This window comes from Odontesthes bonariensis, chromosome 4 (assembly GCF_027942865.1).
Source record: "Odontesthes bonariensis isolate fOdoBon6 chromosome 4, fOdoBon6.hap1, whole genome shotgun sequence".
Lineage (NCBI taxonomy): Eukaryota > Metazoa > Chordata > Actinopteri > Atheriniformes > Atherinopsidae > Odontesthes > Odontesthes bonariensis.
The window spans coordinates 10,200,526-10,488,883 of NC_134509.1; the positions used below are offsets into that span (position 1 = coordinate 10,200,526).

The window sequence follows — 288,358 nt, forward strand, 5'->3', positions numbered from 1 at the left end:
AAAAGTAGAATGGGAGGCAGAGCCTTCAGTTATCAGGCCCCTCTATTGTGGAATAAGCTGCCAGTAAATGTCCGGGAAGCAGACACCCTTTCCACTTTTAAGACCAGGCTTAAAACTTTCCTTTTTTATAAAGCTTATAGTTAGGTCTGTTGAATCTGATAGTGTATCTGCTAGTGTGTCTTGTTCTGCCTCCACCTCTGGCACCCTCTATACTTTCATTACCCCCTACCCGAACCAGGGTTTGAATCCCATTCCCGCTTATCTTACCTCTTTTATTTCTCCCCCTACCCGAACCAGGGTTTGCATCCCCACCCCGCTGTGACTGGTGTGCAGTTGGTGAGAGGCTGAGGTAGCTTGTGGCTGTAAAAAGATGGTTGTTGTGGTGTGAGGAGCAGATCTATATAGGGAGTATAGGGAATTACTCACTGAGTCTGGTCCTTTATTTTATTATTTATTTTTTCGTTAGCACAAGTTTCTTGTGTTTACCTTGAATAGGGATGGCTCAGGTAATCCTGAACCATCCCATAGTTAAGCTGCTATAGGCCTAGACTGCTGGGGGGCCTCATCTGTCACACCTTTCCTCACTTTACTCTCTTTATGTATATGTGATATTATTGTGGTCATTAACTCGTGTTTCCCTGTTCCAACAGATATCCTTTGAATGGTGTTACAGTGCCGCCGCCGCTGCGGCCCTCCCCCCCTTTCTGTCTTCTCAAATCCCAGCTGGTGGAGGTGGATGGCCACCCTTCCTGAGTCTGGTTCTGCCAGAGGTTTCTTCCTGTTAAAAGGGAGTCGTTTCTCTCCACAGTCGCCTCAGGCACGCTCAGGCCGGGAGATTGGACCGAAAAACAAAAAGTTTTCAGTGCAATCTGTTGGTTTTCTTAGCTAGGAAATTGTTTTTGAATTGGCTCTATATGAACAAATTGGATTATTTTATGAATTATGATTATTATTAATTAATTGAATTCCAATTGGCTTGAATTGGACTTACTATCTAAGTGCCTTGAGATGACATTTGTTGTATTTGGCGCTATATAAATAAAAATGAATTGAATTGAATTGAATTGGTGTGAACTCACGTGCACAACCTCGTCCACAGAGGGGGAGGGGTTTGGGGGGCGATTCGGAGCTTGTTAGAGGTTGGGGGAGGGACCTGAAAGTTGTATCAGTTCGAATTTTCCGACTTTAGACTCGCAATTTTGAAAACCTGCCGACTGCAGCTTTAAACGTACATGTGTGCACATTTGTCTGGAGAGTCACGTCCTGCTGAGAAGATATCCAAACTAATTAACAAGACAGCAACTGCTGACAAAGACACATGTTAAGTCATGAAAATAAACATGACCAACTAATACATGCCATAAGAGCGGTTGAATGAAATTTAGATTAATTTGTTTACTTTTTGTGAAGCTACAAAGTAGAACCTCCCAGCTGGTCAGAAAGGAAAACTCAACTGGTGTGTAACGGTCCCAGAAAACTGGATCCGTGAAGCACAACACTTGACTGCAAAAGAGTTTCAAAAGGTCTTACAAAGGTTAATAATCAGGTGATTTACGGAACTCTCCACTAGCTCTTTCAGTCAACTATCTGTGGTAGAGGCAGAACGGTTAGAAACAGCTTCACTCAAGAATAGTGGACTTGAATCTTGAGCGTAACATACCTAACATACCATGTTGTAACATGTTTTCTTTACGAGGTTGAAAAACAGGATCACCATAGGAGCCACCTAGGAGCGACTTGGGACACCGATCAGTGGTGAGCAATTGTTTCAGGTTTGGGTCCTTGATATCGCACCTGGAGGAACAGCTGAAGCTTAAGGGTGCGACAGGGCGCACAAACAAATTCAGCAAGAAAATCCCAATCTAAAAATCTTAAATTATGTTAAGTAAATTTTTTTGGCTTTAAGTAGCACTACTATGATTTCCTATTCATACTGTTACATATTTGATATGTTACAGCTAACCTAAAAACTTTTTTACAAGCAACGAGTCAGAATGAATCCAACCAAAACTTTCTGACTATGTAGGATTAGGACGTTGGACTGGGCAGTCAGGACACGAATATCTCATTTAAACTGTTGAAGTTTTTGATTATATGAGAAAAAAAGAGAGACTAAGAACTGCGTTAATGGAGAAAGAAAGTTTCTGTTGTGGTTTGTTATGCTTCGTATATTTCATACATTCTATTCAATGTTTGACTTCATTCAAAAGCTCAAAAAACAAAAGTAAAAATATTTGAAACTTTCAGAACACGTTGAAGTAACAGGAAAAATGAGCTTCAGTTATAAAAACTATCATAACTTTTTTTTACTGTAATTTCGTTGATTTTTAGAAGTAGGAAAAATAAACGATGCTACTCTTATGTGCCAACACACACGTCTGTACAAAGTAAAAGAAATTGGATAGTTTCGTGTGTCAAGCTGTGTATAATTAGAATCTCACCAAAAATATCGGCTTACTCGAGACTTATATAAATGATATCTTAGCGCCATGGCAACTCTTAACCTGTGAGCAACAATGTCAGCCTGCTAATTGCTTTAATTAGAGGGCAACAGCCTGTTGTGTCAAAAACTTGCAGATTGCCACATGGACATGAACTTGGTCGAATCCTACTCAATACTTTCTCAATACTTTCTTGAGTAAAACACACTGATGCCTGTGTTTGGAGCACTGCAAAATCTATCACTGAAGCACAGATGTGGTGTCAGAGCAAGGTGTAAAGTTAATGATTATAATGGCCATCTCTGGAACTAACAGCTTTGCTGGAAATGGCACAACAATTATGCTCTGCATGTAATTGTCTCAAGCCACGAGGTTTGTCTCATTTCCCTAGATTCGTGGTGGAATTTCATCATCTCTAAACACACCATGGAACACAAATCCAAAGATTTAGCTTGTCCATTGTTCTCAATGGTTTTGAACTGCTCATTTTTTATCAAGACTATGTTTGATGCAACTGAGCATATCAACTTTCTCAAGTGCGAGTTCTTTAGGTGCATTAAAGTCAAATATAGAAGTTCCAAGATTGAAAATATATTTAATTCAGGATAAAGTCTGGGTCAAAGAGGTTGCTTTTTTTGTTCTGAAACACATAATACTGCATTCCTGATTTTCCTTCTGTGTCCACATGAGCATTCTATGCTTATCCATTTTATTTTGTAGTGATCTCACATACTCTATAGCAATCAAGGGAATTTTATATTTTTAAATCAAATTTTTATTTTATTTGAAAGAAAAGTATAAATAGGCATGTGCACATGTTACAAAAATAGATAAAAAAGATATATATTCATATACCTATACATATGCTCACATACAATTGCATGAAAATAAAGTGAAATAATAGTAAAAATAACCAAAAATCACAACCCCAAATTTAACCCACCCACACCCTGGATCCAGAACTCCAAATCCCAGTTACATATTACACCTGAAATCCAAGAAGAATAGTTAGAAGTGAACACCAAGCCTTTGTTGCCAACTCTTTAGCTCCGAGGACTCTGGCTGTCGACAACTCCAAAAAAACAATGTCCAAATATGTCAAAACCCATGCCCGAGAAGAAGGCGAATGTAGAGGTTTCCAACGTGTGGCAACTAGCTTTTTCGCAGCTGTAAGTCCAGCCAACAATGCTCCTCTCTTGTCCAGCGTCAAACCCATCCTTGATCAATCGTTCAAAATGAGTGATTTTACTTAGATAAGTGAGAGGCAACCATCTTCCAAAATTCGATCACTGGGGAACACTCCCAGAACATATGAAAAAAAACGGCCAAACACTTTAGATGAACAGAAGGGAATTAATTGTTTATTTTCTCCACTTATGTCTTGTCTGACATCCATGGTGTTTCCTCTTCAACTCGTCAGGCATTTGGGAACTTTTTCCTGAGATTACATAGGTTTTGGAAAGTTCTTTCAGTAGCTCCTGCTTGTGAACAACTTTGCTGTTGCCATGGTAATTCAGCATAACACGTGTTAAAAGGTATCAGAAGTTCAAGGACAAATCACCCAAGCAGCACAGCTTCCAAACCAGTATAAAAAGGAAAAAAATATCGATATTTTTCTGGAAGGAAAGGTCAGTGGAAAATTTGAACAAAATAAATAACCATTTGCTTGGACTTGCTACATTCTGCTGCTACCAAGATTTGGCATATTCCAGAGAGTTGAATGCGTGGAATACTCTTTACAGTGAAACCAATTCATTCAAGTGCAAAAATATGCATGTTTACTTTCTCATTTAGTTTGCAATGCTTTTAAGGCAGAAGAATACAAAAATACAGTTTTCATAAATTGCACTTTGATACACTACAATAAGAAAAGTACTTGGTTAAAAAGTACTTAAACATGGAATTATACAGGGCTGAAAATGTTCTATTTTTGTTTAAAGGTCCTTGAGTTGTTGTTGTGACTCACTGTTAGCACACTGGAGGAGAACAGAGCAATGCTATCTCACTTGCACTCCTGTGCTTTCAAAAGATTGCATTTTTTTAAAATGCATTTCTTTTCATGGAATGATAATATAGACCTTTAAAAGGCATGTCAGCCAATAAGCCTGCCTCAGAGAATCGAGTTGAATTAGTGAAGTCTTTTGTCAATAAGAATCCTTAATAATCCTTAATAATATTAATAGAAAATAACTAAAGCAATAAAAAAAAAACTACTTGAGATATCCAAACTTATACATTTCATTGTATTTGGAATGTGTGTGTTCTGTGTGACTGGTTCCAGGAAAGATTCACTGGCTTTTCTAGGAGGATTGTTAATGCATCTCTAATTTTCTCAATCTTTTGTTAGTTACTTATGTTTCAGAACTTGATTAGGGTTAAGGAAAGGCCCTTATCTTTTGTCCAGTTTTATGTAGGTCCTGTCAAAGAATCCTGTTGAGCATTTTGCTCACGCCTGGTATTCTGTTTCTCGTATAAAGAAGCGTAATGTTTATGTTTCATATAGCTTCTCAAATCTATATGTTTCTGTTCTGTTGCTAAGGAACGTAGACATTAACACTGTCCCATATACCACTATAATAGCACAACCTCTTTACCTTCTACAGTTTTAAAAGAACCTTTATCAGGTGAAATGAAGAAAAAGAAAAAAGAAATCCCAAATGGGTGGGTTTTGATAGCCACAAAAATGATTCAAAGATTTAGCAGATCAGATTTAGTGACACGATCTCAGGAAATTGAGGGTAAAACAGCAAAGACACAAATGCCTTTTGTTTTTCAGTACAAGAACATCAGAAATGTGACAATGACAACACAGTGCTTGAGAAATTATTTCTTTGTTATTTTGTGGGAAGCTGTCACGATCTGTATTATAGGTTATATTAGGTTTTTGTCTTGCCAGTTCCTCACTTTCCTCAGCCTCTCTTCTGTCCAGTTGTCAGCTCCACTCACTTCACCTGTGTTTCTTCCCTCAGCTACCTTCACTCACTAATCACCCTCCTCTGCATTCAAACTCCCTGTTGTGATTAATTCAGGTCAGATCCTCACCGTCACACCTCACGTTTCCTAGTTCTTGTTTCATCGTGTCCCGTTCAGGTCTGTTTATTCATCGGTTTTTGTTTGATCAGTTTTTGTTGTTGGTATTCCGGCTTAGCTGCGTTTTGTGTTACAGTTTTTTGGAATAAATGCATTTCGGGTCCTCCTTCTTCGCCTCCACCTTCCATATTGTGACAGAAGCTGAGAGAAACTCACTGATAGCAATATGGGAGCAACAGTTAGTTCCTGTTAAAAGCCAGACAACGGCAGATTGAACCAGCTGTTAGACCAGAGAAAATTAAAACAGAATATTTCTCAGCTTAAGAAAAACAGCTATGGATGAAATCCTAAAAGCTTGAAAAGGGCAACTGGATTTCTTGTGTTTCTTGAAGACGTTTCACCTCTCATCTGGAGGGCTTCTTCAAGTAGTTTAAAGGACCGTTCACCCTTGGCAGGTTGTCAAGGTCACATGTGTGCTACTGAATCACCTGACCATCAGTCATTTAAATCATTCTATTCTGTGAGTTGTTAACCTGCCTGAAAATGTGAGTTTATGTCACAAGATCCAGGGTGAGAGTGGTTGTGAAACCGCCTGGGAAGGAGAGTCAAAGCTGCCTTGAGTGCTGGGAAGGCAATGCCTGAGATCGACCCCTTCTGTTCAAAGATATTCTTTTCCAGATTTATAGGTTAGCCTCTTTGTAATTATAATATGTGGCAGGAGTGTCTGAGAAACTTATAGCGGTCTTCTCCAAAAAATTCTGGTTTATTTGAAACCCAAGGATACCCTCAGACACTGACTGGTTCACAAATAAGGACAAAACACCCAATACCATACTGAATGGTGTCACATATGCAGTACAGAGCAGCAAGGAGCATACGGATCAGTATATTGGATAGAATAAACAACAATTCAAGAAGTGCATGGCATAGCACGGGCGAGTCAGCTCTTCAGACCAAGACTCAGTAGTTCAGCCACATCTTCAAAGAGAAGGGACAGTCTTATGAGAACAGTAATGAACAGATTCTGATCAGAGAAAGCAGATGCTTCGAGAGAGGGGTCAAAGTAGATCAAATCTAAAACACAACACAATGTATTCTAATCAGGTCTACGCATAGTGCTAACACAGTAACCAGTATTTTTATGCATGGTTTCTGCCAGTCTGTGTAAAACCTTGGTTATACACTTTCCATCGCCTCTAACATTTTCCCTCTCGTCTGCATTGAAGTAGTTTCTGCAAAAGTGTCTTGTTAATTCAATTTGTTAGCTCCCCACATCGTCACAGAAGCTGCATCCAGTACCTGTTTGTTTTCAGACTCAGTTATCTGAGGCAGCATCAGTAACCCCGCTGCCAATTAGGCTATAGTGGTCTAAACTGCATACTCCTACAGACACACTTTGCACGAGCATAAACAGCAGCTCACATTGGTGTAGGCCACTTATAGAAGCTTTTCTGTGGGCTCTCTTTTAAGCTCCACATCTACAGGAAGGTGAAACATAACTTTGTTTTTCACTCCTACTCCTCCAAGTGTATATCCAAGTGACCTTGATTTTTGGCCATTCTGGCCTACTGTAGAAAAGGCGGAGCAACATGGGGGACAGTGAGGAAAAGGACCTTTCTTCTGTGTAAATATAAATAGCTACAGTCACCAAAAAGCTGTTATTCTTATCAATGTGTTCAACGCTATTAATAACATAGTTAATAGTATCACATAGCATTTCTTCCAATGGTTTCCCCTTAAATTAGACAGAAAGGGATCTAAGGAATTACCGTAGAGAAAGAAGAGAAGAAGAGACAATAAATATTCCATGTTTTCACCAGATCAACACCTGATTTTAGCCAAAGATTATCTCATTCTTAGCCTTGAAAACAACAAATGCATGTAACCAAGGATTCAAAATTATCCTCAAACTTGGACAATCGGGTTAAATCGGTAGACTTCCCACTCTTGGGATTTTCTGGTAAACAACCAGGACTGTTTAATAATAAAGAATCATCTGGGCTGTTAATTCTTTTTCTATTTTCATTTGCTCTTTTGTTAAGCTTGAGAGAACGGTGACATGAGAAATTCTAGTTCTGAGCAGGGTGCTTGCGCAAGTCTTGAAAGTCTTAATAAGTATGGAAATTTGAAGCACTGTTTTCCAGACCTTGAAAAGTCTTGAATTTTGTGTGAAAGTCTTAATAAAGTATGGAAAATAAATGTATGGTAGAATTTTACAGTATGCTCAAAGGCATTGTGCAATGAGAAATAGGAAGGTAGGCTATAAAACTATAATTTTACTCACTGGTCACGTACTGTTTTAGCCTAATGGGATGAGATGTGAGTGAAGAGACTGAATTCTACATACATTCATCCATCCATTCATTTTTTTTATAGATAGTTTTTGTGACACTTGTTAGATGTGAAATTCATGTACTTGTGATTTTCATGTTTTGAAACGTTTTCATCAGTAAAAGCATAATTTACTGTGAATAATGCATTTGTTCATTGAATACTAGCCTATAGAAATGAACATTTCTAATAAACACAGTTGGTACAATCTCAACCAATGAAGTAGGCAGTAGGCACACAAGTTACAGGTACATAAAGTTAAGGTCTTGGGGGAAAAAAGTATCAGTTTTAATAAAGTCTGGAAAAAGTCTGGAATTTTAATTTGGAAAAAGAGCAAGCACCCTGTCTGAGTCATCCTGATTTTCAATAGGGATACATCAAATGAAAACTTTTTAAATGGCTGTGCCAGAGAGTCGAGCCCAATCCAAAAATGATAGCTTTAAAAATGACTTTCCTGAAAGGTTGGACTAGGCAATGCTTAACCTGTGCCTAGTGGGAAAAATATATAATAAAGCTTTTTTCATTCTATTCTGTGAGAGTTCAAACCAGGACCAAATTCAGAGAAATGCATAAGACATGTACTTGAATATAAAAAAGTATTTCAAATTAACAAGGCAATTAAAAAGCATAACAAAAGAACAAAGAGAGACAAGAGAAGGATACAGGCAAAGCTTCTGAGCTTGCTGACAATAGCCGCTTTCGGACTGTAGGAACCTTTGGCAGTTCTAATAACCTTTTAATCCGCGGGGCCGTTTTCTCCCGTGTTCGGACATACAGGAACTCGGGGCTTTCTCCCTTAGTTCCTATAACTATTTACCTCCTTCTCCGAGGTCGGGTCTTTTCATAGTTCTTATAGAACAAATCTAACGGAGGTGTGTGGTGGTCGGTAGCTAAGCCCCATGTCATGCTATCATGGCTGAAATGTTTCCTCATAAGACACAGACAGAACCAGCGGGTGTTTAATAAGTTAAACTTACACGTTGTCTCCTTTGTCTGCAGCGCTCTGCTCTCCTTTCTTCCTTCATGAAATGAAAAAGTATCTCCTGACTCTCTCTGTGAGCTCTTCCAGCCTCGATATTAGACGCCTGATGTGATTGTCCATGATTAATATCACCATCATGCAGACCATAAACACGGTGGCCTCCCCGCTCTCCATATTAGCTTCTTGGTGGTGTTTTTTCTACTCTCCTTACTTTTACCGTTTTATTTTGTGTTTGAATGTAGCGCTAAACGGCTAACGGCTAACACGTCACTGAAGCAGACGGCTGCGCGCGGCGCATCAGTCCCTATCAGGTCCCGACTCATGTGCGAATGCAGACTGAAACAGTTCCGCTGGGGAAGGATAGTTATCAGAACGAAATTCGAGGAGGGTACTTCTGAGAACTACTTTCTTAGAACGGTCTGTCCGAAAGCGGCTAATAGTAAACATCTTAAATGAACATTGGAGAGTAAAGGCTGATTCTTACTCGGCGCAACCGCGCAACTGTTCTGGCTCGAGAACCATTAATGACGTCATCGAAAGCGCCAGCCCCTTCACAGTTCCTTCAGCTCATAAGCGCAGTTTGCGCCGAGTATGCGTCACATTTGCAGTTCTCTCCAGACCAGCGGGCGTCACTGTTGAGGAAACAACGTACGTGTCGTACAGATGTTTGTAGAAGCGCACCCTCTCGGTCACCGCGGTCTCTGCAGTGTTCATTTTTTCTTTTTCTTGGTCAGATGTTTCCGGTTGAGCGCGCGTGTATTTATTGTTGCTCTTATTTGAAACAATAAAGCCCTTGTGTAACTTCAAAATGTGTTTGGCGATCTTTTGTAGGTCTTGTGTAGGGCGAAACATAAACAGCGATAAAGACATAAGCAAAGGCGAAAATAAGCCAACATGAATCTTATGTGTAGGATATGTGAGAAACTTATTACATGAGCTCACTGTTGGCTATGTGATAACACAATGGTTGTTTTCTATCTAATGAACTCTGGAGGAAGGTGCTAACTGCAGGAATGCCATCCTTTCACATGGTAACCACCTGCCTGCCCTGGACCATCAGCTATGAATAGGCAGGTGGCAGGTGGCAGGTGATCCAAGATAGGTGGGACAAGTACAATAGTGTAAATACTGTGTGCAATCCTGCATAATCTTTCATTTCTGGCAGATTGTTGTATTATTTTACATGGCATTTCGTCTCTCAGTCTAATTTTTTTAAACTCAGTACTCAGGCCAGGTTCCAGTGTAATTGAGTAAAGTACTTGGGTCAAAATGCACTCAGTACAAGTAAAATTATTAATTTTAAAAACTACTTGAAAAGTACAAAGTACTCATAAAAGCTACTCAAGTACAATACTAAATAATAAAAAAGTGCCTCACATTACCCGCTCTCCCCTACAGCTGTTAATAATAGATGTCTACACAGCTGTTTATAATAGATGTCTACACAGCTGTTTATAATAGATGTCTACACAGCTGTTTATAATAGATGTCTACACAGCTGTTTATAAGAGATGTCTACACAGCTGTTTATAAGAGATGGCTATACAGCTGTTATTGTGTTACATTATGCAAAACACCACACAACGTAAGCAGTGTACGGAGCAGTCAGAATTTATTTCCCAAACTGTATGCATTACACATTAGTACAAACATAAGAACAGAAGAATCACATGATATTCACAATGCAATATGTACACTGAACCACACCAACTAGTTCAGGATTACTGTCCGGGTCACAATGGTGCCATGAACTAGTTCAGGCATCCTTTCCGGATGGCAGCGTCCTGCCAAGGAACACTTCCTTGTGGCGTCTGGAAAAAAGTCTTGAAGTCATCCCTCACTGCCACTGCTCTACGGGATGCACGTGCTGTCGACAATCTAGCAGTATCTGTCAGGTTTGTGTCAGCTTGGCAAAGTCTCCTCCATTCACCAGGCACAATGTCACCTGCAGTTGTCACAGTATCAGCAAAGCTGGGGGGGATGTAGCTTCTTTGTGGTGCCACTGCAGCGTCTGTGTATGCCAGCATGTTGTGGAGCGCAATACATGCCTTCACTACGGCCTCTGCTTTGTCCGGATAGCATTCCATGGGCCTGCCAAAAATCCTCCAGCGCGCCGCAAGGATGCCAAAGCTGTTCTCGATCATCCTGCGGGCCCTGGAGTGTCTGTAGTTGTACACCTTTTTGGTATCTTCCAGGTTGATACCTGTTGAATAGAAAGTGGATGCACATTACTTAAAGCAGTATTCAAAATTTAGTACAAAACTGACACATTTTAAAGTAAATGTAAGGACATAGCACAAGTATTTGTTTACATACCTGCATATGGCCGCATCATGTTGTCATGTAGAGGGAAGGCAGCATCTCCCACAAACACAAAGGGCATGGTGATGTTCGTCCCTGGAAGGGCAACAGGCTGTGGAAGCTGAAGGCTGCGTTCTAGCAGGTCAGACCCAAAACGGCTCCTCTGGAAAACTCCTCCATCACTTTCGCGGCCAAAAGCACCAACATCCACCATCGTGAATCGATAACGTGCATCGCATGTAGCCATCAGCACGATGGAGTGTGCACCTTTGTAATTGTAGTAGTCACTACCAGCATTCGGTGGAGCTGTCAAAGTCACGTGCTTTCCATCGATGCTGCCCACACAATTCGGGAAGTTCCACATCCTCCAGAAGTCTCGGGAAATGTGCTCCCATTCCTCTCCTTTTGGAAGCGCAACAAACTCTCGTCTCAGCGCCAACCATATAGCTCTGCACACCTCTGTGACGATATTACAAACGGTTGAAGTTCCTAGTTTGTAACTAGCAGCGACCGCCGTCTGACTGCTACCTGATGCCAGGATCCTCAGTGTGCACGCAAGCCTCTCTTCCAAACTCACAGGGCTGCGATGTGTGCGCCTATGATTAATGAATGGCTTGATGCGACGAATCAACTCGTCGAAACGGTGAGCAGACATTCGGAAGTACCCAAAGTGCTTCTGCTCGTCCATCGTCCTCATTTGCAGAACAAGGACAAAGAACTCACCAGTCTCTTCTCTGTTCTGGTGCAAAGGACGAACATTCCACCTTCTCTTCTGTTTTTGCCGCAGCCGCTTAGCTCTGAGATACATATACAGTTCTACACCCAGAGTAAATTCATTCCGCATCAGCTGTGCCAGCCTCTGCTGACGTGACACCACATTGTGTATGCTTTCTTCGTATGCTTTTCTTCGTCCGGTTCTTCAGGTTGTTTCCTCAACAGTGACGCCCGCTGGTCTGGAGAGAACTGCAAATGTGACGCATACTCGGCGCAAACTGCGCTTATGAGCTGAAGGAACTGTGAAGGGGCTGGCGCTTTCGATGACGTCATTAATGGTTCTCGAGCCAGAACAGTTGCGCGGTTGCGCCGAGTAAGAATCAGCCTTAAGGATGGTACAAAGCAAAGGACTGTGTGACATACTGTCTATTGTTTGTTGTCTATTGTGAGAGATTTGAAGTCGTGCACCATACTGTAGACATACTCTATGTTTTTAAAAGCACATTATAGAACGGTAACTAATCTCCTACTACTCTGCATACATTAAAACATCTCTCTGCAGTTCAGCTATAAATCCTTTTTGTACTAGAAGAAAGTGCATTATCAAACAATTCTTTATAATGCATGTTCTGCTCATTGGATTAAAGATAATTGTCCTCTGCATACATTTTCTCTAATGCCAAACTGGAATGATGCTGAGGTGTGAATGGATTTCTCTGTTTCACAGTCTCTTGTTGTTTCTAAAGTTCAAATAGATCAAATTTTACAAGAGCAACCTAATTACAGGGTGACCCACTAAAATGTATAATGAAAGGCGCTATATCAAACGAAGAAGAATAATAAAAATGATAACAAATGTAACTATTTTACGAGAATCTCCTGAATGCAAGCAGTTGGAAAAAAAGAAATGTACGTATTAAAAATAAATTTCATCATAAATTTCAAATTACTTTATCAAGGGATAACTGCCTCTCTCTTTGAGTTGTAATTGGGCATGTTTGGGTTGTTGCTTTGGAGATGTACTTTTTACGAAAATAAAAAATTATGCTTATTATCCAAATTTTCCATTGATGTTTTTAGATTTTACTATTTGATTGTTTTACCATGTTTGAACGTGTTGAGTACAATATATTTATATACGTTTATATATATTTCTCAGAAGCCTGTCTCAGAACAGTATAGATGATAAATTACAAAGTAGTGATAGGCCTAACATATCTAAATAGATTTACTTAAAGGGGAACTCCGGGGCATTTGAAGCGTGTTTCCATTGCTAGAGGTTGTCAAATACTGATACTAGGACACAGAGAGGTCCAGATCTGTGCTCCCTGTGTGAAGATCGCTCTGTCCGCACAGCATGTCATGCGAGGCTAATACGTGGTGGCTAAGGGGCAAGCGCTAACCCTTCCACGTAAAACAACAACTTGCACACTGCAGAAACGTCACACCACTTTATAACCCATCCGACAATAAAGTCACAAGCCTTACCATCGAAACCATATGCATGGTTCTTACATTACTGGCATGGGGACGTTACAAAACAACTTTATAAACAGCATGTAACTCACCGGCTGGTTGTAGGCTCGCGCATGTGAAAGCCCAAAAGAGTCGATGGAGAATAATCCCATATACAAAACAATTATCTTCTCTAGAAAAACTGCGTTCAAGTATTTAAAACATTACAAGAATATTACTGGGCATGTATTGTTGTAATGTTTTAAATACTTGAACGCAGTTTTTCTAGAGAATATAATTGTTTTGTATATGGGATTATTCTCCATCGACTCTTTTGGGCTTTCACATGCGCGAGCCTACAACCAGCCGGTGAGTTACATGCTGTTTATAAAGTTGTTTTGTAACGTCCCCATGCCAGTAATGTGAGAACCATGCATATGGTTTCGATGGTAAGGCTTGTGACTTTATTGTCGGATGGGTTATAAAGTGGTGTGACGTTTCTGCAGTGTGAAAGTTGTTGTTTTACGTGGAAGGGTTAGCGCTTGCCCCTTAGCCACCACGTATTAGCCTCGCATGACATGCTGTGCGGACAGAGCGATCTCCACACAGGGAGCACAGATCTGGACCTCTCTGTGTCCTAGTATCAGTATTTGACAACCTCTAGCAATGAAAACACGCTTCAAATGCCCCGGAGTTCCCCTTTAAGCAGACTACAACTAAGGTTTTTCCAGAGGATGTACTTGCCTTACAGGATAAAACTCTTAAAAGCTATTGTCCTGTAATAAATTGTAATATATTCATCAGATACAGTGAATTAAGCCACATGGTGGTAGACCTAAATCAGATTAACCAAATCAGTTACAGGTCAACCTATATAACCAACGATGTTCAAATTCTTATCAACCGACATGTTATTGCCTCAGAAATAATTATTAGAACCTCCTGAAGAACTGTGCTGTGGCCCAAGGGTTTTACTGGACTCATAAAGCAGACTGAACTGAAGGTAAGAATAACAGGTTTATGGGTAAAACACAGTTCAAAGTTGTTTCCACAGACTAATTTATAGTCTGCTTCCAGGTGAGTGTTTTCCAAGGATGTCCCTTTGAACTGGTGGGTGCGGGTGTGGCACCCCATGTTTGCCAACAGGAATCCAGGGTTCACAGCAGGCAGCTTTTCCAGGCAGGGATTACTTCAGAGGAGAAACATGGTTAATGCTTAGATAAGGCAAGAAGCAATCAACACAATAACTTGGGCAACCGGTTGTACCACTTAGGAGTTACTACAATCTGGAGTCAGCAGGAGAAACACACCTGAATCCGGACACTTGGCCGATAAGAGTCATCCACTCTTTCTAAGAGCACATTAAGGCTGCTGCCTGTTGCAGATTGTGAAGCACTGCCACCTACTGACTACAACCAGAAGTGGGTTATATAAAATATGTATACATTCATAGACAAATATAGCCCACAAATTACAAGGTCCCATAGTAAGAATTACACATTGAAACAACTGAACATTGGAAAAATTAGCAACTTTTTCATTTTTTGTGTGAAAAGGTAACAAAGCAACAGGCCAAATGTGACCCATTAAAAATTAAACAGTGAGACAAACATCCATTGATAAAGTAACGGAGTGATTGAATTGTAACACCTTTCTTCCACTTTTTTCCCCCCTCCCTATTAAACAGAGCAAATTGAGCAAAGCACTGCAAAGCTTTACGTGGCCCACCCACACACATGGGGATGCAGTTGACCTGATCGTTTCCTGATGCAAATGTTTTAGATGTTGCAACAATTGCCGCATACTTTCTGAATGATTCTCTCAAATTGACCATGCTAGTAGCATCAGAAACAAATAACAAGGATGACAAAAAGAAGAGCGAAAGAACAAAAAATTTAGAAATGAAAATATTTACAAGCTAATTCTTTTAATCCTGAAAATGCACTCTCCTGTACAACATAAAAATAAAAAAATCAGGCACAGAATCTTAATTATCTCAAGTAATTAACAATAATAATCAATAATCAATTAACAATATCAGCAAAAAAAAAAAAAGAAAATCTGACTTCTTAATTTCCTCAGTTAAAAAAACTCATGAATTCCTTTGAAACAAATGTACTTTTTTCTGCACAACCAAGTTTGATGAATTTTATTCATCAGTTTCCTGGATGAGGGCCCATATTAAGTCAACGCACACCGCTCTCTAACACTAACTCACTGCCGTGAACTCAGTGTACACCTTAACCAAGTATTTTTAATACATAAAGTTCTTATAATTGGCTTTGTTCTTAGACATTATGTTATTCATATTCTGTACTTTACTAAATAATCTATGTTCCTAGTTTGTACTTTTCCACTCTGCTCATACAAACGCAATATATGTCCAAGACTTTAAAATGACATAGTGGGATAAAGTAACTAGGTCAGATAAAGCGTCTCTATTAGGTCGGGTAGGTCTGGTACAGTAGATACACGCCTAAAACGACATTCACACACACACACACACACACACACACACACACACACACACACACACGTTGTTTATCTAATTAATTTAAATGATTTTAATTTGTTTCTCTTTATATTCTTTTTCTGTATTTTAATGCTTCTTCCACTCCCTGCTGCAATGATTTTTTTTTATGTAAAGCACTTTGAATTGTTTGTACATGAAATGTGCTATATAAATAAATTTGATATGATATATGATATGATATGATATATGATATCTCATCTAAAGAACATGACCAAGGACATGGATGGCCTGCTCATGTCACTAAAAACTATCCAATTATATTGTATGTAAGGGTGGTACTTTACAGTATTTAAGGGTATGAACAAATTACCTGTGTGGTCATACTCATGGGAGAACTTGTTGTTCTGTTCAGTTACCGTCATTCTGACCTGAGAACCATCATAACTGTGTCCTTATTCTCATGATTCCATGATTATGTTAAAAATGTTTTGAGTGTTTATTGCTGCATGCTATGCTTTATTGATATAAACTCTGTAGATTACTTTTGTTTTTATCTATTTATGTATTGCTAATTTTCCCACGTTTTTCTATTATTTTGTATCTTTCATTGTAGGTCACATTGAGTTTGTGCATTAAAACGTGCCATTTCCAAGTCTTAGAAACAAAAGTCGTGGTGGTTTCTGTTAATAAAATACTTCAGAACAGTTGTCAAAGAGGTTTCTCTACCAACCAATCATATCGCTGTAAATGTAAAAAAAAGAAAATCCAATACACTATCCTCCCCTTCTGCGCATGCTCACACACAGAGGAAGAGCCAGGCTCAGGTCCCACTGAAGATTTCATCTCACCGTAAAAAGGTAAAAAATAGCACAGTTTTTTTTAAATTATTTGTTGTCCTCTCAATGGTCACACGTGTAGTCAAGCTTTCATTATGCACTGTCCATGTGTAGAACACCACCGTGATACCTTGACTATTTTTCTGGATTTCACTCATGTTGTTATGCTAACCGGCAAAAGCTAGCTAATCCAGCTAATGTTACCAAGCAGTAGTAGTTAGCTTGGGTATTTCCTCTCAAGCTAACGTCAGCATTTGTTTCTTTCCCCACCTCGTTCCGCTTGTACGATACAGCTCTGATCGATCACATTCAGACTTCCGCGCTTTCAAAGGTGTCATTACACCTGCTAAAAATACATAGAATTAACTCCTGCTCAAATGTTATATCAATTGTTGCCAAATCCAAATGACTAGTGAACACTACTTTTATTGACGTGACAAACCAATGAAATGTGGAGGTTAATCCTCTGTCTCGGCTCACGTATGTGAGTAATTCCACTGATGCAAGTCTAAGTGCCTTACATTAATGGGCAACGCAAAGTGATTGGATTTGGAATTTTATTTTTTTTCAGTGAGTAGTAAAGTTAGAATATTTTTAAATGATCTTAACTTAGTAAAATAATTACCAGTGTTTATAATATGTCAAGGGCAGAACAATGGGATAGTTGACTTTAAAGTTAACTTCCCCTTCCCATTTAATTAATTTTTTTTGCTAACCAAAGTAAGGTCACAGAACAACTTTTAAGGTACTGTGCATTGTACACTAGTGGAATGTAAGCGTGCGTTTTAACAGAACACAGAGATAACACTTTATTTATTAAATAATTTTAGTGTTAAAACAAAAGCACTGCAATGTGGTCAATAACAAGTGCGCTTGCAGGTCTGCTGTGCGTTCCCACAGTGGCAGCAACAGTTTGTTATGCTGGCTGAAACCAGTTTCCAGAAGAATTTGTTTAGTGGTAGTTACCGGCCTCAAGCAGACTAGTGGTTCTGTTCCTCTCTGTTTCGCAACAAGATAGCAGACGATTGTCAACCAGCTCTATTAAAGAAAGACTTCAGTATCAGTCAGTTGCTGAGCATTTGAATAAAGCTCACTCTTAGGTGTTACCGCACATGGTTGGTATTCTTCTGCATGGATGTGCTGGATCCTTGGCTTATTTTTGCTTTGCAGGTATTGCAAAAGTTGCTTTTCGGCCAGTGCGCGAGAGACAGAAAAACTTGATGATATGTTGTTAGATTTCACACCACCTCAGTATGTATGTGATGCATTTTGTGCTCCAAGTATACTGTAGCAGTCAGCTGCACTGTAATGGAGTTGCTGCACCCTCAGCTGGACTAACTGCATTATGAGTTTATCTGAAATTTACCCAGGCTTTTCTTCCTGCATTACAAGTTCTGAACAGTCGCTGTGAGGATGCATGTTAAAGAATGTATGGCGGGTGTCAAAATCTACGAATGAAATTCGGCACCAAACTGTAAACTCACTTGTGTTCTGTGTGCGTGTGTTTATTTGCTCGGCGTCAGCTCTTAGGAGCTTATCATCAACAGTAAAGCTGTATAAGCATCGGGTTGACGGGACTGAAGGAAGCAGCGTGTCGTATGTGGAGCTGCCTGCTGAAATCGCCATGAGTTACAAACCCATCGCTCCTGCACCGTCTGGCTCCAACCACACGCCGCCAGGTACTGTCAGACCATGCAGGCCTAATGTTGTTCTTGCAGGTATCAAATCTTTGCCCGTCCGTGGTCGTGACACGAAACATCATCAAATCTATACTCAACTTTCCACAAATAGCCACAGAAGCAATACATTATCATCATTTTTTTTTCTTTTTTCGTCCGTTTTCTAAGAACAGGCTGATATCTTTGTCACTTTTCTTCAATTACTCACCTCATAGTGAGAATTGGAAAGAGATTGATGGTTATATTCATGATTAAGAATAACTGGTGAGCAGTAATGACATAGTGAATGAAACATTTGTTTCTTGCCACTATTTTGTCTTCTAAGCTCGGGCTTTTAGTGTGGTGCTCCTTTCTCTTCTGCTCAGGCTCTTCGGTGCCCTCTCCATCTCTTCCCTCGTCATCCAACTTTAGGCCAGCTTTCAGTGACTTCGGTCCACCCTCTATGGGCTTTGTTCAGGTTTGTCTGCAGCACACACACACACGCACCCATAACACTCCTCTCAGACAAAAGCTCCCAACATCATGGATTTAAAAAAAATAATAATACATATTTTTTTAGGCAACTTGGCATATGTCATTCAATTTTCATATTATTTTCCTAAGACGGAATAGAACATGTGTCACATAATCCTATTTGTTTGAAAAAGAACGGATAAATGGCCGTGACTTATTTTATGAAGGACATGGCCTTTACTTGTTCCTGCACAAATATTGTTTTTGGTGTATTGAAGTTTGTTTTCAATGCATTAATCAGGAAGTTGAAAAAAAAGTCCCAGTCAACAGTTGGGCCTAGACTGAATTCTTTGACAATGCTCTCACGAGAGACAAAAGGGTATTGAGATGCTCACTTGCAGGACATTTAAATAGATCTCATTCTTAGGTGAGACCTCTGACTTGATTCGCACCTGTTCCTGTTAATTCGCCCTCAAACATGTTCAAACATTTGAAGTAGCAGCAGTAAAACAAGCCCTTCTGTTCAAATCATTCTACATGTAGTGGAGAGCTGCAGCTGTCTGTGCTCTCCATGCTCGGAGTCAAATAGCCGGGGGGGCGGCGGCTGAGTGTGCTTTACTGGAGTGAATAATAGCCCAAATAGGCAGGTTTCTGTTACTGCTAGATGAATTTAAAACCATGAAAGGAGGAATATAATTGGTACGTTTGCATTACTTATTGATTGTCTTTTAATCGATACATCTAAAAACATTCAGGTCCTTTCTTTGAAGTTGTTATGGCTTCATTTATTAGTACTGCCATACCACAGGAATGCCTCGAGGGAATTTCTTAGAATTTAGTGCTAACTTATATACGTACGCCTAAACTTAAGATTGAACTGGTTAGTTTGATTGTCAGACATTATTGTTACCTCACGAACGATGTTTTCGGCAGTAACTCCACGATTCCACGATGATTTTGAAGAAATTTGAAAGACACAGTTAAGTGGCATGTATATCTAAAATTATGATTGCACGCCTGTACTGAACACAGCAACACAGGTACGTGTCTCCCAAAGCTGCATTACCAGTCCACATTTTACCACAGTAAGCACATGAGATACATTTTTAAAAAAACAATATTTTGTTTGTTAGTAGACCATGGTTTCACTTTAGTGCCGAGGCTTTTGACACATTTGACCCATGGTCGATGAAAAATGAAAATGCACGGTAAGAATAGCAAGCTGTGAACCATGAAAGAAAATCCCAACTCCCTTTTCAGGGGAGCTTGTGTCTTATTAACAGAAGTTGAGCCTTTTTGGGTCATGTACCGTTGTGTTGGGGGTGAAGGCCAGTCTGCTGTGCAGAGGGTGTATAGATGTTTATCTTGTGTGCACAAGCTGACCTGTGAAAGAGCTGTGCCTTCAACAGTCAGTGTAGCGCTACATGGCCCTGGATGGTTTTCCTCTGTTTCCAAGCAAACTCGGCTCCTTTGTGTCATCAGAAGGTGGCGGTATGCTGTAAGTTTGGTTTAGTGTGCTCATCAAAAGCTGCCAAAGAAGGCACAGTGGTGGGTCACCTGAAATGAGAACTAAATGCAAACATGAAAGTCAGTCTGGCAACATGAAAAAAGTACCTCAAAACACACAAAAACATTGATGGAAAGCTGATTACAGTCATGGATAGAAGCTTGTGTTTTTCATCAAAATCAGCTTCACTGACTAAAAACATGGTAACATGCAGGGAAGTTGAATCTGTTTTTGGTTTCTTTCATCGACCTGCCGTACTAATGCAGAGGAACGAAAAGGACAACGTTTAACAAGCTGAAGCCAAATGAATTTTCTTTTGTTTCCCTCAGAAAAAAAAAATCCATCCAGTCCCTAAACTACCCGTGTAGCAGACATCCATAGGCCCTCGAGCCGGGTGAGGAAAAACCCCCCCCGTCGATGGGCGAAGTGAAAACACGGATTTAAACTGCAACTTAGCTTTGTTGGCAGAGCCACAACTACGAAGTGTTAACTTTAGCTCATTTCTGTGTTAGATGAGTCATCTTGATGGATCTTCTTTTTTTTTTTCTCTCTTAACATCACATATCCGTGAAATGGCCCCAACAGCCTGTCAAAGTGTCGCAAGGGTCCACCTACAGCGAGCTTCTGTCTGTCATTGAGGAAATGAGCCGTGAGATCCGGCCAACATACGCTGGGAGCAAGAGCGCAATGGAGAGGCTAAAGAGAGGTATTTCTGCTGTGGGATCGAGTTGGTGTGTGTGGATGTGTGTCAATACTCGTCTTTAACTGCAACCTTAAAACCACAGTTGTGGGAAATATATCAGGTTGAAATAAACTGCAACTATTCATTTATTTGTTCTATCCCTTATTTGACCAACTATGGCAGTGTTGGACCTGTTGTTGTTGGGGGGGTAGACTCGGGCCGGCAGAGTTGTCTTTGCTCTAATCTGCTCATCTCTTCTGTTTATAATGGACGTTGTGTTTGTGTCGTGCAGGTATAATCCATGCCCGTGCACTGGTCCGGGAATGTCTCGCAGAAACGGAGAGAAGCGCCCGCACATAACCTTTTGGAAAGATCCCTTCACCTCACACCCTCTTTATAGAAGTCTGCCCTCATCACGGTCCCCATCGGAAGTTTTACAAGCAATCCTCTTGCTTCCGCCGTGTGCTTTCTTTGTTGGCTTGTGTTCACCGTTCACTGCATTTCACCCAGCTCATTTTGTCACTGTCTGCAACATGCTGGGCGGGCGGGCGGGCGGGCGGGGGGGGGGGGCGTATGCAAAACCAAATTTTGTACCTACTTTAAGAGTGCGTGGAATTTCTGCACATTTTCAAGTCCAGATGAGTGAAATCGCTTGTAAACTAGTCAATAATGCTTATTTCTAACAGTTGGCTTAAATTTTTTTTTTTTTAACCATGAAATCAGTTTTCGAACCCGCTCCGATCCTCTCGTTTATATTTTGAACGTCACCCAACGACCACTGAACTTTTTTTTTTAACAGTTTTTAAGTTCTACCATTTGCATTCAGCCCTGCTTTGTCATAAGCAAGCAAACATTAGACACCCCCCCCATTCCCAAGAACTATGTACATCTCAAGTCAGTTTGTTAGTATGGAAATTTTGTAAAACAGATTTTTGCAGTTCAGTATGTATATCTTAATTAAATAAGAAAAAAAAAACTTCTTCAATCATTATTTGGATTAACGAATCATCTAAAAACTGCACAAAACACACACAAAAAAATTTACTTTTCAATGCATCGTGTAAAAGAAGACTAAAGAAATACATGGCTGGAGTTCACCAAATTTATTTTCAGTTACACAATCACAACCTCCGTAATAATCTCACTTCAGACGGGCTAATGACCCCCCACGTCACATGTGATGAGTAGCTCTGTAAGTGAGGAAGATGCTGTGGGTTTTTTCTGAGTACATCTGGACAACAGCAACAACAAAATAAGATATATATATTTTTTAAATACATGTAATAGATACATAGGAGAAAGCAAAGAAAACACAAGCGTGTGTGTGTTTTACATGATGATTGTCACAGACCACCTCTGCCTCATGTCCCACGCTCCATGTGGTGATGGTGCTTCAGCTGTGAGCGGGTTGGCGACGGTGTGCACAACATGTGTGTTTTACCCCCCCCCCAAAAAAACCAACGCATTTCTGCAGGGAGAGCATATCTGTGTGAATTTAGATTCCACTGCAATCTTGACCAATAACTACACAAAATCTTAAGGATTCTGACAGCTTTTCAGAGAAGAAAAAATAACATTCATAACCTGGTATCTAATGCTATGGTTAAAAAAAAAAAAAGGTAGTGAATAAATCATTAAACAAGGGAATAAAAAATATCCACCTGGAGTAAGTTGTGAAAGATATTGTTACAGTTGAAATTCTGCCAGATGCTCACAGCTAGGAGCAAGTTGTTTACCAAGAATGTTAAAAAAAAAAAAAAAAAAAAAAAGTCTCAAACCTTGGAGGCAAATTAAAACAAAAACTAAATTTTCAGAGTTCAAGGCTCTGCAGGGCAATGCTGACCTAACATTTCTAATGGGGCTGGGACCTTTTTTTTTTTTTTAAGTCTGGCTGATAACAGGATGTTCCAATCAAAGCCCTTTTTTTTTGTTTGTTTTTTTACATTTTACTTGTGAATTCAGATGAGTAAGGCAGGAATGACAGTTGTGTAAAAGTGTGATGGAGAGCAGGTTGGCAGCGTGTTTGGCTGGGATAAACTAAAACACCAAGAGTGTCTTCTGTTTGTCCTCCCTCTTGAAATTCATTGGCATGCTCGAGTCTGATCGGTTCAACCCTGTGATGGGGGGGAGAAACATAAGATATTTGATTACATTAATGCTTATTTCAATTAAACATTGTCTGTTCATGAAGAGGACAATTGGAGAGAAAGAGCCCAAACTAACTGGACTGACCGTGGTAGCAGTGGCTGGCCGTGTGTTGAAGTCAAACAGGCCCTTGTAACGACCTTTTTCCTCCTTCTCTTTGGAGCGGAGCTTGTCCTCCATGGCCCTCAGCTCCTTGGACACCGACGGTCCCAGGGAAGGGTCCAGTTCCAGCACCTTGGCAAAGTCGGCTCGAGCCTCCGTCTCATTCCACACCGCAGCATGAGCTTTAGCGCGCTTGTAGTAGGCCTTCACGTTGTCTGGTTGGGGAAGGAGAGAAGGTTTAACGGGAAAGATCAGAGCAACGCCAAGAACACCGATCAACACACCACTGTCAGTTCAACCAAATTTGAAAAGAATGTTACCCAGCTCTAAAGTTCAATTATTTTCTTCTGAGAAGTGACGATACGGCAGATAATAAATTAATAAGCAACTTTAGGGATGGAAAAGGCTGCTTAAAGTGTCACATACTTGTCATTTTCATCTGAACTTTTATCAGATACAGACACCCCAAAAGGTGCCTCGTTAATTATGATTTACTAAAAATACTTAGCAGCTGTTTAAGGCAAACTTTAAAGTGCATTTATACATTTGAGCTTCAGTCTGGTCAGGATTGGCTTGCAAATATGGCCCAGAATCCATATTTTCCAAGAAAGGAAAAAGATCACCAAGAACATAATCAAATGGGCAGTAATTTCAAGATGAGCGACGTAAACTATCTGATTTGGGGAAAAACTAAAGTGAGCTGTGTTGGAATGACACAATTGACAAATTATAATTAAATAAATGAACAAATAATAAAAAATAAAAAAAAACTTGACCCACTAATCTGTAATAACAAAAGTTGATGTTGTAGATAAAATGGATCATAGCTAGACACGGCACAGTTTAGCTTCTGTAAACATGGACAACCAGTTTTAGGAAATTAGCTGTTAATATGAACAAATCCATGACTAATCAGTTAATGTGACAGCCCATTATATGAGTATAGTGTCAATATGCCTATTTTTCCCCAAACCAAGACCAATCTGCACTTTGTTTATCATAAGTAACCGCAGTGTGCTGTGGGGACTAAACCTCTGCCTGTTTCTAAACAACAACAACAAAGCCTTACTCTCATATTTGAAGACCAAGGAGGAGCAGTGTTCAATGACATCATAGTACTGGCCCAGGAGTAACTGGCACTGACAGTAATTGAGAAGCAGTGGTGTGATCATTTGGTCAAACTTTATCCAATTTTCATCTCCAGGATGCTCCTGAATGGAGAGTGAAAAACCAGACAGAGGAGTGAAGAGAAGCTTGGATTCACATTGTTGCAGTCTGACTGTCGATAAAACAACAGACAGGATCAAATAAGTCAAGTGCAAACTAAAACACCAAGATGTCGCTGTGTTCCAGCTCACTAAACTGAACCACAGAGGACCGAATGTCCCCTAACCTTCATCTGCAAGTTTTTGAGGCAGGCAATGCCATTGTAGTACTTCTCTGAAGCTTCCTTAATTTTGCCTTGTTTGAAGAGCATGTTGCCCTCCTCATGGACATGAGGCACAAAGTTGAGCTTCTCCTTATCAGTCATAGCCCACATATCCAGCTGGAAGGAACCGGGTGGAAGAACCTGAGCAGACAACAAGATGGGAGATCAATGGCCCCTGCAGCAGCAAAACGTAATCCTGCATGAATTTTTTACATATCCCTTTCAGTTTATGATGTGAACTCTCTGAGGATCTGTATTAAAGTATCAATTGATCAGTTTTACAATTTACTTATTTTATCATTCATGCTTGTTCACTGTTTTGATGGTGAAGCTTACTTAGTTTAGGATTTTACTAACGAATAAATAAAAAGACGTCAGTCAGCAAGAGAAAAGTATTGTAAGAGCATCAAAAGCTACAAAACTCAGGCACTGTCTCCTGCCCGTTACCTCCAGCAGCTCAATGGTGAAGACGAGAGGCTGTGGGTTGGCCTGAAGATGATCCAAGTCTTTGTGCCCTAAAGAGTGGTGGGAGTGGATCTGAGCAATTCCACAGCAGTGCCTTTGGCCCTCCAGAGGGTCCTTGCCAGCGCTAATGTTTCTCAGGGACTGGGACACAAGCGGGTACAACGCTGTGTGCTGAAATTTGACAGAAAGCAGTCAGCGCTGAGGGAAAAAAAGCAACTTGTCATCAAATCCAGTAATCACCAGGGCTCTAACCTTTATATCGCAGGTAAATTCTGCAATCTCGCCTTGTTTCATAGTGATGACAACTCTTTCCCATGCAGCCAGTTTGAACTTCTTGCCCAGGATGAGCTCCATAGGTTTGCTATGGCCCTCCATGCTTCTGGAGTCATCCAGCACGGTGCCATCACACAGGCTGGTGCGGTAGTGAAAGACCACCTGGTATACAAACAAGTAAAAAAACATGGGTACAAACACAGACAAGGACAGGCGGTTGAAATAAGTACTGTGGCGTCACAAGAGATGGGTGTAGCTCAGGGGTCTTCAACGTTTTTCAGGCCAGGGACCCCCAGGATGGAGAGTTGGAGCAGGGACCCCCCTACTATTTATATGGCATACAATTGTGTTTTATATTTAACGGGGGCCTAGTGCCATGTGTAAACATAGCTACTCTGTTATTGTACATTCAACACTGAGCTATTCAAATAATCCACAGATTTTAACTTTAAACATGCATGTAGATGGGACAATGAATCCTCAAACCATCTGTGGATGGCACGTTTGCACACAATTTGTGAGAAAAAAATTGTTTGAAAAAATAATTAAAAATTTTCTAATCAGCCAAAGATTTCGCGACCCCCCTGCAGTACCTCCGCGGACCCCCTGTTGAAGACCTCTGGTGTAGCTGGTTGCTTGTTTTTTTTGTTTTTTTTTTACCGCAAACAAAAGAGAAATCCGCACTTCTCTGACAGGCCTGGAGAGCGTCTGCTCACCCATCATATTGTGACCAATCAAAACAATGGAAAACTGAAGGACCTGGCCAGCCGACCAATCAGAATTTAAAAACATGCCATCCGGTCCCGCCCACTATCTTTCCATCAGATGAAAAAACATAGGGGCTAAAATTCACCAGGCTAAATGCCGTCTTTCCTAGATGTAATCCTCGAATCATTTCATAAACTACACAGTTTACAAGTCCGTCGATGGCGTCAGTATATGTCTGAATTACATTTAGTTTAGCGTCCATCCACCCAAACACGTCTCGTGTTTTAGCAAAGATGTAACCACTGATAGCATTACCGTAGCTAATGTGCCTCGTAACGTTATATAATCATTTTCAGCACACGAGAGGAACCCATTCAAGCGCAGATAGTGTAGCTTTACCTTGGTTCCATTAGGGAAGGTCGACAGCTCTCCTTTACCAGGACTGACTAGTTTCTTTTTTATTCCTTCTTCGAGAAGCTTGCGTGCCTCTTCCTCCATCCTTAACCGTTCACGACAAATGACGAAGTTTACCGAAGCCGGTTGATTCGTAGACGTCACGTCCCCCTAGGACTCTTGCGTCACACACACTAGTCTCTTCTCTGCCATAAAACCCCTACATTTTTGGCTATAGAGAAGAACTTACTTATATATATATATATACATACATACATACAGTCAAGCCCGAAATTATTCATACCCCTGGTAAATTTTGACTAAGAAAAATAGTCAAATAATATGGTATGGTAATATGGTAAATTTGAGGCCCAGATTCACCAGGATGGCCTCAGTAGTGATTCTTTTTCACTTCTCTCACTATCCTGGTCTTCTCTCTCTCCATCCGAAGAAAAATCCATGCGCTGACTTTTATTGCTAAAGCCCTAATGGGTAAACTACCTTTATACATTTTTAATTTGTTTTCTTTTCAAAATAGTGTTTACAGGACGAGGTCATCAGAGAAAATACTTTTACATATTCCACTTACAAGAACTGATCTTGGGGAAACACTAACAGCCTTTTCATCATATGCACCAAAAGCTTGGAATGAACTTCAAGCTACTCTAAATCTTGAAGTTCTTCCATCCATAAATTCTTTTAAAGACCTTTTAAAATTATCATTATCATTAATTGACCACTGCAATTGTTTTTAATTTCATTCCTTGTTCGCTGTCTGTTTTTTAGTGTCTGTGTATACTCAGTTTTTAATATGTTTACTTCTGTGATGTGATGTAGTAGTGGTTTTGTCTTGTCTCTTGTGTTTTATTGTAATGTAACTTTTTTAAGCCGCCTTCTTGGCCAGGACTCCCTGGCAGAAGAGTTATTGTAACTCAATGGGACCATTTCCTGGTTAAAGAAAGGTTAAATGAAAAAAAAATAAAAAAATAAAAAATCCTCCTGGACAGCATAGGTGTCACTTTTGGCTTCCGACCACGTCCTCTGAGATTTCCAGTGCGGATTGCTTGTATTTTTTAATAATACTGTAGCCACTGGAACGTGGAAACAATTAAGATATGGCCTTATAGCCCTTTCCTGACTTGTGAGCCACCACAATGCGGAGCAGGAATGGTATAGAACTTTGGATTGTCCATTAGACTGTGAAAAATGTAAATGTTTGTTCGAATGTAAATAAAAAGCTGAGAAATATTATTTTCCACAATGATGCCTCTTGTACATCGTCTCATCTTCTGGGAAACGCCGGTGTCATTTCCTATCAAGAAAAAAACTTAATGGATGAATAAAAGTAAATTTATCAGGGGTATGAATGATTTTGGGCTTGAATGTACATACTGTACATACATATGGGGCATTTACTAGATCTGATAATAAAAAAAAAAAATTGTTCCTCTGATTGCTTTTATGCCTCAGCGATTTTGCAAATCTACAATTTTGTATCACCTATTTCCAAAAGGGCAAAGTGAAACCTGTTCTCAGCACGCCTTGCTGCAGTCTATAAAACAACTCCACCCCAGTTTACAGACTAAATCAAGGTACGCAGGGGACAGGCTTCACTGGCAACTAAATCAACTCGACACAAATTAAAATATACAACATTTTTATTGTAATTTCACAGACATCATTCATACGACATGGAAACCACAGGCTCCATACCATCCTCCTGTTTTGTCTATGCATAAAAATAAAAAAAAGTCAGTTCATGTAGTGGAAATATAGTCAAAGCACAAAGTGGTTCAAGTAGTAGTGGTCAATGATAAGAAAAAAAATTAAAATAACAACGACGTGACAATATATTTTGTTACGGGTGACAAAATACATTTCATAACATAGCAAATTAAGAAATGGAGTGAAAATGTATCTCACAAAATGTCATTTTTCAAAATAAGGCAGGTAGAAAAGTTTGAAGCCTCTTCTGCCACGGACAGCACAGCTTATGTAGATCACATGATACACTGGAGGAAATACAAGCAATGACAACACAGGATGGCGTTAATAACACAGTTAAGGGTCAAATGAAAAATAAAAATAAAAAAATAGATGAAAGTTTTTTTCTCATAAATGATCACTTTACCTCCAGGGATGAAAAGAAGAAATCCAGGTACAAAGAAAATAGCACTTGAAACACCTGTTGGGACACTTTCATTAGTTTCAATCCAGACAAAAAGTCACCAACACTAATCTTTGCAACCAAATATTAAAGGAATTGTTAAGTTTCATGGGGACAAAGATGAGGGCTGGAGTGTGTTTTGTTTTGTTGTTAACATGAAGGGTGTCGACAGAAATGTGGAATATTAATATAAAAAGCAGGAATACACTGCTCTGTTAATATTCCTTAAAAATACAAATATCAAGCATGATCAGAGTAAGTCTGGGTTCATTTTTAACACATTATCCACACACCATTATTCATTGCTAGAAGAAAAATCCAGACTTTGACTTTTGGTCCCACAAACAAAGATAAATCCAAGGATTTTTCTTAAGCTTATACACAAGTATAATATGGGTACTGCCAGAAACACACGCAATGACACCAAAAAAGGCAGTATTTGAACTTTCCCTGTTCTGGATGATCAAAAATCCTGATCCTCAACTACAAACTAAACCTGGGAATCAGTCCCCAGATATGTGTTTATCCAGCTCTGCGCCCTCACCGCAGTCGTTAAAGTAAACCAACGTTAAAGATTGGCCCTTCATGATCGGATTGAGAAACACTGACCTATAGCAACAGGTGAACTTTGCCTTTGAAAGCCTGATGCCTTTTCACCACCAATGAGACGGTGCGTCTGAAGGCATCATAAAGACAACAGATTCTTAAACAATCAAACAAACGGGTTTGAACCATTTACATTAAATAAATTAAATTACATTATAAATTAATTTAATTACCTAAACATCTGTCAATGGAGATTAAGTTTATGTAGTTTGTTATCAGTGGATCGATTTCTAGGTAAAATTTCCTTTTAAGGATGCGTTTGGATTAATGGAGCTATTGCGCAACTCACACAAAAAAAAAAAAACTAAACTAAAACTAGCCCATTTGAACTTTTCTCCCTTACCTGCATTTGGATTCAGCTGTATGACAACACCAGTGAAAATGAGAGCTACAAAGAAACAAAGCAAAGAGACGCGGGTGAGAAGAAGTGACAAATCCCAACATACATGCGTGCATTTTAAAAAAACAAACAAACACTTGATTGGTTTTAAAACGTTTCAGATGATTTAGTAAAAACGTGTTGGTATTCAGTTGATCAGCGAGGACAAAGTTCACCGCTCAGAGTGCCAGGGATGTCACTTACACAACACTGAGCAAACAAGGTGGTGTAAACTTGCAAAACCGTTGGGAGCAGTTCATTTTAAAATAATAACAACATGTTTAAAGCCTTCTAAATGGTGTTAGGATGCTATCAGTCAAGGTTGTAATGGGATAAAGCTTACCAAAGATTATTATAAAGCAGCAACAACTCTGCTCACACATAACATGGGCTGCTCTTTACTATCATTTTATCCACGTTCACAGTTTCTCATCACAAACGTTTAAAGAAATTTAAAGAAAAATACAAGTAGACCTCCAGACTTTTGTAGAAACGAGGCACATATAGTAACTGCTGATCAGTGCTGCACAGCACTGGACGGATTTAAGCCCCATTCTCCGAACAGAACAGCTTAAACTCTGATATGTTTTGCGGGATGACTCGCACTAACTGCTCACCTCAGGTCAATCCCTGACATTTGCGTTGGAGGAAGGTCAAGCTGTTCCAAAACGTTATTATTCTTCACTGGGAGGTCTTCTGTGTGATTTGTTTTATAATGAGATTCAGTTCATGTCCGAACAGTTTCGTTTGAAACCTACTGCTAGAAATCTGTTGTCTCTGTTCAATAGACTACACTGAGCGGTCCTGACCCTGACGCAGAAAAACAGGTTCACATCAGAATACTACCCCACAGTAATATGGGTAGTATTTTTGACTTTGCAAAGTTAAAAGTGCTGCAACATTATAATTCCCTTACGGACTAATAAAGCACTTCTAATTTAACTCTTGTTAAAGCTCAACCAATATTTCATTTAGCCAAAATGATCAGCTGATACCAATTGGGAGTTTTTGCACAAAGGGTGTTGCAGGAAGAGGTTTTTGAGGTCATTTAGGAAATGAGTCATCACATTGTTTGTCCTGTTTCAGGTGGCACTTAAATCACAAATATGGAGGAGATGAAGACCTATGTGAGTTAAACAGTTATTGTACAGAGGCCACTCAACAGAGTTGGTTGTCACCCCAATAAGTGGAATCACCTGCCTATAATATTACCTTCTAAGTTAATGCTAATCCTACAGAGGTTCACATACTTCCTGCTCAAGAGTATTCATTTTGCTTCATTTGCTTTTCAAACTAAGAAAAAATAAGAAAAAGAAAAAGCATATTTATGTCTGAAGTAACCAAAAATCAAAATAGCCAGTCATGTATTCTTCTGTCAGTTTGGGGTGTGGTAGTCTGAGTTCGAGTCACTGTGTGTGCTACGGGGAGCACTCAGGCTATTTACCGTATGCTCTGTCACATGGTAATAATGTTATTCAAGCATTATTTATGTATATAAGTGGAGAGTAGAGCTGAGCAAGTAACTCTGCCCTTTGCCCTAAAACAGGCTGATTTGAATAGAGGTTTAAATTCATATTTAAAGCTGATGAACTGATGAGCTGATGAACTGTCTCTCTGAGGTAGGACAGCTGAATCATGCGACAGACATTTCAATAAAGGAATTGTGTAATCTCAGAAAAAAGGGCAGGATATTTCTCCTTAAACTGGGATCTCCGTATCTACTTTTAGAAACTGTTCAAATCTGAGGATTGCTTTTGGTCACGCTTCTGCAGGAACACAGAAAATGTTTGAGTTTGGAAAGTACCTCTATGACACCACAACAGCCAGGAAAAAAAACCAAAGCATGATACAAACAGAAGAACGTGTCGTGACAACAATCGGATTGCACTGTAACTTTTTACTTTAACTTTTACCAGTTTTATTCTTTTGTATATTATTTAGATATCTTTATACTGTGTGCCTTATATATTTTTGTGTATCCAAAGCCAAGAGCTCCTGAACTAAATTTCATTATGCCTGCATAGTGACAATATAGATTCTTGATCTTGATCTTATAAAAGCCTAACAGCCATTGCAGAATATTTTTGGCTGCCTATTGTACATCTAATGAGTGGAAAAACAACTGTGCTCATGACTTACCAACTCCAGTGATGAGGAGGAGGAATGAAGCGAGAACGACCCTTCTGTTTTTCTTCACCAGCGGATGGGACACCCACCTGAGGAACATGTTTTTAAAGTATCTCTGCTTATTTTTTCCTCTGCGTGAAAGTGCGTGTGTGTGTGTGTGTGAGAGACATGTTTGCGCGTACCCGCAGCAGTGTGCAGAGAGCTGCGTGACAGAACTCAAGGTGCTGAAGGACCACTGCGAGCTGCAGTAAGACAGAGTCGAAGGGTCACTGTGGAGAGAGCGCAAACAGACTTTGTCTCACAAATTTATAGGATCAACAGTCAAGAAAGAAAGAAAGCAACAGCAGTACCCCTACCTATAGAACCCACCTGATTTTGAAGAAGTTATTGAAAGAGGAATTGGCATTGTTGCCTACTGCGTCTTCATTTTCTAGATTCTAAAGAAGCAGCAGATTTCAGTGGACATGTAGTGAAGACGACATATTGCACAAAGACACGTGGTTCAGATGGAAGTGTGTTTACCTGATACTTTAAGTTGCTGTGTTCCGGGGAGCCAGTGTCAGCAGGTGAAGGATGAGTCTGAGGTTTGGAGAAGGTCAGAGGACCAAACGTCATCTCTCCCTCCCTGTCCTTGTCTCGGCCCTTCCATCCCTCTGTCTCTCCATCGGACACAGCTCCCTCCTCATCCCCCTCCAACGCAAAGGCATCATCAATAGTAAACTGCGCTGCCATCCCTTCTGTGGTGGTTGGTTGCCTCTTACACCTTGAGGTCCTCTGACTTGATGCTCACTAAGATGGAAGAGCACAGTTCAGTGTTACAACACCAGCACCCTGGCTGGTGTATTCTGACATCAATTGTATTTCCCCATCTTCATTCGTATACGTAAGAGAGCACACGACTTCTGGGACTGAAGCCTAACTTTGTGCTCAATTTTGACATATATTCATTTATTTTTGTTACATTTTTGCTTCCGCGAAGCTGAATATTTCTCCTTAACGGTTAAAGCGCGCGCGCGCGCGCACCATGCCTACACGCACGCACGACAAATGAGTCGGAAGCTGCATTTAATGAACCAAATCACCTCAAACCCAGCTTACACACCGACATGAATAAACGTAGGAGCTCCCATTTGGTCACCACAGTAGAACGGAACTACAAGAAACTGGCTCTGCTGTCGGTGTCTTCCATTGTTTGTCCTCTTTCCGCTTACCGATCAGATGACCAGCAGGAAAACTTACTGTCTTTGGTAAATCTTTTCCCAAGCGAGGCAAAACTAGGCTTCGAGTTGCTCCGAGACGTGCCACATATTGATGGAGTCTGAGGCAACTCAGTAGAGGACCTTTACAAGCTAAACATTTGTGTGTGCGCTGGTGTGGAAAAGACTCCCGTAGAAGTTTGGACTCAACACTTTTTTTAGGCTTTACCAACGCACGTCTCGACTGTCGATTGCACACGACTGATTACGCCCAAACAGATCTGTTCGGGAGTCAGTCCGCTCAATCGACCGTCGATCGGCTCCTGAACTTCCAATCCTGGATCCTTTGTAAGTGGGCTACAAATTCAGAACATTTATTTTTGTCCAAATTTGTTGTAACAATCACACAAACAAATATTCATTGATAAATAACATGGGCACAGCTGCCACACTTTTGATATTTGCATAATTACCTCATTGGAATTCATTCCAATTGGTGACAAAAACCCAATAAAGGCAGACAAAACTACGGAAGAGTATTAGGGCCAGGCATAAGAAAAAATATTTATATTTTGCATGTCGAGAATAAAGTCGACATGTCGAGAATAAAGTCGAAATGTCGAAAATAAAGTAATTAGATGATGGACCAGAGGAGTTGACTTTTTTTCTCGAAAATTCGACACTAATATTACATCACTTCGTAAAAGAGGGTCATTGTTTGCAGTGAGAGTAAACCGAGATATACTTAGTGCCTTTTTTGTTGTTGTTGGGATAATTGCAAATTGTAAAAAAAAAAAAAGAGTTGTCACATAGCCTGACAAATGATGTTGTGAAAAAAAGAAGACAACTCTAAAAGCTATGAAGCATGTTTTCGAAGGGGTCTCAACAGTTTTAATTTTAGTTTTTAAAAAATCCATCATTTTTCCCAACCCTGAATGGGCAATTTGATATTATTTTAGCCCAAATTTCAGCAATGAGACATTAGTAAAATATGCTAAATATGGTGTCTGTATCACTGGATATTAGTTTAATTATATATTTACTATAAGTGATAGTAATATGACTACAAAATATATAAAAGTTTACTTTAGTAATCTTACAATTTTCCAAGTGATATCAGGGATGAAATTTATTGTTGATTCCTATTACAAGTACTGATAACCAGTAACAAAGGTTCTGATTAGTGAACGGTATACGGTTTAATATTAGTGGGTGATGAAGCCCTGAAAACAAACATGTACATGTATCACTTAAGATGGATTTGGCAAGGTAGACTGAGCAACTTTACAAAACACTCAAATTTGTTGTTTTATAACAATAGTCAATGAATACACAAAATATTTTTTTCAAGTTTTTGCATAATTAAATAAACCCAATTCCAAAAAAATGGGGGGGGGGGGGGGGGGGGGCTGCACAGGAGCCTGGTTGAGGACTTTGTGGGGTGGTGCAGGTCCAACCACCTACAGCTGAACACCTCCGAGACCAAGGAGATGGTGGTGGACTTTAGAAGGAAGAAACCACAGCTCCAACCTGTGTCCATCGAGGGGGTCGATGTGGAGGTGGTCAGGACATACAAATATCTGTGGCTGCAGCTTGATGACAGGTTGGACTGGACAATAAACATAGACTCTATACACAGGAAAGGACAGAGCGTCTGTACTTCCTGAGAAGGCTGGGGTCCTTTAACATCTGCAAAAAACTGCTGCAGATGTTTTACCAGTCTGTGGTGGCCAGCGTCCTCTTCTACGCTGTGGTTTGCTGGGGAGGTAGCAGCAAGAAGAGGGACTCTGCCCGACTGGACAGACTGGTGAGGAGAGCTGGCTCAGTGGTGGGCACAGAGCTGGACTCTCTGGTGACAGTGGCAGAGAGAGGGACCCTGGACAAACTGCTGTCCATAATGGACAATGCCCAACCACCCTCTTCACTACACCTTCATCAGGCAGAGGAGTTTGTTCGGTGGCAGACTGCTGTCTCAATCCTGCTCCACCAAAAGACTCAAGAACTCTTTTGTCCCTTTGGCCATCAGGCTGTACAACAGCTCTCAGTGATGGTACTTCTGCTACTTGTACAGTCACTTTATATTTCTAAATTGTTTATAGTTGTATAAAAATGTTTTATTTCTACAGTTACTTTCTAGTTTTTAAATAGTTTTTGTATAGACAAATAGCACGGGTTAACTTAACACAGTATATGGAAATTCCTCTAATCTAATTCCTCTAGTTTATTTCCTCTGTACATATCTTAATTCTATGCAAATGTTTAATTTCTCTGCTGAAGTTGAATTTAGCTAAAAAGTTCAACTTAATTTCCTTAATTTCTGTGTACACATTTAAATTTACATCTATCTGAGGTAAATTTCAACATTCAATATGGTTACTGTGTTATAAGTTAATTCTAATGGTTTATGGATACATAAAGTATCTATCTATCCATCTATCTATCTATCTATCTATCTATCTATCTATCTATCTATCTATCTATCTATCTATCTATCAAAATAATGTTTTACAATATTAAAAAGTACTGGCGCAAGGTGACCGGAGGATTGCTCAAAGACTATCCTCACTAAAGAATCAGAATGTCTAACATGCTTTCAGCTAGTAAACATGATTTCCAACTGTTGAATATTCTGTCTGTATCCCACACAGGCTTCGGCTGAATGTGATTTTGCAAAACACTTCAGGCAAAAACATTTCCTGATGCAAACTGAAATGAGCCCAAGTGAAACTGTTTATCTACCCCCAACTAATCAGGACTAGATTTAACTTGACAAGACTGAGTGGGCAGAATTGTCCATTTACACTAAACTGAAGCACTGTTAACGCCAGTAATTATATTTCTGTATAGCTCTGCAAGGCAAAAACTAATGAAGAGGAAACAAAAAGAACTAAACATTCCTTTTGGTATCTGTTGCCAACTTGTGAAATCATGTGATTTCCAGCAAGTCAGAAGACCTGCATTAAGCAAACAAACATCTCTAAACCAACAACGACAGATCAGTCATTGTCAGTTGCAGTTCGGCAGAGCAGACAGGTGGTTGATGAAATTAGCAGTGGTCACATGCAGGAGGGACATTGCTGGTAAAACTGAATTTGGACACTTGGAAACACAGCGACCGTGAGTTTTGAAATGTTTTTCTGCCTTTTTAACTGTAGAAATGTCATTTATAGCGTGTAGCATCATGAATAGTGTCATATAAATTTGTATATTTTTATCCAAACCTTTTATGTGAATAATGTCTGTTCTTTTGGAAGTAGAGTGTGTGGGTGACTGATCGTGTTGAAAAGGTGTTGATAATGGTGGACATCACTGCTTCACGGATTGTGCCACATATTGATCTTTTCTCTGGCTTGGCGTCACAGTTATTTTGAAATCTCCCCCCTTTCATACAATTCCCTTTGCAGATGAGACAACAGGCCATAGTTTGGCTCTTGCTGCAGCTCATTTTTGAGGTAACCCTGATGACTGTGGAATCTGAATATTTCATCTATTTAATACTGCAGGCACAAAGTTGATGCTTTATATATGTTAGTAAAGTAACACGAAGACTCATATCTCAACACCTTTAGACTTGAATAAGTTTAGCTCCTATCTGATGTTACATTTTTTTGTTCCTTAGCTTTCCTCATGCACTCATATCCAGGTGACACGCGGTTCTGCTGTGAAGCTGCCCTGTGGCCCACCAGAAAGTGGCTTTCAAGGAGCAGTAATGAGCTGGAAATTCAATGGTCTCACTACGTTTCTGTTGTAGATTTAACTTAGCTGAACTTTACTTAAAGGAGAACTGCGGTATTTTCAACATTAAGCCTCTTTTCTGAGTCGTCTGCAATGTTTTAGAACCCCCCTCACCGCTTTTTTGATGTTTACTGCTGTCTCCGGTATTTGCCTAATTTTGATTCATCTCAACCTGCTTCAGAATGGCAAGTCATGTGCATGTCCAAAAAGGTCCGTAAAAGCACCATAAACGTCCGTTTTCAAAATCATCAACTCACCGGAGTGGTTACTGGTGTGCACTGGTAATCCATATCACATTTCGTTGCGAAAAGTTGCTTCTGTCGTGTTTTATTTGGCAGCTCGTTCATGCTCGCACTATTTTCTTAGCGGTGGCGGAGTAATATCAACGAACATCCAGTCTTCAATAGAACTCAATGGGATTTACAAAATGTCAAATAAAACACGACAGAAGCAACTTTTCGCAACGAAATTTGATATGGATTACCAGTGCACACCAGTAACCACTGCGGTGAGTTGATTATTTTGAAAATGGACGTTTATGGTGCTTTTACGGACCTTTTTGGACATGCACATCACTTGCCATTCTGAAGCAGGTTGAGATGAATCAAAATTAGGCAAATACCGGAGACAGCAGTAAACATCAAAAAAGCGGTGAGGGGGGTTCTAAAACATTGCAGACGACTCAGAAAAGAGGCTTAATGTTGAAAATATGTTGAAATACACCCTCACTTGTCACCAGTTACTATACTGATTGTAGAATTTTCCCACACTGTGTTTACATTTTCTAAGTACACTGAAGATGAAGAAGTCAGTGAAGACACTGCAAGTCAATTCCATGTTCTTCTGTCTGTTTAATAAAGGTCCAAACGAATTATGTTTATTATCATATTCAGTATTTACACTAAATCTTTACCTGTGGTTGTTTTGTTTTTTTCATGATTACAGGAAAAGACGTAAGTTTTATAGCTGAGTCATCTGGCTCAGCTACAGTTAGTAAGAATGGCTTGTACCTCTCCATATCCTCTGTATCTTCCGCCAATGAGGGAGAATATGTGTGTTTGGCAAAGGGACTCAATGTGGAGTGGATTAACAGATATAACTTAACAGTTGATGGTGAGACTTTTCTTATACTAAACATGCATATGTTGTGTATTTTACTTTAGGTAGATTTGTGTAGATTAAAGTTTAAAAAAAACAAAAATTTCAATCAAAAGGAAATAGAAAAGCGCTGAAGAATGAGTATGTCTCCTTTCGCAGAATCTTTTTCCTACGCAGTTAAGGTGATTGCAGGCTTGGATGCGCACCTTGGGTGCCGTTTCCAAGCTTCCGGCCAAGTCAAGGTTCTGTGGTTCAAAGAGACCGGTGCTGGTAAAAGAACAGAGCTGAACATTCAAGATGACGTCACAGATGACAGGAAACTGGAGCCGCTTTATCCAAACGACCAAGATCAGAGCATCCTGCTCAGACACGCTGTCATGGACGATGCTGGAGTTTACTACTGTGAAACTGCTGAGGGGAAGAGGCTCAGCACTGTGGAACTTACTGTAGAAGGTGAACTTTTCTGATCGAATCAGACTGCGCGATTGTTCAAAGAAGTGCTACCATCTAATTCTACAGAGCCAATGTTAACAAAAAGAAGATTTAATTTCCAAATCATATTGAGGTATTGACAAACAGCGCAAGGGTCACATCAGTCGTACACGCTTGGTAATGATTATTCTTAATTTTGTTTCAGCTGCCCCTACTGTGCCCCCTCCCTCATGTAAAAAAGTTGATGATGCGTGGGAGACCTGCCAGGAGGAGCACAGTCGCACGGCCGAACCCATACTGCAAGAATCCATGGCAGAGTTTTCCATGAAGGTGTTTTCTCACCTCAGAGGAATGGATCCCTTGGAAAACTTACTCTTCTCTCCCATCAGCATCAGCGGGGTGCTCTCCCATTTGTTGCTAGGTAGGAGAGGTTTAGGCAAGCTCTTTTGAAAATCTTTATGTATGCGGTTTGTTCTTAAGTAAGTTCACTTTTCGGGTTAAAGCAAGCAGTTTTATTGTGCTTATTGTTTTATTATTGATTTGTGATTTTTTTTTTAAATTATTCTAATTCACTGGGCAAGAACAAAACAATAACAATGAATTGCTTGGATCTCTAAAACAAAATGAGGAAGAGCCTTCTGGGACACACAAGTTATTATTAAAGAATAACCACAGTAAGCCCCACTGTTGCACTGTTTCTTAAATGAAAATGAACATGTGCAGTATTTATCTATTCATTTATACATCTATTCATTCATTCATTTGCTTACTGTGCAGCCCATCCATCAATCTATCCATCCATTAGTCTTTTAAGCTTATCCTAGACCAAATTGTGAGTCAGAAATCTGATCACTGAGACCCCGAAATATTAACAATTCTCCACTTGAGTCAGTGACTCACTCCCAACCCTGAATGGGCAATCCACCCTTTTTGGAATACCATGGCATTAGACTTGAAGGTGCTAATTCTCATCCGGTTGGCTTCCCGCAGGGTTGCAAACTGCCACACTGGGAAGCCCAAAAGTGAACAGATAGAATCTTGAAACTTTCCCACATCCTTTATCTACATCAAGAGGAAAATCACTCATAATTGTCCAATATCATTGTGTTTGAATAGAAATATGAACATTAGACGCCAATAAACCCATAAACATTAAACCCAGGTTGTGTCTTGTTGACGTATTGGAGTCCAAGGTTTTGCAGAAGAAATTTTGAATATTTTGATATCTTGGGATAACTGCTTCTTTTAGAAATAGGAAAATTCTTTGACCAGCTTCATTCCACAATGAAACTACCCTGACTGATTATATATTTTCAGTCAATAGTTTTGCTTTTTTATAAAGTTTTTTTTAAAGTTTTCTCCAGTGTTTCTGTATATTTAAAGATTTGCATTATTATTGAGCTCTATATTCTGTAATTTGCAGAAATGTGCATTTTTCAAAATTTAAAACATCCCTTTTTGTTTCTTTTTTTCTCACTAATCGAACAGATAATGGAAGTAAAAATCTCAGTGAAAATTGATTACCACTTTAATTAACTGTAAGCCTGTATTGTCTCAGTTTGAAAGGAAATGCAACAATCTTTACATATTATATATAAATATAATATAAATATACATACATGTATATATTTTTTTGTCCAAAGAAGCTTTAGATTAGGGAATTTGGATGCTGTCTAGAGATGGAATCATTTGTTAACAGCAAAAACAAGCATTTCTTGAGAAAAAAAAGGTTGAACAGAAACATTGCTCACATGGAAAAGTCACAGAAGTTTACATCTACTTACGTTAAATGTCCAACAATCCAACAATGTTGCAGCTCTCCATGTAACTTTAAAGTACAAATCTTTATTGATGTGTTTGTTCCTTGTCTTGTACTTTCAGCTGCACGTAATAACACCCGCAGTGCCATCGAGACAGCTCTCTGTGTGCCTCATGAATTCCACTGTGTTCACTTCCAAATGAAGCGGCTGAGAGAGAAACTAGCTCAGTCTTTGCAGATGGCTTCTCAGATCTACCATAACCCAGGTACTACTGCCACAGGGCACCGAACAAGTTGTCTTTAAAGAGATAAACGGTCGTTGCGAACGGCTCGGAACATCATGCAGAATCATCATCAAAGCTGAACAGTTTCTTACTACTATATGTTGCTCATCCGGGTTTCTTTCTTGCCTTCCTCAGAACTGAATCTTAGCAGGTCATTTATTGACCAGTCCTTTGAGTACTACGAAGCAGAGCCCTCAAAACTGCTTGAAACCAGCGAGGAAAACACACAGATGATAAACAGCTGGGTGGCAAATAAGACCAGAAACAAAATCACACATCTTTTTGACTCCGTATCACCCGGCACACAGCTGATCCTGCTCAATGCCGTCTCCTTTAGTGGTCAGTAAAGTGTGTCTGTTTATGCACAGTTGTGTGTACGTGCATTTGGAAATAATCACTCATGATCTGTGTGTGTGTGTGTGTGTGTGTGTGTGTGTGTGTGTGTGTGTGTGTGTGTGTTCTTCAGGTCAGTGGAAGGTCAAGTTTAATGAAAAACCCAAGAAAGGACATTTCACCAAACTGAACGGGGATCTAATACAGGTCCCTGTTCTCTATCACCAGAAATACTTGGCGACGATTATGTACGTTGTTGACCTAAAAGCACAGGTAAGCAACAGCCAGTTTAACCACATATTCACAGAACCTTTCTGCCACCAAATATATTATATGTAGTGACCTCTGCAGCAGTAAAACACATCTAAATTGCTTTACTATTTGTGATGTGGGCCTAAAAAGCTCGTTATAAACAGTAACCTTGTAAAAATTAGAATCCCACATTAATTTCTCAAAATGGATATCAATTATAAATAAACCTCTTTTTCATGAGGAAAAGTAATGCAGCTGCAGTTGTCTGCAAATATTATTATTTGCACTGCAAAGGAAAACTGCAACATACGAATGTTGCACTGCTGATGGTATCATGTCACCAAAATGTAACACAGTTATCTCAGTGTTTACTCAGTGTGTCGCAGTTCTGCTCCAGAGTAATGCCTGTTTTTTTTTTTTCATTTTATTTTACGACAGGTGGCAAAGTTTGATCTCACAGGCGACAGCAGTCTGTACATTCTGCTGCCTCACTCCGGAAAAGCGTCTGCCCTGGAGCAGGTGGAGGAGAGAATGACAGACTCAGCTGTCCGTGAAATGATTAAGCAACTGAAAGCTGCATCTCCCCAGGTGGCTGAGGTCACTCTGCCACAAATCAAGCTGGAAATGGAGCCAAACATGAACATACTCATGAAGAAATTAGGTTTGTCCATCTTCCAACGTCTTTTTCTGTCCGTCAAAATTTTGCTCTGCTGCCAGTGCTTTCAGCCTGTCCTGCTTTATACACCTAACAGCCACGAAACACCTCTGTGTGTCTTAATCTGATCTTTGATCTTGACTGTCTTCCCCTCTCCCACCAATTAGGTCTGTCATCGCTTTTCGAGGGTGCCACTCTGTGTGGCCTCGACTCAGAGCAGGACGTGGTTCTGGACGAAGCCAAACACAAAGCTTTCCTTGCACTGACAGCACAAGGAGTTGAGGCCGGCGCTGTCACCAGTCTGTCGTTCTCCCGCTCCTACCCTTCCTTCTCTGCCATGCGGCCTTTTATCTTGCTGCTGTGGAGTGAGCAGGGTAACCTGCCGCTCTTTATTGGCAGAGTTACTGATCCTTGAGAGACAGAAAGGGAAAGAGGAAATGTAACAGAAGCAAATGAGCAGGAAGTGAATCGTTAATCAAGGCTGAATTTATAAAAAACAAAACAGTTATGAATGGCGTGTTTCTTACGGTGACAGGTGATTCTTTCAAAAACATACGTCCAGGCTTGGATGTTGAGTGCCTTCAGGCATTATCATGAATAAACACATGATTAAACAACACTTATGCTGACAGTCTTTTTTTGAGGAGTAAAGCATGATGTGTATGACCTGTGGTTCAAAGGAGGACAGACCACCACTGAAACAGCTTCATTTTATTTTGTGAAGTAGTTACACAAACCCACCACAAGATGGCAGCCATACTGTAAGATAGACAATGACAATAAATACACAGGGACTGCAATCATGACTTCCCACCTCATTACCATGTCAGTCCTCCTGCGTCATTACCACTGATATCAATTTAAGGAAGACAAGTGTCAAAGTCTGTGACAGTAAAGGTTTTGTTTGTTAAAGCAAGAGCCTGCTTGGTAAAGCACAGCAACTGAGCAAAAATACCCTGAATTGTCATCTTCACAAACATACAGATACACACTGAATGGATGGCATAGACTGTAAACACATCAGCATCCAGAGTGATCAGCTAATGCTGCACTCTGTTATGCAAGCTGATGGTGATTGCTAAACATGCAGCTGTATTGCAGATAAACGATTACATAAGCGAAGCGAGGTCAATAGACATGAGTCTGAAAAACCTGTGACTGTAAACAACAGATCCAGATACAGAAATAAGTAATCATCTGGCCAGAAATATGAGCTCCACTTGATCGCTGTCACCCAGCCTGAACACATAGAAAGTACTGAGCATTCCCAGAAATGACTTGATCGTGTTGTTTTGGTTTGATTATCTCACTGCTGACGTGCCAGGACTTTTAATGTGCATAGACAAAGCACAGAACACCCCCCAACCACCGCCACCACCGCCAACCCACGCTTTTCTAACCTACTTTTCAAAGTTTTTAAGATCTAACTGAAAATCCATTTATGCCTCCCAAACTTTTATGAAGCCCAAGCCCTTTTTAGGATAAACTCCACCGATTACTGTAGGATAGGACATTGGATATATCCATTTTTTGCAGTCAACATTCACAAGGTTGTCAAAGGACATGGCAGGCGGGATATGAACAGCCAGATCGATTAATCAGTTAAAAAAAAAAAACTCCTGGGGGACCACTGACAGACAGTATGTGTGCTTTTATTTATTTATTTTTTTTTTTAAACTGGAGCTGTTAGATGAGCCAGGGGAGCCCATTTGTTACCTTAGATTTTAGTCTGTGAGAATTCCCTGTCACTTTCTGCCAAATGAGCTGCCACACTGGGTATAATTCTTTTTTACTACCTGAGGTTAAACTATAAGAAGGGGCTTTATTCTGCATGTCTGCATTTCTCCCAGCTGCACAGATCATCTCAGCAGCAAATCATGTGTTGGACTGACAAGAACGTGGACAAAATTCTTATCCAGGGGATGAAATATACTGTATGCTACTATGACTAATATCTAAAATGTCACAAGTAATAGGATAAACAGAGCTCTCATCAAAGCTTTGACTCCCTCTGATGTTTGCTACAAGATTTAGCTAAATTTTCATTTACTTCTCCCTTTAGAAGCTCACAGGGAGAGCATGCAGTGGTGGGATGGGGGAACTTTGTCAAGCATTGGACAGCTCTGTTCATATAAATCAAACAGCTGGACCAATCAAATTCCTGTTCTATGAATGAAAAAGCGTCTATCATTGCCTTGCGAGAAGAAAACGTTGCATCATCTGTGTTTCTGCTGGAGCAGAGTTGGAGTCACTGATGTACTGTAAATTCTCTTTAATCCAGATGAAATCTTGTTCACCAATGCTGCAACAAAATAAAGGTACAAGCAATACATCCAAAAGCAATATCCATTCTGCCTGCCACGGACACAACTGGAGCCTTTCATCAAGAACTTTAAAAAGAGCAGTCAGATGGTACGTCTCGAGATATATTCCTTTCACGAAGGAGCTCTGTGAATGTCTGGCAAGAGGAGCAAGAGGTGGAAAAAGGCCCAACAGTTTGACCTCCAGCTGGGAGCACTCTCACCGCTGAGGCCTGCGATGGTCACAGAGGATGTCTTCATTCACTGAATTTCTCTAGTCCATCATCAATATTTCTTCACTTCTCAATGCTTTCTGAAGTAGAAACTTTGGAAATGGTGGATGAAGAGAATACAGAGAAATACATATTGCACATAGAGAAAATGTAGGCACTCATATTGTCAAAACCTCGACACACACATAAACACTCACACACACTCACATATGCCGACACATTACTGCGTGACACAAAGGTGGTAGAACACCACTGCCACAGACAGACAACAAAATGACGTAACACGAAAAAGATAACGGTACAAATCCACCAAATGGATCATTTTGTGCTTTACAGTGTAACATGTTGTGTTGTTTTGCATCAGATCGACAGCCACTAAAATAGAGACCTCTCGCCAACATCCCCACTCCTGGATCAAGGGTGTACATGCAGCTGGCCACTTTCACTGAATGACTTGTTCGAGTACCTCAGCCTCAAATCTGTTCATGAAGGGAAAATTTGAATGAGTATGAGCAACTTCCACAAGACGGTGAGGTCTAAGCACAGCTTTGTGAATATTGTTTTGTTACGTCAACACTTTAATGAGGACATTATCACAATTTTGTTCACCTTGAAAAAAAAAAATGTATTCATATTACATCTTATTACCATCACTAATATTAGTATGAATAAATACTAATACTTTGTGCTGTATTTAGTCGCAATAAATAACAGATTTCCTTTTTCTACATCATTGTTATTGCATGTTTTATCCTTTGTTCAGATTACTGCTGTTCTTGGACTCATCAACCATTGTTCAGTGAGACAAAAGTGTATGTGCGCATGACTGTGTCGTTGCACGAGTGCCTTGGGCGATCTAGTCCGGCTTGTCGCTGCTGGGGGCTCCTTGCTGTGTGAGCGTATGCCAGTATTCGACTTTCTTCCCTTTGTTTTTGAGACAGTCAAACCAGTGTCTGAGTCTCTGTCCATTTGCATTGATGCCCAGCTCCACTCCGCCTGCAACCAGAAAGGGAGACGCATAAACAGAGAGGAGTCAAGAGGTGATGGGAGGTGGTTGGTGTGAGGAAAGGCTGGCTGAAAACAAAAAAAAGGAAGGGGGGCGCAAAAAGTAACAGGAAGGGAGGAAACAACTAACTGAAAGCAGAAGAAACGGTGTAGAATCCGGTCACTGAAGAAGAACATAGCTGTACCGCTTATAGTAAGACTAAGGAACAACAAAACAATATAAAAACACACAATTGCACGTTAGAAATGAATAGCAGTAGCGTGTTTACCCTCTGTGCTCTAAGGGCTACAATGTTTTCAGACCTGGTCCAGTCACCTCTGCTACCTCCCAGTGGATGAGCCCATGACAACTGTATCATAAATGGATGGCATTATACTGTAATCTGAGGGCTGTATTAGACCACAATATCTGATAATGATTTTGTTAAGCACTTTGTCAAAAAATTAAAAAAATAAAAAAAAACAAAAAAAACAACAAAAGGGTATCTATTAAAGTCCATCCATCCATCATCTACTGCTTCTCCGGGGATCGGGTCGCGGGGGCAGCAGCTTGAGCAGAGAAACCCAGATGTCCCTGTCCCTGTCCCCGTCCCCGTCCCCGGCCACTTCCTCCACCCCAAGGCTTTCCCAGGCCAGCCGAGAGACATAGTCTCTCCAACGTGTCCTGGATCTTCCCCGAGGCCTCCTCCCCTATTAAATTACACTTTTTGACAATTCCCTTTAAATGATAAAACAAATAGTTATTTTAATTTTGTACAATACTGCAGCAGCTATAAGGACTCCCCCCCCCCCCAAACAGTCCAAAGATCTTTTTGAATGTGTGAAAACTTCAAGCATCAGTTACCCAGAAATTACAAAAATACTGCCCGTTATTGCTTATAGGTGAAAGCCTCAGAACCTTCGTGATCCAGCAGAGAGTGCTTTAGTATTAGCTTGACATAACATATGGTCCCCTCACAGTAAGAAAAGCCTAATGCTGTAAGCCAGGTTGCAATGAAAATGGTGGAAACTAGCAAGCAGAGCTGCCCCAATACACCTTATACATTACATCATACATTTATGATAAAACATTTCTCTTTGGATGCATTTTGAATTAACATTGTAAAAAGGTATGGTAACAAACAGGGGCAAGATTGTTAACTTTGTACAAAGCACCTTTCTTACTCCACAACAACAACAAATCTGTGTTCAACATCATCTGTCTGGCTGCTAATCCACAATGTCAGTCACAGCAGGCATCTTGCCAGAGGCTCGTAAAATGCCTTCCCATCAAGATACCAAAGTTTATACACAATGATATGCAATATTTTGGTAATGTTTTTTCGAGAGGAGTTTACTTGACAGTTATATCCAATGCTCTGAGGAGCTGAGAGGAAGACACACAGCTATCCACCATGGACTAAGAATCCTTTCTAATAAGGTGACAACTCGAGCACCACGTCACTTTCATCCTTAAAGGCTTGATTTTAGCTTCTGTTATGTTTGCTCGATGAGCTTGTTGGTCAAACTGGCAGTGCATTAAAGGAAGCTGCTCATTATTTAGGTGGGTCAAACAAGCCACTAGACAGGCTTTATGTGGCATGTTTAATGGTGACACCATCTTGGCTAAGAAGAAATAGACTGAAAACAGGGTTTTATGTAAATTTCATGCACAGTGTCTTCCATGGGAAAGATGGATTTTAGTGTGGTCTATGGGCTTTGTGGCTTTTTGCTGGCATAAATACTTAAATAAGTAAATAATCTGAATATTTCCTCCATCGTAGTACCTGTTTAATAAAACATTGTGACTGGCAGTACATTTGACTGTAGATAGACTCAATGAACCTACTTTATATAATTGAAATGTTCACCAAGTGGTTCCAAACTAGTCGTCCATCTTTCACAGAGGAACACAATGAATTCAATAGGGTGTGACACAACTAGGGGATAAATAATCAAGCACATCAGCACTTGAACAAATCAAGTCTACACCCCTGATGGCATCACAGAAAGCAAAAAGGCAAAAGACATTTTGTTTCCTTGTGAAAAACAAATTTCAATGTACTAACACAAACTACATAAATGATGCACGAAGTTATCAGTTGGCAGAAGAGAAGCCTTAAAATGCAATACCACTGGCTGCCACTAGGCAATGGCTCCATAATATCTGTCTCCAAATGACTCCACTAAAAACTTCTCATTAAATCAAATACTAAGCCATTTTTTAAAAAACAAGTTATTGCTCATTACCAAGCCTCAAACCCTTTGATCGATGTTGTGCTGATTCTTCTGAGAATAATCTCATAATTCAGTAGACATACTGTCATTAAGACTTAGAGCAATCGTCGAGCAGCTATACGCTCTTGAGGGCGAAAGACACGCGCCTTCCCCCAATCTGCTTTCAATAATTAATCACCAGCTCCACCCTCTTAATCAAAAAATGTCACGTCTGGCTCCAAAAATACCAGCAGGCTGACGGCTGAAAACTAAGCTTGAGAGTTCAAACTCTCACTTCACAAGCCAGTGGGTGATAGCACTTAGGTTCTGGCCATGATTTACACAGTCTATGTGTCCAATTTGTCAACACCTTTGCAAATGACATGACAGAAAATCAAACACTGTAGCAGAGAGGGAAGTAAGCAGACATTCGAAATAAATTGCTCCAGGAAAGAGAAAGAGAAATTAAAGGACTGCTGGGGAATTACAAGAAAGGTATAGCTCAACAAATAATGGTCTATTAAGAAGAACACGATCATGCTGAATGCAGAGAATAAATATGGAGAGAAAATGAACTGTATGAGTGATGGAGGTACTGGTGCAGAAGCCCACTGTAGGACAGGGAGATGCAGGAAGCTGTCACTCTGAGGTTATTACAAACCCCTCCCTGCACTGTTAGCAATTGCTGTTAATTTACAGCAGAATTCCAACAGTATTAACCTGTTATTTTTGAATACATCACTCTACTGTTAATACAAATTTGGTAATTTACAGTTCTTTTAACAGAACTATATTGTTTTCCTAAAATACAGCACTTTACTGCTAATCATTCATCCAAACCCTCTAAATCACAGCATCATGTATTTTTTTGCATTGTGGGAAACACATGGGAAAGTGGATCTGTGCCTCTCTGTATCCATCCCCATCTAGCAAATTGTTTGGTGAGTAGCAGTTTTATTACATTCCAAATGGTTGACTATTATTGGTGCAAAGTATATTGGCAATGTTAGCAGTTTGTTTTCATCAGCCTACTGAATACGTGCATGTGATGAAGAATGATTCAGTGGCTAGCTAAATTTTCACAGATGATTCCTACATGTCAAAGGTTTAAATATTTTACCAGTGAATTCGTGAAGCATAATGATGCTTTAATGGTGTAAATACACCACACACCATAACATTCGACTTCTTTTCCTGCTGATTATTGGGTGGTATTCCAGATCAAAAATTTTATTTCAGAAATTGTGCTGAAGAAGATTTCCTTTACTATAACTCACTACTTTTTCTTGTCAGTATAAGATTGTTTTTCTATTGCGGTTTATTGTTAATTACCGTTGTTGTTACCATGTTTGCCATTAATTAATGAATCCATGGCAGCCCGTGTATTGGATCTATTCAATTTTTGTTGAGTATTTGGGGCATCATTTTAGTTGGACTGTACAGTTTTTGATATATTTCTTTGACATAGGTACTGCAGAGTATTTGCTGCTGCACTTCTGATCACAGTAAGTACTTTTATTTATTTTAGTAAGTATGTTTTATTGAATCATAACAGTCAAGTTTGCAATTATGTTTTCTTGTCAGACGTGCAAATCAGTGTAACAGTTCAGTTGCCTATAGGCACATGAAAATTCACAGCAATATGCACAATTTAAAGCTGCGGTGTTGTATGCCTAAGTTCAAAAGGACCTTTCAAAAATGTGCAGGTCTGAAAGTACATCTATACAGAGATCATAAGAAACGTGATTCTGCGCCCAGCTTGAGTATGCCAGTGGATCTGACCTGCCATGTTGACTTCTGCAGGGACAAATCTGATTCCCTGACTGAATTTTACTCTCACCTTAAAGTTCACATTAAAGAAGGACGAGCAGTTGCATGTCCTTTTATGCATTGGGGAAAGACATTTACTGTGATATCAACTTTTACATCTCATTTGTCCAGAAAACATAAACAAAGTGCAGAGGGAAATCTAATGGCGTCCATCATTGACCCAGCAGGTGAAAGTGGAACAAGTGACAGTCATAATGATAGTGACTTACTGGGTAACATGCAGGTTGATGCAGCTTACAATACAGAGCATTTAGAGGTTACCCCAGAAAATATTGATGATACATTGTTCTTTCTTTCTTTCAAGCAAAGTTGCTGCTTTCATCATCCACTGTTCAGACAGTCATTCAAGATTTGCAGTCAATACATGACATCGGCCAGTCACAATTCCTTTTTAAACTGAGTGAGAAATTGCATGTGCTTGGGATTCCGAATGATGTTATTAGGACTCTTATTGATGATCTGAAAACAGAAGATCTTTTCCGGACTCGCAATACCAACACACTGAAAACAGATCAACGGAGAAAGACTGTGTTCAACAATCAGTTTCATTATATTGAACCAGTGCCTATATGTCTGGGACAAAATGAAGCAGGGAAAGAGTGCTTTGCTCAGTACTTCAAACAAACACTTGAAGCTCTTTTTCAGTGCAAATCTGTAAGAGAACAATACAATCAAGTACACATCCAAGTCCAAACTAAGGATGTTTTTCAAGATGTATGGGATGGGGACTTACTGAGAAATCCCTTCAAGCAGAGAGGTCTTCTTTGGGCTTGAGTCTTTATCGGGAGGCATTTGAAGTAGTAAACCCACTTGGCTCAGGGAAAAAGAAACACAAAATACTGGCAGTGTATCTCACACTGGCAGACCTATTACCTATTATCTTTGTCACGTTTCAGGTGGAACAGCAGGACGCTGTATTCAGCGCTGGGTGGTCAGCCTTGAGGGCCATGTAATATGTGAGGGAATCCAACCCACCTTCTTGACAGGGCCTGCTGTTATTTTCCACCTTCTACATCTTACATCTCAAATACCAAGAAGAAGCCTCATGCACTCTTGAATTCATCCAAAGGTATTTTCACTAAAACATGTGTTTCTTATCTTTTCAATGGTATGCTATTGTGAACAAAACATTTTCTGCTTTTTGTTGCGTTGTTAATGTATGTAAGTCACACAACTTGATTTTTACACTGTCTGAAGAGACACTATTATTTTTCAGGCGCTTCATTGGTATAAACCCTGAGCGAGGCACCAAGGCTGGACGGGGCAAAGTCTTGTTAAAAAACAAAAAAACAAAACAAAAAAAAACTGGCGAAACCACAAGCAAAAAGATGACAACAGTCAACCCACATGTATATACTCTGCTGAGAAGACTGATGGACTGTCACTGGGACTTCATTTAAAATGGTGAGACTGTTCAGTCCCATTACACACACACACACACACACACACACACACACACACACACACACAAACACACACACACACACACACACACACACACCAGCTTCTCTCATTGCTTTAATTCTTTTTCCCTCACAACCTCATCCTCTTTCTCTCTCGCTTACAGGGTAGAACGTCTGAATCGCTGTTATTCTCGCCTGAAATTTCTCTTTGTCTAGTTTGTTCTTGTCGTTTCATTATCTGAACTGTTATGTTCTGGCTAGTTTCATGTCAATATTTCCAAGTCTGAATGCCTCATTCTTTTATTCGACTATTTTCAGCAAAAAGGCAAAGGTTTTTTGTTTTTTAAATAGAAAGAAGTCACTGTCTGATTGTAGAGAATTTAAATTGATGTGAAAATATAAGGCAAAGTGCATTAAGAAGCTGTGTTTTTTCACTTTGCAATTACATGCTGATCTGTTGGACTGGATAGTGTAGTGGTAAGATTGCCACCTTTCATGCAAATGACTTGGGTTCAAATCTACTGTATGAAAGGTACTCCAGTAGGGATCCTTAGGCAAGACCCCCTTACTCTACCTGTAAATGCCAAATGCATAAACAGAAATTCACAAAGCACATTTTGTGAAGACTGATTATGTGTTTTTAAATAAATTAGTTGACTGTAAAGTATTGCAAAAGTAATCTTTAAAAAAAAACAGTGATTGCTGTATTTTTCAATAACAGTTAAAAACTGTACATTTTAGTGACAGTAAAAATATGTTAAATTTACAGTAATGTAATGGCAAATTAACTGCAGTTGTTTACTGTTTTTATACAGGAAAGTAATAAAAAGTCCCTTACTGTATTTTTCATTAACAGTACAAAACTGTAAATTTTAATGACAGTAAGAAAAAATTATTTTACAGTAACATAATGGGAATCCTGCTGCCAGTTCTTTACTGTTATTTTACAGGGACATTTGTTACAGTGTGGGCTGTGACTGCACAACTGATTAATCACAGAGGTAGACAAAATATTCTGCCTATACTAACTTCTAAAAGTTCCTTGAAAAATGACAACTGTGATCCACACTTTCTCTACCACCTCTGAACAGAGACTGATGGCGTGTTCCCCAGACCTGCAGGCTGCTACTGACAAATGAAAGAACACCTGTTGCGGGACAGAGGAAGGATGAGGATCCAGGGCAAGAGGAGATGATACAGATGGGGTCGAGACTGATACAGAAGCTGGTGGGCACCACCAACACTTTCACATCCTGTTCTCAGTCTACTTATTTCACAAGAATATATTCTGCTGCATGTATGCTACTTAATATTGGCCCTGTGTGCGTAGGTGAACAAATATGCAGGGATGGAACTCTTTTCTCAAACTTGAATAGTTAGAGGAGTGTTCTCTCCTCCTGCATAGATTAGTAGCAATATGTGGGTGTAACTACAGGACCGCCTCTGAAGAACTGAAACCCTTAAGAGCTGACCCTTGATACTCGGCTTTCTTGAAATACAATTGTTAAAATACTTAACTTCGTTTTGAGAATTCAAAGTAGACAAGACTCAAGTTTCAAGTCTTGACCTATAGCACCCATTAAAGATAAATGCAATACTCTTGTAGAGCAGCTCACACCATTCTCAAGTTTTTTAATTAAGAGACCACTAAGTCCTGATAAGGAGAAGGGCGAGAGTGATGCAGTGAATTGCAGCACTTTCAACCTCAAACCTTGGTGTGATGTGAGAGTGGAACATTCTGTCAATAAGATGACAACACTTTTATGAAACCTTTTCTCTCCCTGGGTATGTTAACATTACATCAGTAGGGTTAAACAAAATGATCACGGTTAGGGGTGAAATACATTGTTTATACAATGTGACCTCTGCTGCACCCTGATAAATGCCCCTATCCTGGTTACCTTAGTTACAACAGAAGATATAATGAGGGGATATCCCTTCCAGGTTGGATTTAGGCAGTATATTTACTTAGTTAGGGTTAGAAATCAAAACTACATGGGTAAGGTTGGAAATTATTATTTTTCCAAATGTGGCTGTTACTATCAGGGATGCCATTTTTACCCCTTGACATGCAGTCGCTCTCATGACCACTAGAGGTCGACTATTTTTTATGAACCTGATCATTGGTTATCATCCTTCTGCATGCCACATGGGTATGTTTTGGGGAAGAAGGCCGTCTCAAATTGCGTTAAGACGGCTCAAGTGAGTTGTGTTTGCCATCACACTGTCTAACTTGATTGTACATCGCTTGCTCTCCATGCCATTTTAATGTGATATTATATTTGACAGCATGTGACTAAGAAGTGGTTGGGGCCACACCTGATCTGCCTGTTACCTGCCTCAGCTTTAGCACCGATATGGATTTGGCAAATCGGTGTGGTTCCCTCTTCATTCAGACTTTATTTGAACTTGTTTTTAAAGACTTGTGACTCAACTTTCATCAAGAAATTTATTTAAACTCATTTCTCCCATGTCTCGCCGATTTCTTTTGCTATACTGCTGTTTTCCGTGATATTATGCATTTTCTGGTAAGGTGACAAAAGACACTGTAAGCCAAACACACAACAGAACTATCTTTGGGTTCGGCTTTAGATTTGGTTCATGGCATAAAAAATTAAACTGATTTCCCTGATTAGAGTCCAGACTAATCAGTTTCTCTTCTGTGTATCTCCAAAATTTCCCTCCTTACTCTATTTAATTATGTATGAGCCTGTTATGCCGCTTGCTATTGCTTTCTTTCCTACTGTACATTGGTGCACTGGGATTGCCTTCCTCTTTATCAACTTCTTTTCTCCACTCTTCTTTGTCTTGATGTCATTTTTTTCCTTCAGCCCTAATGAACGTAACTGGCAGGCAGCTGTGGCTGAACCTTTAATGATAATGGTCATGGGAATAGCTGTTATCTAGAGCTATATGTTCTACTGATGGCCTTTTTGGCCTACAGGGCTGTAACTCACTGAGCTTATCTAAACAGCTAGTGTCTCCCTTCAACCCACACACCCTCTACCTCATGCTAACAAGTGCGCACACACGCATTAGACAAAGTAAAATGCTTTGATCTGAAGGCCTTCAGGCTCACAGGGTGGTAATTCATTCTCACTATGTCTCCCTGCTGCTTCTCCATCACTCCTTAAGCTCCCATGTGCTTCATCGCCTTGATATACACACCAGGCCACAGCAAAGCTGTTCCGCAGTCTGATTAAGCTGCAGCCATCTGATGTGCCAAATTTATGAAGGATATGCATCCAGAGAGACACATCCTCCTTTTGGATTTCTCCTCTCCATTTCCTGCTCCACTCAAACTCTTCTTTGCCCGCTCAGTCATTCCCCTCAAGCATCATAATTACCCCTCATATGTCCGCTTTTTTCCCCCCCACACTACTCTCCACCCACATTCGACCTGGTTTTTTATGTTTTCTGCAGTTCCTCTGCTTTCATTTGAACACATTTATATTCTTTGCTGCCGCTTCTCCTCTCCTCCACAGCTTACCTATGAAGTCGTTGCTCATTCCCAAGTCGTAGTCCCACACAGAAATCTCCAGGGTTTTCTTTGCCAGCAGGTCCAAGGATACTTCATATGAAAACTCCTGTGCAGGTGGTATACACAGGAGCATATTCATATCAGTCATTAACAGAGATGGCAATTTTTAAAGGGATTTTAAAATGGTTTTTGCTCCAAACTGAAAATCATTTTGAACTAAGTAGAGATATCAAATAAATTGTCAGGTGTATTGTGGTTAATAGGGATCAAGAAACAAGGATTACCTCATTAAATTCTGGATTGAGAGTCTTTTTCTTCACTGAGGTCTTGTACTTTGACTTTTTCCCCATATCTGGCTGTAAGATGCTGAGAAAGCGAGAAAGTGAAAAATTTATTCATTTAGTAGAACCCTGAAAGCAGTTCCAGCCATAAGATCATTTTCAATATGTGAAAACAGAAACTTCTGATGGTAACATGATGGTAAAAATAATCATAGCAGATAAAAAATGTTTTCTGTCATTTACCTTCCCTTTAATTCCAGAGAAAAAACGAGATATGCTTTATTAAAAACAGTTTTGGAGTACTTTGTCATACCATTTTTGAATGGGCACAAATTAATTAATGCAAATGAATGAAATGTGCTATTGTCCCATTCAAATGATCTGCCCCGTTATTGCGCCTTTTCACCTTTAGCTAAGTTCTGCAAAACACTTATTTTTTAATAGACCTGTTTACGTACAAAGCAGCCTGCCACCATGAGCAATTTAGGATCGAGTATTTTGCTCCAGGACAGTCCACATAGACATCTGAGCCACAGTTTAATTACTGCCAGCATTTGTGGTCATGCATATGTGTGAGAGTTTTGTACAATGAAAGCTTAAACTCCTGATAGGTTTAAAACAGGGCCACAATTTTATTGTTTCTTAGATCGAAGTAATCAATGTATGACTTTTTCTTTTATATTTTGTCCCACTGTGGCAATGAATTTAGCTGAATATCAGAATCAAGATAAGACATAAAGTTTGCAAAATTCTTTTTTGAGATAACTGTGACCCAGAAGTCTTTTCAACAAAGGCAGGGGACAGCGAAAGAGGGAAACAGAGAGACTGTAGACCACAGCAAGATCATAATCATGCAGAGGTTGCAAGAGTATACGCTCCAGCAAAGAGGCAACAGAAGGATTGTCGAAGGGCATTAGGAGTCGTCATCAGCATAATTTGAGTCAAAATGTTCAGTCGGTGAGATATCTCACTCTTCCACCTTCTCCCCCGCCAGTGACGAATCCTGGCCTGACAGCTGATGCATGAGATGGGCTTGAGGGCTGTCACTGCAGAGCCAGAATCAGAACAAGCGAAGGATGGAGGGATTGAGGTGGAGAATAAATAGGAAGAGGAAAAGGGTGGCATGATAAAGACCAAGGTGGCCAAAATAAAGCGTTGAGCCACTGTATGTTGGATATCTTCAACTTGAAAGATTTTTTAGTATCAGCTAAAAAGCAATGCCCTGAAGGACCAATGTTGCTATGGACAAGAAACAAATAAACTTTCATGGGTCGTCAGAAAAAAACATCTTTGTATTATAGTTGATGATGATTCAAATTTTATGATGAGTTTACCTTGTAAAAACGGATTATTTTTCAACTTGGCAAAATGACATCCAGTAAAAATCAGCAGAAATCAGTTTTCATTTAGAATTTGTGGCCACCTGTAAATCCAGTAATAAGCTGCTCTGCACCAACTGCTGAGGGAACTATTTGTTTTCTGAGCTATTAAATGTTTCAAGGTAATTTAAAAGACCATTTTCCCTGAAACCACACTGCCTGCTGAGGCTGAGTGGGCCACTAGCTGAGTTTAAATGCTGTGTAATATAAATATTCATAATATGATAGCCCAGTCAGAATACAACGCCTTATGTGACTGCCTCATTCAGAATAAGCCGACACCATCAGCCTGAACGGAGGGGATTTGTTATGAAATTAAGAGAGGTGGTATAAACCTTATGAAACCTACCACATCAGTAAGAAAAAAATGAAACGTTATCTTAAAATCCATCCTAAAAAATTTGACGTGGGTAATACATTTAAACAGTGATGCATTAGGATGTGACCAATGTAACGCATGTATGACTTTTAGCTTGGTTGAGCTACACCATGCAATACAAAAGGGCTGTTGGATGATGAGTGAAGCTTCTTCAAGAACCAAAAATGCCACCGAATTGCTTTCAAGCTCTTCGGGTTGCCAAACAATGTCTCGTATCCAGTCAGATGCTCACATTTAGTCACAGCTAAATGTTTATAGCATCTCAAAAGGTCATTGTCACTATGAGCCGCGTAATCAGCATTTACCTTCCAGATGCCTGACACTTATACAATGGTCTGACTGCCCCCTCAACAAACAAAAAAGGAAACTTGAAGAAAAAGAGCAATCAATTGAGAAAGCCAGCCAAACAAAGCATCTATTTGACCGGCAGAATGTGAGAAGATGAGGTGAAAGCCACCGGGGACATCTCAATCTGAGCCGTGCCAAATCACACCTTACACATGGCACCGAGCACAGCTCAGCCTCTGGAATATTAATATCCAGAGTTAACAAAACATTATTTGACAGAAGCCTTCTTGATAATGTCGGCATAAATAAAAAATACAGTCTGTACAGCATAAACCAAACTGTGCCCCAATTACCATAGAAAATTTGAAGAGTAATTCACAACACAGAAGGCTGGTCCACGGAGATATTGGAGGATTATCCCCCCAGTTTTATTTTGAAACTGTTTTCTTAGAAAAGAAAAAAAAGATGCTCAGTTCACCACAAAACGGCAGCAAACTAACCAATCGTGTATTTATGTGCTGTGCCTCCACCATTGTAGTTCACCAGCTTGCACTGGCTGATAAGGTGAATGTTAGCTGCCACTGAAAGAGTCTAGATATTGGTAATGAGGCAAAAAGTTTTTTCTCATATGGAGTAATACGAGCAAGTGAGGAAAACTCACGGGAAGAATGACATAGTAATTTTGTTTTTTAACCTAACCGTTATTTAACCAGGAAATTAAGCTCTTTAGATCCAAGATCTCTGTTGCGACAGTGTCCTGGACAATGCAGGCAGCGGCTCTGAGCAGTAATTACATAACAATACACACACAATTTACCCTCAGCCATATACACACAGTATGTTTGTACAGTACGGATAAGCTACAGAGACAACAACAAAATGTATGCCTAGAAACTAAAACACTTAAAAATATTAGAAAAGTTAATCATCAGTCACAGCCGGTCAATAATAGTGACCCATAATATTTGCAGCCAAATGCAGTCTCCTCCTCCAAATTCTAAACATCTTCTTTGAATTTGTTAAATGATACCAGGTCCCTCAGATGTCTCTCTTCTGGCAGCTGATGCCTTTTTTAAAAATTCAGTTCAAGCTTTAAGGATGGTTAGAGGAAACAAGTCTCGATCGTGATGACAATAGCTTCCTGCACAATGTTGAAGGATGTAGAGTGGAAGCGGTTAAGAATAACTTAAGATATAAAAACCAACAATGTTGAAGTCAATGGGAGGACTTATCAGACCATCCAACCTGGGCATACAATGTACAATGATGTGTAAGGGCTTTAAAGTCTGTGGTAAGCCTCAATGCTCCACGGTAGACTGTAAAACAAGAAAGCATTGTAATGTGTAAACAACATCTCCAAAATCCAGTATAGACATAAGGAATACATGGAGTGGACAATTGAGTGGCAACACCTTACTGTGCACTGGAATGAAATCTACAGCCACAGAACCACTTCAGCTGCTAGATTAACACATGGCTGCCTTATTACTACAATAAAGAATGTACTGTAGAAGAGCTTATTGCACGTGTTAGATATATTTTCCAGGTGTTCCAGGTACAATGGTTAATCTGATAAGTTGCATCTAATTGAAAATACTGTTAATTCAGTCATGCCTGAGACTTTTCCCTTGCTACTTGCATTTAAGTAATTTTGAATCATGTCCATCATGCTACACTTTGAAAGATTATTCGCAAGTGAAAAACATTCATGACAGTTGGCAGTTATCTCGTGAGCAGATGTCTAGTTCACCCCGTGGTCAGAGTGTGCACTACTCAGAAAAATTGCCCAGAAAATATAAACAAAAAAATAAGAGCTACATCTCAGACTCTATGGGCTTCAGTTATTATGTTGAATGTTAAAGCACAATTAGAAAAAGACTGAAGAAGTAGGGCTCCAGGAGAACGCCTCTTCCCTCCATAAAGAACATGGCAGCACAGCTTAGGTTTGCTGGAACAATGCCCTTTGGACAGACGAGTCCAAAGTGGAGATGTTTGACCATAATGCGCAGAGCTAAGTTTTGAGCAAACACAGCATATAAGCACCAATGCTTCATACCTGCTGTCAAACACGGTGGTGGGGGGCTAATGATTTGGGCTTGTTTTGCAGCCACAGGACCTGGACACCATGTAGTCATCGAGTTGACCATGAAAAATATTCTGTGGTGGGACAATAAGAGGCGTTTGCATTAACAACCCCCCCCCACAAACCTCAATGAGTTGACCATACACTGTAAATGTAGAGTGGGCCAAAATCCCCCAGCAATGTTATGAGACACTTCTAAAGGTGGAATGTTTCAGGAGTTATTGTTCATCTTTCTAAGGGACAGATATAGGAAATCATTCCTGCCACATGCCATCACACTAAAATAAAATCAGTGGTCATTATTTCTCCGTATGCACTTTAGATATACATGTTAAACATACTGCTTATTTGTACATCTGCTTAATAACCGCTGTTGGTACACGTTAATTACTGCACAACTGCACATTTTGTTGTATATATGTAATACGACAGTTTTTTACTTATATCTTATTTTGTAAATACTGTTTTAAAGCTTGAATTTTATACTTTTATTTATACGACTACTCAATAGTTGGTGCCTTTTTGTTTTTTATTCATCTAGGTTAGTTTATTTTAATTCTATTTCATCGTCTCGGGCGTAAATGCTGCTACTGCAAAGAAATTTCCCAGTTTGGGATAAATAAAGTATTTCTATTCTATTCCATTTGTTTGTATCAACTCATTTCAAAACCTAGAAAGGACCAGATGATTTTAATGTTCTCATACATAAAATCTTAGAATTCAACGAGAGGCTTTCACATGGTTCTCTCAGTAAAAAAAGAGAGTAAGCATACCTCCTCAACTGACACTTTTGATTTGAATTAAATTAAAGGACAGGGCTGGAGACAACGTAAAGCAGCAAGAACAGCAAAAACATCTGGTGAATAGCACACAATGCATTTTTTGCCTCTTGTTTGCCTTTTTGTCATTGGAGCCACATGTCATGGCCACAAACTGACAATGCTAGCTGTTGGTGTTGTGAAGATTTAATAGCTAAAATCATCCTGACAGCATGACAGAAAAAAAAAAGAGAGAAATGAAAGCTGCACTTTGAAATAGCTGAAAAATGTGGCAGGGAAGGACAAAGTAGAGGGAACTGGCGCTAAAATCAGGAACAAAACAGAAGTAATTACAATAAGGAAAATGCAATGACAACAAAAAGAAAGACAATTACGCAAGAACTGAAGTGAAGGAGGTGTTGGGGATGGGAGTGTAGGACTCAAGCTTTTTGCTTCACACGAGTTCAGCGACAAAAAAAACAATAAAAAAAAAACCGTGAAGCTGCAAAGCGTGGCAGTGTGCTTCATCAGCAGGAAATATCTGACATGTCTTTCATGCATTTTGTTTCTGATAGAATAAATTAGTTTCTACATATTATAGATGTGTTAGCACCAGGGAGGAATACTGTTCATCTAGTTTTTAAAATGCTCATTTATCCTGCTCAATGGAAAGCAAGTCAATTTTTCTATTATTCTGACCTTGGGCCACTTGATTAGCTTCTAAAGGCTGAATGAGAGTTATGAAATAAAAGCGTCTTAACGATAACTGTGTTTTTCCTCCCATGTTCCCTTGTTTTCTTCTCCTTGTGTGTGTTCTTTTTGTCTTTGTGTCTGATATGGGCATGGCTTCCAGTCTGAGCTGTGATACTGGCACATATGCTTTCCATCTCCTCATCAATCGTGCTGTGCATCTACCCAGTCTTTGCTCTAGTAATTGCCAGATTGCTTTTGTCAACTTAATTATTATTTTGGTGCTCCAGGCCATTTAGTAATTTGCTGTATTGTCGAGGTCTATCTTGAACATTGGCCTCCTGGTGTCTCAGGCACCCATTTGACTGCCAGCCTGCCTCTATGCTTGGATTTGTTCTTATCTACACTACAACTTGCCTGCCCCCTCTTCACCCTGTGCACTCAGACTGCCAGGTTCTCCATCCACTTTCACTTGAAGTACAAATCCTTTCTTAGCTGGAGTCATGATGCCCTGCCTTTGGGCCTGTTTCTGTTTATCCTTAATATGAAATATCCAAATCTACTCCCTTACCAACCCACAATTTATACCTTACTCCTAGAACCCAGATATGACTTTTGGCTCATCATGACCCAACTCTGAAGTGCCAGTAAGATAACAACACAGACACAATTAGACAAAATCTTAACAAAAATACCTTTACAAAAATCCCCCCCCCCAAAAAAAAACAAAAAAAAAACACTGAAAATCGTTAATTGAGCCAAGAGAGGGAAGGAAACAAAATGGCCAAGCAGCATGTTCCAATCCGCTGAACCGAGGTACACAAGACATTATGGATGCAAAGACTCCTTGACACAAAGAGAGTAAAAAGAATTCCTGGGAAACTGGAAAAATAATAATCCAAATAACTACAGTGCCAGAGGTAAAGTCAGATCAGAGAGCAGTCGAACACAAATCATATAAACTGCACAGCTTTATCCAGAAGAGTTGTAACACTGTAAAGCAATCATTTTTCAGCAATCTAAACCCAATCTTAATAGCAGAAAGAGATCTGAGATATTGAAGGTTTTTGTGAAAATGATATGTACATTTTGTACAGTTTTTGTACAATTTGAATTCAATTTCACTCAAATATTTCAAATAATTTGGACAGGGGCAACAACTGAGGAAATCAATTTGTGAAGGTGTGATTTTCTCCCAGTTTTACTTTATAAAGGCGTTTAAGCTGCATAACACTTCAGGGCCACCTTCCTTTCATTTTCTGTCTCATAATACACCAGATATTTTCAGATAGGGAGAGTTCAGCACCTGGACTCTTACTTCAGTTCTATAACACATGCAGGACATTGTCATGTTGAAATAACCAAGACTTTCCCTGGAAAAGATGTTGTAACAGACTATGTTCCTCCAGAACCTGTAGATATCGTTAAATCCAAAAGATCTTTGAGCAATTTTAGAACAGTAGCCATTTTAATTGTGGGCGACAGCGTAGAGGGTTGAGGACCCTTTGAGGGTTAAACTTGTATCCTTTCTTCACATTTGTATAAGATACACATTGGCATATGTGCACCGATTCATCTCCATACCGCCATGAATGCTGGCCTTTTAACTGTGTGCTGATAATTAACTGAATGGTCCCTCTACTCTTTACCCCGAGGACGTTACGATTTCAAAAAGAATTCTCACTCCTCAGATTGCAGGACAGCTTGCTACTTTGCCTCAGCCCACCCTTAATTAGCTCAAGAACAGAGAGAGAAGGGACATTTCAAAGTTTTGCTCATAGGTTCTTTTTTTCTTTACATGCTTTACACCCTTTTTAACGGTTTCATGATCAACTTTGTATTTATCATTATGTTTCTTGCACTACAAAGCCACAATGGGACACAGTAGGGAAGGTACAAAGGGGGGGGTAGAGGGAAAACTAAGAGACATGTTTTCTTTTTTAAATCAGAATAGATTGATAATGTACCAGTTGCTACTTTTAAAGCAGTGAAATAAAAGCGCTCCTGAAAAGAGAGAGAGAGAGAAAAAAAAAATAGTTGGAGTCTCTGCTGTTTTGTTTCTCTTGTCAGCGGTTGACAAGAACTAGAAAAGGTTTAAAGGGTTTTGCTGAATTATTTCTTGCATATACAGCCCAGTGAAAACATGATTAAAAATACATTTTTAATAGAGTAGTTGCACCTGCCCCACTGAGCAATTAAAAAAGAAGTAAGTAAATAGATAATAATTGGATCATTCTTTAGCTCATTGTGCAATGAGTCATACAGACATTTATTCAAGGCTACAGTTCTCCAAAGAGATATGCAATTTTCTCTCCAGAACTAGAGAGTGAAAGGTGTTGTGGGCACAGATTTTCACAGAGAAATCTCAAACAAAAGTGTCATGCCGCACTGCGTGACGCCACTGACTGCTTGCTTCAACCTCCTGTCAAGGCTCTGGCTAAAATAGATAAATAAAGATGAAAATACAAGGATGAATGCAAGCGTAAAGAATGAAACACAATTCCATTGCGAACGTCTTTGAATGACTGCAATGCAGATATTTCTTCCATCTCAACCCACAATCCAGCTTTAAACCCATTAGGCACACACTGACCAAAAATAGACAAAATCTTTGTCAAAAAGTACAAGAATCAAAGAATGTACTTATGACTCATTTAACCTTTTTCACTCCTAGTAGTTTGGATTGCAATTTAATCAAAACAAAGAAATTACTAACTACTTCGAAGCCTTAGAAACCTCTTCTACAGGAGCAGTTTCTGCAAGCTTCTTCTCCTCTTACCTGAACGCCTCCTACTGCTGGAGGTGGCTTTGTTTACAGAAGTGGTTGTCCTGAGTGGGAGCTTTACTTTTCTGGACTGTTGATATTCAAGTACAGCGAGCAGATGAGAGAGTGTGGGTTCTTTTAAAAAAAAAAAAAATTATATGTCACTATCCATGCCTTACAGGCAGACCAGATACTTTTCCTCTCCCTGGTTGTGCATTTTATCCTTTGGACCTGTATTGACTGAGATAAATACAATCTCAAAAGAATGGGCAGTGGTAAAAGGACTAAGAGTCACCTGAGACCGTAAAATCTGCCATGTTTGAGCCTATATGGATTTTGTTAGTTTTAACACTATATACTTGCAGTACAGGTTACAGTTTTCCATATCTCAGGACTGGAAATGTATTTCTGTCAGAAGTGGGAGGAGTGAATGATTCCAAAATTAGCACCTTTTAGCTTTCTTGAAAGGCTTTCTTTTTTTTTTAAATGAAAACATTAGATCCTTTTCAATAGACTGTTCTTACTGATGTTTGAAGGTGATCACATTGGATATGTGCAATCAGACATCGTCTGGAAGCTTTCTGCATGGATTAGTGAGCATGAAAAAGGTCAGTTGCAAATGCTACAAACAACTTTCTAACAGTTGGTTCCCTCCGGCTTGGCCAACACAGAAGCCTCCCCCCAGCAGCCAGTTTATCTCAGCATCTATCAACAGACTGCTCCTCCTTTCCTTTCAGAGCACTCTGCTCATATTAGCTGGAGAATGGAGACTGGGACTGGGATTCTGACGGGGAGCTAATCTACCAGCAACTCAGATTTGGTGCAACAGATGCCATCTAAAACAAACTCAAACATAAAAGATTTCATTGTGGTTTGAGCAAATTGTTGATATGGTGAATTCTACAATGTGTTACTTCTGCATCAGGCAGTAGATTATCTGGTCAATATTTTCTCAATCAAACAACGTCTGTGTTTCTCCTCGTCATTGCACATATGGTGGCTGCCCAACATATACAAGCTCTGATCAGTTGTGACAATTCTTCTGGTTTGATCCCCAAAAATAATGCCAAGCAAGAAGCTATCCAACAAATTTGAGTCATCGTCATTGTGCAGCCACCATCCATAAAAATTATGCATTGCGACCACAGATGTTTTTTGGCTGAGAAAATAGTAACGTGGTGACGTGTGAAGTCACTATATATGCCGTCTGCTTGAACCGCAATGAAATCAATGTGGATTGAGTTGTTTTAGAGGAGCTGTTAGGTCAGCTCCAACTTTAGCAACTCCACTCAATTTTCCAAACAGGGAGCTCTCCGACTGCTGCCTATTGCAGGGAAGACACGGACTGCTCTTAAATACTTTGCAAAACACAACTTAAACAGTAACGACAAGATATCCCCTGAATGTGGCTTTTGCTATGAAGAAATTCTACGTCAATCTGGATACAACGTGGACATGCAATTAATGGATTTGGGCCTGCAGTCTAAACAAGGCCTGTGATGCTACATTTTCACACCACAACACTCACTGAACTGAGTGTAAATTAATAATAAAGATAAATTTGCACATGAGGATCATTTGTAGGATGTCAATGAAAATCAGACGACTCACATTTTGACAAAGGGGTCAGAGTAGCCGTTGGAGTCCATGGCTGCCAGATGGGCACAGCGTATGATACCAACCAGCAGGCAGCTCTTTTCTGTGTTATAGCACAGTGACACCAGGATGCGTCCACGCTGGGCACACAATAAGCGACAATGTCAGACACACCTAAGTATCTTCCTCCTCAGTGATTTCTTCAGAACAATTTACTCAAAGAAACAATAACAAGATAAAATTGACAATATTTGGAAATAGAACATTTTTGATTTGTTACAGTATTTTCACTTATTAGAATTGGGCTTGTCTGTCGGTTTCAAATTAAAGCTTGTAAATACAGGCTTTACCTGAGCCTGACAAAATCACACAACTCTCTTCTCTCTTTAATCTCCAAAGGTTGAACCAAAAGCTGAATCTAATCGGAGACCAAAAGCTATTAGTTTTCCGTCTGACGGGAAATGAGATAACGACTAACAGAGGTGCAAAACACTAGACTGGCAGCACTGGTGTGATTTACACACAGCTGATATACAGTGTCCACATGAGCAGTTTAACTGCTAATCAGACTGTTAAAGTTCACGCCTCAGACATAGATTAGAAATGTCTCATTAAACTTTTTTTTCCTCTTAGATGGCAGCAATACATAACTGGTTAGAAGTGCTGGAAAGAGAAAATATGCTAGATACAGGAGACTAATCGGAAGTGACAGTGAGCCAGGTTGTGCTAAAAAAATTCTAACAGTAAGATTGATGAGGATGATGATAAAGCCGATGGTAGTTTTACCTCCTCTTCTGCCACGAGTGCTCCCTGCTCCACCATTTGATTGTTGGTTTCTTTATTCTGAAATGACAGTGGGGAATTTCTGTTACGCTATAAATTGCATCATTTGTAATATATGCCTGATAACCTCAGGGCACATTGTATGTAGGACACATCTATGCTCAGAGTAAATATGTCCAGAGAAATTATATTAGAATGCATGTAAGCAGTCCATACAGGCATGCGCATATTCCTTCAGACATATTGTACATACCTGTGCGATTCTCTCCAGGCCCATATTGTAACGTTTGTTCTCACCCTCTTTCAGCTTCTTCAGAGCCACTCTCACCTCTCCGATGAATTCATTTCTTCCAAGTCTGTCCATGTCACATACACACAGCCTTGATGCATGAACACACGTACGCACACAGATGGAGAAAAGAGACAGATTAAAAATTTATACCAAGCCTGCCCTGCTTTTCTCTACTGATCATTGTGAAGCAAGTCTGTTCTGTACAGAATACATCCAGGGTGCAGGAGAACAGGTGAGCACAGGTGAGTGTTTTTTTTTACAAGCAGCCTCGTAAACGATGAGAAGCTGTGTGATTGCCGAGTGTTTCCAGATGATTCCAATCACTTCCCACTTCATTTTTACTCCATCAGACTCAAAATTGTTATAATTGAAGTAGGACAATGAAATTATTGAAATCAAGCAATCAGACTTCTTTTTTTTGTATTCTTCATAGCTGAAGGACATGAAGATTTCATGATGCTTGCTCTTAAGTAAATTATTCAATTCTGCTTGTAAGACACATTTGCATAGATCGTGCTGATATTAATAATCAGCTACAGCGTGAAACTACTTGTATGGTACTTTTGGCTGCACGTTTAATACTGCATCCATGAGCACTTGGTTCACCAATTGTCTGTCTTTACTGCATGCCAGGAACACCTTACCAAGACTTTAATCATTTTGAAGATGTTCAGCCTCTGTTGTCTAACTATCACAATTTGTCCCTTGTTGAAGTCACTCTGCTCTTGCTTGACCATATTTTTGGACTTTAACTCATCACTTTCAGGTAGCACCTGATAACCTCCTGTTGCAACCTTCTGCAACCCAGTCATGAGAGCACAAATGGTGTTTTAAATGTTACGATAAATGTCTGTGTAGACCTTTGACTTTTTAATGAACCTGTCTGGAAACATGCTCAAGCATAAATGGCAAGCAAACATGCAGGCATGTGGAGGTCAGCAGGATAGTGGATGGAGAACGATTTGAACTTGGTCTGCATGTTATATTGTTTTCTTGCCACCTGGAGGCATTCCAGGAAATCTGTGCAACAGTCTGCATATAGGCTGTTCTTGGTTGTGTTGGTGCTGTTGTTGGTCCTTTAACTCTGCTCAGCTGTGAAAAAGACAGAAGTCAAAGTGGACAACAATCTGCTTTGTGATGGAGTGAAACTGTGTTAAGATAATGAAGATTGTCCTGTGCAGCCGTTTTCTGTGCTTTTCACCTGTGTTTGACCCATGTACCACCTCCTGCTTCCCGCTTTCAAGGTTTAATAAAGCAGAAAACACATAGATATACACAATGGTCACAACAGCCTAATGGACATTGCTGACCTATTTACTTGTGAGCACATTTAATGTTGTGGTTGTTAGAAATATTCAAACATATATACACAATCAAAATCTAAGTTATTCTTGTTTTCATTAAAGTCGTTTGTTGGTCCTTCCAATATGTTTCAATTTACGTAATTGCTAAACCCTTAAGGCACTCTTGGTGCCCCTCATGGTGGCATTAGAGTTTAACCCTGGAAAACTGTGGGAGAGTTTACAAAGCTTCAAACTGTGACCATTTAGCCATATTTTGTGACCATTTTTGAAGGCAGTGCCACTGAATTTTACAACTCGATGCACCAGTGCAACTTGGCAATATGCCCCGTTTCTTTTATAACATCACACATCGGGGGGGGGGGGGGGGGTCGTGTGAACATGCACACATGCCTTGCTTGAGAGAGCACAGAGAGCTAACGCAAACTTGTCATCTTGGTAACAATGCTAGGTGATCACCATTAAAACCGTGTGTTGTCATTTACCCATGTCCAGTCATCAAGCAGCTCACTGTCACTTTGGCTTTTCAACTATTGATTCATTATCTAAAAGAAAAGTTTATTCTGGCTCTTCTGTAACAAAACAGTGTCCAGTTTCTCATAGATGATTTTACATAATGACTTAATTCATTATATTAGATTAGTCTACCACTTTACTTTGTCACCTTTATCTTAGAATGAAAAGGAGACTTAATCATTTCCATAAGCTTTCTGTTTGTTAACAAATCATTTACCAGTAGCCTTTAAGATGAGAAAATATGAAAGATTTGCAGTAAAGTTGTATTAAGAAGTGTTCCTAAAATACCTGATGGCACCGCATTTTATGTTTAATTTTTTTCATGATTGTTTTTTTAATTTACAAGCACCAGAGAAACTCCTGGAAACCTCATCTGGAGACCTAGTTTACCAGGAAAAGGAGGAAGACTTTCTGCGGAAGAAGCCAAAACTTTTGGGAGGACTAGCGTCGAATTTCACAGCAACTATCATCTCTTCACAGACACTCTGCATGTACTGAATGACAAAGCAAAGGGAAATAAATCATCTGACAGCCATGGTCATGAGTCAGAGCTATTCTGAAGCTTCTGCTAGAGATACTCATCAGTTATGACTAAAAGGCTAGAACCAGCATGTCAAACGTCTAAATGTCAGGGGACAGGAAGAGGAGAGAGGGGTGGGGGTTGTGTTTGAGTGAAGACAGAGAAAGAAGAGGGCGGCTCCAAACTAATTTCACAGAAGCAACATTGTAGCGTTACAGAGGAAGATATCGATTCAGTCGTCTTTTATTTAAAATGCATCTAAAGGGGTGGGGGGGGTGGGGGCAGAAAAGGGAGTTGTGTTCTGGTAAAGGTTGTAAGGGAATGTAATAAGGCCATCACTGCTGCAGATAAATATGATAATGTTTTGTGCCCATAAAAGATTTGACTCTTTGGCTACTATTGCTGATAAATGTATGATCTGACCTTGATGAATGCTTGGCCCCTAAAATGCAACGGACATTTTAAATTCTTCTGCAGCCAAATTGTCTTGCGTTTCCTTTGAAAGCAAAGAACAAAACAACATTCCTGTGGATCTGGAGGTTCGTGGGTCGATTTTGTAATCAACATAGCATCCCTGCAGTGCATGAAAAAGGTACCAAACCTTTTAAGTATGGGATACACATTAAAAGGAAGAAAAAGAGAAGATGAGAGGATGGGCTTGAACCTACTCTTGGCCACAGAGGAATGTGGGTGTTAAAGATTGAGAATGCACAAGACTCTGGAAGGACCTGAATGATTTAAATGTTGTCAGAAGAGGCTGCAAGATTCAGAGCACATGTCCACATAAATGCAGGCTAGTTTTGACCTGGACTCGTCCATAAATTTAATTTGTTGCGAGCAACCAAAAAGTCTACTTTTTGTCAGCAAGAGCTCACATTGAAACAATTTTGTTGGATGCTTTTTTTATACTCTTAAACATGACCCACAATGACACCCTATGAAGTACTGCCTCTGCAAAAAGCAGGAGGGAAATCCAACTTACATTTCCACATCAAAGCAGTAAGAAGCTGCAGAATCCTCATACCTCATAGGTTGGCGGGTCATTTAAGAGTATGAAAAAAAGCATCCAACAAGATTGTTTCAGTGTGAGCTCTTGTTGACGGAAAGTAGAGTTTTTCGGTTGCTCGCAAATAACTAGATTTATGGACGAGTCCAGGTCAAAACAAGCCTGTATTTATGTGGACATGTGCTCTGAATCATGCAGCCTCTTCTGAAAACATTTAAATGTGCTTGGATGATGCATTCATGCAGCATGACATGGGGAACATTTGGGAAATAACAGAATAAAGCATTACTAAAACACTTTTGTCACTTCCTTATTGGGTTTAGACAACAAAGTTACTTACAATGTTAGAAAATGATAATGGTCAACTCCACTGTCACCCTCATGGACACCATTTTGCTGATTTCCTTGGTTACAAATATATATGTTGAGCCAAACCATCTAAATTGGGATCAGGTTTGGTGATTGAGAAGGCCAGGTCACAACATTACTGTCTTTTAGGTCAAACAGCTCTCATGGAGCCCGCAGATGTGTTTTGACTGATGGTATTGTGCTGAAAAAATGAATGATGGTCCCACTTATATAGCAAAGTGTTGTGACAGAATGTTGTGGCAGCTGTCCTGGTCAAAGCTACCTTGAATTTTTTTATGAATGTCCAACAATGTCACCACTAAAGCACCTCCATAGGTCATCCTCCATGTTTTGCAGCAGGAGCCACATGTGCAGAAACCATCTGTTTACACTCACAATGTCCCACAAAGACATGATGGCTGGAAATGAAAATCCCCAGCCTCCCTGAGTTGTGGGGGGCGCTTCATAAAGTGAAATTATCACCTGGTAAATTCCAAACAAAATATAATTATCACCCGTGATTTCATTCTTCATGCATTTTTTTTCCTCTTTCCTGAACATATCAGCACCTTACTACATCCCACTTGAGGCATCCAGTATCCAATCTCAGCCTTGCCCTCCATCCAGCACTAAATCAAGCCCTGGATATGTTCCCATCTCCCCACAGCCGACGGCAGTCAAGTCTATTATGAAGCCAGTCAGAGGGATAGAGAGATAGAGTGCAGAAATTGAGAGGAGATGGCCTAAACCTGGCAATGACATCATGTCCGTACTCTTTTAACACACGCACACATTCACACACACGCACGCTGTCTAGATACCCACCCGCATTGCAACACCTCCACATCTCCACCTTCCATCTCTCTGCTGTTATCTGGCAGCCTGATAATCGTTGTAGTGACATACTGTGAGTCACATGAACTCTTAAAGACGAGCTTCGCCCAATGGCTTCTCTCCAAGGTAGGCATAAATCTCTGATTCAAGGCAACGTGTACATAAAATGGGCATTAAAATAAAGAGATGATTTGAAGATGGCATTTTTCACCGTCATCTTCATTTTCAGATTTCAGAATCACCTGAAATTTGCCTAAAAGCGAAGTAGGACTGCAGGAGTGGCTGAAAAGAAATTTAGACCACATCTCTTGGTCACATTAGCCCTGCAGTAATAAAACTGCCTCAGTGAGTCTTATTGTAAGATGTAAACAACATATTTTCAGCTTCTGATGTTGAAGGGATTTTCCAAAGAAATGTGCGATCGCTCAGAAAATCAGACTTGAAATAAGCAGACAAACTGGGGATCAACATTATCTCTGAGTTCTTTCAGATCACTTAAAACAATCACAATTTGAAAACTCATTATCGAATAAATAATGAATCGGTATGATACAGTGCATTCCAGTTCATAGGACTTTTCACTCAAGACTAGAGCACCTCCGGCAGCCTTGCTGCGCCAATTAAAGGATTAGCCGGTATGAGACCAACCGTGCAGTCGGGATTGAAGACATTAGTTATTGGTTTACTCAGCTGCTTTATTCCTAATAGCAAAATGGACCTCCAGTGGCCCTTAAAGATAAAGGCTCAAAGTCTTTGAATGCAGATAATAAAAAAAGAGAGCTGTTAGAACTTTGAGGGCTTTTTCTTTTTTTTTTTTACTCTCAGTCATTTTATGCCTGTCTTCGATAAAGTTGTCCCTCTTTGTATTTTGCATAGGCAAAATGGCGTTATATAATCATTCTTGGTGCAAATTAAAGAAGCAAATTAATAAATGCACCAACCTACTAATTTCCCACTACTTTACATGCAACGACTCAGAAGTTCTTGGCTGAATCACTTTTAGCACTGTCTGTGTTCAGCGTTGTCTTACCAAACCACAAAAATGCAACTAAAAGAAATAATAAAAGCCCATTACTGATACTATTAATGGCTGGCATTTTTGCTGACAGCCGATGAATGTGTCTACATCCTGTAATTACATACTTATATAGTATTTACGGCAGTGGATTAAGATGAACGAAGCACCAGAGATTCACACAAAAGAAATCTGCATGCATATCCATTTCCCATAGCCGCTGCACAAGATTGAAAACACTCATTGACAAAAGACAAGAGAATTTATATTGCGAAGCAATCACAGAAACCATAATGTATTTGTCACAGAAGTAATCACTTTGGTTAAAACCATGGGTTCTGAGCACACACACACACACACACACACACACACACACACACACACACACACACACACACACACACACACACACACACACACACACAGACATTATGACTCACAAGCAATCCAACATTTACATAAGGCAGAGTAAGCCATATGAAAATCGGGATGCTTATAGAGAGTAAAACATCATTCTTATACAATCATATTAAGATTTATGTTCCGTGCATTTTATTATCCTAAATTCATTCATACATTACATTGATTCTGGACCAGTGTAGCTACTCCATGTCCTGCCATGAGGTCAAGTTGATAAGGGTTAGGGCAGTTTCCACTTATCACAGTCAAATGTCCAATGGTATGGCAAAGGGGTTCTGTGGGTAAAACCCAGATGGACAGATGGGTTTTATAAAGCATTTTAACGTTTTCCATTTAAGCTGTTGTTAATTTGCAATTTGCAAAACACCTGTAAGATCATAGGCACAGGGTCAAGACAGTTGAGGAAGAGCTTTCTTCACCTGTCCCTACCTCCCCCACAAATGCTGATCATATGGATTTTGAGATTAGATTGGGCAGTGTGAGCTTCTGATCACACTGCCCAATCTGAGCTCTGCGTACTTTTCCATTCTCATGCTCATGCTCTGCAATTAAATGTTGAAGAATGCAAGAAAAAGTAATTATTTGCCATCTGTAATCTCAGGAGTGTTTGCAGAGCTGCTATCAACACATTTAAATATAAAGGAACGCGTCTGACTTCAAGCTGTAAACATGTCATCATGTCATCAAACGAGTCATCATTACTGTGACACTGATATATTATGATATCATCGTGTGTTTGCAGTGTGCCCTATCATTTGCATCCCATGATGCAGAAAAAAAAATCCCATTCACAGAGTCCCTACTATACACTGGAAAGAAATGCTGCTTTCTGTCAAAAGATCAACTTAAAAGGTTTAATTCTTTTTTTACGGTGTGAAGCCAAACTTGGTACCATAGTAACTGCAAAACCGCCAGGACTGAAATTTAAAGAATTTTGTCATTAAAATGTAAGTAAAGTTTTTAACAATAAATAAAATGTGACTGCAAACAGGCCGTTGGTTGTAATAAACATTATTAATAAAATATATAATAAAAAACTGTAATAAACTTTATTACAACCCCATCATTTCTGGCTGGAGTTGGAAGCTGCAGTTACCGAAACAGATCTGATAACCACCGGTATCTGTCCAGTACCAAATGGCAATCAGACACAGTTTGTAGCTGGCTGGTAAAGAGCCAGAGCTGGATATTTATTCTCAGCGCTTGGTAGAAACCAACAACTCAGCAAAAACAAAGCAAGTGCTGGACTTGTATTCATCAGCTGTCTAGAACTTCAAATAAATAACAGAATTAAAATATAAATTATATGGGAGTGTTGCGTGTAAGCCCTATTTGCACTTACACCTGGTGCCCACAATTTAGTAATTGCAGGTTGAAAATACCAGAAGAGAAAAACTACATTGACACAATCCTTGTTGTAAGACCATAAACCTTAAACCAAAGCATACTAGCTCTGACAGCTGTGACCCATTTAACACTAGACTCTGACCTGTGCAGGCCTTTAGGGAGACAGAGCTGAGTCTGCCTGCATCTCTGTGTGCAGAACACAGGGATCAAAGCGTACAACATCTCCTCCTCTGCACCCTGCTGGGACCGGCAGAGCAGATGTACTCGACCCAGTGAGCAAATGTCACTCCGGGGATCCCTCTCAGTTTCATCTTTCACATATTCCTTTCTGAAGAGTGATGGAAACAAATTTGTTTCACTGGCAGAGGTATTGTGCTGATGAGCACATCCAGAGAGAGCTCCAACACATTTTCTTCTTCCTTCCCTCTGTATCTGTCTCTTTGCTGCTTTCTCTCCGCTGTCAGAGAGCACGTCATTCACTTTGGCTCATTCGCAGTCTCTCACTGTCCTCATTTTTCATTTTTTGGGCTTCTCTTTAAGTGAACTCCTCCCCATCAGCCTCCCTTTTATCTCAGCTCACTGAAATTTCCCATTCACCATTTGATTCAAGAAACAAACAACCCCCTCTCTCTGCCAATGACTTTCTGTCTTTCAATGGACCCTTGGATTCTTTCCATCCATTCTGTCATCTTCCTCAGTCTTGGCCTCACGAGTTTCCTCCTCCCCTTATCTGTCACTCGACATCATGCATTCTTTTCCTCCCGAATCCTTGTTGTTCTTGGCAGCCACCTGTCTGTCTCTTCATCTGTGGCGTGACACTGGTCACACTCCAACTCCTCTTCCTCAGTTTGGCAGCCCAGAGCCCCCGTGCTGGCTTGTGACTGGATGGTGTCCTTGAGCAGAGGTTAGGTGGGTTTCCTCTAGTTGGAGGGGTCTCTCCTCAAGCTGATGTCGGTGCATTTGGGGATGAGGGAGAGTGTTATTTCTGAACATGTAGAGCTCAAGGACATGTGTGGTTTGCAAATGTGTGTGTGTGTAGTCTACATGCAGAGGAGGAGACACACATGTTCTTTCCTGCCAGCGATTGCCCTTGACATACACACAAGAGGATATGCACACACCTGACTGACTGCATTTGTGTGTGTGTGTGTGTGTGTGTGTGTGTGTGTGTGTGTGTGTGTGTGTGTGTATATTTTTTGGCATCGTATTTCCTCAGGATAAACATCCAACTCTATTATGAATTCACTAGGTAAACTGACACTGGGTGCACTCAGCGTACACGTCCAAAAACTAAACAAACGTGTAACGTCCGTGAACCAACGTACCTAATCAGGATGACAAGAGTGCATCAAAGTTTTTGGGCCAAGATGGCTACATTTGACCTCAATCACTCAACATGTGGGAAGGAGGGGGAGCGGAGACTCACAGCACAGCCAACACCTGAGCAGTTACTGCAGTAACGGCAAGTGGAGCAGTCGTCTGGTATATTGTCTGTATATTGTCTGTATATTGTTATAATGAATTGCAGTACCCAAAGAAGCCCACTGGGAAGCACAGAGTGCTGCTTGCAGCCCACCGGAGTGTTAGGAGTATGGATCTTCATATTCCGCATAATAACTCGCTCATTTGGCTGTCAGGGGGACAGCTACTAATTGCTGGCCAGAGATGAATTCAGAGCTGAGAACCTACCTGAGCGTTTTGGTGGTCATGTCAGCTCCCGTGATGCCGTGATAGATCAGCGTTTCATTCCACACTGGGTTCAGAGTATTCTTCAGGGTTTTTGTGCGTAGCTTGTTTGCCTACAGTGGGGGAGTTAAAGAGACAGCAAAGTGATAAAAAGGAAAGGATCTGAAGGATAAAAAGAGTGAAATATTTAAAGGGCGAGATCAGACGGGTCGGATCATAATGAGAGAAAGAGAATAAGATATCATGAATGTTCAGTGAAAATGAGCTGGAAAATCTCAAGGAAAGGAGACAGGGAGTAAGAGAAGGAGTGGGGGAGCATCATTTATCTGTTCCCCTCAGGAAATGGCTGACATCTGCTGCCAGAGAGTGAGAGGACGCAGGGCTTGCCTCACCTCACCTGTTCATTTATCTCCTCCCCAGCATCATAGCCAGGTGCTACAGCACCAACCAGAGCTGTGTTTCAAATACACCGCAACATGACTGCCAAATAAACTGTGCTACACAATCAGTGAGAAAATGTTAAGCTCTCTTCAGGCTGTATACATTTTTACATTGATCTACACTTCCGGAGCCTTTACCCTATAGACATTTATAGACTTAACAGCTGGTAATTCTGTTTTTTTTAAATTTCATCTTTTTCTTTTGAGATTTTAAAGCATTTGAACACCATGTCAACAAATAGTATAGTTTTTTCTTTTAATTGTGTGGTTGTAAATGGACTGAATGGAAGGATCTTCCACTATTTCCACTGTAACTATGCAAACTCGTATATACTGACAGTTCAGCCAGTGAAGAAAGCATGTACCCTCCTGTCTGCTGCTCATGTCTGAAGCTGCAAAGCCAAGCACCCCAGCTCCCTTTATTTTCCTTCCTGCCACTGTCAGTCCCTTGTTAAAGTGCCCCAGGGCCAGATGCTGAACCCTTCCTGCCATCTTTTTTTTTCTCCCGGCCTGTTTCTGTCCCCACATCCCATTGTTCTGTCAGTGCTGCATTTCCACTTCTTCTCTCCTCTTTGATCACTGTCCCTTTTTCTATTCTCCTGTTTTTTTTCTGCTTTCTTACCAATTAGAGTAAACTGTACAGAGTAGGTTTGCATTTGTTTCTAAATGTTTTATCTAAAACCCTCCATCTGTCCACACTCTTCCTCTTTTCTTTCCATCTGTCTGCAAGATTTTTTATTTTTCTTATCTCACATTCTCTCTTACTCAGTCCCACCTGTCCAGAGCTGTAATGAACAGAACCTGGCTGTGAGTGAATCATCCATGCAGCTCTGCTTGGAATGGGTACATGAAAATACCAGTGTCTATCAGGGCACCAAAAACTACTGTGTCATCACATGTATATGTGTGAGAAGAAGAGAGGCTGTGATCAAGAAGGAAGGAGGGAGGGAGGCGGGAGCTACTCTGTGTAGCCGTGACTAAATCCTTTCCATGTGTCTACATATACACAAGGTCATGTGCCGCATGTGTTTCCATGTGTGTTGTACACCACAAGACAGCATGCTTGACCGTGTCCTGATTAGAGAGCACCAGTTGGCGGATGGGAGGCGTAAGGAAAATGTGCCGCGCAGATGAGATGCGTGTCTCTGATATTTCTTGAGAGGTTTTGTGTGTTGGATTAGTCATTGCAAAGTGTCCACACCGAGTGGACCAGAGTGGATGTGAGAGTGTGCGTTCGTCATCCTCACTTCAGCACGCTCCCACTTTTCGAGGGACGTGCCCCCCCCTGGCAGGTGGCTATTTAGCAAACAGTGGTTCACAGGCACTTACCTACTCATTGATGCTTTCTCTGTGCTCCCCTAACCACCACCACCACCACTTTTACCACCCCTCTCCCCCATCAACACTTTCCTGTTGACGTGAGCCGTGTAACAATCCTCCTTGTTTCCATGACAACCACCTGCTGCTGTCCTCCCCTCATCCGTCTCCCTCTCCCTTTCTCCCCTCCCTCTCAGTTGCCCCCCCCTCCCCCTCTTTTTCTCCCTCCACACTGTTGGTATTTCAAGGTCAGAGAGGGGCACAGGCAGATAGTGTGATAGAGACAGAGATCCGGGTGCAATGTGGGGAGAGGAGACTGATAACAATGGGATGGAAGATGGACAGACGGAGGTCAAAAATTCCAAAGGCCTTGTGATTGTTAGCCCTCCTGAGTTCAAACATGCACCTCGTTCAGCCCAACTTGACTCTGTGTCCTCCCCTCGCACCTCTTGTGACCCTATTTCGTATCCACCCTGAGCTGAAATGGCCGACAACAGGTTGCATTCTGCTGCAGCTGTATGTGTGTTGGGGGGGGGGTTTGATGCTGCTGTTCTGGCGAGCCTTATCTTCCCCACTGCAAACGAGACAAGAGTGGTGCAGCCAACCAGAACATGTTTGTGCTCTATAAACTGAAGGACTGGACGAGCCACACTGAGCAGTAGCCAAGTGAAATGCTCATTGATTTGAAAAGACACTAAATAAGTCGACAGCCACGTTATTGCAAGAGCGTCATGCCCTTTTTGGGGTGTCAGGTAAACTTGAAACCACGAGGGGGATTTTTATTTAAAAAAAAACTAAACATCTGGGGAAATATCTTAGTTGTTTACCATTTGTCAACTTTTAGCAGCAGCTGCGGGAAGGTTTGCCTGTTTTAAGACAACTCTTATTCAAATAATTAGTAGAAGTGTCAATTTTTTAAAAAGAATTTCCATCATTTGATAGAGTTCACTGACTGAGTTGACTTCCTTTTAATGATATAATTTAGTTGCAACTCTTACATCTGGTGTGGACATGCTGGTATGCCTGCCATGCGCAATTTTTTCTTTTAGAACAGATTTATTTATTTTTTTCTATTCATGTTCCTGTATACATTTCCAGTACATGTCTGCAATTCTCTACAAGGGTTATGAGAAAGGTTAAATCATTAGGTCACTTCGAAAATTGCAGCGGACAAAATGAACTGAAAATAACAATCATTTGTTCGTCAAGAAATGATCAAATAAAATGTCATGATTGTGACAACCCTGATTATGAGTGTCGGTGTGTGGGATGGCCCGGTGAGGAAGCATGTTACATTAATCGCCGTTGAGGTGAGGTTGGAGCAGTGACCTTGCTAGCCCCGGGAAGAAGATGAAGCTTGACGTACGGATCGGCTAGCCCATTGGAGTCCATGGCTTTTAGACCCTGTGGACACAAGCAGGAGCACAAACAGACACACACACACACACACACACACACACACACACCATAGTGTCAAAGGTGACGTCATCATGCCCTCAAACCAGTTCACACAACTGACAGGGTCAGAAAAAAGACAGTGACTATGACAGTTGACTTCTACTGTAGTAATTTCTCAGTTTGGCTTCAGGGTTTTTCTTTCCATGTCTGTGTTTTCTATCCTTCTCGTCTTCCTTGTGGTGTCCTCCAAGGATCTCCTTAGCAAGATTTACATAATCAACATAATTGAAGGAATTATGTAGTGGAAGGCAACTGTCCTTGCAAAATGGACATAGCGCCTGAGCAACCTAGCAACTTAATCCAGCACTTCATTGTGCCATCATTTTGTCTTGAACTGACAAGCTGATGCGATGTGAGAGGAATGCGTTTTTCTAAAACTGTTGAGAGACAGCGCCGTGACGTCTTGTGAAAATGTGAAAGAGCCATTTTCAATGAGCTTTCAAGGATCATTATGCAACAAACGCTGACGGTCTGTTTATATAGAGAGAGACTGTTGAACATTGTGTGTACCTTTGCCTTGTGAATAGTACAATGAAGGCAGTTGTTCTCTTGATCAAAGAGCAGGGTGAACTCCAGCGTTCCCAGGTAAGCTGAAAAAAAAAGCAACACGAACACAGCAATTACTGCCAGTAAGAGAAACAAACACATTCAGTCAAACAGACACACTCAAAAGCCCTGAGTCATGTTTGTAACGGATGGCCTCTTAAAAACATGACGCCGCCCCATATGAATTGATCTGTCTTCTTTGATTACTGTTTTGGAATGATCAAAAAACTAGAGTCCCACTATTGGAACGTTGTGTAATAAATCATTTGAGCCGCCCTGTCACATGAAGTGGGAGTGACAAACAGTGTTGAAAAAAATGCTTGACTCCACGATTACTCCACAAGCAAAAGACTCTTCTGCAAAGTTGCTGAATGAGCATTGTTTTTTTTTATGCTGCATTGCCAAATGATTCTCAAATGAATGAACATGCAAAACTATGACCGCAGACAAGTTTTCCACCACGGAACTTTTCTCTCCCTCCTCAGAACTCACTGTCGTCATCATCAGAGTCGATAACCTCGTCCCTGTCTCCATCGTTCTCCCCTCTTCTCTCCCCATCCTTGTATCCTCCACCCGTCTCCCCATTGAAAGTCTCCTCCTTCAAGATCTTCTTCTCTCTGGGGGGCGGTGGTGTGCAGGGGTAGTCGTGGAAACGCGGGAAGAAGTCTGAGATTTGTGGGATGGGGAGGATGGGTCCCGGGCACACGTTAATGGCAAAGTGCTCCTGCATAGAGATCTTGACCGGTGAGGGCGGGGGAGGAGCAGTGGAGTGGGGCGTTGCCGAGGGGGAGGAGGCGGATGAGGAAGGGGTGGAGGTGGAGGAAGGGGGGATGGCCAGGTGGGAAGTGGAGGGTGGTGGCGGGGGCTTGGAGACACTCATCTGGACTGTCAAACGGGGCTGGGGGGGTGGGGAGAGAAACAGGAGATGAAGAAAAAAACGAGGTGAGAAAAACAAAGAGCATTAAAAAAAAATATACAACACAGTCACATCTTCAATTTGTTGTGAGTTTGCAGCTTTCTGTCAGTTCACATCCAGGAAATATGCTGAACGTCACTGAAGCACGGTGGAGAAAAGAGCTTCTGTTTTCAGGCACTGGTTCAATCCTGACTTCTCAAAAGCCAAAATAGAATTTGCCAGAACCTTTGGCACTTCAAGTGTGACTCACACAGTGTGTCAGCACCCCAAGTCCACACTCAGAGTGAATATTTAAATGTAGTGCTGTAAAGTACGAACAAGTGATGTCACTTGCGTTTCTGCTCTTCACTCTAATCTCTCTCCCGTCGCTCTCTTTCACTCGTCTCTCTCTCTCATCTGCAAACCCCCTGAGCAACATTTACATAATTCTATTTAATACCTTTGCAGTCCTTAACATATTTGTCATGAAATGAAGCATAAGAACTACTGCCAAACTCCATTCTTTTCAAATCATCCTATTTTTCTTGCAGTGATTACAAAACACTAAAGACGTTTTGTTTGATTTGATCCCACAGAGCTGCTTAAGATTTCAAGAGCTTGTTTGATTATATGGGTGACAAGAAAAAAAACCCCAAAACACTTCAAACACGAGCATGTTTCTTTTGGTTTTTGTTGCTGTCCCAGATTCAATTGTTGCAGATAAAAATAGGATGATTCTAAAAACTGATTTGCTCTTCATATTAGATAAATAGGCAGTAGAAAAATTCCCAGTCCACTTTGTCAACCAGCAATCATCACTGCTAACAGTGTTACAAAAGCAGATAATTGAATGTGTTGCCTTTGTCCATCACAGCTCTGCTAAATAGTTTTCAACTGGCAACCTGCTGTTCTTAATGAGGGTAAAGACTGTGTTTAGCAGTCGCCTTGGTTTTCCAGACTTTGGTTTTTGACTGGCGCACATTAGGTGGATACAGACCATTAGCCTCTTTGGAACTGTTATTTATAAAATTTTTTAAAAAATAACAGTTTTTTTGCCGTAAAACTCACAAGTCGAAGCTTCATGCTTGGTTCTGAACTAATTGTCGTCAAAGACTAATTTTGCTATGACTGAATGAGTCAGAAAACATGAAGTTTATCAGCTTGGTCTAATAGAATAATGTGATATGACTTCCGCCTGCATAAATACCAAAAACACCATTACAAGGAATAATGGATCCCAACAACAGTAAATAATGAGGCAATTATTACAATGGCCCTAATAAAGGCACGAACCTCAATCTTCTGATTAAAAGCCTTCTGGTTGAGCCACACAGTGATCCCAGTTCCAAATACAGACTTTTGTCGGTCTTTCTATGACTCAACCTAATCCAGACAATTTGTGTCCATGACGGCAAAGCTTCTGGTTGACTTAACATAAGCACAGGTCCTCGGGTGCATGCACGCTGTTTTCAACACATAATGTGTCACCAGTTTGTAATTTTCATTGGACCAGTCTGCATTCCAAGAGTTCACGCTCACATCCTAATAAAGCTTGTTTTACATGTTCAACCATCTATCATCCAAAGATTATTAATTTACCGATAATAACAACTACATAATTGATTTGTTTCACCTCTATTTAACTTTGGGTTCTCTATCATAGCTGACAAATGGCGCTAATCCTTCATGATCTGTCATTTTCAATAAGTCATGTCATTTTTTTTTCATGATGCACTTAAAGTTGGGCAGAAATCCGCTACAGAACAAAACAGGCATGTATTGAAAGCATTACAAGGATTTGTTGTGTCACTTTATTTCCATCAGTTTTGCTGTAAATCTTCCTCATGCTAGAAAACACATACTGTAGACCGTCTTTCCCAGATTCACAATGGAAAACTTGCATTTGAAAGAGAACGCCCCACTATAACACACACACACACAACCGTGTCAAGACTCAGAACATACGAAGACACCAAACTGCCCATTCCTATCCTCAACACTCATTCAGACCCTCTTACATAACGACATCCAAATCCACTGATCGGGTCCACATGTGCATTTGCATGTTGCCTACAAACTTACTCAAATCAATTCTCGCTGCTTAAAGACAAGCACACGTGTACTCACACTTGAAGACATTCACACATCCATGCACAAATATAGCCAGACAGTAACCTACCCAGGGACAATCTTCATCTGTGCCAGCTCTCCATCTTGCCTGCTCTCACGTCCTCCGTCTCTCACACTCTGTGAAGCATGTAGACCAGCTTTGAGTCAATATATCCCTCCGTACTCTCTCTCCCTCTTTCCCTCCCTGTCTCTGTAAATCATTCGCTCTCCTCTTCTTCTGTTCTCTGTCCCTCCCTCTCTCTTTCCCTTTCCCTGTGGTTGTGACGTATCCGGTTAACATCCCCATCAGTCGTTTTGAGGCCGTTCATATAGTACTGTTGCTCACTTTCTCAGCTGTAAGGACATTTCAGAGAATCCAGGGAAAAAAAGGGTGCTTGGTGGTGGGCTGTTCAGTGGTGGATGAGATGCATTTGGGAGGTGCAAAGAGAGAGCAAGAAAAAGGAGACGGACAGAGAGAGAAGCAGAGCAAGAAAGGAAAAGATGAGAAGACAAACCAATATTATGCGGACACAAAGACAAACGCAGAGCGACACACCAGCATAGACAAAACACACAGACAGGCAGACATTAATGCTCAATGCGTGAAGAGAATAGATGTGAAAACACTGAACGCACACAAAAGGAAATACTCTATCGCTCTAGGGTAAAAAAAAGAAAACAAGACAAAAAACACCGACTGAAGGGCAGAGAGGAGAAATTGAATTCATCATGTTGACTGAGCCAAAGAAAATACACTGCCAGCTACAGTGCATCCGGGAAGTAATCCCAGCGCTCCACTTTTTCCACAATATCCTATGTTACAGCCTTATTCCCAAATAGATTAGATTAATCTTTTACCTCAAAATTCTACACACTATACCCCATAATGACAGAGTGAAACAAGTTTGGTTGAAACTTTTGCAAATTTATTTAATTTGATTAATAAAAAATTGACATGACTATATGGAAAAAGTTGAGCGCTGTGAATACTTTCTGGATGCACTGTATGAAATTACACTTTGTGTTTCCTGTTACTAATATCGGATAAACATAATTGTGTTGGGGTTTTTTTTGCACTTCATGGCAGCCTTCATAGCAACGACCACCACCTGCTACATGGATGAAATTAATCAAAGACAACAATAAGTAAGTATCAGAGGATTTATGTAGGATGAGTGTTGAAGCCTGCTGTTCTGTTCAGGGTTTCGAAACACAAAAAACAAACTACATGATGACTTTTCTTAGTTTTCTATGAGAGAGGCCAGTAAATAAAAGGACCCCCTACTGGTTTAATCCAACAGATTAAAAAAAAAAAAAATCAATAGATTTAGTCATTCCTGTGGAAATTGCTTTTATGCGCCTCCTAAATCGTGAAATAGACAATTTGGCTTTCTGTTTTTTTTCTTTCGAACTCTGTAACAGCTCATTCATAAGAAGTTTCCTAGGAATTTACACCAATCTGTCAAACATTCATTTCAAAGAACTGAAATTACTTTGAGGCTATATGGATAGAGTTTGTTACATTCTCATTTGACTCTTTTTTTTTTTTTTTTAAAAAGCATTTTGCAACTCTGAGTTCACACAACAGCCAATTTTAATTAAACATAAGAGTCAAGTGAAAGTTACAGCAGTACACATAGTAGGGAAACAAATGGAATAAAAAAAAAAAGAACAGAGAAAACTGAGAGAAATGTCCTACACACTCAATACCGTTGCTAAATACAGCAGGGTGGAAAAAGCAGAAAGTGACTGTTCAGAAAAAAAAGGAAGAAAAAAAAGGAAAAGAACATCCATAAAGACCAAGAAGCACGTTGGAACCTTGTAAAGTAGCATCTAAATGTGACTGCGTCTATTTGTTGCCAAATAAATCATGTGTAATGAAGTATAATGTAGTAGTTATTACTTACAAATTTCCATCTAGTGCTGAAGGTCAGGTCCATTAACAATATTTATACCTGGAATAGATCTACTCATCTTATTTTTCAAACTGAAGGACAAACGTAGTTTTAAACCATGAAATGCACAAGGTAAACCTGTTAAAAATGTACAGGGTGGCTGTGCCCACCATGATGTCACTTTCTGGTTTATGGAAAGATGTTTTAGATGGCATTTGACCTTCATCGTCTTGGATTTTTGATAACAGGGAAGATGTCCGTTGGCTATCAGTCACAGCATTCTCCATCACTGGAACCTGCCCAACCCTTAATTTTGCATGTACTAAAATGTTGCTATGATTTACAATAGCGAGAAGCATTTCTCTACAGACCCCGAGAAAAGGGCAAAACATGGGAGAGGCGTTTCTTGAGGTTGTCCAAATACTTGTTCCAAAATACGTCTGAAAAAGAAATTTGCCTAATCTTTATATGACTTGTTCAGATTTCGGTTTAAAGAGATACATTATTTCACATTTCACAGATAGACACATTGAGGTCCACACAAAGCTGTCGTTTCGACACTTTTAAAGTTTTACGTGAACTGTCTTGAGTTCAAAACTATGTAGGCTCTGTAATACACTGGGCTAACTGCGTTAATACGTGTGTAACTACACAACAACCATTACTATACCATTACCAACCTACTGAACGACTAGTGGGTAATGATAAAGTGGGGAAACTACTGAGTAATTGTTGATTGTTGTATGATGCATTACTTTATTTGATGGTATACAATAAAGCAATAACTAATGGACATGTAATTTGTTTGAGAAAAGGCCACATTAGAGAACACGATAAAGTTGTGCCTTCAAAACATATTAACTGATGACTGTGCCCACACATAATAGGGGCTGCACAGTAAATTCTATAATAAAATTAAATTTTAGTGTAGAATTTCATTTCACATACTTAAAGTTTTCATTGATATATATCATGTCAATTTTAGACATTTGGCCAGCAGTGATATCATTAAATACCTGTTTTTAAGATTTAAAATAACCTAGAACAAGATCTTCGCTCATGTGACCATAATAGCAAAGCCAGCTGTTTTAACCCTAACTTCGCTCTTTCCCTGAATCTACTCCAGCTGTGCTTGATTTGAACGTATACTTAAAAAGGCTTCCCTAATTAGAAGGACAAACAAACAAAAGTATGTACAATGTCATTTTTCAATGGTAACCATAATTAACTACAGCAGTCATCAATTAGATTAATAATCAAGCAGCGGGCAAACACATGCATTTATTTTGGGCTTCTCATTACTCCTATATTACTTCATCAATACTGTGACAACAGACCATTAGACTGTTATATTCATTCATTCATTCGCAAATAGAACATTGGTGCTTAATGGTTTGAAAAGAGATGAATGCTCAGTCTACCAATGCCAAATCATACATCTATAAATAAATGCTTTAGACAAGGGCCGCAAGTGGTTTGAAACAAATGCCCCAGTGCTTCAAAAGCACACCTTTGCCTGATATCTGGTCACATTATTCAAAAGATGAGAGTTCCCTCAGGTATCGGTGGAACAGGGCTGACCGTGTCTTTACAGAAAATTAAAATCACACTCATGTGCACAGAAGAGTTCTGGCTCCACCCACAGCCACAATTATGAGACAGCTACAGAGTGATCACAGCCGACCTGCTCACCTCCAAAACTCTCCATGTGGCTCAACACCCAAGGGAGACACTTTACTCTGCCAAGATGGTTCTTACAGTGTGCTTCGGTCAAATATTATTTCCACTGCACTACACACTTCTCATGTACCTTTACAGGGCTAGTTAAAGAAAATGAGAAAAAAAGAGAAGGATTTTGACAGGGACACACTGTCACAAACGTCAATATTGAATTGTGCTCTCGGCTACAGTTCAACTTCCCTGACCATTTTCATCAGAACGTTTTTCCATTACATATCAACTTAACCAAATTTCATGGATAATTACCACCATGGATATCTACGGAAGATTATGTATCATCTAAAAATATTTTCATTTTAACAAAACTGTCCAAATAACAATCCCAAATAGGCTATAAGGTGACATATGGGTAAAATGAGCCATCTACAAAAAAATGGGCTAAATAAGGATGGAGCAAGCACAAACATACAAACACCCGCTTACATACTATCCAGAAACACATTTGCTTACCAGATGAGGAGTTCATTGTAAGATGCATTCTTCAGATATCAAACGTTTCATTGCATAATTCTTTTGTGGTGTTGTAACTGTGACTAAGCAAAACTAATTTTTAGTGTTACAGGATAGTTTACCGTTAGAATTACATTGATATTTTCGCTGGAATTTGCCTCGGCTCATCATCATTGAGTCGCATGGCAATTTGTTAATGAGTCACATGGCAAAAAGGTGCCTGTTGATACTCCTACTCTCCCAACTACAGGACAATCGTGCTCATTTACAATTTTTGAACGGATATTCATTTGAGAGACCCATATCTGTTCATAAACATATCATTTGATTTAATGCAGCTCTCGTTCAATAGTTTTTAAGGACATTTGCCAAAAAGTTACATATTTTATCTGCCTTCATCCTATGAATTCCCTGTTTCAATTGTCAAATCCTTTCAGTTGGTGAAGACAGTGGGTTAAAAATTAATCATAAAGCTGTAAGGATTTCCTTCAAATTAATCTCAACAGGCACTCAACTTTATCTGAATAAGAGGGAAGACACCATTGTGACCATGAATCTACAATAGGGTGAGTGAGGTAATGCTTTAATTCGACAAGATCCGACTCAGTGCCACTGTTCTTCATCCACAATGTCATGGATTTTTCTGGATTGCCATGTCCAGGCCAGCTCTGAGGGAGAAACCCAATCAATCGTGCTTGAAGAATGAAGTCTGGGCAATGGTGCTGTGGTATTGATCTTTCTTAGGGGTAAACATTAGGTGGCCTGTCAGATGGATCTTTAACAGTGTGATATAGTCTACAAGTTGAGAAAAGCAAAGAACTGTGAACAGCATCCAAAGAAAGGAAAAAGTGAGACCTGAGCAACAGTAAAGTGAAATGATGAAAGTTTAAATGGATAGGTGTGAATTCATTATATCATTTAGTGACAGCACTGGCTAAGAAGGACAACCGTAAAAAAGATGAAATGAAAAATAGAATTCATGCATTAAGAAAAACTCTGTTCTGCTGCTGTACCAGCCTTAGCCTCCCTGTCAGGGGAATTAAAGCACCTATTGTTTATTGGGGCAGTTTAACTAACAAACATCCAGAATGAGTGAGGAAGAGGTTGGTCCGAAGGATGGTGTGGCTGTGAATAATTTGTGGATGAGCATTCATCCAGTCCCTCTGCATGGTGAGATAATCTCCTCCCATTACAAGAGCACAAAGCATTGCAGGTTTTCCATTAAGTGTACAGCCACAGCCTCTCAGCCTGCCATTAGCTCTCAGATTTAGAAAAACCTCTATTTACATACTGCAGCACTTGTGCATGCTGAATTTTTTTCAAGACTAGGCACCACACAGGACAAGAAACTGCATAAATCTTCCGATAAAGATCAAAGGAACTGCTCACCATGTCCCACACTGCTCCTCGGAAGTGTGTGCCGACATATCTTGAATTCCAGGCTTACTTTTTTTGCTGCCTTTAGAAAATACATTGCAGTGTGTGCTCTGGCAAAAGCCAGTATTCATAATATATATCCCTACTGCATCCTACACAGCTTCCACTGGCCACACAGTTAATGGTGAACTCCCATCTGTGATTTAACACAGCCTTAACTCATTGTGTCAGACACTTGGTTGACTCAGGACTCCTTGGCATCACAGTTGATCAATCAGGGCAAAAACAAGGGTAGTTTGCCAAAATTCAGAGACATTCCCTCAGTGTCTGTGATTGCAACAAGTTTTGTACTGGGTTCACCACTGCAGTGGGTCGCCAGAGTAACTAGTCCTATATCATCTGAAACTAAACGAGATATTTTGTTGCCTAAAGTAAACACTGATGGAAGGGTTTTATTTGTTCTACACCTCCATCACTCCTCCGAGCTCAAATGGCAGACTGCTGTTTGTTAAAAGTCCTCAGCCTGCTTCATTTAGATTTCTTCAAAATGGAAATACTATGCTAAACCAAACCCCTGCACTTTAAAGATTTTAATCACCAAAAGGGCTCCTAACCAAGTGCAAGCATTTGACAAGTTGGGAGTCAAAGTGCTATGTTTAAACACTCCCCTTGTCCTCACTGTATTTTACTCAATGATTGTAGTTACTATAATTTTATGGTCTTATGCTAGAGCCTTTTCCACCCGTTATAGGGCACGAGGCAGGATCCACCCTTGGCAGGTCACCAGTTCATCACATGCTTAACATGGAGACAAACAACCATTCATGTTCACAGTCAATTTAACCCAAGCAGAGACGGAAAACATGCAAACTCCATTTACAAAGGCCACAGCTGAGATTTGGACCAGGAGCATACCTGCTTTGTGTAAAAAAAAACAAAAAACAACTTGGTTTCATTTCACAAAACGGTTAACACAAACCCAGATAACAAAACTAAACAGTGACAAACCAAAACATGACTATGGCAAACAAAAGGACTTGACTTGACTTGACTTGACTTGACTTGACTTGACTTGACTTGACTTGACTTGACTTGACTTGACTTGACTTGACTTGACTTGACAGGTGAGGATCTGGCAATGAGCATGAACAAACCGGGAGACTAAATACTGTGGAGGGTGATTGGTGAGTGAGTGCAGCTGATGGGGAAAACACAGGTGAAGGAAGTGAAGCTGATGGCAGGGCAGGAGAAAGACTGAGGAAAAAAGTGGCATAGCATGGAAAAAACTAAATACAAGACCTGAACCTAAAATTGAACAAAACTAAGACATGAGAAAACTAAAACATGGCAAAACTAAGAACTGAAACAGAAACGAAAAACGTGTCAGAAACCCACAGACATGACACTTTGAAGCTACATGCTAATAACCTCACCACTACACAATATCATACAGCTTCTTTTGAGCCCCAGAAATAGAAACATTTAACCCTAAGCTGTAATAGCAGACTCTCTTTTGTAAGACGGTTGCATTTTAGTGGACCACCATAAAGCTTGACATATTGGTCTTTGGATAGACCCAAACTATCTCAACACTTTGCCACAACTTATTATAATCTTCAATTCACCGCAGAAAGCAATGTGATTCACAATCCTGAAAAAGCCATGAGGTACTGTACAGATGATTTGCCATTCAAACAGAAACACAATGCTGTTTTTTTTCCACAGTTTTCGCCAGTGTCTTATCTTTTATGTGAGTCCTGAGCCATCTGGGAATCCCAGTACATAATGATGGAATGAGTTGCAAGACATCACCTTCTCACAGACTTTTGCAGTTTGTTATGCAGCAACCATACTGCACATGCTAAGTACAAAATTTGGAAACTGTATAACCAAAGTGCAGCAAGTGCTGCCACAAGTTACAGTATACAAGGTAACTAGCTGGGTCTGAAATAAGCCACCAGAAGCACATTTATTAACGAAATGTAAAGACTGGAGCAAAAAAAGTCCTGAACGCAGCAAGGGCTTGTTCAATTGGTGATGAAAGCAAGGAAGCGTGTTTTTTTTTTTAAAGGGTTAAAGTCTCCCATTAACTAAAGTAGTACATCAGCTTCTTATTCAGCAGCACCCACATGGTGTCTCCAGATGAGAACATGATGTGAATGATGCTAATTTTCTTTGAATGTCAGAAAAATTGCAGAGTGACATTTGAATTCTCCTCATGAATCAGTAAAATGCAGTCATCTCATGTCAATTAGAGGAGACTGAATGAATATGAGAGGCAGTCAGATGTTAGTGAGTGCATTTTTTAACAGGTGTCTTGTTGTTGATGTTACCGTGGGCTGGCAGTTGGTGTCACAGGTGCTGCTTGCGCTCCACATCACTCTACTTCAAGGGGTGAGGGTGGGGTGGATCATTGGTCATGTTGGCAGCGAATGCTTTTCTGTCAAGGTGCATTATTCTTGTCACCATCAGCTACATCCCCATCTTAGGTCCTGACTGGCTTCTGGTCTCACAAAAAAAGCTCCCCCTTTTGTCGTTCTGTCACTCGCTCTGAGCTTTCCCTTCCGTCGCCACAATCGACTGCCAACATCATTAGCCTCCTATTTTGCCCTTCCCTCATCTCATCTCATCTCATCAGTCACTCTTCCTCTCCCTTTCTTACCCTGAGGATTGTTTTGACACAGACAGATTCCATTAACCCCATCCTTGATTTGTCTTTAACTCTGGCAAGCGGGGTCACGTGCCAAAAGAACAGGTGTTCTTATTTTTTTCAGCTACATTCATGCACAATGAAGCTGAACTAGCTGTCATTTTTCTAATGTTTTGTGACAGAAGCAGCCAGTCTTTCGAAAGAAGAAATGACCCCTGTCAAACAAAATGATACATTGACAGAATGATAATTCCTCAGGTTAAATTTGCTATGCTATTCTCTGTTCTCTATTTCCTCTCCTGCTCTTTTTGGGTTTACACCATGTGCACAACTGGTCCCTCTGGCAATTTCTACAAGCTGTCTCAGTTCAGTGGCGAGTTGCTGTGCAGAGTTGAGCTGGAAAACATAGCTCGAGAGGTTCCAGGTTAGTTTTTTTCTTCTTCATCTCTCATGAGATTGAAAGACTCCTGCTGATGCAGATCTCTGGCCGGCCTGCTGTTCTTAGCACAAACTCAGGCACATTATTTGCCACTGACCCAATTAGGTCCTGCATAGAACCTGTGATACATGTTTCCTTCTCTCCTTAGTTTCTGTCTCACTTGTTATTTTCCCTCCCTGCTTTTGATGAATGACTTTGTTCTTTAGGACAAATGACAAGTCAGTGATTGATTGCGTATACATTCTTACACCTTCTCACTCATTCTTTTGTTTCAGTTTCTGTTTACTTCATGATGAAAATACAAAAAAAAAATCTATTCCTTCTTGGGTTTGCAACATTTGCATAGTCCCATAAATAAAACTGGACGGGAGTTCGGCCCAGAGACAGGATAGTGTAAATGTGTGAAGTGGAAGGGTGAATGAATGTAGAGTGAAATGTGGAGATGAACCAACTGCTCCAAATCAGGAGTGTGAAGGTGACTTCAGTGAATAAGTGAGAGAAGGAGAATGGGAGCAAATAATCAAACCTTTTTTAAAAATAAATAAATCTGACTAAAATTGAGATGAACAGTGAAAGGCAAGAAACATGCATTGAAAACTGAAACAGAGAGGAATCACTGGGGTGAATGAGTTTAAAAAGATCTGAGGAAGGATGTAAGGACAGTTTCTACAAATAATCAAATAAATCAGCAAACATCCTCAGAACTTCTTTCATAATTTGAAGAAAGATGGTTCCTTGAAGTGCTGATTCATTGACATAACAGTGATTGTTGCGAGGTCTGAAGCCAGTGCCCCTGGGCGGGACATCATGCTGTGCTTAATGAAGTAACAGTGCTGGCAATTACATTCTGATTTGACATTATCATTTACCAATAAGTGAACACATCATTAATCACTTGATGTCCGTTAGAGCCTCCCTTCCTCTGTCTCTTGCTTTTGCTCACTTACAAAACAGACCTCCAATCAAAATTGTTTGTTCACTCTCAGATATGTAACAGGGTGCCACCTCTAAAGGCTGTAAGACAGAAATATGACTGTTTCAAAATTAGAACAGACATTATTCCTCATATCATAAGGAGGAAGGAAGGGGTTCAGTCAATAAGACGACAATGTACTAAAAAAAACACCTTTGTCACTTTCTGGTTAAGTTTAGGCAATAACATTACTTGGCGAGTATAAGAAAAACTATTCAGTTTGGGTTAGAAATCAACTACTTGGTCGTGGTTAAAAAAATATAATTGTTAGGACTGAAATAAACACAGTGTCAGCACATTAAAAAACAAAACAGCCTTTAGATCACATTTGAAGGAAGCTAAATCCACAATTTTAGGTAATAGAGTTTGGTGGAAGACCACATAGATCATATTTCTGGAACAAAAAATTTCAATACTACTACCAAGTGTCAAAGATCTGTAATGTTATGTATGTTACATTGTCCATTTTTGATCCATTTATTTTAATTTTTAATCATTTGTTACACCTGTGGGTGTCCTTGTGGGTTAAAGATCCAAAACCACAGATTTTTAAAAAGTTTTCACTTTGAAATGTGATTTAAGCGTTCAGCTACCGTTTCATCGCTGTTTTACATGCTACAAACTATTTTTACAACCTTAAACCTAAGAAGTAACTAGTTTAAATTGTTGTTATAAGAACCACCATGGCTTGTGTTAAAACAGACACTGCAATAATGACTGCATCAAAAGATTTTTGGTTCTGGAATACTGGCTGACTAGTCCCACCTCCTCGGCTCAACACACAAAATGTGTTGGACAAATTAATCAGAAACACTCTATTACCAGAAATTACTCTAGAAGTTATTCTGGATGGCAAGAAATATACACAAAATTCCTGTTCATCAACATTAATGCAAAGTATTGTGTCTTTTGTGACCATGTGCCTGTGAGACTGTGTTAAGTTGGGCCTTTATAGTTCTAATGGATTTACAGATTGAACTACATTTTATTATTTATATTTTTTTAAATTCATTGTCAACATTACGAGGAATGTAATGTCAATGGAGCCTGGGACAAGCAAAATCACAGAGAGCTTTGCAATGGAGGAAATCAATTGCCATGTATACACTGTAACTGGTAACTAAGTATTAAACTAACTTTTTGTTGTGTATAACTTATAACATGTTTTAATATAGCCTTGACTTGATTTCACCAGAATGCATGAAATGAGGTGTTGCACTCCAAATGTCATGTGAGAAGACAGTCAGATGTCCCACTCCCACAAAGTGTATTTCCCCAGTGTCAATTTTAAATCTACATCTATGGAACCTTTTTAAATGCAGACCCCAGGGAGATTTAAAAAACTAAAACACTGGTCCTGCTTTGTCTTTTTTTAAAGGTTTAACTGCATCTCTGTAGAACTGACGAGCAACAAAGGAAGTATAATGACTGCCTCATTGACTTTAGCCATTGTAGAACCAGACAGCGTTTTCACTAAATGTACCATGCTCAAAAACCTTAAAAAACAAATGCCACTGGAAACAGAAGTAGCCTAAACAGGGACCTCCAGTGTGGCAGGAGTTAACTATTCAAAGGTCTGCACTCCATTGGGAGCTGACTGATGCATGAAACGCACATTATTGCACTCGCTTGTATTTTCTGTGAAGGTGTGGGTTGAAATAAGTTTCTACCTCTTCAAAAAAATCAAAGTGCTAAATAAGGCCTTTGGTTGGACGGGCTAAGCATATTTGAGCGTGTCGAGAGTCTGATCGGTTCTTCAACAGTGTCCCAATGCTGCACTGCCTCAGCAAGCAAAGAACAGAGGAAAGCAAAGTAAGAAAGCAGGGAAACTGGGAGAATGTGGAAAATATGCTTACCCTGCAGCTTTTGTTCACTCATGTCCACAACAAAATGTATTAGCTCAATTTATAGGAATGTCAGCTAGATATAAGAATATAAGAAAGTCACTCTTTTAATAATACTTGTGTAAAGTTACAACATATTTCTCACTGAAACTAAAATTTAGCTGTTGTGCTTTTTTACTTTTATACTGAGATACCTTATTTAAATTTTTTTTTAAAAACACACACGCACACATTTAAAGTGAAGTGACATTTACATTGGAATGACGCGTCATGTCGCTGGTTTGTCCATTGAAGTGAGAGACTTCAAGCACTGACCACTGTAGGGCAATACAAAATGCCAAGGAAAGGAACAACAGAGTTTACACAGTCGCACATCGCTCTGATGATCAGATACCAAGACTCTGTCTTTTATGTAATATTTATTAACTTTACAACAAATTATGTACGTTTGATAAAAAGTTTTTAAAGGCATTTCTGACCTTTCACAGGTTGACTCAACTGAGACTAGGACAGTTGAATACAAGGTGTCCTTTCAACAAGAATAATGTGCATGTTTGTGGCATAGATAGTTGTCAATAAACATTCGCACTCAATATAATCCTAAGTTAAAGTTCCAGTTTAGCAAATATCAGTCCCTTTAAAAACATATGTGCTCTTGTTCTTAGGATCTATGAAGATACTAACTGGCCCTCTCTAGATGCAGACACTGGCGTTCCCTGTTTACTCTGTTTATGCTATGTGCTGTTTAGTACTTCTAATACCGCTACAAGCCAGCTCTAAATATTAGAACCAGAAAGTTATTCTCAATGGCAGATCCTAGTTGAACACTTGGGTGAGCTAGTTTTGTTAGCTTTGGGTTGGGCCATGTGGCTCTGTAGAGCCAAAATTGTTTGCCTTCCAGCCAAGCTCTTGGGTGAGCAAACCTAAGTCCGCTGGCTTCTTCACTATCTACAGGCTCCAGTCGTTTGCTTGGCTGGTTGAGACCCGTGGCATTTGCTTGGCCTTGTGGCTGCCATGCAGAGACAGCTTTACACAGCGCCCAGTACTAAAACGTGTAAAAGTTCAATTCTGTCATTATGGAGCAAGTTTCACTTCATATGTGTCAGTTTGTGCACTCATTACATCACATGTAGATGCATTTGTTAGTTAATCAACTGCTGTTAGTTAATAAACCTCCTAAATCTTGAAATTTCTCCTATTTTCACGTCTCATGGTTACACGCTGATTGTGCCTATTCTTTATCAACTTGCTCAAATAGTTTTACTCTAATGTCAATATCCAGTGACTGATATACAGCTGCAACATTATGTTGTGTGGACATTCTCACAATACAAAGCCCATTCAATCACATGTTCCTGTTAAATTGTGCACGACATCTAGGGTTGGTCTAAGATGGCCCAACGGTTGAAATGTGATTCCCTAGACTTTTTAACTCTGCTTCTTGCTAACCTCGTGCTTACAGACGTTAACAATTAGAGAAATAAGGATAAGTAAAATGGTTACACGTGTGTATATCAGATTTTTCTTCATAGGTGTAAAACTACTGCCTTCATGTCTGTTCTGTGTGTGAGCCCAGCTGGCAATCTTCTAGCAAAAGAGGGAGTCCTGACTGGTTTTACCTCGGCAACACTACAGCCAATATTGGCGACATGTTCTGATTGGTTGTTGTTACACAAGTATATCAACAAAATGTGCGACAATAGTTTGTTTCTCATGGACATTGAAAAGTTAAAGAAATAAAAGCCTATTTTGATATTCTCACCATACTGGTGTGACAGGATTTGATCTAAATCTATGATAATCCTAAAAAGAAAAACTAAATCAAATTAAAAGCAAGCTAGTCTAGATGCATGAAATGGCACGTGTGCAGTAAGAACATATTGCTGCCCTCGCTGTTCTTGAGGAGCACGTTACAACTTTAATCCAGACATATTTAGCTGGATAATCACCTGTCATCATATAATCCTCAGGTTAGGTAAGAAGACTTCATGCACTTACAACTCACATTCACATCTGTCATCCAGGGCTAACAAGAAGAGTTATCTGAGTAAGTAGAATAAATAATATTATTTTTGCCTTTCTTCCTTCATCGTGACTGGAAATGGAAAACCTGTTTAACATTTTGCCATCTAAATGATTTATAGTGAGGTGTTAACTTTTCCTCTACTCCGGACTGTGTATTAATTCAACTTGCCTCGGTGATGGTTCATTTGTCGTGAGCCTGAGACAGGGCATGTTTTTAAGCAGCCCACTCACACTCTAATTAGACTGACAGGCTTTTCCACTCAGCTTTATAATATTTGATTATCTGGACCTAGACTATGTTTTGCTGTATGAACAGATGGCCAGCCCACTGCCTGCATTTGTTATGGTTCAATATTTGTGTCCCTGTTGCTTGCTGCAGTGCACTCACATCAGCAGACTTGGATCAGACTGGCCTCCATAAACTGAATGAAGAAAAGGTTGGAATCAGACAAGAATTATACAAAGCAAAACTTCTAGATTTTTCTAAATGAGGAGACAGGAGAGATATCTATGAATATGGGGGGGGGTAGATATCACCCTGTGTTCGATATCTAAAATGAGACTGAAGGTGACAGTCTCATTTCAAAGCGTGACATGAAATCAGTGCTGGTGGGAAGATTAAGGGATCTCAGATGGAGGAAGTGGTGCAGAGGTGTTAAAGTAAGTGAAGATAAGATGGAGTGACAGACTTGAATGCAATACTATCACTTGTTTATGAATCAGGCGCGGACCAGTTCAGCCGTCTGGGTTTGATCGTCTTCTTACTGGGTGGCAGGCGAATAGGGAGATGATGCAAAAAAACAAACGATAAAAATTTGAAAAAAGAAAAGAAAAAAGTGATGGTACACATCCAGTGATCAATAGACATGATTTTAACATTGTACCTATTCGCAAGCCTCATTTGGCCAGGGATATCTCTAGGTAAATGTAGTCACTTAAATAAAAATAACCATTTTCAGCCCAAGAGGTTCAGTCCTTATCACCTGATACATAACATACAAAAAGTCAATCGTGCTAAAATCCCCCAAAACACCGACCAGGATTTGGTGTTGATTTCTGGTTGAGAACCGGCTGATTCGTCTGGAACTACGTTTTCTTGCTAACACAGAGTCACTGAAAATATGGTTAAAAGCAGAATGGGCCAAACAGACTCACATTTCTTCATTGTGAGTTGAAAGAGATACTGGATAATATGTTTAAATGATCCAAATTCATATATCACCAGAGGATGAAAAATGTGATCAATGAGAAGATGTAACACATTTGAATGCATTTAACATTTAAGGCATAGAATGTTTATAAGTAGGGAACTATAGAGACCATGCTGCTAAGAAGATGCTTAAAAGTGCAGCTGAATGCATAGATGTTAAAAAAAAAAAAAAAAAAAGCAAGAATTTAGGAATTTACAGCTTCAACTACTCGACGGACATACTGTCCTCCAAAATTGGCAATATGATACTGTGGTGGTGTTCAGCTCATAAAGTTGTGAGTGTTGCTTAAAAGTTCAAGGTCTTGAGTTAAATTTCTATGTTGGTAAGTTTAATTTCTACTGCCAGTCCTGGTGAAATTTAAGCTGAAAGAAAATGTTTGATTAGTGTCGTCAAACAGGTCTTGACACCATGATAATTGTTATATATTTTTTATTTTCTTTAAAATTAATTCAGAAAAATTAGGAATAGGAATGCTCCCGTTTTTAGAAAATAATGAATGTGTTTTGTTTCTATAGCAATATCTTAAGCCTACATCCCCACTTTAACCTATGTTTTATAATAAAACACCATTAATCTTTTGTTCTTATTTAATTCATTTGTCAGTCTGCTATTTTGTGAACATTTGTTTCCCAAACGGAGGACGCTTGCCCTCATATTGTCAATAAATGAGCTTGTCACAACGCGATATGCTTAGACAGCTGTAGTGCAAGGTGGTTTATATTTGCTTGATACAAACCATCAGGGACAGCAGGATGATGAATATTATTGTCTTGCGCAAGAGCCACGATTAGAAAGAGCTTGGTTCCAGGTTTATTTTAGGTTAAATAAGGGAGGAGTCCTTTCAGAGGGCTTGTGGTGCCAAAAGCACAATGTTCAGGGAGACGATTAGCCCTGCAGTGCAGCTGTATGTGCTCTGCTGTCACCTATATAGAACAGACTATGGATCATTTTCATTTTAACAGACTGTTTCAGCTTAGTTGCTGTGGTGTTATTCATATTATCATCAGTAACATTTTGTGTGCTGCTGATTGGCTCCCGCGAATGGGAAATCTGTGGTAATCATTTCTGTCCTACCCATCACGCTGCTGAGGATTGATAGGTTTCTATTCCATTTTTCTCGTTATTGGGGTCATGACTTTTGTCCATATTGGTTACCTGAAATAAAGTGACAGTGACTAAACCAGCAGAAAAGACAAAAAAGACAGAGGGGAGCTGAACTTTTCCTCAAGGTTTCCACATGCCCTGCATACACGCTTCCCAAGGAACAATTGAAAAATGGCATTGGGGATTTGAAAAAAAAAAACACGATGTGGACAAAAGCCCTTAAACATCTCTTTGTTATCACTGGCTTCTCAATCATTGTCTTTTCCTAACAATATAACTAGCAGCATTGGTGCCAAAAAATTTACCGAGAAGCTTCTTGAAACAAAACACAGAGAAAACCAATCTTCTATTCAATCAGATAACAAGTAGAATGTGTCTAAAAAAAAAAAAAATCTGCAGCTGGGAGCATGACTCACTTGTAATGTTGCACATTTCATCCTTGTGTAAAGCTCTAAAATGAGCAACATCATTTAGTTATCACCCAGTATCACAACTGGCATGACAATCATCATGATCTTCATGACTGAGTGCATTTTGATGCATATTCACATCTAGATGCTGACAAATATGATATCTCTTCAATATACATCAAAAGACTGCAGCGAGCATTGATGTCTTTTTGTCTCAGTGTATGCAGTATATGGGTCATGTTTGTATAACATATACAATGAATCCCAGCACCCTCATCTCCAGTGGTTATGCAAAATATATTTAGATTTCCTGTTTAGTTTTTAACCCCTGATGCTCCAGACAGCACGACTCAGTAGCTATGACAAAACATAACAAGAACAGCTTCCCCTCCATCATCAGCTGTGTTTGTTTTTGCCCAGTCCACCTGGCCCTCCATTTCATTATCTCAATTAGAACGATTAGGGTCTAAAATTGCTTGTGTCGGCTTGGTGATTGACAGCAATTGGCCGCTTAGGGAGGAAAGCTGGAGAGCGCTGCTCAATGGCTTGTGTAGTGAAACATGAATGCATACAGACTGTGTACTTGTGGGTGTGTTTGTTTTCCCCGAAGAGAGTTGTGCTCATTGGAGATGAGAGCAATTCTTCAGGCAAACAAGAAAGTGAAGTGAAATTGAGAGGAGAAAATGCAGGAATCTTGCTTAACGCAGATGTGCAACATGAATGTGTCGGGGGAGTGGATCAAACAGAAGAAGACATCTATGTGATGTGCATTTTGCACATGCAAGGGCAAGATTTTACAGATTTTATTAACTTTTCTTTGATGCTTTGACTTTTATTGCATTTGAGACAGTATGAAACTGAGATTTTTTCTATATGTACACATAAAGCAATATATAGCAACACATTTCTAAAATAAAAGTTGATATGATGGGAATTAACTGCTTCTAATTGGTTAAAAAAAGTTATTTCAATCTGGTGTTGTCATCTGGTGACTGATTTGGTACAAAAGTCACGGGAATGAAAGGCTTTGAGGAAATAACTGAAAGTTTTTTTTTAAGTATAATGTTGCTTCTAAAAGAAAGATTAGAATATTGGATGTGCATATTTCTACACAGTGTATAATGTTGGATACTAAGATGGATACCGGTGATCCTTCGGACAGCACTGAATCAAGAACCGCCATTTAGAAATTGCTGATAACCACATGTGCAAGGGTGTGGGAGGCCTTTGTCAAGCACTACAATATAAAGCTACATTCATTGCCACCTCAAACTTTACAGTGCAAAAAAGAAGCTCTGTGTTACACGTTACGTTTATTGTGGTAGGACCAATCAGTACACAAGATCTTTTTTGGAAGAAATAGACACTGTGTGCTCAGGACCAAAGATGACAAAGACCATCCAGACTATTAGCCAAAAAGCCTGACTCTATGATGGTATCGAGTTGTATTAGTGCCTGTGGCAAAGCACATTTACACTTCTCTGCTGGTATTATTAATGCAGACAAGTAAATTGAGATTTTAGAGACAACCTCTTTTTGTCCACGTATAATTTAACAAGAATATGCAAACCACATTCTGCATACATTACAAGAGCGAGGCTGCAGGGAAAAAGGGTAACAGGTCTGCCTGCAGTCCTAAGCTGTCCCTATCAGAGAAGGTGTGAGGAATTTTAAAACAAAACTTAAGACATGTTTGCATGAAGCATGGTGGAAAATAACAGCACAAACACCCCATGACTTGAATGACGTTGAAATATTATGAGAAGCGATGACATGACAAAAAGATAAAGGTTTTCTGTTCCAACTTTTTAAAAATAAGCTGAAGGCCTCAAATGAATACATTTGAACAAATCCAGTGAAGTTTCCAAGAATTGAATAGAATTAAAACAGCTTTAATATAGTCAAAAGTCAAAGTCAAATTTATTTGTATAGCACATTTCATGTACAAAACAATTTAAAGTGCTTTACACAAAATAAAAGCATTGCAGCGGGGAGTGGAAGAAGCATTATAAATACATAAAAGAATATAAAGAGAAACAAATAAAATAAAATATACCAACTGAATACACTGTTATTATGTGTGGACATGAAGATTCCTCTTCACCACACCCACACAGCTTAACATGCTCCAAGTGTGTCGCAATCAGTATGTATCAGATCCACGCCGATTGTGCGAGAGCGTGACAGACAGGCAATCACTATTCAGTCATGGCACATTGTGCTTAGCCCACTGGGAGTCGGGAAGGTGGCTTATTTGGAAGAGGCACATTAAATGGTCAACAATAATTTAGAGGACTGGCTTTGTTTTTCCTCTCCTTATATCCCCAATGGTCTATGTGGCCTTCAGTGGCGACTGCTGGAGCAGATTTTGGGTCTTTGTACCATGGCTGTGACACGTGAGATGCTTGTGTGATACTTTATGATTATACCACATAAGTGCTAAGTACAGTCGCTCCTCCTCGGGCCCTGAGACTCACAGAGGTCCATGACAGAACATTAATCTGCCTCTCAAAGAGACAGCTATATCTCTCTTCTGGTCTTCCTCCTCCTACAGTCCCACACATAATTATCATTCACACCTTCCCCTCTCCATCTGCCACTAACCCACATGCCTTTGTTTCCATTTTGCATCCACATCTTTGTTTTGTTTATATCAGCTGTCTTGACCCTTAAACCCATGCTGTCCTTTGTTTTTACATCAGTGTTTGCGTATGAGCCATTTGATTGAATACCCACATTTTTTTGTGTATACCAATTCCCATTTGAGCTGGGATATGCTCAGAACATATGTGACCTAGAGTTGATAAATTGCGCAACATTAAAGTGTCCAAAACTGATCAAATGACCACTTGTAGGAGACTACAAAAGTGTCAGTTCTCATAGCCCCTGGTGCTGAAATACTCACATACAAGTAATGTGTTGTACAATCCACCAGCTCATCAGACCAAGGTTTATTGAGACGTAAATAAATGAGAAGCGCCCTCTTTTAGTGACAGGGTGTAGTTGCCACTATGTAATGGCTCTGCATAGTATTCTTTTTGTTTTCAGCTAAATTTTTCCATTCTACATGACTTCTGACACAAAAAAAACTAAGATGGCAATGACCAAAAGCCCAGCTTCAGGCTGCAAAATAGTAGCTAAACTCTCATGTAGTTATATCAAATGTTGGTGAAGAAGAAAATAGTGGAAAGTTAAGGTAAATTTGAACTTACATTGATCAGGTTTCCAAATACAAAACCACAAATTAATGGTAACATGCTTCAGCTGTGATTAGAAGACAGAAGTGACAAAAAAGTATTAAAAACTTCACTAACTTTGGCGGCCGTGGCTCAGTGGTTAGAGTCCAATAACCAGAAGGTTGGCAGGTTCAATTCTCGCCACTCAAAAAATTGGTGGAACTGACAACTGGAGGGGAGTCTGTCCACCTCCTTGTCACGGCCGAGGTGCCCTTGAGCAAGGCACCGTACCCCCATGCTCCCCGGGCGCTGCAAACGGCTGCCCACCGCTCCAGGTTGGCATCTGTCTCTATGATTGTGTGACCCTGTGCATGTGTGTGTCAACAGGTGCCAACCTGGATGGGTTAAAAGCGGAGGACAAATTTCATGTGTATGCATGACAAATATAGCTAATCTTAATCTTAATTAATCTTAAACTAGGAAATCACTGGAGGCAGATTAAGTAATAGCAAAATTGTTCATTTGTAAAATCCTAAAAGGATCCTATTTGACCACAAGCATATAATGAGAAATATGTTCGTGTCAGATGAAATAAAAAGATTATCCAGATAGTCAGAAAAATGAGATGAAATTAGTATAGTAAACTAAATCTAACCATAGATCAGACTAAAAAGGGAAAACAATACACATAAAACCAACCAAAATGGATGAATAGACAACTAAATAACTCTAACTGAGCTGCGCTGTATATATCTGTTTAAATCATATGTACACTTAAAATGTTAATTGCCCAGCAAGTCAGAGAGGTTAACATTAGAAACTGCTCCAGTTCTTATTTGATAAATCAAGGCTTATATAAACCTTATGTGTATCTAAGAGTGTGACCAAAGAAATCAGCCACATACCCTTCAGCTATTTGCCATGAAGGAAAAACAATAACACATCAGTTTCTGTGCTATCCAAGTGAGATTAATGGTCTCAGCCTGGACACCTTTATAAACGGTTTCTGGCTCTGCCTCTGGTCAGTTGCCTGCTGATTCAAAACATTTATTTGTTCCTTTCTGGGGTTTTTAACAGCTAGAGGTGGCGTACAAGGGATGGCTCTGACTAAAAACAAGAGCATGCCGTGCAAGTTCTTTTAAAATTTTTTAATCAAATTCAAACAGATTACTACCCATGAATAAAACACGATCATAATGAATCACTTTTATTGTACAGTTGATATTTGGGTACATATGATCCATTGAAACTAAAACTGTTTCACACTGTTGTTGGAATTGTCACATTGGCTTCATTTTTGCAGCTCGAGAGTTTACCACTTGCATGTTATAGCTTACGGTGATATTGTGTTTAAAACCTCTTTTTCATGTGTTTAAAACGTCAATTTGTGCAACTTTACATTTACATGTAATTTACATTTACAATGTACATTTACATTTGTGGCTTCTTTCCGACATAAATTTGGACATCTTGTGTTTGTCTTTCAGCCAGGATGTCTGTTAAAAGTGCAAAGGGAGGTCCGGACAGCAGGCCATCTTCTGCAGCCAGGTCAGTGAAATAGATAGACTTATGAAGTCAAGGTTACAATTTGGCTATAAGTTCAGCAAGTGCAACTGCGATTCTCAAACCTTCCACTAACAAATTCGTATTTGGAGCTCCAACTTTTGACAACATTCCAATCACTACTGAGAATTCTCACAGAGCACTGGATGACTTTAAGAAGAAGTTTACAGTTTTCCAGTGTCTTCAATAGTATAGGCTAATCCCTAGAAATGTAAAACGTTTTTGCTGTTGTTTATCAACAGTTGATCTTAGCTACCTGAACGAGGTCCCTATTACAACTCTCCAAATTCAGTGTTGTTGATTTTCATTTTTTGGTTTTGAAGAAATGAGAACATAGTCATAGCAATTCTGAGGAATCTAGCTCACATTTAATTGATCAAGGCTTCTTTTTCTCCCAGCGTGTCACCACGAGGAGGGAGGCCTGCGGCAGATGGAAAAACGCCCGCTATGGGGAAATTCAAAAACAAGGCCCTTCAGCTTAGCCTCACCAAGAAATTCTGGTTATTATCATTCTCTGTTTCTAATCAACATTGATCACGAAGAGGGAAGTGGCTTGTGTAGGGTTGTGCACCCAGTTAGCGTCTTCAAATGGAAAACAAGCCTTCAGAACTGTCCCTCTCAGAAACACTGCCGTTCTTTCTGTTGCTAGTGACTGTGTAATCCAGTGTCAGTTGATGGTAGTGAAGTAATTGTTTCCAGGAAATACCTCTTTAGGAGTATCACCTAAGAGACACTTCAGTGTGTTTGTGAAGTGGGAGGGGAAATTTTAGGCTTGGTTTTGATGATGCATGCTTCACAGCTCAAATTCACAGTCCCCCAAGGCTAAGGGGAAGGATCCTGGTCAAGAGGAGGGTAGTCGGAAGGGTAAAAGGAGCCTCAGCAACAGCTCAGCAGTGGCCGCGGCCTACATCTCCTACCTGAATAAACTTTTTGGACAGGTCAGTTCAGCAGCACAATGCCATTCATCCACACATGAATGTTGTCACAGCCCGAAGCCGATGATGTCAGAATGCTACATTGCTTTTCAGATCATTGCATGTCAACATCAAGTGGAATATTGAATAATCGGCTCAAGAAATGCAACAAAATGACATGTTTACTCAAGTGACAAAGCTCTGTGACAGCAGTCAGTTGTTGTCATGAAGCGACTGCTGTTCATTGGCATCTCATTCCTTTAACCTCACAGAATAGTAATGTATGCCCACATACCATTATAACTAAATCACGGTGGGAACTAAGAACAAACATTAGGATAAATATGCACCGAGATAAAAATCTAGCAAACTCTGAGACATGCACACAAATACAAAACAGATGGGGAGATGTGCTCTTGGGTAAGCAGAAACACGCTATGCACACAAACAAGCTCAAAGCTATTATATTATTCATCTAGATTATTATCACTTTATTAAATTTTAATATGGTTTCAGGCCATATATAGCCATTTCATTGCTGCATGTGTGGCCAGTATATCTACATAAAATATATATTTTGACATCAACAATCAGAGATTCACGGCTAACAGTCTGTCTCCTGGCATCAGTGGCTCGTGAATGGGCACCGTCCGTCCCAAGAGAAAAGTCAGAAAAACACATGACTAAACAATATGTTTGATATTTTGAAATCGTCTTTATAAAATTAGTTTTGTCCAAATTGGGTCTTACTACTTCTCAGTAATCAGTAGCGAGGCTTTAACTTACCATCACAGCAATCAAACAGTTCTTATGACTGCTTCCGAGCTTTCGGATTCTTTCTTTATTGGGATTCGGCACTACTCAACCTCCTCAATGATCTCCACGTCTCTGAGGCTGGAGGACTTTGTCTTAGGATCTGAAACATACAACTAAAGTCCTCAATAAATGCTTAACAGAAAACAATATCAACACTGCGGAAAGAACTGTGGAAACAACTTAAGACCAGAGTCATGAATGGAAATGATGTTGTTTCTGCTCATTAGGGATCCTTTCCACAGAGCAGGTTCACACTTTAATTCAGAGCAGCTGCTTATGCCCTTATGATGCTTTTAAAGTAAAACAATACTGCAACAAAATAACACAATACTGCGAGGTATTTTCTTTCTTATGAATTCTAAAACATGTTCAGGTTTGTCCATGAATCTTCTGTAATTTTAAAACCCACTGTTACTACTATGAAAATATACATACATACATACATACGTGTGTGTGTGCGTTTGAATATAACATTTTTTAACCTACTGCACGGTTTATGGTGTCTTGAGACACCCCTCATTTCTTTATATTTTGCTTCCAAGCTGCCAGACTTTCTTGTAATCTTTCAAAACAATCATGAGCAATAGTTCTCTAGATTTTCTGAATATCTGCAAAACTTTTCAGTGGAAATTGGTTGCTTTTTCACCATTTTTTTCAGTTAAGCCCTTGTATCTGATCTATGAATTATTGAAGCATGAAAAAGACTCCAGGGATAAAACCAGATTTGTATCAACAGATAACACACAACTTAGCCAAGAGCCAAGATTTATATTGAATCTTTGGGCTCTTTGTTACTTGCAACATGTTGCAAAGACTATTAATTTGTTCCAATATCTTTAGTTGCATTGTTTAACAGGCATAGAATAGAATTTTTTTCATCAACAAGGTGATTTACCAAAAAGGCTATGAGCTGAAAATTTGGCATATCTTGGCATGGTGGGCAGTGTGTCCTTGGAATATTTGAGAAACTGGACAGGTGGAGGACAAAATAAGAAGTGGCCGGCCTAAAAAAAATCTACAGCAGTTGGAGAGGATCTAAAAGAGATGTCCATAAGGATCCATCAAATACCTGACACAAGACCTAAGAGGTGCATCTGACCCTCCAGTTGACCCATCTAGTTGTTATTGAAGCTTCATCAGAAATTGTCTCCATGGAAGGGTGGCTGTCAAGAAGCTATTCTTAAGAAAGTGAAACGAGAATTTAAAGCTGAAGAACTGGACTAAAAATCAGTGGCAACAGGTCTTATGGAGGGATGATTCCTACCCAGAGCCCGGACCTTAACATTATTGAAGAAAGAACAGAGCAAAAGTTAGTCACCATCCAAACATGATTTTTGGAATGTCCTTCATGTAGCCTGAAGAACTACTCCTGAAGACTACTTCAAGAAAGCTTGTCTAAGAAGGTTCAGACTGTGCTGAAGCATAAAAAAAAGTGGTTATAGCAAATATTGACTTTCAAGCTTGTTAGAACTGTGTCAATTCTGTTTTGCCTTGCATTTTCATTTAAGTTTGCACATTCCGATAAATCACTGCTTGTATTTCTTGTTTTCCTGACAACACATTGTGACAATCAAGGACAAAGAGTTTGGAGAAAAAGTCCAATGTTTTAAAATGTGGGGTGGATTCTCTTTTCTATCTTGGTTGTAAAAGATAGAAAAGAACGCTACAGCAACTGCCACAGTGGGGCAACAGCCACTGACTAAGTAAAATAGCTGCTGTTTCACAATGGCAATAAAGAGTATTGACTAATTCCAAACAATTTTTTGATTTCCATTTTCATCCCTATCATTAAGGAAAACAGAGCTCAGGGACAAAGATTCTGGAAATTTCCTCCAAAGTCACCCACTGAGATGGTCTCCGTGAGCTTTGTGTCACAGTTTGTGCTGACTGTGTTTGCTTCAGACCATCAGTCCAAATAAGCATGCAACCTTTCCTTGCACGTAAGCAGCATCTTTGCCTCATGTTTATTCATCTTCACCACCCCTGCAATCCAGCTCATCCTCACTCTGATGGCATCACAAATCAAGCCCGTTCACCAGTAAACACCCCAGAAAAAGGACATCCAATTTTGGCCATGGACATTTGACCAGAGTATCAATGCCAAGGAACTAAGTAGAATCTGACAAAGCAGCAGGACTGAATTCTTGGGATGAGAATGATTCGGAGCCTGAACACATTTGGAAAACCAATTTTTTTTTCATAGAAGCCAACTCCTTGTCGTAATGAAAAAAGAGAGAAAAAAATCTGACTCCTCACACACTTCTTATGACTAGTTTACATTCATTTTCATTATCTAACAGGGGCACATTTGGAAAACGGAACCAGTGGATCGTACATGTGATTACCGAGCATTTCAAACAGCTTTGCTTATTTAATTTTGCTCATTAGGATCTCCACAGGCCATGAGCTTCTCTTGAAAAGCTGGAAGAGGGTGGCGTGGAAAGAGCTGTGGAATGAATTCAATAAGAAAGAAATGGATTCAAACATGCAACCAGGACTGTGATGTTTTCCCTCTACCTCATAGCATAAAAGAAAAAGAAAAAAACTCTTTTTACGCCATTGCCGGGAAGTCATTCCAGTAATTTCACAAACGATTTACTGCCTGGCCACTGGGCTGACTTCCATTAGTGCACTGCCTGGCTCAAGTTAACTATTGGCTGTGTGCAGGACTGACTGATATTATGATCCTAGATTTCTGCAGGGCACTGGAGGATATTTAAGAAAAAAGAGTACTGGGAGCAAGCCAACAATTGATACAACCCATCTTCCACTATTCAGTTTAAAAGGATTAGCTGATTCAGCGCCATCTCAAGTAAACATGCCATAGTTTATGATGATTTATTTTGATTTATTAAAAGATCATTTCATTGGTCACAAAATGAACCAGAGGAGACATTGCACCAACATGAGATATCAGTAAATCTAATACACTTACTTAGATTAACACTGCCATCAAGAAAAAGGGTATTTGTAAGACATTTCTGTGTTGTTTAATTTAGCTAAAGTGAAGTAAAAGAAAAAAAAAAAGATCTTAGCTGCATAAACATTTAGTCTGCCAAGAAAATAGCGTGATGGGTGTGTTGATAGAGAGAACAGCAGCAGCAAATAGCACCAACATGAGCATATAAGCAGAGTGGCAGGGAAATGAAGCTGGTCAAAATGATGGTGCAGTAAATCTACATGGCTATGATGGGAAATTAGTGATCTGTGTCCGTAATAGGCGACGAGAAGAGAAGTACATTTTCCTTTGTCTACAGTACACATTAGAATCAGGGGATAGGTGCGAGAGCGTTAAATTTGAGGGAGCATACTATGGCATACGCTCCACATGTATACATTTGCATGCAAGTTGATCATCCTTCCTTTCTTAACCGAGGCTTTTCCTAAAGAATTCTCTGAAGAAAGAATTAGTTACTTAAGTTAGTGCCCCTAACTGGCATACATTAGCACCATGGAAGTATCAAGAAAAAGCATTGAGAATCAGCCCCACGACTGAAATATGGCGTCTTCTCACCAGAATGACAAATGTTCGACAGTTTCTGAGCTCCCAGGTTTGCTTTTATGCTGTGGATCCAAATGTCCTGTGTACCAACAAAAATATATATATTTTTTATTGGTGGCATCATGGAATGGGATCTCTTTGTGGAATAAAAATCACTATAGAAAAAGCAACAATAATTATATGTAGTAGAGATAAATTAAGACAAAGCATCCACTGGCACAAGCTCAAATGAAAACGCCCAAACAGTAATTATGAGGTGAGGAAGTCGGTAATGAACCACGACTATAGTCGCACCCTAATCTTCGTTGTGTGTTGATTCATTTTATGTTAATGTCAAAGGTTATTTATTGTAATTAATTCTCCTTTTAAACACAAACCGCAATGTTTCCATGGCCTCAGCAAAGGACTTTTAAATCAGAACCTCAAACTAACCATGTCGTGTTTGCTCCTGAATGTTTGGCATATTGCTGATCAAAGAAAGATTAGAGAACATTTCCGTGTCTCATTCTAAAGAGCCAAAAATGTATGCTGTCATTTCATTTGCAGGAGATGTTGTCACACTGAGGGCATTCTGAAGGGCATCCCTCACACCCCCATAAAACTGGATTACATCAAAATGGACATAAAGAAAGAGCCTTCTTGTTTTTGAGTTACTTGTACAACTCTACTTGTATGGTATTTTTGAAAGTGGAATATGATGTGGAAATAACATGTGCGTGTTAAATGGAGACAGTAACAATTGGGCTGACACAGTGAATAGGCATATTTGCACCTTAACACTAGGAAGCTTTCTCCCATGATGAGGAAAAAAAGAAAAACAAGATACAGCAACTAGCTAGCAACTCGTTAGTTACAACAAAATAGATGACCAATAAGAGCATAAGTAATCCACCAACATTAACATATTGTGGTATTAAATTTTTCACAAATTCCTTTAGGCGGGATAATTATGCAATGAAAAATTGACAATGTGATAGCAATAGACCCTGTTATGTTCCGTAAGATTAATTATTTCATGTGTAAATGTCTTTTAATGGTCATTTTCATTGTAATTTCTCCTGATACTTCTGTTGTTGTTGTTGCTGTTGAAAGAAACCTGGAACAGAACTTAAAGGGAACTGTACAAAGACACTGCTGAGAACTCATTACAAAGTGGAGCCACAGGCTTTTTCAAATTTCCCCTCATCAATTGAGAAGGATTTACTGAGAAAGATAACAGAGAATTTTGCACCGAGGGGAGTTTTGTGCCCATGAACGTTTAATGATGTTCCATTGCTAGATTTCCTAATAACGAATGGGACAGTTTCATTGTTTTAAGGAAATTTATGGATAATGAACACCATTTCAACATGACCTTGGGCTTCCGTGGATGCTTTCACATCCTTCCGTGATGTAAGAGTTCTGTCATGACTGGTCTGTTTTGTTTTACTATGACAGTCTCTGGTCTGAACTTACTAGTAGCCAGGAATAGCGACACTGCTTTGGTTGATGAGAGACCATCTATCCTGCAGCAGTCCTTGTGTCAACACAAGTATCAATAAGCCCTTTAGCGAGGTTCACTGTCAGCCCTTATCAGGCCCAAAGTAAGGAGGACTGGGAGAGAAAAATGGCAAAGGATAAACATTTCATCCATTTAGATGTCATCAGAGGGATTTAGGTGCCGTTTCACTCTGCCTGGCCTCATGTGGTACTGTTAAGAATCAACAATCCTCTCATTTGTGTGTGTACAAATCAGTGGGCGGCTCAATTGGCCATGTGAAGGCAGCCAGAATGGCAATAACTGTTAATGGGCTGATTCTGAAGGATGAACAGAGAGTCTGCATGACATGCTGTCTAATCCTCTCTGAATGAAAAATAAAAAAATCCAATTAATTTGCGGACCTTGTTATCTAAATGTTGCCCTTGTATGTGAGAAGGCTCCTGAATTGATGTTAAACTGCAAACAGAAAAACCATATCAGAGCAGAAGGGTTAAATGAATCAGGGCTTCTTATGGGTAAAGAATATGAGAAGGGACAGAACTCTTGATGCAATTGCATCTTGGTATTGCGTTTCATATGTGTTGGCAAAATTATGCAGTGAATAATCATTTGAACGTCTGCCATACGGAGCAGGATGAGAATAAACCACAGGGGTGTTTTCTTCTCCTGATGCTTTTGTGAATTTGAGCAGGATGACCTTGTATGATTTATGTATTACTCACTGTGAGGGCCAACAGGGATAAGGAGGGAATATTGCTATTTTCTTTGCATTTCAGTTCCAAGTCGCTTTTTGAAAAGTCGAATAATAACTAAAAGATGAAAAATCACCTTAGCCTATATAAGCAACAAAGGAAACACAATGGTCGATTAAAAGCAGAATTAACAGGGAAAAAAAGTACAAAAGAAATATCCGACTTTTACATTAAGCAGGTTTAAAGATCAAAAGGTAAAGCACTTTTTCTCCCTCAGTGAAACTATCTGAACAAGAGCAGTCCTGCATGAATAAAAAATCCTGGATCCAGATGAACATTAAAAGTTAATCCCTTTTAGGTTAGGCCATGCTCGACCTCTGGTAGTTATTCCTTTCCCTTACTTTGAGTAATCCTGCTGAAGAAAGAAAAACACACACTAACTAACCAACCACACAGCCTCCTTCTCAGAGGAAATTAACTTTTCCATATGCCACAACCCCATTACATAAAAAAACTAAAACAAAATATCAAAAGTTGAATGTGAGACATTTTGAGTCAGAGTTTGATGGCGTCTCAAAAAAGTTTACCACTGTGTAGCATCCCCTCTTCTTTTAACAACAAACTATGAATATCTAGGGACTGAGGGGACCAGTTGCCGGACCTTTAGGAGAGGAGTATCGTCCTATTCAAGATTCAAGATTCAAGAGATTCAAAGGTTTATTATCATATGTGCAGTTAGAAATGTGTTTCCCTGTACAATGAAATTCTTTGCTTTGTTGCCTGCACTGGATCTCCAAATATAATAAAAGATAAGATAAAATAAGCATGCAACAACAATATTATAACAGGATTCTTAAATAAAATAGAAATATAAAAATATAGAAATATAGCCTGTGTACATAAATGTGCAGTAGTGCGCTACATTAGCTGTCTTTGTGCAGTAGTCAGCAGTAAGGTGATTGAGATTGTGCAAAATTGCAAGTACATTCAAGGTTGCAGTAGGTGACCCCAAGGGGGTCCGTTCAGTCTTTGGCAGAATTCAGTGATCTGATGGCAGTGGGAAAGAAAGAGTTTTAAAATCAGGTGGTTTTGCATTTCACACTCCTGAACCTCCGTCCTGAGGGCAGAAGTGAGAACAGTCCGTGCTGGGGGTGTGTGGGGTCTTTGATGATGGAGGCAGCTCGTCTGTGGACTCTCCGTTGGTAGATGCTCTGCAGAGATGGTTGTGGTGTCCTTGTGATCTTAGATGCAGTCTTTACCACTCTCTGCAGGCGTTTGCGGTCTTTCACGGTGGAGCTGCCGTACCATACAGTGATCGAGGTGGTTAGGATGGATTCGATGACGCAGCTGTAGAAGTTGCTGAGAATCTTGGGTGACATGCCAAATTTTCTCAGCCTCCTCAGGAAGTACAGCCGCTGCTGAGCCTTCTTTACCACCTGTGTGGTGTTGAATGTCCAGGTGAGGTCGTTACTGATGTGGACCCCCAGATATTTAAAGCTGCTCACCCTCTCCACCTCCAGGCCTTGGATAGACAGTGGCTGATGAGGTCTCCTCTCCCTCCTCATGTCCACTATCATTTCCTTGGTCTTGTCTGTGTTCAGGGTGAGGTTGTTGTCTCCACACCATGTCCCCAGGCTGTCCACCTCCCTCCTGTAAGCTGCCTCGTCTCCGGCAGTGATGCGTCTAATCACAGCAGTGTCATCAGCAAACTTAAGGATGATGTTGTCGGGGTGAGAGGCGGCACAGTCGTGGGTGAACAGGGTGTAGAGGATAGGGCTGAGGACGCAGCCCTGAGGGATACCGATGTTGGTGGTGATGCTAGCTGAAGTCCTGTTCCCAATCTTGACAGACTGTGGTCTGCCAGTTACAAAGTCCAAGAGCCAGTCACAAAGGCAGAGCTGTAGTCGATAAAGAGTACCCTGATATAGGAGTCTTTATTTTCCAGGTGGGAGAGGGAGACGTGCAGGGCGGCAGCGATGGCGTCAGAGGTAGACCTGTTGTGCCTGTAGGCGTACTGCAGAGGGTCTGTAGTGTCCGGTATGCAGCTCTGAATATGGGACAGTACCACTCTCTCAAAGCACTTCATAATGATTGAAGTGAGTGCTATTGGCCTATAGTCATTCAGGCAGGATGGGGGGTTCTTCTTGGGAAGGGGGACGACGGTGGTGGTCTTGTAGCAGGTGGGGACAGTACATTAGCTGAGGGAGAGGTTGAAGATGGAAGTGAGAACGTCAGCCAGCTCGTCGGCACACGCTCTAAGGGCACGTCCGGGTATGTTGTCGGGGCTGGCAGCTTTCCGGGGCTGGATGCTCCTCAGTGCTTTGTGTACCTGGGCTGATGTGATGACTGGCGGGGGGGAGGGGGGATGAGTAGCCGAGGTGTGTGTGTGTTCTGTAGAGGTGGTGGGGGTGGGGGTGGAGCTCTCGAAGCGAGTGTAGAACACGTTGAGGTCGTCCGTCCGGCAGGCTGTCTGAAGAGCTGATGGTGGTGGTTCTGGAGCCGGTTCTGAAGTCTGTGATGTGGTCCAGACCTTGCCACATCCTCCTGGCGTCAGCATTGGCGTAGAAGTCCTCTGTCTTCTCTCTGTGCTGCCTCTTGGCCGCTCTTATGGCCTTCTCCAGTCTGTACTGTGCAGCTTTGCGCTCAGCCTCGTTGCCAGATTTAAATGCAGTCATGTCCTATTCATGTCTGATAAAGGAATTTCTAGCTGCTCAACAGTCCTGGGTGTCAGGCTCAGAGAACGGAGGACGCAGAAGCAGGAGTTGTTTCAAAAACAAGCTTTAATGAGGAGCAGTAGATCTCAAATCTCTTCAAGAGAGAAATAAACGCAGGCTATGGAAGTTATCTACATATATATATACTTCTCCCAAAGTGAGAGAACCAAAAATCACACCTGCTACGGAGGAAAACAAAAACCTCTCCTGAAGATCGGAGGCACTATGCTATGGAATATTATACAAACAAAAGATCACTCCACTAGGAGGAAAAACAAGAAAGCTATAAAACTTAAACTTAAACTTTAGCAAGGCTAGATTATCAAAATTTAACAAGAACAAAAAACTCTCTTAAAGAGGATTCAACCAAACGGTGACTTGGATCAAGACTTTAGCTATGGCTTGGAATGACAAGAGTGAACCCACGTTAGACCAACAAATACGACACACTGGCACAAGACAAGGGGAGACGCAGACTCTTATACACACAGGGTTAATATCATATGATATCATCATATCATAATATTATTCATAGGACAATAAGAATGGAACACGAGAGTAAGGGCAAGTGACCTGAAAGGAGAGGGAGAGTTAATCTTTCAAAATAAAACAGGAAATGACAAGATACGACATGGAGACGAGACAAAAACCCACTTGACCTCTCTGCGGTGTGACACTGGGATGTTTTCAGCTGGTAAAAGACCTGTACTGCAGGGAGACCTGTTCAGCTATGAAGCCATGCTGTTTAACAAAAGGGAAAAAATAAATCTGAGCAGCATAAACACTAAGTCTGCACACCATCAGATATCCAGGCTTTTAAACTGAATGCTGATGATAACAAGACAGATGATCCCTCTTCCCTTTGGTCTGAAATTTCCAAAAGGAATTTCAAATTACGAAACATCAGACCGCAGAACGGTTTTCCCTTAGGTCCCAGTCCATCTTAGATGAGCTTTGCACAAAGAAGATGACATGCTGGATCATATTCGCATGTGGTTTCTTGTTTTCATGACAGGCCTTTCACCAGCAACTGTGGATGGCAGGATGAACTGTGTTCACGGACAAGTGGTTTCTATGACAGAATCACGTCTGAGTTTGCCTGAGGGCCTAAAGAGCACAGGCATCACATATTGATTTTTACCCGTGTCCCTTGCACACAGAAATGTCTCCAAATCTTCTGAATCTTTTGACGACATCGTACCGTAGATGATGGAATATTTAAAGTCTTTGCAATTTTACATTGATGAACATGAAACTGAAATTGCTTTACAATTTTTAGATACGGTTATCTGGAGATTGTTGGGCCTGTCTTCTGAAAGATTAATCACGATCAACCTCATTAGTTGCAGCGTGTTCCTCCAGCTGTTTCTTTTTAGTATCACTTACTTTTCCAGCCTTTTGTTGCCCCTGTCACAACTTTTTGAAACATGCTGCTGCCATGTAATAGCAAATGTCTCATTTTCAATATTTGATATGTTTTCTAGGTTCTATTTTGAATGAGATATGAGATTTGTGAATCATACATTTTTTAAATTTATTTTATTAACATTTTACACAGCGTCCCAACTTTTTGGAATTCGGGTTGGACACAAATAGCAGTGCAGCACACCTTCTTGGTTTCTTATTAGCTTTTCACTTCAAAGAGGCATAGCAAAAGAAATGTAATAACTGTGATGAAAAAAATGGCTTTCAGAGCCAAACAATACAAAAATATTCCAGTCAAAAATCAGTAACAATGGTCTAATTTATGACTCAGCTAGTGTGTCTTTATCTCAATTTTCTTTAATTATATTAAGCCTTGATGTTTTTCTTAATGGCAGAGAAAATAAGCCTGCAGTAAATTTATGCTTGCAACAACTGGAGCTTGTATAGGTCTTTGTGGGAGTATTGTTACTTTGAACTTATAGATATCCCCAGGCTTGTGGTATCTTTGTGCACAATATCTTCATATACCAGGCTCTTTTGCTTCATACTAACAAAAGTACATTGACATGATTTATGTTTGTGCTGTGGATGATGTTTCTATAGCTAAATAGCAAGCAATTGAGTCAAGTTGGTGTTGAGGAATCTTACATTTTTGCAGATCGTTTGATTACAATCTTAATTCAGGGACTGAAATTAAACGTGTAATAATTGAAATGAACTGTTTCATATTGCTGCTAAAATATGAGCACATGAGCTCCATGCAAAGCTTCTGAACCCCCAAAACTGTATTTGTATCTCGTTGCCTATTTAAACGTAACATTTCACAAAGCTTGTGATACTAAAACTGATTGTCTATTGTGTATGTCTTTGCTTCAAAACATAAATCTTCAAAGGTCACATTCTAAAGAATGAGTTTATCTCCGCTTTAGCAGCAGTTACCAGAACCAAAGAGAAGACTTTTACTGCAGGGTTTGTAAACATTTTATCAAAAACAACACCTTTTCTTTTCTTTTCTAATGGAGTGAGCAAAATATCTAAAATCTGCTGATCTGAACCACGCATTAGCCAATGTTCTGTGTCCTAATGTAAGCAATCACCTGGGGAATTGCTTGTTGAAGTCCCCGGCAAACCCCAGCAAAAATCCATTTTCTTACATGCTTAAGGTGCCAATTTTCACCTCGGCCTTATGTTTGGCATTACAGAAAATAAAAGAAGAAAAAGATTGCCCCAAGCAAATGTCAAAACTGGCCAAAGAATGCTGAAAGTCTCACACACATGGCCATATGCAAGAAGCATCTAGTGTCTAAGTAGGCCAGCATACATATATGATACATATACATATATATGTGTTTCAATGCCAAAGTGCAAGGGTTGTGCCTCACACTGTCATGCTTGCGTGTGCGTGTTTGTGTTCTCACAGACCAAGGTAACACAGAATTTTTCTCAGGACGCTGCAAAAGCAGTGTCGGTGAGTGTGTGTTGGTGTGTGTAGGAGTGTGTGGTATTGTTTCATTTTGCAAATTAGGGAGACATGTCGCTGGGTGAAATCCCATTAGAGTTTACTGTCATCAAGCAGCTCTGTTGACATGATATGCATGTTGTTCCAATTTGGTATTCAAAGGCAAATCATCACTGTGTATTTCTCAGGAGCATTCCTGTTTTTAAGCCGCCCTGAATGCACATGCCAGCCTGCAGTGCTGCCTAGTAACCCTTCCCATTGTGTCTTTTCTGTGCTCTGCAGGAGAGAGAGCTGATGCCAGCGGAGATAGATGGTAAGATGCTGTTGATGGTGTAATTACAAGGCAAGCACATGAAACATCACTAGTCAATACAGAGCTTTATCGGTTGCATCAATATTTTCAACCTTTCAGCTTGCTTCTCCTCATGATTCATGCAAAAGATTGGAGTTGTTTTTTTCTCCGACTACCTTGAAATGTATTTGCCAGCGACTCAGAGCTAGAAAAATCAATTGAAACAACATAACTTTCTGTTCTTGAGCGTTGGCTGTAGTTCTCTTTGCTGGAGTCAACAACTTACGGGAAAGTTTGAAACTTGCAACTTTTGCTGTCTGCACCAACTGTATGTGTATCTGCGTGTGTGTGTTAGGCTCTTGGGAAACATATTTTACCTTACTTTACGGTTTGTTGAAATCGATGTAATTTCTTTTGTGTCTGGCAGAGTTGCAACACGCCTTTAAGGAATTTGACTACGATGCAGATGGCTTCATCCATTACAAAGACATTGCCGACTGCATGAGGACCATGGGCTACATGCCCACAGAGATGGAGCTCATCGAGATCATTCAACAAATCAAGATGAAATGTTAGTATTTATGCGTCAGGCTGTTTGGGTGTGCATGGTTTTCCTCTCCCCCTCAGGGGTTAAAAGCACGTATGCATGATTGATGATACATTCCGATTAATGACCCTCATACTGCAGGTACAGGGGTGTGAGAAAATTAGTCTGCATGAAGAAGTGTGAGTTTAGACTTAGCTCTGCTCTCTCAGGTCTTTAATGAGACATATTATGCCCTTTTTTAAGCTGACACAATTTCCAAAAGCCTTAATTAAATGTCAGTGCCATGCTTTTGTGAAAATACCAAAGATAAACAGAACAATGGCTTCTTTCTCAACCTTGAATTTACTCCTCTTTTCAGAGCAGACAGTTTTAGGGCCACTCCATCGCCCTCTTCTTCAGGGTCTGCCTCTTTTGATATCAGAAATACTCAGTAACTCTTGAAGCACATTATAAGTTAATGAGAGGGCATAGAGTAAATAATCTGTGGGCTCAATCTAGCACACATAGCAAATGCACTTCAGACTACAACACACCAAATTTAGGGATACGTATTTGACTGGCAATTTTATTCTCAAAGATATTTCCCTGTTGTGCTCGAAGACAACAGCCAGTTGGTATTGATTCTTATTTTGGGCGCAGTCTCATTGTAAGTCATGTTTTGAATTGGACTACAGACAGAATAAAGTAAGGGGCCATTGGTAGGCTTTTACTGGTAGTCAAAAATCATGTAACAATTCCTTGGCCTTAGTAACTCTGGAATTCACTGTTGGTCCATTCCTTTTTAGAGGCTAACACTAAAGACTGTTGCCTATACGGGCTTTTTTTCCCTGAGGTTAACAAGATAACTTTAGTTATTGCGAAGCTATTGATGTAGCATCCAATGACAAATGGGAAATTAGAATTTCTTAAAAAAAAAAGAAAACATTAAACAAGGTACAAGCAGACTTCCTGCTGATCAGGAACAGCGAATGTTGTTATTCGAACTTGATTTAGGTTTAAATAAAGTGCGACATAGTAATCCTCTACAAATTTAAAACACTCATTGAAAAATACTGAATATTTTCAATCCTGGGAGACCCCAAACAAAGGGTGTGTTTTTTTTTCACAGTTTTGAGTTTATAGTAACCTTAGACAAACAAATATACTCTAAAACATAGAAATATATATATATTTTTTATAATATGTCCCTTACTAATTTTTTTTTGGTGGGGGGGTCATGGCAACCTTGGAACAGGTTCCAGGATGGCACCATGTTTGGTCTAGTTCTAAGGACAACATACATCAGGGGCTCGGCAGGATTATGGTGACCAACAAAAAAATCTTTGTGACTAACATTTTAAAGAAACCAGAGCCAGTATCTTCTTATGCTTAGTACGGCTGTGACATAGTAGTAACTGATGACACCCAAACAGATGCTCTCAAGCACTAAAAAGAGTTGTTTTTATATAATATCACCCCATGATGTTTGGCTTTGTCTTTGCTTTCCTTTCTGAATGATCGAGTGCGATGAAAAGTTTAAGGTGAACCACTATTGCAATTTAACTCTGGATTTTTGCCAAAAGCCTGAAGGACTAGAACTCCTATTTATTATTAGAGTGTGGCCCGCAAAACAATGGGTCTGCCAAGACTTTATGTAAAACCTGCAGTAGGTGCTTAGTACTCAGACAGATAGGGCACACTATGGTAATCACATTTTTAAATTTCTTAATATAATATGTTTTTATATAAATCATCATAATATAGATAGATCATCTCATAGATCATATTTAATATACACTGATGTACAGTACGCATCACATAAAAGCAGCACATTGATTTTTCTCTCTCAGTGAAAAGTTTAATACATATGCATTAGGCTGCACCCTTGCTTGATTCAACCACACCACCCTATTACTCTGATACAACCAGTAGTTTATAGTGGCAAATGTTGCCATAAGCTACTGAATATGATAGATATTCCTCTGTAACTAATTTAACTAATTTTGATTCATAAGAACTATTTTCTAATGTTCTGCTGATGTTGTCAGACATAGTTTCTATGTAGAGTATAAGATGGACTTAGCCACTGTGACATCACTGTTATGGCTCAATTTGAGCTGCTACCTGATGGGACCACTGGTCCACTGGTTTGCTGAAGTCTATCGAGTGATATAACAACCATCTATTCATAGCCTGCATCAACCAGGAGGGAGTTTATGACATTTAACAACATTTTCTCATGCATGGCTTACATATTTGTAGGTGACAATCATCTTTCGTTTGTGGAATAGCATTCTGAGATTTTGACTTTAGCATTTTGACCATCTGCATCTTGATCATTTTGTGATTTATGTTTCATTGTTATTTATTCAAAGGGTGCATTGCTATCAAGAAACAAAACAAGCACTTATGCATCACTAATTACGTATAATGGATTTCCGTAATTAGCTTCTCAAACAAATTTAACTTTGATGACTTGCTGTAACTGAAAAATATGAATACTAATTAAAATGCTGGTAATTGCAAAGGGTTTAATTTGAGCTTTCAGTAGATCTATTATGTGGAAACATCTATTCGACTGCTTAGCTCCTTTTCATCTAGTGCCTTCTTTAGGTATATTCTAAGAAAACATGGGTCAGCAAAGCAACAGATTTGAGTGCAACACCATGTGGCTGGCTTACTGGCTTTAGGAAAATTCTTAGTTGTACTCTTTTAGTAGTAAGTACTAGTTGTATTAGTTGTCTCATTTGATCCAAAGTCTGTTGCTTTCCCTCTGACCTATTCAACCTGTGACCCTTTGTGTATGGCCATTGAGGGAAAGCAGAATTTTACTCCATCGGGGGAAATGTTTATGGTTGACACTTTTTGGGGAGGTTAGCTCATAGGGTCATATAGAGGCGCCTCGCAATCTTTCTTATCTCAGATTTAGAACAGAGCACAGAGCAAGGGGGCCTCTTTTGTTCTTTGAAGATAGCCCTACCTGATTGGAGTATAAAAGGGATGTGTGTATTTGTCCTCTTCGCTCACTGTCTGGCAGAGCCCAGACAGGAGAGTATTCAAACGCTGTGGGCCTTTGAATAAAACTTAAAGAAAGACAAAATCTGGATTTTCTCTTAATAATTATTTGAGTAATCTTCTTACCCACTTTGATAAGTAAATCCACTACAACCTTGGCGTCACGAACAGGATTTGACGTGCCAGAGGAACGCAGCAGGGGATAAGGACGCTTGGCCAGCCTGGAGACCCAAAATTGTCCTCAGTCCACCTATGTGAAAGAGGAGAGTCCTAGAGCCTGCTGGCGGTTTCTGGCCGATCGAATCCGGACCATAGATTTACAAATATATCTGGGTGAGAAGTTGCTCTAATGTATATATTTTTTAAAGTTTCTTATTTTACTTTTTACGCATTAACCATCATCTCCTAATTAATTTATCGGCTGCAGAGTGAGAGAGGAGGACACCGGCTGGATGGCCAGTTACCCTGTAAGGAATACAGGGAGGGTCCTGATTGGTAACAATAGGAAATAGCGAAACAAAGGGTCACAGGTTGAATAGGTCAGAGGGAAAGCAACAGACTTTGGATCAAATGAGACAACTAATACAACTAGTACTTACTACTAAAAGAGTACAACTAAGAATTTTCCTATCACGTGTGCTAAAAATTGGTGCTCTTTTTTGCCTTTTTATTTGGATTGGTACTCTTGAATTTTTATCACTCAGCTAAAGAAATCCACCCACAATACACAGCTTATGAAACCAGACCTCAGGCAAATTGCTGGCTGAGGTGACAAACACAGAGAACAGTGTGGGCATTCTTTTATAGACTTCTGTACCGCCATAGAACTTTTTTTATGAGTCACCCCTGCTGGTCAATGAAAGAAAAAGGAAAAAGAGAAAGCTTTCAGGCATTGTGTTTGGTCCTCACCTTTCAGATACAAAAACAGCTTTCTTCTTGTATGGGCGGCCGTGAAAACAATTGCCACGGCCGAGGTGCCCTTGAGCAAGGCACTGTACCCCCATGCTCCCCGGGCGCTGTGATTGGCTGCCCACCGCTTCAGTCTATGGCATCTGTCTCTATGAGTGTGTGACCCTGTGCATGTGCACATGTGTTCAACAGGTGCCAACCTGGATGGGTTAAAAGCGGAGGACAAATTTCGTGTATGTGTGTGTGTGTATATATATATATATATATATATATATATATATATATATATATATATGTGCATGACAATAAATCTGATCTTAATATACACTTGTGTTGTCATCACACCATGGCTACTCCTTAAATCATACAGTGAACTTTTAGTTTATGATGTTTTTATTCCCTCCCAAGTAATATGTGAGGAAAGATGCAGGGAAACAAAGTCATGTGGAAGGAAAACAAGAAATAGAAATGTTTTTATACAAATTAAACCTCCTATTCCCTCAAACAGAGTTGGATATGGTGATATAAAAGCAGTGTGGTGACTTGTGTCGGTTAACATTTTGGCTTTTCTAATAGGCCTATATGCAAATATCTAAATACTAATCAGGATAAACACTTCTGCTGTTATGCATTGGCACTTAATTGTTTTGTGTATTATCAAGACCATTTGCCCTCAGTCTGAAAACTTGTTTCCACACAGTTAGTCACATCAGGCAGCTAAACTGACTACCTCACAGCAGCTTCAGCCTGCAGCATGAGTTACCACAGAGGCAGCCACTGGGGAAAGTGAACCGCTATCATCAGGCCAGCTGCATAAGCAGTCAGCTGTAGCCAATTAAACCAAAATTTACCTGCAAAGTCTCCTCAGCCCATTTAAATGCTGTTATGGTGCCTGCTCTCTGTTTGAGAAAACCCTACTTACCCGCGACTTAAACAATAGACTCCAGCACAGGTGTTATGTTATATCGGTGTTCAGAATTGGAACCAGGGCTGGCAGCTTTTGTCAAATACAGAAAACAAATATCTTTTGAAGGCCAAAACTCACATTTAACTGCTTATTTGGGTTATTCATTTTTCACTCTGAAACGGAGCTAAGAAAAATAAGCTGTAAATTCAGCTGCCTGACAGTTTTGTAGACCAATAATTGCCTGATATTTGTGCGTAATTACTACTCTTTTTGAGAACGTTAATGTTCAATGTGTGTTCATGTTTGGAGTTCCATCCAAATTTTAGACAAACTGATAAAACTGTATTTGTTCAATGAAGAACAAAACAGCCAGAGGAATTCGACATATTTGCCTCAATGGTCTTCATTCATAAATTGTTCCAGAAAGATAAATAGATGTCTGACTGTAGGCAATTTATGAATTTAATCGATTTAATCTTTTTCAATACAATTTTTGTGCTTGCAATATTGAATAAAAAGGTAGACTTCACTTTAAAAAACAAACAAGTTACACTGTAGATCTTTATTTATTTATTGTAACCCCAAAACTAGACAAAAGCCCAAAAACAAAGTGCAAAATACCCACTGTAAGTAAGTGTTGGGTTTGTCCCTTCTAGGATACTCTTGAAACATAACAGTATCACTGAGGTCTAAGAATATTGAATATCAGGAAAATACACTAACTTTTACCGTCATGCGAAACAGCACTAATAAAAACATTGTTACATATAACATACTGCGTTTGAGTCAATACATTGCCTGGAAGCATCACCAGTGAATTAAGCAATATTTTTATGCTCTTTCCCTCCCCCCACAGTTGTGGGATAGAATGCGGCTGTAAAAAACAAACCTCCGTCTGAACCCTGCCTATGCACAGCTATACATGGGAATATATTGTCATGCTATAAAGGTGGACCAAATAACACCTCCAGAAGCAGGATAATGTTACTGAACCTAACAAGAATAAAACTGCATACTTTTATATACTATGATATCTGTGATGAGCAAACATGCTCATAAAAAGACATAACAAAAATATAGAATGTTCTCATTTATCTGTAACAGCCTGCTTTTTCTGTTTACATTTTTGAAGGATTTGAGTGTGGCATATATGTGAAATCAACATGCAACATAATGTGATTTGTATATAGCACAGTGCCATGTATTGCAAGATAGCAGAGAAAATTTTGAATGGCTGCAAACTTCCAAGGTTTTGGTGTGAAATTTGTTAAAACTGACCAAACAATTCTACAATGAGGAACTTCTTTTCATATTAGTCTGAAACAGAAATGAGGTGGCTAACTGAGGCTTTATCTGTAAGACAGATATGATACTAATAAGTTAATCACCTATGTTTCACCTCTGACAAATAACATAAAAGGTATGAACATGCTGCTGTTGTTATGTTGTGTATTTCCAGTTAATCATGATACAGTTAATTAATGGAAATATCTGGGGTAAATATGTTTATTTAGTTTTATGACAGGAATCAATCACAGCTTCAATCTTCTCTAATTTACAGCCTACACAGAACAGAGAGTGAAATGATCGTGGTCGTATTCTTTTCATGAATTTAAACCTGCACATCAGCAACTTCCCAGACAGAGCCGAGTAAAACAAAACGAACGAGAGAGTTAATCACTTTACTGATATCAACGATAAAGCTAACTCTGCATCCATCTGTAATCCTGTTTTCTTTCTGAGCTCTCTCCAGCATTAAAGTACAATCTGATGTTTATTCCTGTCCCTTGTCTTGCGTGTGCACTTTATCCCTTCTTCCTCTCATAGCATTACCTTGGGTCTTGGCTACATACGCCACGTGTTTTTCTAACATTTTTTGTAATGACAAAAGTGTCTCCCCCAATTTTATTTGTGTTATTGATAGTCTTTTTTTCTTTCTTTTTTCACTTTATTTATAATGTGGAAGTGAGGTTTTATGTTGCTGTTCTTCTATTTCAGTTTTTTGCTTTTTTTCTTGCTTTGTTTTACTTAGCCAGCCCTTTTACCAAATTCGTTTCATATATGGTACGCACCCCTCAGTTTGTAGACTAGTCTACCAGTTTGGATTTTGCTCAGTGACCTGTTTGTCTAAGCAGATTAGGATATATGGGAGAATCACAAAGTTGTAAGCCAATTCTAATGCTAGCTAGCTTAGTTAGCAAAGTGCATCCATAATTCATGTTTACTGTGTTAATATCAGAATTCCAGTTGTCTCCCCTCCTCCACAACAAATAGGAAAACGTTTTTTTAAACAATAAACAGACATACAAAGTGCTTTGAAATTGGAAATGAATAAGAAAAAAAATCATACATTGATAAAGGCAAGGCAAGGCAAGGCATCTTTATTTATATAGCGCATTTCATACCACAGGCAACTCAATGTGCTTTACATAAAGACAAGGCATTTAAAGATAAAAATTAAAACACAGTTAAAAGCAATCAAAGAAGAGGGGGAAAAATAAAAATATAAAAATAATCGTTAATTAATTAATTTAAAAGTGAAGAGTGCAGATAAAATACTTTCAGGTGTCATATGCACAGCTAAATAGAACTTTTTTCAGCCTGGATTTAAACATTGTCAGAGTTGAGGCCTGTCTCACATCTTCTGGAAGACTGTTCCAGATTTTAGGGGCATAAAACTGAAACGCAGCCTCACCTTGTTTAGTCCTGACTCTGGGCACCAGCAGGAGACCCCTCCCCGAGGTTCTCAGAGCCTGAGTTGGTTCATATGGCTCTAACATGTCAGAGATGTACTTTGGCGCTTGACCATGAAGAGACTTGTACACAAGCAGAGCTGTTTTAAAGTCTATTCTCTAAGCGACAGGAAGCCAGTGCAGAGACCTGAGCACTGGACTAATATGGTCGTATTTCCTGGTTCTAGTCAGGACTCGAGCAGCAGCGTTCTGGATGTACTGCAGCTGTCTTACAGCCCGTTTAGAGAGCCCAGTGAGCAGGCCGTTACAGCAGTCTAACCTGCTGGAGACAAACGCATGGATCAGTCTCTCTAAGTCTGGTTTAGACACTATTCTTTTGATTCTGGCAATGTTTTTAGATGGTAAAAAGCAGCTGATGTTACTGATTTAATGTGGCTGTTAAAATTCAGGTCTGAGTCCAATATTACCCCGAGATTTCTAACTTGATTATTAGGTTTAAGAGAGAGAGTCTCAAGGTGACTGAGAACACTTTCTCTTTGTTTCTTTGGGCCACAGACAATGATTTCAGTTTTGTCTGAGTTTAGCTGGAGAAAATTGTTTTGCATCCACGCACTGATCTGTTCGATGCAGTGACACAATGTATCTTCAGGCTCGTGTTCTCCTGCCGTCAGTGACACGTAGATCTGAGTGTCATCTGCATAGTTGTGGTAGGACACATTATAGCTGCGTATTAGCTGGCCTAATGGAAGCATGTACAGATTGAACAATACGGGTCCCAGGATTGACCCCTGGGGAACCTCACAGGTCATAGCCATTTGGTCTGAGACACAGTTACCAATTTCAACAAAATATTTCCTGTCCTCCAGATAGGACTTGAACCAGTTTAAAGCACGACCAGAGATTCCCACCCAGTCTTCTAATCTCTGTAATAAGATCGCATGGTCAACTGTGTCAAAGGCAGCACTCAGGTCCAGCAGAACTAAGACTGTGACTTTACTTGCATCTGTGTTTAGGCGGATGTCATTTGTCACCTTGATCAGAGCTGTCTCAGTGCTGTGGTGGGGCCTAAAGCCTGATTGGAAAGTATCAAAAGCATTGTTAGACAGGAGAAAGTCACTAAACTGTTGGTATACAACTTTTTCTAGGACTTTGCCTAAGAATGGCAGGTTTGATATGGGCCGGTAGTTGTTCAGGACTGTGGCATCAAGATTGCTCTTCTTTAGAAAGGGCTTAATGACAGCGGTTTTTAAGGCCTTTGGAAATGTTCCAGTCTGGAGTGAGATGTTGACTAGATGAGCGAGTTGTGGTAACAAACTGCTCAACACAGACTTTAGGAATCTAGTGGGCAACTCATCAAGGCAGCACGTTGATGAACTCAGACTGCAGATGATCTCTTCGACTGTTTTGTCAGTAACAGGTGTGAAATGTGTCAGCTCTAGGTGTCTAGCTGGCTGCAGAGTAGTTATTTGTGTTGTGGAAATTATTGCATTTTTAATGCCTTGAACTTTGTCATTAAAAAATGTTGCAAACTCATTACACTTGGATGTAGAAATGAGTTCTAAAGGCAGTGAAATTGGAGGGTTTGTTAATCTGTTTGCTGTAGCAAACAGGACACGAGAGTTGTTACTGCAGTTTTTGATGATTTCAGAAAAATAACTCTCCCTTGTTCTACGCAAAGTCTGGTTGAACACACATAGCTTTTTTTTGTTAGTCTCATAATGAACCTGGACCTTTGACTTGCGCCATTTCCGTTCGGCTCTCCGGCACTCCCTTTTCTGTGCCCTGACCGACTCTTCTTTCCTCCATGGCGCCCTTTGCCTACTTTTAACCATTCTAACCTTAACAGGAGCAATGGTATCCAAAACATTTAAGAGACTTGAAGAGTTCAACAGATCATCAACATTAGAACACGGGGTGTTCTCAAACCTAATCATTTCCATAAACTGTGTCCCTGTTCTGTCGTTTATGAGTCTTCCCCCAACGTGGATATTAGAATCACTAAAAGCTTTTTGCCCAGTTCAAGCATTTATTATGATAAACCAAAATGTATTTTTTTTTATTAAAATGCTGACAAAAAACTAAACTAAACATTGGAAGCATAGCCTACTACACTACCAATAAAAGATGACAAAGCAAGACTCCTGAATCAAAACTGTGCTCGTGTAAAAGCTACTAAAATAATCAGCATATCTGTCTTTTGTAGTCATTGGCATTAGCATGACCTGACTTGCAGAGTTACCTTGAACTTCTGATTAATCTGCACATATAAATGTAGCTTTATGTTGAACCCCTCTGGGAAAAATAACAAAGTTAATGAACAAAATACTGGACTTTGGGTCCACAGTGTAACAAAGCGGCTACATCGCAGTGGATACTGTGAGGCCATGTTCTTCTGCTGTGTTCCTTGGAGACCAGAGTGCTGCTGGCTTCCTCTCTGCCAGCTAATTGGATTCCCTTCGTGTCCCAGATGTAAACAGTTTCCTGATTAGATCGTATGCATGACAACAGCAAAGAATCTTGAAACCCTTGGTTGAGAGACCGATGACCGCTTTCATTTCAAAAAGTCTAATGAAAGTCTTCTTCTGGTGAGCATCTTTGCAAAAGGGGACAGCACATAAACTAAAGAAGCACAAACAACTATTGCTCGGAGATTCTTGTTTTTTAAGTTGTCGTCATGATTTCAAAAGGCAACCAAATCCATCGGTATGAAATACAGAGAAACAACATTTACCCAGGCTTTTGACTCAAAACCTAACACAGCTGTACTTCAATTCACTATAATAAGTACTTGAGGATACATGACACGTAGTGCTTCAAACTGTGAAAGTGAAACATTTCATATCTGTGTTTGAGAGGGAAACATGTCATTGTGTCAGGGTTGAAGTGGTTGTTATTATTACATCTAGTATTTACTATACCTGCACAGATTGTTCTCGGTAGCATACTTCCTATGGAGGTGTTGAGAAGGTCAGGCACAACCACCATTATACCATAGATTCCATAAGGCTTTTGACAAAAAACTGTGATTATATACTGACCCACATACTGTGAGGCATAGATTGTTCAAGGCAGGAATCCCCCAGGACTGCTTCTCCACAGCGTAAAGGCCGCTCAGCCAAAAATTATACACTACCCTGGGGCGAGTGTGAAAATTCTGTTAGCCTGAAAATCATAGAATCAATTGCCAAAACAGGTCTGTTATTCCTGAAAGCTGCCTTTGTTACTGGTATTTGACCGTTTCAGCAGTTACTTACATGATTCAGTAGTTTAAATTACTTTCCGTCCTCAACAGATTTTGCTATAGTTGGACTCCCTCTGCAGTCCTGTGACTCAAAGCTCTGATTAAATGTCTGAGCCACTAAATGACCACATGGCTTTATTGAAGTAGCCTTTCACTTCTACAAAGGCCCAGATAATGAAAACAGAACAAGCCTATTGGTCTGCACACTATCACGCTATAAGCCTGCCTTTTGTCAAACTAATAACACGAGCCATCCCATTGTATCAGCCTGTTTTAATAATTGCCATGGGGATCAAACAAAACAACTGGGTTGAAGGAAGCATAATGAGAACACGGCTGAATTCATGGATATCCTGTGGTATCCAAGTACACACTGAGAACATTCACATAGTTTTCTCTTCAAGCTTGGTATTAAGTCAAAATAAACTCTATGGGTCCTGTGTGTTTAATTCCAGCATATTTCAAACTGTATGTTTAATTTAAAGACTGGGATGTGCTCATTTTGCAAGACTGAGAGGGGAGAGTTTTAGCTGCAGCATGCACCCTTTTCCCATGAAGCCAGCATGTTTCTGAATGAGTTGGTGGAGACAAAAAAAAAAAAAAAAAAATTTGCCTAAAAGAAAAGTTAAATTCGCTGAGTAAGTAGAAACATGACTCAAAATTAAGGCTGAAATAGTTTAAGAAATCAAATAATTCCATGTTGAAAACCTACACACTTTTTCCAGTTTTGCTACTGCATAGATGCATCTATTGAACACCTTATCTTACGTGCCAGTATCCAGCATGTGTAGCTTGTAGACACCATGAGGTAGCATAGGTTTTTCTGCTTCAACCTGTGAGTGTCCTCTGCTTTTCCGCAGGGGGCGGTCACGTAGACTTCGAGGATTTCTGCGAGTTGATGGGGCCAAGGATGTTGGCGGAGACGGCTCATATGGTCGGTCTGAAGGAGCTCCGCTCTGCCTTCAGACAGGTAGGGGGACTCAAGCAAGCGCCTGTGACAAAATATGGCTTAAAGTTGTAAAACTTTGCCAAAAATTCTTTGAATTGCTCTTTTCCGCAGGCAAAATAATTGTACAACATACATCCTTAAAACTGTACAAGTTTATGGATTTTTGGGGATCAATACAGGATCAAAATTGTAAGCACCTGCTCAAAAACTCCCCACTGTTAAAGACTCAAAGTTCCAAAATATCAACTAATTGGCCGAGGTCTCTGAGCTTTCATTGATTATGATTATCAGCTTCTCTGTGCAAACATCAAAAAGGTTTTGTTTGACTTCACTTTTTGGACTCATCAACACACAGTACAGTGTGAAAGTCTTAGGCTGGGTACATGGTTTCCATGTCTGCATGGTAAGCAGTCCTATTCCTACAACCTTTCTGGTGCAGCGGTAACTAAACACGGGCATGTACATGGTCTGCAATACATTGTTTGACATGTCCATGTGGCAATTCTCCTGTAAAGTCCATCCATCCATCCATCATCTTCCGCTGGTCTGGGGATCGGGTCGCGGGGGCAGCAGCTTGAGCAAAGAGACCCAGACGTCCCTGTCCCCGGCCACTTCCTCCAGCTCTTCTGGGGGGACCCCGAGGCGTTCCCAGGCCAGCCGAGAGACATAGTCTCTCCAACGTGTCCTGGGTCTTCCCCGGGGCCTCCTCCCAGTGGGACGGGCCCGGAACACCTCACCGGGGAGGCGTCCAGGAGGCATTCTCACTAGATGCCCGAGCCACCTCATCTGACTCCTCTCGATGCGGAGGAGCAGCGGTTCTACTCCGAGCCCCTCCCGGATGACCGAGCTTCTCACCCTATCTCTAAGGGAGAGCCCAGACACCCTGCGGAGGAAACTCATTTCGGCCGCTTGTATTCGCGATCTCGTTCTTTCGGTCACTACCCACAGCTCGTGACCATAGATGAGGATAGGAACATAGATTGACCGGTAAATCGAGAGCTTCGCCTTCTGGCTCAGCTCCTTCTTCACCACAACGGGCCGGTGCAGAGCCCGCATCACTGCAGACGCCGCACCGATCCGTCTGTCAATCTCCTGCTCCATTCGTCCCTCACTCGTGAACAAGACCCCGAGATACTTGAACTCCTCCACTTGGGGAAGGATCTCATTCCCGACCCGGAGAGGGCATTCCACCCTTTTCCGGCTGAGGACCATGGTCTCAGATTTGGAGGTGCTGATTCTCATCCCAGCCGCTTCACACTCGGTTGCGAACCGCTCCAGTGAGAGCTGAAGGTCACGGCCTGACGACGCCAACAGAACCAAATCGTCCGCAAAAAGCAGAGACCCGATTCTGAGGTCGCCAAACCGGACCCCCTCAACGCCCTGGCTGCGCCTAGAAATTCTGTCCATAAAAATTATGAACAGAATCGGTGACAAAGGGCAGCCCTGACGGAGTCCAACCCTCACAGGAAACATGTCCGATTTACTGCCGGCAATGCGGACCAAACTCTGACACCGGTCATACAGGGACCGAACAGCCTGTATCAAGGAGTCCGGCACTCCATACTCCCGGAGCACCCCCCACAAGAGTCCCCGAGGGACACGGTCGAACGCCTTCTCCAAGTCCACAAAACACATGTAGACCGGTTGGGCGAACTCCCATGCACCCTCCAGGATCCTGCGGAGGGTATAGAGCTGGTCCACTGTTCCACGGCCAGGACGAAAACCACACTGCACCTCCTGAATCCGAGATTCGACTATCCGTCGGACCCTCCTCTCCAGTACCCCCGAATAGACCTTACCAGGGAGGCTGAGGAGTGTGATCCCCCTATAGTTGGAACACACCCTCCGGTCCCCCTTTTTAAAGAGGGGGACCACCACCCCAATCTGCCAGTCCAGAGGCACTGCCCCCGATGTCCACGCGATGCTGCAGAGGCGTGTCAACCAAGACAGCCCCACAACATCCAGAGCCTTGAGGAACTCAGGACGGACCTCATCCACCCCCGGGGCCTTGCCACCGAGGAGTTTTTTGACCACCTCGGCGACCTCAGCCCCAGAGATGGGAGGTCCCACGTCCGAGCTCCTCAACTCTGCTTCCTCATCGGAAGGCGTGTCGGTAGGATTGAGGAGGTCCTCGAAGTACTCCCCCCACCGACTCACGACGTCCCTAGTAGAAGTCAGCAGAGCCCCGCCCTCACCATACACGGTGTTGACGGTGCCCCGCTTCCCCCCCCTGAGCCGCCGGATGGCGGACCAGAATCTCCTCGAGGCCGTCCGGAAGTCGTTCTCCATGGCCTCCCCGAACTCCTCCCAAGCCCGAGTTTTTGCCTCAGCAACCGCCGAGGCTGCGTTCCGCTTGGCCTGTCGGTACCCATCAGCTGCTTCCAGAGTCCCACTGGCCAAAAAGGCCCGATAGGACTCCTTCTTCAGCTTGACGGCTTCCCTCACCACTGGTGTCCACCAGCGGGTTCGGGGATTGCCGCCACGACAGGCACCGACCACCTTGCGGCCACAGCTCCTCAACAATGGAGGCACGGAACATTGCCCATTCGGGCTCAATGTCCCCCACCTCCCTCGGGACATGGTTGAAGCTCTATCGGAGGTGGGAGTTGAAACTCCTCCTTACAGGGGATTCCGCCAGCCGTTCCCAACAGACCCTCACAATACGTTTGGGCCTGCCAGGTCTGACCGGCTTCCTCCCCCACCAGCGGAGCCAACTCACCACCAGGTGGTGATCAGTTGACAGCTCCGCCCCTCTCTTCACCCGAGTGTCCAGGACATACGGCCGCAAGTCCGACGATACAACCACAAAGTCGATCATCGAGCTGCGGCCTAGGGTGTCCTGGTGCCAAGTGCACATTTGGACACCCTTATGCCTGAACATGGTGTTCGTTATGGACAGTCCGTGACGAGCACAGAAGTCCAACAACAAAACACCACTCTGATTCAGATCGGGGGGGCCGTTCCTCCCAATCACGCCCCTCCAGGTCTCACTGTCATTGCCCACGTGAGCATTGAAGTCTCCCAGCAGGACGAGGGAGTCTCCCGGAGGAGCACTCTCCAGTGCCTCCTCCAGGGACTCCAAAAAGGGTGGGTACTCTGAACTGCCGTTCGGTGCATAAGCACAAACAACAGTCAGGACCCGTCCCCCCACCCTAAGGCGGAGGGAGGCTACCCTCTCGTCTACCGGGGTGAACCCCAATGTACAGGCGCACAGCCGGGGGGCAATAAGTATGCCCACACCTGCTCTACGCCTCTCACCGTGGGCAACTCCAGAGTGGAAGAGAGTCCACCCCCTCTCGAGGAGGCTGGTTCCGGAGCCCAAGCCATGTGTCGAGGTGAGTCTGACTATATCTAGCCGGAACCGCTCAGCCTCGCGCACCAGCTCAGGCTCCTTCCCCAGCAGAGAGGTGACGTTCCACGTCCCAAGAGCCAGCTTCAGTAGCCGAGGATCAGACCGCCAAGGTCCCCGCCTTCGGCTGCCGCCCAGCTCACACTGCACCCGACCCCCATGGCCCCTCCCACGGGTGGTGAGCCCGTAGGAAGGGGGACCCGTGCCGTTTCTTCGGGCTGTGCCCGACCGAGCCCCACGGGCACAGACCCGGCCACCAGGCGCTCGCCGGCGGGCCCCACCCCTGGGCCTGGCTCCAGGGGGGGGCCCCGGTGACCCGCGTCCGGGCAAGGGAACACGGTATCCAAAAATATTACTCATCATAGGGGTTTTGTGAGCTGTGCTTTGTCTGGTCCCTCATCTAGGATCTGTTTGCCATGGGTGACCCTACCAGGGGCTTAAAGCCCCAGACAACATAGCTCCCAGACTCATTGGGGCACGCAAACCCCCCCACCACGGTAAGGTGACAGCTCTTTCCTCCAAACAAGCGTACATGTTGTTCTTCTGCATATTTTTTCTTTGTATGGAAGAGAAGAAATTGGTTTGAATAATCAGTAAAGTCACAGGAACCAACAAGGCACAGGCCTGCTGTGAACTGAAAATTGCTGGAACACCAGAGTCACTGCCTGTTACATGGCCAGTGGCAGAAAGGATGCTTTCCAAGAAAAAAGCTGCTTCTCCAAAACCAACACACCCTTAAGCATCACCAAAGTTTGCAGCTGAACACATGGACAAAGAAAAAGCCTTACAGGGTAAAGTTTTATCATCACATAGGGCAAAGATTCGGTTGTTTGGTCAAAATGTCCATGGGTATGATTATTGGATTAAAGGGGAGCAATTTGACCCTGAGAACATGTATCCAACAGGTACATGTGCTTAAAAGTCAGCTATCTGCCTGGGAAATCAAAAGATTTCGTTAAACTCTTTCAATTCTAATGAGAAGAGTGCTCAGAGATACAACCACTGCTCTGCCAGAGGGTTGTAACAAAAATAGTCTGGTCAGGATACAGTTTGACATTCAGCCAAATATTAGATGTGCCACATTTAAACACTGGTTTCATACAGTAGTTTATGTATAACGTCAACCTTGTGTGATTTTAGTTTAGCCTCATCTCTCTAGTTTGGCTACTTGTCTCCTACGAACAGTATTTGCTACTGAGCACACACAGCAAAAACATCTCTGGAGCCCTAAAACACCTTGTGTACCTTTAAAAACATGTGTCATCCTGTCATCCATTTTTGTCATTTCCCCGTTGTACCTTCTGCCTTCACACATAGGCAGCACGATAAAAGGGTGCTATCAAAGGCCAGCAATTCACACAGTTTGTATTTATTTGCAGAGGATAATGAATTGAAACATATGTGGCTTCAGAGCACCGGCTACACTCTGAACAAAGGAGAATTCATTTTTAACTCACTCCAAGGAGTCACTTAAGAAGTCTCTCTCACTTAACTCTCTTATTGTGAGTCAGCGATGAACCATCTGCAGACACAAGCTGTTTTCACTGTTGCAGGCACCTCATATTCTCTGTCTGTTACAATTTTGACTTCCATCATATTACTTTTATGGTATTTACGTTTCTCATTGTCCCACATGTTGTTCTTTCATCGCCTGCTCATTGTGTTATCTTTACTTCTCCTCATGATATGACCGCGTCCCCCACTCTCATGTGCTCCACTTACCCTACACATGGCAGTTTGACTGTGATGGTGATGGAAAGATCACGCTGGATGAGCTGAAGGAGGGCACGAAGACCCTTCTTGGAGAGAAGCTGAAAAAAGGCGAGCTGGAGGAGATCCTCGGTGACATTGACCTCAACAAAGATGGCAGCATTGACTTTGATGGTGAGTGGATGGGAAAAAAAATTGTTTAAAGTTTAAACATTGTTAGCAAAAGAAGAAGTTTAAAAAAAAAAAAAAAAAGTGGGTTGGGAAACTGTTGGAGGTTGATATGACTCAAATTTTCATTGAAGTCCTAAAGGTTAAGATAACCCATTCAAACAAATCACAGAAATAGCATAGCTCTATTGTATACTTGATCAGTATTATAGAAGATTATAAAGGAGATTAATCTTTAACGTTCAGTATTTGGTTTGAGGAATTTAAGCTCATTCTTTTGTGTGAAACAGTTTCAGCTTTGGAAGTTTTTGGGTCTCCCCACATAAACTTCTGTCGAAGCTTATTTCAGTTGGACTAAAGTCAAAAACTTGCACCTGTTAAACATCCACAAATTCAGTCGTTAACTCCATCCACGTCTGTAAGATCAAACAGATGTGGAAGCGCGACTCTTGGGGGAATTCCTGGTGCTGGAAGACGGGTTGACTTGATCAATATGTAACATCAGGTGTAAGCCAACGGCATTGCTCTAATTTATTTTAAAAAAGCACAACAGCGTTTGTTATGTGAAAGGTGCGCCGTAGGGAAGACTGTTGTAGAGGAAGGACAGTGTATCTCAAAGAAATGGGTTGTGGATGAAGGTGACAGAGGGAGAAAATGACCTCGGAATGAGATAGGAAAATGTTGAAATTGGGAAAGGAGACATAGTTAAGTCAAGGTGGGTTGGCTGAAAAGGCCAATCCAATTTGATCAGCAGTGCATTAGCTCTCCAGTGTACATGCCTGGAGACCTGTCACACGCTACACACAAAGAAGAGACAGCGCTGTACAACTCAAGGACTCTGCAGGAATTGAAAAACCACGTGCCCCCTCTCGAATAAACAATTCAATGGCACATAGGCTCACACAATTCTAAAACACACGTGCATGTCAATGTGCACACATCATCGACTCAACGTGCATGACGATGTGATCTTGTCTTAAGCAGTCCAATCAATTACGATTACTGGGAACATATGAAAAGGCACGTCAGTCTCAGAGATGATCAATAAGCAGTAGCCTCTCATTATTGTCACTTAGCGAAGAATGTGCACCGGCGCATTGCACAGGTTGAAATCAGGTGTCGGGATGACTTACGGAGCGGCTCCCATTACTTTTAAAACACGGTTAATGTGGAATTCAGCTTCAATGCGAAAACCAATAGATTCACATCTGTTATCGAGGATCTTTCAGGCCATATTAAATAAGAAAGATTTGGGTACAGTAAAACATGCCTCAAGCTATCTGCCTGCATGTGCACTGCACATGGATTCATAAGGATTACAATTGTGGGCAAAAACAAGTGGCAATCCACTGACTGCAGTTAATGTATAATATATATTTACTATGAAGTATGATTTACATATATATATATATATATGTGTGTGTGTATACAGAAGAAATTAACAAATACATCACATCACCCTGTGAGTGCTAAACCTGGTGATAATGGCAGCATTGTGTCACTGAAAGTAGTGTTAGTTCCAACTTCATGCTGGCTGGGAATAAGGTGCCAGCATGTTGTTCTTTTAGGATGTCTTGAGTGTGATTAGACCCTCTCTGCTGTCTTTCGTCTCTCCTGCAGAGTTTGTTATGATGCTTTCTGCCCGATGACCTCTGACGGAAGACGACGGAACAGGATTCAGGAGCCGTGGACCACGAAGTCACGACCTCTGTCTGCTTCCTTCTGTCGCAACCTAGTCTCTCTGTGATTTCATACTGTATCATTTGTGACCAGACTGTAAAATTAACATGTAAAAAAAAAAAAAAAAGTCCTTATGCTTTTCTATCAAAAAGCTGAGGTTGAGTAAGTGCAGTGGGTAAAGGGTGAGTTATGAAACGCTCAACTGTAACAAAAATGCTGCATGGTTGCCACCGTGTGGCTCAGAAATTCACAGCTCATCAACACTCCTGCTTTTATTTTATTTTAATTAAACAGCAGATGTCTAACAATGTTTTTTCTAAGGATAGTGTTTCTCTCAGAATGAATGTGTCACTTTAAAATGGTTTTTGCATTCATAATTTTACCCAAGTGGGTTATCACATTTGCTCCGAGACTTATTTAGTCTTTTCTTAATCACACACGTGCATAATCTGTTGATACTGTTGCAGATATATATATATATCTCTATTTTAACTCTGCGTTGCTTTGTCTGCGACACCAAGAGAAACGTTCCCAAGAGAAACGTGCTGTATGTTTTACTGCTCATCTTGTTTCCTTATAAACTTGAGAAGAAAACGAAAGGAACACCAAGGCTAATGTTGAAAAAAAAAAGTGCATTTATTATTGAAAAATTGATAACTTAGAACATCGGAGCAAAAAGCAAGAGTCGTCCCAAAAAAAAAAGAAAAAAAAAAGCCTTTATACAAATGGTTTACATATAACAGCTTTTTTTTTTTTAATGTTTTTTTTTTTTTCCTCATCTTCTTACAGATACTGTGAACACGTTAGCTCAGACTGAGAAAACAATGAAAAAGAAAAACATTCATGCTATGGCAAAAAAAACAGGGAATGGTAACCAAGCCAACGCATCGGCTCCGCGATGCGAAGTGGTGTAAGGCAAATGCAGTCCCCAGATTGAGGCAATGCAGGTACCCCCTCTCTCCTCCAAGCAGACAAGAGCAGCTTTTTATGAAGAGCAACACTCCCCCACCCCCTTCAACGTGTACATGATGGTTTTTTTTTTTTCTGGTTTTGTCACAATATTGCAAGATCTCCCCCGTTAGTATTTCTGAAACTAAATCAGTCAGAATGTATAAATGTATTTTTTTTTCCTAATAAAAAAGAAATAATAATTTCAATGGGAAACTGAACTTTTGGTTTAAGGGAGAGGTGTTTTAATACAACACCGTATAATTGCATTTCAATTTTCACTGCAAAAATCCCTCCACTCCTGGGAGAATTTCAGGAGTCCGTGAGAGACGAAACGTGTGGAAGATAGGGCTTTTTTGTCAAAAGGTTAACGGTGCGCCAACCAGAAAGGACCAGGCCAACCCTTAGCCCATCACAGGAAGAAATACTAAAACAAACAAAAAAGTAATAATAAAATTTTCAGGTCACACTCTTCACATTTAAAAAAAAACTGGAAGAAACTCAAAAAAGTAAACAAAAAACAGGGGGAAGAAATTCAGATTATCGCAACCTACTAACGTGAAAGTCCTTTACCACTCTGCAGAGGCAGCAATGGAAGTTGTGCGTGTTAAGCATGAGAGAAAAGAGAAGAAAACTTTTTTTTTTTTTTTTTTTCTGAAAAGCGTTAATACTTTCATCAGTGCTTGGTACACATACACCAGCTTTTAGTTGCACATATCTCCTCGCAATGGTTCCTCTAAACCAGACTGGATTCAACCTTGGAGCATCTTGGATCCCTGTAAAGTGCCGTGTAAATAGTGTGTGAAACCCCCGCCATCGCTTTTTTTGGGCTTTCAGCATTTAGGATTTTATTTCATGGAATCACTTGACCTTCCCTCCACTAACACAGGAGGAGACAACATTTTTTTTTTCTTCATTCAACTAGTCTGACCAGAGATGATGCCAAAAAAACACGTTAAAGTCTCCTCACCTCAGTTCCACATGTACCAATCGTAAAAAAAAAAAAACACTGACACGCAAACGCGATCGTTAGAGACTCTGCTCTCTCATCTTCAATAAGATCAATAGTGCTTTCTTTTTTTCGCCCTCCATGCTCATTAAGGAAGTTCTTCTGGAAAATGAAATGCATTAAAGCAGATTACATTATTTGCATCATCACGTTTTTCTTTTTTCTTTCTTTAAATCATTTTTTTCCGGAACAATTATGCGTCAATGAGGGTGTCCCTGAGGTGGTGTGGCCTTATCTCTGGTTTAATTGATCCACAATTTAAGTATGTTGCAGATTTGCACTAAACACGTAGATTTCATATAAAGAACGGTGAAAGGAAATGTGATGCGTTCAAGCTAGTAGTCGAGACAGAAGTCGGTGAGATGCTGATTGACGGTTTCCTAAATGTCTCATCAAAGTCCAAACGGATGCTCTATTGTAGGGAAGCTCTAGTTGTTGGGGATGCTCTGCAGATATGTGAGGATGTGCTGGATCTTCACCAACCGATCTTTGAGGCTGGTCATGGAGAGGACAGAGAGCTGGTACCGAGGGTCGATGGGCAGAACGGCCAGAAGCCACCAGCAGCAAGCTGGACCATTTGGAGTTGCCTGGAGGAAAGAAAGGAACCACAACAAATCTTCAAAAGCCGTTCAACACATTGTCTGACATCTTGAGCCTCACCGAGTGCAACTTCCAAATCTCTCTGAACAGGTCTGTGTGATGACTTTGTTTGGAGCAACACAGCATCGAGTAGAAAATGTTCACTTTCCCTGTATCATAGCAAGATTTTAAATAGCTTTTTTGTGTGTGTGTGTGGGGGGGGGTTCAGCACATTAAGTTGATCAAAGAGATACCAGTGCACAGAGAAATCAATAACTTCATAGCTCTTGCACAGCAGCTACCGAGTTATTACTCTTAATCATATTACTGAGTCTGTGCTCTTCTCTTATCTGCCCTCTTTTGCTGGGATGAAATCCAGTCATCCATGACGCCGTTTCAAACTAATTTGCCAATACAAAACACAAAGTTATAGATTTTTAAATTAACCCTCATCCAGCGTCGATTTGCTGCAACACACCGAGCATTTGTCCAGGCCTCTCGTCTGAGGCCTAGCTTTTCTGTTGGTTTCATACTCAAACGCCTCCATTTACACAACTGCATAACTGATGGCTGAAATAAGTAGTCAGCCCTACAAATGAGTTGACAGATAGATGGTGGTTTACAGTGACAGTTACAGCATGTGCTCAACAAGCGTCTCTGCTACGTTTCACCGTGAGAGAAGTCACCAACCAAAGAGTTTCCGTGCTGCCAGATAACAAACATGTTCAGAGATTATGTAACGGTACCAAAACTCAATGTTCCTGCGCTGTTTTTTTTAGTGTGTCTGCCTGCGCACGTAGAGTTGAGAGATTCTTTCCATGACACCGCTGTGATGTAACAGGGCCAAAGAGATTAGGCACGAGGCACCCTTTAAGCGCTTTAGCCTACATTGTCAATACACTCCACAGAGGTTGTCTTAAGAACGGGGCTGCGATCCCTTTGAAATGGAGCCAGAGCTGAACACACTCAACAACTGAATTCCGATATTACGACCTCTGAGGCAGGGGAATCTGTGTCGTGTGGGTTCTCCCAAGAAGGTAATGTGTCATGACAAAATTCCACTGAAGACCAAGGATTCAGCACACATCTCTTGCATTCGGTTCAAGTAAAAAACCCATTAGTGTTTTAGGAAAAAAATACCACTTTGGTGCTCTTATCAGTTCTGATAATCATAAAAAAAAACAAAAAAAAAAAACATGTATATAAAGACAGGTGCAGGGACAATACTTGACGTATTTGGGACAATAATTCCAAATACCCGCCGGGTCTGTACCTGGATGTCAGCTTCTCGTTCTGGCATTGGTCCAAAGTGCTGCAGGATCTGGTTGTGGAAGCGAATCTTGAGGTTCTGGAACCACACTTGAGCCTGTTCGTACACTGCGTCGTGCAGCTCTTGTAGCTTTTCCAGTTCGCCTCCATCCTCCACCTAACAGGAAAGAATCAATCAGTTATTCGACATTATCAGTGCTTGTTTAGTTAAACCTGAAGACTTACAATTATAAAGGATTTACAATTAAAAAGGATTTAAAAGGATTTACAATTGCAGAACTCCCAAGAGAGAGAGAGAGAGAGAGAGAGAGATAGTCATAAATGCATTACGTGACACAAAACCTGATAACCTCATAAAGAAAACAAACTGTAGCGTAACATTTAGTAAATGAACGCCGTGGCTCTTACCCTGCTGTCCTTCAAGTGCTCGATGTCTGCAGTACTGTAACCATCTTTCAGTCCTCTAGCCAAGACCCGGAAGCGCTTTCCTCCGATAGTATCCACAACTGAACGTCCGTCAGGGAGGAAATGAACACTCCTGATGATCAACATGCAGCCATGATCTGCAAACCTGCACCAATGGATAAAATAGTTCACTTCAGCGAAATCTAACAGTTGTGAGCAGAAAACTGGAAGCGACTGCTTTACAACCAGAGATGCTGTATGAAAAAAAAAAAAATCATTCCTAAAAAGAAAGTATGCGTTTGCAGGCTCACCCTTTCTGAGGATCACTAATACACATGCCAAACTGCCGTGTGCCCGTGTCCATACAGCGGCGAATCATGAGGCGATAACGTGGCTCGAAGACATGCAGGGGACAAGGCACAGTCGGGTAAGCCATGGTACACACAAAAATAGGCACGTTCTTTGTCAGGCTACAATGAGAAAAGAGAGAGAGAGAGAGATCAGACCGTTAAAAATTTCTGTGAACAACTTTTGAAGATAAATGTAGAGGCGAGGGAATGGAAAGTTTTTTTTACTCTGAGAGTTCTCTGGTCTCCTCCACGTGAGTTTTTGTCCTCTCTGCAAATTCCTGACTCAGGTACTTTTTGATTAGCATGTCCAAGACAGCTGTCACCGTGTACTTCCTGCACGCTAGATACTGGAGAGAGCAGGATAAGAGTTACAACAGGAGCACGCGCCGCCATGGTAGCTACATAAGAAGACCGACGGCTGGATTTCAGATACGCTACGATTGCTTCCTCACCTCCTTCAAACTCTCTTTGCAGAGCGGGCACTGGGGGGTGTGGTCCAAGCAGCGCTCCAAGCAGTTTTTACAGAAGGTGTGCCCGCAATGTGTAGTCACAGGCTCGTAAAACAATCTGCATTGATAAGAGAGATGTAATCATCAGTTGGCCGTTTAGTCCAGTGCACAGGCTCCGGTTTGAGCTGGCAGCAACTGTGTACATGTAGTGTCAGTACCAGTGTGTGTCCTTACCTCATGCAGAGGGAACACTCCAGGTCATTGGGGTCCAACTTATCCTCAGGAACACTTCTGCAGGTTTTTGCTTTGGCAGTCTGTTGTTTGGAGCTTTTTACCACACCTTAAAAGCATTCAAAGGGGAAAAAAAAAAAAAAAGAGCATTTAATTATCTGAGTTACGCCTTATTCTTGCTGAAATAACATGGTGTGGAAAGATTAGCAAAAGTGAACTGCCGTGGCTTGGCAACCAACCTTGTTTTTTATGTTTGCTACTTCCACTGTCCACAACATACGATTCTATGTCGGACACAGACAGCTTCCTCTTCAGCAGACTTCCCTTGTCCTGGTCGCCCAGCTGAGGAGCAGAGCTAACTCTCTTAAGGCCCTCTTCACCACTGCTAGAGCAATGCATTCGAAGCGATTGTGCTCGGCTCAGACCGGGGCGCTCCAGACTCTCCCAGCGTTTCTGGATGACGACAACAGACAAAAAAGTAAAATTACATTAGCAAAAAACAGTAATTAATTCATCAATTGAAAACCTATGTGTCTTTAGTATGTTTATTCAGTGTTCTGGTACCTCCTGGTTGTCCACATTGTGTGCGGAGGCGGCACGGAGCTGGTGTTGATGTTGTCTCTGAACAGGGCTCTTGGCCTGAGCATGGGCATCTGCCCCAAGGGCTTTACTGCGTAAGTGGGGCAGCGTGTTCTGCGTGGTTTCCCTCAGGCCAACCTTAACATTCCCATCGGCCGGGGACAGCAGGTCACACAAGATCTGTAAAAAGGATCAGCGCGTCAGTGGAATTGAACACGATCAAGTTTCAGCAGAATTTAGACTCATCAAAGAGCATCAATGACAACCCAGACAAACCAAGACACCTGGTTTCCACAAGGTCTTGTTTTATGTAATGGGAGACAGTCAATATGGTTTCCAACATTTGTAATATATTAAAGAAGTCCTCATCTCAATCCCAGATAACAGACCATTAGACATTGCCTTAAAAAAAAAAAAATAAATAAATAAATCTCCATCTATATACTTCATGTCTGCAGACAGAGACTTCTTCAGGTCATTCCGGTTGAAAACACAACCTTACAAAATGGTAAGACTTGGAGATTAATAAAGTATTATTAAATTTAACTGAACTGAATTCATTACATACAGAAAACAGAGGGGAAATAACTTCATTCTTCTTGGTGAGCTACTTTTCATAAATCAGTAACGTCTGCAGCTAAAACTACTAATGAAGGTGTTGAAATTGATGCCTTGGCTGGAAAGAACATCAACATTTGGTGTCATTATCATATTACTTTCCATTTGTATGCCTTTATTAATAATTTAGCTAATTTGTAATTAAAACCAGCATAATTTAAATACTTTGTTCAACCTCTGAGGTAAGAACGAGAGGAGAGGCGATCATCTTCATTGCTTCGCTTTGCTCATTAATCCCAGCGTTGAGAAGGCTAAGAGTAAAATCACGATCCACTCATTAGGTTTAACAGCGCTCATTGTGATGCTTACTGATGGCCAATTGAAGAGCTGGGTCTTTTTGAGATCAGCGGGGCATGGGCTTTATAACTGACAACCGTTGACAAAAGGCCTAATCAATTTATCAACTTTACACCAATGAAAACCAGCACAAAGTTCCTTCAGATGTGATCACACAAACTTTCTGCATTGGCGACAGCACAGTGGATTGTTGTCACACAAAATGTGAATTAAAGAGATTCTTGGAGAGTGCATCCTCTGCCTATATTGCAGTTTAAAAAAAAATAGTGATCATTAAAAGCTAACGGGCTACCCCACACACACTTCACCTTTGCACCAAGTTTCTTCAAATGTGGCCAGGTAGTTAATGTCTGCTTGCGTAGACTGTACCGCTGCCATTTCCCTTCTGAAAATGCATGATTCAAATGTGTGCCACTTGCATAACTACAATACCGTCTGTGTTCCGTCTATTAGGTGGTACTAATGCCATTATAGGCAGAGTGAGTCACAAGACCAGACCATCACAAAGATGTACAAACATATTTTGGGACATTTACAGCACCAGTAAACAGTTTGCTGTCGGTTTGACTAACAAATAAGGTTTTTTTCATTTACTGTGAGGGATTCTCACACCATCTATTCTCCGGATAAATCAGTGTTGCATTTAAGATCAATGAAGAGGAAGCGTTCGTCAGACTTAATCTGGGCCCTTGTGTGCCGAATCCTCACCGTCACAAAACCGTAAAGGCAAATGTAAATGAAAATTATTTCAATCTAGTCAACCGTCTCTTCCTAGACATCAAAACATAGACGTGACCAGAATAGTAATTGCATGCCAAATTTAGTCCAAGGCTACATCATGAAACTTTCAAACATTTGAAAATCCTCCTAAAATCCAGTCAGTAAAAGCTGGGCCAAACTAAGTTTGCCTCTACGAATCAGGGACAATTCTGGAATACAAGTCCCCCCATCATCAGCCCAGTGCACCATTTAAATGTCATCTTTTCTTCCTTTTAAATAACGGCTGCACAATAATAGGGATCATGTTTTTGAAGCTTTTCCAAAAATCCTCTCTTCTAGGTTTACCAAGTTTGTTGCAACAAAAATGAATGAAGCAAAACAAACGTTAAATCCATATTAGTCGTCGTGTAACTAGGCTGCATCTTCACTGAGGAGCCATCGTGTTTTATTATGAATACGACCAGACCTCGTACAGGGGCCTCAAGGGTGGTGGAGGTTAAACCATCTGTGACAGAGGCCAATGTGAATGTAAATCCTTCTAAAACACTGAGGGAGAAGAGGTCATTTCATCAGGTTGCTTTAGAAAAGCAACATCTCTTTCATGCTCTCTGTGAAATAGCTCATTACCTAATTAACCTTAAACGTGATCTTAACAGTCTTAACGTTGACCTAGAGTCAATGTTGTAAAGCAACAGACAAAGGCCGTAAAAACAGAGCAAATGACTGCGCTTTCATGCTCTCGGCTTCTATTAAGAGAACTGGGACGCTCATGTAACTGCACTCATTGGAGCAATGACATAATGTTAAGAACTCCAGGCAGACTTGCAGTGCACCGGCCGGCTCAGACAACTTGAGCCAACAAACATCAAAGCTATGTGACGTCAACTTGACTGTTCATCTTCAGCATGACAACATGGTCAAATACTTCCGTTTCAACACAACCAGATGAATATCTAACCTTTTCCACTTGTCTTTTAGCACCAGGAAAGTCCTCATCAACAGTCAGGCAGTGGAGGAAGACTTGGAGAGACTCGTCCACTTGACCCATTTCATGCAGCACCATAGCCTTCCTGAACAGAGCCTGAAAGGGTGGGGAGGAAAAAAAAAAGAAACGTTACTTCGGTGTCAACATTTAGGTTCGGGGTATTCACATGAACCCTATGAACAGGGAACCAGCAATTCACTTCTGGTGTGTTGGTAAGTGACACTTTGCACATCTCCTGAGAAAAACGGAAACTTGAATACTGGACGTAGCTTCTTGAATATGCATGCACGCATTACACTACAGATACTATGCCCTAAGATTCAACACATACATGCTAACTCCCGTTTGTGACGTACTGGTCATTAACGGTTTTGACCTTAATCTCAGCAGTCTCAGGTCTGGTCTAGAAAAACTTTATTGGCACTCGTGACACTCTTTTGTAACTTATTCACCCCAACAGATAGAAGACCAAAAATAGCACAGATTTTGTCGCAAATACACTTTGTACATGAACTAACAGGATCACTATAAAATGAATTATCCTCGGGCCATCAGTCGGTGAACTCAGTCGCCGAGTCATGAATCCATTTTGTTCTGCGATGTTGACAAAACAGGCCTACGACTTACAGGTCAACAACGTAACTATAATCCACTGACACAACTCGATCCAATGAAGCCCTCCTTGGCTTTAACTTTGAAGGTCGCGGTCCTTGAATAGTTATTTGACTTGACGTGAATATCAAAAGACTCCCTAACAGATAAACACATGACAGACTTTAGGAAACAAAGTTTGATTTGCACTGGCCTCAGGATGTAATCACAGCAAAAAGTTTCCAAATACTTTGCATCTTTGTTAGCTAAAGGTCATGCAGAAGTTATTTCCTTGTAATTTGTTTAGTTCCTGCTATACGAATGGGTGACCTACTTCAGCAGAACAGCTGGACCTGGAACAAAATTCCGCATCCTCAAAAGCCAGTCGATACTGTTTGAGACCCATGTGAGCTTCTGCCCGAGACAGCCGTGCGGCCATCATGTGTGGATCTGCAAGAGAAAGAGATGTGAGATTTTTATTTCATTCGACACCAAGGAAAAAAAAAAAAAAAAAAAAAAAAAAAAAAGTGAGAGTTCAAATCATACAACTGCTGGTCAGGATCGTATAAGGCATTTAGAAAAAAATGCTTTAATAATCGGGCGATAAGTTGTATGTGATTTTCATAAGAAAAACCTTGATCTTTTTAGTTGGACAGGGTGTTTTTGTTTCCAGCAAGTCATTCGCTGCATAATCGTATCCCCAAATGTTACAATAACCGTGTCAATGAACTCTCTGCAAATAGAGTGAAAAATGAGTTGCATAAGCCTTTAGAGCACAACAAGAGATCAGTAGATCCCTTCATTTCTAACATCAGCTTTGTTCAAAATAAAAATAATGATAATTAAAGAAAGAAAACAAAAATCACACATTTGGCTTCAACTCCATTGAAAACAACCCATCCTGTAGACTGACAGCTTCTATATTAAGCTGACCTGCATTCCATCTTAATTCATTTGCCATTCTTCATGGACTTGAGTTGCATCCCCCCCCCAGTACATCGCACAGTATCAGTCCCTCTTTCATTGGAAACATCAGAGCCCTGTTCAATTACTCATGTATGTCAACAAGAGCAACCGTGTGCCCGGTTATCATAAGGTCAGCACAGCACTCAGAAGTGTCACATTCTGTCCTGCCACTCTGGTCATTGGCAGCACACTGTGGGCCACAATGGTCAATAACAAGCTCAAAAAACCTGTTCCTTATTGTACTATCAGTTATTTACTCTTTTACTGAAACATTTAATCATTCAAATGTCAGAAAACAACCACAAGGCCTTCTATTATCATTATTACGGTCAAGGTGACCCGCTGGGAAAGAAAAATGGTACAAAAGTAAAAAAAAGTCCTTTTAATTTGGAATGTGCTTAGAAAACTGTTGACTTTTTATTTCATTTTTAAACTTAGAACAATTTTGTATCAACTACTTGATTAATCCTCTCCAAGGTCACTAAAGTTCTCAGAAGAGAGTGGAACGGGTCAGGTTTTTTTCTCCATACATTCATCCCACTGTTGGCATTTAGGTAACAAGAGATTACCAAGGGCTCGGCGTTTAGTTCGATATCTAATCACTTGACTATCCAAAGTAATATTCCAGACCTCATGTGAGATCAGACTATTGTAAGTGCAGAGGTATTAAAAAAAAAAAGAGAGAGAGAGAATAAAGGCAGGAAATGATTGTTCCTTCCTGCATAATAAGAGGTTATCTGAAGTTTAAGGTGTTCATGAGGCATCAACAAAAAAAACACAGCGGGAAGAAAAAAAAAAGTGCTCCTCTTGCAGCAATGCACCACAGCATTTTTATATTTTCTTGCAGCCATCGAGTTTCATGATATGACTGTCAAACAAGAACTGCCCCGAACTACCAGTGTTTCCAACTCCTTTGAAGTGACTGTTGGCAGTGCTGGGCTTTATGGTGAGGGAAAAGGAAAGTCCTTCATTCTTGGCGTTCCCAACAATTACTGTATGCACACCTGCCACACTTTTAGCCACAAAACACGTTCATTACAAAACAACGTCCCACTGTTGACCTAGTTTCACTTGTCTCATTGCATAATGCTACTAAATCTGACCCGCCCCCCCTCTGCTTGGTGTCTGTGTGGACCACCCTGGGCCCACCCTGGGCCCACCCTGACCTCTTACATGATCCACTAAGGGTATGTGCATCCCCCTGAAAAACATTTATGAAACCGTACTTCGTAAGAGCCTGAACAACTACAAAATAAAGATGTCTCCCCACCCCACCCCCCATTTGATAAGTTACAAAACCTGCCCCAGTATGTGTCACGATCTACCTTATGCAACTTTCCCCGAGTGCGCATGCCCAGTTGGTTCCATTTCGTAAGCAAGGCCTACCAGCGTTCAGGGCAGCCAGGATGAGGGTGGCATGGAGGCGTCGGAATATTGGTCATTAGGACTCATTGAACTTAACAACCCCTCCACAGGGCCCACGGACCATAGACAGACTGTTACACCACCACATACACCCGTCTGTCCCACTTACTTTCACGCAGTGGCGTCTCAGTGACACTTTCATGTGCCCTAAGTTACTCGCTTCAAAGTGGAGTAGACACACCTGCTAATGTTGTGATAGCGACACTCACCTGACCGGAGAACATCGGTCGCTAGTGACACGGCTTCCTTGTAGCGTTTTCTTTTACACAGCGCGTCCACTTCACTCAGCGTTTTCGAGTTTTTCAGGTCGCCGGGAAACCATTTTTCTAAAAGTCCGCACAGAGTTACATTCACTTTCTCCTGGCCACCAACCGGTTCACTGCACAGTTCACACTTGGAGAGCAGCCGCCGGTGTAAACATCGTCTACAATACGTGTGTCCACAGGCTACGGTCACCGCTTCGCCTAAAAAGCTATGGCAGCTGGGACAGTCAAACGCCGCGCTGCCCGAGCCCTCCCCTGCCTCTCGGCTCTGGCCTTTCGCAGCATCCGGCCCCGGCGCTTTCCTCTTGAAGTTGCGGAGGATACAATCCACGAAAGTGCTAAGTTGTCCGGGTCGCACAGGGCCATACCGCATAGCCGCCGAAAACCAGTCAATCGCTTCTTTGAGGCAGTCTTCGGATGCCAGAGCGTTGCCTTTCTGAAGTATAAGTTCATGGTGGTCTTCCTCTTCAGAGACGTTGTCTGCGCCGATGAAAAAGACGCTTCGCTCCTCCGGCGTGTCCACCCCTTGCGGTTGCAGCGACATTATAGCATCAAAGTGCTGGTAAAAATGCTATGTAGTAGATTTAGGTTTTCTTCTGCCGACGTGTTTATACATTTCGGTAGCTGCCACGGTCCTTGGTTATTCAGCGGACAGACTTCGCCACAGCTACCCGTTTGTTACATAAAGAGAATCACGGTCACGTGATTTGCAGCCTCGCACCGTGATTGGTCAGGACCTTTCTGTTACAAAACCTGCGCTGGAATGTTTCATAACTACGGAAGAGACGCAGTGAAGTTGACCAACTGCGCCAGATTTCAACCTCCTCTGACCCGAGTCGCCTTTACATACCGTTAGGTTTAAGGCGTTGATATGTTAAGATAGAGTGCTTTTTTTTGTTTTCCAAGCCTGTCAGGGGACATGCGCAGAAGACTCACCCATAACTGCTTTTGTAATACGGTTTTGTAACGCCTTAATCTTTTATTCTGCTGTAATTTCATGTAATTTATTCTATACTGCGTAACCGTCTTTATGTAGGACCCTCTCATTCGTTGGCATTAGTCTTGTCAGCACTTGATTAAACGTCTTATATCTGTTTGAGTGCATTTTGCTCACAAAACATGATGTTACCACAAAACCAAAATGAAAAGTGCGAAGTGAGGGAAAGCGTTGAAAACATCGTTTATAGCCAATTCACGTCTTATATGGTGTATACTTCTGTCATGTACAGTGTAAAAAATTCAGCAAACAAATGAAAATGGAAGAATAAGACAGTATCACACACACAAGTTTACCTTATAGGCCTTTTTTATCTTGTTTTTTTTTTTTTTTTTTTTTTAATTCTTAGCTCGTTGTTAAGGTTTTAAATTAAAATAAATTGAGGTTCAGAGGGCATGGACACCACTCTGGGCATGGAGAGCCAGCATGGAATGCTGGGTAATGGTAATTATGTAAAGCAAAGTCCTCAATTGAAGAAAAACAGAGCAGTGTTATATATGGTGGTGTACAGGCTGTCCCAGCATCTTGCTTTGAGCAAGTGGAAATTATGAGAGCGTGTATGGTTAACTTTTATGACCCCGGGATGACGAAAAAATAGTCGGATTTGACATGAATTCAAAATGACACAGTCGGCTCTGGTCATCTGTCCTAAAGGTGAATGCTTCTCTCATGAAGGAAACACTTCAGTGGGCAAACCATTTGTTGCCTGTTGTATTTAAATGAGCCCGCCTGATTGAACTAATTGTAGCGTTCAGACCTTTTTTTTAAGCAGTGCCTATCTTTTCTCATCTTCTGTAGCCGATACTTCCCGTCTTTGCAGTTTCTGTAAATGTATCTGTACAGTTTGTCTTTTTTAGCATTTGAGTCCAACTTTTAGGAAACGGTGGCGCTTCACACAGAGTCGTTCTCTGCAGATTTTCTGTCACAACATGGCCTTACTGTCGCCTTCTATCTTGTCATCTCCTGAAGCCTACAATGAGTAACATGTCAAATAAAAGGAAGCTCAAAGGGGCAAAACCAAAAGAAGTCCTCACAAGAGCAGAGAAGTATAATAAAAGACTGATATATAGTAAGAGTGTTCAATATGTTCAAGATGTGAAAACAGGACAAGAGGCTACCACTCATTAGATTCTAATAACATTTAATAGGACAGCTCCCTGTCCTCTTGTCTGTGATATGAATTCCAACATTTCAGTCATGTTCAGTCTTTTTTTGTGGGCTCAGCAAATAGAGATTGTCAGAAGCTGGTGGGGTGATCTCCAATCAAGTGTCCTTGAACCCTGCATTTGCTCCAATGTGCTCATTGGTGTGTGAACGATGAGGGGGAAAAGCACCGCATACAAAGACTCAGAACCTCTCTGTTAATGTGTGTGTGTGAGTGTGTGTGAATGAGCTAATGTGACTTGTGCTGTTAAAACCCTTTGGGTGGTCAACCAGACTAGAGAAGCACTATATAAATGCAGTCCATTTACCCCACTGCACCAACAGAAACATTACTGTTTCCAGGTTGTCTTTTCCGTTCTTGTGAATTCAATCATTCGGGAACGCCTGGAGGGAATTTCTGTAAACGTGGCACAAATATCCACTTAGGCTCAGAGATAAACTCATTAGATTTTGACCCTGAGGCACAGAAGCGCACGCACAAGCGGCAAAATTACAGAAAAGGCACATACCCAACCGCAAGGACAACAACTTAGTCAGAAAACTGTTTTGTTCTGTGTCTATGAAATGTCTTTGCTTTCCAAAATGTTTTGTTGTGGTTCTGTTCAATGCAGATGAGATGTTTAAAAGGCTGTGTTGTCTTCATTTTTTGTATTTTTAATTTTTTCTTAAATGTGGTGAATCATTTTCTGCAAATGGAGTCAAAAGTCAGCTTGACTGTGATAGCTTAATGGTTTGCAGAGACTCTTTTCTGGCCTTTTTTTTCCCAAAGCCATCACTCATGGTTGTGGCCATATTTCATGGCATTTATCTTGGTTTTTCACTCCAAGACTCATGCAGTCCCTGCCTGGTTCAAAATGTGCATACAACCTCTGTATTTTAGAATCCACGGCTTCTTTGCTGCATCATCAGGAAGCACCGTCTACACTGATGAACACAACTTTAGGTTTTAATGCAACAGCTTAATTGGCTGGACTTAGACAAATACAAATGTTGCGTTCTAATTCAGCGGACACAAGGACATCAAACCTTTTTTTTGGGCCTTTCTTTATCAAACTGAAAATTTGCCTCACAATCCACACGCCAAATGACATTTTTGGACTCTCAACCCGCATTAGGAGCAGTTCCTGTTAATGGGCAAAATGAAAACATCTGACTGGTTGGCAGAAGCACATAACCACAAGGCGGTAATTCCAGTTTGAGGATGTCCTGACAACTGACCAGTCGAAAAAAAAGTATGAGCAGTATCATTGAACTGCAAGACAGCAACAAAGGCAAGAATAAAATGTTGTGCAGTAAAATAAGATTCTTCCTCTGAGCAAGTGTTGTAGTAATATGTCTGGTACATTTGAGCCTTCATGGATACCTTTACCCAGACTTTACACGCTGCACAGGAGAGGTTTGATGTCATTAGAGTTGTGAGTTTAAGCCGATTATACAGTTCATGTGTTCATCTGATTATACAGTCTTGTGCAATAGGATTAAAAAATGATCATTCGGCTCAGTTAAACTTTTATTGCCAGGGTCAAATACCTTCAAACTGTTTTTTATATTGATCATAATGTTAAAACTAATTATTGTTGATAATAACAGTGATGAGTCCTAACTATAAGTCTTATCAAAGCAGGGGATTTATTTTTTTTTTAACCACCAACCTCTGTTCGTGTGTCTGTTTACGACACTTTGAGAAACTTATGAGAAACGCAGAACATGATTGTGTTGATAGATGGATAAATACTGCCATCTAGTGATTAAAGGGCCACATGGCTCTACTGAACCCCCACAGTGAACAACGGGAAGATCTCAAGTGTCTTTTGATCAGTGTTATGATCGTTGCATTGACTTCTCAGAGAAAAAGACCACTGCACTTGGAGGATTTGCTTTCTGAGTACCCCTATTATTACTAAAAACAAAAAAGTATGGTAAAAGTTAGATTCAAGAGGAAGGAGCATATTATTTTCAGTTGTGACAGAAACAAGAAAGAAGACTTCCCCAGAAACTGAACATGTGTAGGATTCTTTCACATGAGGTTCATACTTTGTTGGGTTCCCTTTTGCTGCAGTTACAGCAGCAAGTCTCCTCCGGTATGTCTCTGTAAGTTTTGATCATTCCTGAAGGCAGAACTTCTCCAGCTGCCTCAAGCCGTTCCTGCTGCTGTCAGGCAATCTTTAAAGTCCCTTTCTGGTATAAGAAAAATCAGGTTTTTAACCTTTTCCATAAGTTGTTCTTAATGTGTTTCAAGACACATCCTTGGCAAGATCAGTCGTCCACACTAAGCCTGGGGATTTCTGCTTTGAATCTGCTCTGCACCACCTGAACCAACTCTGAGTACTTGCTTTACCAGCTCACCAGTCCATCTCAGGGCCACACAGAGACAAACGAGACACACAACCATGCTCGCTCACACTCACTCCTATGGACAATTTAAAGACACCAATTAACCTAACATGAATGTTTTTGGATGGTGGGAGGAAGCCAGAGTACCCGGAGAGAACCCACGCATACACGGGGTGTTCTGTGTGCAAACTGCAAACAGAAAGGCCTCAGCCGGGAATTGCAGCAATATCAGATTCAGTAAATGTTTATGTCCCATTCAAGTCGACGGTTTTCATTTTTCAAGAATTTTCATTCAATTGTTTAACTAAAAAACAGCTGGGTTTCTGCAGCTACGTACCAGCAGCCATGTCCTTCAACCGAGAAGTTAATCTCATTAAAATGTGTTTTATTTCTCTCACTCTCTCCCTTTTTCACAGTTGTTGCACTAAAGGTCGGGAGCGAGGGGGCATGAAAACAGCAGTTTTTTTATTTCCGCAGCTACATGTGACCTGGTATAAATTTGTCTTTTTTATGCATTCAAAATCGTTCAGACAAATATACAGTTTGTAGGACTGGTCATTGCATAGTGTTGTGAATGAGCATAATATATGAACCTGCGTAAGCCATTAGTTTTCCTTTTCTTTTCTCTTTCATGATGACCATTTTTGTAGAACACCGGTGAGTTCCAGGTGACTGATAAGAGCTGGTTTAAGTCATGCCACAGATTCTCAATCGAAATGACGTTTAGACCTTGACTAGGACGTCCCAAGATATTTAAATGTGACCCTTTTAACCACTCGTGTGTTGTTTTAGCAGCGATCTTAGAGCCACTGTCATGCTGAAAGAGGAACTTCCTTCCCAGTCTCAATTCTCTGGAAGGCTGAAATGGGTTTTCCTCAAGAGTTTGTGCTATTCACCTCCAAACTTGACCAAATATGGACCTGATGACATCTGGGAAAATCAAGCCTAATATGCAGTCTCCACCTCACAACCCACAGGGCCCGAAAGATCTAGTGCTAACACCTAACATATCAGTATCAAACACTCCAGGACACACTCAGATGCTCTTTGTCTATCTTCTGATTGGTAAGAGCTCTTTTGACTGCTTGAGGAGGACTTACTTAACATCAGGCAGGTGGTGATAATGTTTTGACCGATCAGTGGTCATTTACTCGGATCATGGGACACTTAGACTGCACACAGGTGGACTTAACTGAGGTGACTGTGTGTCTTCTTAAGGTAATTGCCAGCACCAGGTTTCAATTTAGGGTTTCAAAGTCAAGGGAGAGAATTCCTTTTCACACACTGTTTTTCATGTTTCTTTATTTTCAATCCTTTTTTTCCATTTCAAAAGTAGATCTGTTATGTAATACTAGAGAAAAAAATCGAATTATATCGCAGATTCTATCATTTTCATACAGGTTGTAAAACCACAAAATGGAAAAAAAAAAAGCCAAATGGGGGAGAATAATTCCACAGGGCGCAAATGGGATAAATTTCTCATTAAGAGGAATGTAAAGTCAGACAATACGGCCTCTTATTATACACAACCATAAGAGGGCAGTGTTGGACTGTGTAAAACAGTCTCAGTCACATCACTAACAGCTGTTGATTTGTCCTGAAACAACTCCTCATCATCACAGGCGATGTGCTCCATGTCTTCAACACTTGTGTGCTGTGCAATTTAAGCAAGCTGTACTATATGGAAGACAAAGGTGGGAGTCACACAAGCGAATCGTGTTGCCGTAGCATTTAAAAGAAGAACACACACACACACACACACACACACACACACACACACTTCCACATTGGTGCACAACGCCATGAACAGTTTATTCAAATACCTCACTCCTTCAGCTCTTAAAGTCAGCGCAGGCGAGATTCCTTCACTTATCTCGGTGAAAAGTGAATGCTGTCTCTGTGGGCCTGCTGTATGCCTAATGTTTCTGTCGCTGACACTTTCTTTCTCTTACCCTCTCCATCACTAGTTCACGCCAGCGCACAAATACTCTCTGACTGGGATTTGTACCAAATGAGAGCCACAGTTTGAAAGCTCACACACCAGTGAGTGTCCTCGCTTGCATACACTTCAGTTTGAGCGCTACACATTCTTCTTGTACATAGGTAAACCTGCATTATTGGAGGGCACACAGCTAAATCAAAAAGTTCCCTGCCAGCCAGCCTCTTGGAAATTTCGGAAATATCGAGCCATGCTGTGGAATGATATGAGGTCAGCTGTGGAAACCTTTTGTGACTAAACTCTGATCCTTATCCATGTTGACTCTTAAAATATTGTCTTGTCGCAGTGACATACCATTTCTGTTGCCACAGCAGTATTACAAGTTATCCACCAGAACATGCTGGTCCGCACGGAGGTACGTTACGTGAATCACAGCGTTACTCACTGCAGGAAAACGCGATGACGTAAGTTAAACTATCAGTAATAATAAGGTTAGTTTGTAGACTATAGCGCAGAGTGGTGCGAGGTAAGTGTGATGGTCCATGTGGTTCCCCTGTCTGCAACAACTGAATCGGAGCTCTCCGCTTGGATAAAAACATTTGAAATAGGTTCCATGAATAGAGAGAGGGCTTTTTCAGTGTTTTGTGTTACAAACTGCTGGCAGCAGCATTTTGGATCAATGCTTGACAAACTGGAGGAGGCCGGGGCACACGTTGAAGAACGCACTCGATCATATCATTGTGGGAAAGCTTCTGCGCTGGATTCTCAACCAGCAGTGCAGGAATGCAGCCCTGGTGCTGACTCCTGGTTATCTGGCTCTGCGTAATCTCTCTGAGGTGTTTGGGGGCGCTCCGGGAAAAAAAACAAAAACATACACAAGCAACATGGAAAAACACTGCAGCCTGTGGAATATGGAAGCAAACGCAGACATGGGACAGGATGGAGAGGAAGGGAGACATCCGTCTGTCGATGTTTAAGTTACTCAAAGCACGGAGTGTAGACGATTTCATTCAAAGGCAGGCGCACGCACGCATGCCTCTTTGGCTGCGCATGCGTGTGCTCCTTAAGATGTTCTTCTTGATCTTTGTCGCCACACTGCTCTACATCAAATGGTCTTTGGAGCGAGTACACCCTCATATAATGCATTATCTTAGCTTTCACAATCAAGTTAACACACCCTCCCGCTGTCATACCATACATGCAAGGAGACACCCGCTCCTGAGCTGTGGAAACACTCAGTCCAGGTTTATGGTTTGCAATCATCCTAATGTTTGCATAAGAGAAAAGCATGGACAAAACAAGTGCAGAACATGCGGGAAGGACCTTCTACTGCTACAGGTGACATAACCTCGCTTTGTCAAGTGATTAAGAATATTTTTTAAAAGTACATTAGCACCAATACACCCACCTTTGCCCCATTTAGACTGAGATCCCATCTTTCAGGCCTCTATGGTGCAATCACAGATTTATTGGAGTGGAGTCGAGGCGGATATATGGCGATGAGGGGTTATGTGGAGGGAAATTCACAGAAAGACTGGATGTGAGTGGGTGCAATTACTTGGAACAAACTGTAGTGTCAACATGCGACTGCAGAGATTATGTGGGATCTGAAGGGAAAAAGCTGAACAAAGGCCCACTTTTTTTTTGGTCTGAAAATTTTGCCGTGCCGTGGCCTCCCTCGCACCGTCATTACATAACAAGACGAGCCACTCAATTATCTTTTTAATACATTTAATAGTGCACTTTGATTAATCTGTACAGAAATAATATTAATAAAAAAGATAAAACATTTTTTTCATTTCTGTAACCGAAGCTTAACATGTACAATAAAATAAAATAAAATAAAATGATACAAAACAAACATATATCTGAGGTATAAATATTTTTGCTTTAAATTAACTGTCATTGTCATGCGATATTATTTGGAAGAGACACAGTTACAGGTAAAAACATTTATGATATTAACCATGGCTTAGTGATTTAAGTATACACTCAACATGAACAATGCACACCCTCAGACTGAAGCGCAAGTGTTACAAGTGAAGACGGTCAACCGGTTATGAAGACCCAAATTTCTAACTTTTTATTTATTTATTTATTTTTAAACCACTGGCAAGACAGTTGAGACAGAAGCTTACACAGAGATATTCATCCTTCCTTTAAAACCACACATTCAATCTGCCCTCTTCTTTACAGTAAAACCTGTAAAATCCCCACCTTTATAAAAGGACCTTTTTTTTGTTTTTCAACTAATTTTTTTCTCTTTTAGCTTGAGGTTTCTGACAGAACAGTGCATTGTGTTTTCTGTTCTTGTGTAGAGCAAATAGCAAAAGCTAGAAAGCAAATAGCAAAAGGAATCATTTTTATATATTCTTAAAAGTATATAAGCGATATCTGCCCAACAATTTCAAAACATGTGAATTGTGCTGTGCTCTAAAAGAAAACCACTACTCGTGGCTCTAACAGGAAGCTTAATACTGAAAGCTCTCAGCTTTTTCTTTATTTGGTCCATCAATATCTGTTGGTCGTTAATTTCATTTGTCCTACATCAGAGTTCCTAATGGCCTCTTTCTGTTCTTTCAAGTCATCGATACGCTTGTTTTTGGCACCATGCTGCTCTACTGGTGTGTAAACTAATCCTGCCTTTGTATTTTCACATATGAAAACAGCTACCACATCAAGCTCATGACTCACTGAGTTCCAATCTTCTTGAAGCATTGACGTGACCTTTATTTACCCGTCGGTAAATGAGGCCCCTTCCTCACTCCTCCGGTGTGTTCCTTTTGGTGAGCCAGCCACCAGCACTCGTCTCTCTCTACCTTGAAACACTACAACCCTGTCTGCTATCTGTCGTCTGTCATCCCGCAAATATCCTGTCTATTGTCTCCAATCAGTCTGCGTGTTAGCAACATATTTGCATCTCTCTTCACCCATAGGTTCATCAATCAGCTCACCATAATAACATCTACTCTTCCTCCCCTGCTTTGCTGTAACAGAAAAGGGGACAGGCAGGCAGCCTGTCACTGTGCCATCACAATGCTATTATGTACACATCATCCACCGCCTGGAAACCAACGCGACAAATAGGTTTTAATCGCTTGTTTCTTTGCACACACTCGCACGCTCACACATACCATGGTTCTCCCTTGCTTCTCAGAAGCAGTAGCACCTTTCAGATAAAGTCGAAACCATACAGCCTGAATCAGCAACATAACGTCCTCAGGTCCAGAACATCCTGTTTTGGAGTCCTTTCGGCGGTCCCAGCAGAGGAGTCTTAAACGCGACATCAGTCTGTTTTGAAACACGCCAAACAAGTCCTTCAATTGAAGCTCCCGAGTTTGTCCTTTATTATGAGCATAAAGAAGCTTCCACTCCATCTGCACTCTGCTGGAATAAATAATTTCACTCCAAGAAACTGTTGGGGTTCAAACTTATTTGTCCATGGGCACCGTGAATGAGTCTCGTATCCGTGCCACTTCAGCGGCGCACAAGTGTCCGTAAAGTTTATTGTACCACTCCGGGAAACGACCCCTGGAAAAGAAGAAAGAGATGCGGCATTAGCTCGCTGGCTCGGGTTACACCCAACATGTCACACCAAGTACAGACACGTTTATTGATGAGCGGAAGCACAATCATAGTGGAACCGCTCCATGAACTTCAATGGTCCTGTATGATGCACCCACCTGCAGTCGATTCTCGATACATGTGTGAGTCTGGATTTGTGGGCTCCGCAGGGCTCTATGAAGTAGCGTGAAGTGAGGACATTGGCACGGACACCAACCACTGGTACCCCTTCATGGTCCACAGATGTGCACACAAGCGCACACGCTCCCTTTGGCAGGTCTGTTATCCACGTTCTGGTAGAGCATAGGTTAGGTTGAGTTAAAAACACCATGAATTTAAAGCAGTGGCACTGTGGAAGAGAAAAACACGAGAACAGCAGATGAAAAGAAGAAAAACTGTTTACCTGAGCACCAGGTGGTCTCTGGTGGGATGTGGAGCCATGGTGTTCCTGACATACTGGTAGACCTCCGTCCTCTCGTCGAGGGTCTCCACTACTCGGCTCTCAAGCAGGTCCTCGTCCCAGTGTCCCTGCTCTCGCAACACCCGCGCCAGAACCTCCTCAGGACTGGCAGGAATCTCCACAGTCACTTTCCACAGCCGCAGTGGAAACCCATCGTGCACCTACAGATTCAGACAGAAAGGCCCAGCTGCTTGAAATACCTCTCCTTTTTAGTTAATATTATTATTTCAATGCTTTCAGGTAACTGTGCACGAGTGGAGAGATGACAGGAAGGAGGAAATTCAAGTGGTGAACGCAAGCGTTTGGAAGCTTCTTGTGGGATATCTTAGCCTAGAAATCTAGACGCCCCTTGCGGCCGCAAATGGAATTTTCTCCGGGGCTATGTACAGCTTTTTGCTGTACGGGTCTGGCTTGCTAGGCTAGGGATATCTAACTATCATCAGTTATATCATATTATAAAAATTCGGGTAGACCAGCCATAATTTTATGACAGTCCAGCTGTGTTTCAAAATTTCACGCTGCCCTTCAGCCAAGTCAGCTGCTTCATTCGGCCGTCATGCACACTGCCTTGTGACTTTCAAAGTGGAGAAGAGATAACGATACAGGCCCTTCGCACACAAGACACAGGAAATGTAGGCCTGGGATAATGGTGAGGTTGTGTTTGTTTGTGTGTGTGTGTGTGTGTGTGTGTGTGTGTGTCTCCATGTCAGGCTGATGTCATTCTGGGACAGAGTCCAGAGCAGACAGAATGGGAATAAGAAGCCAAGAGCCGGGCAGCTTTCACACGGATGCGTTTCTGTACAGGAAACTCTAACTGCTGCTTTCCACTCACTATTTAGAGAAGCAGCAGAGAGGCAAGGCGGACATCAAGAGCAAAGGGGAAGATGGGAAACAGAGCCAACGTGTGCGCTTCATGAATGGTGGCTTGTTTACATACTAAAGACAGATTGACTGATGTGCTTTTCTCTCTCTCAGTAATGAATCTTTCCTTAATCTCATAACTTTCGTTTGTTGAAAAATGAATCCTTTGGGCTTACCTTCCTGTAGGCCAGCTCAGCGTGCTCAGGCGTGGAGCAGCTGTCGTAACCTCTGAATTTGTCTTTGGCCTCTTTGAGGAGAGTGTCTAAGCTGTCCTGCAGGTAGGCCCCGGAGCCTCCTTGGCCGGCCTCTTCACCAGCAAGCTCCTCTAAGCGCTGTGGCAGCAGAGCCTGCTCCACATACGAGTTCCTGCAGCGATTCATTTCTTCAGGAATCTGTGGGAGAGGAAGAGTAACTATTAACAGCAGTAAGAAAACATGGCTTTACTTTTACAATTTGCTGCTAGATGCCATCAGCGGTGAGGGTGTATGACATCTAAAGCGGTTTGATTTGATAGAATAAGTTAGCCTGCTTCCTTTGTGAGATGTGAAAGAAAATGTTTACCACAACAGAGTTTCAAGCACTACTGGGACAAAAAAGAAGTAAAAATTAAGTGGAAGCCTTTTAAGTGAAAACTTGATTGGGTTGTATGATCACCACTGAACAATATGAGCTCTTTGTAGCAAGAAAATGTGATTCAAAGCAGGTCAAGTTTTACTGGTCTGGACAAAAGATCGTCACAGAGTATCTAAACATCATGTTCTGCTTTGGTCGGGCATCTCTATCCATATTACATTAATCCCCCTTAATACTGGCGCAACCTGGAAACCAAAAATGGAAACCTGACAAATCATGTCGCCATACCTGTGTTTTTGTAACTCATTCTCGTCGTTTATCTCCTTCATTTGTACCTTCCATCTTTCATTCGAATCCTGACAAGTGTTATGGTCTAAGATCCTCATTAGATAAGAAAGACCAATTTAAATCAAGGTAATTAGATTCAATTTTTTTTTTTAGGACATTTTCCTTTTTATAAACCTTCACGAGCGAAAGAAAAAGATCTAATTAAAGTGAATAATTTAGGGGGTAATTGAGTTTACTTGTGTGATATGACCATGACAGGAAGCCAGGAAGCTCGTCCACAATCTAATAAAACTTTGAATGATAGTGATGACCTACAGTGTGTGGTGTCTTAGCATTTACTGTGGCATGTCAGAGGAGAGGGCACAAGGCAGAGCCCCTTTTAAGTCGAATGTCATTCTAATGGGATTTGTAAAGCTGATTATTTCCTGTTTATCAAGTCAAGACCTCTCCTTATAGAGACACTGAGCCTCATTTACTGACAGGACCCATAGATTTACCTTTCTGCACTAATGCTTGAGAAGGGTGGAAACCAACACAGACGCTCGGAAGTTTTGAATGATGGAGGCAGGCCAAGCAGACATTTTCTTTATGTAATCATAACATGAATGGGATCGACACGTTATGGAACAGGGACTTGTGTATTTGCAGGACAAATACTGGGACACGGTGCTGTGAGCTCAAGGTGACATTTATTCAACAAAGTCACCAAAATACGTTCATCGAATCAAACGCCGATCTCCAGTGAAGATCTCAGTTCCTTAACTGTTCTGGCTCTGCTTCTGTGTTTTCTTTTAACTTTGATAGCAAGAGGTTTGTTCTAGTGGTTTTTTTTTTCTTCTCCAAAAACAACAAATATTCAGCTCCGATACTTTCACTGACCCTGAAGAGTTTCCTGCACTCCTGGATCATATGTGCCAGGCCATGAGTGGCAGCCAGGTTCTCATTCAGGTCCCTCTGATCAGGCTTTCCCAGCATCTGCTTCCGGTTCATCACCCTATCATCAAGGAAGAGGGAATAAAACAGGGGCACGCAACAAGATTAATAACAGAATCCGTCATGTAGACAGTGTGCAAAGAAAAAGCTTCTTAGACGGTGAAAGGTTGACGGTGGAACAAAGGGCTAAGCTGTATACAGCTAATGAACCCTCTAATAGAAGTGCCAATTGTGGAACAATGAGGGTCTTAATTAAGTTAAGATGTTTATGTAACCTCTCCATTTCCTCTGTCTCTTTCCCTTCCTCTTCTCTCCAGCTTTGCTCTCTTCCTTTCTCATTTTTGCCCCCGCCCTCATCTACAGTCTCCTAATCTTTTGTTTCTATGGAGGGACACTTTCCTGTTTTCAAAACACACAACTCACTATATGTTATGTAATCTGCAGCAACAATAACTGCGTCAGTCAAAAGCAATGCGATCAGACAACTTGGCGGAAAAACTCAGCCTCACGGACCTTGGCGATGAGCTCTCCTTGCGGCGCAGGGTGTTGAGGTGGAAAAGTGACGGGGCCAGACAAACGGCCAGGTTGGTGGGAGTCATCTGGTTCTCGGCCACGCTGGCCGTCACGTCAGCAAGCAGACACAGCAGCGTCCGCAGCGCCTCTCGGTTCTCATCGGGCAGCAGCAACACGGCCGCACGGGTCGCCTGAAGACGGAGCTCTTTGGGCATGTCTGCAGGAGAAGACCGTTACTTTACAATACCATTAACCACTGTCATGTTATATCAAAAAATTGGGTAAGGCTGACTTTTTCTGCAAAGAACGAGCCTTTGGGGAATCTGTGCTGACCACAGTGTGTTATATAAGACTATGGATGTGTACATTATATGCTTCATGATGGCTTGGTTTCACCTTATCCTAACTAGTTCTAATGCAGTAGGGAGAGAGAATTTTCACTCAAAAATCACACAATTTAGCTAGTATTTTCTACACTAATATGTGTGATTTATCAAGACATCTACAGGATCTAAAACAGTGCCATCGCGTCATGTGTATCCCTTCATATGGTCTCTTTACAGCTACATATGTGAGGATGGTGTGCAACTACGCATATACATTTGTATTCTTACACTGATAGATCTGGAGGAAGGTCTCAGACAGTTTGCTTGTGAGCAGTGGTTCTGGTAGATCTCTAAAATACTGCTTTAGCATGTCAGCGACGTCGTAAGCCGACTGCCCCTCGTAGTTGACTCCTCCCCCGTCTGCGCCACTCGCCTCGTTCATCTGACGAAGAGCTTGGATACGAGATTTAACTCCCGATTTCCTGAAAAGACCCACCTAGGAGGAGAAACACACAGACTTATATTACACACACACACTTTATCAGTCTCAGTATTAACATAAGTGCAATGTTTCATCTTATCAATAAAACGTGTCTAAAATGACTAATGTGTCCAAATCGCACATGAATGTTTTTGAAAGCGACAGGCTGTTATCTTTAAAAGCTAAAAACCCTTACTTATCAACAAATTCAGAGCTTACAGTTACTATAGTTACATCACAACAGAGACAACAAGCCCAGTACAAATTCTTGTGCTGAAAGCTGTGTAGAATCTCATCAGTGGCCTTTTAAGGATGTTTGAACTGGCAATAAATATTTGGGAGGAAAAGAGTCTGAATGTCCAGTGAATATTTTCCATGAGCTTTCACCACCTCCAAACAGAGGCGCCTTGTCTTGCTTTGAGAAGAAAGCCATCATTCTCTTTCCTATTTTGCGCTCTGTTAACAGCTATTTTCCATGTATCCCACCATTTTCTCCCTCATGAATGCATACACATTCTTTAAACCAGTTTCTAAATTAAGGAGAGAAGTGAGCTTACAGCTGCACACTTTGATTCTCCCCAGGCCTCCGTGCTTAAGGGTATGTGTGACAGTGAGATGAGAAAAGGGGGAAACAGAGAGACTGTATACACACACACTGACTGAGTGATGACCAGGCTTTTTCCAATTCACAAATCGATCTTACATAACATTCAGTAGAAAATAGAAAGGGATGAAAGTTTGACAGACTGCAGATGTTGTAAAACTTAGCTATAATGCAATTCAAACATCTTCAGGAAATGTAAGGTTCATACACCTTGTGTCCCCAGGTTTAGTTAACATATTATTCATATGTGTTTACTTGTGTACTTAATGTTACCTGGTCAAGACACTGATTGCGTAAATAGCGCATGGCTTGCTGAATTCCCTGGGGGAGGGGCTGGCCGGTCCGCTGGACGATGACTTGTAGGGGCACACCAAACACGTTCCTGTCTTTGTAGTCGCGCACTTTGATCCGCTTCATAAACTTGGGCACTGCCCTGCAACACACACACACAAGAAAAGAAAACCCACTGTAAACCGTAACCATTTAAACTGGCTAAGTTTCTTATTTCACTAACACGAGGAACCTGGACTTTATTCTCAATGACACGCTGTATCCTCCGACATGTCTTAAATGGCAATTAGTGCAGATTTGATGTAAAACCCTTCAAGACTAAGTCAGATTGAGTTTTATGTGAGTGGCTGCAGAAGCGCGTCTTCGGGTTTATGATGGGGGAGGATAAACAAGGAGAGGGCAGACGAGAAGGGGAGGAGGGATGAAAGCCAGCATGTTAAGAAAGAAGAAACTGACTGCTTTACACACCTGCACACAGTGGTTGAAAGCACTACTTGATACTCTCTGTGAGCGTGAAAGCACACAGATACAGTTAGTGGACAGTGAGTCTATAACCACAAACCCAGAGCTGAAACATGCAACACTGACCATTTAGCAAGAATGTGCCCACAGATTTATGGATGTTCTTCTATGTGCATGGGTGTGAGTGTGTTTAGCAGAAGGACTTTGAGCGTGACTCAGGACAAGCAAGTCTTTGTAAGAGCTGCTGTTCACAAGACTTGGATTGCTTCACAGAACCACGGTTAGGGAAAAATGAAAAAGGACCATTTTATAATTGCTGACGGAATTCTGAACATGTACGGGCCTCGAGCTGCCAACAATTGGACTCTTTCAGTGAGCTCTGACCTGTCATAAGACTGTCATGACGCCTTCTGTTTCTGTCCAAGAGAGGCATCGAACAGGAGAAAAACACAAGAAAATTATGTGATTTTCCCTTTTTAGTTAATTTTTCCCATCAGACTGTGGCATAAAACTTCTGGATGATTCTGTAATTCTGGATCAACTGTTTGGTTCACCTAAATTTTGCACTATAATTCTTTAAGCACGTTAAAACGACTTTTTGTGAATATGATAAACATCCACTTATATATGTTCTGGTCAACAGGCATTTATATGTTCCGCTTTAATTCTATTCCATGATGGTTCTAAACCAGGGCCTCAGTATCAACTGATCTGTCTAATTAATTCAAATGCAGACAAAAAAAAAAAGAAAGCATACTGAAGTTCTGGAGGGACTGCTTAACCTAGAAAGTAGGATATTGGGTGCTACTTGATAACTAAGAGCAGCAAATAAAGTGAGGTCAGACCACAAGTGGTGTAGTAGACACATTGGAACTATAATTTGAGAGGAGGGCAGCTCTTTCCAGCCTCCAGCAAAGCACCTTGCGTGTGAACTGCCATGATTGCACCGTTGAGAAGAAGACAATGTACACCCCTTCTCAGCAATTATGGGCCTGGGAAAAGAATGTGAAACCTAACCTCTGTGGACAGCCGTCACACTCTATACAACAATTTGCAGATGGAGTGGACTGGGAGACGGGCTGGATGGAGGGGTAGTGGCTGGCTGAAAGGATATATTCGGGGGGCTTCACTTACAGGAACAATTACAGGTCATTTCACATGAGAATAAAGCTTAAGAAAAAAACAAACAATTTGTATGTCAAACAGTCATGACAGACTTGTCTGCTTCTCAGTGCATATACTCCCTTCTCCACTTACCAACTGAAGCCGTGTTTGTTTGTCGGGGTGTGTTTCTCCAGCAGAGCCGTGAGCTGCAACAGGGAAAGTTTCTGCAGCAGATTCATCTGCAGCACAGATTGGCAGCTAATCTGGAGCTGGGCAGAGGCCAAACTGGGTCGATGGGAGTTCTGAAAGCTCGGCCAGCGGAGTTTCTGTGGTCTGGAGTACATTGGAAGAGAAGAGGAAAGCACAAATTGAGATGTGTGGAGAAGAATGATCATTAAAAAAAGAGCAGCGTAACCTCTTGTGTGTACATAGATGTGGAAAATGACACACAGCGCGTGCAAATACTGCGTGTGGTCGAGTGATCAGTTTAGAGATTACAAGGACGTATGTATACATCAATCAAGGGATTATCTAAAAGACACCAAGTGTAATTCTGCCAGCGAATTCTTGGAAGCACAAAAACAGTCTCCACGGAGACCAAGCAGCATTCCTAAACACTTGGCCCCATTAAGTAAGAAAGTAGTCCCAGCCTGTCCCTCTGTTTATCCTTTGTTGTCACTTTTTGGGAGAATTCCTCTGTTGTAGGTACCAGCGTATTTGCATGTCTGTTTGCCTTCTTGCTTCCGTTTTAAAGGATCACACCACTCAAATACATGAAAGTACAGTTAAAAAGTTATGTAACAGTTGAAAGGCCTTCTTTGGAAGATGGTTGACAGTGTGGCATGTGGATTTATTAGTGCAAAGGATTTAAAGAACAATAATAATAATAATTAAAAACAATGAAGCGACTATTTGTCATTTATACTGCACGAGTAAGAGGGGAACATAGATTTTTTTTTCACCGACCTGCTGGTTTGACCAAGAGATGGTCCAACGCCTGAATCTCTTCTCTCCCTCATCCCATCCTCTGCTTCGCCCAGGGGGTTTCCTGTGCTGTCTTGGTCACTTCCGTTCTCAGTCTCTTCCAGTTGGTTCTGCAGAGGAGAGGATGGGCACGGGGATGCTGAGTCCAGTGCTGAATCAGAGTCTCCTTCATCCTCTTCATCATCGTCGTCCTCCTCCTCCTCTTCACCAGCCACAACTTCTGACCAGGCATTGACGAAACGCTGTAAGCCGCTGTCATGTTGCAGCACTTCCTCCAATTTGTGTTCATCCCCCTCTTCCTCCTCTCCCTCCTCTCTCTCAGGGTAGGGGACGTTGTCATAAACACTAAGCCGGCTGTCGACTGAGCCTGAAGAGGCGCGGCGCCGACGTCTACTCTGCCGTCCCCTGAGGATCACTGAATTTCCATTATCATTCTCATTGTTGTTACGTGAACTCCCATCCTGCAGGGCTTTGGGAAAAGTTCCGGGCTTGTGGCCTTCAGGTAAATAGAAGAAGATCATGCCACCCTCTTCGTCATCTTCTTCTTCTTGTCTGCTTTTGTCTTGAACGCTGAAGTTGTTCCTGCGGTTCTGGTCGTCAACTGACATCCCGTTACTAGCTTGGCAGGGGATGGGCGGGGCAGATTTCGGCGGGGGTGGATGTCGATCAGAAGCCTTTTGGAGGATGCTGAAAGGATCGAAACCCTCCAAATACATTCCTCCTCTCTTACTAGAACCGGCTGCTATGCTGTGGCTGCGAGCTCGAGTCACTGGACTTGGTGTGCTCACTGCACTTCCACTGCTGGCTTCAGACTGGCTGCTCCCAGTGCTCCCAGTGCTTCCATTGCTGGTCTGAGTGGAGTAGGATACAGAGCGGTTCCGGTTCAGAGTCATAGTCTGAGTGGGATTCCGGTGGTGATTGAGGTTGATACTTGAGATGTCGACACAGTTCAGGCTGCGCAGTTTGTCATCATCTAGACCCTCTTTGATGACGGGGCCACTGATTTCTATTTTCCCCCTGCCTGTGCTCCCCTTCTTTTTTCTCTTGGAGGAGGTGCCGCTGCGAAGCCGCAAACTCTCCATCCTCTTGAGGAAGCTTTTAGCTCTTGATCGTGTACTTTTGCCGCTGCCTCCTCCTCGGTCCAGACTTCCTCCTACCATCCCTGTTTTGACATCAAAGGTGAACTGCCTGAGTGTCTCAAAGGGCGATGGAGGCAAGCCATCAGACAGAGAGTCCTCATTGGCACCTCCTGACCCGCCTGTGCCCGAGGATGAACACATGCTAGCTACTGAGCTGGCCCGGGTGGCACCGGCAGGTACAGCTTCATTTACCAAGGAGATACCATGGCTCTTTTCTTCTCCTCTTCCTCCACTCCCACTGCTATGGATGGAGCCCACTTCAGGCTGCTCACTGAGGTCAGTCAGCACGCTCTCTGAACTGTTGCCTTCACGCAGGGCGACCTTGCCTTTCTGAGATACTTGGTCTTTAACAAATGAAGGCTGGGCGGCATCTGTTGGCAACGCAGAGAATACTTCCAGCTCCTCCATACGGGACCAACGCTTGCTGTCCCTCTGGAAAGTCCAGCGGCCACTGATGGCACAAGGCTCGTCTTCATCTGAGTCCTCACTCTGAAAAGAAGGAGGGGACAAGGGACAGAGGAAAAAAGCAAAAATAGAGAGAAAAAGAGGGGGGGTAGTTAAATGACATTATGCACTGCTACATTTTCCACTTCCAGTTCAACATTCCTCATTCTGATCCAGGAAACTCTCCGGCGTTGGGGATTTTTTTTTTCAGAATCATTCTAATTTTAAACTACATGAAATCAAATTGTATACAATAGCTGTCATATACTTTCATCATACAATTACAAATGAATGTGAAGATATATCACATGGCAGTGACATAATCAGACAACTGTTTTGGATAACATGATCTTAATCTGACACGATGTATTTCAGACCATGATGAACTGAAGATAGAAACGATTAGCCAGTTAACATGTCGCTCTCATTTCCTGGCTACACGAACAACGCATACACTGAACAATGAACGGGCGTCCCCTTTGGTGAGTCACAATTAATGTTTGGGCACTTAACCAAAATGCTTACACCCCCGAATTTAGTTAATCTATTGCAGACCCTGGAGGTTCAGGAAATTCCAATATGACCCCCATAGGTCTCAATGCAGCCAGCCAGACTGGGGTCACCCCTGCCACACACATACATGCACATATCCACCCTTTTCTATCCTTCACAGCAGAGAAGCAAAGCTCGTAAAAGGTAATCACGGGCCGCACAGGACGCAATTTCACCACCTGCTTCTTCTGACTTTTCACAATTGATCTCTTGTTTAATCTGAACTCAGCGAAACATAAAACACTTTCTTTCAACCATCAAAATAATTATGTGATGGAACGTACGAGTAGCGCTAAAGACAGGACTCTCAGTCCTGTCTTTAGTGTACCACTGTGGCTTGTTTCTTCAGTTATGCTGGAATGTGAGATAACAGTAGTACTCCATTTGTTGTCCACACTGTGCAGAGATTGGCCAGCAGAGCTGGAACCATTTGTCAACATTCTGGAGATATCTTATCAAACCATCAAACCACGAAGCATTCACTGCGATGGTGGTCACTTTGAAGGCCACGTAAAGTGAGTTTGAAGAATGAAAACGATTTTTTCAATAAAGCAGACAGAGACAGCAAACCACAAAGAAGGAAAAACAGGGAGCTGATGTGAAAGGAGAGGGAATGTGAAGACGTGAGGAGATCAATGCATTCCTAAGTTGTCTGGGTGGGGGTGTAGCATGGTTGGCTGTCGTCTCATAAGACTAGAGGAGTCAAAGAGGCAAATAACCTCTTTGACTCCTCTACCTCTCACTGTTGACTCCTGAAATGAAAGGTGACACAGAGAGGGTCATCCTAATGAATACCACCACCCATGGAACAAGGATGTTACTATGCAGCCCTTAAGGCGGTTAAGGTTGCATAAAAAGGGCAATTATTGTTACAAAGTGAGAGTTTCTCTGTCAAGACATTCCAGTTTACTTAATACACGCATGGTCTAAAACTGTGATGTTCACAGAACTGTTATTCTTTCTTTAAGAAGGAAAAAAAACACTTTCTAAGAAGCTGACTTCCAGAAAGAAATCTAAGAGCTGGAATTGGTGGGACTTAATTCCCTAAAAAAACCTCTTGAAACCAACCATCATTGTACCACTGAATCATTCAAAGACCCTTAAAAACATGACCATGCAAATGAGAGGTATGATAGTGTGCTACTGCTTTGTTTATAGTGATTCGGAATTATGAGGAAGTATCTGACAAAGAGGGGGATCGTGCTTTTAATCGGGGGAGGACCGCATGAATGCAACCCTTTAAGAGTTCTCCTCCCTCCCTCTAGGGGTTCTCACTGTCTTTTTGATCTCGAAATAAACTCAACAGGTGCCTCCTCATTAAACAAGATGAGAGAAAACGCAGCTTTGCCCTGTGGCTGATGGAAGAACTGATGGCTGAGGTGAGAAATGCAATTGTGTGTGAAGAGATCGTCAAAGGGAGCTTTTCAGAAATAAGGCGAGTACAAGTGTGTGCATGTGGGCTTACTCTTTTTCGTTGTGGTGATATCTCCAGTCTCATTAGAGCACACTTGTTGAGGGTGTTCAGTCTCCTGCAACACAAACACGCAACTGGTTACATCTAAAACAATTAGGCTTCAAACACTCCAACACGTTGACCTTCACTAAAACCTAAAATTCTGTTATGAAAGGAAGAAAGGATGAAACAAGATGAATAACAGAATTGGGGTGGAGAAAGACGGAGGGGAAGCCAGGGTGCAACCGGTCTAGCCAATTAGCTGCTGAAGGATAATCCCCTTGAAAGAGAAGAGAAAGAAACAGATAAGGAGAGAACAGGGAGAAGGAAATCTACTGGAGTGGTAGAGAAAATTTGGGGAGGGGACAGAAAGCTTATCCCCCCTGCCACCTGGAGAAGGGGAGCAAGTGTGGTGGTGGGGTCTGTTGTGAGCTCTTAGAGCATATCAAATAACAATGGAGAGATGAAGTGATGGGAACCGAGGGATAGTTGGGAGTTTGGGGAAAAGAGTGTAAGGCTGCAAAGAGGGGAGAGACTGAGATGATAGCTTCCAGATGTATGGTGGGACACCTGCTGGGGTTTATTACTGAAAGCTGGATTTGATGAAGGACCTGACTCCATTAAAAAACCAATGGCTCCCTTATCATGCGCTAACTAATATGGCAGGACAAACCCTTTTAAAATGCGCAAACTGATGCAGGAGATTTATGAAGCACAGTGATACAAACCAAGCTTTTATTCCCAAATTAAAGGTCAGAAATGAAAGAGGAGTATCTTATGTCCTTTTTGATATGAGAAGAAATCCAAACATATGGAGCTGCACACTACCTTCGTATCCACTGAGGAAAGTTAGGAGCGAGGAAGACGTATGATGAGGAGTATGATGATACAAAAGATTTTGGGTACAGTACATGCCCTCAAGGTGCTTATCATGTAATTCCTTTATCTAATCTGCAAACTTTCGAAAGCATGTCTCCATTTGAAGTTATGCTCTTGTGACTTCATGTGGGGGCCAAGAACAGCACACAAAGGATGATGAAGAATACACCATCAAAAGAAAGTTTAAGTATGCCTTGTTATCTCACCTGCAGAGAGCCTCAATGGCATCCCGATCAAGGAAGTCATGGTCTCTGGTGACTGAAGAAATGTCAATGGGAAACTGGGCATCTAAAAAGAGAGAAAGGCAGGTCAGTGTTGGCATTTCACTACAGTTGTGTTCAGATTAAACTAGAGAATCCACCGCTTGCCTCAAACACACCCACCCGCTGAAACACTTACCTACAACCCCCACCCCTCCCCTCCATACAACCTTGATGAAAAGCTAAAAGAGGAAGTAGCGTCTTAGCCGACCAAACAAACACAGCTGCAGCTTTCAAACCGGGCAGGCAGGGGGGATATGGAGCACAGAGGGAGTGAACAGGGGATTGATTGAAGAATGACAATAGGTACTCCGCTGCTGCCCAGAGGTCCCACTTCCTTTTCTGCTTTTGGTTGTTTCTCTCTAGTCTATCTCAATAACAGGATCACTTTTTCACCCTGCCACTGCAGTGGTAAAGGTTAATGTGGCTTTAGAGGCAGAAGAATCCAGATGCTCTTTTCTGCCTCGAGATGCCAAGAGGTTTTCTGGAATGTGCTGACCCTACCCAAAATGAGAATTTTGCATCTGCACCCTAAGGCGTGATGATGATAAGAAAGTGCTAGTCACAAGAAGCCGGCATTTTTACCTTACTGGTACTGAAGCAGGTCTATCAGACTGCTTATCTTTAGTGGGGCAATAGTCTTTCAGAACAGACAAGAGATTATTCCATGGATAGAAAGTAGAGAGAGGGGGGCGTCTTGCAATGGGCATGGAAATTCCCTTTAGTGCGAAAGTAACTTTTGAGGTGGTTCGACTGTAAGATCTGCACAGCGATTGGCTGTGGTTTGCACTTTTTTGTTTCTGTTCATGGATGTATAAGAGGTCCGATCATCTGTGCAGAAAAACACAATGACGGTTCAGTTCAAATGGTTTCACGGTTAAGTGGAAACAAGCAATGACCTGTTGACAGTGGCAGTTTGGTCCCGCTGTCATCATCCTGTAATTACATAAAGCCAACTGGTATGCTAATGGAATGTTATAGTGTAGTTAGAACAGCTACAGGGAGTGTAAAGAATGCTTGATGTATTTTGGTAAGTGTGTATTTAGAGCTCAAGGGTCAAGAAAAGCGTCCATTGTCAGCCATCTGTGATTGTAGTAGTAAGTTTAGAGGCAATAGAAAACTTGTTTTGGCTTTGTTTAATAAACCAGCCTTGGATAAAAACAATAACTATAAACATTACATGGTAGTCAAACGTGGCAACATTTTTGACTATCCCTATCTCGACGATCGTACATTAGTAAAGCAAAGTGCTGAGAGCTCCCATCCTAACTAAAGAGGAATGCTATGCAGTGCAAGGCGTGTGTGCACATATGCGCCTGTGCATGCCGACCCTTCGTGTGCCAAGCAACAAACGTCCCCAGAACAACCATCACTCCCTGATCTACATGAAAAAGTTAAAAAAAAAAAAAGAAAAGGCCGTGGATACCTTTTTTTTTTTATCTCCGTTTAAGCACAACTCAGGCAATTTGCGTTCTTCTTCTTCTCCTTCTCATTATCATTACAATGGTATTACCTCGAAGGTTTCATTTCCAAAGTGGAACTGTGGTAAAAACATATTGATATAACTATATACATTTTTTTTTTTTAATGTAGCATAACTACGATAAAAAAAAAAGAGCCAAACTTAAGTGAATTAAACAAAAAAAGTCCATCTAATTTCTGGCTTATACCCAGTTTCTGTTGTGCGTGTTCTGAATGGACTACGGTGTCTTGGAGAGCTTGTTACCTTCATAAAGCTGGGCGTACTGTGGGAACCCTGCAGCCCGGAGCCAGGTACAGGCCTCTTTGGCTTCGATCTCTACAGAGAACAAGAAAAAAAGAAGAAAAAAAAAAGGAGGAGGTCAAACAGCATGTCAGGTTGTGGAAAATGCACTGAAATAGAACATACATCTGAGTGATCAATCACACCAAACAGTGTGCAATAACACACGTGACTTATAAACATCCTTGTGAGAAAAGCAAATAATGAGCAATGTTTTTTTTTTCTTTTAATTATCTGTAAAATGTAAAGGAAATATAATTTGGTAACGTTAACCTGTTAAAACATCAGCAGAGGACAATACTGGAACTGTGTACTCCTGTGTTTTTCACGGCTTATCACATGTGAACTCTTTGACCTCATGAGCTATCTCACACTCGGTCACTCTCCTGTCACATGCTCTTAAAGCCGGAGCTCAAAGCATCATTCTAGCAAATTGCGTTGACGCCCTTACATGCCAAGTGTGTGCCACTTGGGCCCCTCGGTCACGTAAGGCGACGGGTTTCATTGTTCACCTAGACACCTCCAAAGCCTGAATGCTTTGAAAATGCTTTTGTTTAACTTGATGCCAATACTTATGGAAGATTATATAAATACTGAAACACCAAAGGAGCGTCTGGTGTGTTGTTGCCAATTGAACAGGATGCTTTGTGTGTCAGATGCGTCATTCTCAACACCCTCACCCTGGTCCTGTATGTTCACAACACCGCCTAACTAACTCTTTCATAACTCCCTTTAAACACGGGGTGTGACATTTGGGCCTGTTATGCTAAGTACTTCTGACTGAATGTTGAGGTTCACAGTGTGTCAGAGCAGCCATGGGGATGTCTCCCAATTATGTGTGAAAGCCTTTTAGATGACATATGCCAAATGGCTGCCAACACCCCAACCTGTTCCATGCAGTCAACAGTTTGAAGAGGAGACAGAAACACGTCTCAAGGCCTTAAGGAGCTGACTTTACAATGCTCTCGCTGCACTAAAGTGATAGACCATACAAATGTAGCACAACCATGAGAAGGATAAACCAGCAGGATAAAAGCAGGAGAAGGCACTGGTAAACTATGGATGTCAGTCAACTGTCCTTGCATTTAGACATGAAAGTAATGTCGGTAACAGTTTTAAATTAAGTGGTATTCAGTGTTTTAATGATTTTTTTTTTGTTCAAACTATAACTAGTTTTGCAGTTCTGCCTCATTTCAAAACGAACTTACGTGATTTTTCTACATGCTTTCCTAAAGACAAACACAAGAACATGGAAAGAGACTTCATCTTTAGGAATAATGCAGGGATAACCATGTAGTAAATGATGACAAACGGGTGACACATTAACAACCCGAGACTAAGTCTCTTTTCTGTGAGCAAATGAAAGTTGACCATAAAACAGTCAGACAGACCGAGAGGTCAGGACAGGACTACTGCTGTGAGGGGTCTGGTTTACACGATATACAATCATTTACATACCAACAACAAGCCTAGACGGCAGATAAACCCTCTAACAACAAGGTGTGACACAACCTGAACAGGCTCTCCTCTCTGCCATCGCAGGGGCAGGCAGGTCCTGGAGCCACATCAAGCCTGAAAACCAGCATGCACAAAATGTCACATAACGCACCAACAACAACTACTCGTCTGAGAAACGAGCTCCATTTTCCCCAACGGATGTGAAATGGCACGTCTTAGATAAAGTCTCTATGACTGTGTGTTTAGCCTTGTACTTCTGGAGTGTTGTGAACCCAGAGGAACTTGGAAACCAAGGGGTAATTATACCAACATTCTTGAAAGCAAGCGCACATGTAGGGCTAGAGATTCTTGTGCTTGCTTGTATATCTGTGTGTATGTGTGCACAAGTGAGTCTCTGTGTTTGCACAGACCAACCTCATGTTTAAAGACAAATCACTCAAAAGACAGTGAAGCCATTGAAATGCAAATTAGACATACAAACACACTGATAGCTTTCCACCCCAAAAGCCCAGAATAACAGCGATGGGATCCAATAAGCTCCTTTGGTGGGAAGCTATCCAAAGACACACCCCCATTGGGGTAGAAAGTGTGTCAAATCTACTTTACAGTGACATAATGTGAACTTAATGTGCCAAAGAAATAAAATCATGACAACAGCGTTCACCGCGCAGATGCATGAATACTGAATAATATTTGTCACTGCGCCACATTGTGTCTGCAGAATATTTGTCAGCCTTTTGTTTGGCGGCAGGAAGTGGACAGGGGCATGGGGCATCTGGCACAAACAACTTAACAATAGCGCCATGCATGCATTCATACGCATCTGAGAAAAAAAGGAAAACATAGTTCATCAAAGTAACAAAAGGAATTTACAAGAATATCCTACATTGTGGTCACGAAAGTGTCAACCTACAGCATCCCTTCTAATCCTTTATACGTTGGTCTGCTTGCTTTTCATTACTTTCTTTACTTTTTCTTACCTTAGAGTCCATCCCAACTCCCTAACCCTTGCCAGCGAACTACCTCACTTCCTCTTCCCGCTTCCCTCACAGGAAGAAAGCCGAGCGGCGCTGCAGTGACCACTGACCACTTGGCTGGAAGGCCCTGCCTTCATTTGTTCCTGGCCAGATAATAGGCACAGAGGCAGCCAAGTCAAACATGGGCTCCGGTGATTGTGTGTACTAAGCAAACGTCCCCGTTGTTAGAGACAGATACAAAGCCACACTGGACCAATGTCTCGCAGCACGCACTTAGAACCTAAGTATGACGGCCATAAAGGCCAATCACCGCGCTAAACACCAGAAGAAAACAGAGTTTTGTAACTTTTATTATGGCAGTATATGTGCTAAGTTGATGGAAGTACATCAGATAATAAAGCTGGAACGAGGCAGGTCAGCACCAACGTTTCAGACGGACAAGAGTGCAGAAAATACCAAGTACAAGGGCAAACAGCTGGTATTGACCTCACTTTTATCATTCCTCTTTATGGTTACAATTGGTCAGTTTTCAGTAATATACAATAAAAGGTGCAGTTACAGCTGTCCATGAGGAACTTGTCCACCTTGTTGCATTTTTACCCAAGTTACCCGTCTATTAACTGGTGGAGTTACAAATCAGCATGTCATGTCTAAGCAGTAAATGATCACCTCATTCTGAACTTTTCTCCCGGTTTCATCCTTTGATGGCTGGCTTGTAGACAGCCAGAGAGACAATCAACCATTTGGATAGATTCAAACTTCTGGTCCTGTTGAAAGGCCACCTGTCTGTTAGGCAGGACACACCGTTCCAACTATGAGGCTAAGCTGGCCAGTAAACGAATATTATAGATACTGATATATTTAGCCACGTCTTAAGAGATAACCTCTCAGTTGGAATTACAGTTCGCCTTAAGTTGGTTCTGGTTAATATAAATGAGCAAAAATAACAAAGCTGTGTTAGACACACTGCCTCTCAGGGGCAAAAAAATATCAAATTGATGATTAGCAGATAACAAAGCTCCTAAGAGCTAATCTGATGCGCAGAAATGTAATACAGCTCAAATCTCGGCTTCTCTCCGAGATTTTCTCAAAAGCCTTTCTGGTCAACTGCCAATCAATATAAAGCGTCAACTCTATTCTGCTGCATGGACTTCTAAATTTATCCATTATAGTTATTCTTTCTTTTCCTTTTACCTCCTCTCAACCTCATCTCCAAAACAGTCTCTGCTTATTTCAGCCCTGCCTGCCACTTCTCTTCTCTCCCTTCCGGAGGCAGGAAATTCTCACAATTGCCGGCCACAGCTTCCCCCCATCGCAGGAGGCAATGGGGTTTAGATAGTATGAGTCTCAATACTCAGCTCCAGTGGGAGTTTTGTCAGCAGCTAGCAAACAAAGGATGCTGCTCCCAACCTCAAAGGCTCTGCTACGGCAAACTGGAGGTCAAGAGTCTGAATACAGTTATCTCTAATGCTGGGTCTTTGAAGTTGGCAGATTGAGAAGAATGCTTTAACTATCGTCTGCTGTGACTGAGGTAGTTTATCTGAAAATACACCATCATTGCTAGGTTTCGCAGTGCTGACTGTAAAACAATCCAAAAGGCGGCCATAAGGTTCTTATCTACTCCAGGTCTGAGTGGGTCGTTCTGAGGGGCCTGAAAAGTGGGTCTAGACAGGTGGAGTGATAAACCGAGCCAGACTCTGTGGCTCAGCAGTAACCAACAACAAGTAAAGCCAGGAGGCTGAAAGCAGCTACTTTTTGTTCTTTACCTGATGTGTAAATGAACTCATTCACAGACAATGATCTGAACTTTTTCACCAGTGATCACGCTTTAAAACTCAACCTCTCAAGTAAGAAACACGCAGAGCAACTAGAGATAAAAGTTTTTTTTTTAGCTTGACCAGTACTGGAATGCAAAGATGGTTAAGACTCTTTTTTTTTCTTTATGGTATCACGTTTTGCGATTCCACTGCTCAGACAGCTGGTGTTCGCAGAGAGGGTCTGGCTGTTAGCTAAATGATATGATGCCAGGAATATCACCATCTGGTTGGCCTCAAGCTGTAATCCGTTGACACACACACACACACACACACACACACACACACACACACACACAGACAAAAGCAAAAAACATAAGTTACTAACATGGTCCATTCCAGTTATCTCCCACCAGCTGGTGTAGGCATGCAGGCATGGATCCACCAGTACATACACATGCACATGCAAACACACAGCTGGCCCAGATGGATCATTGCTTTGCTAACCCCAAAGGGCCCTGTGCCCCTCTGACGACAGATTTATGCTCAAACGGAGAGGGCCCTGTCGCTGGATCAGGTGACCAAGCTTTCTATGGCCAGATGACAGCCTACCTGCCAGGACGCCACCCTACCCCACCTCACAGTGAATTAATAGATTAAAAGACAACCAAATATCTTCAGCACCAGAAAAATAAAACAAAAAACAAAAATCAACATGCTGAGCTCAGCACGGGACATATAGAAACACAAGGATGTGAATCTCACAGCTCACTTCCTCTTCAGCAGAGTGCAGATGAGGCCTTGTTTCCTTCATCAGCTTAACTTAACTAGTTCATCACATCTCTGAGTAATAGAAAATAGAAATGAGGAAACATTGAGTAAAAAAAACAATATTGGCACACTTCACACTCTCCAGGCTGGTGGTAACTGTACATAATGTTAAGCCACCTTGTTTCATAATGGCTGGATGTCTTTGAGCAAGTTCTTAACGGTTTTACGGCTTAACTGAACCTCACCAGCTCATATCTGCTCCAGGCCTTACTTAACTGATAAGTAGCCATATGCTGGAACAGGCAACTGATGAGATGAGGGGGGAACAAACCCCACAAATCAATGAAACTCTGACAGAGAAAAAAATTCAAACAGGATTTCATATCGCCAAAACACATCCATTCATGCAGTCAGGCGAAAGGCGCAGGCAATTAATCATATAGGGGCACTGGGATGTGACTGGTACAAGCCTATACTTATGGATAATCTCAAAATACACTAAATAGGCTGAACATTCCAGTTTAGGAACGCGTTTCCCCACACCGATCAATTTTTCACTCAGTTCAATCCTAACGGTCAGCAGAGCGATGGTCTGCGGGAAACTTCCTTTGGCTTCTGTGTGCGTAAAACAAAAAAAAAGAAGAAAAAAAAAAAGAAGAGGGATCTACAAGGGATCTTTATCAGGCGTGGAAAAGCATCCCCGACGGTGAGCGTAACTTGGGGAAGGGTTATCTGGTAAACATTCAGTGAATTGTAAACAGGAGTGGGAACGTGGAGGTATGCGACAAGCGGGGAGATTTCTTATCTGACAGCCTGCAGCGTTGCGCCTCCATGACGACTTGAAAGAATTTTATAGGTGAAGGTAGAACCAGAGCAAAAGTTCAGAACCGTAACCACAAAAAATAACTTAGAAGTAAAGAAATGTTCCCTACTAGACATCCATACGACTGAGCTCGGTGTCTCCTCTAAAGGCAGGAAACCACTTGGGATGTAAGGAGATTTTTTTCTCTCTCCCATCAATAAATTGAAAACCACGAAAGGCAATACATGACCAAACAGTTGCCGTATTCCTGACTGGGTGAATGAAACGTACTTACGTGTTAATATCATTTTATAAATGTCACGGTCGCGAGCACCTTCACCATAAAAGCAAACTCCCGGCGGCGCCTCGCCAAGCTTTGACTAACCCCTCAGATCTACTCCAGTTAGGACGAAGTCCGCATGATAAAATCCAGACTGGGGAAAAAAAAAATAAAAAAAACTATACAGCGGGTTTCAAACATCCTCGGACGGTTACGCGTGAAAGTAAATCCATGTTTTCTAGTTTGATATAGTTGCAACAGAGAGAATTCCACAAATTTCAGCTCCCTCCAACACTACTATGGAGTTCCCAGCAGGAATGTGAATGGAGAGTAGTGTGATTCAAGCTGTAGGAATGGGCGACTCTGCCGTGGCTCCACCCCCATTCACTCTGCTGCTCCCCACCTGATAAGGAGCTGGAGACACACACTCACACACTCACTCCTCCGGACAGCCACTAAAATACGTTTGTTTATAACAGAATGATGATGATCAGATACTGTGTTAAATGGTGGCACCAAAAAAATGACTCAAGCTCTGCGCTCCACGTGGAAACATCTACCAGTTTAATTTGGTTCCCCGTTACTCAGTAAATTTACCAAGTTCACTTGTCCATAAAATTGTTTCATACGAAGTGATTAACTGATCTCCTCGGGATTCCTCACTGTTCACTTCAGCTGCCGGCGCGCCACAGCCTCCACCACTCCCCTAACGAGCAGCATTTGACTCGAGGGTTGGTACTCAGTTTGCATATCATTAGAAACCAGTGGAGAGACAACTGTGAGACGCTCTTTTGTGACGCCAGATTAGTCTGAAAAGCGCAAGTGGCTCCGCGGAAAGACATTTGTTGCAGGTATGGTAATGCCTCTGCTGGCCGCCCTTGTCCAGGGCGCGCCTGACGCACGTACACCACGCTCAGACTGATTACAGGAAGTGTTGAGAAAGTTTAGAAACTTTCAGTTTTTTATCCACGCTTTATTTATTCAAAAAGCGTCTCCCCTCTCTGTTTTTTTTCTTCCTATTCACAGTTTCCCAGGGTCTCCTCACCAACATCAGCCTGCTTCTTTGTTACTGCCATGGTAACACACAGCGCTGAGGTGGCGCAAAAAAAGAGGAAAGACAGAGATCACCGTGTGGCTGGGAAATACTTGTAATCCAAAGTTTGGACGGCGAGCTGGGGGAAAGGATGATGCAGAGATTCCTGGCTGCCACACCAGTCCCAGCTGACGGCGCAGTCAGAGGTGATTCAACCAAAGGAAGAGATTCTGACAGCTACGGCGTTATGAGAGGCTGGAAATTCTGCCAGATGTTTTCAGCAACTTGCACGCTCAAAAATGTTTTTTGTTCTTCAAAGACTAACTTTTTTTTTTTTTTTAAAGTATGCTATCTGACATCGTGTTTTTGTTTGTTGGTTTTCGTCTGACTTATTTTAGCTACAAGAACTTTATAAAAACATCAATTATGAGCAGATGACATGTTTAAAAAGTCCAGTAACAAAAACGCTTTAACAGACACCATTAATGGCTTAATCAGTCCTTTAAAAAAAATGGCATTAAGTCATCGAGACACTGGTCATTTTCCATTTATGTTTCTCACCACTTTTCAGACATGCCTGTGAAAGGGATGGAAAGAGCCACGAGGCGCATATGCCATCTTCTTCAGTGGTGTGACATTGGACAGTACATAAAGTGAGGTCAGTGCTTGGTTGCAGACTCAGTAACCTAAACTGTAACATCTGGATAAATATGACAATACCTTTTTCCATTGCCAGCTGTGATAGATGCTAATGGTTACTTTGTTCAAATGTGTTCAGTACCATTGGTTTGTCTGCAGGACTATAGAAATGTTCCAGGGTTATTTTCATGAAACGTGATTTTAAAGGTAGAGCGTGATCAGTGGACAGCCTATGACATGTACACCCCTTTGCCTCTCCGTTCCGACGGTGGGAACTCTATTGACAGATGCTTATGATGCATTAATAGTGCGGCGCACTCCCTCTCCATTGCAACTGTTACTCCTCTCTTCACCTCTGGCCTCACATCTGTGTGATATAATGTCACTATCGGTGGGCGAGTGTAGACATCACGACTGCATGATGTTTGTAGACATTAAGCTGTACTGGGGGACAGACCTCTCATCACGGTAATGTTTTTCTTTTCATTGTAAAGGCCTGTGTAGGTATGATTTGTGCATTACAATATGTTACACAATCTTCCCCCTGAAAAGCTCTTTTTTCCTGCTTTTTTTTTTTTTTTTTTTAATGTGACAGAAATTAAAAATGTCAGTTTTTACCACTTTTATTTAATCGTTATAATCATGCTGCCTTGAAGTTCTCATTGAACTGGATTAAACATTTGTCACCGTAACATATCATTATCCTACAGTGGTGCTGTTTGGTTAATTTATTCTGAGCCACTTTGAATCAGTCCGTCATACTGCTGCATATGGTATACGACCACATCTTTCACTGTAAAAACCCTGCTCAGAACAAGAGGCTAAAGTTTTCACTTGAATGTGTTCAAAATGTAGTGATCTGTTAGACTATCAAGCAGGTAGATTGTTAACTCGTTCACTGCTTTGTTAAGCAAGTCCCTCTCTGAAACCCAACGGAAAAGTTGCAGTTTTTCAACTACTTGCCGCCAATTCTGAACAAGGAAATAACGGAAAGGGGACTTTCAAACATCTGTCGGAAATTACAGGGATTTATGAGAATGAATAGACAGCTGGTTGACTTGCACGCAAGCACACGTGTTGTGAAAAAGTCATTTCAAGCCCCATTTCAGATTTTGTCTTGAGGTTTTAAAATAGGGCACTGAAGAATATGACAAGTCATACTGATAACAATGAGAATCAGAAAGGCCTTGAATAAAAGCCGATCACTACTAAACAGTTGAAGAAAATCAGAATTTTATTCAATTCCCATACTCACTTCATCCAAGCATGCATTGCAGAGGGTTGGAGCCTATCCCAGCTTTCAAAGAAGGAGAGATGGGGTACACGTTGGACATGTCCCTACCCCATCTATGGGCCACAACACAGAGAGAAACAGCCATGCACGCTTACACTCATGGGCAATTTTGAATCACCAAATAATCTCAGAATTCTGTGTTTGGACTGTCAGAGAAAGCCAGAGAAAACCGAGGCAGACGCATGTGCACGACTTGCTGTGAGGCAACAGTATTGACCATAACACCCCCATACCACTTGTAAATGAGTCTGAGCAAATACGTAACTTTGGATGTACAAAATGTGATGTTGTGGGCTCTCAGTATGTCCATCTTTATATGACCTTTTTCCTGTATCTTTCTTTATGTGTGGACCTTTTGGTAAAACAAAGATATACATTTAATGCATTGTAAGTGTATCAGTAATCATAGGGATATTAGTGAACTTTCTCCTGCCAGATATGAAAGGACAAAAATATCATTTTTGCAATTATTATTACCACTTACATCACATCTGGTCCCTGGAGGGACAAAAAATGCAAAGTTAAGCTGGGGGCCGACAAAATATGAAATTTGACACGTGCAATCTTAAAAAGAAAAAAAAAACTTAATGCACCCTGAAAAGGGTCCTGATTGGTCTGGAGATCTGGAGATATTTGATCAAAGACTAAGTAAACATTACTAAGAAGGTGATACAACATTCAAAATGAACCTTCATTCTTTTGGAGTTTTCTGTACTTGAAGTTTTAGGCTTGTTTTGGCCAATGTTCAGAAAACAATGTCGAAAACGTGCTCAGGCGTAAGCACACGAATTCTACTATCACATCAAAACTGCCATCAGTGTTTAACCATCAAAACAATGTGTCAATGTGAAAATATGTGATCCTATGAGCTCATTAATCTCTCGGGATTTCTTTCCTAAAATCTGTAACCTGCAGGGCGGGAGAACGGTAATTATGGTCTGTGAGTGTGCGCTCGACAGACACTGAGAGAGAAAGCATATAGGGAGGAAGCACAGATGAAGAGAGATTACCAAACAAGGCCAAATCCCCGATCCACAAAACCCGACCACCCAGAGGCTGCACCCAAAATGCCAACTCCAAAGCCACTCTCCACTGAGATGGGTCAACAACCCTGCACAGACAAGAGTGTGTTCACCCTCTGGAGTTGTGTTGTGGTGATAAATACACCACGATGCCAGTGACTGTTGATGAATGCGTGTGGTAAAGTGCGAGAGATCAGACGCGCAGACTGCTGCTGCTGCCAGTAGCTCCGGGGCAAATGAGTGCGTCTCGTTAGAATGTCTACAATTTTCATTCATCAAAGCTCATCAAAGTCAGGCGCTTGTTTGGTTTATGATTCAGATACAAATCAAATACACACAAGTATAATGAGGGCTTCGGACAAAAGAAAGGAAATGAAGAGATACATCAGTGTTAGAGCAGATAGCAATAAGGGATTAGAGCCAGCATTAACTATGCTGAAAGGGGGAAAGCCTCAAAAGAAAAGAAAAAAAAAACCTTACTGTTTAAGATATGAAAGTTTAAGTGGATTATCTTGTGTTTCATTGTAAAATTTTACTCATGTGTGTTATGGTTTTCAGCCCGGGTATAGAATCAAAACACAACGCAGACATTTGATTTGAATAAAAATGCTCTTGTTTGGCCCATTATCTACTGAATTGTCAGTGAAGCTACTGTTGTTGGTTGTAAACTTTACAGTGTCACCTCCGACCCTGAGACACGGCGGGAGGGGCTGAGAGGGTAAAACAGAGCAAATGAGCTTTAAAAATGACAAAGCAATGACTCGAAGAGGACTCTCCTGAGACAGAGACAGGCAGAAAAAAAAAATCAAGACTCTGTTAGGTATTTGAGATTAGAAGACAGACAAATGCCACAGCAGAAGTGAGAGAAAGATGAAGAACGAGAGCAGACCTCTGGGCTTGCCTTGAGGTCAGCTCTTCCATCTTCAACCAGTTCGAACCCCAAACAGCGGGGCCAAGTAAGGGTCAGTGGATGGATGCGTCAGTCCAACACACACTAAAACACCAAAGGCCGTGTCAACAAAAACTCACAAAAGAGATAACCAATTTATGGGTCTGCAAAGGTCATAGTGGTCGTTTTGGAGTAAAGATGTTAACATGTTAAGTTACAGTGTTTGAATAAGAGTAAACTGCTTGAATTACACATATTTTTGGAAATTTCTGAGAGTAAGGCTGGAAGTAAGAGTTTCATAACTGCCACCATCCATAAAATACTTCAAACTTGAATCTACATGCCTCCAACAATAAGCATGTGTCCTCTGTCTTTTTAACCGATGTAGGCTGCGATAATGGGTTTAGCTGCAATGATGTGGGAGACATAAACAGATAGGGCGGAGGTGGAGTGGATAATCTTTTCATAACAGGAATCTCCAGAAATAGCTCATCCATAGTCTTGGGGATCAGCCAAATAAGACACTGATTAGAGAGAGAGAGAAAAAGAGAGCAAATTCGTCTACACACACAATGGTGAGGAGGAAGTGTAAGGAGACAGGGGCTTGGACCAGCTCTCACACAAACACACACACAAACAAAGGAAGGGTGAAACAGACAGTGGACCAAATGCCTCTCCAATAACCTCTCTGGGCTTTGATGGAGTGACCATGATCACAATAGAGGCAGGAGCCAGACACACACACACACACGTTTACACTGGAAAAAAAACAAATTATTGTTTTAGTTTAAAATAAACTGGGGTGTTTTAATGCATGGAAATAAAATCAGGCTAACACACACAGATAATGTGCTCGAGGGTCAAATAAGTCCTGCACTGAAATGCTCAACAAGACTGAAATGGTCTGAGGCGTTCTGTACAAGCTCCAAAGTTCCATGTTCTTCCATCTCTTTGTAAATACAGTGAAGCATAAGTGTATATTATTGGAGCCAAATTCCCAATAAAGCAGCTTTCATTCTCATATTTTTCTGTCTCTTTTGTCAGACGGATCATTTTTCTTGCCCACCAAAGCAGTAAAGGTGTTTTTACATTGAAGTAAAACTACAAGAAATGAAAACCTTTATTATCTTTTAACTGGTCCTGTGAGTAGTTTTGTATGCATATCCACTTACATGCATATAAATGTATACCTTCTTCAAAAGTGAATAAGGAAATTATATTCTGAATTACTAATAACTGTCATTGTTTCATCCCCAACCAGTCAAGGCAGATGGTTGTCCTCCCTGGGCCTGTTTCTGCTAGAGTTCTTCGCCTGTCACCTATGCCAGTTCAAAACTAGAGACTTAATCAAAAAGATCATTCAATGAGATCCGTTTGATTCCTTAGCCAAACAACTTTTCATAATCTGTCATTTTAAAATTACCACCGTGCCGAACTAGAGTGGATTGATTTGGATTGTATTTAATTGGATTAAACTGAATTAAACTTGATCAAATATCGGTGGATGTTGATGGACAAACTTTGGATTAACTTTATTGTGTCATAAACCAGTCAATGGCTCGATTCTAACATTAAAATCCAGTTGAATAAGGTTTTGCTGCAGATCCCCCAAAGTCTAAACAAGACTTCCACGTAAATAAAAATGGAACAGTGGGGTGTGCGCCATCAGTGCACTTTCAGAGTGAGTGGAGCCATTTAAATTGTGCATCAGCTGTCCCGCCCGCCGGGTGGCGCACCCCAAATCTGGGGGCGAAAGAGTGACATACGTTAGGTATTCGTAAAACACGTGTGATGACAGCTGCCGATGTGGTCTACATTGCACCATGGGATCCAATGCCTGGGAATCTTTAGGATTTTTTTTAAGTAAGAAAGAACACGGAAGAGAAGTCTGTCAAGGATTGATTAAGTGCAGCGGCTGCATGACAGATGTGAATACTAATCTAGTTGGTTGTCATGGTCAATTCCTGAATGCCGATACAGCTAACACAAGCAACAAGAACAACACAAGAAGATACAGCGGACATTTTCCAACCACAGCATAACTACAACCGGCAAGGTCAAAGTTAATTACAGCATCTGTTGCCCATTCAACTGCCGAAGATTTATGATGTTACAGTGTGGTTAGGAGTGACTGCTTTGTCGTGGTGATGCTGTTCAGACATGAGGGATGTGGTAAAAGATAACAACTACTAAGTATTTCTCTGACAAATGGGTGCCAGACTTGTATGCCAAGACTGAAGTGCAACAAGCACGATCAAATAAATTTTTTTTCCTGTGCTGTGAACTAACAAAAATACTTGTGATTCCTCAGTTTTTTATTGAAGACCGGGAAATTTAAGTCAATTCACGAAAAAATATTACTGTCTGTGTTGAGAACTGCATCAAACTGAATTAAATCTCATCAAATCAATAATTATCAATAAATAATTAAAACCAATTAATCATCCGTGAACTGTACCTTACCCCGTGTATCTAAGTAGATACACACTTCTAGTTTCCACGTTGTCTGATGGCACATTTTCACAGAGCAGCACTTAATCGAATCACCTATATCTTTTATCATCATTGTGATGTTTTATGGCCATTCTAAGTACTTTTCTTTGAGCAACGACCTGAGAATTCACATCCCCTCTTGAAGGAGCAGTTGTGCCAGAGGGAATCCAGGATGTGTTCTTTTCTGAAGCATAATGCACATTATTACATTGACTTTTAGGCTGTTTTTTCTGCTTAACTGAAATAATATTTGTGGTGATGGCATGACTGCAAGCATCACTTTTCAGTCTCTACAAACCCCGACAAAAGTTGCTTAAAGCAGCTTATTCACCTAAAAACAGAAGACTACAAACCAAATCTGTGCATCGAGCATACTCATTCGAATGAATGAGCTATAGCCCAACAAGTCTTCTAAATGTGTAAGGCACCCAATGCTGTTCAAAGCCTCTCGCTTAATGTTTCTCCTCAAACTGTACATGGACTGAAGATAAACACAAATTCACAGATTAGTACGACGCAGTGCTGATGGATCCACTTGGTTCCCTGTATTGAGAAACTTATTTGGGATCTCTCACCGAGTCTGATATTGCCAAGAGTATCAGAGTAAATCCATCATCTCTGAACATAACTGATGAATTTAAGAAATCAAGACAGGAAAATAGACACTTCATTCTAACACACCTACACGTATATGCACCTATTGGAACAACACACTCAAATTTGCATGTCTGCATCTTTTAATTAGTTCTGTATTCTTTAGTAGATAACATGTATTTCATTTCAGAGTAAACAGAGTTTTAAATCCTCTGTATGGGTAAATGTTTGATGGTATTCCAACTGGAAAATAATGTTGTTTGTTGTTTTTTATCAAAGTTCAGGAAAGTCCCCCGATCAGCAGACCCCATCTTGTGTTCTGTTCAAGACAATAATAATAAAAAAAAATAGTCCAAAAAGAACACATACACACAACCCTTAGTTTATTGCTCATATTTTTCTTATTAGTCATGCTCAGGGAACTCAGATTAGTGATGGTTTGCTCAAGGCTGAGAGGGATGGCAGAGAAAGAGCAGCCTGAGGCCTTTTAGATAGGGTTCAGAAAACAAGGCTGGGAGCTATTATGAAAATTAAACGCTGACTTTCAAAGTTGAACTGGGAGAACACATGAAAACAGTGACCAGTAAAGCTGGTGAGATGAGACAGCGTGAAATACAGGAGAGAAAACATTAAAAGAACACATAACAGAATCTCTAATTGTTCAGTGACGGAGAAAAGAAGAAGAAGCTCTACGCTGCAGAATTATTCTCCCAAAGACTGAAAAACAACATATTATAGCAAAGTGTTCTTGTGAGGCTAAAGGCTGATTTATGCTTCAGACGCAAAGCCTCTGACGCTCGGACGCAGAGCCTCTGTGAGCGTCAAAATCTTGACCACTCCCCCACGCAGAGGCTCTGCGCACGTTGTCGTGCACCTCAGAAAAATCCTGACTACGCGACAGACGCACGCAGACCACCAACGGAAGTGCGCAGACAAAAGCGGCTGTGATTGGTCCTCGTGTGAATTTCCGGTTGTCTGTGTGGCTTCCTCCTTTGCATTTTCGCCAACTCCAATAAAAGAAGCTGTTCTTCTTCGATGTCGAGCAACTCCAGATCCATATCTTGCATACACTTTTTTTTTTTTTGAAAGATAAACACTTCCGCCGGCGCCGCCGAAGTTCTCGTCACTGCCCACCGAAATTCTCGCGAGGGGAAACTGCTGTGCGTCCCTTGAAATTCCAGACGGAGGTTGCAGAACCATAACATGAAAAGTGGTTCGCGACCAGAGCAAAGCAACACGTCAAGACGATAGACGCAGAACTATAATCTGCCCTTTACTGGTTGAATGTATTTTTACAGGCTCTAAGACAGGAGAAATAGCTTTAAAGTGCATGAAGAGTTACTGTGTGTGAGGCCACATTTTCTAAAAATTACAAGTGGTGGTCTGCTGTGGAAACCAATATGAATACTTGGTGAGTGGTTAATGATGCCAACCATATGGCTGTGAACGAATACACATTCTGAGCTGCGCCGTGAGGCCTGGAAATTTCCAGAATCCCATTTCCAAACTAAGTGACGTACAATAATTACTCTGTGGATCAACATGTGTTCCACATTGCTCAACTTTCCAAAGTGAACACATTGATTCGTCCCACAGATTAAAACTAATCCAAAAGAGAGTTTTCTTTCTTTCAACTTTTTCTTTAGTGATTTTAATAAAAAAAAAAGAAAGAAAAACAAATCTGCTTTGCAAAAATAATTTGAATCTTTCCGTGTGCTGTGCTTTAAACACCCTAAGCCTTTGCTTTCCACATAAGTGCATCATGTTTCGGCTTGGAGATTTAAAGTTTAAAGTGCAATTATTCAAAGAGCAGAGAGCAGACAATAGTTTGTCCAAAGGAAAGCGTTACCATCTTGATGAAGTTAAGTAAAGATTTCAGACCAGCTACTAAATGCAGTTTCAGGTAGTGTTTTGTCAATGAGATCTTCCCTGCTGTAATGGCAACCATCTGCATATGCCTGGAGGCTGTTGTGTAGACTTATCCTCATTAAAGCTGTTTTTCAGCAAAAATTCCATAATGACTTTTTAGCATGTTGTAATTGAAGTGGTCTGAGAGGAAACTAGACTTTGTTTCCGGCTTTAGATCATCTAACCCCTCATGGGTTACTTTGGCCAATCACAAATCTTCACAAAGGAAGTGGGCGCTCACACTGGGGGTTCCACAAATGCAGACGTGTGCATGTCTTAGATGATGGAAAATTCTGTTTTTAATGGGGGAAAATCTCTCCATGTAAAGTTGCTATTAGTGGTTAAAGCTTCCTACACTTCAACCAGAAAAGGAGGACACACATAAAGGTCCAGAATAGAGTTAGACTACAAACACATTCAAATGCATGTGAATATTGGACATGTATTGTCCCAGTATTTAATATTTAAAAATAAACAAAAAACGTTCTGCCTACCTGAGCTTTAAAGAAAATTTAGGCTTTAGACCCTCATTCATGTGCACCACAGAAATGCAGTGACATGGCTCTATAAGAATGCAAGGCCTGCTGATAGCGTCTGACTTTAATAAATCCTTTGGTATGAAGGCGGAGTTGGCTTGCACTTGCTGAAAGCTAGTGGCAAGGGTGTTAAATGTATGCCAATTAGCTTTCAGCACCGATGAATCACAGGGCATTGGGTACAAGGTGTAAGCCGCAATCCGACTGAAACGAGCCCCGTGGCGACGTTTCTGGAAATTTAAGTGTAGCTGTTGGTGAGAGTGGATGGATGTTGGATATACGAGGAACATGAAGAAATATGACATCAGGGTGAAACAACTGGTGCACATATGCTTGTGTGAGTGGTATATTATTATCTTTTAAATGCTGTATATCACTGTGACCTGTATGTGTGTGTACACACTAAGGTGTCCAAAACAAGCGCTGACAATACAGAGAGACGCACTCTCTTTCCTTTCCAATGCTCTTTCCTGTTTTTGGCTTCAGTCCTAAATGCTTCGAGCGAGGGCTAAATTCCAAAGCACCTAATATCCATTCTCTTTCTCTCCGTGTGCATAATCTGTCAGTGAGTAACGCAGGAAGTTGACGCTTTAGTCTTCCCTGCTCTGACCTGTGACCCCCACTGAACCCTGACCTCTAGCGGGCCACGTGACAAACCGAGCAGACGTGAAGGCTGTCACGACAAACACAAACCAGGTTCAGCTGGGAGATTATCTCTGATCCGGAGGCTCCTTGAGCCAAAGTGCACTGACGAAGAAGGTTTGAATTTCAGAGCAATTTCTGCCAACTCCGAACATCTTAATGTTGCTGTGTCATCTTTCAGAGGGTAAAATGAGTGAGAATTCCACAGCAGATCAAAGACGAATGGATGAAGGACAGGCAACTGTCATACTGTGGATGTTACACCATGGTGTCAGACCTTGGCTTGTGTAGATGTTGCTACTGAAATGAAGAAGCATGTTTCTTATTTTTACTTCTCTTCCATTTATATTTTCTAGTGTATTTCAGTGTTTATTTCTGGACATGTAGAAGACAGCAGAGCCAAACAGAATACAAGCGATGACTGCAGCTTATGTTGACAAAATTACTACTTTGAATTTAGCATTTAATTGGCAAAAAGACTACAGCTGAGTTTTATTTTTTCCCTTATAGTTGTGTTCATTATAAGTGTCAAGGTTCAGGGAATTTGTATATTCACAGATATACCCAGTGTTAGTGTACTTGAAATAACTGCTGGGCTTCTTCCAAGTAAAACACTAGATATTCGAGAGCTTTTCTTTTCACTCTTTTGCTTCATGTGCCTTTCAGCTCTTGGCTGTGAATTCACAACAGGAAGGCAGTGATCAGCCAGTGGATATAAGCTCATTTCTCATGTGACAACCTTGACCTACTAATGCAGAGATGGACGTGATATTCACAAGACAAATGCCTCGCACACATCCTTAAAGCACAGGCATATGTGTCTCTATTAGTTTTTCTTCTTTTCTATTTAATATGTGTCTGCACAAACCTACATTTATTTTGCTTCGGTTTATTTGCACTTCATTTGGTATAATTTTCAGGTAGGCCTTTGTGAGCCAACAAAGATGTTTTTTGATATGATTATGAAGGGCTGTCTTTAGTTGGAAAATCTAAATGTTTATCTTTGTGCATAGCTGACTCAAATCCGGCATTTAGGAATCTATGGAATCTGGAGGTGTATTATGCTGAATATAAATAAACAGAAGGAAGTTAGTGTATGTTTATTGCTGCATAGCGAGAGGGCAGCACCCCTGCACATATGCACTGGGCAGATCTACATGGAGTGTGAAAAAAAAGCATCTGGAGATGTTTGTGTTTTTTTTCAAGCTCTGAGGACATCTGTATTCTGAACCTTTAAAACAGATACAACATATAAGTGCATATGGCCTAAGTCTGGCTCTCAGACACATTTAAACATTTTATGTGATTAGCTCTAACACCCTTAGCCCTCATTCAGCCACTCTTACCCTATTTGTCCTTCACCCAGACACAGTTAGTTTATTTACTTTAGAAGCTAATGGACAGGACTGACTTGTTTTGGAGAGGGGAATTTGGGTGATGAACAGGAGCCGCAGTCAAACCTGTGACTTCCCCTCGTTTCTCTGCTCCCCATTGGTCTCTGGAGGATGATAGCTCAGCTCCTGAGTATGGAGGAGGACTAATTCCGTCCAGCTGGAGTTTGACAGCAGTGACAGAGCCTCCATATATCCAAGAGACTGGGTTCTGGATCTCATCACTAACCTTCCTCGCTCAGCCAGTACACTTATCTTTCCATGAGCATGAGTGGACAAGAAACCTGAAACAGGGAATGCTCCTCATCCCATCGTGAAAATAGATTTAATTGCCCAGACCAACAGACCAGATGCATGAGAATAAAATGTTATGTTAGTTCCGGATGTGATGTAAAACAGTGTTATACTGTAATGTTTAAGTGCACAACTATGGTAGTTTGAAACAAAGAGTCAAGAGTCTACAGCCAAGGTAGCAGCTCTGCAGGGATATACACATCATGTGTATAACTGTTAACACCACAGTAATGCTTGGAGCTAAATGCTAAGAAGATTCAATTTGCCATATCATTACGCAACACATGACGAGATAGGGAAATTGCATATGTAATCCTATTATTCTGAAAAATGTTGCTGAATCATGAATCAATGAATTTATTAATCACATAGCCTAAGAAAAGAATACCACTCCCAGGTCAGGATATTTCTGTAAACAGAGTGAGGAGACTGCGGTGTGTACTGTCAGGCACCTCACCGATGCTTCTTAGATGGGTGTTCCGGACATTTTTACTTACCAGCACCAAAGCCCACCAGTCTTTGGATGTGTACATCAGTTGGTAATACTTCCAGTTCGGATGCTCTCTAATACTCCTCTGTAGAAGATTACAAGAACTCGGCTTGTAGTTTTGCTGTCTTAAATTTCCCTGGGAAGTACAGTCATGTCTGAGTTTTCTTTACCACAGTAGCTGTAATGACCATGCTAGATTTTCTGGGATTCCCAAGCAGGGTCGGGCATTATATTGACTTTTGATTCACATTGGTATTTAAATTTGGACTGAATAGGTCAGAATTTGATTATATTAAATTAGCACACAAAATGTGTCCATATAAATTAACTGAACAAAACAAACTGAATTGGACTGAAATCTGAGGTAATAAGAGCATCCTTGTAAAAGGTGAGCCTTTTATGAGGATTTTTGAGGAATGAAATACAAACAAAAAATCTGTACAGAGTTCTTCAGTTGGGTATGCTACTGTGATTAGTCAAGTGAGCAAAGTTTTTGCGACATCAGAACTCTCAAAAGTTGTTTCTATTCAAAAGACTTAACGGAAATAAACCAATTATCTGTGGGAAAATGCTTCAGGCTCTAAAAACAAACAATACCCCCCAAAAAAACAACATAATATTCTCCTTTGCTTCTCAAGTCTAGAGGTGATGACTTTAAGGCAATGAGAAAAGAGAGCCAAGACATGGGGGCTGTTTTGTTACTCTCTTCAGGTTTTGAATTTGATCTTCAAAAATGTTGTGCATGTGAGGTCTCAGACAGCCAGGATTTTCTGGCTCAACTTTCAGTGTGTGCATATTGTAAGAGCCACTTAAGTGGTTCACATGACAGCTACACTGACCCTGCAGAAGGACAGACAAAGAAAATAAGAGACTCAACATGTTTACCATTCATTAAGTTTCAAATGGAAGCTGTCTGAGAAAAGGACGGAGGCGCATTCAAACAATTTGTCTGCAAAAAAACTGTAGGTCAGAGTCACCTTTGGCTTGATCCAACAGACATTCCAACCGTGCCTTGTTGACAACTACACAGACCGGCTGCTTTGCTTTAGATCATATTATGATAATAATAATACTTTATTCAGATTGTGTGATATGTCAGGTCTGTTAGACCAACAATTGCTGCAAAAGCGTTATGATCCCCAACTCTGACCTCAACCACACATGCACAAAAGAAATTAAGTTGTCAAAGTGTCACTTAGCCAACAAGCTAATGCTAAGCGCCCCAGTGCTTCTATTATTGCCAGCTGTAAAGAGTTAAATTAGAGGTTGGCCTGGACATGGAGGGTGACAACACTTAGCCAGTGGCCTTGTGTTCACCCATTCACGGTGCCACAGGGGTTAGGATCCCAGAGTGAGTATGAGGTGAAAGGTCACTGGCAACACCTCTCGATCAAGGGGAGAAAGGGACACTTGGTGGGTATGGAGTCTAAAGAGAGATTATGTTGAACCAAAATAGAGATCTGCACTACGATGAAGTGGCAACAAGACAGAAAATGAAGTAAAGTCGAGGAACCAAACCGGCGCCTTCAGACCGTAGCTGTTTGTGTTTCCACAGCAGTTTAAAGGCCTATGAACACGCAGCTGTGAAGCCATAAAGGAGTGAAAGCACTTACAAAAATCCCGCGAAGTGGAATATTCCTATTGGGTTACACTGAGGTGTGACACTCTTTTGTGATCTAAAAACTGCTGTGAGAACGCCATACAGCTTAACTAGTTAAGCAGGCGTCCAGAGACCATGTACAGAGGCTGTAGTTCCTCGATGCACTGGGGCCCTTTGCTGCATGTCTTCCCCCACTCTGTCCGTTCCCTTTCCTGTTCACTAACTGTCAAATAAAGGCCACTGGTGGCCAACAAAAACTTTGAAAAAAAAAAAAAAACTGCTGTGAAACAATCACAAACTATCAATGTTCTTAAACATTGAGTTTGTCAATGTCAAATGTCAGATACAAGACACATCTGTGGGATAAATTTCTTAAACAAAATTAAAAAAGAAAATCTTAGGCCTCTTTCTCTATTTGTAGCCTTCTGAATGAAATTTCAATTGTAACCTTTTTTCACGGGCTAACAATAGTGGGGTTTTTTTGTGAACAGATATTCTGCTTCCCACCTGTCTACAAAGCTCCTTCGTTTGGCCATTTTTGGGAGGGGTGGCCCGATGCGACCAGCAGAGCATTCCGGGATTCGTAGTATTAGCGGTGCATGTCTACCGGTGGGACAGCTCTAGACATTTGGTGTTATCCCGCGGGCCAAATATAATTACACAGCGGGCATACATCTATGCTCTAACACAATGACAAATGCACAATGGAAAGTATGAAGACATGGAAATTGAAAATTGAAATTGTCTGTCGTCCTTTTAACCAAACAGAAATGGAACAGTTACTTCCCTGGATGGAGGAAATTGTGGGTCAAGAAACAGATCCAACACAAGACAAGTCTTATGTTAGCTTTCATGCATTCGGGAAAATTACCTGTAATCAATTTCCTTCCCAGTTTTTTGGCCCATCTTCTCACTCTTCTTATCACTCCTACATTCACTCCCATTTCCTTTTAGATACAGCCAGTGTTTTGATTGGACACCACCCAGAAATTCAGACTAAAATACTGGCACAATAGTGGGGAACAAAATCCCGGGAAGGAAATCTAGGATTAAGCCTATACTTGATATAACCGTTCTAAACTTAACACAAATAGCAGCAGGCACACACTTGTGTACCCATTCCTGTGAATATTCATCTCTCGTGTGGCAACTTGTCTATCTGCAGCTGAGAGCTGAAAACAAATTGTTCTCAATGTCAGTTATATTGATTAGTGTAGCACATTTGGAGATGACAAAACATCTCCTTGCTTTCTTTTCTGTATCGGTATCTACCAATTCGTGTGAGATGGGATAGGAAATCAAGTGAAATGTAGGATAACAGTTTTTATAGTCACAATTTTAATACAACAATGTGTCATTTTTCTAATTTACATTAGCGTGCCAAGCCATCAACGGTCTAAAATATAGCAGCAATGGATATAAGAAGTTAGAAAATATCCCTTTTCTACATGTCCAAGCACACTGAACAGTCAGTGTTATAAAAGGAAAAAAAAAACTGTGTCGCACTTCACCGCACTTGATTTACAATGTAGTTATTGTCAACTCAGAACATGATTTACTTTAACTGAGGACACCGTCTTCACCATCGCCACTATACGCCGTAATTTTTCCATAATAATTCATATTAACTTAAAGAGCATGTATTGCGTTAAACAAAACACTGCCGGATGGGGAAAGTTGAAAATGTTGTTATAGAAACACACAGAGCAGAAGCTGAAGCTGCAGCTTAAACTCTTTAAAGCAGCTTTATTTTTTTCCCCTTAGGCTTGGACACTGAGAAAAAACATTTAGGAACTACAGCTAATCATTGTAGGTAAAAGCATAGAGGAGGGTTTGGACGGATCTGTTATTCATCTCTCTAATAGTATGAAATGTTGGATTCCCCTAAACAGCTGATCATGACCAAATTAACCCACTGCTGCTGTGCGTGTTATTGTGACTGCAACAGTTCAGATTGTGCATTGCTGAAAGTTATACATACAAGGTCTGACCGAGTTAGAAAGCCATCGTGATTTGATTTTTACAGAAAACAGCCAGGCTGCTCACTCAAACGTGACGCTGACACATTTAGTTCATATTCGATTAGTGGAAAGCAGTGCCACTTAAGAAGGGCCTCAAACGTCTAGTTTCTGTGATTCATTCAGTCTTGTGAAGTTTTTTTAACATCTATCTATTTATTTATTTATCTATTGATCAAAGGAATCCATTCAAAGAATGGTGTAAGCGGTGACAGATGGAATGAATTATAACACCTTTCTGAAGCTGTGCTGGCGTTTCAGTGGGATACTAAGAACTAGATGATGGAAAGAGAATGTCTTTTGTTGTTCGGAACAGCAGTGACAGGTGATAAAATTGGTCAATGTGGGGACGTGTCTGACATCTGGGACAACATCTTAACTAGCCGGTGATCATTTCTAATGGCATTTTGTTTACTACTATTATCATCATGGTTCTCTGTTAATTCAACGAGCCATTCTCCTTTGATTCCTACTGAGTTTAAAGTCCTCTAACCATCAGACACAGACACTGATGGACATATACCTGTGTTTATGTGAGTGCTGCGGTATTTTAAATTGATAGGTATCTATTCCTATGTTAACATTTGTATTCCTTGCTGATATTGTTACTTGCTCACTTGAGTGCAAGATGCTCTAACTTCTTTTGAAAGCGCTGAAAGCTAAAATGAATTGCCATCAGCTCTTTCCATTAAATAGTTAAAAACTTGATGAGAATTGTTTCAATCAACATTATTTGAAGGGTCAAAAATATCAACAAGAGCAAAGGGATTAGCCCAAAATCTCCTGCTGGCTGACTCGGTAAATTAAAAATGACTAACCTACTGAGCCCAGTTAGAGCCGCGGAAACAGCAGACTTGCAGGAAATGAAGGCCCACTGGAGAGTAAACAAACAACATACCATGAGATCAGGAACCCCAAGAGGCAGTTAAGTCACAAGAGATGAGACCGTTTTAATGGGGCACTAAAACTTGTTTTAAGTACCCATCTGGAATAGATTCTCCCAGAATGTGGCTGTTTCACAGCTAATGATGAGTGACGAGTCACGCCATCGTCGTCCCCTTGTCTCACAACACAAGTATTTTTAGACTGTACCTTACAAGCATCGACATACACTAAAACTTTGGGATTCTGAAAGACAGACAGTTTTGCTTAAAGATTGTTAGGAACAATCTGGTACCTTTGCCATGAAAAAAAAAAGAGAAACATCATTCGACTGCAGTTGCTGTGCAGTCCTCATGGACATCACCATCCATATACTGTTACAAAGATGCAATATTCTCATCTCACAGCTTTCAGGAAAAGTCACGCAAGCGCCCACTGAGGAGTTGCTAAAAGCCTTTTTAAATGCACACATACTCACTCATTTGTAGTTTTTTTTTTCTTTTTAGTAAAAAATAATCATTCAGAAACTCTTTTTGTTTGGTCAGCATGCTCCTATTTGTTCTCAGCATTCTTATTTAAAAACCTGATAAATTACGAGTCCTTCATGGTTTTCTGAGATTCCCATTTTTTGGCAATTACCTCAATTCCTATACTCCATTTTCATGGAACCAACTCATTCCACAGTTCTTAGCAAGCCACAAAATTGGTCTCACCTTTTAAATCTACTAAATTCAAAATTGAAGACGCAACTTTGCTTTTAGATCCTAATTGCACAAAAGTTCTGTTTGTTTTTTGCTCCTCTCTACTCTCTCCAGGGTTAACCTCATTGACAGCACATGACTACCTTCTAACACAGCACCACCAATCAGCCCTGCAGTATTGATTTAAACTGGACAGGCACAGTGACTCAGACCAATAAAGACGGCTCTGTCTCTGCCAACAAAGCAGCACTGCTCCGAACAGCACTCACGTTTCTGCTGATGGAGAGAGGAAAAGTGTAGGAGTGGACCGGTCTGAAAGACTGCGGTGTGAAAAAATTCTTAAGCACCGAGGCAGGATTGCATTCTATAATTTCTGCAAATATTTGCATACACCACTTTGGGAATCTCAAGCTGTGCTAAATCAGAAGTTCTGTGAGTGTTAGCATTGCAGGAGTCTTTGCTCCATCAGCATACAATGTCAGTGGACACTTGAAATAGCAAGTAAATGTTCCAGCTAAGTTTTATCCTGCTGTGAGGGAGACAAGTGTGTCAGGGGGGGGCTGTAGGAATGAGTAAGGCAGTGAATGGAACAATGAAAAGTCAAGAGGGCTACTTGGCAAAAGTGCTCGACAGCCTACTTTAGTCATTAATAGAACAAAAACAAAATCAGAAAAGGCTGATTTTAGGGATTATAATTTTGCTCTTTCCTCGACCTGTAAAAGAAAGTCATCAAATAAGATATATATATAAAATATAATAAATATATATATATGTATTTACATATATGTTAGTAATATCAATATCTCAGTGCTAATGATGTAGATCACATGGCTTTTATTTTGCAACCTCAAGAGCTGCTCTTATTATCGCTTCTTCTGACCTTTGCTAAAAACAGAATTACACTCGATGATTGAAAAAGAGACAGGGCTCTTTTCATGCTGCAGTCAGAGGAGTTATGGAATGATTTTATGCGTCGAAAAGAGAAAGTGAGAAAAGAAATGGAAGGAGAGGGAGCACGCTAAAGCAAGCAAAGTAAACAAGTTTTGGCTTGAGCTCGCTGGAGTCACTAGGTTTAGCAAAACATTCCAGAGTCTTTGAAACAAGTGGCCTTGTGAGGCAGACACAAGAGGGCTTTAAATCACTGAACAGGAACAGAGCTGAAGGACTCTAATTCAATAATAAATATCTCAAGAGTGTTCACCTACATGTCAAGTTAAATGACTACCAGTTACCTGCAGGAAAATCAGTCAGGACAGCTTAGCTCAAAATCACACAATATCACCTTGACACTTTAACTACAATGTCACTTTAATCACATTGTCATTTTAATTTTATCGACGCCTTATTTTATTTATTTGCTAAATATTTTATTTATTTTTTTGTCACCCCCTTTTGTGTTTTTATTTTCTTTGTGATTCCATTTTCTTGCTCTTCTTTTAATGTACCGCTCTTCGCCCTTCTAATTGCCCTTCGGGGATAAATAAAGTTTTTTCTGATTCTGATTCTGATTCTGATTCAACCTAATAAGCTGGGAGAGGACAATGTGATTACTCGACACGAGGCCATGGCTGCAGAAACCAGGCTTTCTGTGTAGTTACTGCGCTTTCTACGACCAAAACACAAATGTAAAGATAAAGGAAATTTCTTAGACCTTGGAAATGTTCCAAATAATGCATTGTACTTTACTCACGTAAACAGAAGGTTATACAATGTTATTCATGATGTCAACAGAGGCTGTCGTTGATCTAGGTAACATCGTTCACGCTTCTGCTACGGTTGAAACATTATCGCTCATACAACGGCTGAGAAACTATGAAACTTTTAAATCATAGCTACTTGACACTTGGGTAATTGCACATGGCTTTGCTGTTAGAAAGTAAAACAAACCATTGTTTCAGCTCCATAAAGCACAGACAAAATAAAAATTTCCCTTAAAGCTGAGAACTGACAAATTTAAACAATAAATTCAGTTTATGACTTCATTGACTTCACCTGCGAAAGTGTGTATAAAGCATGCCTGTGTGGTTTGAAGAGGTGGTCACTGCTCCTGGTTTTTCCTCCTGGCTGGATTTTTAATAAAAAAACAAATACTGTCCTAACCGCTTGTGTTCAGTCTCTGTTTTAGCCGTGTGCAGCCCTATGAGCTGTGTAGTAACACGTGGATAAAAATGTGTAAATTGACAAGAGATGAAGGTTCCATGAACAGTAAGTGAGAAGACCTTGAGTTAAAATGGTTTACACAAATTGACATTAATGTGTCAAAATGTGTCTGAAAATCACGCCACCACAGATAGAAAGAAATATAATTGATGAAATCATAATCACATTCACTGATAAATGTGAGGGTGGGCGATTGTGAATTAACCTTAAGGGGAGAACATAGAGATGAGTTGGGTAAAATTCTTTATAGCCACTGAAACAGTGCCGTGCTCAGAGTAGGTCAGAGTAAAGCAAATTCAGAGATGCCAACGGAAACACTTTATATGAGTTAGACAGGAGTTACCTAAAATGTTAATAAGACAAAGAACTATGTTTCACTAAACTGTTTTTAATTGTGGAGTTGAACTGTAAAACATTTTTTTTATCTCATCAAATCCAAAAAGAAAACAAAAATGATTAAGCACCAAACCGGCATCAACAGTTCAGCTGAAAGGGGGATGTGAGGGGGTAAAATGGTCCTGGTAAAATGTTCCTGGTAAGTGCAATACCCAGTAGAGCTTAACAGCAATCTTAGAGTGCGCAGAGTACACGCTTTTAGCTATACTCTGAATTACTCACGCATTTATACACCCACACAGATGAGTATCCTAATGACCCTCTTAAGCAGTTCAAATACGACACGCTTCACTCGTGAGCTACCCATGGACTTCAATAAGATCTGTGGGACACAGAGATGACAGGAAACAATTCTCCTGGCCTACTTTTTGCTTGGCCTCATGACTGAGATGTGATGCGGGCACAGTGGGGAAGACAGTGGAGCAGTTGATAAAATAATAAGGAGGTGCCATTTATAGACACACAAATTGAGGAGCTTGACCTAAATGTCAAGGCATACTGAAACATGATGTCTTCACAGGGGAACAGGGGCCTCACAGAACATCACAAGCTAAATGAATGAGATAAATTGTCTAAAGTAACAAGTAGAATGAGCACAAAATAAAACACTCACAGCCACAGGAATTTAACCACTGATATGTGACGTGAATAACATTGATTATCTCATTACAATGACACCTGTCAAGCAGTGGAATCTATTAGACTGCAAGTAAACAGCCAGTTCTGGAAGTACATGTTTTCACAGCAGAAAACCACTGCTTCCTATTAGCTTAACAAGCTCACTAATGGTGTGTCGAACATAGCAGCAGTGGATAGAAAATATCGTTTGTTCGACATGTTTTCAAGCTTTCTGAACAACTGGTGTGATAGAAGACTTGTATTGTTTCTTACTGCGGATGGTTTAATTACACTTTGATTTAGTAGCTAAGGTGCTGCCAGCGCTAGAAAAACATTATCTTTGACATTATCCGAGTTCACTGCCTCTACCACCATCTCTGTGCTATTTGTGCAAGGAGAGGCTACAGATCAACCCGAAACGTGTTAGTGATTTATCAGCAAAGTTTTTCTCACTTTTCATTTGGTTCAGATGCTGTTCATGTCCCGAACCCAATAAAGTCCAGAGAAAATCAATGACCCACACACTGGCCTTAGCTCTCATCTTGACAGCTGTACAAATTGACATATTTCTGTTTATTTGTAGCTTTTCAAGCTAAATCAGTGATTAAACTTTCCATTCTTGCTGTGAAAGTATCTTGTTGTTGATTCAAGGTAAACACAAGAAACTTGTGCTAAAGGAAAAAAAAGAAAATGGACTTGAAGCTAATTTGCTACATAATGGCTTGCTGCATTTTCATTCAAAGAGATCTCTGCTGATGTCACAGTGGTGCGCCCCATCTGACTTCCTCTTTGGGCATCCTTCAACCATGAAATAGCCCTGTTGGGTCTCTATAGAGCCCTGTTGGACCACAATAGACCAAGAACATCTGTTTGGCCTAACAGAAGCAGGGCATGAGTAGACCGGAACATGTCTATGGCCCTCCCACTGGCCCACCCTTAAGTCATACACAAAAGCCTGGTTTCCACTAAATAATTAGACATTCAAACACAAGTGGTGGCACAATAACCAAAAATACACACTCGCTCTCAAACATTAGCACTCAGCTACATTAATTCCTTTCAGGAACTTTCGATTGTCATCAAGTTTGTTCAAGCAAAAGATCTTTTTATGACGCTGAGGTCTCTCTCAGCTGTGGTACACAGCACATGAACTCCTATCTTTAAGCAAATCATTCTGACACATTTGGTTTCCCACTAGATCAGTTGGGTACATGTTGACACACTGCCAGTGTCATGTAGTACTGGACAGGCTATTTTGTATACCTGTGCTTGCGTTGTAATCTTCTGGTGTGAAATAGTTTAGCAAAGACTCAGTGTTTACACAGCAAAACTTTGAATTAGTAATATATTACATCATGAAAAATGTTCTTAAAGACGTCCGGATCAAAGTGTTTTTTTGACAGATCATAACAAAATCACTGTGTAAACCTCGCCTATAATGTCTTTTTTATGTCAACCCTGAAGAGCTTTGCCAGGACCATGCCAACATGGCTGATGTGTGGAAAAATGTTCAAGTGGAAAACAGTCTAACATCCACCTGTAATGTCCGGAATCTGAGCCTTTTGTTAGGTGGTTGTGACAGCTTCATTTAATCAACCAATTTGATTACACCAGTTCACTCGGCTAACTCAAGCTGAGGCTGTGTTGAAGCAACACACAACAAAAGAGAGCAGAGAAGGAGTCAAAGACATCGTACCCTCTCCAAACTATATATTGGAAACAGCACTAACTGAGCTGTACAAAAAAATTTCACTACCACCTACAAGGCCTTTTCATCTGATATGACTGCTGCTGGCCTGACTTTGCCTCTGTACGCTGGATTGATTCCTTATTATTGAACACTAATTATTTACTTATCGATTCCCTATCTAATCGCAAGTGTGCGGAGCTGCATACCCAGCAGTTTTGTGATACAAGATGTGAGTTTCTTTCTAAATATGTGGAGGTCACAAAAATGTTTTTATTGCACAGTGAGTGCCAAGTAGGAAAAAAGAGAACATGTCGGTATAAGTGGCATGGAGGGAAAAGGGTGCTGACATATTTCAATAAGCAGTTTAAGTGCTCCGGTCTCTGACTGATCAAACTGCTCATCTGTCTTTAACTACTGAAAATCACTGATGAATGTTCATTCCTCTCTATTAATCAAAAATCTATTCATCCTACATCATGGAAATAAGTTGTTGTCTGAAGTTTTTCAGATAAGGAGGATATGGACCTGAGTGACAGATTTCTGATTTTATCAGGTAGGCTGCTGTATTGCTTAGTATCTGGCAACAACTGTACAATATTCAAAAAAAAATTGGTTAACTTGTGTTTCTTTAAACAATTACATTCTGATGTCAATGCAGTAACGTTTTTGTTCCATACTGAACTGAAATACTCACGAGCTGTTCGTGAGCTGATGAAAGATCTGGATATCTACATTTGTTTGCACTGTAAGGTATCTGTGAGTGCCTTGTTGGAATGTCTTGCACGAGGAGGCTGGCTGAGGACAATTACCCGATGAAGCAGTGATCGTTTTTGATGACGTCTTCAACAGACAAAGCGCACAGATTGATTTGGTAGATGGGCTTTGTTAGTCCTTAAACTCATGGTTCTTCAAAACATCTTCCTCCCTTTGGCTGTAAACATGCTTAAATGTGCGATGTGATCACAGACGTGACAAGGGTGAGAAAAGGCAACGGGACTATTGAGTTTCAGGATGAGTGAAGCTTCACTCTGACATGTAGTACTTGAGAGCATGTTGTGAGTGTTATTAGCTAATGCTCATGCGTCATCAAGGATCACATACCAAAATCATGTCATTGTTACGGGTTTAAGTAAATAAATATCTTGTTACCGCATTTCAGTTTGTTTTTCACGGCAGCTTAAGACCATTTGCCCTCAAAGGATCCATTCTGTGTGGGGTATTTTCACAGGATGGCATACGGAATCGGTGCAGTCTCAATACATTTCTTCGAAGCCAGACCGATATAAGTCTGTTTAAGTTGCATTCACACAGAAAGCACAGGATACAAGATTAAGACTCTAACAAGATGAAAACATGTAAGTGAAAAAAAAAAGGGAAACTATAGACTTCATTTTGATCAAGCTACACTCCTATAAAGTTTAGTCGCTGCATCCTGTATGCTTGTGATGCTATTATGTGGACAAAATGTGTCCAACAGACACAAACACCTGCCAAAGTACTCACAAGCATTCGTGCTACAGTACGAGGCTCCAGGCTGACATTCACACACCGACTCACGAGAAGGGCCGTAACTGGATCCTCTCGTAATTATGTAGGCTATAACTCTTCCCGCTTTCATGTTGGACAGTGAGATATGTTGCAACAGCCTGAAACATCCTGAACAGTGTTTGGCAGGAGATATTTATTACCTGATGCTCTTCCCTTTGAGCAAGTGAAGCCAGTGCTTCAGCAAGCACATAATTCATTAGGAAAATTGGATTCCCTCCTTTGGAAACAGCCACATGAGCACTAAGAAATGATTGAAATTCTAAAATCATCCAGTTATTTGTAACCCCAAAAGATGATTACACCTCTTATGAAAATACTGTGAAATAGCCTGAACTTGTGGTTGATATGACCCATCTGGGGCCAACATTCCAAAAGAGCATCTCTATTAAACCATTCTCAAGCTGCTGTTCTTATATGTATGGGGGGATGTATGTATTATTTAAGAGAAAGCTTGATAAAGGGTTGGAACTTTAGTCTAATGGATTCAGCACAGTGTCTGCATATCCTGCCCATTAGTTATACATGGGCCAAACCAAACCACAAGCATCAGTAGGAGAAGCTGCTCAGAGGATAAATGACCATGCTGGTCATCTAAATGATGTTAAAGACAGTACAAGAGAATGCTAAACATGTCATAAAGCTGCCAAAAATGGGCCTGGAAACATCAAACCGATCCAGTGGCTTTATTTGATATGCTCCAGTATCCCCATTCAGCCAGCACACGTAAGTGATCTGTTGATGTATTGATCTGTTTATCAGAAACAAAACCGACTTTACATAAGCTTTGCAGTGAATTCTGTCTTCTCTCTCAGACAATGATAATGCTGTTTTGCCAGAATGTTTAGGATTTCTCAAGGAATTTGTGTTCTAAATTATGCCGGATTAAAAATACTCATCTATGCACAGAATTACATACAAAAGACACAGTAGTCATTGACACACTAAATACAGCTTACTACCTCATCCATGCTTTTTTTTAACCACTCACCTGCCAGTTGAGTCTCTTGAGCAGGCTTGGTGAGCTTATCTAGTGCTCTGGAGGTGGAGGACCTGATGTGATCACTGAAAGACCTCTGCAGCAGCAGTAGCCTCATAGAGCGAGACATGTCGACGGGCATCCGCCTCAACTTACCTACGCCTGACTGCTACCCACACCTTTCTCTGATCAGTCCACCTCTCTCCACTGGCACTGTTTTTCAGTTTTCTATGTTAACACATTTTGTAAATGTGCAAACATGAAATCCTAATCTGACTATTTTTCTCTCACGTATCTGCCTCCATTACCTACATCTTTTTGTGTCTGTAGTGGTTTCTGCCTCCCTCTCTTCCTCACTCCGCTCTGTTTGTCCAGACTGTACACTCCCGTCTGCTGCTGCAAGCATCAGTGCCGGATCTGCTGGGACACATCCAGCTAGTGCTGCAATGCTCTCATATTCTATTCTGCCAATGTGTGCATGCTTGTGTGCGTGTAGATGTGTGTGAGGGTGTAAGTCTGGGTGAGTGCTTTCCGACACAAGCTCCAGCACACTCTGTGAATATTGGAGTGTTTTACAGTCACAGCTAGCACATCTCACATCCCCTTCTTCTTTTTCTTTTTTTTGGCATCCCTTCTTTGTCTCCCTCTTCATCGCATCTACTCTGTTTACCTGCCCTATCCTGTCTAGACACAGGCAGCATCAATGCCAGTTATAAAACCCATTTCCAATGTAGCGTGTCTGCTATAAAGTATAAATTACAGCTAAAGACAACACAGATTTTACACAGAAACACAGAAAGTGTGCTGAAAAAAGAGTGAAAGATAACTTTTAGGTCTGTCAAGACGGAGCTGAAGGACAAATAAAATGATAAAAAATCATACTTGCATTTATCAAACGAGCTAGAGCGCACCTTTCTGCAACGTGACATAGGCCAGTCAAGAACACGCATTCACTAAACATTGCTTACTGTTGGAACAGAACATGCCGTTCTAAAAAACAAACCCTTGCATACAAACACCAGCTCAAAAGGAATGAGTTATTGAGAAATACAAATGTACTGTAAGCATGATGTAACAAAACATTAAGCTACTGAGATGGACAAAAACAACACAATGGAATCCATTACTGCGGCTAAGTTAATCGGATAATGCTGATTTAGCTTCTATTAGGCAAACATAACTCCCTGGAGTCTAAGAGGAGGCTTAGTCATTGGCTCCTGAAGAAAATAATTTCAAAATAGCTGCAGTAACACTGTAGATGTTTCAGATGATGTCATTTTAAAAGATACATTTTATCTTATTTCAGTGTTGAAATTGAAGAGACAAGAAAATCTGGAGCCTATATATTTTCAAAAGGTCAACATTCTCAAAGCATTGTGCAGTGTTGAGCATAGAGGTTATCAGTTTGCAGTCCTTCAGGTTTCTATCGGCTCTGAGGAGCTTTTACATTTTTATGAGTTTATTTTTTTTTTGGTTTAACAGACTGCAACTTTAAACTTTATGTTGGGTCGCTGCTCTCATCCTTGTAACTACCAGCCACAATGGGAAAAGAGCTTATAAGCGAAAAGGCTACATTAAACACAGTGTTGACTACCAAACAGCAGATGGACAAAGTTAGTGACCAGCTAGTGGCCAAAGTGGAGCATTCAGCATCCACAAGGCCACATGTTTCCCTCAGGAGTCGGTGCAAACACAAGATGTACTTAAAAGTAGAATTTGTGACTTACTTTGTGAGACCGGGCAACCTGAACAAAATCTAGAACTAATGTCTCCAAGATGAATCAATAAATAATTGCTCCACAATCTTTACAAGCTGATAATGGGTTACATTTTAATAACAGTCTGAGTTTACCTGCATTTAAATTGATTTGAAATACATTTCACACAATCTGCTGAACTAAATACATAAGAGGTTACATGTTTCTAACGATCATCTGACTTTGTACAGGTTAAGCAACTCGTTCCAAGAGTGTGGTTGTAATGTGCAGTCGTGAACAGGATGTACTGTTCAGGTTGACCTCCATTACATTCCACACTAAGCTCACACTTGAGAAAATTAGCCAATCAAGCTGATTGCTCCAGCAAGTGAAGGTAATGTACCCAGCATAGCCTTATTTCAGCTTGCTGATAGCATTGTGCTCATCATGGCCAATTAACTTTATGGTCTCCCAAGGTTTGCTGAGTGATAAGACTGGATTCCCACGTCTTTACTTTTTCAACCTTTTAGTTTGTGCCTCTGCAACTCTGGAGTGACTTTTCTGACAACATTGTAAATGAGGATTATGATAGGATACCAAAAATAAACCCAAAAACAAACATTCTATAAAAGTGTCATGTTTTGCAGTCTTCCATCACACACCTGCTAGATTCGCATGACATCTGGATCAAATTATTGCCTTCATGCAAGACTGCGAGTGTATGTTTAGTCCAAAACAGTCAAATGCAAACCATCTGGGTCAGTATTCATATCAAAACAACATATCAGTGTGCTTTCCCTCTTTGTCTCCTGTTTACCTGTGATACAGGGGCAACAGACAGACTGTAACCTGGATATGAGGGGAAAATGACCTGAAGGGGGGAGGAGGAGGGATGGACACACGAAACAATAGAGTTCTCATACCACAGGAAGGAAAGCCCTGCCAAATGCCTCCTCTGTCACACAAGCATTCGACATGCCAGGAGCGTGTCTGTACATCTAACTCCATAGTAGGAGAGGGTAACCCGACGACATACTGACCCACAAAGGGAGACAGGAGAGGTGGTGTGTGGGTTCTGGGTGGACTTCAAACAGTGTATAAACAAACAGTATGTCGGGGCCTTTCATCAAAACGTCTGTGAAAAACAATGCGCAACTCAGTTTTTCTACAGCATGGCCATAAATGTGTCGACTAGGTGAAGTATATATGCTTGGGTGTGTCCAAATATGACTGTAATTGTGTGCAAGTCCCTTTGAAGTGATTGTCCGCTCAAGGTCTTTATACCTCGATATTCAACCATACCCTCCCTCTAAATGTCTGTCCAACTTTCCTACAGCTCTCACTCACTCTCGCTATCTGATAACTTTTCACCATTTAACAATTTACCGTTGTACATACACCATTTACCGACAATCGTTTTTATTAGAAATAAAAAAATGTGTAACCCACAATACAGCCATTAGTAAATCATTTAAAACTGATATGGAACTAAAAATTGTGCCAAATGTTAAAACGAGTGAAATGATTTATGCAAGTGTCATATGAAACACACATGATGGAACGTCTCCATCCTAAGGTCATCCATCCAGGTTAACTGATGCTTAGTAACAGACAGCGTATATAAAAAAAAAAAAGAATGACAATGAGTGGCTGACGTTTTTTTCTCAAGTTGAGATGAAAGTGGATCAGAGCGGTTCAACAATTTAAGAACATTGTTTGTCTACATAAAATCACATAGTAATTGTGTGTGGATTTCATCATCTAAACGAAACCACTGTTTACAGCCTATGATTTTTGGGGCCATTGTGGAACTGAAATGATTGCATGGGCTTGGGAATACTTCTGGAAATCATTGTCAGTTAACAGTTTGTAAGTATACCCACAAAAGCAAGTTTAAACATCATTATGCACCCAATCGTGCAAAAACCACCATCTGGGATGTTATGGAGGTTCAAATATGAATGCAGTCTTAATGCTAAGCTAACCTGCCTGCAATCCAGAAGTGTCATCCACTGGAAACATTTGCAGCATGAAGAAAAGAGGGCCTAACTTTTGATCAGCAAGACTTAAAAAAAAAAAAAAAAAAACTTTAAAAAAAAGGGGAAAAAGCACCAAAAGTCAGATAAAAAACTTTGAAAGACCCAGAAAGTCTACAGAGAATTATTGCTTTGGAACACTTTAACAACATCACAAGAAAGCCTGGCTGCTTGGAGCCACAAAATAAAGAAATTAGTGGTGGGTTGATATTTTAGTCGTGCAATATTTGATATATTGTCTGATATATGTACTATTTTCAATTAAATATCGGGCGGGACTAATTAGCGAATTACTGAATTCAGTTTCCGTTTGTATTTTAAACAAAATCCCGGCATCTTTTGGAAACCAGAATGTAAGGTATTAAAACCTATTCCTTTTGCGAGATCTAAAAATATTCTGACAACTACAGACCAAAAAAGATAAACGAAGCAAATCCTAGATAATTTCTTCCCACGAGGAGCATCTCTGTCACCTCCATGTTGTAGGTCATCTCTCTGCCTGACAATCAAAAGAGGGAATAAACCAGCTGGGGAGTGACAGAGCCTGCTGAGCCAGGACAGATTCATTAGAAAACGTGAGCACTTCACATTACCAGGAGGGAGGTTCAAAAGGGTATAAGCACCAGTTAAAATGATGAGAGAAGCGAAAGACCTGTGCAAAAAGCACTAATTGCTCACTTGGTTACCTCCCAATGTTTTTTCATCCTTATTAGAAGAAAAGCAACCCCTCTGTAAGTATTTCTAGCAAAACAGAGTCAAACAATATCTTATTGGCATGATATTGACTGACCACTTTGAAAGCCTGTATGTCCAGCACATTACCAATTTTATTGTACAGTAACATAAATGTCTTATTTCCCCAAAGCTCTGTTTCTATAGGTAGTGGGAATACATACAAAAAAAAATATGCCCCTGGACAAGTAGTTTTCATGGCCGCTCCTTAGTGGGTAGTTCTACTCACGAAACCTTTGGTCTGCCAAAGCCTCTGTATATCGCAAAGCCTCAAATCCCTTCAGTTATCATGTGCATATACGATTTTGCATTTGATGACTCATATCCGTTTCACAGCATTCAGTTCTACTACAGCAAGTAGTTTATGCTTAAAGTACCCAGGCAGAGAAAAGGAGTGTGGAGGACTGGATGGCCTTTTTCAAGCACAAGAAGAATCTTAAGAGTCGCACAGCAATCTGCTGAAGCACTAAACTAAGAATCATTACACAATGCCTCCTTAAGCAGGGCAAGGGAGACTTCTGTTGTTGTAACGCAGGGAGTTCAGCAAGCCGAGTTCCTGTTGTAAATTCCCCCTCATACCATGGTTTCCTGTTCAAAGTACCACAGCTAAAGACTTGGAAGCCCAAAGAAAAGCTCTCAAGACTCTTCCAAGAAAGCAAGTGAAACTCTCCTGTTAAAATGATTCTTTTACAGCCTTTGGAAATATATTTTTGGAACAAGAAAGACACTTATAGTCATTATAGACCAGTAACATTTCCAAAAATTTTAAAATTTCAGAGCATCAAATAGCAGAATAGGAAAAAGTAGAATCTTTTACACTCATTTCACTATTTTGTCTGTTTAATACCACACAAAAAGCTAGAGGGGCTCCAGTTTGTTACAGTACAGGTCTCCACAGAGGAAGCAAGGGAGAATGTGCCAAATGGGAGGGGAGAGGAGGGGCTGGTCAGGTCTGAGGGGTGTTGAGTCTGGTGCAGATGGACAGAGGAAGCAAGTAATGTGACCTTGCACAAACACACTTCTGTAGTGGGTATGTAGTGATGGAGAAGACACAAAAAGTGAAATAAGGCAGACTCGATCAAAGAGCAGAAACAAATACGAGGAAAACAAACATTGTAGCCTAGAAATCTAGACGCCCCTAGCGGCCGCAAATGGAATTTGCTCCGGGGCTACAGCTTTTTGCTGTACGGGTCTGGCTTGCTAGGCTACAAACATTGGTCAGGAGCTGTTATTGCATAGGTCCAAGGCAAAAGTAGCTTCATTTCATCTGTCAAAGCACCCACTCAGAGGAGAGCAATGTCCTGAGAGGGCATGTGGAGACAATAAAGTAGCTCAGAGATGACAAAGGCAAGGCATTCAGTGTGAATAAGTGATTTGACTGTGACATTCTCTGAATTAAGTGAAAAGTGGTGTGGAAATGTTTTCCATTTGAAGATTGAAAATGTAGTCTGTTGGGGCCAAAGAGGACAGTCACACGACCTGCAGAGGAACCGGGATTCATCGGCACTTTCTGTGTAGAAAGGATGTCTCTTTTTTGTCTTGAAGATAAATCACAACTCCATCTGTAATGGCGCAAGATTTTTTTTCCTCTAAGGATACATTCAGCCTCGTGTAGATACACTTATGTGCGTTTATGACGAGTTAGATGAAATGATCTATGCAACTCAGATATAACTGTGACACATTCAACAAAGGTACATGCACAGTGGAGTGAAGCTATGTTTACAGCTCAACTTGGCCATTGAATTGGCTCACTGTCCTTGTCCCAGTATACATGCACGGAAGAGGGATCAAGTCATCTACTGATGTGTGTCTGACATTCTTCTATTTCTATCTTTCTCTATGGGAGATCATTGCACCTGCATGTAACTAAATAGTCTTGTAGTTACATGAATGGTAATTTGGCCGGACGAGGCTGTGGCTATAAAATCAGGATTTTATAGAGCAAAAAAAAAAACTGTCTTGAAATGCTTTGAGCGACCCGAGCTGAGACATAGTCTACATAGACTAATTCAAACTGTTTTAATAAGTCACAATTTGTGATGTGTTCAGTTGTTTGACAAGCCCTAACCCACAAAAACATGTGAATTCGGCTGCATTATTTATACTTACACTTCATTGTTTTTATAAAAAGATGCAAAAAAATGGAACATGGCATGTGTTAAAAGTAGAATCCTTCACACTGAATATGTGGAAGTGATGCCACATTTTGTATCACTGAGGAATGTATGTCACACATGCAGGAGTGATTAGAATCCTAACCGCATTATCTGAGTGAGTTAGTATGACTTTGAGAGCTTCGGTTTTGTACGATTTCAGTCGGACTAACTGTTTTACTTGCATTGAAACATCCGGTTTTGGTCTGGCTAACACATTAATTCAGTTTTTTCTAGTGTCATGAAAACATGCTGACTGAGTAGCTGAACTTCAGTTTTCTTTGTGAGCAAAATGTGGTTTCATAGGACTTAAAATGTGGAGTTTTTTCTTCCGCTTACATTCTCCATGTGAAGAATACGGACATAATAAATATCAGTCTAACTGACTGAAAGCGCAAAAAACCTTAAATGTGAAATCACGACCTACGGATATGAGAAAAATAATGTACACACTCTTTAAATTCTTTGGGTTTATGTATCAGGACATAATAGAAAAGTAATATGGTCATTCCCAGGTCTTCAAATTAGGTCAATACAAACTCTGATGAACAAAAACACATGACTTATCACACAAAGTCATTATTCATTTCACAAAAACTTCTGCCAGTATGCAGAACTGTGTGAAAAACTAATCACCCCGTGATTCAGTAGCTCGAAGAACTACCTTTAACATTAATAACACAAAGTTATCTTTTTCTGTACAACGTAATCAATCTCTCTCATTATCATGAAGGAATTTTGGCCCATTCTTTTTTTTTCAGTGTTGCTTCAGTTCATTGAGGCTTGTTGACATTTGCTTATGCACAGCTCAGGTCCTGCCACAGTATTTCAATTAGGTTGAGGTCTGGACTTTGACGGGGCCATTGCAACACCTCGATTCCTTTCTTCTTCAGCTTTATGACACAGATTTGCTGCCATGCTTCACATCATTGTCGTGTCATATGACTCGATTTCAATCTTCCAGCTTTCGCTGATATGTTGTGTTTAGTGTACACCAATGGGAATATGGCTTTATAACCCTTCCCAGATTGATGGGCAGCAACAGCTGCTCCTCTAAGATCATTGCTGACGTACTCCCTCCTGAGGACCAGAGGATACATCATACAATAAGGGTGAGCGGAAGACCAACCTGATTAAACATAGCAGCGCATGCTTTACGTTTTTCAGTAATGTCAAACAAAGCCAGTCGGGGGGGGGGGGGGGGGGGTCACCTAAAATACAAGAGATAGACGTTCACAGATCCTCCGAATGTGCCAGCTGGCTGTTGGCTTGGTGTATAGGACTCCTGGTAGAAGTGGTCAGACTTGATGATGTTCACCAGGCTGCTCCTTACCTTCTTAAATTCAATGGAAGCGGTATGGGTGTTTTTGTGAAAAAAATTACGACTTAGTGAAATATGTCATGGGATCCCCAAAGGTCACCACTCACATCTGGTAAAGTTTTGTTTATGGAAAAAAAGAAGGAAAAAAAAAGCCTTTAAATCTTTAAATACCAGTAACAACACTGAAACTATGAGAAGTAAAGAATGGTCACTAAGTAGGAAATGGGACAGGAATTATGAAGCAAGTTATTCCCAAGGGCCACCACCTCCCTAATATCAGGCCACCCCCTACTATTAAGGAGGCCGCTGGGGGTGTTAAACTACATCCAGTTTCCTCAGTATTCCTTTCCTCCACCTACATCCATGGCAAATGAGACTTGGAGTCCAGGTAAAAGGTCAAGCTTTAATCCTGCTGTTGCTCGGCCGCCCATCATTGTGTTCTGTATTCCCACTAGTTTATATTTAGATGTGCGAGGCACAGCATGGTACCTCAACTACAATAAAGCAGAAGAAGAAAAAGAAAAAAAAGTGTCTATTTTTGGTTCCAGGAATGTGTCAAGTGTTGTGTTGACAAGCTCTAATACCGGCGAGATAGCGAACAACACAGATGTGACACACTCAATTGTTCACATTCTTATGTTGCGTAACTTGAAAAGTTACCAGTGTCATGTGCTGCATACGTCATTTAAAAGAACAAAGTCAGATATAAAATTCAAAAAACATGTTTTTCGTCGCTGGGCTGATGCATGTTCAAACAAAACAAAATATTTGAAAAGCAGCGTGACCAATATATCCATGCTGAGAACTTTGTGTGAGTTCACATGAATGGACAATCTGTTTAAATAGAGGCTGGGGATGAGTTTAGGTGGCAGGATCCACTTTGGATCTGGTTCTCGATAATTCAGAAGACAAACATATCTGATCAAACTGTCTATCCTTACCAGGATAAAAGACAAGTGAAAAGTGTATGGTTAAAATGTCAAACTCTAATTTCATATCATTTCGATTTTGCAATTTAGATAATTAACAATAATCTTGGTTACCAAACTCTCTGCCGCTGTTGTGTTAATGAAGACATATTACAAAACCACTGTATGACCATAAGTCATACATGATACTGTGAGGCAAGGAGAAAACAGACAGGTGAACAAATTCAAAAATGTAACAGTAAAAATGTAAATTATTTTTGCAATTTGAATCAGAGCTGAAGCCCACTGGTCTCAGTTAAGACTCTGAGCGTTTGGTGAAGAAGCTGGTTAAGTGTGGTCTCAGTAGTTTTAGACCAAAAATTAAATAAAAATAATCAGAAACAATTCAATAGGTTCTTAAACTCCTGTGACCACTATCATTATTCAAAGCAAAGTATTTAGAAACAAAAAAACCTTTATCCTTTGTGCCTATGTCTATGTGTATATTACGTATATTTCCTGTTTTGTAATTCATTGCAATTCAAACTTATTCAAACAGGCTTTTGACAGAGATCTTTTAATGTATTGAAGCAATATAAGCCTGTGGTGTACATAGGTATTCATATTCATATTCAGTTAGCTCCACAGACATGGTGCAGAGTTGGCAATAAATTAGTAAAACTGAATATGATCCAAGTTTGTTTCAGCTTTGGCTAAATGTGCTCTTCTTCCAAATGTAGATGCAAACATAAGGGACACCAGACACCAACTAAACTTTTACTTCTTAACCTTAAGATCCTATAAACAGTCCCAACAATTCCTCTATCCTGCTCAAGTAAGGAGCAGTGGAGATGTAACCATGCCTCATGGTTTGGATGTGCTATAAGAATAACAAAGAAGAAAAAAAAATTTTGGTTAACTGTTAAAGACCACGAGCAAATTTAGAACAGTAGCTATTTTAAATGTGGGAGGCAGCAGAAGCCTTTGAGAGTTTAACACAGTGAAGTCAGTAAGTAACCATAAGGCAACCAGATAAGTGTGCTTAAACATTAGATACCAAAGAAACTCTGCAGTCCATCAACCACAAAGGAGAACATTTGGATATAATGTGAACCCTGAATGTCTCTTTGTTCTCTTGCTTCTTCATCTTTCCCTTGTTGTGTTTTCACTCACACAAGGTAAACCTGTCTACTTCCTGGTGAAGAGGATGTGAGGTCACAGAAGTAAACAAGCTGTCTCTGAAGATAAGCACACAGTGGACACTAATAAAAGCCCACTAAAGGGACACTAGACTCAAGAATGAATGCACTTCTCCAACCACATCACACCGTGACAAACTTGCATTTCCACCTGTTCTCAAACCCATAATTCTTGATGTTTCCACTTTTTCAAACTGTCGACTCTGTATCTTTTTTTCTAAATTGAACCCTCATTATTCTTCAAAGCAGATTGAAGAAGCTAAGAACACACATATTTCATCTATGCTAATTGTGGCCATTCTGTGTGATTAGATCATTTAGTATCCGATACAGGTTTATCAAAATAAGAATTTAAAAAAAAATCCTGTTGTCTCAAGTTGTCTCAATCGCAAGGCTTACACGGCCTAATGGTTGCAGTGAAAACTACATATATGAACCACAATTTCACAACTTGTTTAGTGCTGTCTTTACCTTAATCTTCATTAATCTTCTTAACCACACCAAACAAGTCACATAAACTCGATGTATGACTGTTCTGATCACCTTCAGATTGCATGACATTGGTCATTTCTTGTCACTCCAGTGTAGCTGTGCACAGAAGCTGCATCTTAGAAGAAGTGGACACGTGATCTTTGTGCACAGGAAAGCCATTTAAACTGACTACTCACTAAGGTACATGCAGCACCACTGGGAGGTTGTCCACTGTTTCATTACAGAGCGACGGCTGTGGAAACCTCTTGTTAATCACTGATGTGCTTCGGTAGTAACTGTGATAGTAAAATTAACCATGAATGAGCTGTCTTTCATTGGTAGCGTAGCAGGAGCCTTCAGGGTATGCCGTATGATGTAACACTGTCACAAATGTGTCATTCCCAGAGGCTTAAACGGTGGAGATACACAGAGGGCTTTGAAGTGTCACAATGAACACAAGGCTTTGTGTTCCCCAAAAACTCCCATCACATCCCCATGCCCCCTCCAGTGTAATGGGTTCCATCACAAAGACACAGAGATGGAGCTTACATAACTCGCTTACAAGGAGTCACATTGATTTAAATGAAGAAAAATGACCAAGAATGTGTGACCCTTTGAAGTTGGCACCGTGCATTTTTCAGAGGAAAAATGAAAGAATGAAAGAAAGAAAAAAAAATTTAGCTTGGGCCTTTTGCCAAAAGGTAGAATTGAAGTGTGCATATAAGACACACACACACACACACACACACACACACACACGTACAGGAACACTCACAGGCCTTTTACACACTTCCCATGAAACATTTTTTAGACAGTGGCAGTAATTAGAGGGGAAGACAGAGCGACAGAGTGAGTGAGGACTCCCATCGGGCTTCGAGGCAGCAGGGGGTAATATGAAAGCCTTGTCCCCACATCGAACCACCTCTGGTAAACAATACCAGCGGACTGACGACAGAGGGGGGTGTTTAATGAACATTGCTCCCCTGTTGTCTGTGTGAAAGTCTGTCCATCTATAGCTTCTTGATGGCCGTGTGCATCTGCTGACAGAGAGGCCTGTCTGATACATAAAGCATATCCCAGCTGCAAGAAGTGGGGTACACCCTGAGCTGGGAGACCAACGAGGCATACAACCATACACACTCTCTTCCTGGGTCAATTTAGAATCACCACTTAACCTAACATGCATGCTCATGGACTGCAGGAGGAGTTGGGATTGTGCATGCAGCGAGAACCAACGGATACATGGGGAGATCATGCAAACTGATTCCAGAGGAGAATTTAACCTGGAAGCTTTTTACTCACCACACCATTGTGCAGCCGTAATGCAGCATTTTCCTGCATAAAGACATGGTCTGATTTAATGCTGCAGACTTTTTCCTATATCACCCTTTTGATAAATTATTTTCCACAAACTAGCAGTGGAATTTTCTGTCCAACACACCAGGTTTAAATTTAATCAGATCTTTGCAATTCATCTGTTCTTTTTATTCTCCATGGATAAAATGGAACCCTGTGGACTATTTGCAATAAAACATTTAATTAACTGATGGTTTTATCTCAAAGGTTAAGCAAATTGAACAGTATTGTATCCACCTGGAAGGCATTTAGATATTTTATACATTGTAGGGATTTCTTTATCATAGCTTCAGGGATTTTACTGGACTACTGGAGAAGTTGAACGAAAAGATAGGGTAAAAGGTAAAAAAGGGAAAGGTTAAAAAGTTTTGGGCACCAGACTCGACATCCACTCTTATCTTGGAAAGGCAACAGGCCTGATGGTTTAAAAGATGAGCATAGGATCTTATCTCTGCTAGCATTCAGCGTCTCTAACAGAACCAGACTTGGCCTCCTCCACCCAAACACTGTCTATGTCTGCTCTTAGGCTACGGCTACACGAAAACGAAACAAAGTTTTTTTTTAAAACGGGTAAGAAAATTCTTGCGACCACACGGCAACGCGCTGCTGTAAAGACTCAGGTCCAGACGAAAACGGATGGAAACGATGAAACGATGCAGTACACACGCCACTGTGTCACGCCACGCTGTGAGACAATAGAGAAGTGTTAAAATTGGCTCACAGCGTCAACGTTTGACTGACGCAAAAACGTTTTAGCTGTAACAATGGAAACGAAACGAGGCCGTTTTCAAACTTTCCCACTCTGGAACCCGTTCTCAAAAACTATCGTTTTGGGGTAGTGGGAACGCCGACTCCGTGTGGCCGCGACAGCGAAACGATAAGAAAAAGTATCGTTTACAGTGAAAAACGTTTCCGTGTAGCCGCAGCCTTAGTCCTCTTTGGCCCCTTGTTGTGAACACAGACAAGGTTATCAATTACAAATTTGCTCCAGAACGGCTTCACATGACACCAGGTGAGGCCCAGGCCATATCAGCTGCAGACAGTTTTTTTTTTTTTTAAACTCCCAAAGACGAAAAAAAAAAAAAAAGGTTGAAGTCATAAACTATAAACAAACTGCACACTGAAAAGCACATGAAAAGCACTGCAAAAACTTACCGGCTTTTTCCCTCTCAGGAACAACCGAAGAGGTCTGGGAAAGAGATGAGAAAAGGAAAATGGTTATATTTGATGCTGTGCAATGATTTATACTCTTACTGTAAAATCTCTACATTTTTTGGGGGGAACATAATTGAAAAATTAATGTCCAACAACTTGCAACAAAATGTAGAGAAACAGCAACATTTACTGTTTTGACGTTGTGAAAGCTGTATAATCCACACTGCTATCACCACATATTCCGCCTAGAATACTCTTTTTAATAAAACTTAATGGATGGCACAGATACATAAATATGTAACTTAAACAAAGGGATACCAGGGAGTGTAAGATACCAGGAATGTATTTGCATAGTTTTCTGATGTGCATACTCTTTAGTAAATGGTCATGGCAGATAATGAACCCACCAGAGACGTCTGAACAAATATCACATCATTAAAAGTCAGAGAACATAGCACAATTTCCTATGAGTCAATGTTGATTCAACTCTCACATAGCCTAGTCTGGAGAAACGTTACTGATAAAATCACAACACATTTTGTAGCCATAGCAGATTCTCATCATACTGTGCACTTAATATGTCCTTCTTTGGTACTGTTGTGGGTTTTAAGAAATACTACTGCATCAACAGAGGGTGTGTAGTAAAAATAGAGCAGTTCTTTGTAATTTCAGGGGTAAAGTGTGTTTGAGCCTGTGTGTGTGTGTGTGTTTGTGTGTGTGGAGGGCAGCAGTCAGTTGGAATGCAAAGGTCTTTCTTGCCACTGACATTTGACCTCAGGGTCCTTGGCTGATCTCCACACCCTGACCTGTTTTAATCCACACTCTCCTGGAAGAGATCCAACCAAGTAAGCATCGTTCTTATAATGCCCACATTTCGATCTGTGCGCTAAATGTTGGCGTGAACACAAACTTTTGACCCTGAATTTTCTTTTAAGATAAATGCGCTCCTTTGTGTTTGCCATTTGCTGTTCATTTTTCCTGCTTATTAAGGCTGGCTGGAGAGGTATGCGATACCGCGGTGGTGTGCTAGCACAGCGCAGCATCCTAGCAGTGTTTAAGATGTTGATGCCTGTTAAGCCGGAGACATTCACTGTCACAGGAGATTCTGCACAGTCAAGACCACAATGCTATCATGTCAATGGTATAGATCAGAGGTTATGAAATTCACCACATCTGTATGGTAAATATAAATCTATGGCAAAAAGCTCTGCAAGCCCGGGGTTAGCTCAATGAGTAGAAACAGGGACAAACAGTGTGTCTGGCTTTGAGTGGTTGGGGAAAAAAAGAAAAAAGAATCTCCCTACCATGCTATACATTTTTTATCTTTCTTGCCCTGTTCTCCATACCCTACTTTAGTGTATAAAAAAACACTGAGACAGTAAAGAGAAACCCCACCTCAATGATGAAAACCCTTTTTCTTTCTGTATTGCATGTTTCCCAAACAGAAATCTTGGCATCATCACAAGTCTATAGACTGCATATAATTTAAAAAAAATCAGGTGATGATCCTCACACATTCAAATCATTCTTCTGTAAATTCATTTGACTTATTTCCTGAAATCTATTATTTGTAAATAAGCACTAAAATCTAATCTGAAAAAGTCTTGCTGCCTTTAGAGATGTCTTGTTTGTTTTATTTTCTGCAAGTGATAAGGAGGACGGGATCTGGTGATAAAACGACCGAATGAATCCTATTATCATTCACTGTCACAATCAGATTGTACAGTCTGCATATGTCACAGACGAACACGATGAACCGATTAAAAGCAAGACCATGCGTGGAAGCACTTATATATCAAGATAGCTCAGTTTTTTCCGATGAAGTTCCAAAACTATGAATCGCACGGTCTACTAAAAAACGAATACCAAGACTGCTCACATACATCAGTTTGTTTTTGCTCACATATGGTCTGATTGATGCGGATTTGTTGTCTCGGTCTAAATCTGTTTGAGACCGCAATTTCTAAATCTCTGAGAATCCCTGGGAACACCATCAAATCCATCTTTAGAAAATAGAGATAATGGAGCTCTATAACAAACCTGCAAAGAAAGAGCAGACCACCAAAACTCATGAACTAGACAAGAAGGGACTGCTTAAAGCAATACTATGTAACATTTCTACCTTAAAATAACAGCTTGAATAAAATTGTGCGGCTAGAATGAGTTTTAATATTACGATTGGCCTGTCTCCTATGCCCTTCGGGGGTCTGAGTTGGAAAAACTGCGCTATGTAACTTTGCTGGACCGGCCCGGGAGCTGAGCGGAAGTACTTCGACTTGCTTTCTGGCACACCTACCGAAAAAACAAATAGACCCCTCTCACGCTCCCAGGTATAAGGCTAAGCTAGCGCAACATTGTCAGTACGATCATCATGGAAGAGGCACCAAAGAAACAGAAGAAGAGGTTGACTGATGAAGCAAGGAAGAGAAAGAGAGAGGCCGACAAAGCAAGAGACCGGACTAGAGTTGCTCTCGGAACAGCCTGTAGGGGGAGCTCCATAATGGGCTTTTTGAGAAGTTACATTGTTCTGCTTTAAGGGCCACCTTAAGCTGTACAAAGCTGGACTTTATGGAAGATTAGCCAGAAAAAGCTCCAGCTTACAGGAAAAGAAAAAACACGACAGCATCTGGGAAACTCTGCAAATATGTGGAAGAAGATCCTCTGGTCAGATGAGACAAAAACTGAACTTTTAGGCCATTAAGTAAAGGACAATGTGTTGCTCAAAACTAATGGCCCTCATCGTCGCCATCCCAACACCATCCCCAAAGTGAAGCAAGGTGGTGGCAGCATCATGCTGTTGGGATGTCTGTCACCAACAGGGATTGGGAAATTGGGCAGAATTGAAGACATGATGGATCCTGCTGAATAAAGGAAAATTCTTGATGGAAATCTGTTTTAGTCTTCCAGATAATTGAGAATTAAACCTTTTTTGCATGACAATTATTGCTAAAACATCCTTCAAGGCTTTCAAGAGAACACATATGTTAAATGTGCTAGAATGTCTCATCGAAAATCTGTAGTGTTGTTTAAAGATTCAGAACCCATTCAGCGTGAAGGAGCCTCGACAGTTGTGTCGTAAGGAATTAGCAAAAATTCGGGTGACTAGAAGTGATAAGCTATAGAGACAAGAAGGGCTACACAAAGTGTTGGCCAAAATATTTTGTACTGTCAAAGCAAAATGGGGATAAATACCTACTGTCTCTGGGGAGAGTTGTTGCCATGTCACAGTCCACCACAGTGTTTAAGTAGATTGTTCATGTCAAAGTCACATCAATATGAAGGCCATCATGAACTAGTGGTCAATAGTTCAATGTTGTGTCTGGCTGGTTTTTCTCAAGTGAATGCTACAAGCCAGGCTTCTAATAAATGTATTATTTCATGCAATAATTAGCTTTTGCAAAAAACAAGTATTCCACTCCTTTGGCAAATGGCCTTTAACATTAAAGACTGTTGTATTCAAGCAATGTAGCATCAGTTCATGCCTGGAACAACGCTTTCTTACTTTATATTGGTGTCTAGAAACTTATATTAACAATATGTATTTTGAGTTTCGTCAACAGCACAATTAAGACGGAGTGACTTTGAATTTTGGAATCATTATGGGATGTTGTGTGTTTGCTCTCCTTCGCACAGAAGGCATTTCGTTGACCAATGTTCACCTTTGCCACTGCGTGAACACCGCACCACAGGTTCCTATCAATGACCCATGAAGTGGCTTACACAAAGTGTAAATCTCACCTCCATACAATGCTGTTTCCCCTCATGACAGCAATTACAGATTAAGAAATGTTAGTGAGGAACTTCATAAAATAACAAGAATGTGAATGAATGGGTCTCAGTGAGTACCAGTGTTTTCATAGCACCACAGTCACATATTTCCTTGATGTTTGACTCCCCCTTGGCATGCCGCAGTGCAGGTTGTCACAGTGTGGGGTTGTCCAGGCCGTGTCAAGTGTACACTGGGGACCTGTAGGCTGCAGAGCAGCGTCAGCTGGCTCATTTACTTCCACTCATTTAATGGAAAGGGCTGGTATTGGGGCACAGGGGGTATGGTATGTGTTTGACTAACACGTGTGTGATGAGGCCTGCAATCATTTGAGCCTGCACGATTAGCCACCATATGGTCATTATTGTCATTACTCAGGCCTGCAGTTTAGTAAAGTAGATTTTCCCACAAATCATTCTGTTTCAGTACAGATATTTTAACAATTTCAGAAGAAAACTTTATATCTGCACCATAAAACACAAAAGACATTTTCTTAAAGTGCAAACATATGGTGAATTTTGAACTTTGAAAACTTTGGGACTTTGGGAAATTTACATTATTGTTTTGATGGTTTGAACAAAAGCGGTATATCCCTTGTTCCGAGCTGGAGTCCACTGCATGCTTACTAAGTTTTAAATCAGAGATTATTTAACTACCACATTCAATCACAGTTGGTTTTTTTTTCGATGTGATGCTACATAAATGTGGATAATTGTTTAGGGGAAACAAAAGTACTGACATCCAGTACCTTGCCTCAAGGGACCACTTTAATTTTCTTCTCAGAAATGGACCCTTTATTGTGTGTGGCTGTGTGCACATGCTTTTCTTTGTGATTTAGACAAAGATGTTAAGCAAGCCAAGGGCATGTGTGTTGCACAACAAATCCAAGAAGTCCACCAAGCCTGTTTCAACCTCATTCCTACCCCCCCATCCAGCATAGCTGCTGCAGTATGTGTGTGTGTGTCAGTGTGTGTGTGTGTGACCACCCATGGTCTGTGCTGGCCAAGGATTAGGGGGCTTAGGCTAACCCAAACTTTTTTCTCCACCACTTAGTGCAAATGGCTAAATTGGTGCAGATGGCTTATGGTCAGTTAAGCTAGGGTCTCCTGCACAAGACGTATAAGGTAACAGTGTATGAGTGGAAGGAGGAGAGGCATGTGTGAGTGTATATGCACTGCTGACCAGAACCCTCGGAGATGTTAAATGGAGCTTCTTTTTGTTTCTTGACCGACATGAGCGTGCTCTTTCTGCTCTGCTATAAAAAAGGAATGTCTTCTTCAAGCTCTGTCAACCCATGACTGCACGTATGAGAAAAACGTGGGAAAACAATTTTATTTTCATTTCTCACTTCTTGAGTAAAACTTTAACCCCCATGTTACCAAGCCTGCATGCTTTCTCCTTTCCATCCACATTTTAATAGTCTCCATATGTCACACTTGAAGTGTGTCAACAGGAAGTGATGTAATAACTTAATGTAATGGTACATGGGAGCATTTCCTGCAGAAAAGTTTATTAGTGTCCAGATGTTGGATTTAACAGTCATTTGAAAAGAAAACTACTCCGAACCATCTTTTGACTGAGATCTAGCACCACTGTAAACCTGATAGCAGGCAGTTGTGTTAGGAGTTTAAGCTTTATACTATACTAAACTTTGTACTCATTCACGTACACACCTATTACGACTGTTAACTGAGAGCTTATTCCCTCAGTCCACCTTGAGTCATGAGTTATGGTCTGCGTGGAGTGATGTCAACTGAAAGAGAGTGAGACGAGGAGAGATGTGCGCACACACACACATTTGTAGTTGTTTACATGAGTAAACCCAAACCAAGGGGCTTCTTGTTCAGTGTCTGGGGGGATTTAGTGCTGGACTCCTGGAGCATAAACCATGAACTGTTGACTGGCCTTTGGAATTTGTCACTGGACAAAACAGTAATTCTTAACTTTTCTGACCAGAAGACACGAGACATCTTTACCAGACACCTTTTCTTTTTTTTAGTCAGTAGTAAGTGGTCGTGCTTGTTCATATGTAAAAACAAATCAAATGAGATTGAATCCAGCCAAAGTTTGTCTGAATGACAGCTGTGAGTGGGATTTAGTGGTTCTGACTGAGTGGACCAAAAAGATGTTTGCTTGCTTTTGTCCTTTCACATTTACATTACAAAAGCACTTCATGCGCTGTTTGAGATAAAGATTCCTAAAAGTTATCAAAAAATATGCATGTCATCTAATATGAAATACAATGATACAATGAGGGGATGCCACTTTTTTTTGTATTGAGATTGAAAGTTTTTTGTTACACGAACAAACAATGACGTTAAAAAGTTGATATACAGTTTAAAGGTACAGATCACCGTTAATAGACCCTCAACATAAGCAGGATTAGAAAGCTAACAAGTACCCGACAAATTAATTAATTACAATACCGTGAGAATTCTTGGATGTGAATTTAAATTGAGTTGATGAATGGAACTTATGACACAGAGGAAAATCAGTGTGATGTGAATGCATAACTCCACCAAAGGCATGTTTGAACACGCAGAAGATATATTGATGTAACCCTCCCCTCTTTCCTCTGTTCTCTCCGAATAATTTAAGCCAAAGAACAGTATTTTGACATTAACATCCCAAAAACTAACTTAATTAATCAGTTAATCTGGTTATTCAGACAACAACAGGGTGTAGCTTTCTTGATTGTGTTGCCAAGCAGTTACACAAATAGTCTTAAGAAACGACTTCCTCACAACATCCATCAAGAGACTAAATGTGTCACCTGTTTCTGCTCACCAGGCTGAATTTGTATCTCACAGACCAGAGATAATAGGGATAAGCCTAGGTTCCCAACTGCAACAACAATGCTGGCCTGTGGATTAGCTGCTGACATTTGGGGGAGAAAGCAGAAAGTGGGTTAACAAGAGGGATTAGACTGTCCTCTTTAAAAAAAAAAAAAACTGTGGTGGCCCAATGGCAGCAGTGTGGCAGAAGCACAGCTTGCTGACTTATCCAGGGGGACCAGTCGGAGACGTGCTGGGTTACAGTTTTAAAACATTTGCGAAACTATGCTCTTTAGATGGTGAGGCATTTAGCCAAACAAGGTCAGCGGAGCCTCGAATGCTAAATGTAACTCTGGAGAGGTCACATTTCAAAGGCCAAAACAAGATATCTATCAGGAGAAAAACTACCTCAATGAGATCACGTTCTTTCCTTGCAGCATCAAAAACTGACAGCAAAGATGATTAACTGATCACTCAAATGCATCTTTGCCGAGGTAATGTAACTTCAAGGCACACAGGAAAGGAAAACAAAAACATCTGAACACACGCTCGGGTTCAGAATCCCAATTAAAACGCACAACCACATGCCTGAATAAGTGTTCCTGTAATTGGTTCTGGCTTTATGGTTCATTCATCTGCACGTGTGTGACTGTGGACCTGAGAGTAAATTTAGTTTGTTGTTCCCTCCGTGATTTATGGCACTTCATTATCAACAGGCTGCAGGGGTGTTTCCAGATGCTTGTATTTTCCAGTCAACCTTAAGATTTACTGTCAACAAGTCATCATGCTGCAACTATCTCTTTATGTCAAAGATACAGTTTTCACTTGATGGATTCAGTGCCGACCGTTAACACTGTGAGTGCACAGCAAAACTTATTTCTTAGGTTGGATGAAAAAGTATAGTTCATTGTAAAAAAGAAGAAGTTTTTTTTTTTTTTTTTTTTTAAAAAAGGTACGAGATCCATATGAAGGTAATAAATCAAATGGTAATTAAGTTGATGTGATTTAGACTCTGCACCACAAAAACAGAGCTGAAAATGAGCACTGGCTGAAAAGGTAAAGATTTGAAAACAGAAACGTCTTTGTGTGAAATAATTAAGAGTATCATAGCTCAAATCCATTTGACAAAATGTTCAGCATGCAAATTGAGTCAGGCTGACACGTGCGGAATAAGGGCAGGTTTTGGCTGAATTCTTTGCATTTTCTGTTTCTTTTTTTTTCCAATACTGATTTCTGATAATAAAGAAAGAGAAATGTACAAACTCTGTGTATCTTTCTTTTGTCTGTTGGAGTGCATTATACAACAGTATAGCCTTGAGTTGGCAGGAAAAACAAGATTTCCTTGTGGGGGTTGAGAAGAAGTTCATTTTCCTTATCCTGTTCCAAACATAAGCCTTTTCTTTTTTCTGATCCCTTTTTTTTGTAAGCCACAGTGGGTCTGTGTTTGTCTCCTTGTTACAGCTGTGCTCAGCAGAGGAGTGACCTTGGGGACAATGATACAACACAAAGCAGCCAGCGGGGCCATGACCAGAGCCCCTATGAGCAGCTCTAGTCAAACTGAATGGTGGTTGGTTTCACTGCTGACCGATTTTGGCTGTCTACACTCTTTAAGCCAAATATGTGGGTGGAATGTAGGAAAACATAATTACGCCTCTTGCACATTGTGTTGACTATAGACCAAGGACAGCAATGATGGAGCAACTGTAAAGGTAAAAAAGAAGCAAGGAAAGTGCTTTTTCTTTCCTTTTTTTTATCTGACTGGGACATTGAGAAGGTGTAGTTTAGATGAAGGATGTTTGGGGGCTGCGAGGCTGCCAAAGCGGAACAAGGAGGAAGGACAGAGCAGAGATCTGCTGGTGACCTTAGCACGCAAACCACAGCACTTCTATTGTCCAACTGACCACAGACAGATAAAGAGCTATGTTCATTTATAACCTACTGACAGCGAATACAGTCTTTCTGTCACTGTGTAATAAAAATATCTCTCAATCAATCATTTCAATCAAGAAAATTAATAAATCACACACAGAAGTTTTGTTTTGAGTATTTTTGCTATGGAGAAGCGCAGAGATCAAAACACAGGGTCATAAATTGCCCTGTTATGGAATGTTTACAAAAGCCAGATGGGATTGCGGCTGGTATAAAGCAGCACCTTTCCTGTCAACATCCATCCATCCATCCATTATCTATACCGCTGAATCCGTCGATCGGGTTGCGGGTGGGCTGGAGCCTATCCCAGCAGTCAATGGGTGAGAGGCGGGGTACACCCTGGACAGGCCGCCAGTCCATCGCAGGGCCACATAGAGACATACGAGACAAACAACCATGCACGCTCACACTCACTCCTAAGGACAATTTAGAGATGCTAATCAACCTAACATGCATAATTTTTTGGACAGTGGGAGCTACCCACGCATACACGGGGAGAACATGCAAACTCCACACAGAAAGGCCCCAGCTGTCCTGTCAACATATGCCTGACATGTAAAACACCCCTCCGCTAAATTTAACAGCCAGCCATGTGCTTTGTTCAGCAGGTTCTTAGGCCCATTGGAAGAATATGTTTTCTATGATTACTGGTGGAAACAGTCAGTGCTTAAGGTGACTGATATGTTGTTTCCGACTTTAACAGTCAGAGGAAGATGGTCGGGGTCAGCAGTCTCCACCTGCCTCCGTGGATTGGCACATCCTTTGCAGTACTCTAAAAATAGTCTCACAACAAATTCCTCTCACTCTACGCATAGCTTAGCTTTGTCACTAAACTTTAAAGTAATGCATAAATTCATTGGAAAATTAAAACGGCAGAATAACTGATGGGTTATCAACTAGATTAAGTTACAGTCATAAATGTACTGTGCATCAAACTCAACGTACACACACCAGTCTATGAAAAAAATAAAAGCCACCTGTTGCAACCCAACAATGCAAGCTAAACAACAGTGAAAGACACCTGCTATACTGAGCAAGTAATAAAATCCTGCCAACAAAAACACACTGCGTAAAGAATAGCAGTTCCAGCACAAGAAGAAAGCACCTGCTGTGGCACAACATCCGCTAGATGTTACCCCCACATTTGATGCAATAATAACAGCCACCTGCTGATGGCTAACAATAGCTACGAGCTAAGCTTGCCAGGAGCCAAGAATATAATCTTATGAACTCAATGCCTTATCTACACAGCGGGTGAAAGACAATATTCATGCCAAGTCGATATCCACTCATCGCAAACCTGCTCAGCTGCATACCACCACTGGACATTTATCGGGGTTGCATAAAGGACAGAACAGTGTGAGAGTGTGCTTTGTACAATCACACCACAGTGTCACACTCAGTGTCAGGAGGTGTCAAACGGACAGTAATGACACACATACCAGTCCACACTTACATAACCCAACACAAGATGGTGGAAGGAATGCAAATGCTAAATAACTGATAAAGATTTCACCAATAAACAGGGTGTACAGATGTAAAAAACTTTCAAAATACACACACACGCACTTTCATGTCATTCTTCTACAGTTCCTCACAAGACATGAGGTTAGACAACTACACTTCTTTCCCTTGAATTTCTACACAGATATGTTTCAAGCTATCGTAACACTCAGATACTTATAGTATGAAAATGCTCAAAAGCACATTGCACTTCACAAGAAGCTGCTGCATGGACTATGGACTTGCCTCATATGATCTTGGGTCTTGACACAGTCAATCCGTACAATTTAGTAATGACTGACTGAGCTGGGCCTAGTTTCTTACTAAAAATCTAAATCTACTGACATTCCATATCCACACTTAAAAAAAAAAATGAACAAGGACATAATCATTTCCTGAGATTCCTTCAGCTCATCCACTAATTGGTGTCAAATGTTTACCTCACAGCAACCATATGAGCGACTTGAAAGTTCCTCGCTCCTTACAAATGCTACAAAGATTGACTCAGACAGTCTTGGGATACTAGATATCACATGTTTTTTATTTGAATCCAGATATGTCAAAACACTCCACAGAGACATTCATTGTGAAGCTGTAACTAGTTCTGTGTGCACAGTATTTCTCAAGGTTGCCAGATGTTAAAACTTAAAAACTATTGCATTTTGGCCGTTATCAAAACTTTTAAGTTTAACCAATGTTTTCGATGGGATGTCATTGTTAGAATTAGTAAGAGGCTGCTTGACAAAATGTCTCTGCCCTCTCATTGATGTAATCAGTAATATAAAGCCGCTTTTCAACTGCAAAGATTTTACCTTGGGAGCAGGGACCCTTGGAGGGTCCTTTCCCTGTCTCCCTTCCACTTCTGTTGACCAGGTAAGAAAAAGTCAGAGACATTCTGCTGCTTAAATCTTTTTTTCTGTGGGAGATCAACATCCATGCGAGTATAGCTGAACATTCTGCACAGAGACCTCTGAGTCACTTGAATGGTGATTTTGTCAGATTATGCTGCAGTTCTCGGTTATCAGTGACAGTAGCTGCAGGTTAACATATGGTTTCAATGGACTGAATTCCAATCCAATTCCAATTTCGGACGGTTTAGATATCTGACAAAAAGGCAGCTTTCATCGGGATTTGGCTGTATTAATATACAGTTAAGCCTTACTGATGCATTTGAGCATTTGAGAATATTTATGCAGGAGTGGATCCAACCCCTAAGCACATTATCTGGATGCGCTGGGTACAATTTTGGTGGAGCTAACGTGTGCATGCATTTTTAAATCTGGTTTTGGCCTGACATGTGCACACTGTGAACACAACATTCAAACTTAGTCAGTCATGCCTATTTGAGTAAGTGGGGGGAAAAAACTCTGCGCAAGCTTTGCGGTGGAATGAATGAGAGTGAGTATTGATGTGAGAGTAAAACAGAAATAAAAGATTGTTTTCTAATTGTTTCACATTGGTTAGAAAAAACCTAAAACAAATAACAAACCTCATCCTCATTTCGTCTGTGGCTTCACTGCCGTGCACCGTCAAAATGCAGCTGAAGTTATGTTCCTATGTTCTTTGGCTCAGGGTTCAAACTCAAGGTGACCAAGTTCTATTTCCAACAAGTAATTCATGTATGGAGTGTGTTTTCAAGTGCTCATTGGGGTCAACGAATGACTATCAGTTTATCTGCTTAGGCACTGATCAATGCATCTACAGGATTTTTACATTTGTTTCAGTGCATTTCATTGAGATTATATGGTACATTATTGACTGCAATCTTAAATTGTGTTATCATAACCTTCTCCTTAAGATCATGTTCTGTGGGTAGTTAGGTTAGGGTTAGAAAAAGGTCAAGGTCAGACCCATCAGAGAAAGAATATTTGAATGTTATGGTCAGGTAGAAAAAAAAAAGTGTGTCCAGCTCTGACAGAGACTGCACAGAACAGAAGCCGTAGAATTATTAATGACACAAAAGCATGATGGTTTTCTTGCTTGTTTTTATCTTTTTTTATTTGTGTGGATTGTGTCTAAGATTTACATCCCTACCAAAAAAAATCTATCTGCATTCAGTATGGCACTTGTCAAACGGTGCTTTGATGAGTTTATTTCCTACTATACCACAAGATTATACCCGCAAAAGGGAAATAAAAGTTAAGACAGTGAATCCTCGAAGGATAATGATCATTCTGCTTCTGCATATTTCTGTAATTTATAGAAGGCGTATCATTAATATATGCTTCTCATCCTGTATACTCTTACTCCATTGATACTCTTACTTGAACCCTGGTTCTTCTCTTCCCACATCTGCTTTGTGTTTACATCATTTACAAGATTTGTCTTATCTTGCTAAAAGATTAAGTAGGCGTCACAACATTTAAGTCCGAAAGGACTCAACAGTCTCCTGAAACCTTTTCACAAAGTCACCATCCCTCTGGCTTCAGCCTATCACCCCATGAGGCCTCCACTGTAAAAAGCCTCCTATTAGTTGCAGTGAAAGCCCTGTTTACCCAAGCTTAGAGAGCTACCTTGGGTTTCTACCGGAATGAATGTTGTGGAAACAGTTGTTCACAGATCAAATACATCACACACCACATAGCAGCGTTGATCTGAGCCTATCAAATTCACCAAGCCCTTCCTCTCTCGTGTGAAGAGTTATGATGTGCAATATGTGCCAGCAGTGTCAACATGAAACCGCAACAGACAAATCAGGAATGTCCTTTTTGTCAAGGAATTCGGATGACTAACAGGTTGTCTTGTTTAGTCTAGCTAGATAAAAGGACTATTTTGCAACAGAAACATCCTTTTGACATTTAGGCTTATCATCTTATTCCGAAGTACATTGTGAGATAAAGTGTCTCCGAGCAGTTAACATCAGTTTTCTTAGATCTCCACAGAGCTTTGGACACATGTAGTCCTTCTTGAGTCCAAGGCTGACAAAATCATAAAATGAGCAAGCGAGGGGTTTAAGGACACATCTCACTTGAAGCGTGTCCCCCTTTCTCCCCCCGCCTTGGCTTTTCACCTCCCAGACTCCCCTCCTGACCCCTTTGTTGGGATGAAGGGGGCTCGATCTTTGAAAATAGCTAATTATAGAGTTTTAACGTCTGCTTGGCTAAGCCCTTGGAGCAGAGGGACATTCCTTCAATTGGGAGACTCACAACATGTATGAATGTTTCTCTGTGTGTGTGTATGTGAATGTTTGATTGTTTTTGAACTCCAAAAAAACCTGACGGAAAAGGGAAAAAAGTGCTAAAAATTGTGCAAATCTGTGTAACGGCAGCCCTTTGTGCGACACGATGGAAAACAGAGACCTTTATAAAGGACCAAACCAAATTTTCTCACGTGGATGCATAAATCTAGTTTCAGCTCAGCTATTAATTAATCTAATTGCTTTAGGGTTTTCAGTTTTACAGCTTTAGAAATTAATTGTGAAAGGGGAAAGAACAAACTATATCAGACAAAATGGCAAGCCAAGACAGTAGTACCTGGTTTGTCTGTGTGAATGAGTTTCTTTATTTGTGTCTGAATCAATGATTTCTTTAATACCGAGCCATAACAGCGTTGTTTAGTGTTGCATATCCCTTGGGCAAGTCTCTCCACATTGTCATGACAGAGTAAAAATACTGAAATTTGCTGTTCGTGCTTTGGAATTTTATACCATAAATACATAGTTTCATGTAGTTCATTTTGTTGTACATTGTTAAATCAAATACAGAATCAGTTTGACATCCTCTGCTTGCTCTTCACTTTCATCTGCTTGCTACAGCCGTGTTTCCACTATGCAGTCCGGTATGGTTCGGTTCGGAACGGTTCGCTTATTTCAGTCTTTCCATTACCACGAAAGCGTACCAGTCCCATGGAACCCGTTACCATTTTTGTAACCCTTCTGCTTGGGGTATCTAGCACACAGGACCGGTTCCAGGCTCTGCTCTCCAGCTGATTGCCGCAAAAATGTCAGAGAGTGGTTTCAACCGCACCGCGAGCCAGTGTCGCATTAAGCTGAAGAAGCTTGGAGGTGGTTCGAAATTATGGATGTTATTTGTTATTTGCTATTTACGCTTCGGCACACACTCCGTCCACCCCTGAGGGTCCCCTGAGGGACCAAACCCGTACTGTACCGTTCCGAACCGACCCGTACCGGACTGCATAGTGGAAACGAGGCTTTTGTTTATAGCACAAAGAAAAAACAAAAAATTGTATTTATAACTATTTCGATACATGATTTTCACATAGCCTAACTAGTGCTAGTGAGGAGTTTCCTACATTGGAAAAGGTTAAGAATCCCCGATCTAAACAATTGTCCCATGTATATTTTGGAGCTACTGCTTCTGGATTCTGCTGTAAGGTGAAATAAAGAATGAATATCACCACAGAAATTCAGACATTCCTTTTCCATTGGGTATTAGTTCATTTATGAACAAATAGTGATGGGTTAGGGTAGGCTTACATGAGATAAAGTGCAACACAGTGGGATGTGTTTATGCTTTTCGTTTTTTTTTTCCAAACATACTTGCACAATATAAAAAAGAAAAATCTTCTACAAAGTACGATACAGTAGTGTGAATCACTGCCAGATATTTCAAAGAAACTCCAATGAGACCGACTTCTTGACTCACCGCACTTTTAGGTTTTGCTCCGAGGGCTGGTGCCGATTCTGAGGAGAAAGCAGCAGCAGAGTTTGGATGTGGGAGAGATTGTGAAGCAGCTGGCAAAGATCCCAAATCAACCTCCTGCACAAGTAAAATCAAACATGTTAGACACCGCATTTCTCTATTATTTTGGTAATTCTTCAAATGTGATAAAAAAAAACCACACTGATTCATAAGGTAGATAAATGAGACTCAATGCCTCATTGATCTTGGCCACTAGCCTACAGATCTGACTGACTGAACGAGACTCTTTGGAGTCCCAGGCTGAACGCATGCACATTTAATTGGTCTACAGTCTTTCCATTATTTCAATGAAGAACTGCAGATAACAGCATTTCTATTGCAGTCCATGTTGCTTTGCTCTCGCTCTGTCAACATAGTCTGGTTCATTTTTTGGGGGGGTTGATTTTAGTTTCTATTGTTTTTTCTTCTTTTTAATGGAACATGGACTCAGGTGCATGGGAAGTTGGCACACACAATCTGTGCAGATGTAAATTTTGGAGGAGCACACGGTGGGACACAGAGGGAGCTGGGGGACGCTTACAGACTAGCGCAGAATGATAAAAAATTTTGGTGGCCTCATGAATGAGCAGGCCTGGTAACCATGAATGAGCCTTAAGTTTGGTAAGCAAAGACAAGTTCATTTTTAGGTCCACTTGAGGTACAGCAGCACCATAGCGAATGTTTTGTGTTTGAATTATGGGCGTACGAGCGGTTAAAATAAAGAGTTTGGGTCAAAGGTAGCAAGGTGACATGGCTATGTGTGTACCAGGAGATGTCGCCGATGGGGGGTGGGGGTGTTGTCCATAGAGGAGGTGGCACTGAGAGCATTCTCAATTTCCTGGTCCAGCTGGTCCAGCTTCATCAGTAGCAGCACCATCGAGTCTAAACGAGCATGCTCACGCTGAGCAAAGACACAAATCAGTAGAGAAAAATACAGTAATTACAAAAACATCTTAAAAGTAAACAAACTACAGCAACATTACACCTGTGATGACACCTCCTTCAAGGAAACTTTTTTTTCTCTTACCATCCCTCATCTATGATCAGAAGATAATGAAGGGAACAAAACTGTGCCATGGACTCGTGTCATTCTCACTATTAGTGGAAGACTTTGAATATTCAGTATATCTGTAGAGGCAACGTATCAGTCCTTAAGCTGTGATAACATGTCTCACAGTGACCTCAGGTGGTTTGACTCCAGTACAACAGGCTGAATGATAAACAGTCCAGCAGGACTCCACACTCCACCTACCACTTTTTCCTCCGCCATCCCTCAGATCTGATTCATTCTATGTGTTACAGGCGCTTGTGAGAGGATCAGACACTTTTCATTTCCCTCTAGCTGTTTTTTATCGTGTTATCCCGTTAGACCATCTCTCCTAAAAAGAAACCACCAAAATTTCATGGCAGACCCAAACAAACCTGAACAGAAACCTAACAATGCCTGTTAACATTTACTCGGAAAGTTCATTACAGAGTTCATCATAGCATCTACTAGGTATGAATGCAGCAAACCTGTGGATGTTAGGCTACCTTTTATATGCTGGGATTGTTCCACTGTGTAATATTTTCAAAAATTTCCTGTGAGGTGGTTTCGGTGATTCAGTATTGTTAAAACAAGTTTACAGCGGGCCTGTATGCATGACAACATCCATATGAGATTAAATATGAATAACACTAACATATCTATAGCCAGGCCATAAATCATTCAACAGGCCACGACTTTGGTCCAGTGCCTGTCCTTGAACTCCATCCCTGATTATGTCTTATGACTTGTGTTTGCATTTATTTTTTCTAGTTAGTGCTCAATTAGCCAGTTAAAAACGGTTTCTATTGGGTTGGCTGAGAGAGCAAATACATGTCCATGTCATGGAAATGCACCTCATACTGATGCCTTCACCAGCATTCATAGCTAGAGGCTACACAAATTGCTACATTCTGTCTCCTTGGCAAAGTATCACAATGAAACATTGTACCATGGTAAAACAATGACATCTTTACGAGGCCTCACTGAATGAACAAAAGCATCTGTCTCAGGATGGTAATAACAGCCAGAAAACAGCACGAGAGAATCAACCTTTTTAGGGGCTGGAGGTGGTTTGGTTGTTTTTTTTTTACAAAGTTTCTCCTCTGTCTTTCCCGTTTTTGAGGTTTCTGTAACATTCCTCCCAACTTCCTGTCTTTGAGATGGTTCCCACACTTTTTGAACTTAGAGCCCTCCTTCCACTTTCCTTGCTCTCATTCCAACCCCCTCTATCACCCAGAGTACATCCAGTATCTTAGCCTTAGATTAAAAACAGTCTCCTTCTCTCTCTGCTGAGCTTCACAGCTTTCAATGATATAATCAAAGTACAGTGCATAAAATTTAATGTGCTCATTTTGTTCAAAAACACTGACCGAGGGACACATATCAAATTATCAAATACAGACAGCAAGTCAAAGAGAGAGAAAGAGCGAAGCGGGGGATGTTGCCAAGTAATCTGCTGCCAGATAAACGAGCCAGTTTGGCCCTGGGGTTAATATAAGGCCTTGTTGCTAAAACAAATAGACACAGTAACAAAGCCCAATATCAGTTTAATCTCAAGCCATTATGCAAACCAGATGGCTTCATTTTACAAACTCAATTTGCAACAACAACATGGTCCACCGGGGACATAATCATTAGTTAGAACTATATCTAGTCAGAGGTCATTCAACGTTGCTGCTGCCATTGTCCATTTAGAGATAATAATAATAAGATAAAACAATGAAATATACTCATGACATTCAAGAGCTTCCTCTACTTTCTGTTAGATATTGAAAGTCGCCTCCCCTAAGGATTAAAACCTTATTAAACAGCACAATTGACTCCTTTTTACTGTATATGCTGTGCAGTAACCTTTTACACACACACATATATGCACGCTGTGGTGAACACTCCACGGTGCTGTTAAAGTTGAGGAACATTTTTTATGAAGTGGTAAATTAAATGCCTTCAATCTACCACTTCTATATTTGAAGTTTTTTTGTTTTTATTTTACTTCTAAGCCACAGCTTTTGTCAATAAATCGAAGTCCCCCTGAAGTGAAACGTGGCACTGATTTTCCTCGTCCCCACACTTTTTGGTTTGTCAGTCAATGAAGTAACATCAATATTCTTCATGAGTCAGACTGGCTCCAAACTTTCTGTGCCTGTTTTCTACAGTTGGAAAGGGAGAGTTGTATTGTGGACTGTATAAGCAACTGGACAGCAAACATTTTCTGTGTAGATTCATACATTGTTACAATAGAGGAGACATTCTGGGGGCAGCATAGTTTAAGACTAAGTTTGAACGAACAGTACCACAACTTATTGCCAACGCGCTGTGCTACACTGTCCCAATACACATACTACGCCTATCGAGCTACATCACCTGTATCGCCAATAACTCGAGTGTATACCCTTATGTGGCATTCTACTCATTGTAATACTCTGTATCCCCTTAAACATCAATTTTCAACCTGCAGGGTGAACATTGTTACAGGGTGTATTGCATGAAGTTTAGATGACTGAAAACCAACCTAAAAAAGCACGATGGTCTAACATGGGACTAAAAAAAGGACAGTTTGTCTGTTGCACGGTACAGTACAGTAGTTTAGTTTGACTCTACATGTCTTTTCCATGCTTTGTTTTACATTTTAGACGGTATCCCCTCGCTCTGGGCAGATTCAGCTGCGAAGCCGTGATGACAGAGAAAGAGACACTTATTCAAAGTGACTTACAAGTGAGAATTATAGAGGTTTTCGTACCGAATGGGTTTGCGACAGGCTTTTAGTTCAGAAAGGTTTGAACATCTTTTCGCGGAGATTACAACGAGTTTCAGCTCAGACAAATAAATACCTGCAATATATCTGCAAATCTATGCTCACGGATAATAAACTTGCTCATGTGTTCATTTATTGCAATTTGTGATCAAAAATTAAACAAAAATGAGATATCTGCGATGTATGTTATAAATTGTCTTTTAAAGGCCTTCTCAGGAAAAGTGTTGTGTGTCGGTGAAGGTGCGCTCCTGCAGAATTGTTAACGCCCACAGGGGATGACTCTCAGACCAATCAATGCTCTGCAGTGTTTCCATATCACCGTATAGTATCGGGTTGGCTTTCTTGGAGCCTGAAGCAGCACCAAAAAAGTATCAAGTAAGTGATACTAACCTTTTTTTTTTGTAAGTTTTAAACGGCAAAGCCTAACAACAAAGTAGTTTACCATTTAGGAATAACTACAACTCCTCCTCATGACAATGAGGCCTCCGAATAAAAAAGATAATGAATGACTTGTAATAATATGCCTCTTCAGAATGGAAGTTATCATTTTTGATAACAATTTACAAGGTGGTGTTCGACCCAAGTAACTACAATGTTGCACAAGAACTATACCTTTCACATTTCTACTTAATGGGCCTTAAGTTGGATATAGTGACTATCTTGTTGTCAGTCCAGATGTATGCACACGCTGACCATTGCTTTCCTCCAATCAATCCAATCCCGTATCATCATAAAAAAAAAATGTATTAACTGTTTGGAGAACTACTGTACCAAACAAGCATGCATACTAGATGTGTGTAAATAGCACAACACAGAGTACTTGCTAGCAAATGCTGTTTAAGGATTTCACACTGCAGATAGCTTTAGTTTCCAACCCCCTTTGCGTTTACAGTCTCCATGCCCTTATAGGACCTTGTTTTGCAATGAGCAGTTGAGAAAGAGTAAAACATTTCACAGATCCCCCCCACTCACAGATCTGTGAGCATGTGAGAGTGAAGTCATTGTTTTCCAAGACACTTGCCAGAGTGTGGGACAAATTATTTGTCAGGCATTTTATGTCCAGTGAGGATCTGTTCATTTTGAAAAAGATATTGATCTAAGAAGCTGAATTGGCAGGATTACCACTCCAAAACGACACTTACTATGATTTAAACTATAATAAGTTATGTCAAACTATATCCCGTTTACATTTACATGATATTTAGTCTTACCTTTCTCATGCGCACTTTGACCACACTGTCCTCTTTCTGATCTCCAGACTCATTTGTCCCACTGAAAACTAAACCAGCAAGTTGAGTGTCCCTGTGAACAACTGAGTCTATGGCCTCATCCGACTCCTCCATCGTAACAGCTGTCGCCTCAGGTCGATGATGTTCCCTGAGACCATCTGCCACCTCAGAGGCAGGTGACTCACTGAAGTAACAACCAGTGCTCTGGTTGCTATGGAGTCCCTCATTGACCTCTTCGGTGCATGGTGGCAGGTTTTGCATGTCTTCTTCAGTAGCCATATGCGTAACATCCAAATGGGAGCTGCTAATCGGATTTTGGGTAATATCATTGATATTCTTTTGAGCTTTCAGCAGGTTGGTGTCATCAGTCCCAACTAAGCTGATTTCTGGGATAGTGTCCAGTTTTGAGGAACTATTTTCCATATAATGAGGTATGGCTAGATCCTCACAAACAGCCAACTCTTCAGGTGATAAACTCTGATCAATATTTCCAATTGACTGACTTAAAGAAGCTTGCTCATATTGGTCTGCACACTGAATAGTGTTTGTCTGCATTTGATCTTCTGATGATCCAGTGTTCAGTTCTCCAGAAGACACGTTTTCATCAGGTGTCAAAAAGCAACACTGCCTTTTGACTTTAGAATCAGATAATTCTGTGGGCTCATGCTTCACACGTGGTTCCTCTTTGCTGCTCTCTCCTTGTGCACTTTCCTCTCCATGAGGCCAGTTCCCTGCTGAAATTTCAACACTATGCTGTTCCATGGAAGTGTGGTAAAATATTTCACAACCATGGCCCTGATCCAACACCCCAGCACAGTTTTCATGATCTTGCTCCCCTTGAACGTCTCTTGAGTGATAGTTAGGTCCGGTATTTCCATTTAGAGTTTCTAGAATATTCAATCCATTCAGCTTGTCAGCAGAATCTGCACTCCAGCTTTCAGATATTCCTTTGCCACATTCTTCATTTACTGCGAACATCATAACTGGTTCCATAGTTTGGTTAGCCTGTGACATCCCAATCCCACTCTCCATCATATCATCTAAACTGTGCAGCACAACAACAGGTCCACTTGCAACAGTTTGGTCACAGGTGGAAATCATCACTTCGACAACATCTGGGCAGCCAGTTTGAGGTTCCAGTTCAGCAACAGAGGACTGGTTTTGTGTGACCTCAGAGATTTCAGGAGGTCTGCTACAACCCTCTGTATGGCTCGCCTTTGTTTCCTGATAGTTTGGTAGTTTGCCAGGCTGTTCACCAGCAAATCCAGACAATGGAGGTCCATTGTCTAACGAGATAGAGATGTATTGTTGCTCCTCATGAGAGATATGTGGACTTTTAAAGACATTATCGTCATTCCAGATGTGACTCTGGCAACTTTCTGTACCCACATCACTTTCTGAATAGAGAGTTTTCTGACTCTGACTGTTGGTATCAGTTGCATAAGAAACATTTGCCTTCGACATACTGTCTGAGTTAGAGCAAAAGGCTCCAGAATTCCCAGTGATTATGGTTTGGAGATGCTCTGATTCGGAGGCCCTTTGGGGAATGTCAGCACCCACCAGCTCATCAGAACAATGAGTTGACTCCTGCAAAGCCATTTGATCTTTTCTATTGTTTTCAGGAAGTATTAAGTGTTCTGTGTCAGTAACATCATCAACAGCACAGGCTGTACCAACAAGTGTCTGAGCAAAGTCGTCTGTAGACATTTGGTGGCACCCCTCTGGCATGGAGGCACACCTTGTCCGCTGGCCTTGTTTTAAAGCCCCTGAGCCCATCCAAAGTCCCTCGCTGTCAACTCCGTGACAGCAGAGCAGATCTAGATCATCATAGCTGTACTGTAATCCCGATGAGTGAGTCACGTGCTCCTCCCAACTTCTTTTCCGTATGGCTACCGGCATGGTAGAGAGCCAGATCTATCCCATAGAGCTGCTTTTTATGCCAGGCTAAATCCAAGAACCAGATCCGCTGCAATTGAGAAGAAAAATGGGAGTAAGAAACATTCTCCCACGTTATGAGTTTACAGTAACTGAATGTGCAGATGACAATTTGGTAAATAATGTTTTACTTCTCAAGCAAACAGGAAATGAATAGTGACTTAAAGTTCAAGAGGGGTGCAATTACACTGCATGCACAATTCTCTGGGAAGTATAAACTCAGCTGGATCAGTATAAGATGTCAGAAAGCCTTGTTACGTTGACCTAATGAGGGAAACTGAAACATTTTCAGACAATGTTCTTCTGAATTTTACATTACTGCTCGCCAAGTACACTTATTTCCTCTGAGCTATAACAGCTGTTTTTGCTGTAAGTTCTAAGAATCATTGAGTGGGGGACAAAGCCGGCAAAGGAAAGATTCTTAAATGCCAAGATAATCAACAATATATATGAAGACGCCCCTTACCTCGTTTCCTTTCAATCATCTTGAAAGAGCAAGCTGTTACCAAATCATATCAAATTTGCACCACTTTAACCAGTCAACTGTACAAAGACGGACTTAATCACTCTGGGTATCGGTTAAGTCATCTTACCTACCCACAAAAATGAGAATGGCCAAACAGAAACAGAAATTAAAACAGCAAATGACAGCCAGTAGCCCCTCAACAGCTGGTTGTCCACAAATCAGCATGATCAAAATGCACGCTGTGGGTATTCTCACATGAATCAAATGTAGATTTGTTTCTGTTATTCTGTTTTTGACCTGAATGTGAATTAAAGGAAAAACCCGACTGATTCTTAATGGAAAAATATTTGCTCTCTTCATGCTTTTAATCTGTTATGCTGGGAAAAATAAGAGATTTGGTTTAAAGCAAGAATCCTAGAATATAAGAAACAAGAAATGTCTCAGAGCAGTTACTCCTTCTAATTTCTCTAATTAATCAAACCAGCAGCTGACAACAACACTTACATATTCAATACATTGTCGATGTTTCACAGTGATATAATAATGTTTACACCTTGTGAATTCTCCAGTGATGACACCGTTTCTTACAAATATAATCCAGTATCTGCGTATTACGATTATCCAGTATCTGAATACAAAATCCAAGAAACTTGGTTGTAGATCCAGTATTTTCTTTTAATACAGTTATCCCGAGATGCTTCACAAGCTGCTTTTTCATTCATCCACCAAAGGCAATTCCTCCATGTTTGGGAAATAAAAATCCAAGTCTTTCAGAGTGACCTGACATGAGAGCTTACTCTGCGAGGAGTCCGTCATTTAAGTTACTGTGAACCAGATTAAAGACTTGAGTCAATATCTTTGCTGTAAGGCTGTGGGACAAGCGGTGAGGCACCCAAAGCAGGCAAGCAGAAAGCCGGGAAGCAGAGAAAAGTCCACAGACAACTTCCATCTTGATCACATTAGGTTTTTTGCTGAGGCTGAATGCCGAAACGTCGGGGTGGTGTAAGAGGGGCCGGGTTTTCTTTCCCCCACTCCACCCCTTCTCTCCTCCGTTCTATCCCTCTTTGCATCAGATCCCCTCCCTACTGGTTTTGACAAGAAGTATGAATCACAACGCAGGAGCCCCATCCCCCGTCTTGACGCTCACCAAGCACACTATACACATTTATTCACCTCACCCTCCTCTTATGTACGCTCTCTACTCACTGTTTTAGAGAGCACCATTTATCCTCTTCGCAAAACTCTTCTATTTCTTCTCCTCAGCCCTCTCTACTTCATTCTTCTTTCGCTCGCTAGCCGGGCAAAGCTCCCACCAGTTGGTTTTGATTAGTAACAGACTGGCTGCCTCATAAGACTTCTGGCTGTTAGCCAAGACAGACTGCTCTAAAGTTTTGGCAGTTATATCTGCAGCCTGCTTTTATTTTTTCAATTTGTCATCTTGTAATGGTACAAGTATTCTTAACCAAACACACTGGCAGTAATGAAAAAATCCAAGGCAAGACGCGTCTGCAGATAATTTAAAGACATGCCTTAAAAAAGTTCTCAAAAGCTAAAGTATAATGACCATTGCTAAATGTTGTTAGACAACAAGGGACAACATTACCTTCAACCTGATACTGTTTTTAAAAGAGATAAAAGGCAGAAAGGAAGAAGAAAAAAAAACATTCAAGACCAAAATACCAGTAATGAATGACCTAATATAGAAATTTCTCAAAGGCACATAGCAGCAAGAAAAGGCAAAGCGGCAGATAAATACAGTTCATCAGATTTAGTCTCTTAACTTGAAATCAGTGTTGCGAAACAGGGTATTGGGATATTTCTAAAGACTTCTGCAAAGCCAGGATTCAACCAAATAGAAAGAGCACTGAAAACTGACTTCAGGAATAACATATTAACCCCCTTTAAACTCTCAGCTCAGTGCAGCTGCACTAAAAGAACACTACACCAAACCAACTGGGACAATCCAAGCACAAGAGCAAACTGGAATGAAGCCCCCTCTCAGTGTCCCGACAACCCTGGCCTATAACCTCTGGGTTATCCAGATGTGAGGTGAAGCTCAGGGTGAGTCTTTTCTTAGGGTCTGCACTGGGAAACTGTGCACTGCCATTTATGTTGGCTCTCCAGGGACACAGATGGGCCCTATTGGGTATTGAAGGGGGAAACATCCAAGATCAACAAGACTCCTCTGTATCATGTCACATGCTGTTTGCAGTGTAATGTAATGAAACGCAGATTTTCTTCAGTCACAGTAGCTTACATGTGGATAAAGCTGGTGATTGAGGTGCAGAGACCAGCACGGAGCATGACTCAGGCTATCCACTCATTATGTCCTGCGGACATAATAATTTAAAAGGCTAGGCTTTTTCATGCCAATCAAACCACCTCGCACAACCACAGGGCAGCTGGCATTTGTCACATTCTGATCCATCCGTGAAACATTAAAGTGAACAATAAAACAAAATGAGGCTTGAAGAACACAAATACCAAGTCATCTACAATCAGTCTAACACATAACAGTAGCCTACTGTGTTTTCACATATATGCAAGCATTTAATGTACCCGTAAAAACTTACCACAGTTTTCTGCTTTTATGTCAAGCAATTGTCTGCGAGCAATCATTATTTACCGCTAAAACCAAAAGCAGGGCTTGTGAAGATGATATATATATATATATATATATATATATATATACATAATTTAGTAGATAAAAGAAGATAAAATAGATATTAGACTTAGAATAGGCAGATATTACCTGTAATAACATTCAGAGAATAAGCAACTCCTGCTGGTTGTAGCACCTGCATGTTAAAGGGGAAGTTTTTTTTTTTTTTTAAACCTGGACCTTATTTCTGGCATAAAATACGTTCATCTCCTCACCGAAAACAGTTTGGTGAAAGTCAGCGTATATCCATATAACGGGAGAGAACAGGACACAGACTCTAAATAAGGCATTATCTGTCTTTATTTCACCAATACTTTAAGACGGATGAATGAATGAACGCACACTATTGCACTCTTAGTTCAGAGCTGCCGTGTTGTTGTTATTGTTGTTTTAATCGGAAGCACAAACCAAATGCTGTCATAAATACTGGCTCAATTAAAAATATAACTGTGGCAAGACACAAATTATCAAAGCAAAAGTTATTGAGATCAATCCCGGGTGCCCAACGGAACATTTGTCTGGATATCTATGTGCCTTAACAGACTCTCATTAGAAAATATGAGCATGACCATTCTCATAGCCATGCAAAATCGTGGGTCACATGTCTGGAGCAGTCACATAAAAAAGACCCATTCATGAATCACCTCAAAATCCCCCACAGTTCAACACATCAAGTGCTTAAGAGCAGTATTGCAGGCCCAAAGGAAACAGCCGCACATTCCTTGCTGATATAGTTTATTATTAGAAAAATAACCCAGTTTAAATCGTGGCCATTGAAGAACAGTGTTTGCCCATGAAGGAAAATGTTGGTGACGCCAGCAGAGAAAAAAAAAGCAACAGTGTCCCTCCCATAACTGAGTCATTCTGAGTCTTTGCGTATACAATGGGTGCTTTGAGTAGATTTTGTTGCACCCTTTTTAAGGCTTCTTTAAATAACGCCTTTTTTTTCACCCTTAGTAGTCATGAGAAGCTTCAAAAACGGTTCTTGGGGTCATTTGCGCTTAAAAGAAAACTAAACAATGTCTTAGATTCCCATCTGATGATTTAAAAATAACGGCAAGCCACACCAAGATCCTTGCAATCCTTTTTCTGTCACTTGCTATGCCCTGTGGTTAACGACCTCTTTTCAAAAGCCTGGCGTCATGTTGGTTAATAACTGTGTTTGAAGGCTGGGTGGGAACTTGGGCAGCTGCAATATTCTTGAATGAAACATCCCAGAGTAGATGATGCAACTAAAGAGCAGGCAAAAAGCTGTTCTAATTGAAACAAAAAAAAAAAAAAAATGTTTTTAATCATCTTTTGACTTTAACCCCCTTTGATTGCGTGGGTCTGACCATAAGTAGTCGCCATGGGAGACACGGAGGGGGGAGCCTTGGCCACGACTGTGGACTGAGCACGTGTCAAAGTTGGTCTGTTACCGTGGGAACAGGAAGTACATGTTATTAAGGATATAAACCATAACAGGCTAAAATAATCAAATCTTTTTGGGGGTAAGATCTCTGTGTGTGTGTGTGTGTGTGTGTGTGTGTGTGTGTCTGTCTGTATGGCACAACAGAGGACATCAAATGTTTGTGTGAGTTTGTTTCTCTGTGAGGATGTGTGGAACTGTAAAGTGCAGTTTGGTTTGTCATAGAGATGCGTCCTCTGGGACACTCATTTTTATGCCAACTGCAGAAAATACTTCAAAAATATTATTGATGTTTAATAGCAACTGGCCAAGCCCATTAAGAAAGACAACACTTTTATGAGCTGCAATATCCATATCAATGCAAAACTACCAGCACAGTTCACGGGGAACAAATAATTAGTTATTCTGTTAAGGCTTTCCTCTTTTACCCAGGTGACATGTATTATATATTATAGATGTGAAATTACCAGGATTTCTACATTCATGTGTTTAAATGTAGCCCAATCTTCAGTCAAGTAACAATCACCGACAATCTGACCAAAGTAGTAAAACACAAATGGCTCAGAAAACACTGAAAGACGCTCAAATTAAGGACATGAGATTAAAACTGAATCGGGCTGAGGTCTGTTTCTACAAACAACTGCATACAAAGTTCCGTCACTGGCCTGCTTAGGGAGTCACTTTACACAAGGAAGGACAAAAATATAGAATTTAAGATGTCTTACGGGTACCTTGTTACAATTGCAACAAATTCAATCTACTGTCTGACAACTGACCTGCATCTCAAAACGATCATATGAACTGAAGCCTGTTACAAACAGCTGGATTCCATTAAAGACTCTATTCTGACTCAAACAAAGGCCCAACAACTATCTGCACCTGAGCACATTCTCACACTTCTGCACTGTTCTACACACCTTATCAGATGTGTGCAGGAATGCCCACAGACATGCCAAAAAACATACATAACCTTCTTCTCTTCACGTGGCTGCTTTCTACAAACACGTTACCAGAATAAAACAACTAAATACAGAGAATTCGACAAAAAATGTAACTTCTCCTCACAAATAATTGATCAAAACTCTTTTTTTTTTTTAATTAAAAGGTGGTACAATGTAGAGACATAGAAATACTTCATGCTACATAACTGAAATTCATCACATCCTCCAGAGCAGCACGTTTGCTCACAGCCTGAGTCTTGGAAGTTTCTGAGAAAAGACAAACATAATATTTATTCTCTTGTTGCTTTGTTTATCAGGAACGGACCCTGAATCTTGGATTAGTCCATGAGCAGGCCAAAAAAGGTGACGCACTATACCTCCTTACTTAGAATTCTGTTTAACACATGCTGCACTGGCATCAGTTTCTCCACTGCAGGTCCAGAAAAACGTGTTGTCCTTGGACACTGTTGCCAAAGCAGCATCAGCAGGGAATATTTAAAAGCAAGATTCAGAGGATGAGCAGCCAGGAACAAAGAGAGACCTCTGAATGCTTTTTCCCATCCATGTTTGTTTGCACTTTGATCACACTGCAACCTAACACAACATCTGTGCCGTTGCTCTCACATATGCCCACAGCTGATGATGATATGTTCTGTTTTCATCTCGTCAAAATCATAAGGAATGCTTTTCGAAAAAAATCCATTTCCAAATCAATCTTTCTTTGGAAGATTCATAAAATTCAAAAAACAATATTTAAGTATATGCATTTTTTTTGCGTGTGATACCATAACCCTATCACTCTCATGAGATACTGGCAGCTTGACGAGATTCGCTCACGCCACACCTCAGTGGAATGAACAAGTTGGATTCCCAGCTGATGACACGGTCGAGTTAAAAGCAGATGTTTGGATGCTTTTTGGATTTAATTAAATCGCAAGGATGCGAAGAACTGGACAAAAGCAAAGCATCTGTAGGTTATGTAACATGTGGGTAAACCGCAGATCCCAAACAAACTCCCTCTGGAGTTCCAGTCAAGTTACGACCCAATGCTCCGTGTCCCAACACACAGAAAGAGCTGCGCTAACTTGTGACAGTGTGAAAGGAAGAAAAAGAATTCATGGCTGATAATCACTGCTCACTATAATGACAACGAGGGGAGACTTGTGATTCACATACCAGGTCAACTGAAACTAGCCACAGGGTGAGTAATTTTCCTGAAATATTGTCAAGGGGCATTACAACAGTGGGAGTTTACCGGATAAGGCTGCTAATGTGGTCATCGCTGTGGATTTGATGGAGGGGCTGCAAACACTCAATTAATCTAAAAAATCTGGCTGTTGGACACTTTCTGAGCCAAGCAATTGCTTCATTTTTTTTTTTCATCATTTCATCAGAGACAAAGCGAGAATGACTGGATCTGTCGGCAAGTGATGCCGATTTATGTGGTGACCTAAGGGAACAGCACGCTGGTGATGTTGGATCCTTTCCTGGAGCAGCGACCGACTCTTTAACCTGCTGGTGGTTAGCTGAGTCAGACTTGTTGGATATGGCTCACTGCTGGGCATTGCTTTTACTTGGGCATTACAGAACGTTTGTGCTTTTTCAGGCTTCAGAGCAATTTCTGTTGTTTCGTACTCTGTATTTTTGGATTAGACTGGCAGAATTCTGAGTTCAAGCAGCAGGATACACTGGACAGCCACCACGCATTCAAATCTGTTCGATGCAAAAGTGACATGGTGTGGAATTCATGATATACAGCATTTGCTTGAACTGCAAAGAATTCTTTAAGGTTTGAGTTTGTTTGAGATGGTGAAAATTCACTCCCCTCTGGCCCCTTTCTAAGTAGCTATTAGCTAAACTCCCTAATCCCTGATACTCAAAACTGAGAGAGCTCTGACTTCTGACTTCTGACTTCTGCCTCCTGCGGGGAAGACACAGGGAATTTTCACACCCATCCAAAGAACAAGCAACAAAATCTGTCAAAACTAGTTGAAAACAAGGTTTGAGGTTTCTTCACTGTCCCCTGGAGGCAAACCTAATTTACAGGCAGGGGTCATACATAAATGTACAACAACAACAAATATTGCCATTTATATGTCTGATAACAACAAGAATGCATGACTTCTGTTCTGCGTTGTGGAAGGACAGGATAGCTCTGCCCTGATGGAAGCAACGCAAACTCACACCTCAAGGGGCTGGTTTGGTGTCAGCCAAAATTAGTCTGACGTTCTTCAATGACGCAAACATATTCAGTTCAATGAGGTCATGTAAGGATATTCCAGCAATGTTGTTGAACAGCTCCACAACACGCCGCAGGGGATTGCAAAGGGATTTTTCTTCAAATCAAGACATAACTCTTTAGTTTTCACCACATTTTTTTTTTTAAAGAACCCAAAATACTGATGTGAATGTAAAGGCAGCCGCTGACCACTTACGAATATTTCACACAGTATATCAAATAACTAAAAAGATCTCAGATGCATGGATGCATTAACAAATCAATGACTGTAATCCAATAATACAGTGCTGTGTATGTGAATGTGACAGACATCCTGCCTTATAAGTCTATCATACTGTGGGTAGGCTACTTTAAGAAAATGTTGACTTTATTGTTGTAGGGCTGAATTTAGTCTTAGAGGGATTACAAGGCAAAAAATGTCATGCACGTAAACATATGGATCTAAATCTGTACCCCTTCCACCACTGAGTTCTCCGTGCAAGCCCAGTGAACTAAAGAGGAATATCTTCCTTGCATCTTCGATTGATTCCCTGATTGTTGATGTCAATGTTGAAATGTATATAAATCATTCAAGTGGTCGGACATACCAAGTAGCATTTTTGGGCTTGTTTTTCTCACAGGATCTAGCAACAGTGGCCCTTAGCTAGAGAGGCTGCAGAGGCCCCCTATCAAAGTGAAGTGGACATTCACACTGATGTTCTTTGGGCAAACTGAGCCTGTTGTAGTACCATACATCAACAGCAGGGCTATGTATGTTTCAGTGTAATTTACCAATAATTTAGCAGGTTTTTAGATTTAAGTTCAATTTCATTATGAGGCTGGAGCTAGAACAAAGAGTAAATGCATAGAAAGAGGGCCTGGTGTGGTACAGCCACTTCTTCTGCCTCTCAATCTGAAACTGTTTTAAGAATAAACACAATTTGTGTTTGCCTAAACACACAAGGGGAGCCTTTAAGCATATATGCCCATCATTACCAGATACATAGAAACATTGTGTGTACTTGAATACATTAGAACAGTTTACATCCAAGTGTTTAAGGAATAAAAAAAAAAAATCACCTGAGCACTGAAACTCATGGACATGATGACTCACCTCTACGGCCAGATGGGGACTGCAAAGTTGCACGCAAATCAAACTGGTAATTTCTCGGCATGACGTTCATTTTTGTCTCTTAAAATAACTCATTTTCTGACACTAAATGGTACGCATATTCGCTGCTAATGACTATTTTCACCAGTTATTTAAAATCAGCAATCATTTATGTCTTTATTCCAGCAAACGGCGCCAAACTCCACACGCGCGTCAAGACCGCGTGCCAAGAGCAGTCCATCCCTAGTGCTACATTCATGGTACCATGTAACTTTCCGAATCCACCCTGTAAGCAACAACAGCACACATTATTTATCTATCATAAAATGATCGACAGTAACCATTAACCACACCGTTAGCGTATTTGCAATGGTATAATCTTTCCTATTCCAAACCCAGCGGAGGTCAATTACTTTTATCAAAGGAGAAAATAATATGTTAAGAGCACACAGAGGTGTTTGGGTTCTTTTCCAACTACAGTTCCTTGTTAATTTAAAATAAATGTTAAGCTAACGATGACATTAAGTACTGGAAGTATTATGACCAACTTGGCGGATCTAGGATATTTCTGAGTAAGGAGCCATTAAGGGGCCCCAGTGTTCATAGAGGGGCCAAGTATTTGTCCAACACCCTTGCACACAGTTCCCTGTTTTGGTAAGGTACTGTTTATATATATTTCACCAGTCACACCATGTTCAAACACTTAATTAAACACATAATTTAAAAAAAAAACTCCTAACCAATTTTACATGCATTTTTACTGTACATAGACAAAATGCTCTCAAACACACATACAGCATGTGAGAAAATCCAGCATTTTATTTCATTTTTTAAAAACCTTTTTACTTTTTCACAAATACTGTCAGTTCAAAACATCTCTCTCACAAAAATACACAAAGTTGCATGTGGGTGACTACTGCACATTTCACTCCTCTAAAACAGCATTATTCTTCGTTTTTTGTGACGGGAACTGAACCGGACAAAAGACAGATGAGTGACAGGACAGGGGCACGTCAGGGTGCCAATCAGATTTCAGCTGGGGCCAATACCCCCGTGGCCCCGCCCCTAGAACCGCCCCAATTATTCCCTGAAGATGTCTTTTTTTTTTGCTTATGGGTTGGGCAGAATGACTTCTTCCGCGTTTACCTGAAGCCGAAAGGACTTTCCCAAATGGGTGATTGCCAATGAAACAACCATTGCATAAATAACAAATGTATTCTTGTACTGCTCACAAAAACAAAGAGTAGATGTAGAGAAGCAGAGAATGAGCCGAAGTAACTAAAAGGTTAAACCAAGTAAAGACGCTCAAAGTTTTGTTGTTTTTTGACGAAGTTGTGTTCTCGGAGTTGACAATGGGATGTTGTAGCAGTGCAGAGGTAAGTTAACAAAAGTTTCACGCGTGTAATGGCTACTTTCGTTACACATTGCACGCTGTGTACAACGTAACGTCACGTCTTCGGCAGCAGCAGCAGCAGCCCCTTGTTTCACGACAACTCGGTTGTTAGTTGTTTGTCTGCGGAATTTGGGACAGGAGGGGAGTTTCTTCAGAGCGCTCTCAACCAAAACAACGTCCAGGATAATAATCGCTTTTGTCTCTCATGTCTTTGCAGAGTAAACGCGACTGGAAGCCGCTGGAGGAGCGCAGCTGCACGGATATCCCATGGCTCATCATATTTACGCTGTTTTGTGTTGGAATGGTAAGATGAGCTGTTCTGCTCAGGCGTGTTTCCCCATGTTTCTGTTATGCTCAAAGGTTGATTAGATGTCAGTGCCTTTCTGGGGCGTGTTGGATAATTGTGCTGATAGATTCCCCCCCCCACCTCTCCTGCATTGCTCTCAATTCGAAACAGTGTGGTTCAAAGGGGAAAACATCAGTTTCGCCTTACACATTTCGACACCAACCTTCACCAAAACTTAAGAAAAACTGAACGAGGTTTATTCTTTGTTGGGTTATATTAGTCTTAGCTTTGATTTTTGTTGCACCAGATACACGTGACAATAGTTCCCCATCTTTGCATAATTACCCTGCACCGAATCCAGATATACCTGAAATGGTTTTAGACTGCTATCCATTCAGCTTTATTGAAGTTTGTTTATTTGCTGAACAATGTTTTTAGCTGCGTTTTCTTTTGTGTACAGTTGCATAAGAATGAGGGTTCCCTCGCTCTTGTAATTTGGTTCTCTGCTTCAAAGCAGAAGTTCAATCCTTGTTCAAACTGGTGTGGAACATGGGATCTATGAAGGAGTCTGACTAGTTGCAGGGGTGGTTCTGATGCTGTAATGGCCTGTGATGAGCATAATGGCTTCTTTTTTTCTTTCTTATAAGCTAGAAATCTAATTAATTTATATTATACTATTTAATTCAAACTTAAAACCGTGACAGAGTTTTTTTTTTGTTTGTTTTTTTTAAAGTTGAACCAGAACCAAAATATTTGGGCTCTCGGCCCACTCGTTTGCTACACGCCGAGGTTCCGATGAAGGCGTTTCTTATTTCTTCAAAAGAGCTGCCAAATTCAGTCCATGGGACGTATTCATTTGGTTGCAATTTTAGCAGCTATGTGTCCCCTTCACCCGACACACGGGACCTTTTTGAAGTATGACCAATCAAAAGACATACTGGGCTTCTTTATTTTGTCACTGTCACTTTGCTGAAGCAACATGCTTTGTGGATACTCATTCAGATATTTTTGGAAAAAAAACGTAGCTTCTCCTAAGCTCTTCGGGCTTTCATCCACACACAAACAGAGTTTTAAGTAATTTCTAAACAAGCCTATTTCTTTTAGGGTGATGGTTTTTAGAATATCTATGGTTGCAATGTTGGCACATAGAAGAGAAAAAAAACATTAGACTTTTGCCTTGTGATATATAATGTATGCTGTCATCTTTGTTCTCTTTGATTCAGGTAGATGGCACTCTGTTACAACAATAAAGTGTTATTTGTATATCAATTTCCTTAACAATGTTACTAATTGCTTGGCAAGGAGGGATCAGGGGGAGTTAAGGCTCTAGCATGGTTGCCGCGTCTGCTAGCGCGAGCGGTGTTGATGACGTCACAATTTCGTGCCCGCGATATATAGTGGCGCAAGTCGATGCGCCAGTAGTTGCAATTTTCTCCGTCACAGAGGTGGCGCTGCTACGTGAAGGTTACCGCTACTCTACAACCACGAAAGCGGAGAAGAAAACAATGCCTCTGTCAAGAGCAAGAATACTGTAATTAATGATACTGCTGCAGTATTCGGATCATTTAATTTTTTAATTCAGTTAATAGAGGTGAAGGTTTGAAGCCCCCGGCATCAACAGAGTCTCCTCTTCTTTGCCTTCACGTATCTGTCCCGTAGCTTCTTCCACACATTCTTACAGAACTCTCCCTCTTTCACCAAATTTCTGCCCATCTCTGTGCAGCAGTTTTGGGAGTTTACGTGCTCCCTGTGCTGTTTCACTGTAGTTTCATACAGGTGCTGTACAAACCTGTACGCACCTCCTGACTCAACCTGGTCTCACATCGGTCCATCCGGTCTGTCGTTGTTGGCGCCGCCAAGTTACAAAAATCGAGTGGTGCACGACAACGCGATGCGCCGTCTTTTCAAGGGAAGCGCCAGGCCTGATACGTCATTTTGACGTCACGGTCCGACACCGCCATGACAGACGCGTCAACTATAACTCCGGCTTTAGAGTTGGATAGATGTTTTATGGAGGACATTATGAAGGATATATAAGAAGAAAGTATCTGCTGCCTGATTTCAGTGACGGGGGCTCCAATGGACAAGGCCTGATCTCCCTTTGTAGCAATCTGTCAACAGAGAACAAAGAGAAAGGAGGTGAAAGTTTAAACCTTGGAGCCCTGTCATGGAGGTCTGTCGGGAGTATTTGCTTCACTGAAACAAAGAGACTCTTAACAACCGGCTTTTAGACTATACAGGCAGACAGAGACTGCAGCGAGAGAGAGATTTCACCTGTATTACCTGCCGGTGCTTTGTGTGACATCATCAGCAAAGATGTTGTCAAAGCTGGCGATCTTTGAAGATTCCAAACGCACGTCTCTACACTCCACTTCAACTTTCCAAAGTTTTTTCAGCTAATTTTTATTAATTTTATCGTTGATTTAGTTTATTTTGTTATCCAACTGTAACAATAATTGACACTGCAGCAACATAATTTCTCTTTGGGGAGTAATAAAGTTCTATTGAACTGAATTGAGTTGAATTATGACCGTGGAGGGTATTATAATCTGTTATGACATGCAAAAAAGAAAGGGGCAGCGGCATGTATTAGTTTAAAATGTTTTTTTTTTGGGGAGCACTTGACTTGAGTATCCTTTTTGATAGTTAATATCCTTTTGATTTATTTCACTTGCAGGCATGTATTTGTGGCTTTGCCATTGCCACAGGAGGAGCCACCAGGCTTGTCTCAGGATATGATAGTTATGGAAACACGTGTGGCCGGAATAACACGAAGCTTGAAGGAGTACCCCTCAGTGGTCGGGACATGACAGCAAACAAGTAAGCCTCAGTTGTTGGAGATGACACAGAAGTCTGTTTACTTTTCAGTATATTTTCTGAGCTACTCAGCCTCATAGGGAAGCTGTGAACTGAAGCTCTTTATGTTCTTAGATCCAGATCTCGCTAGCATGCATCCCTTTTATATCGGTCTTGTTAAGAAAATCTCAGTTGATGTGATATTTTTGTTATTTGTTTTTGGTTGTATTCCCCCTTTTGGACTGGAGCTCTCCATCAGCACGCAGCCTGAAGGCCCAGTTTCAACTGAAACAATGGGTCATGCTTTATTGATGGGCTGATTGCCCATGAAGGCTTTGAATAAAAGGCATTTCAGCAACAAAGAAGGATCTGTCTAACAGGGTAGCAAATGTCCCCATCTTTAATGTTCTGCCCAGACAAAACAGCCCCAACTGGCCAACATAGAAAGAGTTTTATCAAAGAAAGTGTTTCTTATTTTGAATTATATGGGTGTGTGTGGCAGTGTTGACCAGTCATTGAATCTGAAATTGCAACTTCTCTACTTTTAGGTATGTTTTCTTTCTCGACCCTTGCAACCTCGACCTCATCAACGGGAAGATAAAGTCCATTGCCCTGTGTGTCTCCAAATGTCCCAGTACCGAAATGATGACATACAAAGATTTGAAGCAGTTTGCTCTTGAAAATGGTGAGAAAACTGCACCGGTGAAAATATTTTTCGAAAAGTATAGGTCTAGTGTATTTACTAGATTATCTAGTGTCACCTAACTCCCAGCTATCGATCAACCCCAACATTATATCAACAGGTTAATACTGTATTAAGCCACCTTGTGCTGCCTAAAACAGCTCTGATCAATCAGGGTATGGACGGAGAACATCTGGAGGTGTCCTGTGCTGTCAACTGGGGGGGCTTCTTAAGGCTGTAGTATGGGGCTTTCTTGGGTACATCGCTGAGATATTTAATCCAAATGAGGTCCAAGGAGTTTGGAGGGCAGTGAGCTTCTTGAGCTCCTAGATGGAGCACATTGTCCTGTTGGGAGAGGCTACCTCTCTTAGTACTTGGTCTGTTACAATGTTTATGTGGGTGGTAATTGTCATGTAATATCCACATGAATACAAGTACCCAGAGTTTTTCAGCTGAGCACGGCTTCAAACAAGATGATCAATGCTATTCTCACATCTGTGGCCTTATAATTGTGGCCGACGTTGTGTATTGACATACATTAGTAATATCTGAAGCTCGACATGTACCGCAGATAATGTAGATTTTCAAAAAAAATTTCCATCCGTCAAAATGCCTGAGCAGATTGTAAAAACTATCCATCCTGCTTCCTGATGTGTCCGGTAGCGGTGACAAACGCAATCCAAGATGCCACAAGATGAACGGAGCACCGTCTCGGAAGTCAGCAGTATTGGAGCCAAAACAGTACTTTCTTTTTCATGATAAGACAGTATTTGCTCGTGAAACGTATCACCAGAGTAAGAGACTATTTAACAAGAGCATTCCAGTGAAACTAGAAAAAAAGGCAACGGGAGGGGGAGGAGTAGGAGATCAAATCAGTCAGTGATCAATGGTGCTTGAGCCAATTCCCACCATTGACTGGGCAGTCGTATGATGAAGTCTGAACACCAAATATAAGTGCATGCAAGTGGGAATTCTTGGTCGGTAATTGCCTTAATGAACTTGTGAACTGCAGACCAGAATCCTTAAACTACGGGGCAGTATCATCGGACATGAATTGGTGTGCCCGCATCAAGGCACCTCCAGCAACTTGTTTCACATTTCAGCTTAAGCCTATACACCTGAGCCTTAACCATTGTTGATTAAGAATGCTCACTAGGCCACTTTTGCCATATGGGCTACATATGTTTTGGTACATTACTTTCTTGTTCTAAAATGGTAATCTAATTTCTGCTCCCCCCCCTCCCCCTCCCCCTCCATCAGGCTCCTATCTCTGCTCCTATGATATTACTGCCACAAGATATGTGAGCCATCCAGACAGATTCACTAAATGCCCAAAACTTCCTGCTCCACCAAGGTAATTTATTATATCCTCTCAATTGAAAAAAGCTTTTCCACTTTATTAAAACTGTGATCACGAAATGGACAATTAAGATAAAGGGTGGTCATGACGGCTGCAGTCAACAGCAGGACTTTCACCCAGGAGACTGGGTTTCTGGCCACATCTGGTACAATTGTTAAGAATATTTTTGTCATTGGATCAAGAAAGCATATTTGCTTATCTATCTAGTAAGGACTGGAGAAGAGCATGGTGAAATATGTTAAAACCAGCACACCAAGTAACATGTTCATATATCTGATATTTATGAGATTATCATAAATAAATCTGGAGAATCATAGCTTATTCAGTTTTGGAATAATTTTACTGTAGATTCAGTTAATGTATCAGAGATTTATCTGTAGCCTTGCCTGCTTATACTCAGTCTAGTACATGAAGGTTATCTACATTTCTCTTCATACATGTAATCTATCTTAGCTTATAGTGTTCCGCTTCAGAGATAATTCATTTGAAACATTTAAAGTAATAGCATGCTTTTTTTTTTAAAAATTTATTTTTTTATAATGTTTTCAGTAAGTCTGTCCCCGTGTTCCACCGCTGTATTCCCACGGATATTGGCTGCTATGCGGAGTTTGCCCAGGCTTTCATCACATTTGTCAGTGACAACAACGTGTTACGTCGGGTCATCGCAGGGGTGACGACCAGCAAGGAAATCATCATGGGTCTTTGCCTGCTGGCTTTAGGTAGAACACTTTCATACATCTGTCCTATGGAACAAAGCCGGCTTCTGTCATAGAACATATGGATATTTTCTGTGGCTGATAAATTGTTTTTATCCAAAGAAAACCTACGGCTATGTTTTTCCATTTTCTGCTGCCACACAGCTATAATTGTGCACGAGGAAGGAAACTGTTTGACGGGAAGCTATTTTTGTCATTTAAAAATGAAAAAAAAAAAAAACAGGAAATGTCTGAGTAGTTACAGGAATCATATTCATTGAAGTGTAGCCTCCAGGCAATCATTTCAAATCTGATCCAAGTCCCACTATTTGTTTAGCAGAAAAGACAGAACTGATCCCAAGTCACTTAAAGCATCTGTAATCTCTTTGGATCTGCGTGGTTTGTTTTTTCTGATTGTCAATACATGACTGTTGGCACAACAGCTCTTTCTTTTAGGGATGTAAGAGATACAGTGCACAGTGAAAATGAGTACACCCCTGTTGAAAAGTAACATTTTGAACAATATTTTAATACACACACAAGTTATTCCCAAAACGTGCATAGAGTAAGTTTAATACAACATCTGTTCAGCTTACAACAGAAAAGAAAGGTCAATAATATAACTTAAATGACATATTGTCCATTTTTGTGAAATTATGCTGGTGCAAAAGTGAGTACACCCCTATGTTAAACTCCCTGAGAATGGGCCGTGTTGGCCCGAAATGTCATGAAATGAAAAGGCATTAAAAGGGAGGTCATCGTTGTGCGTTTCATCCTTGCCTTACATTGAAATTTTACATTTTGAGTCTGCACCAGGCTAAAAGAGACGTGTGTGAGATTTGACTGAAATCCTATGGAGAGTATCATGATCTGCTTCAGTAGTCACAGTACATGTTGACAAGCATGTTTCTTTTGGTGAAATTCAGCTTCCTACTGTTGATGGCATCCATACAGCCCCAAACCATGTCACTCCCACTACTATGCTTGACTTTAAGCATGGGGCACTTTTCTTTGTACAAATCACTTTTTACCACCACACAGGCTTGACACCATCGAAAGCTCTGACAAACAAACTAAGGATATGGATTGCTGGAACCATGTCCTGTGATCTGATGACACCAAGATGAACAAATTTGCATTAGGTGGTGTCAAGCCTGTGTGGTGGTAAAAAGTGATTTGTACAAAGAAAAGTGCCCCATGCTTAAAGTCAAGCATAGTAGTGGGAGTGACATGGTTTTTGGGGCTGTATGGATGCCATCAACAGTAGGAAGCTGAATTTCACCAAAAGAAACATGCTTGTCAACATGTACTGTGACTACTGAAGCAGATCATGATACTCTCCATAGGATTTCAGTCAAATCTCACACACGTCTCTTTTAGCCTGGTGCAGACTCAAAATGTAAAATTTCAATGTAAGGCAAGGATGAAACGCACAACGATGACCTCCCTTTTAATGCCTTTTCATTTCATGACATTTCGGGCCAACACGGCCCATTCTCAGGGAGTTTAACATAGGGGTGTACTCACTTTTGCACCAGCATAATTTCACAAAAATGGACAAATAGGTCATTTAAGTTATATTATTGATCTTTCTTTTCTGTTGTAAGCTCAACAGATGTTGTATTAAACTTACTCTATGCACGTTTTGGGAATAACTTGTGTGTGTATTAAAATATTGTTCAAAATGTTACTTTTCAACAGGGGTGTACTCATTTTCACTGTGCACTGTATGTGGCACTAAACATTTCATGTGTCACCCGTTTCAAAGAAACTGGAAGAAATGTACAACAATACAAAGAACACATTGTATTCTACGTGTATTTTTCGTTTAGATAATGTTTGATATACTAACATAGTGTGCTGTTTTCTTTTTTCTCTCTTTTCCTCTTTCTTTCCTGAATGCAGTTCTATCCTTAATCATGATGGTGGTTATTCGTTACATCTCCAAAGTGCTGGTGTGGATTCTCACAGTTCTGGTAATCATCGGCTCTATAGGTAACTCTTTGCACTCTGGCACTCTTTGTTACTTTCCACTGATTCAAGACTGCAGCACATTTAGTTTTTATCTTCAGTTTGTGGTTAATGTTTTTGTCCTATTAAGGTTGCAACTATACATGTAATCTTTCACAGGCGGAACAGGAGTCCTCTGGTGGCTTTATGCGGACCACAGGAAGGCCCTGGACAGTAACAGCGCATCAGTGTTTGGGAGAGAAGTGGCCTCGGACAACGTTAAGGCATTGCTTGTGTACTCAATTGGGGCTACCATTTTCACGGTATGTCTGCATGCACCGGCACTGTCTGTGGGCGATAAGTTTAAAAAAAAAAATAAAAATTTAGATAGTTGGTTTCACACATACTACTACAATGCATTAAGAATATGAAATGGAAAACACTGAGTGCAAGACTCAACACACTTAGGAAGTCTTGGGATTGTCATCTAAACAGCTCCACAAACTTTGTTTAACCTCTCAGGTCGTGCTCTTGCTGGTGATGTTCTTCCTGAGAAAGCGTGTGGCTCTCACTATCTCTCTGTTCCATGTGGCGGGTAAAGTTTTCATCCACCTGCCCCTGCTGGCCCTGCAGCCTTTCTGGACCTTCCTGGGCCTCATGCTCTTCTGGGTTTACTGGATAGCTGTGCTTCTCTTCCTCGGGACCACAGGTCAGGAGGAAGGCTTGTGGAGAACTGGCATTGTCATTATTCACAATTCAGAATGCTTGTCAGTGTGTGTTTCCTCCATCAAATCAGACCCAAACAAACAAGTAGAATATTAATTTTTTGACATTTTGTCTGGGTTTCATGGCACGACTGAACTCCCACATGTGGAATCTTGTGCCAGTCTCGTGATGTGGACAATGCAGTCAAAGAACTTCTCTTGTCATCTCCCACTTCTCTTTTTTCTTCCCTTGATTTTGAAGTAGTTTGTAAAACAAAGGGGAAGCACAAGAGAAGTTCATATGTCTCATTTTCGTTTTTATCTTCCCTCGGTTTGGGTTTATTGGTCTCATTATGACATTAATGACTGTCAAGGGAAGCTTTGTTAATTTTTTGGTGTTAGGTTTTTACACGGAGTCATTTGAATGATGAGTAATTAAGCCTTATACCTTATCAGCTGGAAAACGATTGCCCAGCTCTTGTCAAAAGAAAATGCTACGCGGTTTGATTTTGAAAAATTCAACACAACATCCTACATTTGAATTGCATGTTGGTTCACGCCCCAGTTTCACGACTGCGTGAACAAAAAGGACGAGTACCGCTGCTTCCAGGCATGCTGTACAAAAACAACAGGAATGTATTAAGTTGTCGTCCACAGAAAGAAAAGTTTGTAAAGTTTGTACCTCAGACAGAAACATGCAGCCCAAACTCACGCTTGGATTCTTTCACAGGGACACCTGTTAAGAACAACTCCACCGATGTGGTTGAATATCAAATGCAAGGCCCTCTTCAATACATGGTGTGGTATCATGCCGTTGGTCTCATCTGGGTTAGTGAGTTCATTCTTGCCTTCCAGCAGATGACTATTGCTGGAGCTGTAGTCACTTACTATTTCACAAGGTATGAAAAAGGTGGCAGAACTTTAAAAAAAAAATTTTTTTATTAAATTTATTTTCATGTCTTTATGATTTTGATTATGTCTTCTCCCCTGGTATAAAAAGGAACAAATCCCAAATGCCAGTCACACCCATCCTTTCTTCCATGACGCGTACCATCCGCTACCACCTGGGCACTCTGGCCAAGGGCTCTTTCATCATCACCCTGGTTAAGATTCCCCGTCTGATCCTGACTTACATCCACAGCCAGCTCAAAGGAAAGGTAGGTCATGAGATGATAGGCTTAAAGTATCACTGGAGAAACTTTGGCTCTCCCTACAGTTGTGGGATTTGATGGCATTGTCATAATAACAAACCTCTGTCGGAACGCTGTACATCCATTCCATGTTATTCTGAAACAGAATTGAGGTGGTTAACTGAGGCTTGGTCTGTGAGGTAGAGAAAATGATGATAAGGTTATAAACTCACATTTCAACCTCTGATAAATGACATTACCCAGATGAACAGACTTGTATAGAGCAGTAAAGTAAATGTCTGGAGTATAGTGCCTTGTTTTATTACAGGAATCAATCACAGCTTCGATCTCACCTGATTACAGCTGAGAGCAGAGGGTTAAACGATCGTGGATGTATTCTTTTTATGAATTTCAACCTGCACGTCGGCAACTTTACCAACAGAGCCAAGCAAAACAAATTGGACCGAGCAGGAGAGCTAATTAGTTATTACTCATGGATAGCAACAATGAAGCTAACCTGTTTTTTTTTTTTTTGTTAGTTTTTTTTTGGTGAAAGTGTGTCATTATCTAGTTGCTGGTGCGTGATGCGGTACCGTAAAGCAAAGCGGTCATGATCAGGTCCAGAAATGTACACAACAAGGGTTTGTGTATTTCAAAACAAGTTGGAAGCATTTAGTTTGAAAGTACGAAACTTCTCTAGTGTTGGTTGAATCTTAATCTCCAATACGGTTCCAAATCGAGCTAGTAAGTTGCCAACATTGGCACATTTCATCCATTTATAGATATGTTGTCGGTGAGATCGTTGAACTTCTTTAAATTTCTTCATTTCTTACAGGAAAATGCCTGCGCCCGATGCATGCTGAAAGCCTGCGTCTGCTGTTTGTGGTGTCTCGAGAAATGTTTAGCATACCTAAATCAAGTAAGTAATCGTATGCAAGTGTTGCAAATCCAATATTTTGAAGATCCATGATGTTTTCCACTTACAATCTGTTGTCTAATTATTTCAGAATGCTTACACTGCAACAGCCATCAACAGCACCAGTTTCTGTACCTCAGCCCGCGACTCATTTGTTATCCTGGTGGAGAACGCACTCCGAGTCGCAGCCATCAACACTGTGGGCGACTTTGTGCTCTTCTTGGGAAAGGTATCTCATAAATACATCAATAAATACGTCTACAACGTATGTTATGCAGAGTAATTCTCTGAAACAGCTTTTGGGGATTCAAAGTAAAATGATCAGCCACAGTCCTTAAAGTGGCAAAAATCTGGGTTTTCCGTTGACATTATGAAATGCTAATGTAGAAACTAGTCTTGACAAGTTGTTACGGTTTTGTGAGCATTGTGTTCAGGACTTGCATGCACTGCCCCCAAGTGGCTAAAATATATATTACCTGTTCATGTTGCCACTTGCGTTTAATGTTCTCCAGTTAACCTTGCGTCTACATTCTCAGATTCTTATAGTTTCCTGCACAGCTTTTGCTGGCATCCTGGCTTTGAACTACCAGAGGGACTACACCGTGTGGGTGCTGCCTCTCCTCATTGTCTGTTTATTTGCCTTCCTCGTGGCCCATTGCTTCCTTTCTGTGTTTGAGAACGTCGTCGACGTCCTGTTCCTCTGCTTCGCTGTGGACACAAAGTATAATGATGGCAGCTCTGGGCGCGAGTACTACATGGACAAATCCTTAATGGTGAGAGTTTGATTGGGCATCCCGGGGGTGTTGTCATGATAATTCCAGGGCTCGGTGGAAAGACGTACCTCAGCATAAACTTACAGTGGCTTATGCATAAGTGACCATAAGAAGAATTTTGAATTACTAATATTCAATTATTGGTAAAAACTAAATTGGACAAGCTGAAATTCAAGATGAAACGGCCATTTTGACCTAAAATCCCAGTCTTTCTTGTCCTTTACGATTCCCTATTTTGTCATTTGAATGATTTTTTTGTTTTAATCCTTTTTAATCACTATGTGTCCCATTCCAGGAATTTGTTGAGAACAGTAAAAAAATGGGTCGCTCCAAACCAAAAGAGGGAGATGGGAAGGAAATGAAGCCCATGGTGAGTTGAAAAACGTTTGAGTATTTGTTTTGTTTAGAATTTAAATTCGAGCTGGACAGAGAATGAATATGTGGGTGTGATTATGGTGAAGGGGGTCTTTAATTTTTGTTTTTACTTTATTTTGCAGGCACGTGGAAGCACTTTAGCTTGACCAGGAGTCAGTTAGACTGTTAAAGAATACTTTTACCAGCATGAAACAGGAATATTGGTGATATTAAAGTATATTTTGTACAGACGCTTTGAACGGTCGCAGCCTTCATCTCACTTGGCCTTCAGTTTTTGACGGATGATTTTTAAGGAAAACTTTTGCGACTTGTAGAATGTGGTGAAAGCTCATTTGCCTTTGTTTTGTCATCTAAAAGTTGTTTTCTTCTTTATCCAGCTGACATTTCCTTTTCAGTGAATTCTCAATAATGTATGTAACTTAACTTGGTTCAACGTATTTTTGTTGTTTTTCTGTCTTTTTAAAAAAAAAAAACGTGCCATGTTTAACTGAAATTTGATCGATTGAGAGCATATTTTAAAACAAAGGACTCACCATATGTGTCTGTTTTTCACAAAACAAATTGTATATAACTAATAAACATTTTTTATTACAATTACAAACACAGTGTGATTGTTTTTCCAGATCAAGCATCAATTAAACACGAGTGTCACTAGAAGTGTCTTCTGTACAGCCTCAGTCTGTATAATAAAACGTTAAACTTGTCATAGAAGGCAGATGTCTTAGTGGGATGTGACTTGATGCCATTATTTGGTGCCATCGTACCTGCAAGAAGGTAGAAGAATAGAACAGAAACTTTATCGTCATTGTATAAAATACAACAAAATTGGAGATGCTGCTCCTCATGGTGGACAACAACATTCCACATAAATACTAAAAATGATAAAAGAAAACACTCACTGCTCACCCTCACGATCACAAACAACATGAAAAAATTGAGTCCATAGTGCAAATCAATTCTGCAACCAGCAGCAGTAAAGTGCAACCTGGACATTTTGAGTATGGGCATACAATAGAAACTGACTCAATATTTTTGACATAATCTCCAAACAAGTTCTGATCACATCCTTATTCCCAGATCTCAGTGTTTACTGGTGTAATGTGTATATACCGTAAAGGTTTGATATCGCTTACTGAGCTGCTATGTAAATTTGAAATAAAAACTGAATTGAATTATTTACTAATGAATAAAATGTTACATTTACTGGAAAATGGCTAAATGGAACATAATATTAGTTAATTTTGCAGAACATTACAATTTGTTTGAACATGAGATTGTAAAGGACTTTTAAAAGGAGTTTTTAAGCGTTTAAATATTCTACTTTTAGAGTCTGTTAGACTTTAAACACAAACAGTGGAATTTATTTTCTCTTCTCTCCTGCTTTACTGAAACAAGTACAATAAAACAAAAGAAATGAACCGACATTAACATTTAGAAAGAGAAGGGGCAGCTTCGTTCTGTGGTGTCAACCGAGTGTAACCACCTGAGGGCAGCATGTCTTCTAAAATGCATTGACCCTTTACTTCCCAATCATCAGGAGTTGGCATCCACTTATAAATGCCCCGAGTTCACTTACAGAAAGTAAATAATGCTGACATTTTTACTTCTCATTACTTTCCAGTCAATCCACACTTTAGGACTTCAAACTATTTTACAAAAAAATAACCTAAATTGTGTCATCGGCACATTTTTACACTCCTACATTACGCGTCTCTATATTTTGATTTTTGCAGATCCATTTTTTTCTATATTATTTCCAAGCACAAAGATTATGCTAAACTAAATTCACTGTAGAACTGACTTTCCCCTTATTCAAAAGACTAACGTTACAACACGTTGTACGTTCAAACTCTCTGTGGAAGTAGAAGACTGGCCCATAAATCTGTTTTCCATCAGTGTCTCCCCACTCTATTGATCGATACAATACTGTCTCATCCCTTCCAGTTCAGTGTTGAACAGCCAAGAATCAAACCACTAAGCAGTTAGTAGTTATTGATGGGAAAGCTCTCTCTGCACACTGCTGTCCACCTCCATAAAACACGTAAACCTAGAGGAAAACAGCTCGATGGCCAGCTGATGAGTCACACCAAGCTGATTTCTGTAATACAGCATAATGACCATTCCTGGAAGCTCAGTGTTAATGGATAGGAAAAAAGGATAATGCAGACATGACTCCCTGAGACAAGAATCTTCCTTTTTTTTTTTTTATGTAGGTGAACTGTGTAATGGAATAATTATCCTGATGTAAGGATCGTATTTAGCCCTTATGATGTATTAAAACCTCTTTCGTAACACATACCTGTGCGTTTGTGTGTGTGTGTGGGGGGGGGGGGGAACGTCGCTCAATGCTGGCCCTAACACTGCCTACCTATTCAACAATCATTTACTTCCTGACATAAAATCCAAACCTCTCATTTAACAGCAAAATGGATGACAGCCATTAGACGTGTCCTGTCGCCCTTCCAAAGAAGATATTTATTGTTTACACAGGAACAGCCACATAGATCTGCTGTGTGTGTTTGACAGAGTGTGCGGTGACCAACATTGATGTAACCATTAGGGTGAGCCATTCTGCCTCTGAAGCAGCTTGCCCTGAAAGCTCAACTCAGCCGTTTTCAGTTTAGCTACACAAACAAGAGTTGAGTGATGTGACAAGCCCATAATAATGCTGTTGACACTGAAACGGAGAGTGAGGCTGATAAAGTTTCACAATGCAATACTTTAAACCTGAATACAGCAGCAAATAACTAATAAACGAGAGCGATGCCCCTATCTCTCTCTGCCTGCACCCTATATCCTGTCCCAAGGCTCAGTTTCCATGTTCAGTCCTAATTCTGTATGATATACAGACTATGCCCCAAACTATTCATCATTAAGGAAATACATATCTTGGCTAAATGTTGGCTAAATATCACTGTGAAGTTTCTCTTGAAAATGTAAACATGTTCATAATGAGGTGATCAGTTTGCTGATACGCTCGTCGTTTGTTAGCCTTTTGTAGTTTCTTCTAAATACACTGCAAACGTCACAGTTTCTCAGAGTAAGCAATGCAAAATCCTGAGCAGTTTTTCATGTCTATCAATGATTTTGGGGTTCCCGGGGACTGTCGACTGACTCGCAAACACACAATTATGGGTGATGTGGCAACGCCTGCATGTTTGTGATCGCAAACGGCCGAAATTCTACTTTTCTCTTTTGTGTAGCATACTTCCTTCAGTTAAGAAGAGATGGATAAGGTCTTACTCCATACAGGCACCTAAATATGTATATATTTTTTTAGCTATTTTTTGGGAACCAGTTTGGATTTAACTTTCATTTTGCGCGCTTTTCGCGCATCAGTGTGACATTCAGTGTCTTTTTAAAGTTGTGCGTAATATCTTTTTATTTTTTAAATAAACTACTGAAAATTATTGGGATTGTGATCATAATTAGAAGAAAGAAACACCTATACAGAAAGGTCAAGCCATTGAACAATAGACTTAAAGTCAGAATATTCCTTATGTTGCTGTGCTGGATTTATGTATTCTTTTTAAAAGCTTCTGTCATGGGAGTCCACCAACTTCAAAAAGTGTAGTAATAAATCAGCACTTGTTTAATATGAACCATCAACCCTTAATCGAAAGTATGATGAATTAACTGCATGGCAGTAAATGATCATTAGTGAGATGCAATACAGATAACTTATTCCATAGCCTTAACTGCATCGTCTGTCAGTATTAACAGTGAGTAGGTGGTATGGCCAGTCAACTTCCTCAGCTGATACAAAAGTTTACAACCACATCAGCTGAGGTGGTTATAATGCCTAAACACCCATAGAATACCTGAGGGGGCTAAACCTTAACTAAACCCCATCCTTCACCAGAGCTTGCAGGTGATAAAAGAACCTGCATCACAAAGCATTGCTTATCCAACAAACCTGATTTCCGATCATCAAAACGGCTTCCTGTAATTTGAGGCATTTCCCATCAGCTCTCAGTCCCCCACCAAACACAGGCAGATCACTTTTTATTGTTGTTGAGCTGACTCCAGCAGCAAGCTTGAGTGATTGGACATGAGCCATACAGATGGTATCTCACCACATTTCTAAGGTCAGCACATAAGGGCAAAGAGAAAGTGTGTGAAAATGAAAGTTTGATATTTACCCAGAGGCTTCCCTATCTGGAACTACTGACAGGTCCCATTGCCAACACATACACACACATTTATCTATTGTGTGAGTTCCTGCAGCTCACTCACACAGGCCTTTGTTGAATGTAAAAAAAAAAGAAAAGTATTCTCCCAGCAAAAACAGGAAACTCAACTTTTCCTCGTCAATTAACAAACTTTTTTCACTGTCGAGTTTTGTTCAATGTAGCTAGTTTGCTCAACATGGCTCCATGTGTGCTTGAATGTGCTTTATGCCCACATGTGTGAATGATGCGGGTGTGATGCATTATAAAATTTTAACCTGTTTTTTTCGTCTTACACAATGGAACAATGGTCTTCTGCACAGAACTCATTGCATTCACACAGAGTGTGTACCCCTCAGCTTTTGCTGTTTTTATATTTATGTCATGCATACAAACTTCTACCCATTGGAGATGTGTTATTTCCAATTGCCATGAAAGTAACTTTAGACTTTAAAATTGTAACAAAATTATATGACTTGTGCCTTTTCTCAGTTCCTCCTTATTCAGTAAACCACAAAGATCAGCATCGTTTCCTAAATAAAACACAAATAGGGAACAGAAACACTGTCTCGTGGAAACAAGTTTATCATATGTGCGCTCATATTGGTCCTCCAAACACAAAACACTTGTGATGAGTGTTGTAGAAAAATTTAAATAAAGACTTTCTTTGTGTTTATTTCCTTGAAAAGAAAGACCTGACCGTCATACAGGCTGGTAATTATTTCTAATCACGCTGTCCTTCCTTCTTACATATTTGAGAAGTTTCTTGTCATTGTGACGCCTGCAGCTGTCAGTTCTGTACTGTGCTGTAGTTAGAATATATGCTGCTGGTGCGACACAAGCAACAGTTTCTATTGAAGTCAACCATGAAGGTTACAGAAAGGCACTCGCCAAGACAGATGAACAGCAGGTACAATGTCGAGCATAGAACAAGCGTTGGACAGAGCATTGGTCAATAGAGCTTTTATTTCAGCAAATCATACACACACTGTAAAAAATGCATCTGTATCATAACCTAACACTATCAGAGCTGTGATGACAGTGTGTGATTGAGTGGCTACAGTGTCCGAGGTCATCAAAATGATTTGCATGTCATCACACTCATGAAACACTTTTAAGACTGAAATGTTTCCCCAACCCATAAAGTGAATTAAAATTCAAACATTGAAGAATGAGGGATAGGGGAAAAAAAAAAAGAAATGGGAGAAAAATTAAACCAAAAGAGAAGAAATGGACAGTTAGATGGCACTTTTCAGGTCATAAAATGAAATGTTAACAGATTTGATTAAAACAAAGCCAAATGGCGGATATTTTACTACAAAATAGCATTGGAGTGCAGCTGATCTCAGGTTTGCATAAACATGACTTAACAATGCACACATCTTATGATCAGAGGGATTTTTTTTTTTTTTTTTTTTTACCCTGACAGATTTACACTATAAATAGCTGGAGCAGATCAGGTACAAACCAAGCTTTTAAAACAAAATAAAAGCAAACACTGTAAGATGATCATCCTCTTTTCATATAAAGCTGTCTAAACCAAAGCTTCATCTAGCCAGTGTATAATAGATATAAAACATTTTCATATCCAGCAATGTCTAACTGTTTATATGCCTTAACTGCTAAGCATCTCTGTGCTTCTCTACATTCTATGTAACAAATCAAAAGATCTGAAATGTGGCCTATGTAACACTGTCATAAGCGAGATCCCAGACACTCAACATACTTAAGTCCAAGTGGTATGCGGGCTTAACAGTAAAGCCACTCTTATGCAGTGTAAAGACAGGTTTAAATCAGTCCAGTAAGCATGCTTCTCCCTCTGTCACCACTATCTGTCCTCACCAGTAAAAGGCACACCTTCCCTTTAGCCTCTGTCTGATATTTTCAACAGGACTGCATGGCTCTGCGGTTTTGTTACTGTGTGAGAGATTTGTTCTGTTATGCTGTGTGCTAAAATCTCTTCATATCTGAAAATATATTTAAAAAAAAGTCAACACCACATTTAACTCTGAACTCCGACAAGGTTTCCTGGAGCTCAATGACCTGTTCAAGTGTGGTTTCATCTGCACACATTTGAGGGGATTTTTTTCTTGTTTTCTTATCTTTTCAATTACATCTTCTCAGTTCCTCAAAGGTTTTGCCTCTGGTTCTACAGACTGAAACAACATCACACAGTGTTGGACATGCTGAGACAAATCTGTTTAAACTTCTGTTTTCCTCCCACTATGGTTTAGAAAAATATTACCCAGCTCCAAACAAACACAAACGGCCAAACAGTAACTTTTCATTACCTGCTGAGCCTTTGTGATGATTTGACTTGATTTGTGTTTCATTGAAAACTGCTAGCATATGAGTTCTGATTGTTATCCGAGTCGCATTACCTTTTTTTTTAAATTTGTTTTTGTTTCTTTTCTTCTTGTTGCCTCCGTTTTTCTGATGAAGCATGTCTAACTCTTATCTTGTTTTTCCACACAGTTACAGTCACAGTTACAAATCAAGATCAAAAGAAACCTAAAGAGTGCAATATTTTCTTATCTACATTATCAACATCCCACCTATACACAGGAACATTAGATAAGGATAAAAAAAGGACGTGGGGAGGAGAGGGAGAAGATGGAGGAATGAAGAAGAGGGAAATCTCTTTAACATTGTGCCTTAAGCGTCAACACACTCGGGCATCAGAGTGCTGCACAAGGACAGGAGACATTGAAAGACACGGACCGTCCAATGAAGGGAAAGGTCTTTGCACATGTGACCAAATCCAAAGTGATGGACTGGCTGCTGATTAGTTCTTGTAATATTCTCTGGTAGGCTGACACGCAAGTGAACTGGTGCCATTAAGCACCTATATTTTTTACTCAAACAGGAATAAAAATGATAAATATTTTCCTGGAATATAGATTTTTCTTTTCTTAACTGATGAAGAAACAATACACACAGAGTAGTCCATAGGCTGTTAGTACGATGAAGTATCTGCCTGGGGAGTCACCTAGAAACGTGCAATTTGACCAAAACAAACAGTTTTTTTTCTCTTTTTTCTTTTCTTGTTTTAAAATTAAGACAGATATTCATCGTTTTCATCATCATCATCATCCTCATCTTCATCGTCCTCGTCGTCCATACCCGCCTGGTCATTGAGGACAAATGAGTCTTCATCATCGTCAATGAGCAGCGAGTCGCCACTGCCGATGTCCCCAGAAGACTCTATAATCACACCTACAAATAAAGAACAAAACCAGTGATAGTTTTACGAGATTTTAAGAGATGCAATTATTTACTTCCCTTAATCAGAGGACCCGTACTTTCATGTATGCATGATAAAAAGCTACTGCCGGGAGCTAATTATTTAAGCTAAGCACCTTGAGAGAGGCTTGATTTAGACACTTCTGGAGGACTTTTCTATACTTCTCTAATTATTTAGTTATTGGATAAGTAAGTACCCCGTCTCTTTGTTTCTCTACTGCAGGAACTTTCGACTAAGGTCATAGACCACCACTTGGAGATTCTATTTATTTAATAATTTTTTCCAGACATCTTTTTGTAGATTTGCTGCTGTTCTTGGTATCATTGTTTTGTTGCATGACCCAATTTTGTCCAAGCTTTAGCTGTCAGACAGATGGTTGCACATTTGACTCTAGAAGAATATTTTGGTAAACAGTGGAGCTGAAGGCTGACTCTATGACAGCAAGCTGCCCGGGTCCAGAACAGCAACCAGAAAAAACTTCTGCTTTTATAGAGGTACTCACACCAGCTAGTGATCACCTCGCATCACCCGGCTGCTACTTATCCTATCCTGTAAATAATAATAAGGCTAAGTTTAAGAACTTGTTAGAACCAAATTAAATGCTCTTATTTTGTGATACATAAAAATCTATGATTGGAAAAGGGTGTACTTTATTTTTCACATGAAAGCAGATAATACGTACGTTTTGAATGTTGCATTTTAATATTTTGTGTGCTTGAAAGGTTTTTAAAATGGCCAGGTCTTTCTTGTAAAAGAGAGTTTTGATCTCATGAGGACTTTCTGGTACTGGGACCTTCAAACTAATCAGATATAACACTGATCTGCAAGCTTTACGAGTAATAGCAGGCAGAGCTAAGCCAATGTTTAGTACTCTAAGCAAACCATTTGCTGGCTGTTGTTTCATACAGTACTTGGGTTCCATATCAAAACAAGCTTCTCAGTTTGTGTTGTGGATTTTATCGGATGAATTCATGTGAAAACATTTAAACATTCGGGAATTAATAAAGGTCTTTAAAAAATACTCTTTTAAGTATCCTTTTTTGAAGTTCTCCTTCACAGTATTGTCCTTTTGTAAGACTCAAAGACTAAAAGGCCTCTGCTGAATATTACCAATATAACCAGAATGATGATAATAAATAGCTTTCTATGCTATTGGAGAATCTTGTATTTTTTAAATGAGGCTATCACTTCACTAGTTTTCACGTTCTTGCAACTAATTTATCAATTTATTTGAATCAATTCATCGTTTAAAAAAAAGAAGATCCATGACATGGTCTGAGAGAGTTAGGTGAGCTGACAAGAAATGACTAATGACGGTCTACAATGTCCACTTAAGAACATTGTCAATCTTCTCTTCTTTAATCACAAATATCGCCAACAAGCACGCTTCTTTTACAATTTCACGACACCAACATATTTATGATTCCATGAAATACATCAAAAAGTGTGTAGGCATTATCTGTGAATTGTTTCCTTCATTCAAAACTTCTAAACAGCAAATCAGGCTGCATCCTTTCATCTCCTCCACAAAGAAATGAATGGGTGCATAAACCCTACACCATGCTTTTCAGTGTTTTGCCTACCGCAGTCTGCAGGGCCGTGGGTGCGAGAGCCTGCCAACTCGTTGCCATAGCGATCCACACACCAGCACTGCCCGCTGCTGCTGTGACACTGGTGGGACCTGTAGTAACCCTCATCGTCACAGGATGGTAGATACTGGCCTACACATTCAAGCCAAAACACACATGTGCGCACAATGAGTCGGAGCAGTGTAATGTTTGCGTGAGTAGCTGTGATTGTGTGTCTGTCTCACCAAGTAACTTCTTCCCAGCTTGCTTTTTGTTGATGCTGGACAGCTCTGCTTTACAGGGGGAATCTGAAAGGGAGATACTTTGGTAACAAACTGCAGAAGTCTGCTTTTCTGGGGAAGCATCTGTTTGTGCTTCCTTATGGTTCCTTTTGTTTTCATCACGGCTTCTTTCATCCTGCTGTCTTTGCTTCGCAGTTCAAGTGAGAAGTCAACATTTTCCCACAAATTATACAGACTTCCGATCAAAATCACAAGAATTGTCCCCTTGCTGGTCATTATGAACAATACAACGTTGGAACACTTCTCCATGGACCTCTTTTGATGTCCAGGATGCTATATCCTCCTTTTACTAAGATGTCAGCAATTACAGTTGCAGAAAAAAGAAGTAATCAAAAATGTAGCCAAACTGATCTGCATGACATGCCTTTGATGGATCTGTGTAGCTGTGGATAAATTTCAACTTTGTATTGGCTTGTATTTACAGCTTACATACCTGTGTATCTCTGAAAGCCTGTGCACCACTCAGAGCTGGTTATAACATTGTCAGGATGTGTATCGCATGACTTGAAGAAAGCATCAGAGCATGGCTCATTCCTGTCAAGATAAAGGCTCTTGATCTCAGACTGGTCCAGCTGTTGGTCAAAGTTTGTGTCCAGTCGAGAGAACATCCAGCCCAGAGGGTCCTTACAAATAGATGAAGTTCCGACTTCAAACTCTGTAGAAAAGTTTGAAAAATAAAAACAACAACACACAAACAGATGTGGTAAGATACGTGTGTGTTGGAATGACTGTCATTATACAAATCTCAATTCACAAAAAACAGTTGGGATGCTGGTTAAAATGTAAATGAAAACAGAATACAATGATTCGCAACAACTGGAGACATCTCCGTGTGAAGAGGACACAGCTGATAATCAATATTGGATGTCTGTGATCTTCATGTACTCAGGCAGAACTACATTAACAACTGACATATTTCTTTCAAGGAAGTCACTGCATGGACTTCCAAAAATCACTGTCTGTGAACACAGCTCACCATTCACAAATGCAGGTTAAAGCTCTGTTACGCAAAGAAGAAGCCATACACATACAGGTTTTAGAGCAACATATGCTCCCTTCCAGTCAACGTCTTCTTCAGGGTAGGGCTTGCATATTTCAGCAAGACAATGCTCAACCACATACTGCATCTATTACAACAGCATGGCTTCTTGGTAGAAGAGTTCAGGTGCTGGACTGACCTGCCTGCAGTCCAGACCTTTCACCAACTGAAAACATTTGGCATATCATGAAACACAAAATCAACAAAGACCCGGGACTGTTGAACAACTAGAATCCCATATCAGACAAGAAGGGGACAACATTCCTCAGTCAACGGTCCAGCAACTGGTATCCTCAGTTCCCAGATGTTTCCAGATGTTAGCAACTAAGTGAGCTACTATTTTTCATGACAAAGTGAAATGCCATGCTTTCAACAACTGGTGTGTTTTCTATGTTCTACTGTGAATAAATGATACGTTCATAGGATTTGTTTTTGTTTACATTTTACACAGCTTCCCATTTTTTGGGAAACGAAGTTGCACATTGAGAGATGATGAGTATTGTCACTCACTGTTCTTCTCTGGCTTCTGGATCTTTACTCTCTTGTGGTTGCCATTCGCATGCAGCACTCTGAACCAGTCTCTTAGGCGACTCACCACCTCCTTCAGATCGGACTCACTGCACACTGTGGGATAATAATGATTCATGACAGTAAACAGATGCTTTAGTTTCATCTCGCTCACGAGATAAGAAGTCGGAGTTAGCAATGTAAGAGTTTCCTTAAACTTAATTCAGATTCATTATAACAATGACATCTTAGGAGAATCTTTACATTACTTGTGGCCTTGACCAGAGTGGAAAACTTTTAAATGAATGAAAATGTGTTGGTTCTTCTGCAAAGTATCCGTTGCATGTTAATGTGTTCAGAGAAGTGTACCTTTCTTTTCTGCAGAACTCTGTTCAGGCTGAGGGGGACAAGGACACATGCCGGGACACTTCAAAGAAATCTTCTTCCCTGTGATGCATGCCTGGTAGTCTAGCTTACACTGATCAAGAGCAACAGAGAGAAAAAGGACAGAGGAAATAAAAAAAAATATGACTTATGGGCAAAAGATGACGAGTGCGATCTCGTTTGAGATGAACTGCGCCTCGCCTGGAAAGAGAATGAGGGCAGGTGGCCGTGACAGGGTTCGGGAACAAAAAGCTGCTGTCAAGTCGGGCAGGTTTGTGCAGTCTCGTCTGAACAAAAAGTCAAAGAAACACTTACATAATGTCAGATTTGATCCTACTTTAAAAAACCTGTATATTGTGTCAGCCTGAGCCAAATCTACAGTAGTTTTCTGTGTTTATCTGTGGTCTGTGTTCATGGTTCAGCCTTAGGCTACGTGCCCACGACAACGCTCTGAAGCATAAACGCAGATGTCCGTTTTTTTCCTCCACAATTTATCTGCGTTCTCACGAGCGCTTGGGGGTGGATATCTGTCTATCCATGGGAACAGGGAAAACGTATAAAACTCATAAAACTCGCAGTTTGCCGATGTAGTATGCACGCCCCGGACGTAGGTGGCAGTAGCAACAATACCTTTGGTATTGTTATATGAGTTATATTGTTATATATTAATAAATATGAGAAATGCCTGTTTTGTGGCTACTTCCTCCGCGTCAGTTGGAAGAAAATGGCGAAGCGCGGCGGCAACAACAGTAGGCCTACGCCTTCAAACTTTGTTTGGACAGATGATGAGGTCCAGTTGCTCCTGAACACGACACTGAACTACAAAGCCAGGAAGGCAGTGGATAATGTGGATTGGGAGAGTGTCCAAAATAAATATAGTGAGATATGGGAGTCGTTCATGGAGAACTACCCACTTAACGTGTGCAAAAAACGCACTTCTGCGTTTTGAACTGTTCCTACGGCGACGAGAGGTTGGAAAGTTTTCAAGATCTCCACTCTGGAGGGCGTTTGCGTTTTCTCCGTTTTGAACTCCTAAAAACGCCGTCGCCGTGTGCAAGATAGGCACATCTGTCGAAATGTTCTACGTTTATCTGTCGTTACCGTTGTCGTGGGCACGTAGCCTTAGTCTTACAAATATTCACATGTAATTCAGCATTTTATTGGAGAGTCATCTGACCAAACTGTGCCTCTTTAAGAACACGAATGAACTGAAAACATCACTCAAACATGAAGGAAAGAAAAACACAACAATAGCTTTATTAAATTATCTGTCTGATCACTGTAATATACTATATGCAGCCAAAGCCAGATGGAAACCTCCGCTTCATGTATTGTAGAAGGCCATTGTGTGTTCATGTGTGAGGATACCTTGGTGGAGTAGGTATGTCCATCACTTCCACAAACAGGCGAGGGATGAACCACTGGGCAAGGTTTGCACTTTGACCCTGGACTCTGGTACAAACTGGCATCTTTAAAACTGGGGAGCAGATTCGAAACACTTAAACACACGTGCACTAAACATCCATGTGGTTATCAATGCAAAATATTTCAAATTATTGATTGAACTTCTTCATCACAGTGGCTTGTTGCACACAGCAAACATTTTGTTTCTGCAATGTAATGACGTGTTCTTACATCAGCTTCTGACATGAGGCGAGGATTTAGGATTTGTGTGTGATTATTTTCTGATTTGCTTGCACTGTGTAGTGAGAACTATGTTGTTTCTAAGAATGGGAAATGAGGTCAGTTTGGTGTTACTGTCCACTGTCCAGTCTAGGGCATCCCAGATGGAACACACACACTCATCCAAAGGCCATTCATATCACTTGGCAGGACTCTGTGTCCATTGTACGTTAGTGCCAGTTCCTGGGTAACTGGACCAAACGGTAATGTCACACAACAGTCACAAGAGAGCCGGGCAACCAGAGGGCCAGCTAGAAGAGACAGAAAATCGCTGCCCCTCTACTTACTGTTGTTGGTTATTGTTCTGCACACATAAGTGGTCAGAAGGAAAAAAAGAGGGAAGAGAGAAACGGAGGGGGAAGTTAACTCAAATAAGTTTCCTTTGCTCCTTGTTACTTCCTCTTTTTCTTTTTTTTTTGTGCCTTTGCCATGGAAAAACCTGAATGCAAATTCGAAGGAAAGCATTAAAACATAGGCCTGCTTCAAAGGGCAACTGTGTGTATGCGTGTGTGTGTGTGTGTATGTGCTTACCTAACTCTCCTCTGGCTGACACAAGAGGCAGTCTTGTAATCCTCAGCCACACACACCTTGTGGCGACTGCATTTGATCTTCAGACAGGGGTCTTTAGCTGGATCAAGGCCTTAAAACACAGAAGAAGGGTATGCAAGGACTTCTTATATAACAAATGTGCATGTGCACTCACTACGTGTCGATGACACAACCTCAGAGTTTCCTCAACAGACTAAGCCTTTGAGCATAAACAGAGAGCAAATTTTCCAGGGATACGGTTTCATTTTGCCTCAGTTATATTCTGGATCAATGCCTCCTGTTTAAAACCATTTATTTTCTTGCATTTTCAAAAATGGAAGTGATGTGGATAGATGTTAGAGATCTGGCTGTGCGCTTGTGTGAATGTGTTAACAGCACTCAGTATTTATGCACCAGCAACTCTCGCACTGAACAAAGCTGTAATACTGTTAAGTATCCTTAGAGCTAAAAACAGATGGAACTGGTTTTAGAGGGCTACTTCTGATCTTACATCAGCCTGCCCTCAGTGTCATGCTCATGTGTGAAGAGATTGTCAAACTGACCTAGGGTCAGATCCCAAAGCTACAAGGCATATATGCCTTTTGAGGCGAGAGCAGTTTCCAGATCTGAATCTTAAGCAGATAGTATGGTCTTTGATGGTATTGATATTCAAGATGTTTCTGACCTCATGTCACTCTGCAGTGAGACACCTACAAGCAGGATCAAAAGCCCTTGGCTGTTCCTAGAACAGTCTGTAAATGACCTCTGCTCTAAAGAACCTTACTGTAATCCCTAAGCAGCTTTGGCAGATTATCCTGCCTCCATCCTCCAATCTAATGCTATTGTTTCCCTGACATGCTTGTGTGTGGATGTGGGCGTGGATGGGTTTGAGGATACAGTGGTAAGTGAAAGGATATGTTCATGTCCTAGTGTGCCTGGATGAGTGTAAAAGATTATCACTGTGTGTAGTACAATGAGAACAGAGATGATCAAAGAAAAGAAAATCCGCCTGTTTTTTAGCCGCTCGATATAGTTAAAAGAACTGGGGATAGCTTTGAAGCGACACAAACTTAGATTTTTACAAATCTGGAAATGTGGGCTGCTGAAAGCATAACAAAAGATAACACATGGACTTGAAATCTTTCTTAAAGCTTCGGTAATTTTGCTGACGCTGAATGAGAATGAGTAATAGAGATGATGCTTTGTGTTGATCACAGACACTGGGGATTTCCAGTGACAAAATGTTTCTACGGGTCAAAACCTACAGTGGTTAAAGGAAGGAAGTCTAATGTCAACACTACAGGACAGATTTCTTTGAAACTACTTGAAAAGTCAGGACATGCACAAAGAAACATGAGATTAATGCAGACAGAGGACATCATGACCCTGTGCAACACCTTCCTGTTTTTTCCCCCTTCATTATTCCACCAACCTAAGCGACACGGAGATCCTTCATTCTGGATCCTCCAGAATCTACAGATGTTGTTGTTATCATGACCATTCTACAGACAAGAGCAGTGAAGAATCCTGCCATTCATATGAGCCAATAGATACCTGCTGTGCATACTGATGCATATTCCCATTTCAATGGGTCACCAAGGCAACCAACAAAATGGCTTACAGTAATGTAATCATGGCACTGTTAAAGAATTAATTACAGCCCATTTGATAATTTACTAAGTTTTTTGCTTTTTACTGTAAATGTTGTTTTATTGCCTTTGTGTTCTATGTGAAGGACTTTGAATCCCCTAGCTGTTGAATTGTGCTACATACATAAATTTGCCTTGCTTATTTCTTATTGTCAACCTCTAACCAAGTAGACTTAGAAAACTAAAACTGTACAGAGAAACCATGCTGCCTTACCCTAACCAGGATACAGAGCAAATTTTTGTTGTTTTCCTTTTCTTTAAAGAATAAAAACAAAATGAAAAAACAATTATCTGTAACTCTGCTTCCATTTCACCAGTCAATCAGTTATGACAAAACATATCAGGATGGCCCTAGATCGCGTTGTGGTTCATTGCTTGGAAAATTGGATGCCACATTTATGTGAGTGTGTCCCATTTACCTTAAAACATATAATTTACTCACTTTTTATCATAAAGTGAAATTATCACCAAATTTGGATGACATCCCTATCTCAAAAATTGGACACGATCTGTAAATCTAGTAATATTTTTACGTCTGGAAGTTAGTGCAAGATTAAAGCCGCTAAACTCAGTGGTCATGATTTGACATTTGGAAGAATAAATTTCCAGCTCCAATACTCCCAAACAGGATTAAGATATCAACCAAAAACTGCTACCACTATCGAGATATTGCATAGACATAGACATAAAAACTTCTGAATTGTGTATTAACAGCTCCAGGCAACCAGGCACTTTGGGTGCATTCGTTATCTCGTTATCACACCCACCTTGATCGAAGGGCTTGGATGGAGTCCATGTTCCAGGTTCCTGAAGCACAGTTAAAAATGAAGAATTTCATGAAAATCATATTCGAATGATACCTCAAGTAATGCTCTACTGTAAACAAGAATATTGCATCTTCAGTAGAGAACACCAGAAAGAAGTCATACAAACCTCAACCTCCTTTGGGGGAAAGCGTTAAAAAGACAGAGAATCAGGAATTAATTTGGATATGTCTATGTTTTTTTCTTACTCTACACTGTATATCAAAAATAAGCGCATGGCAATCTCTGAAGCGCACACACAAACATACCAATCTTTATAATATATATGTGAGCATGCATTAATTTATTCAATTTCATCATGATGTTAAGACAACAGTTGCCTGCAGTACAGTGAATAAAAGGTGACTGTGTCTTTCTGTTTGACTGCATATGCTGTTTATCGTATCCCCTAGATTACATCCCATAAACCAAACAGACTTGACAGTTTAGAAATTTGAGATTTATTCAGTATATCGACTCTGCTCTTCATTATAGAAGAAAAAGAATCTTGTTTAGTTTCACAAGTTTTGTTGGGCCAGGTGAGTAACTGCCACAGAAGCCATTTTAGAATACAGCTGTTCAATAAGTGAAACATTGCTGCAACAGACTGAATTTTAAATGTACGAAATGTCCAGTAAGAAATACATTTAGAGGTTCTGTATCATTTATGAAGATTTTGAACTTTAAGACTTTGGAAGGACAGCAATCCCTGGAGGAGAATGTCATCTTACTTCGTCTACATATGGGGGTAATCCAAGCCTCTAAGTTCTGTTTCAGTGGCAAATTTGGCCGTGCATAAAATTTCTTGCATATGGATTCCTCCCTTTCAATCTGTTGACTACTCCAGTGTTTAAAAACACTAAAATGAGCACATACATCCAGGTTTTTAAAAAGCAGGTACACCCATTAAAACAAGATAAATGACTTCTTTTGCCAGCAGCAGTTGGTAGCTACAGCAATTATTTCAATTATTGTTCCCAGCAGTAGCCACTCAGACAATTAAAGCCATGAGCTTTAGCTACTCTACAGATTTTCGTAAAGCATGATTTCTGATGTCCTTAGAAAAAATGTTTACTACTTTATACGGGACAGCTGGAATGAAACCCCCACATGGCATTATTGAAAGTGTGCAGCCAGCCGCCCTGCTGATTGGCACGCTGGACACATGGCGTCTCTGTTTACGTACAAATTGATGCTCTTTTCAGTTTCAGAGCTACCATGTGAGACACTCTAGTTCAGGGGTGTCAAACTCATTTTCACCGAGGGCCACATCAGCATAATCGTTGCCCTCAAAGGGCCAGATGTAACTTATAAATGTAACTACTCCTTAATGTTAAATAACTCTTAATTTATGACTTATTCAAGTTACAAATATTACATATATATTTGCATAGATGTAAAAAAAAAATATGTTTGCTTGTTGCTCTGTTATTTAATCATAAATCCGTTTCATTTGTCAGGTTATGAAATCCACATCACTCCATCAATCAACAAACTATCCAAGTGAATAAAGAAAAATAACATCAAACACAAGTTATGACATTTACTTTGTTCAAAACTTGAAATATCAAACAAAGCTAGCTTTTACTGCCGCATTGTTTTTGGTTGTGACTTTCGCGAACACATTCGATCGCAGTTTGCCTTTTAATTCTTGGGCAGTTTGTTGTTTTTCTTGAGACCTAATGTTGGCACACTCAGCTCCGTGTTTGTTCTCAGAATGCGAACGTAGATCGTACTCTTTGACAACCGCCACCGCCTCATAACACAAAAGACATATCGTTTTTTCTCCTTGAAGCACAAACACGTATTCGCCTTCCGATCTTTCTTGAAAAAGAAAAGAAAAATTATTCTCTTCCTGGACATTTTGGGATCATCATTTGTATTTCTTAATTCCACTTGTTGGGACAATCGCATCGATTCGGAAACATTGCAGTCCAGTGGCGGGATGCCGTCACTTTGCGCGTAACATAATCGACATGCATTGTGTGAAATGTAGTTTTTGGTCACTGCACCTATTTGACTTCAATCAGACCTTTTAAGCTCTCGTGGGCCACATAAAATGACGTGGCGGGCCACATTTGGCCCGCGGGCCTTGAGTTTGACAAATATGCTCTAGTTGATCAACATTTGGTTTAGGCTTATTTTGGAGCTGTACTTGTTCTCACTGAGTGCAGCACACGCTGTAAAAAAAATAGCACTTCCACTCAGGTATTTTCTTGACTCAGTGACTCAGTTCCTTGCCTGTGAATGTGATCCCACAGTCTAAAAAAGGAATCCACAGAAGTGAGTGATTTGCCAGCTTTTAATTGTGAGACAAGCCGGAGGAACTCCCAGCAGGTATAGGCTTATGATGCAAATGTAAAAGGAGCTTAACAAACAGTGTGTTGTTTTACGCGTGAGTTTAGACATGTCACTGTCTGGACTCCCTGTCTGTCTTTCGGAATCTATTCAAAACCAACAAAGCATTGTGTTCTCTCTAGTGCTGTCTCAGTGATAACCTCATCTCACCTGTCTTCCTCTTGTCATCAACATTTAGTCACACTCACACACATTCTCGTTTTTGCCTTCAGCACTGATTTGCTTTAATTCCCAATCAGCTTACTGAGAATTACCCTTAGAAATGTATACCTCGGGTTTTATAGTGACCCAGGATAATAACACTCTGTCTAATTCAATAATTAATCTCAAGTAAGTTCTTGAATCCCCAGTATTCCTAAAACTATTGAACAGCTAGTTTAACAACTATGTGTGTGTGTGTATACACCTGTGCAGTTCATGTTTACAAAACCAAATTGTCTGGAACATTTTTAGGAATAAAATACAATCATAAATGTTGATTTAACACCAATCTTTCAATCTTTCTACAGCAAATACTTAATTTAAGGTTACAGGAAGGTTGGGTTTAGATTGAAGTGAGGATAAAGGTAAGAGTAATCCGAGGGAAGGCTACTGTAAGTCTCCAGGAAATGAACATGAACACAACTGTGTGTACGTGTGTTCGTGTATGTGTAGCTCGACTCCTTCCGTTTTAACCTCTATAGACGCAGTTCCCTCTCACTCGACAGAGCAGATGCTTTGTATTGTTGTTACATTTTGTGGAAACAGTGGGTAATGTCCTACTTCAGCTCATCTAGTCAATGCTGTCTTCAGTTGTTGCATCAGATGTTGCATTGTTCTTATCTGTAAAGCACACTGCGTGCACAGTTATTATACAAACTGTACTTCTCAGGATTACTTCTTCTGTTGAATAAATATTGACAGTAGGTTTGGGACCAAAAAGATTCAAACAGCTCATCCTTAGTGACTGCAGCCCATGGTAGCGCTGCTCCTCCATTCTGCTGGGGCTTGACTGGCGCTATAAAGTGATCCAGCATGGGTTTCATATCATCTGTTCCCAAAACTTTTGAAAAATCCGCCTTTAAGCACAAATGTAATGCTAATGCTTAAACTGAAGCACCTTATTCAGATGTGTTTCCGCCTCTGCTTAACTCGTATTCCACACTGAAATGTGAGATGTTTTAGTTTAAGTCATGATGGAGACAGAGTAAAGTAATTAATGCAACAATCTTGTACCTGTGGCATGCCAGTGCAATTGATTTGGTATTATTAGCTCTTACTGTATTAAAGTAGAGATTGAATTCACATTGTTTGCCCCCAAGAACTCCTGGTATTTTTCAAAGAGCATGGCTTTAATCATCAGCGTGTCTCCCTATCTGTCACTTCCTTGCTTACTATGAGGGGAACAGGGTCAACTTTTGCTCTTTCTCGGCTTTAATTAGAATCTCCTTTTTTTCGTGCATTGCTGATCCTTCTGACCTTCCTCATCATGGCAGACTCCTCAGCACTCATCACATTTTCTCTCTGTGACCTTCCACCCATTAGAAAGGCTACAGTGAAATGAGAGTTGGACTGACGGTCCCTTCCAGCAGTGCAGACGGTGGAGACTGAATAACGAGAACATTGCATTATGGGGGCCGGGCACTCCAGACCAGTGAGGACAGCAAAAGTGCTTGCGGTCTGATTCCTTAATAAAATCAACAGACGGATCCAAACACAGCAACACACACGCGCAAACAGAGGCACACCCAAACACACATAAGCACTTCTGCACACACACAAAGACAACCTTAAAAACCAGCAAATTTATCAAAACAGCACTGAGTGTAATGCTCGAATCTGTCAGCAAAGCATCAAAGAACTGGATGGATGCACTTCACTGCAATCACCCACCTATTTTAATAAAAAGAAAGAAACACACAGAAAACCCACATTCAACAAGTCCAGCGATCTCTTGAGTGTGCTCTGAAAAAACAGCTTTTCAACTTCTCTCTTCGTTTCTGTCCACATCTACTCCCCTCTCCCCCACAGATGCAGCAGCCTTTTGTGCTCATATGCACAAACACAACACTGGGCACATTTGGTGCCACTGGCTTACATCCTAATTTGCTGCTGAGCATATAGATGCTCTTGTGGTGTCCTCTGCATATCTACAGGAAAAGATCCAGACGATACGTGGCTCCTTACAAACAAACACTTTTCTCACCTTTTCTTAAGATTTTCACTGATCTGATTTCAGCCCTCCTAATTGCTCCCTAATGGCTTCCTTTCCCCACTCGCTGCCTTCTCGTCTATGTCCAACAGGAGAGATATGCGCATGTTTTCACTGTACTGGCTCTGCTTGTCTTGCTCTAGCTTGTCGCATGCATGCTCTCATCATCACACACACGCACAAATCCTCACTAAGGTGCTTTGATGTGGAAAAGGCCTCCAGCTCTGTACCCTCCCTTCATCATTCACACTCCACAACGCAAACATCGCAGGGCACACCATCACTTTAAAAACACACAAAGAGAAGAGGAGATGATGAAAAGGTATTATCTCCTCTAATGAGACTGGTCTAAACAAGACATTATTTTTGCTCTCACACCACATCATGCAGTTAGGTGTCTGTCATCACAGACCATTCATCATCATTGTGAAAATGCTTTTCCTCCTCAGCTTATCTCAGCACTCTGCCGGTAATGTAAGGTAGCCAAGGGCTAGCACAAGGAGAAGAATGTTTAAAAAGATGAGATGGCACCGGCGCAGCTAAGACAGCCCCGGGCTTCTTCCGCCGTCCTAACAGGACTTTCAGTAAATCAGCAGCCAAGATTTTATCTAGTGCACTTAGCATGAGACTCACTTATGGCTCGTAGTGGAAGATGAAAGCAATGCCTTACAGATAACATTTGAAGTGCACAGAATGTTTTGCCACAGATTGTTAGTACAAGTTTAGTTTTGGGAAGGTGTGAAAATATATGATTAAGGATGCTATACATATTGGTTGTAAAAGCAACAGATCACGTCAACAGCAAGTAAAAGAATCATCGCGAACTAAGACACCAGGGGCCAAATGCATAAAAGGACAATTTTGCTGGGATTGCTTTGTATTGTTAAAAATGTTGTTTCTCAGTTTTAGTTTTTTTGTCTTATTCAATGGTAAACTCTATAAATAGCTGAGAATTTCGGGTACAAGACAAATGTCCATGCACCGTTTTAGGGTTAATTTCTGGTAATTTATAGGCATTTTCTCGAGTCCTCTAAGTCCTATAAATACATAAAAACCTAACGGTGCATAGCCCCCAGTAGGTTTGAGTTACATTATATCAGTATAAATCAGGGGTGTACCAATTCTGAATCTTTATGTAAAAAAGAAACTCTTTCAAAACACTTTGGTCTGTTAAACCTTTAGCAACTCAATGAGTAGCTAGTGCTTACACAACCCACAATTCTTGTGCCCAACAAAATTCAATGTAAATAATTACATTGAATCAGTTTCAGGGCAAAGTCAATGCGACACAACCAGGACACGTCAGATAAATTTCAGTTACTGCCACTGGTTGATAGTATACTATTTACCAATATGCCCATGGAAGTCAACAAGTTTAATATTGTCTGATACTGATGTTAAGCTGATATATCTGTGCATCCTTAAGGTAATTGCATACATCACAGTGACAAGGAAATTGCTAAATAAGATAGTCTAAAACAGGGCTCTCAAGTCTCACGCAATGAGCGTGAGACACACGCATTTCAACAAGTTCACACGCTCACACGCCACACATGCCATTTCTCACGCTGAGAAATGATCAACTTCGTCGCACAGAAATTCTAATGGCCTATACTATAAACGAGTCAATGGTAGGTTACTGTGCGCTCGTACAGCTCAGAACTATAGCTCTGGTATAGCTGTCTTGATTTAGCAACCCATCGGAAAATCACAAAATAGAATTTCTCAGCCAATCAGAAAACAGAATTTCTTGTTGCCGGGTGAGGTCTGCTCTGAATGCGTGCAGAAGTTGTAGACGAGCTGGAGGTGGAAGAGAACCGTCAGGATCATCAGCAGGTCATATCTTCATTTATTTGAATATTTTATTAGTTACTATAGTTTTCCTACTCTTTGTAAAAGACCAATACCTGCCGATTAAAGTGTTCGTTGGACAAGTAGGTCTAAATATTCAGCACACACCCTTTGACATGAGCAACTTAATGAAAAATGAAAAATATGTAGGAGTGTAATTAGGCTTCCGTGGTTAATTTTTTTCAAAGGTGACTGGTATGAGCAGATTCCCAATAAGGCTATCTACAATTGCCAAACTGGTATTAGTTCTGCCACACTGAAATGCTGATGCAGAGAGGGTTTTTTCCATGGTGGGGCTCAATAAAACCAAGACCAGGAACACGTTGGCTCTGAATGGAACTCTGTCATCCATCATGACTGTGAAAATGGCTGACATAGAGCCACAGTGCTTTAAATGGGAGCCCCCAATATCAGTCATCAAGCATCAAAATCTGCCACAAACACTTCCAACACTCATAAACAAACACACACAGAGAGGGACTGCTCAAGGGACCCATTTGGGGTTATGTTTGTTTTTCTTAATTTAATTTGTCTGTTTTTTTGTTTGTTAAGACTTTGCATACCTAAAACAATTTATTTTAAAATATAGCAGAATTTAGTGTAAAAGTGAAGATTTGTGATTTTGGTATAAATAAAACAATATCTTTGTTCTTTAAGTAGCTAGTTTATGGCGATGGGATACTGCAAGGGACCCCCCTCCCCCCAAAAAAACTAAAGAAACCCCCCGCGCACACGGCCCGGCCCCTGCCCCACCCGAATCTCACTCCAAGCAAACTTGAAAACTTGAGAGCCCTGGTCTAAAATGTGTTACATAGTCATTTAGCTTTATTTAGGTACTAAATGATATTATAAAATTAAAGGCACATTATCTTATTCTTTAGAAATGCAATTTAAAGATTTAAATAATGTCAGATAACTTGACAATATTCTCTTTACCTCTCTTAAACTCTTCATTTGTTGGCTTTGACACTTGGCTCAGTTATGCAGCTATGCGTCAATTGAAGGGCTAGTCTATGTGATGCAATATTTTGTAACCTAAAGGTGGGTAAAAATCAGTGTACAAGCTGATGCCAGTTCATTAACAAGCTCCTTTAGGAATGCTTTATCAAGCAACTCCAACTCTTCTTTTCCTGAAAACAACAAGTAGGCCATGTAACAAAGAAGTACAGTTGACATAATCTGTGCGTTCATGTGTTGTGCTCAATGTGTCATGACAATCAGTTGCGTCTTTCCCTGCGCTGGCTGCCACTTGAGCTGTGCACCATACGTGGTAGTGTTGTGACAGTATGGGGATACATATATTCCATTATGCAGGACTCTATCTGTCAGACTGGCATCACTGTGAAAGCATTGTTCACCTTATGTTCATCAGGACATGTAATCCAGATAATTATTATCTGGTCCAACAATCAGATCTCAGCTATCATTTGTGTTATATGACTTATAAAACAAAAGGTTTAAATTGGCATATATATTTTTACAGGGGGTTTCATCTCTGTGCCAGTTGACACAGTATTGGTGTTGCACGTCTACTTGTGTTCAAAATGTGCAAAATTGTCTCTGGTATCTGGACAAATACCTTCATACAGTCTATTTATGAGTTGTTCCAAAGAAAGCAAGTAAAAAAACAACTTGTAGAAAAAGACAATTTGAGACACAGCTCTACAACGGGAAATGAAAGATACGCACATATATCTGTAGTCTGTAACACCAGAGCCTCATTGTTAAAAAACAGAAGTGATCACTGACAAAGCCATCAGCTCAACGATAATCATTCCACTATCTATCTATCTATCTATCTATCTATCTATCTATCTATCTATCTATCTATCTATCTATCTATCTATCTATCTATCTATCTATTTTTAAAGCAGTCACCAAACCTAATTATCTATGTCTCACACACACACTCTTGTTTTCCCTGTATCTCAAGAAGTGAGATCATCCTAAATGGCAATGGGCCCATATTCAGTCATACTTCCTCTCCAACCTTTTGTTCCTGACACCTTTGGCATAATCCAATTCTGGACTTGAGGTGTATTGCACAAGTTTACCCGGGCCAAAAGGTTGTCCTTTACTCCCACAAACAACAAGAAGGGCACGATTGTTTTTATCTTTCTGATATCACAGAAGAAGTGAAAACACTTGTGAAAGCTTGAGTGTATTTTTTCGGTGTTTTTACAGCATCATGAACGGATTTAGCTTAAAAAAAAAGCAAAAAAAGTCCGTTTCTGGTCATTTATGTGCGTGCACATGTGTGCAAACACACTTATTTTTTTGTCATGGTGTGTCTGAGTACAAGTTCAAGCCTGCACAAATCTGTTCTGGTTGTGTGGAGCCATTCATTCTGTGGCTTGAGGCAAGATATCTTTCCTAGCAAAAGACTACCATGTGAAGCATTACAGTAGTGATTTCCACAGCTTTTTATCTGATATATACAACGGATACCTAATTCATAACATGCTAAAAAACTGTTCAAAGCCACCATGCCTTCACACTGAAAGGCTGTTTACTGGATAAAAGTATTCTGTGCTTCACTGTAAAGCATCAACAGCCTACAGAAGGGTAATTATTTGCAGCAACTGGGCAGCAGGACCGCATGTACAGAGCATTATCCTAGACAGCCAGCAGCAGTATTACTGCCCTAAGTGGCCTTAAGATGCCAGGTTAATGATGGTTGACATATACTGCTTGTGAGGACTCAGCAGCAGCATAATCACATTAAATCACTATTACACTGGTAGAAGAAAGAGGAAATCACTGGGGAGACCTATGTAGGCTACAGGTACGCTTAATAAGTGAGGCTGCTTTTAATATCCATTTATTAATCCCACAGGGTCCACAGCGAGTCTGTGCATTTGTTCTACTTGATAGTGTTTGTATCATTTTGGACTTGCTCTCATGCTTTTTTTTGTAACCGTTTTTGCTCAACATATTTTCTGCACACACAAATCCAGAGGAACATGGAATGCATAGTTTAAAACTCTGACTTCAGTCTCCTCCGGTTTTCCTTTGCCTGGTGGTAGTGGTTCATCCTAACGAGGACGTGTTCTCACTGCAACACACGTCCTCCTTGTATCTGTCCATAATTAGGCCCCTTTCCATGGGGTGCCTCACAGGCAGCGATGTGCCACTGAGGCCTCGGCTTAAGCAGGGGGCTGCTATCGCAAAAAGAAAAAAAAAAAAACAGCTCACACACGGATCATCCCAGCTCTGTTGTTAGCGTATTTCCTGCCTCAGTGGAGCGGCTGATGAACGTGTGACAAACATCACAACGGACCTCGTGACGCGTCGCTCGGACATAACGACAAAACAAGGAGCGCATGATCACAAACCAATGAGTGTGGTCGCGGGGGGAGAAGGGGGGTGAGGGGTGAGAGCGAGGGGGTGGGTGTGTAAATGAGATAATGTGGAGGGGGTGAAAAGGCGACAATGGCCCAGATATAACCCAGAAACAGTACTTACATCTCTGAATTTATCCCATCTCCCGCTGAGCCACTTATCATCCAAAAAATTGCCGCTGTCGGAGCGAGCCGAGACGTGTCCGAAGGCGACGGCGCACACACACAGCAAGGCGACGCTCAGCATCTGCGGACACAAAACAACAGCATGGAGAGAGGACATTGGATCAGGCTGTAGGACACCGCAATCGTGCTAAAAACAGAGGCGGCTGAGTCTGCATCACATCAGCGATGCACAGCCAGCAGAACGAAAGCAGTAAATAGAATAATCCGGAGGTTTTTTTCCCCCCACCTTGTCGCATCAGCTGCTCCCCAGACTGTATGTGCTCGCTGCCGTTTTCTGTCACTAGTAATAGCAGCCCTCTCCTCCCTCCAAAGCCACACCGCACCGGCTGTCTGTGCGCAGCAGAGAACAGGAACGCGCATGGCATCGTGCGCGGGCACGGCCCTCTGTCAGTCTTTCCCTTTTTTTTTTTTGTGCCTCCAGTCTGTGCGGAGGAAAGGAAACAGTAATGATGGCTCGCTGTTTGCTCTATCAGGCCACTGCTGAAGAGGTTTTCACTGATTACGTATTAAAAATAAAAGCCCGGCAATCATACTTGAAAGCTGTTGGACACTTTTACAAGTGGCGTCTAAACACAAACAACCAAACTAGTTTATAAATTCAGAAAATATTGGGAAAAGGAGTGTTGAGAGACAATCTACGTTGACTTGTGCTAGGGTTTGTTGTTTATCCACCCTTTATTTTCTTTTGCTGTGTTACAGCAAATCACATGAGAGCTAAGTTTGTTAGCACAGACGTGACTCGAGAGAGGCTCACTCACATTCCAGGCAGAGGTAAGACTGTGAGGCGATGCTAAAACATAACATGGTTTCCATGCTGTTAAATGGCCCACTCTGAGTGATTTGTGGCGGTGGGTGGAAACAACCTCTGTGGTCTCTGGCACACGCAAAAAAAAAAAACAAACAAACAAAAAAAAAACACTGCTCAGAAAGGTTCAAGAGAGAGAGAGAGAGGGGGGTTGTCCTCTGTGTTTTCAAGATTTCACATGAGATAACTAAAAGTTTATGACAGAGATCTTAGAAACGACAGCAGAGGAACTAAAGATAAAAAAAAAAAATTTCATCTGCTGGCAAAGTTACTGCCAAAGCCACAGGAAGTGATTCACTTAATTTCCTTTCTCATCAGCCCATTCAGCAAATCACTATTTCCAGTATGGAAGCATCTAAATAAAATTCTCTACATATCTGTCAAGTGTTTTTCTTTATGTTTCTCACTATTGTGTGGATGAAAAGCAAACGAGGTACACAAGAGAAAAAAAAAAGGGTGGTTTCAAATGAAAACAGCAAAAATCCTGCAAATGTGACGAGGGTTGCTAATTTCAAGAGTACTGCTATAAGGCTGCTGAAGAGAAAGGTCTGCCGGTCACTTGGGTCATGGCATCATTATGCACAGTGGCTGTAGAGACCAACCCTGACCCCGTCTTCACATCTTCATCTTCATAATAGGCTGTGGAAAAGGCAAGAGTGTGTGGGCATGTGAAAAGATGACAAAGTGCAGACATCTAAAAGTCAAATTAGAACTATGAAGCATGCATGACTGCAACCGAGAGACACATGAGTGCATCATGTGGTGTGCACAACTGTGAGGCCGAATGGTAGACAGCATTTGCACACATAGGCAGGTAGAGACGGTCAGAAAAGGATTTATGTGAATTCTGTACTTGTTCCAGCAGAAAGTTTGTAGCATGTAAACAGGAAACTGGTAGTAGAAAACCCATTGTGGCTGAAAGAGTAGAAGGTGTTGGTTTACTTTGAACTGTGCTCTGCTCGCTTTGATCCACACAAGGTGTTTGAATCTAAGTTTGAACAAACGACTTCATTTAGATTTTTTTTGTAGCTTGAGAATTTACTTGCACTTTATGGTATTTATGATAGTGAAAGGGGTGCGTGTGTGCGTCTTCAAGCCTTGGGGGTTCATACATTATTCAGTCTTAGACATTAAAGATGTAGATGTGGTCAGACATATTCAGGAAAGAGTACTCACCCACACACACTTACATGCACAAGCATGCAAACACAGACTTTTGTTTGTAGTTAATAACCTCCGCAAAGATTTTTCACCTACACTCCAGTTAGATTTTTTTAAAGTTTCTGAATAAATCTATCAAAAGCATACATTACGGTCTGAATCTTAGATCAGACAGATATATTGACAAAAGATAAAGGAGAGAAAAATAGGACAAAAAAAGAGTGGGTTGCAGGGTTGAGGCTGTGTGTTTTTGTGTGAGTGCATGAAATGTGTCTCAAGGAGCTGAAATTTCACAGCTCAGTGACTCTGTCACTGCACACCTGCTCACTGAGATGGAGGGAGGGAGGAAAAAGAGGAAAATCGTTGGTGAGGTGAGGAGGTTTGGAGTGTCGTGGATTTGAAAATACACTCAGAGAATTAAGGGATGCAAACAAAAGGAATATTTGTAGATAAAAATACACTTCACTGCAGCAGTTTTTTTAAATACTGGAGAAGGGATACGTGTTTCAGCAACTATCGCACTACACCTTCCATATGGAAACTTGGACACCCTTGTGTGATTATTTGATAACACATGAACATGTCTGAGGATGTGCTCATGGTTCTTATCAGCCACCTTAGAGGGTTCTCCACAAGCCTCGAACTTGGCCAGTGGGAATTTCTGCCTTTCAGCTAAGCAGAGTTGGGAGATACAATCTGCTTCTCAAGTGGTGATCCAGTTTAACTAAAGAGTGTTGGGTGGGTTTGATGTCAGAGCTCTGTGGAGGCCAGGTAGTTATTCCACAACACTCAGTGTTCTCGTCATAGTTTGCAGCACCATTGCTCTTTCTTTTTTCCCCCCACCATAATAATACTTGAAAGGAGAAATTAAAGAAAGAGAGGGAGTTAAGAGGGAGAAAAGGAGAGAGTTTGAAAAGATAGACGCCAATAGCCTGCATCTGTGGAGAGAAAAGAAAGCACACTGCGGCATTGCACGGGATCGTCAGGAGCACCTGCAGAAACATGAATGGAAAGAAACAAACAAAAAACAAACAGCAACAACATCACCAGCAGCAAGTATATGAGAAGGAAAATCGCTGGAGTTAATGATTATCTCTAAAGCCAAAAGTCACATTGTAATTGTGGGGTGAGCATGTGAGTGAATGAATGCTTGGGCATATGTGTAAAGTGATCAGACACATTTACCATTCAGGGATGCCACACCCATCTATCAAAAACAGGGGAAGTGGCCTTAAACTAGAAACACTTTTCCCCTATTCTAACAGATGGTTAAGATTAGTTGGAGGTGAAATATCCTTTAATTGATAATTGCATGCACTGCTCATTTAGAAAGAACTAGTGATAAGAATTTCTTCACCCGAGTCAGCAAAGGTTGAAGGAAATTAGCACAGTCATCCAAGTGGAAATAGAAAGAGTAAAAAAGTGTTCTTACACCATCAGAACCTTCAATAGACATAGATAGAAAGGTCTTGGGTCAGTTCACTTAGTTTTTAAACAATGCATCCAAAAAAACACAAAGGAAGAGGAGGAAAACAGCAAAGAGGAAAAAGGGAAAGATCAAGGAGACAAGACCCAGACCAGAGGTGGGCTGCTGCTGCAGAATGATTTTTGGTTTTCTGTATTAACATATTTCCTTTTATTCTATACATTGGTTTGTAAGTTGTACAGTATGATTGAGAAGATTAAGGGATAAAACATTGGTAATTCTAAATATTTTTGCAATTTAGAAAAAACTGTAACAAGATCTTAGACCCTGAATTTGCCTATAATGGCACGAGCTATCTCTCCTCTGTTAAAAGGCAAAAATCTAATGCTTTATAAACACCTAAAGCAAATCAAAACTGGTTTACTTTGCTGTGTCAGGTACACAAACACAACCTTGTTGGGAGGAGTTATCAGAGTAAAACCTTCCCTGCAACTTTCCCACAAAATTCAGTGTCAGAAGTTTGCAACTGTACATTTAAACAAGCCTGATGCATTCTGGAACTAAGTCCAGAGGACTGATAGG

General features: G+C 40.7%; 10 protein-coding genes and 1 long non-coding RNA gene across 17 annotated transcripts; 5 read left to right on the top strand and 6 right to left on the bottom strand.

The window, feature by feature from the left end:
* The first annotated feature begins 16,518 nt into the window (after positions 1-16,518).
* Positions 16,519-21,434, top strand: cdk2ap2 (cyclin dependent kinase 2 associated protein 2). Its single transcript, XM_075462903.1, has 5 exons — positions 16,519-16,584; positions 18,087-18,242; positions 18,608-18,699; positions 20,788-20,908; positions 21,177-21,434. The coding sequence occupies exons 2-5, from the start codon at positions 18,188-18,190 to the stop codon at positions 21,242-21,244; spliced, it is 336 nt and encodes a 111-aa protein (XP_075319018.1). The 5' UTR covers positions 16,519-16,584; positions 18,087-18,187; the 3' UTR covers positions 21,245-21,434.
* Positions 21,435-21,972: 538 nt separating this feature from the next.
* aip (aryl hydrocarbon receptor interacting protein) lies at positions 21,973-26,541 on the bottom strand. The gene is made up of 7 exons (XM_075462902.1): positions 26,406-26,541; positions 25,278-25,460; positions 25,008-25,196; positions 24,525-24,701; positions 24,201-24,342; positions 23,117-23,346; positions 21,973-22,998 (listed from the first exon to the last, which is right to left on the bottom strand). The coding sequence occupies exons 1-7, from the start codon at positions 26,502-26,504 to the stop codon at positions 22,993-22,995; spliced, it is 1,026 nt and encodes a 341-aa protein (XP_075319017.1). The 5' UTR covers positions 26,505-26,541; the 3' UTR covers positions 21,973-22,992.
* A 1,498-nt stretch (positions 26,542-28,039) lies between these two features.
* On the bottom strand, positions 28,040-33,126 carry tmem134 (transmembrane protein 134). 4 transcript variants are annotated; one of them, XM_075462906.1, is made up of 8 exons: positions 32,918-33,126; positions 32,201-32,467; positions 32,048-32,115; positions 31,861-31,947; positions 31,691-31,767; positions 29,516-29,560; positions 28,531-28,584; positions 28,040-28,411 (listed from the first exon to the last, which is right to left on the bottom strand). In XM_075462906.1, the coding sequence occupies exons 2-8, from the start codon at positions 32,408-32,410 to the stop codon at positions 28,329-28,331; spliced, it is 624 nt and encodes a 207-aa protein (XP_075319021.1). In that variant the 5' UTR covers positions 32,411-32,467; positions 32,918-33,126; the 3' UTR covers positions 28,040-28,328. The 4 variants fall into 4 exon arrangements, with proteins under 4 accessions (XP_075319021.1, XP_075319022.1, XP_075319019.1 ...); XM_075462907.1 differs by having other exon boundaries at positions 32,890-33,126; XM_075462904.1 differs by having other exon boundaries at positions 32,781-33,126.
* Positions 33,127-36,278: 3,152 nt separating this feature from the next.
* serping1 (serpin peptidase inhibitor, clade G (C1 inhibitor), member 1) lies at positions 36,279-41,952 on the top strand. Its single transcript, XM_075464384.1, has 10 exons — positions 36,279-36,326; positions 36,494-36,602; positions 37,555-37,722; positions 37,867-38,160; positions 38,345-38,560; positions 40,021-40,164; positions 40,318-40,521; positions 40,649-40,788; positions 41,206-41,428; positions 41,590-41,952. Exons 1-10 carry the CDS (start codon positions 36,279-36,281, stop codon positions 41,835-41,837), a joined length of 1,794 nt encoding a protein of 597 aa, XP_075320499.1. The 3' UTR covers positions 41,838-41,952.
* A 180-nt stretch (positions 41,953-42,132) lies between these two features.
* On the bottom strand, positions 42,133-81,334 carry doc2g (double C2-like domains, gamma). The gene is made up of 11 exons (XM_075462908.1): positions 80,992-81,334; positions 78,410-78,815; positions 77,882-77,961; positions 77,243-77,317; positions 74,160-74,269; positions 65,125-65,251; positions 64,875-64,931; positions 64,104-64,228; positions 54,155-54,236; positions 53,880-53,976; positions 42,133-44,951 (listed from the first exon to the last, which is right to left on the bottom strand). Exons 2-11 carry the CDS (start codon positions 78,795-78,797, stop codon positions 44,812-44,814), a joined length of 1,281 nt encoding a protein of 426 aa, XP_075319023.1. The 5' UTR covers positions 78,798-78,815; positions 80,992-81,334; the 3' UTR covers positions 42,133-44,811.
* A 21,232-nt stretch (positions 81,335-102,566) lies between these two features.
* On the top strand, positions 102,567-134,188 carry cabp4 (calcium binding protein 4). Its single transcript, XM_075462353.1, has 6 exons — positions 102,567-102,716; positions 115,063-115,093; positions 115,500-115,643; positions 127,224-127,333; positions 132,398-132,545; positions 134,160-134,188. The coding sequence occupies exons 1-6, from the start codon at positions 102,567-102,569 to the stop codon at positions 134,186-134,188; spliced, it is 612 nt and encodes a 203-aa protein (XP_075318468.1).
* Positions 134,189-134,831: 643 nt separating this feature from the next.
* Positions 134,832-146,613, bottom strand: lonrf1 (LON peptidase N-terminal domain and ring finger 1). Its single transcript, XM_075462910.1, has 12 exons — positions 145,850-146,613; positions 143,584-143,699; positions 142,632-142,754; positions 140,024-140,218; positions 139,699-139,912; positions 139,463-139,568; positions 139,232-139,346; positions 139,005-139,126; positions 138,741-138,899; positions 138,433-138,595; positions 138,029-138,181; positions 134,832-136,763 (listed from the first exon to the last, which is right to left on the bottom strand). Exons 1-12 carry the CDS (start codon positions 146,445-146,447, stop codon positions 136,605-136,607), a joined length of 2,223 nt encoding a protein of 740 aa, XP_075319025.1. The 5' UTR covers positions 146,448-146,613; the 3' UTR covers positions 134,832-136,604.
* A 7,431-nt stretch (positions 146,614-154,044) lies between these two features.
* dlc1 (DLC1 Rho GTPase activating protein) lies at positions 154,045-238,113 on the bottom strand. 3 transcript variants are annotated; one of them, XM_075462911.1, is made up of 18 exons: positions 237,735-238,113; positions 234,763-236,746; positions 230,536-230,670; positions 229,734-229,847; positions 215,158-215,191; positions 170,235-170,306; positions 168,455-168,536; positions 167,382-167,445; positions 163,764-165,409; positions 162,951-163,130; positions 161,214-161,373; positions 160,144-160,351; positions 159,530-159,746; positions 158,963-159,077; positions 157,399-157,614; positions 156,305-156,522; positions 156,021-156,194; positions 154,045-155,868 (listed from the first exon to the last, which is right to left on the bottom strand). In XM_075462911.1, exons 2-18 carry the CDS (start codon positions 236,677-236,679, stop codon positions 155,769-155,771), a joined length of 5,652 nt encoding a protein of 1,883 aa, XP_075319026.1. In that variant the 5' UTR covers positions 236,680-236,746; positions 237,735-238,113; the 3' UTR covers positions 154,045-155,768. The 3 variants fall into 3 exon arrangements, with proteins under 3 accessions (XP_075319026.1, XP_075319027.1, XP_075319028.1); XM_075462912.1 differs by lacking the exons at positions 215,158-215,191; positions 229,734-229,847; positions 230,536-230,670; positions 234,763-236,746; positions 237,735-238,113 and adding an exon at positions 202,139-202,502; XM_075462913.1 differs by lacking the exons at positions 215,158-215,191; positions 229,734-229,847; positions 230,536-230,670; positions 234,763-236,746; positions 237,735-238,113 and adding an exon at positions 176,328-176,642.
* Positions 177,075-182,530, top strand: LOC142378429 (uncharacterized). Of its 2 annotated transcripts, XR_012769608.1 has the most exons (4): positions 177,075-177,163; positions 177,339-177,551; positions 177,917-178,003; positions 182,451-182,530. It is a non-coding gene; the product is annotated as an uncharacterized LOC142378429 (long non-coding RNA). The 2 variants fall into 2 exon arrangements; XR_012769607.1 differs by lacking the exon at positions 182,451-182,530 and having other exon boundaries at positions 177,917-178,665.
* An 8,517-nt stretch (positions 238,114-246,630) lies between the features above and the next one.
* On the top strand, positions 246,631-259,182 carry slc44a1a (solute carrier family 44 member 1a). The gene is made up of 16 exons (XM_075462915.1): positions 246,631-246,897; positions 247,132-247,218; positions 249,878-250,020; positions 250,545-250,681; positions 251,939-252,032; positions 252,588-252,757; positions 254,639-254,728; positions 254,864-255,006; positions 255,206-255,392; positions 256,118-256,286; positions 256,388-256,544; positions 257,353-257,436; positions 257,525-257,662; positions 257,970-258,206; positions 258,502-258,576; positions 258,704-259,182. Exons 1-16 carry the CDS (start codon positions 246,874-246,876, stop codon positions 258,725-258,727), a joined length of 1,959 nt encoding a protein of 652 aa, XP_075319030.1. The 5' UTR covers positions 246,631-246,873; the 3' UTR covers positions 258,728-259,182.
* A 4,516-nt stretch (positions 259,183-263,698) lies between these two features.
* spock3 (SPARC (osteonectin), cwcv and kazal like domains proteoglycan 3) lies at positions 263,699-284,737 on the bottom strand. The gene is made up of 11 exons (XM_075462916.1): positions 284,611-284,737; positions 284,323-284,445; positions 274,422-274,461; positions 272,009-272,117; positions 271,163-271,271; positions 269,780-269,888; positions 269,414-269,527; positions 268,298-268,519; positions 267,808-267,870; positions 267,578-267,715; positions 263,699-265,966 (listed from the first exon to the last, which is right to left on the bottom strand). The coding sequence occupies exons 2-11, from the start codon at positions 284,443-284,445 to the stop codon at positions 265,806-265,808; spliced, it is 1,188 nt and encodes a 395-aa protein (XP_075319031.1). The 5' UTR covers positions 284,611-284,737; the 3' UTR covers positions 263,699-265,805.
* Between the last annotated feature and the right edge of the window lie 3,621 nt (positions 284,738-288,358).

What these genes read in the sequence shown, in the direction of transcription:
- dlc1 (XM_075462911.1), bottom strand. Translation starts at nt 236,679, where the DNA reads ATGCCGGTAGCCATACGGAAAAGAAGTTGGGAGGAGCACGTGACTCAC. An exon ending in GCCATTGAGGCTCTCTGCAG is followed by an intron (nt 167,446 to 168,454) that starts GTGAGATAACAA and finishes TTTGTGTTGCAG; the next exon opens with GAGACTGAACACCCTCAACA. An exon ending in AGTGCAGGAAACTCTTCAGG is followed by an intron (nt 157,615 to 158,962) that starts GTCAGTGAAAGT and finishes CCTCTCCCACAG; the next exon opens with ATTCCTGAAGAAATGAATCG.
- aip (XM_075462902.1), bottom strand. Translation starts at nt 26,504, where the DNA reads ATGGAGGAAGAGGCACGCAAGCTTCTCGAAGAAGGAATAAAAAAGAAA. An exon ending in AATTTACCTGCGATATAAAG is followed by an intron (nt 25,197 to 25,277) that starts GTTAGAGCCCTG and finishes GTCAAATTTCAG; the next exon opens with CACACAGCGTTGTACCCGCT. An exon ending in TCACCATTGAGCTGCTGGAG is followed by an intron (nt 24,702 to 25,007) that starts GTAACGGGCAGG and finishes TTGTCTGCTCAG; the next exon opens with GTTCTTCCACCCGGTTCCTT.
- doc2g (XM_075462908.1), bottom strand. Translation starts at nt 78,797, where the DNA reads ATGAGTGTCTCCAAGCCCCCGCCACCACCCTCCACTTCCCACCTGGCC. An exon ending in ATGACCACCAAAACGCTCAG is followed by an intron (nt 65,252 to 74,159) that starts GTAGGTTCTCAG and finishes TCATGCATCAAG; the next exon opens with GCTGTGTGTATGTGACATGG. An exon ending in GCCTGGAGAGAATCGCACAG is followed by an intron (nt 64,932 to 65,124) that starts GTATGTACAATA and finishes CTGTCATTTCAG; the next exon opens with AATAAAGAAACCAACAATCA.
- slc44a1a (XM_075462915.1), top strand. Translation starts at nt 246,874, where the DNA reads ATGGGATGTTGTAGCAGTGCAGAG. An exon ending in GGTAATCATCGGCTCTATAG is followed by an intron (nt 254,729 to 254,863) that starts GTAACTCTTTGC and finishes AATCTTTCACAG; the next exon opens with GCGGAACAGGAGTCCTCTGG. An exon ending in GTCACTTACTATTTCACAAG is followed by an intron (nt 256,287 to 256,387) that starts GTATGAAAAAGG and finishes TGGTATAAAAAG; the next exon opens with GAACAAATCCCAAATGCCAG.
- cabp4 (XM_075462353.1), top strand. Translation starts at nt 102,567, where the DNA reads ATGCTTCACAGCTCAAATTCACAGTCCCCCAAGGCTAAGGGGAAGGAT. An exon ending in TGAATAAACTTTTTGGACAG is followed by an intron (nt 102,717 to 115,062) that starts GTCAGTTCAGCA and finishes TGTGCTCTGCAG; the next exon opens with GAGAGAGAGCTGATGCCAGC. An exon ending in GATGCCAGCGGAGATAGATG is followed by an intron (nt 115,094 to 115,499) that starts GTAAGATGCTGT and finishes TGTGTCTGGCAG; the next exon opens with AGTTGCAACACGCCTTTAAG.
- serping1 (XM_075464384.1), top strand. Translation starts at nt 36,279, where the DNA reads ATGAGACAACAGGCCATAGTTTGGCTCTTGCTGCAGCTCATTTTTGAG. An exon ending in TGCTGCAGCTCATTTTTGAG is followed by an intron (nt 36,327 to 36,493) that starts GTAACCCTGATG and finishes TTTGTTCCTTAG; the next exon opens with CTTTCCTCATGCACTCATAT. An exon ending in CATACTCATGAAGAAATTAG is followed by an intron (nt 41,429 to 41,589) that starts GTTTGTCCATCT and finishes CCCACCAATTAG; the next exon opens with GTCTGTCATCGCTTTTCGAG.
- lonrf1 (XM_075462910.1), bottom strand. Translation starts at nt 146,447, where the DNA reads ATGTCGCTGCAACCGCAAGGGGTGGACACGCCGGAGGAGCGAAGCGTC. An exon ending in GCAAAGAGAGTTTGAAGGAG is followed by an intron (nt 139,127 to 139,231) that starts GTGAGGAAGCAA and finishes TGCTCTCTCCAG; the next exon opens with TATCTAGCGTGCAGGAAGTA. An exon ending in AACGAGAAGCTGACATCCAG is followed by an intron (nt 136,764 to 138,028) that starts GTACAGACCCGG and finishes TCTTTCCTCCAG; the next exon opens with GCAACTCCAAATGGTCCAGC.
- spock3 (XM_075462916.1), bottom strand. Translation starts at nt 284,445, where the DNA reads ATGCTGAGCGTCGCCTTGCTGTGTGTGTGCGCCGTCGCCTTCGGACAC. An exon ending in AGGCTTTCAGAGATACACAG is followed by an intron (nt 267,871 to 268,297) that starts GTATGTAAGCTG and finishes TCTCCCTTTCAG; the next exon opens with ATTCCCCCTGTAAAGCAGAG. An exon ending in AGCTGGGAAGAAGTTACTTG is followed by an intron (nt 267,716 to 267,807) that starts GTGAGACAGACA and finishes TTGAATGTGTAG; the next exon opens with GCCAGTATCTACCATCCTGT.
- tmem134 (XM_075462906.1), bottom strand. Translation starts at nt 32,410, where the DNA reads ATGGCAGCGCAGTTTACTATTGATGATGCCTTTGCGTTGGAGGGGGAT. An exon ending in ACAGCTGAATCCAAATGCAG is followed by an intron (nt 28,585 to 29,515) that starts GTAAGGGAGAAA and finishes GTGTCCCAACAG; the next exon opens with GTGTTTCAAGTGCTATTTTC. An exon ending in TCTTCTTTTCATCCCTGGAG is followed by an intron (nt 28,412 to 28,530) that starts GTAAAGTGATCA and finishes TATTTCCTCCAG; the next exon opens with TGTATCATGTGATCTACATA.
- cdk2ap2 (XM_075462903.1), top strand. Translation starts at nt 18,188, where the DNA reads ATGAGTTACAAACCCATCGCTCCTGCACCGTCTGGCTCCAACCACACG. An exon ending in CCTCTATGGGCTTTGTTCAG is followed by an intron (nt 18,700 to 20,787) that starts GTTTGTCTGCAG and finishes TGGCCCCAACAG; the next exon opens with CCTGTCAAAGTGTCGCAAGG. An exon ending in AATGGAGAGGCTAAAGAGAG is followed by an intron (nt 20,909 to 21,176) that starts GTATTTCTGCTG and finishes TGTGTCGTGCAG; the next exon opens with GTATAATCCATGCCCGTGCA.